Here is a 288,358-nt window from a genome sequence, read left to right on the forward strand (position 1 = left end):
GGAACCAACTGTGGACGAACTGAAGAAAGCCATCGACAGCATCTCGGTAGGAAAGACCCCAGGCCAGGATGGTATACCACGAGAAGTAATCAAGTGTGCCATGGACACCCTCCTGGAACCCCTACATGAGCTACTGTGCCTGTGCTGGAAAGAGGGGGAGGTTCCACAGGATATGCACGATGCTAGCATTGTAACCTTGTATAAGAACAAAGGAGACAGAAGCTACTGCAACAATTACTGTGGAATCACCCAACTAAGCATCACTGGTAAACTGTTCGCTCGCGTCATCCTCGGCAGACTCCAGAAGATTGCTGAGAGGGTGTACCCCAAATCACAGTGCGGATTCCGCGCAGAGAGATCTACCGTTGACATGGTCTTCTCTCTGAGGCAGCTGCAGGAGAAATGCAGGGAGCAGAGGAAGCCACTCTATATTGCCTTCATCGACCTGACCAAAGTCTTCGACTTGGTCAGCAGGGATGGACTGTTCAAACTGCTACACAAGATAGGCTGTCCACCACGGTTCCTCAAGATGATCCAGTCTTTCCACAAAGATGTGAGAGGAACCATCCAATATGACAGCACATTACTGGATGTTTTCATCATCAGGAGCAGGGTCAAACAAGGATGCGTCCTTGCTCCGACATTGTTCGGGATTTTCTTCGCGCTCCTCCTGAAGCACGCCTTTGGATCTTCAACAGAGGGCATGATTTTGCACATAAGATCTGGTGGGAAACTGTTTAATCTTGCAAGGCTGAAAGCTAAATGTAAGGTGTGGGAAGTCCTCATTAGAGATATGCTGTTCGCAGATGACGCTGCTGTAGTGTCACACACAGAAGACCAGCTTCAGAAACTGCTGGATCAGCTCTTCAAAGCATGCAAGGACTTTGGGCTTTCCATCAGCCTAAAGAAGACAAATGTACTTGCTCAGGATGTTGTTGAACCTCCATCAATCAGCATTGACAATTATACGTTAGATGTCGTCCACGAGTTCGTTTACCTCGGGTCAACCATCACTGACACCCTGTCATTGGAGGCTGAGCTAAATAGGAGGATCAGAAAAGCAGCCACAACTCTGTCCAGACTCAGCGAGAGTGTGTGGAATAACATCAAGTTGTACACCCACACCAAAGTGCAAGTCTACAGAGCCTGCATACTCAGCACCCTCCTTTACGGTAGCAAGTCTTGGACCCTGTACGCCTGCCAGGAAAAGAGGCTGAATGGCTTCCACTTGCGCTGCCTCAGGCGCATCCTTGGAATATCATGGAAGGACAGAGTGTCCAACACCGCTGTCCTTGAGCAAGCTGGAATCCCAACCATGCACACCCTCCTCAGGCAGTGGTGGCTCCGCTGGGTTTGCCATGCCCACAGGATGAATGATGGAAGGATCCCAAAAGTCATCCTGTGTGGTGAGCTAGCCTCTAGCAAAAGACCTCCCAGATGCCCCCAGTTGCGCTACAAAGATGTTTGCAAGAGGGACCTCAGGGAGGCAGACATCGAGGCGGACAGCTGGGAGGAGCTGGCAGGTGATCGCAGCAGATGGAGGCAGGAACTACACAAGGCACTTCAGAAGGGTGAGCTGAGGATCAGACAGCTAGCAGAGGAGAAGTGAGCCCACAGAAAGCACAGTAAGGACCTGCCAGACACCCATTACACATGTAACAGATGCAGCAAGGACTGTCACTTTCGTGTGAGAATTCACAGTCACAGTCGACACTGCAAATTATGATTCCAAATGGAACTACGAAGGGCACGATCCATAGTCTACATGGGTGAAGGATGCCTACTACTATTATTCTGCTAGAAAAAGCTATTGGGTTGGTTTGACATGATTTGTTCTTGACAAAGCTATGCTGACTTTTATTTATCACCTTATTATCTTCTATATGTATCAGATAGATTCCTTAATTATTTGCTGCGTTATCTTTCTTGGTGCAGAAGTTAAGATGACTAGTCTGTGGCTATGTTTACACTACCACCTTCCTTCAAAGGAAGGATGGTAATTAGGGTGTTGGGAGTTTACTAATTAAGTGCTGCTGTGCATAGGCAGCATTTCATTAAGCAAATTCTCCCTCCACCTGGCAACTCCCAAGTTTTAAAGTTCGAAGTACCAGCACACATCTAGCCATGGCACACCCACCAGTACTTCAAAGTGCCGGGGCACCTCTGACATCCCCTTACTCCTCAAAATTTTGGAGGAGTAAGGGGACTTTGAAGTTGCCCTGGTACTTTGAAGTACCAGCGGGTGAGCCGCAGCTAAAGGCTTGCTGGTACTTCGTAGTTTAAAACTTGGGAGTTGCCAGGGGGAGGGAGAATTTGCTTAATGAGATGCTGCCTATGCACAGCAGCACTTCATTAGTAAACTCCCAACACCCTAATTACTATCCTTCCTTCGAAGGAAGGTGGTAGTGTAGACAAGCCCTGTAATTTCCTGGATTCTCCTTATTTACCTTTTTATAGGCTGGCACTATTTGCCAATTTCTGGTTTTCTGGAATTTCTCTCATATTCCATGACTTTTCAGAACACTTAAAAAAGAGGTCTCAGTATAATCAACGTTTGAATATAGTATTAAAATAAAATGAGACGGCAATTAGTTTCTCTTCAATTATTCCACTACATAACTTTGTCAGTCAATTAGTATGAATAAATAAATATAGTTCTTGAATTATTAATCTGCAAATAGGAGATAAATTTGCATTTAATTTTCCACTGTTCTTCCTCTTTCCTTTTGCATGAAGGGTTTATTCAGATATCTCCTTAGACATATTTCTATATAATTGTAACTGTTTCCAAGTTTCTAGTTCTTCTTTGGGGTAACTTGTTTACAAAAATAATACACCTTTAATTTCTGGAAAATCTTTTTTTCTGAGATTTAAAGAAAGATTTTCCTCTGGTGTCGCTTCACTGTGATGAATGGAAGCTCAGCTCTTCTGAGTATCAGGCATTTTATTTAGGTGCTTAAATATGGATTTAGGCTCCCACTCCTGAAAATCTTGGCTGTAATCCTTTTCCTCTATGAACTATAGATGAGTAAACCATGATGTCTGATTAGTCTAGCAAGTAATCCATCTCTTTTAATTGAGCCACCAGAAAAAATAATTAGTTAAGGCTAGAACATCTCATGCTTATATCTAAGACTATGTCTGTACTACAGAGATCTGTTAACAGAAGTTACTGTCAGAAGAGATCTTCCGACAAAACTTCTGTCAACAGATTGTGGCTACACACATAAGTGGATCACTCTGTTGATCCACTCTGTTGACAAGAGAGTGGCTGGCCTGCCCAGCTGCTTCCTTGACAGAAGGGCCAACTGGAAGCACAGCAGACAGAGTTGCCTGGTGACCTTGAAGCCCTGTCTGTTGACAGAGCGCCCCCAGAGCGTCCACATGGCTTTTCTGTCAATAGATTTTGTCGACAAAGATGTTCTTCCTCATAGGGAAGAGGCAGAAGTCAGTCAACAAAAGTGCCAATAGTATATCAACAGAACTCGTTTTTAGTGTGGATGCTTCATGCGTTTTGCTAACAAAACTCACTCGTGTAGACGTGGCCTAAGAGTTTTAAGTACATGACTACATATTTACGGCGTGCTGCTGCAGGCAGAGTCATGCAAATGGCACTTGACAATACATACTCTTGCATGATCGCTGTCTCGGCAGAGGCTTATGTCACCACAAAACAAGCCGTGTAGATGAGTTTCTGTCCAGGGATAAGGGGCTGTCAACAAAGGGGGGTTTTGGCTGACAGAATCCAGTCTACATGGCTTGTTTTGTGGTGACAGAAGCCTCTACTGGGATAGGGATCATGCAAGAGTATGCGAATGAGGTAAGCGATTTGTAAATTTGTGCCTCATTTGCATTGCCAAGTGCCCTCATTTGAATGACCCTGCCAGCAACAGCACACCCATGGGGGAAGAGATTGGTACTCAACTAGTTTAGTAAAAAAATATAGACCCATAGCTGTTCTGTGACTTTAGACCCCGAAACAGAACTACGCTTTTAAGTTGCACCTCTCACGAATTCTGAAGTAAACATGCTGTTAGCAGAGATATTCATTCCCATTGACATTCCTTTAAAATTTTCATGGTTACACAAGAAGGGTACCTCAACTGTCTTTTAACCCATTTCCTGTAGATGCCCAGCTAAGAGAAAGATCACAGTATCTTATAATTCATTTGCTTAGAAATGCCAGTATTATCTCCTCCACAGTCACGGATTCCTCATGGAAACAGCTTATCACTGTCATTAGTTGCCCTCCATACCAGCCTTTCACGTATGGAGCTGGAGTTGCTGCATCTGTTCCAAAGGCCAGCTGCTATATTCTGTTCTACAGAATTTTTATACCTCACTGATCCCCATAGCATCTGAGGTCCTTCCAGTAGCGCATTAAGCATCATAGCTGCACATGTAACTTAGTTAGTTCTCTCATCCTCTCCCTGGAAAGAAAAGTGCGTGCAGTGGGGTGTCTGTCTTGGATAGGGTGCATGTGAATATGTTTTGATGTAAATATACTTGTTGCTACTTAACAGAAGGCAAACTCATGGAATTGCACCTTGCACTTGGAGCAGAAAGCTGTGGGGTTGGTGGTGGTCTTTATTTCCCGAGGGCGTTCAGTCCATAGGTTCAGACCACCCCAGAAATAGTTCTGACTCCCACACAGACAAGCTTTACTCTTCAGCTACTTCTACATGAGAGGCTTTTCCCAGCAAAAACCACGGCGCCTCTGCATGTAAACTAAGCTTTGTCGATAGTTTGTCGACAAAACCTGGCACATCCGCTGGCAACGTTATACCTCTCCCTGTTTATACATAAACACTTCTCTCAAGTTTTCTGTCAACCAAACAGCTGTGTAGATGCTCTGGCGCTCTTTTGTCAGCAAACAGGGCTTCTGGTTCTTCGAGCAGCCCTGTTAACAGAAGGGCTGACAGGAAGTTCTGCAGAGAAAGGGCTGGGCAGTCTGGCTGCTATCTGTCAAACAGAGTGGGTTGCTCTTTTGATCTACTTTTATGCATAGATGCGATTTGTCAACAGAAGTTTTGCCAGGAAATCCCTTCCTACAGTGACTTCTGTTGACAGAGGCTTCTCGTGTAGACATTGCCTTACGGTTGAGAGTGCATTTGTGCCAGAGGAGTGCAATTTTGCATGCGCTATCTTCATTCTGGACTATTGTATGGTCTTTAGGCACACTGGCCCAAAATTTAAATACCATTATCCTTCCTTTAACTGCCTATTGATGATCCAATAGCTGTATACAAGTGAAGCAACAACAGGCATAAATTTGTAAGCCAATCAGGACCACAGTGGCAGGAAACATCAGAACAAATCTTCCTTCACCCTCTACTCTGCTTGTAGAAATTTGGGACCTGATCTCACCTCAGTGTAATTGAAGTGCTGTTTCATTGAGTAAAACTAGTGTAAGTGAAATCAGAATCCGTTTTTTCTTATCTTCACTGTTGCTTGGATGATTCAGATCAGTAATCTCTTAAGATTTATTCACTTTAATTTCATGGGGTGCAGAGAAGGAGTTCCTTAAGACACTTCCTTAATTGACTGTACTGCTAGGTCAGATTTCTGAAATGAGTCTGATTTTTTAATTTTAGTTTCTTTTTATATTTTCTAAATTTCTCTTAACCACTTTCTTGCTTTTTTTTTTTTTTTGTTTCTTTTCCCGTTAGGCGTGACTAAAGATCCTTGAAATTTAGGACAATAAATTAAATATAAATGGTATTTTTGGCATTTTAAGATTTTCACATATAGTCAGAAATAGGTCTTGCTAGTAGCAGCCAATGGAAAATGTGACATACAGGAAAGTAGTTGTGTCTTACAGGCTCTTATTTGTAATCTGCTCCAGTGTGTAGCCTTTCCCCTCCATCTATTTGGATACTGTAATTATAGTTAACTTGAAAATACCACAGGTAAAACACACTGGTCCAAATTCAACAGAAGTCAATGGAAACATTTTTTATTTATTTCAATGGATTTTAAACTCATCCCTTAATGAGGATATCCCTTTGGCTCACCACATATAAATCTGTATGCTGCTTAACTTTATTCTGTGTGTAAGTGCTATAGATGGGTGATGGGCATTGTGCCTCCATTCAGAAATTGCTGAAGACTTTGTTCAGTGTTATGCTAAATGTAAGGCCTGAGAGACTTTATTCATGGACAAAAGCAGCATATGTATTATTTCATCACAGAGCATTGGCCAGCATGTCACCTCCTCTTCTTCTGGCCAGGGCTGACATAGATTCAGTGTCATAGCTGGGTGCTAGTAGGTAATGAGCTATGGTCATGTAATATGGAGATGGCAGAAAGATCACTTAAAGGCCTGTTGTCCATATGATCCTGGAATTTGGCTTCAGATGTCAACAGAAACTTCTCCTCCCCATACCCCCACTGCCCCAGTCCACATTAGCATTAATGGCTCAGAACCAGACACATGGTCATACTAAAATGATTGGAGTTCCATGCCGGGGTCCATCCAATTGAACCAGCTTACAAGATCAATGCATGTAAGTGGGCATGCCTGTTCTGCAATACCCTCTTCTGTCCAAATAAGACTCTATTGCTGCCTGCCTCTGGTTCCTATTTAATGAGATAACTTTAACAGCCCCAACTCTAATTTCACTGTATGACCATTTAATAAAGACTCTGAAAATAGTACTTGAACAATGGCTCTTACCTCAGAGCCCAAACAAAACTTCTAAGTCCAAAACAAGCACTCCAAGTGAGTCTGGTCTTGAAGGCACTGGAGCCAGGATCACTTAGTTACAACTATGCGGCTTCTTTAGCTGTTAATTTCCACAGCTTCTTCCCAGCCCACCTTGGCTGTCTTACTACCTCTCAGATTTCTCTAGCAACCATTTCTTCTATGAGGCCTCAGGCTCCTCTGCTACCTAGAAACTTTGGCAATCTTTCCTCTGCTTACTCAGGGTCTTTCCTCGGCTTTCCTTCCTAGAGACGTTTGTACTTTCTTCCTTCCCCTTCTAGATTTCTGCAGCTGTTCATATGAGTCAACCCCTAGTCAGCCAGCTAATTAAGTCTCAGACTTCTCTGACATGTGGCACATAGTTCTAATTAAACAGAGCAGGCCAGGTTTAAGCCTCTGGCCCCGAAAAGGAGCAGACCCCACTTTTACAGGGCTGTAGAAATATTGTTATGTATTTAAGAGGCTGAAAGCTGAATACAATATGTAGCGGATGATAAATTACAGTATCCTTAGGGAAGAAAGAATTTTTCAACATGTCCCCTGTGTGAGTGTGTGTGAGAGAGAGGGCACTGACACTACTTTAAGTCAAGTTCTAAGTCAGTCTGGAAGAACTAAAGAACAACACTTAATATTTGTTCTAATGATGCTGAAATGTTGTATTCAGTATTTAATCTAGCAAACTGTGCAATAGATTTCCTTTTTCTTGAATATGTCAAGCTCTAAAAGGGAGAAAATCATATAAATGTAAGTAGTGACATTTTTGTATGATTTTCAATTTCATTGGAGCTGAAGAGAGAGAAATATAACTGATCGCCTGCCTCAAAGTATGACTGGGGGAAGAGTTCAGAAGACCTTTGAATCCTTATTTTTTAAGCCTGCATGAAAAATAACTGAAATCATCTCTTCATTGGTAAGCAGAAGTCAAAGTGCTCAGTATAGTTGGAGAAATGACACACACAGGGAATTACACAAAGGCTGCTTCTATTCTTATTTGTCACTTATAGGGTGTGTCTACACTAGCCAGCAACTTCGAAGTAGCCGGCACTGTCAGTGCGGGCAGAATCGCGGGCAATAAACCCCCCCGCTGACCCCGCACCAGCGTCCCGTCCGGATCCCCACGGGGCCTCAGACGAGGGCAAAGAAGAGACAGCAGAAGCCCGCCTACAGGCAAAGGCTGCTCCGCTCCTCAGCAGGCCAACCCCACCCACCTCCAGAGACCAGTGATGAGGGAGGAGGCTGGAGGGAAGCTAATTCCTGGTTGGTCAGGAGCTGACTCGCTCGTTGAAAGCAAGGGTGAGATGAGGAGAGGAAAATTGAATAAAATGATGATTATATTTATTAACAAAAACAGCAACTTACAAACAAACAACACAGTATGTAAACTAAACTTATAGAACTATTCACTAACTTAACTACGTCTAATTATATTCTAAACACTTACACTAAACATCAACAAGAGTTCCATGGAAGGAGTCTATATGAGACTTTTCTTGTAAAACAAAAGGGTAGAAAGACTTAGTGAGTTTTTTTCTCCGAGCTACGGGGAAATAAATTAGTTTTTTACCCCTATATACTCTGGATGACTAGTTGTGTCACCCTATTGGATACCTTGAGGTCCAGCCTATCAAGGTTCCCTCCCAACTGGTTTTTCCAGTGGGGATTGGAGAGAAGGGGGAGAGAAAAAAGGGGGTTAGAGAGAGAGAGAGAGAGAAACTTTAACAATGAACAGTTAACTAACAAGATCCTTAACTGTGGGCTTATTAACCGATTGTGCAGCTTGGAGCAAATGATTTTAGCTCCGGGTTATAGCTCTTAGTTGGTTCTGAGCTACAGTCTGTTAAGTTCCCCTACACAGCCCGAATTAAGCTTTAAAGTTAGTGTCTCAGGGCGTGGAGGGGGTTTTACGTGTCCTGTTAGGCGTAAAGGTCCTGTCCAGTGGTCTAGTCGAGTGCGATGGTCACGTCCGGTGAAGAAGAATCGAGGCGATGGCAGCGGGAGCGTTGGTGCTGCGAGGGTGGTAGGCTCTAAGCTTCAATTGGAGTGAACGCAGTACCCCACCCTAGGGGTGAGGCCAGTTCGACCCACTCCAAATCTGCTTTGAGCTGCTTGTTGGCGGCGAGGTCGGGGGTGCCGCAGTGATTTGACAGGCTCTGGGTGCTAACGAGCGAGAGCGCAGTACCCCACCCTAAGGGTGAGGCCAGTTCGCCCCTCGCCCAATTTACCTCAGAGCTGCTGCCTTAGCTCTTTTTGTGTCAGTGATACAGCTAGTGCCTCAGCAGGCGGACCCTGCTGGGCAGATATGGAATTGCTTCAGGAAATCTTCAAAAAGGCAGGAGCTCTTCGAAAAGTCAGGAGCTCTTCAAAAAGTCTTCGCCTCAGAGGCAGCTGGTATCAAGTGCCTTGAGCGCTGTGTGGCGCTGCCTTATATTCCCTGATCTTATGCATTATTCATGAGTCTATTTACATACGGACGTTCTGAAGGTCCTGCTTTCAAACAGGTCCTTCTCTAGAAGCTGCCTCACCTTTGTCCAATGAGGAGTCTGGATTTTAAATCCATGATTTTGAAATGTCTGTGAGTTCAGGTTACCGGTAAAACCAACTGACACAGAGTGACCGTTACAGGGGGCTGCTAACTGGCAGCCTATGTACCTTTTAGAGTCTACCTGCCCCTGTAATGATATTAAAGGCCCCAGGCTTGTTTCCCCTGGCCCACGGGGACGATTATGCCCGAGGGATAAAAAATCCCTGACAGGCACAACATTGAAATAGTACGCATCGCGTCTACACGCGCTGTGTGCTATTTTGATGTTGAAATCAACGTTAGATGGTGAGATGTTGAAATTGCTATTCCCATCCGAAGATGGGAATAGCGCCCTACTTCGACGTTCAACATCAAAGTAGGGCGTGTGTAGATGATCCGCATCCCACTACTTTGAAATAGTGGGGTCCTCCATGGTGGCCATCAGCTGAGGGGTCGAGAGACGCTCTGTCCAGCCCCTGCAGGACTCTATGGTAACCGCATGCAGCAGCCCTTAGCCCAGGGCTTCTGGCTGTGTGCACAGGGTCTGCAACTAGTTGTCAGCTCTGTGGATCTTGTGCTGCGCAAGGCGAGTATGTCTGGGAGGGGCCCTTTAAGGGAGCAACTTGGGGCTTTGCTGGCCCCTTATTTCAACGGGGAGCGCTTCTGTGTGTGGACGCTCCACATTTCCTTCCGGGGCATCTCCTCGTCGCTATTTTGACAAGGAACGTCAATGGCACCAGCCCTGGAGAACATGTAGATGATACACAAAGTAGCCTATTTCGACGTCCTTACTTCGACGTAGTGTTGTAGTGTAGACATAGCCATAGACTTAGACCACTGTTGAGAGGCACTTAAGAACAAGGAGGAATCAGAAATCTGAATATAAGGTAAGCTTTTGAAAAACTGAAGGGATTAAAAAGAAGCCTATTTTCTAAATATTAGATGCTTAGAGATAAGGTTTTCCCACCACACTGATGGTGCACATTTCTCTGTTCCTCTGGGATGGCTGGGAGCTAATGAGTCAGGTCACAGGTGGCTTCAAGCACTGTTCAAGTCCTGACTCCAGAAGGATAGTGAATTGGAGATTTCCCCCTTGGCTGGAAAAAAAGAAAAAAGAAAAAGAAAAACATTGTGTGCATGCTCCCCCTAGGCAGCCCTCAGAGTTGCCCAGAGCATGGCATGCAGCTCTCTGGTGGTAACTTAGGCTGCATCTACACGTGCCCCAAACTTTGAAATGGCCACGCAGATGGCCATTTCGAAGTTTACTAATGAAGCGCTGAAATGTATATTCAGCGCTTCATTAGCATGCGGGCGGCCGCGGCACTTCGAAGTTGACGCGCCTTGCCGCCGCGCGGCGCGTCCAGACGGGGCTCCTTTTTGAAAGTACGCTGCCTACTTCGAAGTCCCCTTATTCCCATGAAATAACACAGAGAGAAATGTGCACCATCAGTGTGGTGGGAAAACCTTATCTCTTAGCGTCTAATATTTAGAAAATAGGCTTCTTTTTAATCCCTTCAGTTTTTCAAAAGCTTACCTTATATTCAGATTTCTGATTCCTCCTTGTTCTTAAGTGCCTCTCAACAGTGGTCTAAGTCTATGGCTACGTCTACACTACAACACTACGTCGAAGTAAGGCCATGAATAAAGGGACTTCGAAGTAGGCGGCGTCCTTTCGAAAAAGAACCCCGTCTGGACGCGCCGCGCGGCGGCAAGGCGCATCAATTTCGAAGCGCCGCGGCCGCCCGCATGCTAATGAAGCGCTGAATATGCATTTCAGCGCTTCATTAGTAAACTTCGAAATGGCCATCTGCGTGGCCATTTCGAAGTTTGGGGCACGTGTAGACACGGCCTTAAAGGGCCCAGGCCAACACCACTGCTTCTACGATAGCGTCAGAGACCAGTGTATTGTTTTCCATGATCTTCTTACACAAGAGGGGTGGAACATCCCACCTCTGTTCTCAACATATGATTCTATCCTGCACATAGCTCCTCTATAATTTGAAAACATGGTTGTGTTCCTAGTGTTACTTGTGTCTCCAGCCACCCTGATAGTACTGTTTTCTTAAATGCCTGGATCTGGCTATCTTTTTCCGTAGTCTCTCTGATTTCCATCCACTTTGCTGTTGACATTGGGAGACAGCCCAGTAAGTTAAATAGGATCAGTGTCCTGATCCCGTCCTCCCGTGTCACTGATGCTAGGTGTGTGTAATTTGCCTGATGGTTTTTACCATCATCATGCTGCATCATCAATCTTTACAAAGTATTTTGATACCTCTGTTCTGGAAATGGTTGAGCTCCTTGCATACGAGATTACACAGTGCCCCTGGAGTTTTCCTCTCTGGGTAGCATTCAGTTTCTACAATGGGGTCTACTACCAGTCTCAGTTTTTCTTTGTTAACTGTTGCCTTTGTCAACATATTCACAGGCTTTGAAAACTGTTCCTCCATGGTCCATGGGACTGGGCCTTTTGCTCTGACACTCTAAAATTATGATGCTGCACCCTGATCAGATTCAGGGTTTATGTGGCTGTTTTCCTCAAAAGGAATCAGTGGTGCTCACCATCCACCACCACTAACTTCAACTTGTACTGTCTGTTATTTGGGATTAGTTTCCAGGTGGCCATATTTTCCTATGAATGGCATTATGCTCTCGTTGGAGGCAATTAGATTGTGTATTGAAGTCCACTTCCTCTGGAGGAGTTGCATTGTGGGAGGCTATGCTAACCAGCTGGTATCGCACAAGACATTTTTCTATCAACGTACACAGGTTGGTATTGTCCCTTGTTGCTTTTCTCTTCCAGCAGCCTTAGCCCAATATGCTCTTCTACTCAAGGAAAGAAAACTCTGATGTCAGCACTGGTGTCTGTGTGCTATTTCCTTCTTATATATGCTGAAATGAATCTTTGAGGTTCCAGTTGCCACATTCCTTGCAATCTTGGTGTAGTGAGGATCACTGCTCATGCAGTCTCCCATACTAAATCCTGTCTCGCTATGTATATGGAACCCTGGCCATGGCTACTTGCTTTCTTTTGTAGCTATGTCACTCAATGGGCTCCTGGGGGTGTTGTGTCCCCTAGGGCTTTCATTTTTTTATCCTGATGTTTCCACTGCACATCCCATGTCTACATTACCTTTCTGGAGCTGCTACTCCCACGAGTTGTGATCTAAACTGCTTCAAGCTATCCTGCCAACCTGAATCAGGGAGTTTGTCTATTCCCCTACATTGCATGTACAAGCCAGCAGAAGTAAGGCTGCAACACGGGTATTTATCCCCTCCCCTTCAGATTGGCCTGTAGTGACATACCTGAGTCACTCTACAGTTTTAGTCTGTTGTGGGGAGCAATAACTTGCCAGGGTGCTTAGAACTGCTGTGAGACATGACACAGTGGTGAGCATCAGAATGGTGCAGACCTCTCTACCTTGTTCCCCAGCAAGGTAAAGTCATAATTGTACTTTCCTGCTCTCATCCTCCTGCTGTCTGGTCCAGTTGGTGAACAGTTCAAATACCTCAAACAACATTTTTGGCCTATGTTTGTGTCTGCAAATTCCCTAGTGCTGGGGGGCTTCATCCTGAGTTTCACGGCTCACACTGCCAGTGGCTGTACCTCACAGAGCTCACACCTCCCAGGCACCTCCATGGTTCATTAGCTCACAGCGAAGCTGAAAGCAGGTGAAGTTGTACAAGTGGCACTTTATTAAACTTAGTGCACTTCTCTGTTCATGGGACTGAGATGCTTCCAGTCTAACACCTCTCTACTCCTGTTTGCCTGCAGAGATTTCAATAACCATCCTTCTAGGGAATGTGGCTCCTGACTCCAGTTCCACGGCTCAGGGGATAGCTCTGATCCTCCTCCTCGGCCTCCCTGTCTCCTGTAGGGCTTTCTCATACAATCAAGTCTTTTTTTTTTTTTTTAAAACTACATGCTACCCTACATGCCTGAAACATATTTTCCAAACTCCCACCCACACTTCACTGAAGTCCTTTCTCCCTATTCACTTTACCCTGGAGCCTAAAAGAAGTGAGCTATTTATTTTTCAAGATACAGCTACTGCAATGTTATTACTTATTAACTGCTCTCTAGGGTCCCAAAGCAGCAGAGTACATGCCATGTACATGGCTGTGAGTACATGAATCATCCCACTGAAATTAATGGTCTTGGGTTTTGACCATTGAAGTCAACAGGATTAGTAATATTCTGATATTATGACCAAATAGATTGGGATTTATGGCACACACTAAACTTCAGTCTCCACAGAGTCTTATTTAAGTAGCTCTGAGCATCCCTACTCTATTCTTCCCTTTTGTCCCTTCACATATCCAAATCCTAGGTCTTTTGAAGCCTCTTGAGGTAGGAACTTGGCTGTGTATCTAACACTTGGCTGGGTGTTGAGTGTTGTGCAAATAATAATAAAAATATGAACAGCCATTTATCTGATGTGGATCAGAAAAGGTTGTGAAATCTCAAAATTTTATGCAACAGGAAAATTGTTTCTATTGGGAGTACACGGCCCTATATTTGCTAGTAAGTGAATTTGTTTCTTGTGTTTAATACTGAACATTACAAGTATGGAGACTAAATCACTTTGTGTCAGGATGATATGAGTAAACGGAAGGTCACTTTGAGCATACTTTAGCATGCCTCAGAGGCAATACTGATAAGGAAAAAGACAAAAGGACAAACGACAAAATTAACTTTTAATTTCCCACCAAAGCTACAACCGACAGAAATGGGGATATGAGTGGAATCTCTTGCAACATACAATACAAGATTGTATATTAAACAAACATCTTATCTGATTTAGCTCATCACAGATACCAAGCATGTAACTGTATATATATATATATACACACACACACACACACACACACACACACACACCCTAGTACATAGCACTGATAAATTTTAGTGACATTTTCCCATTTAGTTTGTCTAAAAATCTTTGTTCTAAATGAATGAGTACATAAACATATCAGATATATTAATCTTCTGTTGAGACTGCATTAGTGATTACTTACAAATGCTGATAGAAGGAATTACTTAACATAAAGAGTGGTAATTTTCTCTTCCTCCAAGTTATTAGGCATCTAACATGTCATCCCTTACACAGTATTATAGTTTTGCCATTCTGTATGATCAGATACATTACCAAAGAAGAATCTGATTTTCTTATCTGATTTATTTTAATGGAACTAGATCTAAAACCACAGCTGGTGTGTGGTATATAGACAGCCCAGTGTGAATATTTTTACAGGCAATAAAGCAAAACAACAACATGATGGCATACACAGAGTGCCTCTATCCATTAAGTGCATTGTGAGAGAGAAGTCAAATGGCAAGTATTTTTGACCACCCACATAATTTCAGTCCTTAACACCTGGGAGGAACTAGTGTGTCTCAAGATGGTACCTAATAGCCGCCTGGCATTCAAGGCAAGAATTCAGGCAGCACCATCTCTTGGAACAGCGCAGCCTATTCTTGTTTCAGCTTCTGGTGTACTCCATAGGTTGTGGGGAAAGTAGTATTTCCTTGCCTGATCCCTTCCACCTTGTGGCAACATGTGTATGAAGATGTTGGGTGCTGGGCCATGACTAGGATCCCTAAATGTTATGGTATCATTACTACACCCTTACCAGTGCCTTTTAAAAATGTAGCGCTGGCTGATAAAACTTTTTTTTTAAATAAGTTACTAATGTAGTCCCCATAACTGATTATAATAGGGTCAGAAACTTTATAGTAAGTCAAATCTTTCTTTGTAAAAAAAAAAAAAAAATGCATATTGTGCGTTGCCAAGAAATGGGACACTGAAACACTTTAATTGTGCAGTCATGGCAAGTGACGTCGACATTCCCCTTAAACAGAAAGAAAGACCAGGTTTCTAAAAACCTTTCAAAGCTCAAATCAATGTGAATATTTGTCACTAGCTCTTAAGAGAGAGACAGTCTAAGAATTTGGAAAGCTAGAGAAATCAACTTCATTTGTCAAAAAACTTTTTAAAGAAAATACAGTGGTAGGGTGTGAATGGATAGCTCTGGAGGCAATGCAAGTCTTTCCTCACAACCTTTCCATTGTGCCCTCAACCCTGACCCAGAGGTCTGGCAACACTTTTTTGTGTCGGACAGCCATTCCACATGCCTATTTACTTCTTGGTCTCTGTTGAGACTACCAGCAGGATACCTCTTGTAATAATGGTTTTTGTGGTATGGACTAAGAAATGGTCTAAGTGCACCAGTGTACGACAAACCGCAGGCCACTGAACAAAAATGAAATTGTGGACAAACTCTGGATACTACATTCATGAGGGACTTCAAATAATTGGCTGGCTGCTACCCAGCTATTTTTCATGAATGTTATGTTCTTAATTGATGAATTATCCCAGAATATAAAACCTTTACATTCTTCAACATTTATCTGTTTTAACCTTAATGCAAATAGTACATGGGTATGTCAAAGTAGCTTTAATTTGTAAACCACTGTTAAATATTCATATGCCAAAAGGTGGTTAAAAAATTTTCATTGCATTACCAAGGGAAGCACTTGATATAAAAAACTCTCCATGAAAGGGTTAAACCCAGCACATTTGCAAAAGCCTCTTCCAGAATCTGATATAAAGACAGAGCTATGTGGGAACAATGACTTGGTGAGGCATTTAGAACAGAAAAGCTGGACTGTGGTTTTAGGACAATGCTCTTTGTGGAGGGCAACACTGCCTCTGGGAGGAACTGTTGTGTCTCGAGGATGGTGCCTAATAGCATCCACACATTCAGGGTGAGCACTCAGGCAGCACCATCTTTTAGAACAGCACAGTCTGTTCCTGCTACAGCTTCTGATGTGTTCCATAATCTGGGGGGTGATATATTTCACTGCTTAATCCCATCTGCCTTGTGGCCACATGTGTGCATGAAGATGTTTTGAGGTAGCAATCCCTGTTCTCTCTGAGAGCAAGAGTCATAACTGCGAGCAGCCTTTACATAGTACACACAACACATGGCAGAGTCTCTTCACACCACTCCACTGATGCATGATTTATGAGAGGTCATTACGTATCGGAGGGAGGGCTAGGGTGCAACAGATTAACCAGACATGATGTGCGTGCAGCCATAGCTTCCAAACAGTGTGCAGAACTGTGTCCCCCAGCTAGAGTTCTGAAGGTGGCATAGTCTGTCCAAAGGCTGGTTAACACTTAAAACCATTGCCCCAGTAAACAAGAATTGTATTGACACCGTGCTGGGGAATTATAGTGCAGGGTGCTGAGCACCCTCAGCTCCCATAATGTTTCAGTCAGGGTCAGGATACACTGGATAAAGAATATCCTGAGTATTTTCATGGTCCTTGCTCTCTCTAACTCAACCAGACCACTCTAGAGGGAGGACAACAATTTTCTTGCACAGCAGCTGTAGCTTCAGTACATACACAAAGACATGCTCAAGGAATAAATTTTGGCTGGTACAGCAATGAAGAAAGTCAAAAGCCCTGGTTGCCATAGAAGAAGAGCTCATGAGACTCCTGCAATTGAAGAAATTGAAGCTCACCAGAGCATCCTGCTAAACAAAGATTTTGTCTAGTAATGAATAGTGGATATAATTATTCTCTCTCAGACCTGTTATTTCCATGTTGGACATTTAAATTAGTTTGAAAATATCATTTCTTAAATAAAAATGAATACGCATCTCCTAAACGGGAAAAAAAAAGAATACATGCAGCCTTCATATTCTGAAAAACTTTGCAAAATTGTCTTATGCTGTTTTGCATGGAAACAAAACTTCACCTACCCAGGCCTTAAGTATGTAGAACTCGATCCTCTTCTTTTGTTTTAGTTTGGACCTGATAGTCAACTAAAAGCAATACCCATTTATTGGCTAGACTTCCTAGGGCAGATCATTAGTTAGGACAGATCAGAATAGCTTCATTGGCTTTAGTAACATCATGCCCATTTGCACCACATAAAGATTTTGTCTCTAACATGTGCATCTCTTGATTAAAGCAAGAGCAAACTAAAAACAGTACCCTCGTGATCTGAAGGAAGCAGTTCAGTTAGCCAAGAATGCTAGAGGGGAAACTTCCCTTGAATAATTTAGATAATGCTAATCACATCTTAGTTGGAAATTGTTCCTTGCAATATTGCATGTCAATATGTGACTCCGTTTCATAGTGTACTCTAAAAATCAAATATTGCCCTTGAGCAAAAAGCTTACCACAATATGGGAGGAAAAAAAAACACCTGCCCCAAAACTGTCATTTGACATTTCAATAAGATTTTCCAGTCACCTTTCACACATGAAGAACTGAAACACATTAAAATAGTGACCAAATTTTTAAACAGATACCTGGCAATATTTGCTTCCCATTGTAATGGTCAGATCAAGCTCTCATTATTAAACTACCTCTTATAAACAATTCATTTGTTTTACAAGATCCCTCCACCATGAGTTTTATACAACCCCCAGAATACTGTGAGTCAGCTGTTAAATATAACACTACTCAAAAATCACCGTTGGAAATGAGGAACTTTTGGCATGGTATTTGAAAAATAATATAATTGGTTAGCAGCTGTTTAAAATTGCTTTTCAGCATCATGTGTCAATTAATGTCAACAGGCCAAACAAACAATCTGGAATTATTTGAGTGGAAGAATAACCACCATTATGCATTTAATCTATGTTTTAATGCTATTGTTTTCTCTCTTTCTCCAAGTAAAGTATCTTGCAGGATGCACCTGTCCAATTAATTTCCATAGAAATGAAACTTTTGAAGTTTCTTTTTCCTGCCATATAAACATTACAGTAGTCTCCAAAGATGTAGCTGAATTCTGATGTAAATGACTTGCATTTCCTGACCTCTGGCTGTGGGAAATGACAGTCCAATGGGGATTTATTTCTTCTTCCCTCACCTGCTTCCTCACGGTCTTCAACAAACCTGAAGGTGTATGTCTTAGTCATTTTGAGCTCAAGAAGCCCTTACAGACAGTTCTCCACTGACTCATGCAGACAGGGAATAGGGCCAGGGGGTCCATTACCTCCTCTTAAAGTGTCTTGTGCCACCTGGTCCAGATGTGTGTGGAAGTGAGAAATTAAACCTTGTGCAGAATCCATGTACTATATAAGTCCCACTACAGCCGTTTATTGAAATCTGAAGTGGAGCATGGGCTCTGTGCTGTTATTTGCACAGAGTTAATATCACTCCAGACTTAATTCATCAGCAAAAAGTTCGACTTCTATGTAACGTCTAAGATTTTGACCCACACATGCCAAAAGTTTTGAAAAATCTTAAGTGGGGGGGAAGGGGAAGAGGGGAAAAAAATAATCAGGAACATAGGTTTAATACAATTCACAAGCAGCTCTGACTAACACTAACTCAGTACATGATTACAGGTCTGGTTGACCTTGGCAGCAATACAGGGTCATATTTTGACATGGCTGAACTGTTCTTGAACAATTTCTCCAGTGCACTGGGTACAAACAGTCTTTTCTTCAGCATCAGGCATGCATGTCATATCTTTCCACCTATTCTTTTTCTCAAATAAGAACCACAGCTATTGTAAGGCATGCAGGGAAAAACCCGCTCCCTGTTTATATTGTTTGCTCCCCTGTGGCTCCACTGTTCCATACAAAACAACAATGTTCCACAGATGCTTCTTTTTACTCCTTTTTGGTTGGTTAGCTTTAAAGGCTTCCCACTCATGTCTCTTGTACTACAGAATAGAGCATGAGGGCCTGATCCTATTCTTTTGACACCCATGAATGCTTTGCAATTGATTGAACTCCATGGGAGAAGGATTTTTAGTCAACTTAGAATACGAATGTGTGCTGCACTTTTAAAACAGCAGTCCATCTTGGGGACAGAAAGATGGAGGGATGATGGGGTGAATAAGAGAGGAGCCTTTTAATATTCACAATAGTAGAACTACATTGTTTCCTTGTTTGGTGGTGGTTGTTTTTCCCCTCAACGTGCAAAACAAGTATAGTGAAGGCAGTTGTTTTTCAGGCATCAACATGAAGAGCTGAATGAATTGTCTTTGCATGAATCCAGGCAATGTCAGTGCCCTGCTCTCCAACAGAGGCAGAAGACCCTGTCAGTTGGATACCAGGCATAATACTTTACCCATTCTGTCAGTGGAATACCCACAATCAAATGTAAAACCTGTATTCAAATACCCCGGCATTCAAACTCCAGTGTGGAAAAGGACTAAAGCCAGGGTGCATATGTTTAAAGATTACTATTTTAAGGGCATATCTATAAGGAATATGTCTGGGGAAGAAAGGTAAGATTATTAATTATAAATAAGCAAATCAGAATATGACTCACTGGACTTCCCTATTCATCCTTTCCTTTCTTTTTCACCCACATTCCCATTTCACAGATGTTTTTGGGTGAAGCAGAGAAATTTCACGTATTAAGAAATCCAAAAGCACTGTTATCACAAGGCTTCTTACCACTTTATTGCACTCTTTTTTGAAGTTTGGCCTTGTTCTTATTTTTAAAGATTTAGAGCTAATTCCTGTATCAGTGATACCATTAAAATATGTAACATGCATTTTTGTAGCAATTTAGGTCATGATTTAACATGTGCAATGCTACTTTTAATAATGATATCTGTGTAAGAAATGTATTTCTAGTCTAGAACATTAATCTTACATAAGAAATTTGCCAGTACAATTCTATTAGGGTCTCCGCATTAAATAAAATGAAACCAGTACCCAATGAATAATGTAATGTACTATAAAGCATAGTGGAAAGCATCCATGTTCTCACAGGTTATGCACAACAGGTATTCCGAACACAATCCCCACTAAAATACTTGGAAGTCAGGCATAGGGCTTCTCAAATAAGAAAAAAGTTCAACAGGTTTAATCCAAATATATCTTATTAACCCCACATCTCACCAATCTGCCTCCATCACCTCTCCTCAGGTTTGAGCTTCTCCCTGACACCCGAATATATGTGCTGAAGCAGTGAAGGGATGTGTAGCTTTCTAGTCCCTCATAATACTTTCAAGGTGTCTTGAAATCTTAATCCCTCTTTGTATTCTTTTATGGTAGGGGACAAACCTGTGGGCCAGCTCCCATTTAAATCCAGTTTCAGGAAGACAGGAATGTGACTGTCTACATAGGGTTACATTACTCCATTACAAAATGTGTATTTTACCCAGAGTAAAATGTGTCCCATAGAGTTAATGTGAAAGTACATCTCATTATTTTCTAATAAGACAGTCTCTTTGGCTCACATCCTGCAAAAATTTACTCACATGCTTATTTCTAAAGACTGTGGGAATTTTTCAACAGTCCCAATAGTGTTTAAATTTAAGTCTTTGCAGGATTAGACGTTTATCTGTAGACTATTTTAAGGCAATAAATCAGAGCGAAGATGTAAAACAAAATAGATTTTAAAAAAATAGCCAGTTACACAATCCTATTTTCAAAAAAGAAAGAACGAACAAAATTTCTCATGCGTTAAATGAGGCTTGAAGAACTTTCTGTAATCTGGAGATTTTTGAAGTTTGATATTGGGATTTGGTCAAGCAAAAGCGAAAAAGTGGATTGTAAGAGTTGCTAGGTCCTAACTCTCCAGTGCCCAGAACTAATAGCAAACCCAGGACAATAGAATATTTCTATTCAAAGTAAGTAAATAAAGGCTGGAATTTTGCGAGAGCAGAGACACAGCAGTATATTGTTGAAAACACAAGGAGTAGCAGAGGAGTAAGGCCAAGGTGAAAGTTATTGGAACACAAATTTGACTATGTTAACTGACTGTCTCTTCTGGAGGTTAAATAGGATTTATTTTTAATAAGATTAGTTTGAGGGGTTATTTGTGTTGGGTTAAGATTACATGGCAGAGAGTGTCTCACTGTTCATTTCTCACTTTATTAGCTTGACTGTATAGGAACACATTGTTTTTATGTGTGCCTGTTTTAAATGAATGTAAATTGTGTTGATTTGTAAAGACTGTGCCAAGGGAGTTGTCCTCAGTCAGATTGTGTAGGCCCATCACAGCATAGCTTCTCTTCTCCTAGGAATTTGCTCAAGTTGGCAGACGTTATAAAGGGGGAAAGAAAACAGAGGGGGGAATTTTTATCCCATAGGAAAACTTTAAATGCATAAAATTACACAACTAAAGTGTCTTTCCCCTCTCCCCCAACAGATACAAAATATGAGTCTTCTCCATTATATTACTGTAATTTTCACCCTGGGCAGCAACACTACATTCACTTTGTTACACTGTTGTATATCTTGACTTTAGGAGAGCTTTTAACACTGTCTTGCATGACCACCTCATAAACAAACAAGGGAAATACAGCTTAGATGGAACTACTACAAGCTGGACGCATAACTGTTTTGAAAACTATTCCCAGCAGGGAAGGCAATAGAATTACCAGATCCTGAGACAAGGTAGCGATAGGCAGCTCCATGCTCCCAAAAGGAACAGGACCTCCAGAGGAAGAGGTAGGGCTAAGGCTAGTCTCACCCAACCAGCCCTTCCGTACTGTACAGGGCTGCAGCAGCGATTAAAAGGGCCCAGGACTCCAGCCATGGCTGCTGATGCAGTAGCAGTGACAGCTGGGAGCTACAGGTCCTTTCAAATCACCAAGCCTAAGGTAGTCGCCTCCTTTGTCTCCCACTCCCATTTTCTCCCACCAAGTTGTTTCTTGACCTAGCAGTTTTCTTTGCACTTCATTTTTGTTTGCTACAGTCTCAAAACACTCCTTATTCCCCTCCAGCCATCCACTTCTGCAGTGAATATTTTACCTGCCTGGAACCTTGCCTCTCTGTATTTCCTACCTTGTCCTTTTAGCCCTGTTTCCTGTGCCTCAGTTTAGCAGCTGCTTAGTAAAGTCTAGGGAAAGCAACAGGCATATGTTTATATTTTTAAATATTCATATTATACAGATTTTTATACTATAGACCCCTTTATAGCCAGGCTTCCTCTAGAGATCTTTATTGGTATAAACTTCATACTTGGGGTATGAAAAATGCATATCACTGAATGCGATGGTTATACTGACCTAATTCCCCCAACCTGCAACTAGTGTAAACAGTGCTTTGTCAATGACAAATCTATTCCATAAGTACCACTTCTTGGGTGGGGGTGGCTTTACTGCGCTAATGGGGGGAAGCTCTCCCATAGGCACAGTTTTGTCTTCATTAAAGTACAACAGCTGCGCACCTGCAATATAGTGCTGTTCAGGAAGCCAAGCCCTTAATAATCCCCTGTATTGATCTTCCCCGACATCTCCTCCTGTCAAGCATCCACTTCGAAATGAACAACAAACCTGAGGTGTCGAAAGGCATATCAAAGATTCAGAAAACAAAACCATTTAGATTCTGGAGACTGCCCTATTCTGGTAATGCGATTAGCCAAAGGGAATTGCTTGAAAAAAGAGCAAAACTCCCATTGAGTTTTGCTTGATTAAACAGCCGGAGGGTTTGTCTCAATATCATTGTGATGAGAGATACTGCAGCATTTAGGGTCAGTTTAGACAACACCGTATTTCACAGGAGCTCCCTAGCCATAGTGGTGGTGCTCTACTGGGGGAGGCAAGTGTCTCTTAGAGCAGCTGTGGAATGTTTCATTAGGCATTCTGAAGAGTATTTGGGGCAGTCTGTGTAGGTTATTGGCTATGCCTGGTCGTGTCTCTTCAGGGCAGCTCATGCACCTTTGGTCCCCACCAGGCACCCAGCTCTCACCTGTGGCTCTAAGAAGCTGTAGCATGCAGTGGCCACACCCCGAGAAACCACTTCAACAGGTGGGCTAAACCAGGTGAGGGCAGCCAGCAGGTCTGAAACCTGCGGTGAGATGGGGAATTGCCTATCCCAGCATGCAAAGTCGGTCCTGGCAGATTGGACGGATGAGATTAACAGCAAGATCCAACGACCAGGAAGGCGGTTCTGCAACGCTCTGTGGACAGCGAAGGGCATGACAAGGCACCAAAGACGGCATGGCCATCCACTGCAGCCTAGGAATTCCCAGATGTGACGACTTTTCATACCGCTAGAACCAGGCTTCTGAGGTCAAGAGAGGGGAACTGCCCCTGTGCAATGGCTTTTCCACTTTAAACATTCTCCCGTTTAGGTTCTTTGCGCATTGACGTCATCATTGGACTACCTATATACATGCCTGGGGGGATTTCTGCATAAGAATTATGTGATATTTTGTACTGGAGAAGGCCCTCTGTACATCTGTCTGGATGACAAAAGAAACTAATTTTTTAAAAATCAAGTTAGCTCCCTGGATTTCAAAGTCTTTAGTACTAGTGCAGACATTTTCTAAACCCATTAAAATGTGATCTGCTAAACATGATTGTAAAGGTATTGTATTGAGTCTGTACTAGAAGTGTCTGAAACCATGTTCCTTCAGACAGACCCCGGGTGTTTCACAATGATTAATACATAGATAACACTCCAATCACAATCACACAATTTAAAATCCTGCCTCAGAAACTTGCCACACAGAAAAGCTGTGGTGTTAACTCACGATGTTATTACCATGCACAACAGTCACTTGGTATTATGCAAAAACAAAATCTGTGATCAGAGTTGGCCCTCCAAAAGTGTAAACAACACGATGTACTTTCATAAGGATCCACACCTTGTACAGGAACTCATGAAACATTTTTTGTCTCAACAAAAAAAAAAAAAAAAAGACCAGAGTTTTTGTTAATGCAAAAAAGGACGTATTGTCTAGAATTCTTATAAAATGATCCCAAAACTCCTCTTCAGGGTCTGAATTTCAACAAAAAGTAGGTTTTAAATGCTTCTTAGTAGTGATAGGTGCATGTAAGGTTTATTTTTTTTAAAAGGTGAAATTCATTAATTACCTGTCAACTAATATTGTAGTTATACTGAAGGTGTGTTGGGAAGGCAAGTTGAGGCATCATGCGTAATTCTTTTTCAGTATCTTGAATGGTGTTCAAGATTGGCCCAAAATAGTGTATGCAAAAAATGCAAACATATGTGCATATTTCTTTCTGTTGGTATGCCACCATTATCTGTTACACATGCATTGTTGACCAGATCTGAAATCCTTGTACAATGCTACCTCAGGTCAAAACTCCCACTGACTTGAGCATTGGCATATCATGACCACAGACTTCAGAAGTAAGCCCAGTAGAGAAGAATGGTGGTAGGATACACAGGGCTGGTTCAGACAATGTTGCCAAAACTGTACCTTCAAAGGAAGCCTCTGGGGTCTACTTACACCATCAGGGTCAGAATGAAATGCTACCGTGATATTTACTGTTCATGCTCCCATGTTACATTTAGTGATGGATGAGTTATTTCATGCTGACTAAAGTCTCTGGTGGGGGAATAATAATTGTACCCCTTGAGTGGAATTTGAATCCCTTTATTGCAATCCTGACTAGAGGAAATTGCAGATTCCCTCCCTTCCCTTTTGAAATCCATTGTTCCCCTTTCTTAATCCTTCAGTACATGTACCAATGCATTGCTTATTCTTTCATCATCTCTCCAACCCTCAGAACAATTTGTGGGGTGTAGAGGTGGAGTAGCCAAGGTGGGACACTGAATTTTAGGACTTCAGACAGGGGGTGGGCTGTGAACAAATGGCTTTCTGGGGGTTGAAGAGATAAAGACATTGGCTTGATGCAATGCTGGGCTTAAAGGAAAGAGCCAAGTGATAGGAACTCTCAGATGGGTTTTTGTTTTGTTTATTAAATTAGAAGTGTCCTAGAATACAAGGTGTCAAATTAATTCCTTAAGTCATTGGAAAGGCACCACTGATGAATTTCAGTTATTTTCAGTGTGGATAGTAACTTAAAAAAAGACACGTGGATCTCTTTCCTCTCTCTCTAGTTACATATAATGATAGATAGATATACCAGGCCAAGATAAGAGATCATTAAGTTGGTGTAGAGACAGTCTATTGGTGTCATTACATCTTCTTCTACCTCTCTCAGGGTGCATGTAATAAAATCTTAGGCTAGATGCCCACTAGAAAAATGTGCTTGAATAGTTATATAAATAAACCTTCCCAGGAGAGAAATGCTCATACTGTCAGACAGGGCTCTTACCGACGCCGTTTATGCCAGTTAGGTTCATGGAGAGAGAATTTTAATCACTGGTAAAAAGCAAACCTACACTAGGATCAGAAAAGTCACCAAATTGAAACATCCACATATGACATTACAACTATGCTTCACGCCAGTAAAGTAGCCATGTCAGTTCCAGGATAGTAGAGAGACAAAGTGGATAAGATAATATTTTTGGGACCAACTTGTGCAGCTGAGGGAGGTATTGCTGGCGAACATTTCTCGTGCAGGAGTCCATGAACTGCTGTTCCCTCTAATCTTCTCCATTCATGTGGAGACTAATGTTTTTAATATGCACTCAGGCATGTGTAACTGTGCACCACTGAGAGACACAAAACCTAGCTGTGCTCTGGTAATCAGCTGAGTGGCACTTGAATCTCTCCAGAGTGACCAGCCAAGTGCACAGCTTGCAGGGAACAATGCCCCCAACTGGCGGGGGAGAGGGGGTGGCACATAGAAGAATGTCTGCAGTGGTGTGGCAGGGTCCAGGCCAGCCCTCATAGTCAGGGTGGGGAGGGACCACTGCCAACCGGTCATGCACTGCATCCAGCTCTGCTCTGTTCTGTTCTGTTCTGTCCTGTCCATGTCCCCTCCCCCTCTCCACGGCTCCACCCCCTCAGGCCTGGCCAGAACTCCCCTCCCAGTCCAGGGAGACAGAGACTCAATCCATTACTGATAAAGGAGATATGAGATGAAAAGTTTGGGTAACATTGTTCTTGTATATACCTGGCAATAATTCACATCTAGGTGACGTGCATCTTTTCTGCTTCTCATCCTTTGGATGTTGGCCCACTGAGGCCAAGGCAGTCTAATGTGGTGTAAAAAATGTTTAGGTTGAACAGTCAATGAGGAAGACAGAGAAGTCACTGGAGGATACCAGTGTGCATGTAGGTCACCCTCAACTTTTACTTGTATATTTGCTAGTTTAGGCAGTATTTTGTCACACAGTGGTAAGCTGATATAAACGGATCTGTGAAGGCATAAGACTAAGGTACTCTAAATTATATTTCCTTACAAATCCCCTCTGAATTTGTTCCACTGTGTAAAGCACTGAGTTGTTCAGAAGCACTCCTGATTTATCTAAATAGAAACTGCTGCTCAGCCTTACATATTATGTGACCAGGTTCTGTGAGATAACATGCAATAATGTCACTTTTGCTCTCGTGTATTTATAAAGGAAAAAAAATGAGAGGGACATGGAAATTACTATAGCACCTTTTGTGGTACCCTTACAGTACTCCTTTATCTGCTCCTAGAGAAAATATATACACTTGTTTGTGTTTGATTTTAATGTTCCACTTCACTGGAATTTTAAGAACTTTTATAGTACTGCACTGCATATATTGTTCATGAATTACGAGGTTACAGTTAATTGTTGGTACAGGTGAGTGGTGGGGAGGGAAGTAGACAGGATTTTTTTTTTTTTGTTTAAAGGGGCTTTTTTTTTTTTTAATATTTATAAATCCAGTCAGACATTTCTGATACTGTAGCTACAACTGCACCAATTGAACTGACTGATTATAAACATAAATAGGACTCTCATATCTGTCTTTCAAAAAACAAAACAACCACATTCACTGATATTTCCCAATGAGTGTTCAAATGTTTAAACTTTTACTGTGTTTGAGAGGACTCTAACTGAGTGATGAAACATACTGATCTCAGCCTTAAAATACCCATAACTACAGAGAAATGAATGGCCATTCTAAATAGAATTTTGGTTTGTGGCCAGCCCTATTTCATGAAAAAATTAAAGGTTTTTAACTGAATCTTTAAAAATCTATTTTTGTTCCACCTCAGAACAGAAATCAAACACAGATTTTTATTTTTGTTAAAAAAAATAGGTAACAAGAAAGGAGACAGATCCATTCCAGAATAGCCAATAATATGATGATGAGAATGCAGCTAAGATGTGCTTAACCAGATTCAAATTTTTGCTCCCAAGAATATGGCTGAGGTATATTCATGGGCTGCAAAAGACCCAATGATCAGGCTAAAATTGTATCTTGGCTCTGAAAAAGAACTGACAAAAATATTTTCTACAAGATGTTTTAATTTTTACAGAATTACCTTTTTCAATCAGCACTAGTTATGAATACACAGGGATACAAAATGTGTTCCTATATAATCTATTTCAGCGCTTTATTTTAGTATGATATTGGATAATGCTAAGAATTCTTTACGTGTTAAACTTCAACCTACACAGAGGGAAGGCAAGAGTCCTCGATGCCACAAATGTCCTTAATTTTGGAAAAGTAAGTGGGACTTAAGCAAAGCATGGGTCTTGGGGCACCTGTTCAGGATGAATTTCATTCCATAATCTTAATTGAAAACACTAAATTGCACCTCAGGTAGTAACTGTCCAGCAATTTCCTCTTTGTCCAAAAAAAGAATTGTCTAATTATCACGGAATAATTGTTTCTACTTGAACCCAGTCAAATATTTGTGCAAATCACCATAGCTCCATCAATGTTGAAGTTTCTCATTTACTTCAGCTGAGGGTTTTGATCCATTGTTGCTTACAGACAAACTGTCACAAATGAATAATTAAAATACATATAATTTTAGTAGTTGGATAGTTTTGAGCAGGGAGCTGTGTATATCCTCAGTTGGATAACTTTGTAAATCCAAAAGTGAAACTATAGCATTTTTCTTTACGCCACAGTTTTAGTCCTTTTGTGCTCCGCATGTGAATTGAACTACACAGCGGGTCTGAAGTATGGAAATCCAGTAAAGAAGCATGTATGTTAATTCTAAAATGAAATTTAAAAGCATCTTAACCAGCTGCCTGAACATGTGGGTTTGTTTTTAAAAGAGGGCACATGAAAATACAATAACTCAGTAGGAGGTATAACTCAGATTTGGCTCATCTAGAAATCCCTTTGGTTACTTTTTAATTTTATGTGCGATACTATTATTTATAATTCTAGTATTGTTTGAGAGTCTTTAACTATAATGTTCACTCCCAGGAATTGTTTTGTGATGGCTGATTGCCCCAAAAATCAAGGATGGCAAGATAACCTTGCCTTCAGCTAAAAATCAGTTTTTTTTTCCAGTAGATGTAATACAATTATTGATAGAGTATAAAAATGAAATATTTCTCCAGGAAGTTGAATATGGAAAGTCTAACTTTTTTTATAATTTGCAGCATAAAGCTCTGTTTGTGATAAACTATATCATTTTGTTCAAATTTAAGAAAAAAAAAAAAAACAAAAAACCAATTTTCATCCTTGTGGGTTTTTTTCCCCCTCCTCCTTCTCCACACTACTAAAGTGTATTCACAGAGCCTAATGGAATAACATTTATCTGGAGGATGGGAATGATTTAAGTAAAAAGATGAAATTATCTTCACTTTTTTTGTCCTGTTCAAAATATTAATCCAAATAGATTTCAGTGGATATATAAGCAATCACAACAATAGTCTCTGCAACCTGCTGGAGGTGTAATCAGTCAGTCAGCCACTTCCTTCTAACATATCTCCGTACTGCCCAAAATATTCTGTATATAGACTAGAAATGGCTGTGAGCCAAATCTCTCAATCTAAACACACCTACCTAGATCAAGGGGAAGATTCAAAATCCAGTTTCAAAGAGTACAGATTGACTTTCTCAAAGTACACCTTCTTGTGGCTGGCAAAGACAGTGCAATACAGAACTGTCATTATTATAGACAGATCTCCTAGGTTTAAAGATAACTTTGATACTTTGGAAAGGCCACCTGTCCATTCATATATAGTCTCACACGAAACTTATCAGTGCACTAACCGAGTACAAAACTGACAATGATGATTCAAGTCCATGCACTCAGACAACAGAAGCTGCCTGCTCATTTATCATGGAGAAAAGGGACACTTTCACAACTGCCAAATGTGGCCTGTTTCAACTTGGAAACATTGTTTTAGTCCTGGGAGATCTTGTAAGGCATTATAACATTGTTAGGGTGGGGCAAGGGGAAGAGAACCAGTTTGCAGGTCCAAAAAGCTTGCAAAAATTTGAAGTTTTCCCCCCACCCCATCCCCATCCTGGAAGGTGACCCAAAAAAAAAAAAAAAAAAAAAAAAAAAAAAAACGTTCCAAGTAACTGAAAACATTTTATTTTTATGTAGGCCCCTCTGTATGTGTGAGCCTCTGGATGTTGCTATGTGTGGCAATCTGGCTCTGGAGACGACAATTCTCATGAGGCTGGGGGGAAAAACAAAGGGCAGGAGCCTTTTTTATTTGGCTAGGCTGAATGGAAGTGCAGAAACAGTCCTTCCTCTTTTGAAAGAGGCATGCAAATGAGAGAAACTGAAAATGCAAATAAGGTGCAGATTTACATATCAGGCACCTCATTTGCTTATTCTTTCAAAAGAAGCAGTGTAGACACAATAATAATAAAAGCGAAGAAGGGATTTTTTTGAAGAAGGCGTTTACTTTCAAAAGAGCAGTGTCTACACTACTTTTCTTCTTTCGAAAGAATATGCAAATGAGGTGCCAGGTACGTAAAGGTTACTATTTTTGGTTCTCTGTGCCTTAAATATTGAGTCTGTTCTGGTATGGCTATGGCCTGAAGAAGTGGGTCTGTCCCGTGAAAGCTCATCACCTAATAAATTATTTTGTTAGTCTTTAAAATGTTACTGGACTGTTTGTTTGTTTTGATAGTATCTAGACTAGCACGGCTTTCTCTGTTACTGTTGTTGGAGAGTTAAGGCTGATTGAACAGACTACTTCAAGGCAAGAGTGAAGATTTCTCCCAGCCAGGAACTGCTTTGAGGAGCTGCAGCCTGCTAATGAGAGACCCTGCAGGGAAGGAACTTCATCTGTTTCTTTCAAAATGCTGCAGAGGCCAGCTTCAGGTCAGAGAGGCTGGCCAGGTTGTTGCCTTGCCTGGACTGGTACACAGAACCTTCAAGCTGTCTGCAACCCAGTGAACAATGGCCGCATGCCAATGCAAGCAACTGTAACTTGGATAACTAAAGACTGTACACTCCGGGGTGGGAAAACTGATGGAAGTGCACATGCCAGTTAGGTTTCATTTATTTCTGCATATGTTGTTAATTGATTTCATTCATGTTAAGTCTGTAACCCTGTCTTCTTAAATTAAGCAAAGGTGTGTACTGATTGTTATGTGGTCTATTAGACATATACTATTTCTAATTGCTGTTTGGGAGTTAAATCCAGATTATAAATTAAATTAGTTTCCTGGAGATTCCCAAGGAACACCATGACTAACAATCTTAGTCATAATCATACCTGATAGGAGCACACGATGTAAAAGCTGGAAACTAAGAGGTTCATACCAGTGCTTTTTCCTCTCCCTTCTCATTTTCACTTTTGTCTTGTGCTTTGGTTTCCTTCTGTTTCTTTCAAGTTTAACTCATGAGTGGAATGGCTTAGTTTGCTAGTAAATTAGAACAAATACACCTGTGTAGCTGAGAATACAGTGTATGCACTTACTGGGTGGATTCCTTTCTATATGAACAAAGGCATACTGATTAAAATATGAATCTCAATAGCTATGTTTTAAGATATTTTAATGATGGTTTAACATTGATATTGTGAGATTAGAAAGGCGAGAGAGTGTTAAGGTATTATTTTAAAGAGACAACATTTCATAAATATGAATTAAGTCTGGTTTGGTTTGTAATCTGGTCTACAAATTGATTACAAATCAGTTTTCATATACTTTTTGGGACATTGCTATGCTGTTTTAAAAATAAGTAAGTAAAAATATCAGCATTTGTGAACAGATGCAATTACCGCAGATTTCCCATATACATCATAAAGGAGATAACTGTAGTGACCATGGAATAATGATTTGAAAATGTTGACTTTTAAAATGGCTTCTGTGGTGCATATGCTATCAGAATGATTGTTAGCATAAACCAATCTAATGACGCTGCGAACTGCATAAACCTTCATGTGTTCTCTCTGGTAGACGACCAGAGTTCAATGTTACAAGGATACAGGCTAATTTTCCAAGTGACAAAGGGTAAAGTTTTCAAAACGCCTGTGTTCTTTGGAACCAAACTCTTACTGAAAGTGAATGAGACTCAAACATATTTCTTAGCCACCTTCCAAAATGTTAGCTGAAGTGCTTTGAGATCCTTTGGATTAAAAATACCATACGAATGTAAAATTTATTGTTATTGCTCTGCATATAGTTTGCATCATGAGAGGAAACAGGCTGTTAATGCAAAAGTGAAAATTAAAGAAATGAATAAGGAATGGAAATGTGATTCTCCAAAGATAGATATTGTAACATTTAAGTGTAACTCTTCCACCAGAAGGAATTGGCAGCAATGAGGATGGGTTCAACATCTAGGGGTTCCTCTTCGTCCATCTCACATAGAACTGTCTCAAGTCCCCACCCAGTAGCCCGGGAAATTCACACATCCCTGGGTGCTTCGGAGAGGCAATGCTTCCCCACTTGCAAGCATAGAATCCGAGTGTAGAAAAGAAACTTCTAGTGAAAGAGGCAGAAAAAAAAGTCATATGGCACAAGCTTGGGAAATATGGCACCCATTGTTCATAACCAGCCCTCAAATAACTCACCCAGCTCAAATGGACTGAGCTGTCAGGCTCACCAGTCCAATACTGTAAAGATCCAATCCACTCACCAAAACTTTCTCCGTACCCCCTTTCAAATGCCCCACTTACAACTGTGTCTGGTCCTTGCAGGCACTGACACATCACCCTGATCATTCCCTCATTGAATCTGAGACAATACCACCTTTGGGCTGGTTCAGCATTCCGCTTGCCCGTGCCAACTGCCCCACTGGTCACTCCTGCCAGTCACCTGCTTCTCCTACTAGCTGGTCATTTCTGCCAGCCACCTGTTGGCTGTGCTCTGCTGGCCATTTGCCTGATGTCTTGTGGGTTTTGCTGCAGGCAAAACTCTGTGATCCCAGCACTCTGTGACTTTCCAACAACATGTTTAAAATAGATGAATTGTCATTGCTTCACCAGCTACCTATCAGGCTTTGTTTACAAGGCATTACATATGTACACCTTTGCATTTTCATCCAAATGATCTCTAAAGGACACTTTCCCCAAATCTTTCAGCAGTATTGAGCTCCTGCTGGCACATTCCTTACATAGGAGATGTCTATTTGGATTTGTGCTCCCAACACACAACCTTACAGGACTCTCAAAGCTAAAAATCTCAAACACAGTCTCAAATGGTATGTCATGTATGTCTTTCTGCTGATGTGGTGGGGTATAATGGTCAGTAATTCCCTCCAAACATCAGTACCCATCTTATTGCTGATGAGGAAAGAGCTTACTGGCAGCTGTTGCTGCAGTTCCTCTTTCCAGCCCCCTTTTTTATCTCTGACATTCTGTTGTTTTGTAAGCTAAATTTTCCTCTTGCCTGAGTTATTCCTAGTTTTTAAAAAATCCTGAGTGATTCTGTGAAGCTTTGAAGAAAAAGCCTTCTGTTTTGAATATATACTTATTAATTTGAGCTTCCTTTCTCTTTGCTGTTTCTATTTATTTTCCATTTTTGGTGTGTCTAGTCAGAATGTCAGGTAAGCAGCCCAGAATCGTTAGCTTATACCTCAGATGTGATCTGAAGCTCTATCTCATGGATGTCAGTGATCAGTGCTTCTTTTGGCCTGGGGCAAATCATAGAACACGAGGACTGGAAGGGACCTCGAGAGGCCATCGAGTCCAGCCCCCTGCCCCAATGGCAGGGCCAAGTACTATCTAAACCATCCCTGATAGACATCTATCTAACCTGTTCTTAAATATCTCCAGCGATGGAGATTCCACAACCTCCCCTGAAAATTTATTCCACTGTTTGACAGCCCTGACAGTTAGGAACTTTTTCCTAATGTCCAACCTAAACCTCCCTTGCTGCAATTTAAGCCCGTTGCCTCTTGTTCTTCTTGGCTTCTGAGGACAGAACAAGTTCTCTCCTTCCTCCTTATGACTCCCTTTTAGATACCTGAAAACCGCTATCATGTCTCCCCTCAATCTTCTCTTTTCCAAACTAAACAAGCCCAATGCTTTCAACCTTTTTTCATAGGTCACATTCTCTAGACCTTTAATCATTCTTGTCACTCTTTTCTGGACCCTCTCTAGTTTCTCCACATCTTTTTTGAACTGCGGTGCCCAGAACTGGACACAATACTCCAGCTGAGGCCTAACCAGCACAGAGTAGAGCGGAAGAATGACTTCTCGTGTCTTGTTCACAACGCACCTGTTAATGCATCCCAGAGTCATGTTTGCTTTTTTTGCAACAGCATCACACTGTTGACTCATATTTAGCTTGTGGTCCACTATAATCCCTAGATTCCTTTCTGCTGTAGTCATTCCTAGACAGTCTCCCCGCATTCTGTATGTGTGAAGCTGATTGTTCCTTCCCAAGTGGAGCACTTTGCATTTGTCCTGATTAAACTTCATCCTGTTTACCTCACACCATTTCTCCAATTTATCCAGATCATTTTGAATTATGACCCTATCCTCCAAAGCTGTTGCAACCCCTCCCAACTTGGTATCATCTGCAAACTTAATAAGCGTACTTTCTATGCCAATATCTAAATCATTGATGAAGACATTGAACAGAACTGGTCCTAACACAGACCCCTGCGGAACCCCACTTGTTATACTTCTCCAGCAGGATTGAGAACCATTAAGAACTACTCTCTGGGTACGGTTATGCAGCCGGTTATGCACCCACCTTATAGTAGCCTCATCTAAATTGTATTTGCCCAGTTTTTTTGATAAGAATATCATGAGAGACTGTATCAAATGCTTTCCTAAAGTCTAGGTATACCACATCTACTGCTGCTCCCCTATCCACAAGGCTTGTTATCCTATCAAAGAAAGCTATCAGATTAGTTGGACAAGATTTATTCTCTACAAACCCATGCTGGCTGTTTCCTATCACCTTACCACCTTCCAAGTGCTTGCAGATGATTTCTTTAATTGCCTGCTCCATTATCTTTCCTGGCACTGAAGTTAAGCTGAATGGCCTGTAGTTTCCTGTGTTATTCTTATTCCCCTTTTTATAGGTGGGCACTATATTTGCCCATTTCCAGTCTTCTAGAATCTCTCCTGTCTCCCATGATTTTCCAAAGATGATAGATAAAGGCTCAGGTACCTCCTCTATCAGCTCCTTGAGTATTCTCGGGTGCATTTCATCAGGCCCTGGTGACTTGCAGACATCTAGTTTTCCTAAGTGATTTTTAACTTGTTCTTTTTTTATTTCAACTTCTAACCCTACCCCTTTCCCACTAGCATTCACTATGTTGGGCATTCCTTCATCAGACTTCTCAGTGAAGACCGAAACAAAGAAGTCATTAAGCATCTCTGCCATTTCCAAGTTCCCTGTTACTGTTTCTCCCTCCTCACTGAGCAATGGCCCTACCCTGTCCCTGGTCTTCCTCTTGTTTCTAATATATTTATAAAAAGCCTTCTTGTTTCCCTTTATGCCTGTTGCTAGTTTGAGCTCATTTTGTGCCTTAGCCTTTCTAATCTTTCTCCTGCATTCTTGTGTTGTTTGCCTATATTCATCCTTCGTAATTTTTCCTTGTTTCCATTTTTTTATACAATTCCTTTTTTATTTATTCATGTCACTTCTGGGTTTTAAGATACTCAAGAATGTTTTCTTGAATCTTTGAGTCCCATTGGAAAAAGCATAAGACATTGGTTGAGCTATAAAACGATGTTTAAGTCTATGTAAAAGATTGGGAAGCAGAAATAGTCTGGAGTAATTTGAGTACTCTATTTCAAAGTACATGACTTGAGTACTCAGCAATATAGTTGCTTGTTTCAGAGCACGTCCATCTGGTTAGTCTCTCTTTTGTACCAAAATTTCCCTGCATATTCATAGATTAGAAAGATCAGAATGGTCACTTCTGGCATCTAGTCTGAACTCGTGCGTAACTCAGGCTATAGAACTTCCCATAATTAATTGATTTCGCACTACAACATATCTTTTAGAAAAACAATCCAATCTTGATTTAAAAGTTATCAGTGGATGAAGAATGCACTGTGACCCTTGGTAAGTTATTCCAATGGTTAATTACTTTCACTGTAAAAAATGTGCAGCTTATTCCAGTCTGAATTTGTCCAGCTGCATCTTCCAGCCAGTCTATCATGTTACACCTTTTCTCTCCTACATTAAAAAGAGTTTGATATCAAATATTGGCTCCCCCTGTGATCAAATGACTTCTTAATCTTTTCTGTGTTAAATAGATTGTGAGTTGGAGGCTGGATAAGCAAGGAAGTCAAGGAGCTCAAACAGCCTCCAGCATGAAGCCAACCCAGCTATGTCTCTGTGTGAGCTGCAGTCAGCCAGCCACACCTCTTGACAGCCTGGATAATGCTTCAAGGGACCCCGACTCACTCACAATCTCAAGATTTTCTTTCCCCTCAGAAATGTATATCCTGTGCTGTCTGGCCCTCTGCTGGACAATGCAAGTTCGTATAAAGTCTCCTACCTCTTCATAATAGATATAACATGCACACAATTTGCTGCCTCAAATGGAGTTTCCCAAAACACTTCAGTGGATTAGATAATGAAACAAATCTGTTAGCTACTACAGAAGGAGATTTCAAGAGCGTACGAGTAGTGAGACAAACGCCAGAAACGATTACAAAGAAAGTAAAGTTAAAGTGTTACTGGTGTCTAACTTGGGTTTCAACACCATGGATTTATGTCAATATGACCACCTCACTCCAGGAGGTGGAAAGTCATTTATGCTGACTTAACTCCAAGTATAGACCATGCTGTGTTGACAGGAGGGCTCCTCCTGCCAAAGTAGTTACTGCCTCTTGGGGGAAGTGAAATACATATGCCAAGGGAAGATTTTCTGTTGGCATAGGCTGTGTGTTCACTAAGCACTACAGTTGCACGATTACATGGGTAGACAAGCCCTTAACAAATGATCAGATTCAAGAAAAAAGTTTTTCCATCATATGTTTTTAATCAGTCTTCCTGACCAAATGTAGTCAGGACCCTTTCTCCTGAAGTTCAATGGACGATTCCTTTGTCCCTTCTGATGACATGATGTAATGGGCAGGAAAGGAATAGGGGTGCCTTGGGGTGTTTGGCCCTCCTTTTTATAGTGTCAGTTTACCTCTTGAAAAATATTTCCTTGTGAAAAATCAGGATGCAAGGTCTATATGGAGTGATGATCCCTGCTGCTGTTTGCTCACCTGGTTCAGCTACATTTGTTTCCTTGTCAGAGACAGACATCTTTGCCGACCTCATTTTGAAACACATGCTAATAACATGGTTTAGGGGAATCTTATAAGTTCACATATAATGTTGCCACACACGTTTTATCAGAACAATGATGACCAGCAAACCATGAGGTTTCAAATGATACTTCACAAGGCATAGTTTGCACAAAATTTTAAAAGATGGTGCAGGGTGTAAGCAAGAATCAATTGTTAGACTTCAGCTCTGACCTTTGTCTCTCACTCCTGGTCCTGTCTCTGATATTCACTGATCTACCCAGTCTCTGACCCCTGACGCTCTGATCACTAGGGATGGCTACCCATGCCCCCTCTCTTATTTCCCCTGAGAAAAAAGTAAAGAACTCGGCAAAGGCCACAGTGAGAGCAAAGCTTAGGAAGGAGATGACCCTTACAATTTATCTCATGATAACCCCACTTGCGTTTTATGTTTTTCTTCTGCTCTCATGGTTTCCAGAGGCAGGGTTCCCTGCAGCCATCAGCATTGCCATGAGCTTATCTGGGATCCACCCCAAAACTGAGGAACTTGTGACCATAGATCCAAAAGGTTAGTCAATATCAACCATTCAATGACCCCAGGGCTAAGCCATAATATTTTGGAAGAATCAATTCTAAGTGTTCGGGTCTGGAAACTTGTTGCACTTTCAGTGCACACGCTCTCAAAATGAATGGCTAATAATTTAAGGAGAAAGAAGTATACACGCACATACACACCTTGACATATCTAGGTCTCCCAAACTGGGGAGGACCATGAGTGCAAGCACTGCATTCCTAAAGGCTTGTTCTGAAATCTGTAGTACTGCTTGGTTAAAGTGTATCCCAAAGGGAAAGAACTGATATGTTCACATGTATTCAGTACAAGATTTACCAGTCTAGTAGATGAATGTGATTACTCAGCATTTCTTTTCCTGTGTTATTGAAATTATGGCTTGTTACTTTTTTATGGTAATTTGTCTATGTCTTGCCAGTCATGTAGTAGTCAAGGTAATGAAAATGTGGGAGGGAGATATTACAGAGATGCTCATTATGATGTTGGCATGCCAGGAAATGAATGTGTCCGAGTACAATTCTCCGATTAGACTGACCTTTATCACTAATGGAAAGTACATATATGTTAGAGGCATGTTGTGCCCACAGAATACAGGAATACGTACCTGAGACTCCAAGTTCAAGGGACAAATGTTCATGGAGCTCAGTAGTGTTAAAGTAGAGCTGAACATGTCCCTTAACTACTGTAAAGGTGGGGTGTTTATGGTTAATGGGACATGAGAGTTCAGGTTCTAATTCTGGCAATGCAATGGACTGCCTATGTGATAGTGGCCAAGTCACTTATTTTCTCTTAGTGTCTGTAAAATAGAGATAACACCTTGCAATCTTGCAGGAGTGCTATGAACTTAAATTCAGAAGTGTTTGTGGGGTGGTCAGATATGCTGAAGAGCACAACAGTAGTAAAGGACACAGAAACACTGCAAGTGAAGATGTGATTGTAACGTAGGTAGGCATTCACACCTACTCTTAATCTAATCAACACAGGCAACAGTAGCAGTGAAGTTATGGTATCAGAATGCTCACCAGAATATGGTATCAGGTATCTCACCAGTCAGTTTCCTCAAACCCCTCCTCCAGGCATGTCAGCAAGTCTCCATGAGTCTTCTGGGGGAATTTAATCTCCTGCTCTCATCTTCTCGGTATCAGCCTTTCATTTGATTCTGTTCTCTTGTTCTTTGATAGCATCTCCTTTATTTGCAATGATGGGAAATGCCAGAGTCCCCATCTACTGTTAATATGTTGAAACTTTCTGGGATTACTCAGAGATCCATTCAGTTATGTCCTTCTAGCCTGCAAGGACTACATAAAACGTTACGTATAGCTGTCCTTTAGTCATACCTTCTTGGCCCTAAAAATTAGAGGTGTGCCTCCTCAGGCAAATGCGATCACCTGGCTTAAGAGATGGAAGACTACAGGACTGTTGGTCAAAATAATATTTCTGTTTACATTTCTCATTTTCCTTCATCTTCCATGTGGTTTTATTGTTATGAGATTTCAGCAGATTATCAATAATTGGTTAATTAGATGGAATCCTTAAACCCATTGACAGCTGAGAAGGAGAAAAGCCATTCTCACTTTAGTAAGCCCATAAAGCTTTATACAAATCACTCCCATTGTCAAGTCTTTTTTATAAAGTGCTTTATTGTCCAACAAGTCCATTTGTTTGGGAGTAATTTTGATTTGATGTTTTGTGACAGAAATCCCAATGTATAGGGAATTATATAAAATTATACTTCCAAGCCAGGCAGGAGTCAAACCTACAATCATCTGACCACAGTCAGACCTTATCCATTGCACTACTGGCCCACATGAAGTTTGTGCTGGAAAACCTGTGGTTTATTATTATCACTTGAGACTTCATCTGGAAATCTGTGCCTGGAGAATATTCCTTTTATGCCAGCTATCACTGGCTTGCTATTAGTATTGTGCAAGGTGCAGATTTCTGGCTTTAGAGAACAACAACTAGTGACTATTAAGTAATCCTTTAACTGCCAGTAAGTCAGAGCCTACCTTCTCACAAGTCCTGTGTGGAACTGGAGGAGGTCTTGGTGGCTCTGCCTGTTGGCATAGCTTGTATGTCAAGCACAAAAAGCAGTTTCCTAGCACTTTAGTAATGCCACAATTGATCTGTGGCCAGTACAGCACAACTCTTGTTCGTTGTTTGCACTTCACTGTTCCTAAATGACCCTTGTGGACCTTCTATAGCATTTCTTTTCAGATGCTTATTAGAATTGCCACCTTTCTGACCTTGAGAATCACCCCATCTATCACAGGAAGTTCACGCCTGCAGTTCCAATAGTCTTTTATAGTTGGACAGCAACTGCTTGTGACTCCAGGCCACCCTTTAATTATCACTTTAAGAATTCTCAACCATTCATCCTTCTTTGTTTCCTCTGCAGTGCCACACAGCCAGTAGCCCTGGGACCCAGCATCACATTGCCACCAACTTCAACCACCACGTACTTATTCTCACCCAGGGAGCTCCCTCTGCCAGTAGTGGGGACCCAGTGTTAGGAGCTCTGCAAGGCTACATGAACAATACAACAGCTCATCACCCTTGGACATCCTGTGGCCCTGCCCCTCTGGGCCCAGTTCTTGTTGGTCAATTCAGTGTTTGGAAGTTCCATCCCTGCGGGTCCCCCAGGTTTTCTCCTCATAATCCAAGCACTAGTGACAAGTAGGGTTTGAAAGTACATGTGGGTTGGTAATTCCAATCACTTCAACCTGGCTTAGAAAGTTCTAGTCAATCCTTTTTTTCTTTGCCCTCTTTCTAGAAACATAATTACAGTTTGCTGCTGAGCATCTTTTTGGAATAACCAGTGGATTGTAGGCACACAGAACACTCCAATACTTTTCACTACAGAAAAGTAGTGAAAAAGCAGACACAATGCACCAGACCGTCATTTGCTTTGTGCCTTCTATATCCATTTACACCTGTGCAAAGTGGGTATTAAATGTTACCATTCTGACTTGGTAGCTTTTGTGTACATTCAATGCAAGATGCAAACAATCAAACAAGATGCAAGACACTGAAGAATCAGGCCCAAAAGCATGCTTTCTTTCCTTTTGCAGTTTCCTGTTAATTCACGGTGCTCATGTTAATATAGTTACAGCTTTGCCTTTTGACATTTTTCTCCTTTTTAAATAATTATTAATGTAATCACCTTCCTTTCTATTCTACCTCCTATCCTAACCTGACCTCATCTCCAAAGAAAAAATTATAGGATACTACTATACCTGTTAAAGAAAAGACACATCTAAAGGAAAGCGTCAGAAAATCTAATGATTACAGTCCTGGAGAGTAAAGTATAAAAGGTATGGGGGAGGGGAGAAATCCACACCCCTCAGAGAAGCTAAAGGCCTAACAACAATAACATGGCAAGGCTAAAAAGTGATTTATTAATTAATAACATTCTAAAAGCATAAAAGCATTTTTATAATGATCCCCAAATGAAACAAAGTTCAGTATTAAAATGCTTTTGAAATCCTAATAATTAAAATATCCATTTACTGTGTGTAATTATCATCCAGCTTTCAGAGCTGACCTTTCAGCCATTTTCTTCATTTAGGCTAGAATGACTGGCAGAAAGGAGAGTTTGTAATAATGATCCACCCTTTTTACTGGACTGAAATATCTTATAAAGCATAAAACCCACAAGTACTATAATTAAGAGAGCAAACTAAAGGACCCTGGGTTAGTGCACTGTAGATTAAACCCACATACAACACACTCATATTTGTTTTTAAATGGATTCTGCAACCTTTACTTACCTGGCAATCAGCTGCTGTGGGCCAATTTATCAGCTCTACTTGGTTTATCCTGCATCATCATCTAGGCAGCAAACAATATACCAGCCACATGCAGCTAGTAGAACAATCCTCTTATTGGGAGGTACTCTACTGATATAAGGCTTATGGAGAAGTTAGAGCAATCCCACCACCACAGGTGGAGATGGAAGAGGCATAGCACTAATGTGGAAGTACTCAGCCTGCTATGTCTACCTTTCAATGGTGACCTTTCACCAATGGCTTTAATTAGAGAAAGACCATAGCTGTTCTTACTTCCCCTGAGCCAAGCTGGCACTGGAGCAGGGAGTCTTAACCACCTTCCTGTTGCACAACCATTTCCCATTCTCTGAGGTGTCAGCTGTGTATCAGTTCAATGTTAACCATTAATGTAGAATGAATGTTCTCTTAAGACTGCATTCTGAGCACCACTTAAGGGTATGCAGCCAAACTTGTTTTGGATTTGTTTTCCTCTTCAGGAGTTATTTAAAACAAACTACTGACCTAGCTTTTGGAAGGCTGCATCATCAAATTGTTATAATGCACACTGCATGTTCTGTCACTTGCTCTGTTCATATTTATTGGTATCTTTATTATATTGACTGTTGTAATTATTTCCATTCCTTGTTGATATCTTGAGACCTTCCTAGGCTATAAGTGAGTGCTGATTCCCCTAAGGAAGGCTCTCCCAGCTCCCGACTCTTTCCCAAGGTATAATGCTCTGATTTCTGGGTCTCCAAAGGCACAAGAAAAGTCATGGCATTTTAATGCACAGTAAAGCTATTACTGGGAGGTAGTTGAGTTTTTTTTTTTTAATTTGAAGTTGATCTTTTATTTTTGCGTGGTGACTGTTTGAAGCTGCTGAAGAATTGGAACATAAGAAAAATCCAATAACAAACTGATTAGCTGGCTGAAGACAGGTGAACTAGTCAAAAAGGCATAATAAATTCTTTGTCACATGGTCCCCCTCAAAGAACTACATGGCAGAATCATAATTCTGCCCTGTCTAATTGTTTTATCATTATGAATGTAGATACATCTCATAAGCTACGTCTACACGTGAATGCTACATCGAAATAGCTTATTTCGATGTAGCGACATCAAAATAAGCTATTTTGATGAACAATGTCTACATGTGCCTCCAGGGCTGGTGCCGTCAACGTTGACGTTGGGCAGCACTACATCGAAGTAGGTGCTGCAGGGGAGCACCTACACACCAAAGCGGCCCACATCGAAATAAGGGTGCCAGGAACAGCTGCAGAAAGGGTCACAGGGCGGACTCAACAGCAAGCCACTCCCTTAAAGGGCCCCTCCCAGACACACTTGCACTAAACAGCACAAGATCCACAGAGCCAACAACTGGTTGCAGACCCTGTGCATGCAGCATGGATCCCCAGCTGCAGCAGCAGCAGCCAGAAGCCCTGGGCTAAGGGCTGCTGCACACGGTGACCATAGAGCCCCGCAGGGGCTGGAGAGAGCGTCTCTCAACCCCTCAGCTGATGGCCGCCATGGCAGACCCCGCTATTTCAATGTTGCGGGACGCGGATCATCTACACGTGCCCTACTTCAACATTGAACGTCGAAGTAGGGCGCTATTCCCATCTCCTCGTGAGCATAGCGACTTCGCCGTCTCGCCGTCTTATGTCGGTTTCAACTTCGAAATAGTGCTCGCCACGTGTAGATGTGGCAGGCGCTATTTCGAAGTTGGCGCAGCTACTTCGAAGTAGCCAGCACGTGTAGACGCAGCTATATTTGTGTAAGGTTTTGTTCAGCAGTGCTAGTTGTACAGCTGTTTTGCTTATCTTAAAATTGTAATACAAATGTCTATAGTCAATTTGTTCTGTGGTTTTGAATCAATAAGAAAGTCGGAGTACACAATCAGCTTTGCATTCTGTTGTTTGGTGCATGGAATGGGAAGCAATTTTATGACCACCTTTGTTATTAAATTAGAAAAGTTGGAGGTAACATTCTATGTTGTAGCATGATGTGTGCACTGGCATGATAGTGTTGTTCAACTGACATTAAATTGTTTAGAGAGGTCTGGCCTGTTGTCTGGATAATAATAGGTAAGAGGGTTATTGTTTTGAGACTAACTTTTCCTTTTTAACATTTGCACTGTGAGGAAGGACTTGACCAACATTAACTATGTTTCCTAAAGTTTGCGTGTGTGTGAACAAGTGCACATAAATATACAACAAAGCACATTAGAGAGCATCAAGGCTGCAAAGTCAAGCACTCAAGAGTTAGCGAAACCTATGCTGTGAAAAGTGCCTGAGAGCTTTTGAGCCACAAAATGGTAGGTAGTATAGTGCTGAAAGGATAGAAAAGCCTGAGGCAGATGCCTCTATTCTATGGCTATGTCTATACTAGAGACTGGTGTTTTGTTGACAAAAGCTGCGGAGCATCTACATTCCCAAGTTGTTCTGTTGACAGTAAATTGACAGAACACAGCACTTCTGTTGACAGCATTCTGCCGCTACCCCATGGGGTAGAACGTATCTGTTCACAGATTCTGCTGACAGAAAACCAGTCTGGACATTCCAGGGGGCTCTCCGTCGCCAGACAGGGCATCTGGGACACAAGGCAGCCCTGTCTGCTGTGCTGCCAGTTGTCTGTTTTGTCAAGAGAGTAGCCGGGCAGTCAGGCTGCTCTCTGTCGACAGAGCAGATTGCTTTTTCAATCCGCTTGGCAGTCTGACCACAATCTGTTGTCAGTTTTGTTGGATGATATCTTCAGACAGAAACTTCTGTCGACAGATTGCTCTAGTGTAGACATAACCAAAAAGTTTCCTAAGGCCCTGCTTTCTACTCCCGGCCCAGTCAGTGGAAAATTTAGTTGCCAAATGAACAAGTTTCTGCTAAGTAGGTTAAAATGTTAATTTTTAGGGCTGGATAATGGGTTGATCTTCTTTGGCAGCCAAACTGTTCTTCTTTGGCAGCCTTCTGACCAAATTTTAATTTTCTGCCCCAAAGTATATGGGCACTGGAGGTTCTCAAAGAAATAGTTCCAAGATGTTTAATGTGTTCAAAATTTAGCATCATTGTTGGAATTCTTTGAACGAGTTTTGCTAAAAATTTTCAAAACATTTCACAATGGGGAAGACAACCTGGCACTGAAAATTTCAGATTAACAAGTCTGACAAAATTATAGGCAACTGAAACCAGCATAATACCAAGGGAAAATTATAGGCAACCTTCTATGGGCAGTCCATTTTTACCTATGATACACCAACATACATACATATAAAATATTGCTTGAATGAATGCATGGTCATTGCAGCTAGGAACATTCTATTCTTCCATTTATTTATTTTCTTCAAGACATATTGAGGCAAACCCAAGCAGAATGTCAGACATACAGACTGATTTAACCTTCAGTTTAGGATAACTGAATCTCTTTTAGAAATTTCATGTCCCGTGGTGGTGTACAGCTAGCCCATTTTGGAAGTCACAAAACCTGTGAGGAGTGTGACATGATCACATTTTACCTTTCTTCCAGTACTTTTCATTTTATGGTGATTAATTGTATGCTGACATTTTTATCAAACAAACACAAAGTGTCGTAGAAAATGTTTAACTTGAATTAATCAAATGAAAAGGTAGAAAATAACGTAATCTGGCATTTTGTATACTGACAACAATCAGTTATTGTTCACTCTTTCACAAATGACTAGCACCAACCTTGTCACAGTTGTGTATTTGCACTAGTTGATGTTGTTAACTGATAAAGCTCCGGCTCAAATGCGAGTTTGAAGACTTTAGTTCCTTCACGAGCTCCTTAATTAAGGTGACTGAATCTTCCACGTCTCTGCTGGGGCTGCTGAGCTATTCATTGATCATGGAACCGCAGTCCTCCTTGAAGTCCTGTTGCTCTTGGACTCTTTACAGAAACATACAGTAGTGTGGGCCCAATTTTTTTCATGCAAATCCTTTTTTTGCTGAAAAATGCAGCTTCTTATCAAAGCAGCTACTCCCAGATACTGACAGACTATCCTCCAATCACCCCCCAGCCAACCCACCCACTTCTACACTTTTTTTCAGACCATTTTAAGCATGGCAAAGCCTTTAGTGGATGCCACCTCACTGCTTCTCCTCTGTAAAGTATGTCTTGGTAGCCTGCAGAAATAAGCCTCCTGCCCCAGGTCTACAGACTCAGGCCACCAGGACTTAGTTGTACTAGTGCTTTAGGACCAGAGGTATTTTTTGTGCTGTTAATGAGTACTGGCTGCCAGCCCCGCAGCTGGGAGCTGGCAAGGGTGTGGAGCCCTGTCAATAACCCCAGTCATGGGATCCCCAGCAGCTCGAGGGCTGGGATCCCTTCTGTCAGCTCTAGCCCCAAAGACCCAACCAGGGCAGGGTCCCTGGTAGCCCCACAGTGGAGACCTGGCTGAGTCATGGAGCCCCACCAGCAGTTCCAGTATTGGCTCCTCTTCTTTTACAAAAAAAGCCCTGTCAAGGGCTATGTAGACAGCTCTTTGAAATCATGGCTGTAGCTCTGAATCCTGAGCACCAGTCTGAACCACAACTTCAGGGTCTCTCTACACAGCTAAGTTTAGCATGTGAGTACAAATTCCATTAGGCAAAGTCTGTAGGCCTGGGGTGGGAGGCTTGCTTCTGTTCTGCGGGCTGTATTAACATACTTCATATAGAAGCTACAGTCACCAGGCTGTAGTAACCTCTACAATACAGCCTGTGCAGAGGAAGATGGGAAGGCTCAGAGAACAGGAGTTTAGTCAGAGCCTCAGAGAAGCAGGGCCTGTGTGGAGAGCTGTTGTGTACCCTCATAGTCTCTAGTCCAGGCTGACTGCTTTATATTGCAGCAGCTCTCCACGGTGTATGAGAAGGGCACAAGACTTCTAATATTCATCCCCATCTGTTGATCAACTGAGGAGATCCCAGCCAGTAACCAGGAATATCAGAGGGGTGGAGCTGGACCAAGCATCCCAGGGTTTTTTTTCTAATGTGGCTAGAGAAATGAAAAATCATTCTGTTTGTATTTTGTAGTGTTTTGGAACAGAAAGCACATCCACAGCTGTGGGATTACAGATGCTACAGTGACCACTTGTGCAGAAGAGTCTGCTCCCTTTCTGAATGTAAACTTCTTCTCTTCTTCCCTCAGCAGGAAACCATGTAAACAGCCACCTAACGTTGTCCCCAGACAGAGGTATTGCAGAAGGCTGGTGCCATTTCCTGCTGGATTGGGGCACAATAAAAGGTTACATAGAGTGGCTGATGACATCTTTGAGAAACAGGAGTGTCTTTTCACATCTTTCTTTTGCATAACTTGTGATATCTGAATTAGGTTTCATGACATATTAACACTCTGGAGTTGATTTAATATACTGTGTTGTATAATACATTATGTATGACTTATGCTGTTTATCAGTTGTGCTATGGTTTCATCAGCCACTATCCTGAAAATGTCTTTTCCATGACACAAACCTTAAATAATATTGAAACCAAATTCTGTTGGTTATATTTTATTTTGTATTCTTCATCCCATTATAGAAAATCTAATTTGTTGAAAATGTTTCAGGCATACAGCTCTCTTCTGTCTCTCCTTCATATACTTGCCAAAAAGTCCCCATTCCTGATTTTTCACATTGTATATATATTCCTATAATGTTATGTTGTAAATTTTGATTGTAACATCAGTGGTATTAAGATGGGGATAGCTTTGCCTGGACATGATAGGAAAAAGACAATGTTTAAACATTAATATTAGTAACAGTGAGCCTCAAAGAAATTCAAGAAAAAAATAACCATGGCTTTCATTTTCATACATTTGCAGTTACAGCATATAAATATAGTTCAGGGCTACATCTACATGTGCCCCAAACTTTGAAATGGCCACGCAAATGGCCATTTCTAAGTTTACTAATGAAGCACTGAAATGCATATTCAGCGCTTCATTAGCATGCGGGCGGCAGCGGCGCTTCGAAATTGACGCTCCTTGCCGCCGCGCAGTGCGTCCAGACGGGGCTCCTTTTTGAAAGGATGCCTTCTACTTTGAAGTCCCCTTATTCCCATGAGCTCATGGGAACAAGGGGACTTCGAAGTAGGCGGGGTCCTTTCGAAAAGGAGCGCCATCTGGATGCGCCGCGCGGCGGTGAGCCGCATCAATTGCAAAGCGCCGCTGCCGCCCGCATGCTAATGAAGCGCTGAATATGCATTTCAGCGCTTCATTAGTAAACTTCGAAATGGCCATTTGCGTGGCCATTTCGAAGTTTGGGGACGTGTAGACACGGCCCAGGTGTAACTGCTTAAGGGTTTTAAACCTGTATTCTATTGAAAATGTCACAAAATCTATTAACTGGTGAGACATTGTAGAGAGCATGATCATTTGCAAATATGCAGTTAGAGATTTGCTGGTATTTAATATAGCTGGTTTTAACATAACTTTAGCCCTTTTTTAAAAAATTATGATTTTGGAACATATTTATTATGGACCTGTCCCCAGCAATGTTTCTGGGATTTTCACTTCTAATTCTTATTAGTTTTAATATCAGTTACTTCTGTAAATCCCTAGTGTGGCAGTGAGACAACAGAGTTCTCTGCAATTATTGAAGCTGTGCTTGTACGTAAACAATATAAAGCAGGACACTAGAGAGTAAAGGTATCTCTACAGTTCAAAATTCTCAGCTCAAAGAGACAAACTTGTGCTATCTCTAGCTCTCTAAAATTAGAGTGTAGCCAGCATGGCATGAGCAGCAGGAGGGGCTACTTGAGCCAAGTATGTATGTGTCTGAGAAGCCAAATGTACTTGGGCAAGGAGGCTATCCCACTACCATGGCTGTGCTCTATTTTTAGCATGCTAGTCCAGTCAGAGTTAGTGCAGGTATGTCTCCTTGAGCTGGGAATTATACCTTCAGCTCAGAGGTGTAGACAACCCTATGAAGAACCTGAGAGGATGTAGGAAGTTATTGGGCAGAGTGTTTGGAGGTTCTGGAACAAAGTCTCAATGTATCTGTTCTGCATGTCGGTACTTAACATCCACAATGTCCCATTATCATGGGTGTGGCCAATATTCCGGTATCCCCATAAAGTTTGTTTACAGCCATCAGTTCTGGCTCTCAGTGTTCTGTGCTGTTCTGTAGCTGTAATTTACCCTTTAATGTTTTCTAAGAGCCCAGTAAGCAGCGGAAGTGTTGGTAATGCTGCTCAGGCACATCACTGGATGGGGGAGGGTGACAAAGGAAGTAGTTGCCCTAGGGCCCATCCTTTCAAGGGGGCCACTAGCTCTGTCTGCCACTGGTGCTACTTTGACACTGGCAGCAGTTGAAGATCTGGGCCCCTTTGAAGTCCCAGTAGTGCTGGTTCACCTCTCCGTGTGGCTAGGAGGGGCCCAGTAACAAGGTTCCAGTGGCGCTAGGGGTGACTACCCTTGGTGCTGCTCCTTCTGTCCTTAGCCCTGCTCCTTCTGGGTCTTTGAGCCAGGACCCCCTCCCACTGTGGCCCAGTGTCCATGGGAGCTGTCAGCCCTGCTGATGCTGCTCTTCTCGATTTCCTGTTTTTTAGCAAATTCTCTGGTTTGGTACCAGTCTAGTTCCAAAGGAGCTGGACTAGATAGGCTCAGCCTGTAGCATGCTTCTTTAAACTGAATGAAATGCTAGGCTTTTTTTTTTTTAAGGAGCTTTATACTGAGGATATTTGTAGTAAATAAATAAGGCTGTACTATGAGGACTGGCACATCATTATTGATTGTGGATTTATCCTAATGGTAAATTAATTTTAGCGCCAAAAATTGTCCTGGAAAAATCATCCTATTAAATTAGCAGCATAAAATCACTTCAGAGAAGAGATTGTGGCTTTTGAGCATGAGCATCATATAAATATCAAGCAATAATGATAATGTCCATCCTATATTAATGTATGAGCACAAGGAGAGAGGCTAAGTTCCTTCTCCTGACAGTTTCAGACCAGTGTCATTGAAATCAGTGGAATTGCTCCTGATGATGGTAAATGAAAGTAGTTGGTAGGCCCACAGCCTCCAAATTTCATACGCGTTAATGAAAGAGATGGAAGAGATTTTAGGGTTTGAATAGATCGTTATGAGCATCTTGTCTGACTCCCTGAATAATACAGGCTATAAAATTTACCATCTGAGTCCCACCCAGCCTGCACTAGAGCAAGGGTCTTCAAACTTTTTATCCCTTTTTGAATTTAAAGGCAACCCAGGATCTACCCTACCCCTTTCCCCAGGCCTGACACTTTCCCCAAAGCCCTGCTCAATCCATCTCTCTCCCTGACTTGCTCTCCCTACCTCTCTCGTGCTTTCATCTGGCTGGGACAGAGTGTTGGGGTGCAGGAGTGAGGACTGAAAGCTCTTGGAGGGAATTTGCCCCAGCCTGCAGCCTCCTTCTGCACCCAAACTCTCTCCAAGAGCTTGCATTCCTCATTCCTGCACCTCAATGTTCTGGAAGCAGGAGGGGGCTCCAGCTTGGGTCTCAGTGTTGGGTGCAGGATGGGGTGAGGATTGTGTGCTCTGTCAGGGAGTTTGGATTCAGGCTCAGAGCTAGCACAGGGCATAGGGTTGCAGGCTGCAGCTGGGAGGTCCTTACCACAGGCAGCTCCAGGTTGGCAACACAGTGAGGCTCAGGTAAGCTGCTTCTGCCTATCTCCACGCTGCTCCTGTAAACACTGGCTGGCTGAATGTGGCGAGGCAAGTCTCCATGTGCTGCCCTGCCATCTGCACCCACAAGTGTCACCCTATTGGTCCAATAGGATTCCTTGCCACTGGAAGCTGCTCGGACAACATTGGGGCAGGGCAGCATGGAGCTATCTTCCCTTCCTTCCTAGAGTGCAGCCAGCTGCTTCCAGGAGCAGCATGGGGCCAGGCAGGGGCAGACTGTCTGAGGATTGTGACCGACTGGCCAAGGCTACAGGATTCACCAGCTGATCACGATCAATGGATCAGAACAATGAACTAGAGCATATTTTTGGAAAGACATCTAGTTCTTGATTTTTAATGCCTCCAAGTATTGGAAAATGTGAAGCATGTTGCCAGTCCCTCATTACCTTTATGCTTAGAACTTGCATCCTTTGCCCAGTTTAAACTTTGCTGGCTGCAGTGTCTAGCCATTGGATCTTGTTATCTTGTTCGCTACAGTGGAATAGCTTCAACAGGCAAGACTGAGGGAGCCCCACAGCCATTATCTCATAGCCATCTGGTTAGAACGCTCTCCTGAGAAGTGGCAGGGCCTTAGTCAACTTGCTCCCCGAACGTTATCTGGAGAGGGACCTTGAACCTGAGGGTCTCCCACTTTCCCGGTGACCACACTAACCCACTAAGAGATCTGCTACCGACTCTCCTCCTCCTGCTGCTGTCTTATGTGAATATGCTTGAGGGGCTTCATCTGGTAGGGTTACTCAGGAGACTTACATGGATAAATGCCTCTCTTCCCCAGTTTGGGAATTGTTCTGGGGGCTGGGCACTCATGTTTCTACAGAGGGCCCGCTGTGCATATGCCCATAAGTACTTGGGAAATTTTCTGCCACCACTAAGATGCTGAGTGAGCTTAAGGTCACAGAATTCAGCAGCAGTTTTGGGCATCTCAGTGAAGCCTAAAACTGGCATTTAGGTGCCTAACTCAGGGATTTAGCACCTATACAATTTTCTGAGTCTAGGCCTTTGATCATAGAGACCTTGCCTTGCATTTGGCTCTGTTAAAATCCATGATTGTGCCCCATTTACCAAGTGACTGAGATCATTCAGGCCGTGTCTACACATACCACTTACTCCAGAAGCAGCCTGGTAATGAGCAGTCTAGAAGATGCTAATGAGGTGCAGATGTAAATTTCCCTCACCTCATTAGCATATGGCCTTGTGATTCAGAGTCCGGAGGAAGGTCTTCTGGACTCCAAAATAGCTGTGTAGATGCACGGCCCGCAGGGATCTCCCAGAAGAAAACCCTCGGAAGATATTCCAGAGTATAAAATATTGCAGAAGAGCTCTTCTGGGATAGTGAGTGTGCATGTGGGTTTTTTTTTTGAAATAACACTGCTACAGTTTAAAACATGCATTTTGAAATAGCCCTCAGCTATTTTGAAATAGAGCACTGACACACAGTAGAGCCTATTTTGAAATAGAGCCATTGGATGCACTATGGCTTATTTTTGATTAGGCTGTATTCCCTGTCTACACTATTCCTATTCCTATTCCTCATGGAATGAGGTTTACTTATTTTGAAATAAGCTAACTGCTATTTTGATATTATTTATTATAGATGCTAGCAAATTTGTTTCAAAATAATTTTGCTGTATAGACATACCCTCTGTATGAATAATCTGTCCACATAAAAGCAATCTGGATTGCCTGGTGAGTTGGGTGTAATCAAACCAACATTCATATGTTTATACAGAACCCAAACCATAAAAAGTCTTTATTGGTTAAAGCCAACCGAGAATTCAACCCAAAAATGAATTGAAAGCAGTGCGGTCTCTGGATTGCTGCTGTGGTATGTTTCAAATGATCCACGCGCTTAAGTAAAAGGACAGCTATATTCTATATAGATGCGTATTTCTTGCTGGTGCCCTCAGTCTTGAGACTGTGAGTTATTTGAGACAGGAAATCTATGCCTGTTCTGTTTGGCAAGGATGTAATATGCAGCACATCTTACCAGAAATAAAAATTAATAATAGCCTTATCTTGCAGTGATATTTAGGATGGCCCTGTGTAAATGGAAAACAATCATCCAGTATAGAGGTGACAAAGGCATGGGTAAATGTAAGAAGGGCCATTCTCAACAAGAAAGTCACAGCCTCCCAGTCAACCAAAAGAAAACAACAAATAAATTTTTTTCAGGTATCCCAGTCTGCCTTGCTTTTGTGAAAGTATTCAAGGAACTGTTCTCCACAATTGTATTAATATACTATAAATAACTCTACAGTGAACATAAATCAAATTATAGAATTAGGTAGGAATTATGAGCCTTTCATTTTATAAATCAATGACTTAAGCCTGGCAAGTAAACAAATCAGTTCAAATAAAAGAGTCACCGGATTTTCCTTGGAGAACCTAATGAGCTGACCACCTCATCTGATTAATTGTTTCTCAGTCCTAGCATGAGGCCCAGTTTCAGACAAGGGGGATAGCTCTCTTTTTAGGCACAGTTTCTCCCCTGTGTGCCTTCTGCATCACTGTGCTGCTTTCTTTTGGATCTTTCTTTTATCTTCCCTCTGTGGATCAATTTATTGTATGATAAGGAAAGAAAAGAAAATAGAAAAAGAGGCCAGTCACCTTAGAACAGAAAGGAAAGTAAAAGGTGAAAATGTGATAGTATTTGTGGACAAACAATTTTGAAGGGAAAGTGCTGAAGAAAAATATAAAGGAAGTAATGGTTTATGGAACTCTGCTTTCCAGGACACTATAACAAACTTGTATTATCTGAAGCCAAAGCCCAGATCAAGTGTTTACTTTGCTTTCACTACATTTAAAAGGCCATTCTGCACTCCCTCAGATCTCCAGCCTTCTTTCTAACTCCATTACTCTATGTATACAGGCAATGCCAACGTTCATTAATAATATCTAAACTGCACAAAAGGTGTGTTAGCAACTGTTTTGGGTTCCAAGGAACACATACACCTTAATGTGCAGGACAAGTTTTACCAGGGTACCACAGTACAATTAAGCCAAATGTCTTATATGGGCCAAACCCTGAATTTCTTACTCACTTCTTATCAGATGGGCTTGATCATACACTCATTATAGTAAGATCCACAGGACATGAAGGCCACCCATAGTGAGAGTATAAATGTATATGTTATGCTGCCCATGTTAGAATGCATTACAGTTAAATGCATGGAAGCCACGCCCTGACACTTCACTCACTTGAGGCAATAGCAAAGAATTGTAAATTTGAGGACCTGAAAGATCTTATAATATCCCTAAATCATATGTAAAGTCAGTCTGATGTCTTGTCCTTAGCAATGGGTGTTTTGTTGTTAGTAAGGGAATGACTATGCTAATGAAATGATGTAAATTTAGCATGATAATACAAGTACCTGTGTCAAATTTCTGAGCGTGTGAACTCGATGTTTCCAGAACCATGAGCAGACTCTAAATTATCTATGTGGCACATCTAGGTAAAGTCCCGTCTCTAATGAAAAAGTGACTCTTCCTGAGGCATAATTTAAATTGGGTAATTACATTCTGCCAAGCTTAAATACTTTCTCTGGTGCTCATTAGATAGGGGTTCACTTTTCCTCCTGAAAGTTAACTAAACAAACCCACGAGGTCTTTTTTGCAGGCCCAGATTCCCTGCTATGTCCCATCCAGACATGATATCTACACAGATGGTTCAGAAAACTCTTTCAAGATCAAGCATGTGATATTAAAATGCTGTTGCTATTATCATTAGTACTGGTTACAAAAACTGAGTTCTTCAAGAAATTTTAAACAGAAAGTATCCACAATGCTCATGAAGACAGATAAACGAACACATTTTTTTTGCACGCAGGGGGGTTGTTTTTTTAAAAAACTATTCATCAAATTAAAATGCTTTACATTTTGAGAAACAAAGCACTCTACTCAAAGAGGAGATGTTAATAAGTAATCAGACAAAGAGCTCTGTTAGAGAGATTAAATGCTCCTATGTCTAAAAGTACAAAGTTCATGTTGCAAAGTGCAGTGGTTATTCTGCTCATAACCCTACAGGACCCTTAGAGCCCTGGTTCAAAATCTGTCTGTCTGCTTTCCTGTTACAGAGCTGACTGGGGCAAAGTCCAGCCTAGGTTCAAAGTTCAATGTCTGAAGGCTTGCTGACTGTGTCTTTTGTGCAAAACTGACACGTTTTAGATAAGCCATGAGCTGCTTATTTGAGATCATTAGTGTAAACAACTGAAAAGTGCTTATCGTGGGTTCTGACACTTGAGGTTTGGTTACAGAAGTTAAATTTAAATGGACCTACTTACTAATTTAAAAAACTATGCACATTATAATTGCACTTTAAATAATGACTTTTGAAAGAATACACCAGTAAAATAACACCTCTGGGTGTTATGAAATAAGCCTCAATAGAGGAAAAATGAGCTGAAAGAATTTAATTCGCAGTATGCAAAGAGGTGGAGTAGCACTGAAAGCTGACCTGTGAAAAATAGAGATGATTATGTTTCATTTGTACCATGTTAAAATGTTTTTATTTGTTAGGGAAGACAATGGCAGGAGGGCACCTCAAGATACTCTAATTTCTCACTTTCTTTCCCTCTTACAAGATTTTGTATAGAGCTGACCCCATATGAGTGCTTGAGGAGAGCTGGATGTAACTCCCTCCGAAGTTGGTCTGTGCTGCTGCTTTAATTGGTCAGTGGGGATCTGTGGCAACAGCAAAGACCATTGTACCCGGTAGTGGCTGTGAGCTGCTTTCCTAGGGACAGGGAGAGGACAAAGACTGGTTCTCACTTCCTCAGTCCAAATCCTTTCTTGTGGCAGTTTCCTGTCACTACAATTGTCAGGGAGGTCCAATAAAGTGACTGCCATAAACCGACAGGGCCCTGGAAAATAATGTTTATATTGAGCGTATCTATTTAGCACAATGTTACCCTAGGTGTCTGTACTCACTGCACGCAATCTCGATAAATTGAAAAGCCAGTGTTGATCAAAGGCTGCGGAGAAACTATTTACTTTAAAAAATGTAACATGTATCTGTGAAGATTCAGGGTTTTCCTGGCAGTGGCTGGCTCAGAGTTTCCTCCATGGCAGCTGCCATCTTTCATGTCAGCTACTGTTGAGAACTGTGAGAGGCGCATCTACACTACAAGATAAAATCAAATTTATGAATATCGATTTTGTAATTCTGGAATTTGTAAGTTCAGATTTGACCATCCTCACCTCCCCACATGCTCCTCACAAAGTTGACTTATTGCAGCCACACTCAGTAGGCAAACATTGACTGTTGCAGTAGTGCATTGTGGGAACCTATCCCACAGTTCTCTCATCAGTAAAGCATTCTGGTATGCTCGCTGGTCTTTGAGATCATCTTCCCACATTGCATTTTCCTCCTTCCCCTCCCATGGTAAGCTAACATCCATTTTTCCCACTGGAAAGAAGGAAAAGGAGAGCATCCACAGAGATGGCAAAAAAGTTGCTTTCTTCTGTTGCTGAATTCTCAGCTGGACATCTTCTGAATGTCTCTACTCCCATCACCACATCTGATTTCTGAAAATAATACAGGGACCCTGAAAAGTTTGAAGAAAGAAAAGATAGGAACGTTTTTGCAAAAAGAGAGTTGCTGAGGAGAGAGTCTTTGGTTTTCCAGTGCGCTATACGGCTTCTGTGTTCTCAAGTGGCCATCCACTGAGTGTTCCTCACTCTCATGATTACATCTGATCCCTGAAAGTAATACAGGGACCCGGACTGTATACTCAAAGTTAGCAGAAAGAAGATAGAAAAATCTAGGAAGAAAGATTTTTGACTTCCCTCTTCACTGCACAGACACTGTCAGCATGGGGGATGGCAGTGAAATATCCCTGAAAAGTTTGAAGAAAGAGAAGATCAGACAAGTTTTCAAAAAAAGAGAGTTGCTGAGGGGAGAGTCTTTGGCTTTCCAGTGCACTATAAAGGTTCCGTGCATGGGCTGTCTTCTCAACTGGCCATCCACTGAGTGTCCCCCCTCCCCACCCCCATGATTGCATCCGATCCCTGAAAATAACACAGGGACATGGACTGTATTCTCAAAGTTAGAAGAAAGAGGATAGAAAGGTCTAGGAAAAAAGATTTTTACTTCTTAATTTACTCCACAGACAATCTGAATATGGGTGATGGCAGTGAAATATTATATACTGAACTTATAATGGAAACAGGAATCTCAACTTGCCCTCCCTCCAGTGCTTCTGAGGGGGTCAAAGCATGAAGACAGATAGGAGATGTCAGCAAAAAGATTTTATAACCAAAACATCAAACCAGCAGCTGTCTGCAATGGACAGCAAGCTCCAGAAAATAGTTTTGGCAGTGGGGGATGCTGTGATCTGTGGCTGCAGAGCCAGTCGGAATGTTGAAGCAGCTGAAGTTGTTGCCCTGACTATCTTAGCCAACAGGGCAGACTTCACCCTGGCAGCTACAAGCACCACTGGACCCCTTGCTAGGGGTATGGGGGTGTTCAGTGGGGGGGGGGGCAGTTGAAGTGGTTCCCCACCCCCAAGTATCTTAGCCACCAGGACAGACCTCCCCCTGCCCCCGCCACCAGTGGCTGCAAGTCCCCAAAATACTTTCCCACCCTTGGAGCCCTAAATACACCTAAGCTAGGACATGGTGCTGCTTGGCAGCATGGTCAGAACCGAGTGGCAGACAGAATGTTTTATTGGGTTGGGGGCTACCCATGTGATGTGGCTGAGTGTGGGAAAGGCCCAACTGCATGGCACCTGTCGCGGGGGAGGGTTCACACACAAATGTGAACCACTGAGAAGACGTTTCCCAGCATCTTATGCAAGCTCAACCCCCACAACAGCCTTGCTGCCATGTGGTGTGGTGGGGCAACAGCTGGTTTCAGGCAGCCCAGAAAAAAATAAGTGTAGAGACAGAACCACAGACTCCTTGCCGGGGAACTCTGTAATGGGTAGATGTGCTCACAGCACTAATAACCAAGAAAGACAGACATTTCTCAGGCTCTAATACAAACATGAGCCCATAGCCACCAAATTCCTGGTCCCGCTTTGAAATTTGCAGTCTTTCTGTTACTTAATTCCAGTGCACCTGAGAAAAGTGGCCAGAGCAGAGCACTGAGGGGCATTGTGGGTTACACATAGGATACCTCTGGGAGGCTAATAAATTTTATTTTAAATGTGGCACTTCCACACTGGTCTTTAATTGAACTTTTGAGTTCGAGCTTGATGCAATACCTGTCAGGTCACGGCGATATTGTAATCTCAATATTAGTACTCCCTAAAATGAGCTAAGGGTATTTAAAATGAAGAGAGTCACGTGGTAATATTGAGCTAACTGCCTTAAATTCGAATTTGTCTTGCAGTGTAGACACAGCCAAAGAGAGAGACTTCCGCATTTTTTTCATTGGGAAAAATGTTCCAACTCTAATCCATTTTTAAAACTACATTTCAATTTACTTCTAATTCTTCCCTGGGGATATAAATGGATTTTGTTGTTTGAAACTAGCTTGTTCTCTCTTTCCTTCATAGGCCAGTGGAGTATGTGAACCAGTGTGCCCTGCTCACCGGCAGAATCCACAACCAGACCCCAGGAAAGACAGTTTCCCAGGAGCAGGGAACTCAGATTACCACCAGCCCTACTGTGGGTAAGAACAATCAAGGTGGCAGTCCTGGTCAGAATTTAGGGTTATCCTTCCACTGTTGAAACTCCTGAAACAGCATGAGCAGCACTCCTTGCTGCCTGCCTGTGGGGCTGATCCCCTTTTAGGGAGCTGTTTGGGGAGGGTATCCACAGAAAGATCTGAGAAAACATGTACATTGAAAATACAACTTCTCCAGAGGACTTGTGTTCCTAATAAGTATTTTCCTTACCTGCTCTCCCTCCTTCTCCTTTCACACCTCTTCAAGGGAAAGGTCAGGAGAGACGCCAGATTTGCTTCTCATAGTTTAACTCAAATGTCTGATTGACAATAACAAAGGAAGTTCCTCTCTCATGACAGGAGTACCGAAAACTAACAAACAAAAATAGTACAAAAATAGGATTGGCACCTTGAAGTAGCTTGTTCTATTACTATTCCCTGCTTGAAAAAAGTCCAAAGAAAGACTTCTGTAAGTGTTTTTTGCATTGCAGTTGTAGTTGTGTCAGTGCAAGGATATTAGAAACACAAGGTAGATGAGATAACATCTTTTATTGGAGCTATTTCTGTTGGTGTAAGGGACAATCTTTTGAGCTTAAAAAGAATTCACCTATAGGTGATCTATTACGAGATATTACATCACACACCATGTATCTCTAAAAAGTATTTCCAGTTTGCTAATTTTTGTTTGCTTACAGGGGCTGAGTTTAGCCCAGAGGTTGGCAACCTGTGGCTCCGGAGTCACATACAGCTCTTTAAGTAGCAACTTGTAGCTCTGAGTGCTTCTACTGATGACTCCACTTGAGGCTCTGGAGGCTGCTGCCGCTGAAACAATGTTTGCAGTTAAAATGGAATTAGGTTTTTTTGTTTAAGCGGCAGCAGCCTCCAGAGCTGTTGAGCAGTCAGCCACAATAGGGGAGAAGCTGGCAGGGCAGGGAGCCCGAGAAGAGGAAGGTTGCAGGGCAGGGAGCTGCTCCACATGGGTGAAGCCAGCCTGCAGGAAAGCTGGGGGAAGGGGCAGCCGAGCCTGCCCCTGCCAGAGCTGCACAGAAAAGGAGGCAGCTGGAGGAAGCAGCAAGGGGAGGTGGCTGCCACAGAGGAGCAGTGGCAGTGCATGGAGCTCCTCGTCTGAGGCAGGTAAATCCTGGGGGTGTGGGGGGCAGGTTTCTGGCTGAAAGGGAAAAACCTGATGTTGGGGGGGGGAATTGTGGGATGGGGCGTAAAGCTTGGGAATAGGGGTTTGGATTTGGGGTTTGAAGAAGGTAAAGCCTGGAGATGGTAGTAACTTAACTAACTGAGGCTACGTCTACATGTGAAGCCTACATCGAAATCGCTGATGTAGTCTATTTCGATGAATAACGTCTACACGTCCTCCAGGGCCGGCAACATCGATGTTCAACTTCGATGTTGCGCAGCACCACGTCGAAATAGGTGCTGCGAGGGAACGTCTACACGCCAAAGTAGCAGACATCGAAATAGGGATGCCAGGCACAGCTGCAGCCAGGGTCACAGGGCGGACTAGCGCTTCTGGGGCAACAGTTAGCCGCTCCCTTAAAGGGCCCCTCCCAGACACACTCAGCCTGCACAGCACGCGGTCTGAGGAGCCATAGGCACACAGACCCCGGGCGCCGCAGTCATGGACCCCCAGCAGCAGCAGCAGCAGCCAGAGGTTCACCCAGCCCTCCCGGCAGGAGCTGAGCTTGCCCTGCTCCATGCCATGTGGGAAGCAGCTGAGCACCTCCTTGCTACCCCGGAGGAGGAGCTGCCCCCAGGGCAGCAGGGCTCAACCCCCAACCCTGCAGCACCCCACCCCGTGCCCGCCTCACACGCCGACGGCTGTGGAGCTACCCCACCAGCACCAACTGGTGGGAGCGGCTGGTGCTTGGGGAGTGGGACGACGACCGCTGGCTCAGGAACTTCAGGATGAGCCGGCAGACATTTATGGAGCTGTGCCAGTGGCTCACCCCCACACTCAGGCACCAGGACACCGCCATGCGGCTTGCCCTCACAGTGGAGAAACAGGTCGGCATTGCTGTCTGGAAGCTGGTCACTCCCGACAGCTCCCGATCCGTGGGGCAGCAGTTTGGTGTCGGCAAGGCCACCGTCGGGGCTGTCCTCATGGAGGTAAGAGAACCCACGGGGGGAGGGCAGGGCAGGGGAGGGGGCCCCAGGCAGAGGAGGGCAGGGGAGGGGAGGGGAGGGGAGGGCGGGGGAGGCCAGGGCGGGGGAGGGCAGAGGAGGGCCGGGCACGGGAGGGGGGCCCAGGCAGAGGAGGGCAGGGCAGGGCAGGGCAGGGCCACGCACACCCTGCTCACCCCTCGTTGGTGCTGTCCCATGTGCTTTCTCTGCAGGTTGTGCGTGCCATCAACGCCATGCTCCTGCACAGGCTCATGAGGCTGGGGGACCCAGATGCCACCATCGCGGCCTTTGCCACCCTGGGCTTCCCCAGCTGCTTCGGGGCTCTGGATGGGACTCACATCCCCATCCGCGCCCCGCATCACAGTGGAGGACGATACCTGAATCGCAAGGGCTACCATTCTGTGGTCCTCCAGGCCTTGGTGGACAGCCGGGGACGTTTCCAGGACATTTATGTGGGCTGGCCTGGCAGCACCCACGACGCCCGGGTTTTCCGGAACTCGGGCCTGTGCCGCCGGCTGGAGGCGGGGACCTACATCCCCCAGCGGGAGATCACTCTGGGGGACACCACCATGCCCTTCTGCGTCATCGCAGATGCGGCATACCCCCTCCGGCCGTGGCTCATGCACCCGTACACGGGCCATCTCTCCGCTAGCCAGGAGCGCTTCAACGAGCGCCTGAACCACGCGCGCCAGGTGGTGGAGCGCTCATTTGGCCGCCTGAAGGGACGCTGGAGATCTCTCCTGACCCGCCTGGATGCGGGCCCCAACAACATCCCCCTGATTGTGGATGCATGCTGCGCCCTGCACAATTTGGTGGAGAGCAAGGGGGAGACCTTTTTCCAGGGCTGGGCTGTGGAGGCCGGCAGGGCCGACGTCCAGCCACCTGCTGCCCCCAGTCGGCAGGTGGACCCCGAAAGGACCCGGGTCCGGGAGGCCCTGCGGGCCCACTTTGATGAAGAGGCCGCGGGGTGAACTCTGCCCAGGCCCCCCACTGCCTGCCCCTTCCTCCACCACACTCCTGCCCCAACGCCCACACCATGGAGCACCCAACCGCACCCTCCTCCCACTTGTCCTGGACAAATGACAGCACGCACTTGTGGCTGAACTTAAACTTCTTTTTCTTTGAGAACTTTTTTTTTTAACTATAAATATATAAAACAAGAACAAACTATATGCAACATGTGGAAACAAAGTCATATGTACAAATAAAACAATCGTCACAAACAAGCGTCCTCATTAATAAAAAGAAAACCAGGGAGGATAAAGGGGAGAACTATTTACATGGGGGGGACGGGGCAAACGGGGGCCACAAACAAATAAGTTAAAACTATATACAAGGGGCAGGGGGCACGTCCCGGGCCCCTCGCCCCTACAGTTTGGCACTGGGCGTGGGCGGCCAGGAGCCCCGTCGCGGCCGCAGCCCTGTCCTGGGCTGGCTGGGGGCGGGCCGGACCGGAAGGTATGCCCGGCGAGTCTCGGCTGGCTCCAGGGGTCCCTCGGCGCTCTGGCCCTTGGCGGTGGGTGGCGGGGCGATGGCGGACGGGACGGCGATGGGCGGAGCAGCTGGTGGTGCGGCTGGTGGAACAGGCATGGCGGGCGCTGCAGCGGCCGGCGCGGCATGGGGGGCCAGGTAGTCCTCCAGGCAGTTGAAAGTCTCCATGTAGGCCCCCCATGCCTCTTGGCACCAGGCCAGCGCCCGCTCCTGCAGCTGCAGGTGCTGCTCCGCGACCTCCAGCTGCCGTCGGTGGATGGCCAGCAGCTGGGGGTCCGTCGCCATCGGCTGGTGGTGGCGCGGGGTCCGCCGTCTAGCCCGCCGTGGGGCCGGTCGGTCCTCGGCCGAGGGGCTGGCCTGCAGCGATGGTCCCGGAGGGCTCTCCAGGACCACTGATGCCTCGTCGGTGCTCTCTTCCAGTCCTTCCAATGGTGCAGGTACGGAACACAGGAGAGGAGTGGGGGAAGAAGAATGGAGACAGGCGTTAGTGTGGGCCCCGAGCCATGGCCTTTGTCCCCCCAGCCCTGTGCTGCAGGTTCCCCATCCCCGTCCCCGGGAGATGCTGCTGTGATGGATGGGGTTCAGGGGTCCCCCTGCCCTGCAGCCCGTCCCCTGGTGGGAGCGACTCTCACTTCACCCCGCAGGGTCTGACAGCAGGAGAGGTTTCTTAGGCCACAGATGCCCAGTTTCTCCCAGGAGTGAGAGCACCAGCTGTTGGAAGAGACAGTCCTTCCAACCCGTCGTGGGGAGAAGACCCCAAGGGGTGCCCCTCTGGGATGCAGCTTTCCCCCTCCTCAGGCTGGCTGCCTTCCAGATCTCCCTTCCCCTAGCCTCTACCTGTGGGCCCCGCCCTCCCCCCCCAATTCCAAGCCAGCTCGGCTCCTCCCTCCTCTTTGTTCAGGGCAGAGGTGTCACCTGCCAGCTGTAGCCCCAGGATCTTCCTTTGCCCCTGGGACCTATTCGGCTCTTGTTGCTCATATGTAGCCTGAGTCTCCCTTTTGCACTCCCCCCACTCCATCACATGCTGCTGCTGCTGCTGTTGCTGCTGCTGCTGCTGCTGCTGCGGGGTGTCCCACCCCCTCCTCCCGGGGGACCCTCGAGGTTCCGCTCCCTGCTGCCCCGGGGATGGGGCATGGCACTGTCGTGTGGGGGGGGGGCAGGGGCTGATGCACTGCCGTGAGGGCCATGGCCCTGCTGTCCTTGGGGCCATGGCCATGTGAGCATGTGGGGGGCCCTGGACACATATCTATTACCCCCCGCCCCTCAAACCCAGGGGTGTACACCAGAGGGGGGTACCTACCTGTTGGTCCACTCCCACGGTCTGGAGATCCCCGGGGGGCGGAGGCCCGGCTGCTGCTCCGGGATGGCAGGAGGAGGATCTGCAGCCTGGATTCTGCGGAGGAGGAGCCCCCCTCCTCCTCCTCCTCCTCCCCCTCCTGCCGCGATGTCCCGGGGTGGGCTCTGGGGGGGGGCCCCGGGGTGCGGGGCTTACCTCCGGGGCGGACTCCGGCTGCAGCGCCTGCTGGGGCTCATCGGCTGAGGTATCAAGGGTGGCCGGAGGGGAGGAGGTGTGCCGGGGGCCCAGGATGTCCCTGAGCTCCCTGTAAAAGGGGCAAGTGATGGGGGCGGCCCCAGATCGGCTGGCCGCATCCCGGGCCCGGGAGTAACCCTGCCGCAGCTCCTTCACCTTACTCCTGACGTGATCAGGAGTGTGGGCAGGGTGACCCCGGGCAGCCAGGCCGTCGGCCAGCCGAGCGAATGCATCCGCGTTCCGCCTCTTGCTCCCCATTACCTGGAGCACCTCCTCCTCGCTCCAGAGCCCCAGCAGGTCCCGCAGCTCGGCCTCCGTCCAGGAGGGGCCCCGCTGCCGCTTGCCAGCCTGGCTGCCCTTCTGGCTGGGCTGGCTGCCCTGGCTCCCCTTGGGGGGGGTCCTCTGGGGCGCTGGGGGGGCTGCCGGGCATCCATCGCAGCTGGGTGGGTGGCTGAGGAACGTGCAGGCTGGCCGCGTGTCTGGGCTGCCGCCTGCACGTTCCCTTAGCTTCCTGCACAGGAAGGGAGGGGGAGGGGACCTTTAAGGGGCCGCTCCATGCGGCCACCATTGAGCTGAGGGGCTGGTGAGAGCGTCTCTCAACTCCTCAGCTGATGGCCACCATGGAGGACCCGGCAATTTCGACGTTGCAGGACGCGCAACGACTACACAGTCCCTACTTCGACTTTGAACGTCGAAGTAGGGCGCTATTCCTATCCCCTCATGGGGTTAGCGACTTCGACGTCTCGCCGCCTAACATCGAAGTTCACTTCGAAATAGTGCCCGACGCATGTAGCCGTGATGGGCGCTATTTCGAAGTTAGTGCCGCTACTTCGAAGTAGCGTGCACGTGTAGACACGGCTAAAAAGTACAGTTTGTCATTGTTTATTAAGTACTGTCTCATATTCACATTCATTGCAGCTCTTGAAGTATTGATTTGTAACTGATTTTGAAAAAAAATGGCTCTTTGCTATTTTACTCTCAGGCCACTGGTTTAGACCATTAATGCTATCTTAATATAAGACTTTTTGTGTGTTAGAATTTCCTATTAATATGTCATTTTTATGTTGAGTATATTCTGCCCTAGAAGTATCTGTCGACAGAAGTGTCTGTCGGAAGAGATATTTGACAAAGCTTCAATTGACAGGTTGCATCTACTCATAAAAGAGGATCAATCTTTTGATCCACTCTGTTGACAAAAGGGCCCCCTGCTGCACCTACACAGCTTTTTAGTTGACACTTTCTGTTGAAAAAACACATTTTTTGTGTAGATGTTCCACAGGTTTTGTGGAAGAAACTCCAGTTTTGGAGACAAAACTCTCTGGTGTAGATGTAGCCCTGATGTTTCCTTTTTGTTCTCATTCTGCCCATAAAGGGAACTACATATAGATAAGGAAGAAATATGGTTCAATTTTTGCACAGACAGTAAACTTCTACAACAGAGATATTAGGTTTACCAGGGAATTTCCTACACTGTTGTTGATCTTAGAATATGCTCAGCTCAGTGTCACTGCCTCTAACCACTCTGCCAATTATTTAAAATTACAAAAATAAAATGCATTATAATCAGTTCATCCCTGGTACCATCTCGGTAAGACATCCCACGTATCAAGGAGATAGTGGCAGTCTGTGCCAGTTGCCAGATGCAAATATTTTTAAGCAGTAGCACCATCTAGAACTAACTATAGTTGTTTTGTCTTGACTTGACAAAGGTGATGATGATGGTAGCAAGATCCACAACCAAAACAAATGCCATCTCATCTGACCAGGTGTAAATAGTAAAATACTTTTTGATCACTCCCTCAGTCTTTGAGACATAGCAGTTGTCTACCTGTGACAAACTCAGGTTACCAGTGGCAGGTGAACACTAGTAATCTTACTGATCGAAACAATCTTTGCTATCTCTTCTAGTTATTTTCCCAACCTACCAGTATCACATCTATCTTACCTGGGTAAGATACCAGCTCATAATCATCCATGCCACAGTCCTGACCATTGACCTCAATGGGACTATTTGAGGTATAAGGTTCTGTGAAAGCTACCTCCTTGGTAAAGGGGATGTCTTACAGAGATGGTACCAGGGATTAACTGATTATGATGCATTTTATTTTTGTAATTTTCAATAATTGGCAGGGTGGTTAGAGTCAGTGTATGGAGGTTTTTTAAAATGAGTTTAATCCCAATGTACAGATGAAATTTAGAATAGACAGGAATGTTTCTCCTCCTTTTTTTCATATGAAATATGCCTCACTCATATAACTACACATTTTAGAATGTGCTGACCAAAATTAGATAAACTATTGATTTCATTTTATTATTCTGTATGGACCTAACCCATCAAACACTGATGAGCATAAACTCTGTCCCTGAGTTTTGTCTGATTGAACTGAATGTTAACTCATGTGAATAAAAGAGTGAGACCAAAGCTCTGTTAAAAATTAACAGGAATCTCCTTGTTTTTCCCCTTTCAGTATGACAGTGGGAATTTTTTTTTTTTTTCAGTTTTATTGTTGTTTACTGCACTCTGAATCCATTTGGTTTTCTGGGCCTGCTGCAGGATACACTGAAGAACTAAAATATGTTGGCTGACTTGGTATGTGAAAAAAAAGTTACTCAAATGAATAAAGATAAGGAGTAAGTTTCTGTGATGCACATATCCTGTGCTCTCTTGCTTGTTCTTTCTTCTCTCAGCAAAACCCAGCAAGTTAAGAGGGGAAAAAAAGCAAATGCAGCTATTTACCAAATTATTCAACCAGCTCACTTGCATCAAAATGTTCTAATGTAGACAGAGATATAATCCCAAAAACTTGATGCATCCTTTCAGACCTACATTTTAATTGTGGTGTTGGTGACAGAGGGAAGATGCTGACAGAGCCATCTCAACTTCCATTGGAGTCTTCTGTAGGTGCAAACAGTATAGGATTGTGCATGAAGTGTTTAAATTGGGTATTATATTTTTCACAAATAAGTTTTACAGATTCTACTGAGTGAGCATCAACCAGCTAAGAAAAGTGATTTGTGTCTAAATTGACACGTTTAAAATAATAATTCAATTTTCACATAAAGGGCAACGGATGCATTTCAGGTGTAAATCTCTAACCTCACTTTCAAGATTCTTCACAGTTCTGTATCTCCTAATTTATACTCTCTCATCACATGTGCCCCCCTACACTGTTTTACCAGATCTGTTTACTCTCAACTTTAATGGTGGCAAAAGTAAATTAACGGCGTGTGCTGTTGAAAACCCAGCACTACACTTATAAAGAAACAGTGTCATGTACCCTGTTCTGCAATGGAGAGTTGGCACTACACATCACAGGGAACAGCAGTGACAGGAGCAGGAGGGAGAGGAGAGCATGAACTTTAGTCTAATAAAGAGAGACAAATCTCTTTTCTTACAAGAAGTGCCCTGAGATTGTTAATGACCAGATGGAGCAGATAGAACCTTGGGTTTTAAACCCTCATCTGAAAAAACCCTTGTGCAGTAAATTGAAGCAGACTGTAGTGAGAGTAGTAATATTTTTATGCTAATAAACATGTCATAAGTAATTTGTCAACAAGAAGGTTGAATATATTCGAAGAAGTCAGATAATACTTTCTTTTTACATAGAAACATGCCTACTCAGAAATGTGTGTGTATTTAAATTTTACAATGGCCGTGTCTACACTAGCCAAAAACTTCAAAATGGCCATGCAAATGGCCATTTTGAAGTTTACTAATGAAGTGATGAAATACATATTCAGCGCCTCATTAGCACGCGGGCGGCCGTGGCGCTTCGAAATTGACGCATCTTGCTGCTGCACGGCTCCTCCAGATGGGGCTCCTTTTCGAAAGTACCCAGGCTACTTCGAAGTCCCCTTATTCCCATCTGCTCATAGGAATAAGGGGACTTCGAAGTAGCCGGGGTCCTTTCGAAAAGGAGCCCCGTCTGGACAAGCCGCGCGGCAGTGAGCTGCATCAATTTCGAAATGCCGCGGCCGCCCGCATGCTAATGAGGCGCTGAATATGTATTTCAGCGCCTCATTAAACTTGGAAATGGCCATTTGCATGGCCATTTCAAAGTTTTTGGCTAGTGTAGACACGGCCAATGTGTCCATCACTGTGGTATCTGTGCCACTTAGTGGAAAGCCCATGGTAAGGGGAAGAAGTGCAGGTACATGCTGTCCTGTGAGAAGCGTGAGGAGGGGCTCCATCTGAGAGAGGCCTAGTACTTACTAATGCATGCACTACTGGACTCTGTTGTCCTCACAAGATCATCCAGTCTTGGTGGCTACGATGAAGGTGGACAGAGCCACGTCGGTGCTTCCTCCCTCTCCCCTTCCACACCTCCCACCCCAGGCATCTGTGTGCCGCCCAGCATGCATGATGTAGAGTTCTGTCTGGCCCTTGCACAGGCCATGTTAGAAGGGAGAACACTTCCCTTGCTGACTGTGCACCCACATAATAGTCAGGAAGTCTCTGGCCTTTGTACCTCTGTTCGTATGAAATCCTCTCCCCATTGACAACAGTAAAATTTCCATTGACATCATTGGGGTCAGAATTTCACCCCTTAAAATTTTTGTATCCAATCTCAGGAGCCACTGCAAACAACCTTCATTCTCTTCTGCCCTGTACATCCCATGTGTGGGTTCAAAGCCACCAAATAGGAAGAAGGGGCTTTCGAAGTCAGGGGGTCCTTTCAAAAGGCCCTCATCTACATGGGTGGCGTGTGTTCCAAAAGCGGCACTTTTGAATCACATGCGGCTGTCATTATGCCAATAACATGCTGCATATTCATGGCAGCACCTCATTAGCATCTTCCAAACTCCCTCATTAACATGCTCCTTTCGAAAGGGAGGAGCTGGTGTAGATGCAGCCTAGAAGTCTGAGCCGTGTGGAAAACATTTATTTCTTTTAAATTACTATATTATTGCTCTCATCAGATTTTGAAGGGGTGAGTGAGTAACCTGACAAATTTTATTTAGAAGTTGTATATGAATGTAGTGCTCATGAAAGATGCCAGATCAGCAATAGACAATATGGAAGCCTTCTGTTTATCAATATAACAAGTACAATACAGAAAAGCATGTAACATTAAACTTACAATATGACTTGGTGGTCAGAGATGGGGAAAATGGCTTACTTTCTATACCCATTCTATAAAACTCTGCTGCAACTGTCAATGTTTTGAGAAAACCTAGCATATTGTATTTGCATGTTATTTGTTACACTGATTGATTACATCTTTTTATATACCTGTGGTGCTTTCTTATCCCAGGAGCTTTGTACAACCTTTCCTACTCAGTCTGAAGGCCTCAGTGGAGTATTCTTGTCAGTCCACATTCTCTTCAAAATAATGTCTCACAGAGCAATGGGATAGGGTTCCCTTCAAAACCCAATTAGCTGATACTGCTATAAGACTGGCCCAGGGGGCTGATACTGAAATGTGACACTATCCTTTAACCTACAGACAGAATGTGTGACCTCCAAAATCATTCTCTGTCTCAGCTCATCTGGGAATGAAAAACTCAACCAGGATCTGTCCTGTAGGAGTGCAAATTCCCACCACAAGGTCATCAAGTCAGTTTTAAGATCTGAATTTTTAATTTGTTTAATAACAAATGAGGTATATGCAGGCAGACATACAATCCGACATGCAAATGCTAATTTATTAGTGCTGATACGTTTTGTAATGATTGTCAGACATCGTTATTCTACACTTAACATTTTTGCTAGCGTGCTACACAGAAGTTCTCTTTTATATTAGTTAGGCTGTACACAATGCATGCCGTCCTTTGGGGGAGATTATAGGCATATTTCAGCCCAAGAAGTGGCTGAACAGCTCTTTCAGTGTGTATAGAAATTTAAAAGTGCTGGCTACTCACTCAATGAACTATGAAGGTAAATTTGATAGTACTAGAGGATTATGAACTTCCTTTTCAGAGGGGAAGCAATAAACGTTGCAGATGTACTGTACATTTAGTATCCTTTTTCCTCTTTAGGTTTATAATGGCATCTCTCTATATGTCAAATACAGAGTATAAAACATGCACTAAAAAACAGAAAATAAAGTCAGTTGTACTGTGGCTGAGATTCCCTAAAACAAAGTGAGAGTTATGAGTGAAAAGGAAATTGCTGCAAGAAAAAAAGTTTCAACTCAAGTGTGAAATTTATGTGAGAGGTTGGATGGGTAAAGGGTCAGATTTCCTGGACAGAAGATAATTATATACCAAAGAGTGTGAGGCAACTTACTAAAATAAACAGGTGATAATTATTCAAACAGAGAGAGGAAGATAACAATATGGGTTTGGGAAGAAATAACAAGGTTAAACTAAATGAAAAAAAAATAAAAAACCAGGATCTACTTTCCTTATTAGTTTATTGCTCATGAAGGATTTCATGATTTAAAAAAATCCAGATCAGAACTAAACTAAATTCACAAGGGCTTTGTCTATACTAGAAGCATCTGTCTACAGAAGATACAGTCAGAAGAGATGTTCTGACAAAACTTCTGTCAACAGATCACTTCCGCACATAAAAGCATATCAATCTTTTGATCCACTCTTTTGACCAGAGAACACCCCCTCCCCCCAAGCGTGTTGACAGTTTCTGTCGACAAACCCACATTTTGTGTATAAATGCTCCATGAATTTTGTCAGCAAAACCCCAGTTTTATCTACAAAACTCTCTAGTGTAGACTTAGCCAACAGGTATTTGTTGAACGATAAAGTAAAGTGCATAGTAAACTTATGACAGATCATTCTTGTCCATAAGTTAAGGAAATATGGATTGAATCCCTGGACTATAAGATAGATAGAAAGCTGGCTTGATGGTCGGGCCCAACGGGTAGTGGTCAATGGCTCAATATCTGGATGGCGGTCTGTTTCAAGCGGAGTGCTGCAAGGCTCTGTTCTGGGGCCGGTGTTATTCAACATCTTTATTAATGACCTGGATGAGGGACTGGGTTGCACCCTCAGCAAGTTTGCGGATGACACAAAATTAGGGGGAGAGGTAGATACGTTGGAGGGTAGAGAGAGAATCCAGAGGGACCTGGATAAATTGGAGGACTGGGCCAAAAGAAATCTGATGTGGTTCAATAAGGAGAAGTGTAGAGTCCTGCACCTGGGGCGGAAGAAACCCAAACATTGTTCTAGGCTGGGGACTGACTGGCTCAGCAGCAGTACGATGGAAAGGGACGTAGGGGTTATGGTGGATGAAAGGCTGGATATGAGTAAACATTGTGCCCTTGTAGCCAAGAAAGCTAACGGCATACTGGGGTGCATTAGGAGGAGCATTTCGAGCAGATCTAGAGAAGTAGTCAGTCCTCTTTATTCGGCACTGGTGATGCCACATCTGGAATACTGTGTCCAGTTTTGGGCCCCCCAGTATAAAAAGGATGTGGATTTGCTAGAGCAGGTTCAGCGAAGGGCAACAAAAATGATTAAGGGTCTGGAGCACAAGACCTATGAGGATAGGCTGAGGGATTTGGGCTTGTTTAGTTTACAGAAGAGAAGACTTAGAGGTGATTTAATAGCAGCCTTCAACTTCCTGAAGGGGAGCTCTAAAAAGGAGAGTGAGTAACTGTTCTCAGTGGTGTCAGATGGCAAAACAAGGAGTAATGGTCAGAAGTTGAAGAGGGAAAGGTGTAGGTTAGATATTAGGAAAAACTTCTTCACCAGGCGGGTGGTGAAGCATTGGAATGCGTTGCCTAGAGAGGTGGTGGATTCTCCATCCCTTGAGGTTTTTAAGTCCCAGCTGGACACAGTCCTGGCTGTGATGACTTAGTAGGGGCTGACCCTGCTTGAAGCAGGGGGCTGCATTAGATGACCTCCTGAGGTCCCTTCCAGCCCAATGATTTTGTGATTCTGTGTGATTCTGTGATTAAGCGTGAAAACATCACTTTGCCCTGGTAGTTTCCCAATCTGCCATACTTCTGTTTCAGAAATGGTAAGTGATGACTGCCAGTTCAGGAGGAAATGAAAGAGTATGCCTAAACATACATTAGCAATCGCACAGACTCAAAGAAACATAGGACTGGAAGAGACTTTGATAGCTATTTAGTGTAGTCCCCTACACAAAGGCAGAACTAAGTATCACCTAGACCAGTGTTTCTCGACCTTTTTGACACTGGGGACTGGCTTGCTGCCTTCCTAAACTGTGTCAAGGGATCTTGGGGACAGAACCAGTCTACGGGCTGGTTGAGAAACACTGATCTAGATTCCAGACCATCCCTGGCAGTGCTTGTCTAAACTACTCTTACAAACATCCATCAAGAGAAATTCCACAACCTCCCTAAGTAACTTGTTCCTGTGCCTTACATTTACAATTAGAAAGGGTTTTTTCATCCTAAAGTTTAACCAAAATCTCCCTTGCTGCAATATAAGTCCATTACTTCTTCTGCTGACGCCAGTGGTTAAGGAGAGTTATTTATCACCCTCTACAATATACAAACTTTTTCTGTACGTTAAATTTGTTGTGTCTCTCCTTACTTTTCTCTTCTCCAGTCTAAATAAGCCTATTTTTAAAAATCTTTTCCTCAGTGGTCATGTTTTCTAGATCTTTAACTCGTGTTGCTCTCCTCTGGAGTGTCCCTAATTCCACACATCATTCCCAAAATGTGGTACCTGTAAATAGAATTGTACTCTAACTAGGCTTTCCCAATGCTGAATAGACTGGAAGAATTACTTCTCATGTCTTGCTTACATCACTCCTGCTAGAGTCTCCCAGTGTTGTGGTCACTTTTCTTGCAACAGTGTTGCATTGTTGACTCCTGTTTAGTTTGTGATCCACTGACACTTCACCACCCTGCCCCGAGCCTTCTCTGCAGTACTCATTCATAGGCAATATTTCCCTTTTTATATGCATGTAATTGATTGTTTCTTCCAATGTGGAGCACTTAGCATTTGTCCTTATTGAATATCATCCTACTGTATTTTTATCAGACCATTGCTCCAGTTCGTAAAAATCATTTTGAATTCTAATCCTGTTCCACAAAACATTTGCAACTCCTCCCAGTTTGGTATCACACACAAACTTTGTAATGTACTCTCTGTCTCCTTTTACAAATCATACATGAAGCTGTTGAACAAAACCAGATGAAGGAAAAATCCCTGTGGGACCTTACTGGCTATGCCCTTCCAGCTTAATTGAGAACCACTTGAGTATAGGAACAAAAAGCAGTCAAGTAGCACTTTAAAGACTAGCAAAATAGTTTATTAGGTGAGCTTTCGCGGGACAGGCCCACTTCTTCAGACCACAGCCAGACAAGAACAGTCTTTAAAGTGCTACTTGACTGCTTTTTGTTTTGATAGTGTATAGACTAGCAAGGCTCACTCTCTGTTACTATTGAGTATAGGAAGTTTGTCACAATGTCACTTCACATAACTGTATTGTGCAGAAAAAGAGATGTGGTGCTTCTCATTTTAGGGCTCAGTTCAAGAGCCACTTTTTGTGAAGATACTTTTCCGTCACTTGAAGGAGAATAGCCTTAATGTTTGTAGGACTCATCTAACAATGATCAGAAGTGAATCCCCCTATCTATACATATCAACTGATACAGATATTGGAAAGGAAGCCTTGTGCTGCTGGGACACTTTTCTCTCAGATCTAGCAAGTGTATGAATATTGTTTCATCTCTATTTACTCATAATTTAAAAGAAAGACTGAGCCAAATATTTTTTTTTAAATCAGACATAAATCAATCGACCTCGCTCTGTCAAGTTTTATTGTGAAGCTCTGCATTACTACCCAATCCAACATCTCACTGTCATTCTTGATTGTACACTGACTGTGTTCCCCCTGGGCAGCTTGGGGGGAGGGGAGAACTGGGGGAGGGGTCTAGACCAAAAACTGGGAGGCCTGTGTCTACCGTCACCATGAGGCCTTGCCCTTCTCCAAGGCCCCACCCCTGCTTCTCCTAAATTCTGGCCCCACCTACTCCTCCTCCGTCACCCAAGGACCTGCCCCCTAGCTGGTCCTGCCTCTGTTCCTCAGCTACCTGCCACCCTTAGATTGCTTGCAGCTTGTAACATACTTTATGGCAGGTGGCCCTGACTCCAGAACCAGCAGAGTCCTTGAGGAGTAGTGACCATGCAGGATTTGCATGCAGGATGGGGCCTTGGATCCAGGGCCACAGCAGTTCAGTCTGAGCAGCTGTGGGAAGCCCTGGAAGCTCCACATGCCCTGAGCGGCACACCCTGGTGGGCAGGGATATGGATCAAAATGGCTTTCAGTACCAGGTGATATGGTCACATTTCTTTCTAGCACTGACCACCTTCTAGACTTACAGGACATGCAAGGCTATTTACTCGTAGCTAAGTTGATTATTCAGTCATTAGGGTTCCTGCGGGGGGCGGGCAGGAGTAACAACTATCGTTAGCACATTAAGACTACAAACAGATTTACATTTCAGATTTCTAACTTCACATTGAAATACGATACATCCACCAAAACACAATGTACAGATCCAGAAGATCATAACCTTAAAATTGATCGGTTACATGAGGCATTTTGTCCAAAGTACCTCCAAGTTATGCATATTTGTTTCATAAGCCAATTTTCATAAGGCGTGGGTGGGGGGCTGCCAAAGGTATCACTAACAAGAGTAAATAAAACTATACAAATAGTCCCTCTGACTAGTTTGAATGAGGCACTTCTTAGTGAGTAATGGAATCAGAATCTAGCCCTTTACTTACTAGCACTCTATGCATTCTAGTTTTAGATGTCTTTTTAAAAATGGAGTTTCTATTACTTTCATTTAGGCTACATCTACACTAGCCCCCACCTTTCGGAATGGGCATGGTAATAAGCGAGTTGGGAGGATGCTAATGAGGCACTGCCATGAATATGCAGTGTCTCATTAGCATAATTGTGGCTGTGCGCGATTCGAAAGCACCACTTTCGAATTGCACGCCCCCCTGTGTAGATGAGGGCCCTTGGAAAGCACCCCCCCAGACTTTGAAAACCTCTTCTTCCTAAAACCAAATAGGAAGAAGGGGCTTTCAAAGTCTGGAGGATCCTTTCAAAAGGCCCCTGTCTACGCAGGGGGCACGCGATTTGAAAGTGGCACTGTCAAATTGTGCACGGCCACAATTATGCTAATGAGACACTTCATATTCATGACAGTGCCTCATTAGCATCTTCCCAACTTGCTCATTACCATGCCCCTTCCAAAAGTTGGGGGCTAGTGTAGACGCGGCCTTAGAGATTATTTTAATACACTAACACAGTGTTTCCCAACCTATGGGTCAGGACCAAAACATGGGTCACCATTACATTTCAAAAGGGTCACCGGCTGGGTTGGGCCTCTCCACAAGTGGCTGTTAAGAAGCCATTCACACTGAAGGGTCCTGTGGCACCTTATAGACTAACAGAAAAGTTTTGAGCATGAGCTTTTGTGTTACAGATCCAGACTAACACAGGCTATCGGAGGCTACCCCTCCGATAATTCACACTGAAGTGGTTCTCAATTTCTTAATTGTTTCAACAGCCTTCAGGCAGTTAAGCCAATCAATTAAATTGAGAACCATTTCAGCTGCAGGGCAGAAAACTACATAACTGAGGAGCAGCACCCAGCTCAGGCGTGATGGGGGCCTGAGTCCGAGGTTGGGAGGGAGGACAAAGCTGATCAACTCCCTGGTATCCAGCCTCTGCAGGAGGTGGGGTCCCTGACCCCAGCAGGACTCCCGCAGCTGTCCCAGCTGTGGGGGTTGGGGTTTTCCCCACACCCAGGAGACTGGCACAGACAGCCAGAGCACTGCTCCCAGCTGGCTTCCAGCTGCAGGTGTCCCTGTGCCTCCCCTTCCTCCCTCCAGCCTGTGAGTGACTCCTAGCCTCTGAGTGTGACTCCCCTCGGCCCCCGCAGCCCCTAAATGTGACTCTCCTAGCCCCTAAGTGAGACACCCTTAGCCTCCTTCAGCCCCTGAGTGACTCCTAGCCCCTGACTGTGACTCCCCTAGCCCTGTCTAGTCCCCTCCAGCCCCTGACTGTGACTCCCCTAGCCCTCTTCTGCCCTGAGTGATTCCTAGCCCCTGAGAGTGACTCCCCAAGCCCTGCTTGTGGGGTTTAAACTGGGCGGGATCAGTTTGGGGATGAGTGTCTTTCTACCACCACAACTCTGACTAACTACAGTAAATGTAGTGTTATTATTTTATTAATATATTTCCCCTTTTCTATGAAATAACTATTATGACTATATAAACATGAGGGGCACAATTTTATATTCTTGCCTCCGGTGCAAAATTAGCTAGTTACAGCTCTGCTTTCCCTCTCCCCTCCCCCGCCAGCCCCCCCACCATTTTTGCATTGCCTTGGGTCACCAAGTCTTCCTGAATTGTCAAAACGGGTCCCCATTTGGAAACGGTTGGGAACCACAGCACTAACACCCTGCTTTCTCTGTGAGGGAGTTTCTTTTGATATTCAGGCTACATTTTTCTCTTACATTTTTTCCTTTACTTCTGGTTATAGCACCTTCTCCCTCTCCGCAAATAATCCTCATTCCTTGATGTTTACATCCTTAAGGCAATGCTCATTCTACTTCTATCTACTTCGCTGGTTCACAGCCAAAATTAGACATATTTAGCAGTTTTAATTTTACATCACAAATTAATCAGCCTCATTCTAAATATATCTGATTTTTTCTTAAAGCACCATTTGATATAAAGACTGCATTATATGTCTCTGAATAATATATTAATTATACATTTGTAATGTGTAAACAATGCTATATAATAAACTTTGAAAATTGTACCACTATGATATTCTAACGTAGCAGATAAGAGATGACAGCATTAATCAAAGCACTGTTATAATGAATTGCCACCAGTAAAGCAATGGCCTCTTAAATGTCTACATTTTGTAGAAAGAAACTGTATTCCTTGAGCAGATTCATTCTTTTGTCAAGTACTTGTCAAAAGTTTTCACTATGTTTTGCATTGCTGTACATTAATGAGGAAAAGCAAAATAAATTCATCCACTAAAATAATTCATGTAAAGGGACATCATAAAGCATTTTTAAAATTCTTTATTTTTCACTGTTTGCAATAATGTTACAAAGCCTCAAAACTAGTCTGTCTACTGATTTAGCCCTTTTTCGGTTGGCAAGATATCCTTCTTTTCTTCCTAGGATTAGAGCAGAGATAACATTGGCAGCAGAGCCTAGAAGAAAATAGAGCAGTGATAGGCAACCTGCAGTCTGCGGGCTGTTCACAGCTCAGGAGGGTAAGCTGCTGGCAAGACACCAGACCAGTTGTTTATACTACAGCCTATGTTGGCAAAACTTATATCACTCAGTGGTGTGAATGTTCCACCGCAGCCCTATTGTGAGAGACAGCTTCTCCCACCAATATACTTCCTGCCACTTGTGGAATTGTACCCATGGGAGAGCTACCGCCTGTTGACTTAGAGTGTCTTCAACATATGAGTGCAGCTGTGCTGCTGTACATGTAAACATATCCATAGGTCAACAATTCTGTAGTGTAGATTTGTCCTAAAAGATATCACTTCACTCACCTTTTCTATCATTTTAAACAGAGAACAAGGGTCAATTATAGTGCGTATGTAGAGTCAGATCACGCACTGCTGCTAAGGGCTGGTGTAGTCTCTGGGTCATTAAGACCTCTTCTCCAGCTTTCTGTCAGTGTAGCTCTCACTGAACCATATTAACAGCTCTTTCTAATCAGCCCAATAAATGGGGTGTTCCTCATAACAGAAAAATAATTGGGCTCGTGGTTCTATTCCCATTTTTCCTCTTTAGACAAATTGCTAATTGGAGAACCATATGTAGACCAGGGAGGCTTAATCAGAACACTACATCTTAGTCCAGCCAAAAGTTTTATTACACAAAAGATTAACTCTATTAAATTGAGTTGCTTTTGGCCACAGTAAGTATATACATTAAAATTAAGAGTCACGTAATCCACCAGTTTAGAAAAGGGTAATCCCCTTTAATGTAAAATATAACCACAAAAAGTTCTAGTATAGCATACCTGTTTTTCACTGTGTATTGTTTTAACTCAGGCTTATAACACAATTGAATTTTATAGCATGAGAAATTCAAAATCTGCTGTAGTTCTAAATTTATAAAATAACTTTTTACAGAATGTAGGTCTGTTCGTTTTACAGCCTTATTTCTGACTAGATTTAATAGCACCTCTGATGAACTGCATAGAGTCTAGTCAAAAATGATGACTATTCAATTTCATCATTTTAAGTGGAATTAAAGCTAGGATTGCCAAGTATGATAATATCCTGGGAAAAAAATTGACAGCATTACAAAAACTAACCCATTTTGGTATTTCTGTATGGAAATATTGTGCTTGCCATTTGTGAAGCTGATCACAATATATTAGTACATAAAAGACTGTGGGCCTGATGAAAGGCAATTGAAGAGGAAAGATTCACTTTGACTTTGGATCAGGCTGACACAGGAATAACAGTAATCATTTTTATAGAACAAAGGTATAAAAATCAACATTTTCACTGGCAACTGTGACATTTATAGAACTGACTGGAAAAAAATTGATAACTGTTTTCCACTGGAAAATGAGCTTTGTTGAAATCATGTTGATTTTTGTCAAAATTTTATCTTAGAAAAAAACACAGAGGTTTTTTTCACAGCCTTTAAGTATTCTGGTTCAATACTTTCAGAATAAAATATTTCAATATTTCATTTTGAAATGAGTTTTCATATTAATGTATTTCATTTTCTGTTGTATATAATAACATATATGAAAAAAATATATACTGAGTGATCTGAAATTAAAATGTTTTCAGAATTTCCCATCCTGGAGATTTTTGAAAATGTCAAGTTTAACTCCAATTAGAGTAAAAGCCAAATCTCAAAATCCTTCACATAAAATTAAAGTCCCCACTCAGTTCTTTACATTTATGAGTATAAATTATAAATCCTGATTATGAAGACCTTGGTTGCTTGAACATTCCTGTTCACTTAGATTTAAGAATAGCAAGATATCTACAGACTTTATTGACAGGATCAGGCCTTCATACAGTACCTTAGTTATTCTCACATCATGCCAGCAGCAAAATTTGTTGCCCATGGACTGTCTTAAGGGAGAAAATTGCCAATAACTACTCCCTGAGGACTATTCTAAAAATGAATCTCTGGCTGTCCATCCACTGAGGTAATGATATGCTACATTTCTGAAAAAAGGGGCCCTGACTGAATTGTACTGATGGCATCAAAAGACCCTGATGTCTGGTACACTAACCAGAACTGGCAACTGACTCTGAAGATAAAAGTTCTTGACATCTTTCCAAGCTAAAGGAATGGAACTTAGTTTCACATATAAAAAGTACAAGGGAGAGAACAGCATGATCTTGACTTACAGAGAAGCTTTCATCAAAGGCTTGCATGGAAGACAGGTCAGATGTAATACACCAGGGGAATTTGTTGTGACTGGATTATATATACATTTTTTACCTCTAGGATGAAACATAGTTTCTCTGAAATTCTGGATTAAAAAAACATGTTATTCCCACTCAAGTGCTTAAGATAAAGAATACAGATGTTTATTCCCCCTCCCCCATAATTAACCTCCAAATAATAACTGTAATTGATTGTCAAAGAGATTGGCACTCTGTCCTTACTGGCAAAATGTATTTCATAAGAGACATTTGTCATTTCTATTATTGTAATGTGTGATCTTATACTTTATTCTTTTTCTTGCACAAGAAAATAGTAACAATATCTTTAACCTGAGACTTAAAGGTAAAAATGTTGATTAACAAAGGTGTTAGGTCTTTGATTAACAAACGTGCAAAGATTGGGGCAACTTTTTAAGAACTGGGTTACTATGCAGAAATCTATTGAATATCCATGTTCATATTCAACATGGACCAGACTGAATCTTAATATTCATTAATATTTTAATGTAATCACTTATAACAGATAAAGGGATAGTCACATCTTACTCTTTTTGCTTAATACGAGACTCCTTCTTGCCCTCCATACTGTAGTAAGAAAAATTCTAGATTTCAGTGATTTTTAACTTTGCTGGGAAAATTTGTTCTTTTCAATAAAGAAATTTAAAAAGAAAAAAGAAAGAAAGAAATATACCATTTAAGGTACAGTATTTAAATGCAACAAAGTAATTTCATATCTCTAAAATAAATGTGGTTCATTCTTATTACTTTCATTCATAAGCGAAATTTTGTAGAGCACCATCTAAATTAGACACTTTTGACCTCTATCAATCTCTCTGTTTACTCATAGTGGAGAAATCACTGGAATCAAAATACATTAATCCTCAGCATAGCCCTGTCGCTTCCAAACTGCTCAGGGGATTAGCTCCACTCACATCCAGTGTTCCTGTCTATCACTCATTCATGCGGCATGGCTTTTCTCTGTCTTTGCAGCTCCAGGTGCTCTCTCTCTGTAGTTTGGCCCTCTGATCAGGTCACCAAAGCCCTTTCTTTCCATGGCACTCAAGTGCATCTTCAGCAGTCTGCTGCTCCACAGTCTGGTGTACAACTTCCCCAAGGTTTGGTATGGGAATCCTGCAGCCACCCACTCTTCTGGGTCCAAGGCCAAGGACAATATAACCAGCAGCCAAGATCTGCACTGTCCCAAATCCTGCTACTGTTTCCCTGGTCTGCTCCTACTTTATCTCTGTCAGGATTTTTCTCCACCCTCCTCTGGGTACACACTTCCCACAGGGCCACAGGACCTCTGACCTCCCCCTAGTTTGTTCCTTTCCCATCTAATGACAGACAGTAACTACAGCCCCTTCCTGCGATTGTATCATTTCCCTCCCTATGGCTTCCCAGATGGGCTCTATTCCCAAACAGGGTTGCTGTGCCCTAACAACTTAATTGGTTCCCTTCTCAGACTCATTAACCATTTTGGGGCTGATGTGGGGAAAACACCCCCATCATAATCCCACAGTAGGACGTCATTTCCTTGTTTGTCTTTTTCTTGAGGTATTGAAAGAAGCAGGTGCATTTGCTGGCCAGAGAAGGGCCATCTCTAAAAGAAAGGTCTACTGCAAACAGATTCTGAAAACAGAGGAGTCTTGAAGAGCGTTCTGAGTAAGATGAGACAGGAACTCATCACGATTACCTACTGCTAAGAGTTCTTCAGTAGAGTGACTCTCCATAAGAACCATCCTATGTATGATACCTGTTGACTGCAATAGGGCCAGAGTTTTACAGAGAGAGGAATGGTCTTTTAGGTATGTGGGCCTACCCCGTTAAAGCTTTTGAAGATGAAAACTAGGACCTTGAACCTGACTGTTACAAGGCAGAGTCAAATTATAAGCAGAATACAGAGGTAGTGTTTTCACCCACTTATTCCACTTAGGAGATATGCGTAACTGTGTGGTGGACCATTGGGACCTTTTCTATGGCTTCTTCTATAAGCCGCAGGGAATTTGCAGTAGTCCACCCTAGACGAGGCATAGACCTAGATCTCCCTGATCTGGTCTTGGTGCATGAGAATAAGTTTAGTCTTTGAATCATCTGGGAAATGGCACTATTGTTTCCAGCCATTGCTATAACCTAAGCATCTGTGTGCATCTAAGAATCAAGCTGACTGCATAAGCCGGACTCCCCATCATGATAATTTGGCATAAGAATGATGTAACAAAATGGTTAACCAGACCTCAGACTTCACACATTCTGAGCTATCAGCTGCTTTGGAGTCTATAAAATATTAACAAAACTTCCCCCTACTCACCAGCATTGTGTCTGATTTACTTGGGATAGGCTTGAGCCAATGTGTGTTTCTTTCAAGCACTGAGAAACTGTTTTGAATCTATGCATGGATGTGGATAGCTAGCATTTGAGAAACTAAACACTAATAGAGAGAATGTTTGAAAAGAGTCTTATTTATGTGGGTACTTTTCTCCAGATGATTTTTGCACCCAGCCTTGTTAATTTTCCCATTTTCACCAGAGACTCCTCATGTTCTCTGCCCTTGGGTAGAATTCTGGGCAGCTGCCCAGATTTCCAAAGGAAATGGACATTCAAAAGCAATTGGAGTGAGAGATTTTAATTTCACCAACTCCCCTAAAACAGCTCACAAACAAAACTCTTGTTTACTCAGATCTCAGGTGGGACGCTATTGTCTGTTTGTTTTCATAGTTATGTAGATGCTTAAATATGAATTTAGGAGCCTCACTTTGCACTCCTAAATTTTGATTTACTTTTTTAAACAGAAAACAAATATTAAACCTATTATTTAAACCAACAAAATCAAAGCGCATCGGTGCTTGAGCTGAAACACTCTTCTGCTCCATGCAATTCTAACTTAACATACTTTTTTCTCAGGCGCAATCTATATTTTGTTCATAAACCTCAACAAAGAGTCACGTATCCTGTCTGGTAGACGTGACAAGGTGGACTGACAACTCTCCCATCGGGTAGCTTCTTGCATTCCATACGGTGTCAAATCACTATGACCCAGATTCTGATACTGTTACTAGCCATGAATAGTGCCTTACTTGGCAAGAGTTCCCACTGTTTTCAGTAGGACTGTCTAGAAAGGTAAGGTAATAGGCAAGAGGAATTAGGTGGTACTGCTTATTTATTTGTTTATTTTTTTATTAGACTCTATAATAGGAAGGCATGTTTACTCAAGGCTTTGGGTACCCCGCCACACATTAAAAGAATTAGGCTGTGTCTACACTAGCTCCCAGCTTCGAAGAGAGCATGGTAATTAGGGTGTTGGGAGATTATTAATGAAGTGCTGCCGTGCATATGCAGCACTTTATTAAGCTAATTCTCCCCTGCGGAAACTTTGAAGTGTTAAACTTCGAAGTGCCGGCTTGCATGTAGCCGTGGCTAACCCGCGGGTACTTTGAAGTTGCTGTGGGGGGAGAATTAGCTTAATGAAGTGCTGCATATGTCAAGTTTATAACAGATTGTAATTGAATTTATGGACAAGATTATTTCTGACCACTGAGAAGCATATATCTTTGGCAGGGTCCTTGTCTTCTACCTACTGTAATGGTATAGGGTACTATTTCTGCCTCAAAACAAAACTTGGTGTGTGATAGCATGTGCATACTATGCACTGGACAAGAGAGAGTTAACTCCATGCTATAGACTTCACAATTCCCACCCCTCAAATCAAGCTGGGAATGCTTCAACTGCTGCCTCAGTATAAACGGGAGCAGCACAGCTCATTCTAGCTGACTGCCAGATGAGAAGGATCTTTGGCAGAGGATGCAGCTGAACAGCCATTACAGCATTTGCCTGCAGGTGCTGCAGATCCTGGGAGTCAGGCTGGTCCTGGAGACCCTGATGTCCTATGGACTACTGCTTCTGGAGGCATGGAAGGAAGTGACCCGGGAAGGGGAAACAAGTGATATCTCACACCCATGTGAGGTCAGCATGTTTCAGGGAGGCTACATCTATACTTACGGGGGGAAATTGAACACTTAGGTTCAATCTTCTGGGGTGTCGTTTTGCACATGCATGAAACGCTGCACTCTGGGGTCAATGTCAACCCCTTACCTCCTTGCAAAGATTAAGGAAAGTTGGCGGGAGGAGCACTCCTGTTGACTTCCTGCAGTGAGGACAGGGACCGATGTTGACGTCTGCAAAATCAGCATTAGGTACACAATTGGCGACCTAAAACTGCGTAGCAGCTGTCAGCATTCCCAGTAAGTGTAGATGTAGCTGGAGATTGCCTGCTCCACTACTATCTCTGCTGCTTTCCTTCTGGTGGTGCTCCCTGCCCCCCCGGGTACTGGCCATTATGACAGTGATTCTGGCTTCTGGGCTGTGCTGCCCTGTCTGATGGCTGTAATACCGACTCTAGCCACTGGACCATGCTATTCCACAGCTGAGGGAGGTAAAATAGGTCCTGGCCATTGGGCCATAGACTCCATGGACTCCGCTCTGCTATGGTCCCAAGAACTGCCATATTGCACACCTCCCCAGCCTCTGGGCAGTGCAGAAGTCAGCTTAAAGGCTGTCTGGTAGACTGCTACTATATCACAATCTTACCATGCCCCACAGGCAGACAGGGTGTGTATACCACGTACTCTTTGTGTGCATTTGAAGTATCACACAGTCAAGAACAGAAATCTCCCAGGTCTACCACAATCAATGGCATAGATTGGTTGGGTTTTTTTTGCAATTAGCGTTTTCATAAAATTTTTGGAGTGTGACCAAAAAATCACAATATTTTCATGAAAATTTTCCCTCCTTCCATTTTTTAACCAGGTATAGATCTAGTAGAAAGTTAAAAGTTTTGATTTTATTGTTGTTGTTGTTGTTGTTCAAATTTTAATTCATGAAGAAAGAGGAAGGGGTATGGGCCATCTAGGAGGAACTCTATTGTAGGATCCAGTATATAATTCTTCCCATCCTTTGGATGTGGAAGGTACAAAATCTGGCCCATAGGGAAGATAGGAGAATTTTTTAATGTGATTGAGTCTGAGAATAGAAACCAAAAAGAGTAAATTGTAGATAACAAAATTCTTTGTTATTTCCATTATTAATTTCTACAGCCTTTTAGTCATGTGTGTGTAAGAACAATTCACTCCTTGAATAATGCTGGAGCCTCTGCTTCTGGGAAAAGAGTACAGTTCAGTGTAATGAAAACCAATTTGCATGAAATTATAATTAATTTTTACCTTGTCTCTTTTTTGTAAGAAATGAAGGAAACCTGTTAACAACTGGGGATATCAGTCAGAAAACCATTCATAAATATCTGTCGCAATAAAAAAATGAATTTTTGCCTCAGTGGTATTTATAGCTTCTTCTCCCAACTGTCCTAAAACATTCCCATGAGCAACTTTGTGTTTGTGGAAACAGAATGCTGGTAATACTCCTGCAGATATATTTATTTGTTTAGTTATTATTTATTTGACATCAAAAGTGTGCATGTGGTGATTTTGAAGTTTTTGTGCAGGTATGGGAAACATACAGTCAGGAAGAAGGAATAATATCATGTGAGTTAAGTGATCAGCCAAACAGAATGAATAATAAATTAAAAGCGGTAAATAAGTGAATAAATAGTTTAGGTGAATAGTTTATGAGCCATTCCTGGGTTGAAATGCATTCATTTAGGGACTGAAAAAGTGTAGTGAAGTCAATCAGTTCACAAATTGTTTGCCAAATAATGTTGATAATGAACATATTAATATGGGTTGGTCTGTACATAGGTAATTTACACATTAAAACTTTATTATTATTTGTTGCAAACATATCATGTAGTTCTAAACTCTTCTATATCTCTTTACCAGCCAAAGAAATAGAAAAAACACACTACTGTAATATGATACATTATATCAGGGAGACATTGTTTGGGCAGAATAATCCAATTTGTGCTGTCTTACCGAAGGAAGTTAGTTATTGCTCATACTGTAATAAACCCAAATTTCAAAATCCTTTGTGAAATGGAATTAATGGTTTCTGCCCAACTCTCCAGTTAAACAATGCTCAACCTGCCACTGAGGCTTCTGTGTAGTGGGTGCCATTTGGGCAGCAGCCTGTTTATTGAGGAGTAAGTTGTTTGAAGAACATTGACAGGAGACGCTGTGTGCTGCGAATCCAAAATCCTTAAGCACTGCCTACTGCAAATGTTCGCAGTGTGTTTTGTTGTATTTTGTTACGCATCAGACAGAAAAAAAGCCTAGCAAGCTTTACAAAATTAAATTTAGACATTCTAGGCACACTGTAACAGCTGAAGTTTATATTTGGAATAAGTCATACACTTACCAAAAGGTTTCTTAAGCAACAATCATCTTGTGAAAGCAGTTATTTGATAAGATAAACAAGTACCAAAAAAGAAAGAGAAATTTCCCCACTCCTGGCAGAGGGACTCACCCAGTATGAACACAACTGTTGCCATCTGGTTTATGGTGAGTCAGATTGCTATCCTGGCCCTGCCAGCTTTATGTGACACACAGAATCTCAGTCTTGTGATCAACAACATCGAAGTCTGATTTGTCATGCATCAAACATTTACTAAAGCCATTTTCTACTAATGTGACTTGGATATTTGAATGTTAACAAACCCACTGAGAGATGTTCATTTGGATATATCTATACCATAAATGTGATTATAATAAAACAAAATAAAAACATGGCCTGCTGTCAGGAATCTCTGGTGATAATGGGTGCTTCAGTTTTTGGGAGCCCAACTTAAGGCACCTGAAAGTGTTCTGTGTTTCCAATTTTCAAAATGTTAAGTGCCCAATAATTGAAAATAGTCCAAATCACTAATTTTAGGTATATAGGACCAGATTTGCTTAAGTATTCCACATCCACAATTGGGACCCGATTTCAGAAGAGCTGTACTCTCATCTTGTTACCCAAACAAAGTGTCCATATTTTCAGAAGTTCATGCACACCTTATGGGAGGCACCAGCGATATTCAGGTAATACTGCATCTTATCTTCACTTCTAGTCTGCTTTCCTGCATTTGTCAAAGTTTGTTGTGGGGTTTTAAAAACAAAATTGTCCATACTGATCCCCATTCAACATCTGATAGGAAAATCCTACAGGTCTTAGTTCAGCATTCCAGAAGACCTTCTGTAGCTGCTCTGAGGTTTTGACTCCCACAACAACCTTCAGGAACATGGAAAGATGAGCTTTTACTTCACTGCTGGTCCCTAGCTCTTTTCCTAAGGTCACAAGGCCAGGTCCTAAAGACAGAGCTATTTTACTAATAATTACTGTGGCCCACCCTTCTGATATACTAGGTCCCCTCATTCTGTTATTCAGTGAAACTGGGAATGTTCTGCCCACCCATGAACTGGCCCTACGTACTTTTTCCTCAGGTGTTCTTGGAGTCTCATACATACAATTCTCAAATCTTTTCTTCAAGGAAAACTAACTGGGATATTAAAACACCAAAACTTGAGTTACTTTAATCTTAAATTTATGAATATAAATGCTCAAAAGTTAGAGGGAAAAATAATTGTCCATAGTAAAAACTTGCCTGCATTGACAATTGTTATATGTTCTATTTCTGTCATTCCTTTAAAGGTGAACCCTCATATACCAACATATATGTAGTTAAAGGTACAACATAAATTATACTATACAGGATATGCACGACAGCTGAGCAAACACTAAAATAACATCCTCATTTCCTGAGTCAGAGAAGTTAAATTAGAAGCATTCCTACTCATGTACTTTCTTAACATTAATATAGAATCAGCATAGGTATATGTTATGAAACATTTACTTGTTGCATAGTTTACTTTCTAAGTTGAACAGAAGGAACAACACATAACTTGTCCTTTCAATTACTATGAATGTTCATGTCCCAAATTATATTCTTTTTATTGTTGGGCACTGTCTGCCAGTTTTCAGTATGTATTATTTGCACATGGTATTCATTTTATTTTAGAACATACTGTTTCAACAACATGGTTTGTCTCATCTTAAGAACCAATACAAAGTTATCCAGATCAGATGATAGCCAGCCCACAATCTGATACTGTAACACCAAAGTGTCATACTCTAACCACTTGCTGTTTAATCTGAGAGTGGGTCAAATCCTTAGATCATTGCTCAGTTTGTTCTTGATTTTGAGAGTGATATTTTTGCCTGAGTAAACACTGAGGAAGACCAAGGTAAGGACAAAGTCCAACAAAGTATATTTATAGACTAAAGATGTTCCAGATGCAGCCGTAAAAACTAGGGTATCTCCATGTGCTGCAATACCATTAACACATGGATATCATGGTGGATTTTTTTTTTCAACAAACTTTTATACCTGCTATACTGATGCTTTCTGATGTCATTCCTGGAAGTAATAACTTCAGACCGTTTTGCTTCTGGGCATGATTTCACACTATCAGTAATGGTGATATGTCAGTGTATTATACCATATTGTAGTGAGTACAACAGTTTTCAGGGTTCTTTTCAGACAGTAAAATATCAAACTGTAGTAGTTTTAGGAGTACTGAACATAGTTCCATGAGTAAAAACAGAAACCTCTGTAAATACATGAAGTTTTATAACTTTGGAAATGTAAATAGGTTCATTTTTCCAAGACAAGTGGTCAGTAATGACATACATTTTTTATATTTTCTATTGATATACAAGCTTGGCCACTCTCCTTTGCAAATACCCTGATATAAAGAGCCAACTTAATTTTCACTTACAATGATTATAGACTTACTGTTCACATACAGAAGATAGTGTATGAACAAACAGTGTGTCCACACACAAATTATCACTCTTAACCAATTCAGCCTCCAGTTACACTACATAATATCAAAACAAAAAAGCAGCACAGTAGCACTTTAAAGAAGGTTTACTGCTTTTTTGTTTTGATATTACATAGACTAGCACAGCTTTCTCTGTTATTAATCTCTAATTACACTAGTGCAACTTGTAAACTATGTCTACTTGAGACCCTTTTCCCAGCAAAACTGGGGTTTTCATAGAATCATAGGACACCAGAAATGGAAGGGACCTCAAGAGGTCATTCAGTCCAGTTCCCTGCCCTCTTGGCAGGACCAAACATCATCTAGACCATCCCTGATAGGTTTCTATCTAACCTGCTCTTAAATATCTCCAGCGAAGGAGATTCCACAACCTCCCTAGGTAACTTTTTCCAGTGTTTAACCACCCTGACAGTTAGGAAGTTTTTCCTAATGTCTAATCTAAACTTCCCTTGCTGCAGTTTAAGCCCATTGCTCCTTGTTCTATACTCAGAGGTCAAGAAGAACAATTTCTCTTCCTCCTCCTTGTAGCCCTCTTTGAGCTTCTTGAAAACCACTATCATGTCCCCTCTAAGTCTTCTCTTTTCTTAACTAAACAAGCCCAGTTCTTTCAGTCTTCCCTCATAGCTCATGTTTTCTAGACCTTTAATCATTCTGGTTGCTCTTCTCTGGACCTTCTCCAATTTCTCCGCATCTTTAATGAAATGTGGCACGCAGAACTGGACACAATACTCCCATTAAGGCCTAATGAGCGCTGAGTAGAGTGGAAGAATGACTTCTTGTGCCTTGCTCGCAATACTCTTGTTAATGCATCCCAGAATCATGTTTGCTTTTTTTGCAACAGCATCACACTGTGGACTCACACTTAGCTTGTGATACACTATGACCCCTAAATTCCTTTATGCAGTACTCCTTCCTAGACAGTCACTTCCCATTTTATGGCTGTGTCTACACTAGCCAAAACCTTCGAAATGGCCATGCAAATGGCCATTTCGAAGTTTACTAATGAAGCGCTGAAATACATATTCAGCGCTATGAGCAGATGGGAAAAAGGGGACTTCGAAGTAGGCGGGGTCCTTTCGAAAAGGAGCCCCGTCTGGACGAGCCGCGTGGCGGTGAGCCGCGTCAATTTTGAAGTGCTGCAGCCGCCCGCATGCTAATGAAGCGCTGAATATGTATTTCAGCGCTTCATTAGTAAACTTTGAAATGGCCGTTTGCATGGCCATTTCGAAGTTTTTGGCTAGTGTAGACATAGCCTATATGTATGAAGCTGATTGTGTCTTCCTAAATGGAGTACTGTGCATTTGTCCTTATTAAACTTCATCCTATGTACCTTGGATCATCTCTCCAGTTTGTCCAGATCATTTTGAATTATGAGTCTATCCTTCAGTGCAGTTGCAAACCCTCCCATCTTGGTATCATCTGCAAACTTAATAAATGTACTTTCTATTTCAAAACAGATCCCTGCAGAACCCCACTTGTTATGCCCTTCCAGCATGACTGTGAACAATTAATAACTACTCTCTGAGAATGGCTATCCAGCCACTTATGCACCCACCTTACAGTGGCCCCATCTAAGTTGTATTTGCTTACTTTATTGATAAGAAGATCATGTGAGACCAAGTCAAATGCCTCACTAAAGTCTAGACATACCACATCCACTGACTTTCCCTTATCCACAAGACTTGTTATCCTATCAAAAAAGAAAGTTATCAGATTGGTCTGGCATAATTTGTTCTTTACAAATCCATGCTGGCTGTTACCTATCACCTTATTTTCTACCAGGTGTTTGCAGATTAAATCCTTAATTATGTGCTCCATTATCCTTCTTGGCACAGAAGTTAAACTGACTGGTCTGTTGTTTCCTGGGTTGTTCTTTTTTCCTGTTTTTTGTCAGAAAAAAATGCAGAGCATCTACATGCAAAACACACTTTGTCGACAGTTTCTTGACAAAACCAGGCACATCCGCCGGCAGCGTTATAACTCTCCCTGTTCAGGTATAACATCTCTCTCAACAACGTTCCATCAGCAAAACAGCTGTGTAGATACTACAGGGACCTTTTATCAGCAGACAGGGTTTCCAGGTCATTGAGCAGCCCTGTTTGCAGGGCTTGTGGTCAGCCACTCTGTCAAGATAGGGCCAGGCAGTCTGGCTGCTCTCTGTCGACTTAGTGGATTGCTCTTTTGATCTGCTTTTATGTGTAGACACGATCTGTCAACAGAAGTTTTGCCAGGAAATCCGTTCTGACAGTGGCTTCTGCCAACAGAGGCTTCTCATGTAGACATAGCCCTATAGATTTCAGTCAATTCTAGATATTGCTACTGATTAGAAGGTACACACTACTATTTTTATTTGAGCTATGAGGGGGAAGACCACTAGATCAGAGTCAGTTATTATTTAGGAAATCACTCTCATTAAGTCAGAGATGCAATAAATAAGGTGCCTCAGAGTGATTTTTCACCCATGTAAGAGATGCAGTATTGGGTGATCTGATTTCATATGAAGGGACCTTCCCAAAACTAGATAATCTCACACGTTATAGGAGTTGAACCAGGCTGAATCAAGCACAGAATTTAATCATTTGTCCATGAATCTAACAAACTGTTTTAGAATCAGAATTTTTGTGTAAATATATTTTTGTAAACCATCCAACTTTTCAAGCATGCTACAAATATGGCTTAAATATGTCATATTATCTTTGGTTGCCACAAACCAAGAACTTCATTCTTCTGATTGAAAAAAGGTAGTTTCACAGTTGTTACTGGTTTCAGAAGTGAGGATAAGAGGAGAATAAATATAGCCATAGTTGTCTTATAGAGGTTGAACCTCTCTAGTCTGGCACCATAGGGACCTGAACATTGCCGAATGAGAGAATTTGCTGGACCATGGGAGGTCAATATTGTCTAGCAGCATTATCAACACTTTCATTGCTCACTGGGCTCTTAGAAGACATTTAGAGGTAAAGTACAGATAAACAACAACACAGAACTCTGAGACCCAGAACTGGTAGCGGTAAACAAACTTTTTGGGACTATGAGAAACATGTCCACATCCAAAGTAGTCATCTGGCTAACTGGATCATTGATGTTGCCAGGCAAGGTAGTGCCAGCATAGAGAGGTTCAATCTGTACATAAACTTAAATTTGATACCTTTATGTTGAGGAAAAATATTTTCTAATTTTACAAAAGTTTTTAATCTTACAAATGTTTTTTTTAATCTCACAACATTTACAAACTCTAATGAGCTAGTCTGGCTTTAAACCAGACAAAGTGCTCTTAAACTGTTCACAGAGCACTTTGCATGGTTTAAAGCTCAGCTAGCCTGATCCTACCCCAGCTGAAGCTCTTAGGAGTTTGAAAGTATTGTAACGTTGCGGACAAGGGGAGCCAGCCCAGGGGAAGCGTGGCCTTGTATTGTAAGGTTGCTTTTACAAATGTATGGTCCATACTGGGAAAACATATTATCCATTTATGCATTTTATTTCAACATCAGTCAGCCAATCTTTTTACAGCTGGAGCTGTAGATTTGTTTTACCACATGGAAAATAATTTTTGTCAGCCTAAACGTAATCAAATAGAAAGACAGAAATGGACAGATAGATAACTATTTTAAACTGTTTTCATTATAGCAAAATATAAAGATCAAATGTCTAGTTCAAGAATGTAAAAAAGGCAGTTACATTTTGATTTTGCTGGGGTTAGTAATACAAACAGGCATGTTTGCTTTTGATCCATTTTGAAATTTCTGGGGACAAATGTAAGATATAAGTAGAAATTGCTGACGGGCTTTGGCAAATATGAGTTTACACTTCGTAAACATTAAGCACAGTACCAACAACTTTCCAGTAATGTGCGCTCATAATTCTGGGAAGCAATTCAATAGTAACTTCTATAGCAATTTAAAAGTAGTCTACCTTCTAGATGTCATAAAAGGTCTTGGGCATGTAGATGATTTGACAATGAAGAAGCTCTTAAAGCAAAAATTGAAAAAAGAGCCTTCCACCAGTGTTCCCCATAAGCTGAGTGCTTGGGAAATCACCCAGGAGAGATGCAGGTGCCACCCTGCTGATGAGCAAAGTGCTCCCAGCCATAGACACTAGGCAGCATGTTTATACAGGTGGTGCACATCTACACGTCTTCTTGCACATAGCAAAATTAATTCCACCCCTGGATGGAAAAAGTAGAGAGAACATTGCCCTCTAACACTGATGTCTGTAATGAAAAAATGTACTTAGATAATTTACTGTGTGTGCATCATATGTGCACATATGTGCACACTATGTTGGAGAAATGAACGTGTATTTGGCTTTAGTTAAAGACTAGCTGTACAAAGAACCAATACATATATGCATATAGCTTGATAAAGTCTGTCAGACTGATTGATTTTTTCATTAGTGTCTAGATTTGTCCACCTTTATACCTTATAATGGCAGTGTCATTTGAACTGCCAGGTGAAAACTTCTTGTGAGTAGGAGTGCCAGAATCTACTCTGATGACTAAAAATACTGAATAATAAACTGGTTTGTATCTTAAAGTGCAACACTGCTTAATACACCATCTGCTAATTACACCACAGAAGAAGATGCTTTCCATGCCCTGATCATTTTGTATTTTGCTAACAGTCCTATTACAGAATATTTCAGATAAGCATTCTTGTTCACAATTCCTCATTCTGTAGGTTCCTTCTCTATGCAAGGCATTCCCTAAGGTTAAGAATGAAAAGGTATCTACTACAGACATACTTGATTGAAATAGCTGGTAAATTGCTGCAGTACTGAGAAAATCCCCTTTCCCTTGTATACTGCTTAGCACTGGAACATTTTGCAGATAAAGAATTTTAAAAAGAAATTTAAAAAATTAAAGAGATTGTTTTTGAAAAAAAAATCATAGGACTTGCTTCTGTGGGACTCTGCGGCAAAACCCTCTTGCAGTGTTAGGTAGGATCAAGCCATAACATTAGTATAATAAAGAGAGTGATTTTTTTTACAGGCATTCTGATGTGCATATGCAATGATGCTTTAGAAAATGCTGGTGCTCTTTAAAAAATATGGTTAAAAACACAAGATGACGAAGTTTGCCAAATCTCTCATCAGCTTCAAAAATAGGTCAAATAATACATTATTAGTTCTGCTAGTATCCATTTCCTACATTCCAAAGTACAAGAGGTTTTGCTTAATATTGCAACATCCTTTCATCCATTAGTATGTAGATTGAAATATTTGTTTTTAGCAATAAACACCTCTTTTGTTTTTTTAAACTGAAATCCAGATTCCACTTGTTTAGTTACATAAATGTTTATTTATTTTTTAAAGAAGATGTTTGTATATATTCGCATGTTACATATTAAAAAAGACAAAGATTGTATTTTTGGGTCTGTTTTATGTCTCGAATGTTTACCTCTATTTTTGATGGTTACGTGCTTGTATGTGATTGTGAATGTATTTTCTTTCCTCTTTTAATACTTTAATTTTTTTAAAAAAGCAAACATTGGGTGTTGTTTTAGGAACGGCAAGCATTACCTTGTTTTTTTGCTGTGTACATAAATATCTTAAAGCATGCTGAAAAGTACATATGAATCCATTTTTACTTTTGCAGATGCTGAGTACAAGCAGTCTGTATAGACAGGAGGTGACCAAGGTCAGACATATTGTGGTTTTGCATATATAAACAAATAAAGCAGCTGCATATCCCATGTCATGGTCAACTTTTCCCACAGAATGGCACTAGCCTACCTGTAGCAAGAGAAATAGAACATTAGATTGGGGTTGGGGTTGGGGGGGCAGTAGTAACAGAGAGGTAGCTGTATCTTAAGAAAACAAAAACACAGTCATGACTGCTTTTTAATTTTGGTGGGCAGTAGGTTTGGACAGTACCTCACAAAATATTTGGTAGTCCAGAATAAGTTAAGCACAAAACTCTACCACTCTGATTGAAAGATTAGAAAGGCAAAAATTCAAGACCAGTAACTGAGCTAGGTCCAGCCACGAAAACGCTGGCTCAGTGGGCAGCACTTAGGAAAGGAAGGCCTCAGTTCTCTTCTCTAGTTCCCTCCTTTCGTCAGTGTTAAGGCTGGAAAACTTAATGAGCGTTCTTCTCTTAAATCCCAGCTTCTGCAGCCACGTGATTGGGGAACCCCAAAGCCTCAAAACCGAATAGGAACCCCACATTTATGATGCTTTAAAACCCCCTGTTTTAGCCAATCTTGATGCTTGGGGCCATGCTCGCTCCATGCTGTTGGAGTACTCGGGCTTGGCACTACCGCCATCTGCCCTCTCTTTGGGCTCGATTTCAAGCAAGATCGGCGCCCGGGGAGCCATGGACCAGTCGGTCCGAAAATCTCCCGTAGGAAAACCAGGCTGGCCACCCGCAGCACCGCCGGAGGAAGTCCCCTTCCTCCGCCCCTGCCTGCCTCCCTCCCTCCCTCCCTCGCGGCGGCGGGAGGGCCCAGGAAAGGGTTAAGCAGAAACTTGGCAGAGGAGCGGCGCGGCATGGCGAGGGGCGGGACTGGGCTGCGCTCAGCTGGGTGGCGAGGGAGGGGAGGATGAAAGTCAGCCTCCCAGCCATTGCAGCAGAGCGAGCCGGGGCGGAGGGCTGTGGCCGTGTGTGTCTGCGCGCCGGGTAGCCAGGCAGGAGACGCGTCTTCCTCCCGGCCCTGGAAATGCTCCCCAAAGCTCGGCGCTAGGGAACTCCTCGGCGGGGCGCTGCTGCCGGCCGTCGCCGCTCGGCCCCTCTTGCGGGAGAGGGAAGCGAGCGCCTGCGGGCCGGAGGGGCGCCGGGCTGGCGGGGTGAGTGTGTGTGTGTACGCGCGGGCGGCGGGCCGGGCCGGGCCGGGCCAAGCCAAGCCGGGGCGGCCAGGAACAATGCCGCGGGCGGGATTGTTTCCGGTGACTTCCCCCCTGCCCCCGCCTCGCTGTTTGCCGGCGCTGGGGGCGGGAAGGGGAAAGTTTGGCCCCAGCGGGCGGCTTTGCGGGGAGCCGGGCGCGTGGCGAAGTTTGTGGTGGGCGCCCCGCCCGCGCGCCCGCTGGGGGGATCCCCACCCCCCGCTTCCTCCGGCCTCGGCCCGGCGGGCGCAGCGCGACCTCCCCGCGCACGAGCTGCACGTCCAGCAGCTCCCCGGAGCCGCGGGGCGGGGAGGGAGGCAAACCCGCGGCGCCCCCGCAGCCTTACACCGCGCTGCCGCCGCCTCTTGCCGCCTGCGCGGCAGCCGTCAGACAAGGCCACGCTTCCCCTAGGCTGGCTCCCCTTGTCCGCTTCCTGTCCCCTTTCCAAAGGCGCCTGTTGTGGGCTAGCAGCCCCCCTGCCTTTGACCCCGCCTGAGGTGTGTCACCGCTCACCCTCGCGAGAGGGTGTTTCCCTTCATTTATCTCCCCTAGCGTGCAGCCCCTTGGGCTAGTGCTTGGCTTTTTAACCTGGGCGTTTGTATTTGGTGTCCCCCAAACCTTTCAACGTTGCTTCCTCTCCCCATAGAGATTTATCGCTTGGGGCGGGGGGGGGATCCTTGTTCCTGTCAATTAATAAATCTAGTTTGAACAAACTCAAACTACAGAAATGTACTTCTGGGGCACGCAGTAATAAATGCAGATTGCGCAATCAGATCTTCAGAGGCTGTTTTATGTGGCTGTGTGGCGGGCTCTCTCTCCTTTAAGAGCAGTGCTGTGCATTTTTGTTTCGTTGTTCATTGAAAACACAACGGTGGTCCTGGGAATCCTCCACACATGCAGATGATGATGTTTTAAGAGCTGTGGAGTTTCAGACTTTAGGAATGATTCAGGGTTCAGGCTGGTATGCAGTTGATTCATTTTGCTTATTGCTCCTTTCACTCTGTTGTGGCAAGTACCTTTTTCAAAAAGAGTTTTATTTGAATTATTTGTTTGTGTTTTTTTTTTTTGGGGGGGATTTTTTTTTTTTTGTATGTTGTCTGGGGGCTAGGAATGATACCTTAGTGATGCGAGCATAGGCATGCTAAACTCAGGGTTGTGAGTTCAGCCCTTGAGGGAGCCAGTTAGGGATCTGGGGCAAATAGACTTAAAAAAATTGTTGCAGATGGTGCTCCAGCCTGGACTTCATGATCTCTGGAGGTCCCTTCCAGCTCTGTGAGATATGTATCTAACAACTGAATACCAAAGCAATTAAAATTTAACTGAGTCATGGCAGTAATATATTATCAGATTTGTGGAGTTTATTTGCAGAGACTGGTAAGGCAAGACAGCTTGGTAAGAAAAACATCAAAATTGCTAGAACTAGAGTTGACATCTCATGCAGTTTGCTGTCATGCAGGATACCTAAATGCAGAGCAAATAGAATTTCTGTTGCCTGGTCATTGCTGTGCTCTCAAACTTCCTGTTAACTTCTCAGCACTCCCCTCTTGTAGGGCCAGAGAGACAGAATTGAAATTGATTTGTAACTGCCAGAAGCAGTTGACCATAAGTTCAGTAAATGTGCTTAAGTGCAACTTTTAGTTGTGCAAGAGCAAAGAGATAACAAATAGAAAACAGGCATTCAATAGCGAATGGCAACACCTGCCTTTCTCCTGGAGTGGCCTGCAGTCATTTATTATCATATAATGAGGGTGAGATTCCTCTGGTGCATGTGTGGGTTTTCTTTTTTATGAGCATGACTGCACTAAATACAAAGTCAAGTCAAATGCACAATTAAACTGGCAAACCCATGTGAATTACTTAGCTATATGTGCATTCGCAGAGACAAATTTTTTTTTTTTCCTTTCAAGTTGAAGGTGGTTCTTAAAGCAAACTTGGGGAGAGAGATTTATGATTATGGTACTAAAACTTCCAGTAGGTAGAACAGTAACAGTGAATGTCCTCAGTTCGTAATTGTGAATGACTGATTTAAATGTTAACTGTTGTATCTCATTCTGTAAATGAAACCAAGGGGGAAACATGATTTAAAACAACAACAAAGGTTCATTATAGGTCATCACTGAGTTCAAAGCTGAGTGAACTGAAATACTGGTCTTACTTCCATTTGGTGTTTGCTTAACATGAGATCTGTTAAAAGATGCACGCCTGTGAGCTAATAGCTTATCACATTGTTCTTGCAGAGTAAATTTTTCTCTTGGTAGTCATCACTTATGCAAAAAAGTTTCTAGAAATCTTAAACAACACCAGAAAGCCATTAATACTGTCTTGTGTTACTGTCTCATAAACAAACTAGGGAAATAGAATCTCGATGAAGATACTGTTAGGTGGAAGGATATGTGACTGACTGGTTCCCAGAGAGTGGCTAACAGTAAAGCTAGAGAGGCATAACAAGTGGGGTTCCATAATGATTAAGTGTAGGTCTGGTTCTGTTCAACATCTCCATTAACTATTTAAATAATGGCATAGAGAGTTCATGTATAAAATATGCTGATGATAGCAATCTGGGGGTGTATTTGCAAGGGCTTTGGCAGAGGAATAAATTCAAAATATCTGAATCAGATGTAAATAGGATCAGATTGAATAAGGACTTGTAAAGCATGCCACTTAGGATGGCATAATCGATTGCACACATACAAAATAGGAAACGACTGAGTGGGAAGGAATACTGAGGAAAGGGACATGGCGGGGGGCGGGGGGGGTCATAGTGGCTCACAAGATAACTGAGTAAACAATGCCTTTCCCCCTGCCCCACCCCAGTCGCGTTACAGCATTCTGGGATGTGTTATCATGAGCATTAGAAGCAAAACACTAGGAGAAATTGTTCCACTCTACTCCGTGCTGATTAAGCCTTAACTAGATTATTGTGTTCAGTTTTGGGCACTGCTTTTCAGGAAAGAGATGCACAAATTTGGGGATGGTTAAAGGTCTAGAAAACCAGTCCTCTGGGGGAAGACTGGAAAAAATGTTTTAGTCTGGAGAAGGGAAGACTCTGGAAGTTCTCAAGTACATAAAAGGTTAAAAGTAGAAGGGAGAAGAATCGTTCTCCTTATCCTCTGATGCTGGGACAAGAAGCTATGGATTTAAATTACAAGAAGTGTGGTCTAAGTTGGACATTAACCAACTTGACAGAAAGCTTTTCCTAAACATTGGAATAAACTGACACAGGAGATTAGTACAAGAGCAGTTTGGCTAAACATCTGTCAAGGAGGGTCTTGATTAGTGGTTTTTGGCTAGTGTACTGCAGTGCATTGGAGTGCTATGAGAACTGTCCAGTGTGCCATGAAATGTCATCAGTTTCCCCTTGCTTGTGGCGCTTTGCTGAACCATTTTGGGTGTGTCAAAACTGATGACATCGTAGCAGCTGGGGCTCAAGCAGCAAGGCTGTGGAAGTCCCAAATGACATGGGGGGGTCATCAGTTTCCTCCCACACAGTTGGTCTTTGTGGTGCTGAAATGCTGCTGCTTGGCCGGAAAGAGCTGTCAGGAAACCGACCTGCACTCCCTGCTGTGGCAAGAGGGAGGGCGGGCAGGCGGGAGGGCTCCTGTTGGACCTGGGACATGGTTTAAATGCCACATCCTGGCTCCAATGGACTGGTGGAGAGGGGAGCCAGCGTTCAGTGTTTACTCAATGTCCCTAGCATGGCTTTGAGTGGATTTTGAAAATGTGTGTCTGCTCGCTGTCTAAAACAGTGTATGCTATGGTGGATTTGAAACATTTGTGTTTGATCCTCGTTCAGCTTGTTGGATACACTACTACATTGCACACCTCTCCAATAAGACTAACTAGAATAAATGGAAGTAATGAGACAAAATTCCACGGCATTCACACTTTTTTCAGCTGATTTGATTGCTCATAAGCATCTCATTTCAAGTGTCTCGTGTTACTGAAATGGTAGGGAATCGCTGGGCTAGGTAATATGTAGGTTAACCATGAGTGCAGTGGACAAGCTGTGGACTTGGGGCTCAGCCTTGCAGACCCAAAGCTAGGAAAGTTGATTTAGATTTTGTCCAGCACCGGTTGACCTAGACTCCTCAACCTAGAGTGCACTTGCAACTAACTGGTGACAGTAGGGAGAGGTACTGGATTACATTGTAAGCCTGTCAAATACTGACGTACTCATACAATGCCAAGAGCAAGTGTCAAAATATACATTGTTACTAATGACCATATGTTCACATGGGAGTGTTAGAAAAGTGGAAGAATTATTTGAATCAGTTTCTAAGGGAAATAGGTACAGTATGAAGTGTAAACAGTAGGAAAAAGAAAGGGATGGAGTACAACTGTGACTGAAGAAACAGGGAGACTTTAATCAAGAAGAAGAAACCCCAAAAGTTTGAGGCCACACTATGGGTTGATATCAGTCCCCTCCCCCAGGCAAAATAAGTTTAAGGTTCACACAAGACTGACAGTAAAAAGGTTTCTGACACTAACAGATAAATTTGATGAATCCTTGATTATTCCCCTTAGGATTTGTTGCTGTTTGAGATTTTGATTTGTTTGAAAATATTGAATTTGAGAAGAACATCTTTAGTTAGGCAGTCGGCATTACCTGTTAGAAGAAGTTGTCCTTCCTTATAATTTCACAAGGAGGAAGGTCCTTTACCACAAGAATGTGAAAGTAGAACATGGAGTTTCAAAGGAAATGTAGCACTTTCCATTTGTTTATGGAAAGCCCCACATAAATGCGGACAGAACTGTGGTACTTGGGTTCCAGGAAATTGGAGTGAATGATACTATTTGGTGTTTTGGGTTCACTTGGGTTTAAGACACGTAGGCTTCCTATAAAGAAAGCCCTCTGCAAGCTAAGAATTGGTAGACGAGGCAAACTAGAGGAGAAAGAGGTCACGTCTTACAGACAAGCCTCTGGCCAAGAAACTTGTCTTCCTTTGTGCAGGAGTGTAAATGGTTGTTGGGACCTATTTCTTTTATAAGGAAGGTGTTATCTAATTGGTGTGACTTTGAGAAAGACGACATGTTCTCAATTTTTATTCATATATTTTATTTCTAAATGTCTGTGTCTACAACGGGGGGAAGTCTTGTTCTAGACATAATCAGAATAGAGCCAGAAGCTGCCGCCACTTTGGAAGAATGCCTGTCTTATGTCTGAAATAAGCTGCTGTGAAGTTTCTTTCTGGGTGGTGGTAATAATAATAATAATAAAATCTCATTCCTTACATGAAGTACTGTACTCTGGTTTTCCTTAAACATAACTGTTTTTGAGAAGTGAAATGAATTGAAAGAAATACATTTATAAGAAAGTGTTTTGCTTTGTATGGATTTGTTTCATGTGAACATTGAAAACAAGGGATGGCAATACAGAAGAAGACTACTCAGATTTCCGGTTAAAGGGGCAGTGGGGGGAACTACTGAAGAAAACACCTTGCTGAGCACTAAGATGAATTTCCTCAATTTGAGTCATAATACCATGTTGTGACAGAGGTGGATGATGAGACTGTGACTACAGAACATTAATAAAACTTACCCTCTTTTCCAGCTTATGCTTGCTTATCTGTCCTACTCACACTTGAAGTGAAAAAGACTCAGACTTTGTGTATACTGCTTTTTGGCAGTGCAGGCTATTACCACCATTTACTGATTACATGATTTATTGTGACTACATGGATAGTTTACTCTTTCTTCCTAGTTAAACCTAAAAATGGCGACTTGTTTATTTAGTGAGGCCAAATAGTTTTTGTGTGTTTGAAAATATAAGAGATGTATAATTTGAGGATAGTTACCTGCTTTGGCCAAAAAGGTTTACAGCATGCTTGTCCTTATGGGATTTTGGGTGGCACACTTGTCCAGAGGGCATCTGGTTTATCTGTTGCTGATATGGAGGCTTTGACTCTTCCTGTCTCGGAGGATGACCCTTTTGACATCTGTGTGTAACTTTATTTCTCCTGGTTAGAATGCACTGTTAAAGCCCTCTTTAGAGCTCCTTGCAAGTTCATGTGGAAGCTCGTTTCAGATGGCAGACATTACACTTGAGTGTCACTGAAGTAGAAGGAACTGCTCTGAATACGTAGATGCTCAGGTCTCTAAGCTGGCTTCTTGTTCTTGTTCACTTCAAATGCAGTTGAAGGTGTAGGTGATAACTAGTTCCCACAGCTTTTAAAGGTAGTCTCATAGTGATAATTGATTAATATAGAAGTCTACATGTGTAACAGTTATCGGTCTATTAAGGCATGTTAGTAGTTGATAGTTGTAGGAGGTGCAAAAGTAAAACTACCTATAATGTGCCACTTTTTAATTAATACTTAGGTGCACTGGTGACATGCTAAAGAAGTGTTTTTGTATGTATATTTAATTACAAAACTAGTTTGACCCACCTCTCAACTTCAGGGTTTTATCATGTGATAAGGGATGGTAGTGAGGGATGTAGTTACCATCATCCACCTCAAGCATTTTTGTATCACAATGAAAAGCTTTTCATGCCTGTTGATTTTAAGTCAACAGATTTACTTGAAAGAGAAGAAAACAAGTGTTTTGCCTGGTTCTTAGAATTTTTGGGACATAAGTTAACAGGCTCTGCTATGGCTTGATACTTTCCTGTTGCTATGTTAATTTTCATATGGGCCCTTTTAGATAGCATTGCCTGGCTATTTTTGGATGTGAAGCTCAAATGTTAAGTCATAATCATAGTATAGCAAGTCCAAACTTAAAAACAAACAAAAACTTGTCTTTGAATCCAGAGCTCACTGTTGGTTTGTTACATCGGTACTATAGTTTTGATTGTGAAGGAACAGTGTCCAGGTAGTTGGATAAAACAGTTTCTGTATTCAGTTTAACAGTGGTCTTGTCTGAGAGGTCTTACTTTCTGAAGTTCAAAGTTATGTTTATTTTCATGACCTAAACTTTGCAGTACTTGTAAATTTTAATACACCAACAGATGTTACTTTCCGAACAGTAAACCAGTAACTGGGTGCTGTGATAGAGGGCTGTTATGTAGACACTCATGATCTTGTGGGTTTTGTTTTTGTGTTTGTTTTTCCCCCCCCCCCCCCCCCCCCCCTCAGATCAAGCATGGAGTTCAGGAGAACTAATACATCCTTGGGCTCCTGAAGGATAGGCTTTTCAGATGGGACCACTCGCAAGGTAAATCTTTTCTGTGCGTTTACTAGCTTGACTATGACATCATTTTATTTATTTATTTTTTGTAAGAAGCCTGGCTCACCATCATGCACTTTTAATGTTAGAATTATACAGTACATCTTTGACTATCTATCTTTTAGGTTAAAACTCTCTGAAGCAAGAAATTGAGATTTTTTTCCCCCTAAAATGCACACCTAAATGGCAGAAAAAATCTTAGATTTTGTTTAGTGTTGCATTTTTGTATGTGGGGAGGCTATTGCATCCTAAGCCATTACAAACTTGTTTGGAAATTAATTGTTGGTCAGAAAGCCCTTTTTAAAGGGTGGGAGAGGAAGTAAAAATACACATTAAGAGTGACTCACTCTTTCTGTTCCTATAAAATAAGCACGGCCCCACAAATAATGTAATATGAGAGGTGAGCTGCTATGGGTAGGGACTTGTACTTTGGAATGGCTAATGAATGTTGTCCTACTTATTGCAAATGTCTTATAGACATTTAGTGTCACTGTTGGTTTGTTGATATATGCTACCTTTATCCCCATTTCTCAAATCCTATTTTCCTTTGGTGTGAAGGAATCCTCCTTTTAGTCTTGTCCAAAGATTGCAGCATTTGTCATTAAACCAGGTGAACATTTAAGGATGTGAGTAACCTTACCCACTTGTATCAGAGGGGTCGCCGAGTTATTCTGTATCTTCAAAAACAGCACAATGTCCATGACATCTTATAGACCAATGGATATTTTGGAGCATAACCTTTCGTGGGCAAAGACCCAGAGGCATGGGTGGGAATTCCAGAGGAGGGCCTAAATTTATAGGCTCTTGACTGGGACTCCCCCCTTTTCAGGAGGAGGGCCAGAGTTGACAAGATCATTTCAGTCATGGAGGATGTCCCATTATCGGCAGCTAACGTGGAATTGTGAACATCAAGAGAGGAGAAACTGCTTTTGTAATTGGCCAGCTATTCCCAGTCTGTTCAATCGTTGGTTGATGGTGTCAAATTTGCAAATGAATTGTAGCTCTGCAGTTTTTCTCTGGAGTCTGTTTTTTTTTTTGAAGTGTTTTTGTTACAGGATGGCTACTTTTACGTCTGGTGCTGAGTGTCCAGGGAGATTGAAGTGTTCTCCTACAGGTTTTTGTATGTTACCATTTCTGATATCTGATTTGTGTTCACTTATTCCTTTATGTAGAGGCTGCCCAGTTTGGCCAACATATATTGCAGTGCTGTATTGCTGGCACATGGTGGCATATATTATATTAATAGATATGCAGGTAAATGAACCGCTGATGGTGTGATTGATATGGTTAGGTCCTGTGGTGATGTCACTGGTATGGATATGTGAGCAGAGTTGGCACCGAGGTTGTTGCAGGGATCGGTTCCAGGTTTAGCGTTAATATGGTGTGGTCTATAATTGCTGGTGAGAATTTGTTTCAGGTTGGCAGGCTGTCTGCGGGCAAGGACTAGCCTGCATTATCATCAGTGATCTGCATCCCATCCTGGACAACGATCCTTCACTCTCACAGACCTTGGGAGGCAGGCCAGTCCTTGCCCACAGACAGCCCGCCAACCTGAAACAAATTCTGAGGATACTCTGTTATATTTTGTATTCTGAAGAGTAGTTTGCCATTGTCCTTTCTAAATAATGTCAAACATATTCAACAAAAATGTTGTGCACATTTTAAGACAAAGCATACCCTGAAAACTCAACGGTAATTGTTTTATCATACTGTAATCTGTGCGATAAAATGGATTGTTAGTCTGAAAAAGCAGTCCATGTGCCTCTTGACTGTGGCACACAGATTGACAGTGGTTACATGTAATACAGTTTGAGCGTATCTGAACTAGTATAGTATATTCAGGGATAATCACCAGACAATCTGAATGGTGTTGATAAATAATGGATACTTGAGTTTTGGAATCCATCCAATATGTTTTGATTTTTGCTATAACCAGCATAAGGGAAATGAAGGTGTGCATGGCAGCCAGGTTATGCCTTCACTAGAAACAACTGCTGCAATAACGCTTCAGTGTAGACACTTGGTACAGAGACGAGGGGTCTCCTGTCACTAGTTGATCCACCTGTCCGAGTGGGAATGGCTTGGTCGACAGAAAAATTCTTCCATATACTTAGCGCTGTAAGTACCAGGAATTAGTTTGGATTAACTGTCACTGAGAGGTATGAAAAACGCACGCTCTCTAAGAGACATGGATGGGTTGAACTTCTTGGCGTAGACTGGTATTCACTTTAATTTTTTTCCATCCATGTGCATCATAAATGTTATGCACACTCAAGGCATGTGCAGATGTGCACCACCAGTAGAAACACGTATTGCCAGTTATGGGAGCTCTTCTAATCAGCTGGGTGGAATTTGAATTTTCTGGGTGGCCAACTAAGTGCTCATGTTACAGGGAACACTGCTTTTGACCTGGCCTCAGTCCACGATTCTTAAGTTTGTTGAATTTGACAGTTGAGAAAAGCACAGAGGATGGTCTCTTGACTTGCTGTAGTATGCTGGCAGTTAGGGTTGTGGAAAAGTTAAATTATATGACTTTTGTTGATCTCAAAACCTCCAAGTTATAACACTTATTATTACAGCACATGGACATAATTGGCCACTTTAAGCATGTGGTCAGCAGCGGCTGATAGTTCTGTTTCTTTTGCAGTACTGTGATCAGTGGAAGAGTGACCTTTGTAGAAATGTGTATTTGATTATATCTCACAGGTATTAGAAGCGACTGAAGGTTTTTGAAGATTTGTACTTTTTTTTTGTTAAGAATATGTTTGAGTAACACAAAATAATGTATTTCCTTCATGCGAGCTAAAAGTGTGAACCATAAATAAATGTTTTGCGTTAAGTATTTTAGTTTGTTAGAAAAGATAACTAGAAGGCCAGGGTAACATTTATCACCTGATTATACAACATAGATATCCTTATATATTTAATATTTGGGTTTTTTTTCCTTCTGTCCAACCGAACCAATAAAAATGTTGAGTAGGTGACGTAACAGTCGTCTTATGGATTCTTTTGTGTTCAGTCTATTTCATTACTCCAAGCTTGCAATACAAGTTGTTGCAAACTATTGTGCTGCATTCCATACTGAAATTGCCCCTTGCATTAGAACCAGACATTTGATATTTTTTTTTTTTTAAATCATTGATTCTGATGTCCAAAGAAATAATTCCAATGGTCCTGCTAATCTTTTTCATGTATGTGCAGATTTTTCCATCCATGTGTGGAGTGATTTTTTTTTATGTGCACCACCAGTAGAAAAACACACACAGGCACACTGAGTGGTGGGTGATCTGCTGATCACCCGGGAAAGATTTGAATATCTCCTGAACAGTTGCACAACTGTACTGCTTATAGGGAGCGCTGTTCAGAGTTCTAGATCATTGGGACAATTTCTAAAAGATCTTTTTTGAATTCTTAAGCAAATGGGTGAGAGGGAGGGAGGGAGACCAGTAATCCTGTATACGACAACATATTTATTCCTTAAAGCAAGAGCTTTCAATCTGTTGTCCACAAGTCAGGATACTTAATGAGAAAAGTACATTACCATATTGTTGAAAGAGGGGTAAGCCCCAGATACATCCCATTCCTGTAAGGTTTGTTGTAGGAAACTGGGCTAGGAAACATAAAAGATTGAGAATCCTTACCTTAAAGATATTTCAAGTGACTCATTTAAGGCTAGTCTACCATTTGGGGTAAGCGCAGGTTGAACCTCTCTAGTCCATTATCCTTGGGACCTGACCATTGCTGACTGAGAGAATATGCCAGACATATTCATATTCAGACAGGTCATTATTGTCTAGCAGCACTGCCAGCACTTCCACTGCTTTCTGGGCTCTTAAAAGACATATCTGGGTACATTACAGTGAAATAACAGAATCCTCAGAGCCACGACTGGTGGCTGTAAATAGACTTTATGGAATCACAGGAAGCTTGGTCACACCCATGAGAAGTGGTCATCTGGCTAACTAAAATCATGCCAAACTATGGATGTTGCCAGATGCAAGAGTGCTGGATTAGAGAGGATCTACCTGTAGTATGTTCTGCAAATAGTGCAACTAATGTAATTCAGGCTGTTGAAGGATTAAGGTACTACCCAGTATAAGACAGGTTTTAGAGAACCTTGCCCTCGGTGAGGAGAAATTGATGATGTCCTAAAAATAAAGTAGCAATCTGTTTTGCAGGCGTCGCTGCTTGGCCATCATGCACAGTATAATCCATTCTGATGGCAATTGTTTATTTGTTAAACTATTGCCAAGAACTGGCAGTTTGTGGGAGGTTGGAAGGCAAGAGCAAACACTGTAGGTTTTTAAAAAAAAAAAAAAATGATCCAGAGACATTTATTCTAGGTGTATGCTGTCCTTTATTGCAGTAGAGAAAGAAACAGTATTTTCCTATGAATGCTAGTTAGTGTTTTCAATTAATGGTTATGCAATAAATTCCAGTATTTAACCCTTACATCCCTTCCATTTTGCCAGCCAAATTAATTTGGTAATAGGGTGTCTGTAACCTTTGGGTTAAGGAAAAAATAGGCCTTATGCTTTCAGGAACTTGGCATTTTAATATTTTACAGCAAAGTTTTTAGTTTAACATATTTGAACTTGTACTAGATAGGGTTAATAGGCTAGAACAAAAGGTCAAAGCATAAGGCATTAGGCTTAATTAAGGGAGAGCAGGAGTGGCAGGAGTATGTGACAGTTAAATGGGTTTCCCACCGACTAATGTCGGTTACAGTGCAGCCATGCCTCAATTTAAGTGGGTTATTTTGTGCAAAGGGCAACAGTGATTAGCAGTTTGACATGCCAGGCATTTCTAGCCAATCCCATCTGTTTTAGAGGTTAAAAAAGCACACCTTTATGAGTTGATGGATTGAATTGTGTGCCTGTCTGGTAAAGATTAGAAGTCCAAGGCCAGTGCAGTAAATGTCAGTTACTGAATATTGCACTTTCTTAGTGTTTCTTTGTTTTACCTGCAAACTGTTTTGTAATAGGGGTAACTGCTGCTATAGTGTTATAAACATTGACTACAGGACAGCGGAAAAAAAACACTGCAGAAATTCTGAAGCAGATGTTTGGAATCGAAGCAGGTCAGGGTGTGGATACTTTTTGTTCTTAAGTTTTAATTTAAACCTTGAGCTATAACTCTCTTGTGCGATGTTTCCCTCCTTTATCAAGGAGGGAAATATCACTTATTATACAGTTACTTTAATATTAGACATGAATTTGCATGACTTTGCTTTAGAACCATGCTATCTAACCAGTTCTGAAGCACTACAATTTCACAATAGTGTGGCGAGTTGGCTATAGAGTATAGCAGTATAGCCAGCTAGCCACGTTATTCTGAAAATATATTTATTGTTCAAGCTAGCTAGCCACACTCAGCTGGCCAAATAGCCACATGTGGCTAGTGGTTAGCATGTTGGACACCATAGCTTTGGAGCCATCATTTTTAAAACATATTTGCCCTGTATTAATTGTTTCAGTAGTAATCTTTCAGCTGCGAATTAAGATGGATGCAAGGAGTTTTCTTTATGTATAAGAGTGCCTTTGACTTCACATGTAACTGCTCGCTACTCTCCCCTTTCCTCCCCACTTTATTTTACCTGAATTTAGACAGTGTGCATGTGTTTATTATTTTGCTATTACATTGCCTGTTGCTGCAGATAGCTTTCCCAGTTGTCATAAGTCTGCTTATGAGCCTAGAATAAAATGAGTGATACAGTAAATCCAACTGTTCTCTTGTCATCTTTGACTTTGAAGTCAGCAAAGTAACCTCACTATTAATATAAAACTATTAAATTATTGAGGCAATAGAAGTGTTTTTTGATGATGTTTTAAGTTCTCACATAGTAAAATGTGGTTATGATTCTTTAAAGTGAAGCAGAATTCAGATTATGTTGTAAGATATGATGTAGTAGCTTCAAAACCAATGCATAGCTTACTTGATACAAATAAGCGCTCCACATTTAAATCATTGGCTTTGAAGTAGCTTCGCAGTACCTTGCTGGTAGCTTTCATCATTTCTTAACGGCAAATGATACAATGAAATGTCTTCATCTGTTTAGGAGCACCCTGGCTTGTAAGAAATTAATATTTAAGTGTGTTTAGTTTGTCCATTTCCCTCAATTCCTGGTATTACAGTTGTGGTTGAGCAATGAAGGAAAACTAAATCACAATATACAAATCCAAGACCAAGCCATTAGCACTGACACTATTCATTGTAAAATTTTAGTTTCTAGTTGTGTGTGTTACGGAGGGAGAGGTTTGTGGGAGGAAATAAAATATTGGAGATACTGGTACTCAAACAGTTCCACAAGATAGGTATGCACATTTATAATTGATGTATAAAATGAGTTTTGTTTTATCACACACCCAAAAGAGATCCTCATCTTAAATGAATTTGCGGTACCCTGTGAATTTTTTTCTCTTTTGAGAGACTGTTTGTTTGCTTTAACTCCTGGTGGTGAAGCATGGAGGTATTTTCATTGTCTTTTAGGAGTGGCAAGATAGCATCATTATTCTGCAGTTTATTCAGTAACATGAAGCTGAAATGAGTATGTTCAGCATCTTTGGTCTCTGTGGAATAATTTCTATTGAAATAATTTGGAGCTAATACATATCTACGTGGAAAATGCATCTTCTCTGTGGGGAGAGAAGGTGAACAAGCATAAATTTTATAATACTAATTGCTTCACTTGCACTAAATCCATTCTTAAATTGCTGAAGATTTGCTTGAGGCTTGTATAAAAGTGCTTGGTTGCAAGGAAACGCCTCTAATTTACTACTAAAACTTTACAGCTGTGGAAAATTGACATGCAGTTGCTTGAAATCAAATACAATACTTGATTTTACAGTCTAACTTCTATAATTTAAAATGTTGCTATAAAAGACAAATCGTGTTACATTTCAGATAATTTCATTGCTGTTGATCGCATCTAAGAGATCCAGTGTAAATGTGCTTGGGAATGTGATGGACTTCATATTTGTTTCTCTGTGGTCTTTGTTCAGTGTTCATACTACTTAGTGGTCGCCATTGTAATCTTTACAAAGCTCCTTGTGTGTGTATATATAACACATTCTGGTATTTCCCATAGTAAATATAGTTGCAATACTGTAGTAAACTGAATTAGGTAAAATAGCAGAGTTTCTAATGGCAACGACTGTGTTGGATATTTTCTCCTTTTTCCCAAGGATGTAATCTTTGTCCCATTGGAGTTGATGGTAAAAATCTCTCAAAAGTGATGTTCATCACTTGAAGCCAGTATAGTGTCTTTTTCCACAACCTATATTTCTAAATAGATCAGTGCAAAACATTTCCATTTCACATCACTGAAAACAGTGGTGTTGGTGACAATTACGGCACATTTGGCAACCAACATGATTGTGCTCTTAACCTTCTCTTCTTCCAGTCTGTATTGTGCTCTCAATTAGAATGTTATAGAATATTGGTATGAAATCATCTTGCTTGCATTGATCATTACATGCAGTTCTTATTGTGTCATGTCTTGGGTTGGCTTTAGAAAAGGAAAATGTGGTATGGTTCAAGTTTTTAAAAAAAACAAAAAAAAAAATAAAAAACAAAAAAAAAAAAAATTTTTTTTGTTACCCGTAACTGATGAAGAAGCAGGCACTTGTTTGGTATCTTGGACCTTTAATTGGTGAGAAGAGACTGCCACATTTTGTTCAAGTACACTGCCCCATGCATATGTGCCTTCCTTTTACTTTTTCTGTACTCTGTGACTTTGCAGTCATTGACATCAATCTGGAACAATTCCAGAGTTATGTAAATGAATGTAATTAAGGTATTGCTTATCCTCCTCGCAGAGTTTAGAGCGAAGCTTATTGGCTAAAAAGGTTTGTTTACTTAAAATGGAAGGTCAAGATAAAGTTAAACTCCCCCCGCCCCCCCCCCCCCAAAAAAAATAGTTTTGGCAATGTTTTTTTAGTTATCTGTTAAAGTAACATTTGAAAAAAGCTTTATTTGACCCCTGGGTGTTTGCTGAAGCCTGTTTTATTGAAGAAATTGATCTATATTCCACAGTGTTTGTAGTTTGTCTTCTCCTCCCTTCCTCCAAAGGAACTCTCCATTACAGTTAGTGTTTTATGTCTCCACCTATCAGTAATGAAGGAAGTACAAAACCAGCCAATAATAATTAGTCTACTTTCTCTGCTTCTGGTGCTTTGAATTCAGGTCTCCGTAATCAACTCCGTAATCAACTCTTTGGACTTCTTCTTCTCGGTCTTAGGAGGAAGTAGATTGGAAAGAGGAATATGGAAAAAAGTCAGGTACATAATTTAGTGACTGTTAATTTCCTGTTTTACTTTGTCATCCCCCCTCTGCCTTGGCCAGAATAAGGAAAATGGTAGCTGTGTGGGCTCCTCTCCTTTTCTGTCTAGTTTGATTTAGGTACACTCAGTTGTTTCACTTTGTCTTTTGGAACTGATGGGTTGCCATTATGCTATAGAAAAGCATACATTCCACTCCTGCTGATCTGCCTCCAGAGTTATTTCAGAATCTGTAGTGCAGAACATTTGTCCAGGGCCTTTTAGTCATCTATAAGCTAAGTACTTGACTTTTAGGATGAGTGCCATAAACCATTCTGAGTAAAGCCCTTACTTGCAACCTCCGTTCGTAAGTATTTCCCCGGAACATATCTATTCTGGAGTCATTCAAACAGCGGTGAAACACTGGCCTTATTTCCACTCAATAAGTACCTCTGCAACGTTGTGATAGCTTTTTGGTGTGGCATAGTGATCACTTCCTTTTTCTTATCTGTGTCTCAGTCTCCTGTAGGAAGAACCCCTCTCCACTTACCAGAATGTTGCTGGGTTTATTATGTGTGTGCATGAGGCTGGGCCACGAAGATAAGGGCATGCTAATGCTACTAGCTCATGGGAATGTCCTTTACCTAAAATATGGGAGAGCTGTTTTGTTTGTTTGAGCTGTAAGATTTAAGTTCTAGTTCCAGCTTCTCAGGTGTGATTTAATTTTCTATCTTCAGTATATGTGATTACTTTTATTTTTATGCTGCTCCTTTCGTACGAGGGTGAGTGACATCTCTATTGTACAGATGGAAAGAAATGGGAGAGTTAAGGCACAAAGATGTGTAACAGGCTACATATAAACAGTGTGCTGCTGCCAGCAGGATCATGCACGCATCATTTGCATGATTGCTGTCACCACAAAACAAGCTGTGTAGACGGGGTTCTGTCAACCAAAACCCCCCATTATCAACAGCCTCTTATCTCTCTCTTTGTAGGGATAAGGGGCTGTTGACAAGGGAAGGTTTGGTCAACAGAACCCTGTCTACCCAGCTTGTTTTGTGGCGATTGAAGTGTCTGCTGTGACAGTGATTGTGTGACATTATGGAAGTTAGGTGTGTGATTTTTAAATGAGCACCTAATTTGCTTTGTAGAGTGCCCTCATTTGCATGACTCTGCTGGCAGCAGTACGCCATGTAGATGTAGCCACAATGATATAAAAAGAGAATCCTGTCTAACTATCAAAACCTCCTTTTGACTTCATAGTTTTCAAATGAGCCAAGATTCAGCTGCAGGTTTCCAAAATCATAGTCCATGCATCTAAATAGAAAGCCTTGTTAGGTTATGGTGAAGGGATGCTTCTGGAACTGCTGTCTGAGAAACCTACCAGAAGTTTTTCTCCTTCCTCCTAGCATTTTCCCTCACCACTAAGATTCAGCTAAGGGAATAGGGGCTGGGTCGTCACGCCAAATGCTCATCAGTAACTTAGATCCGTGTACTCTGGTGGAGCATAGGTAGTCTGCAAGTCTCCTCCACTTCACTCTGTCTCAGGACGAAACTTCGAGCTGACTCCAGGAGAAGTCTAATCGTTGTTGTCCCTCAGTCTCAGAAGATCATGACCACATTGTCCGAAGTCGTCGTCTTGTGTGTTTTACTGGTTGATTCCGTTTTGAGAGCTTGACAGACTATGCTGGATGTTGGGTTTTCTCAGAGGGTGACCTGACCACCCCCACTTTCTTCTCTTGATTTGAACATCAGGTGGTTCTTGTCCTGGTCTGTTCCGGAGCTCCTTGTTTGTGACCAAGTCTTGCCATTTGATGTGAAGAATGCACCTCATGCATCTGTTTATGAATGTCTATAGCTTGTGATTTGAAGACTTCTTAGCACACCAGGTCTCTCCTCCATACAACAACTTCTTCTCAGCACACTGTTCATACTTGTGCTGAAGATCCTCAGTTTCCTCCTCACAAATATTTATCTCCATATGGGACAGAGTCTTGGATGCAGCTGTTGCTTTCCCTTTCCTGTCATTGATATTATCCTTATCTGTTCCTCTGTGTCTGCTCCTAATACTCACCAAGTAGGTGAGCTGATCCACATCTTCCAGGTCGTCATCTTCCAGTGTGATGGTGGTGGTGTTGGATGGTCGATCCTCATCGTCTTGGTCTTTCCTGTGTTTGATGCTCAGTCCAGTCATTGAGGTAGTTCTGCCTAATGCTCATCAGTGCCACCCTAAATATCGGTAGAGACCCCTTCTTGATGCTGGGGAATTAGATTACTTCCTAGGAACCACTGCAGAGAGAGATGCAGGCGTTCCCTTCATTCAGTTTCAGTTCAGTCAGCCTAGCTCTCCATTGCCTTGTATCCTGTGTAGTCATTTACACCTACAGCGTGAGTTCAGAAACCTTACCAAAACAATATGGAAGCATTTTACGGTCACGCTCGTTAGACACAGGTTTAAATGAGGGCACAAAGTGGTGGAGAAACAGTCCCATTGTCTGTAGAATTCAAGTTATCCTTGGAGTGCAATATCAGAAATGAAAGCTTGATGTGACCTTTTTGACAGAGCTCTTGAACACAGCTGCCCTTATTTTCTTGCTCACAAACTTTCTGTGAAGTAATTTCATAGGGTGTTAGGCTTATTTGAGAGAGCCCCATTTCCATTTCCCCAGCCACCTTTTCAGGGGTAGTTAATGTCAAGAGATGTGGTATGACCATTTCTCTCTTCCACAGGGCAGCCCCTATGAAGGCTGTTCTTGTATTTCCTTCTGTTCTATCCTCTAAAAGTGGGAAAAGGCTTAACCATTTCATAGGATATGAATACATAAGATACTGTACCCTCATAGGAGGGTACAGTTCTGCTTCCTCAGATTTCGGTGAGCCTTGAAGGTAGTGTGAGGGTGGAACACAATGAGGTTTGTGCCAGATCTTTGTCCAAAAGATTAGATTTCTTGTCAGTAAACTTGAGCCACAGATCAGGAGCTAACCTATGTAATGTCTCAGAAAACTTTATTTGGAGGCCATAATAATAGGTTACTGAACTTGGTGTTTTACCTCTGTTGTACTTGGCCCAAAAAATAGGGCTGCCTCACTGATCCTGACATCTGAACCATAACGTAATTGAAGAATTAGAAAAAGTAGGGTAAACTCCCATCTGTTACATTTTATGCTTACACTCTACAAGTCTCAAAGTGCTGTCTCTCCCTATGCAGCTGAGACAAGGTCAATACCTGTAATCAAGGTTCACTTTCTGTCACAGGTATTTTAACTGAAAGGTCAGGACCAGGTTGTGAATGATGATGATTACCAGAAGCCTGCAACCTGTCCCTGACCTTTACTAAAAATACCCTAGGGAGTGGAGGACTACAAACAGAGCGTGGCACAGCTGGACAGCTGCAAGCTCTGGCATCCTTCCTGCTGCAGGAGCTGATTGTTGCTGCTTATCCACTCCAAGTTGTTGCTCCCGTGAGCCCTGGGGCTGGCTGCTGGTCCATGGTTCTAGGGGTGGCCGCTGCTTTGGAAGCCCTTGGTTTGGCCCTGAAAATTTCATAGGGAGTCATGTAATCTGACAGACTCATAGCCTTACCCATGACTCACAATTCCAGTAGCTTCTTCTATCACCACCTCCCCCTCCAAATTTGCAGGGTCTTCCCTTTTCTGTCACTTTAGGGCTCTGCATTTCACCACAGCCCTTCTCTACTGAATCCTCTTCGTGTGATGGACTGCATAGTGTGAGGTGGAATTACTCCTAATAGGCATGAGAGTATTTCAGATAGTGGACAATCTTCCAACTGCGGTCAGGGCTATATTTTCAATGAGGTATGTAAAGAAAGAATTCTTAATCCTTGTCATGCTCCCTGTGGCATGTTTGGGATTAGCAGACAGAAATTTCACATGGGAAGAGTGCGCTCCTATAACCAGCATATTCAGGATCTTGACTCTAGAAATGCTGATAATGTTTTGCCTTTTACAGGAGTAAACTTAAGTATGAAAGGAGCTGCATGATTCTGCTCTTCTGTCACCCCTCTGACTTTTCCTCTGGCTCTTACTGTTTGTGCTCAGATTTAGATACCTAGAGTCTGAAACTCTCTCTGTATTTCACCTATGATTTGGATATGAAAAGAAATTTTTGTGATGCTCAAAAAAAGCGATTCAGAGCCTCACGTCTCTTATTTGTGGGGAATTTGGCTGTGTACTTCTAAATGGGCATTAATGGCAAGGTGATGTTGAGCCACAGTAAGCTACTGACGCTTGTCAGACTGCTATTTGAGGTAATCCATGTTAGTTTATCACTTATGCTAATCACACTGTTGTCTAAGGGGTATATGTCTTCAGTTGGGGTGTGTGTGCGGGGGGGCAGAAATATGCTCAAGAAATCTACATGAAAGTAAATTGCTTTCTGTTGCAGTGCCTGATCCAATTCCTATCAAAGTTTGAGGAAAACTTATGTTGCTTTTAGTAGGCATTAGATCAAATTCTCATCACAGCCACTAGTTCGAAAGAAACTTCCTCTCTTGAAAAGGGGAGAAAAGGAAATATTGCAAAGAAGTAGTTCTGGTTTTTTTTGTCCCATATTTCTTCTGCTTCATCCCCGTGCCTCTGCAAGTATTAACATCTCTTTTCAAAGGTGAAACTTGGATCTCTTTCAGTACTGAATGAAAGGAAGTAGGTGGGGCTAACACATACCTTCATATACAGTTCTTGCCTCATGGGATGGATGTAGAAAAACATAGTAGCAGTGTTGTTTCCCTTAGTGAAGGAAGAACAGAACATTGCAGTTACCACTAAGAAATTCTGATTTAGGGTTGATACAGGCGAAACACTTCGATTTCTGCCAGTGGTCAAAAAATGGAAGTATTTCTATACCTGCCTCTTGCTATTAAAGCAGTAGCTCCGAACAAATGGAGGGAGGGAGATCTGTAGAACAGAAGAGAGATGCTGGGATGTGAGGGGAAAAACTGTGACCCTGGATTCAACTTTGTCCCACTTAAAAGAATGCTTGAAAGCCAGCATTTGCCTCTGTGACTGTTGTGAGAATAGTTAGCACACGTGAGCTCCAAGCCCAGGCTTTGCTTCTCTGATGTAACTGAGGGCTTGTCTTCACTTCAGAGAAGATCAGCCTGGTCAGGGTCAGTCTTCCAGAGCTGGATTTTTTTGTGCCTGGTAAAGGTGTACAACATTGATCTATATGGGGTCAGCAGTCGACCCACTGTACTCCTTATTCTTGTGACTTGAGTAGGGGAGATTGATGGGCGAAATGCTCCCTATGCAATTGCCATAGCTAGAATTGTGTATTTGCAGTCAACTGTAAGGTTTAGTGTAGACCAAGCCCGAGTTCAGTCTTTATCTTGTCCTGAGTAGTGTGTCTGTTTGGGATTAGGAGAAAATAGCAAGGAGGGGCACATCTCCCCCAAATAAAATGAGACAAGAAGGGGTGAGGATTTGGTGGGGAGAGGTGAGTGGAAAAGAAGAGAACCCAAAAAAAAAAACTCCGAAGAAATTTAAGACCACATAAACTGTACTGCAGCATAACATTGAGGACAAGCATTCTCCTCTGAAAGCGCCGTCCACTATAAAAGAAGGGACAGGCTCCCTTAGAAGAAAAGAGGGAAAAAAAAAAAAAAAAAAAAAAAATGAGAAATTTTATATTGCAGTTTGGGAGAGTCATATTTGGAGGGATGTGGGGAAGGCTGTTAGCATCATAATCAGTACAACTGTTAATATACTGTAGTCCCTCAAGCTATGCAAGGGTTGTATTTCCATACACCCTTACATAACTTGAATTTTGTGTAAATTGGGGGGGGGGGGGGGGGGGCGAGGCGAGGAGGGAGTGGCTCTCTTCCCCAGCAGAATGCATGTCCTGCAGGTGAGGAAGCAGCAGGAGCGCCTGGAGCTCCTTTTGAAAGGTAAATCCTGGCATTGCGGCTATGGGAGGTGGGCAGGGAGGTTAAGCCTGGGACAGGTTAGGGCTGCAGGGAGGGGGGTGCAGTGCGGTGGAGTTGAACCGGGGTGTGCATCCTGCAGGGGTTGAGCTGGAGCTGCATGGAAGGTGGGTTGAGCTGGAGCTGTGCAGTTCTGGTGGGGATTGAGCCAGAGGGGAGCAGGATTTTGAGTTGTGATTAATTCATGTTAATGCAAGTTAATCACAACTCGAAACCATACATTTTGAAGGGGTTACTGTAATTGGGGAAGAAGCCAACAAACCTTGACTATATTTCTAAAACTTAGCTTTGTTCTTGTGGAAGGTCAAATCAGAGTTGCTATTGAAAGTTTAATGTGTCCTTGATCTGAAGAGATCAGAACTGGACTTGTTTCATCCTCAGAAATGATACTGAAATGCTGTGGAGCAGTTAGTGAACTTTATTACACTGTTTTGAACTGTAGTAGGTTTTTTAGTGTTTCAAAAACATACATAAACTGCAACTGTCTGGTAGTTGCTGTGGTCCAGAATGAAATAATGAAGTGCGGAGAAGGTAAGTGAAAGAAACATGGGGGTAATATCACCGGTGATGGGAGAGAGAACTTGAAATACACTAAATACCTGTCCCTCAGCTTTAATAGGTGAGGATTAATTTTTCAGTTCTTGGATGGCTGTGCCAGGGATGAAGATTCAAACACACATGGCAATTTTTTTCCTCTAATCCCAATGCTTAGAGTTCTATATTTAAAACTTCTGTCTGATGACCATATGCATGCTCATTAGGGAGAATTAGGGCATACTGCCACCTCGTGCTGCATTTGAAACCATAGGGATAGTAAAACTAACTTTGTGAAAATGTCAGAAAAACTTAATATGACATAAGTCTCTCTCTCTTCTTCATAGCATGTAAGGTGGTTTTTTTTTCTCCTTAATTTTGAGCCTTTCTAATGGGAGAGGGAGAGTGCGCACGTGCGCAAGAGCATATTACCTGCTGTCATTGGAGGTCATTCAGTGTAGATAGTGCTTGCCGCTTCTGAAAACTTGTTGTCAAAAGCAGTTTGTTTTGAAGGCATTTTGTGATTTTTGATAGATAGGTAAAGTTGATTTAGTGCTCTGCAGAGGTGTTTGAGAAATACACATTTAGCTTTCAGGCTACAAAGCATAGTGTATCAGCTTAAGTAAAGTGACTTATTCCCCTAATTCTCTCCTTCCCCCGCCCTACGCCATCCACAGATCTTGTCATATACTAACACAGTTTCTATGAATGTATAATTTATATAGCTGAGGGCCAGATTTTTGGTAGGTGTAAATCAGCATAGGATAGCTTCGTTAATTTCATTTGACCTATAAAGTCTCTGTTTATCTTCTTATTCATGCAAGAGTATTTCTGCTTCATATTGTGGATTGTTTTTTATTTCCAAATGAGGCACTTAAATGGGAAGAAAGTTGCATTGTCATGGTTATCGTTGTCAGGGTTTTTTCTCATCCTCTAATGTTTAAGAGGGTTAGAAGAACTTTTTAATACCTATCTGTATGTCATCAGGTTTTTAAAAATTACTTGTATTTGCTAAATGTGCTGTTCTTATCTTCAGAAATTGCTTGTATTTTGGTGTACGTTAAGGAGAGGATGGTAGAAAGATTCACTCAACATCCTCATTTAAGAATTAAGTGAAGAAAATCAAGAAAAAACTTAAGTGCAGCTGTGTAATGGCTTTGTGCTGCTAGTATCTCAACCAGCAGGTGTCAGGCCAGAAAGCATGTGTTCATGGTAATAGAATGTTCCTAAGGTCTTTGACCATTCATGTAAGCTATGAAGGCCATATCCTCAGTATAGTAGAATGCTGGCTACTTTCTAGGGCCAGATTGTCAAAATGGTGTAAATCTGCCAAATACCAGTGAAGTCAGTGGAGCTTCATAATTTACATCAGTTGAGTCTCTATTCCCAGCATTTTTAATTTGAAGTATTCTTTGTATGTTTTTTCTTTAATTAACTGAAACACATTGGTCTTGTTGTTCCTTTTTATAAACAGCATACACAACTGGTCTGTGGAAGGGCACTTATTACCATTGGCACAGTAATGTAGATATGACAGAAAAGTACTATTTTGTTTCAGTACGTTTCTGTGAGAGCAAGAGTTTTGTTACGGCAAGAGACTTTGTTCTGGCAAACTGTTTTGGTATATTATAACATAAAAATAATTTGGACAGGTGTTTCTGCCTAGTAGTGGAGTAATGAGGTTGGAAGCAATGCCTTGGGGTAAAGTACGCCACTCTGAAGTTGGGCACGCTCAGGGAAAGGAAAGTGGTTCATTGTGTTCTTTCTGGCTCACAGGCAGGAGTGAATCATAACTGCTTTCTGTGCTTGGAATGCCAGGGGAGATGCTGCGTCAGAATGCACGCTACACATCCAGTATGTAGAAAGCTGTGATTCTCTGCCTGGGAGTCCTCTGCTCAAATCACAGGTGCTGGACCTGCTCATGGTTTTTTATGGTGCGCTTTGGTGAATTGGGACCACCTACACTTCAGATACTCACCAGTCCCTTACACTCCAGTATTGGTGCTCTACTGGCTCTGAGACATGTTACTCCTCTGCTCCTTTTTAAGTAATTGAAATAGAAGTTAGGCCTGTGCGTGTGTGTGTGTGCGTGTTCAAATTCAGTAGGATCTTATATGGGCGGGTTTATATACAGACTATTTACAGTGAAGAACATCTGAATCTGTCTCTTGCATCTGCATCTTAAGACCTGTTGGCAAAATTGAGCATTCTAGTTAGTTGTGTGCCACTGTCGTCTTTGGAGTGGATCAGAATGGTTTTTTGTGCCTTTTATCAAGTTGTCCATTGTAGGAAGATGTACTATGTTAATAGGAATTTACTTCTATAAGCAATGAGTATGCAGCAATGATTTCCTTTCTGATTCATATGTACTCATTACAGGCTTTTAAGTTTAGCCCCTTTAGTGATAAATAGATGTTTTGTTAATATGAGAGACTGGGACTTTTCAGTTTGGAAAAGAGGCGATTGAGGGGCGATATGATAGAGGTATATAAAATCATGAATGGTGTGGAGAAAGTGAATATAGAAAAATTATTTACCTTTTCCCATAATACAAGAACTAGGGGACACCAAATGAAATTGATGGGTAGTAGGTTCAAAACTAACAAAAGGAAATTTTTCTTTACACAGCGCACAGTCAACCTGTGGAACTCCTTGCCCGAGGAGGCTGTGAAGGCCAGGACTCTATTAGGGTTTAAAAAAGAGCTTGATAAATTTTTGCAGGTTAGGTCCATAAATGGCTGTTAGCCAGGGATAAAGTATGGTGCCCTAGCCTTCAGAACAAGGGCAGGAGATGGATGGCAGGAGATAAATCACTTGATCATTGTCTTCTGTTCTCCTTCTCTGGGGCACCTGGCATTGGCCACTGTCAGCAGATGGGATGCTGGGCTGGATGGACCTTTGGTCTGACCCAATATGGCCATTCTTATGTTCTTATGTATCTATTGTATAGGCTTTTGCATTTAAAAACCATGTCAATTGTAAACAGTCTTCACTATGATTCTCTGACCAGCTTTGAACACATTTTAAGATAGGGAGAAGACTGGTCCCCAGTTTTGGGTCCTTAATCTATGCTGGAGCCTATACTATGTTTGTTTGTTTTTTTTATACTGTGTGTTTTTTATTGCAAGGCAGTTGTCAAGGCTGGTTAGCTTAACCTTAGACCTTCTACCTTATGAGTATAAGCAAGTACATTTACACTTTCTCCTTTGAAATCTGCTGTAACTTTTTTTTTTTTTAAAGTTTAAAAAAAAGACCAGTTAGCTATACATAATGGTACCTTTTTATGACAGGAATTGTGTAATGGCATGGGTATGGTAGCAAGCTATGGGTCTCAGCTAGCATGTATTGTGTCTTTGGTCTTCCAAGGTTAGGCTTGGCATCTCTTTTCATGTGCAACAGTTGTATACGAACATTATACAAAATGGATTCAGTCAGTTTCAATATTTTTCAGTTCTACTTCTGTGAATGGAGCCAGCAAATGCAGTAGGGAAATCCCGTAGCATATGATTATGGAGAAGATTGTTTTGCTGGTTCTGCATGATAACCTAAGGGAGATATTGTATAACATAGCATAGTACTCTTGCGTGGGAGGTGGGAAGAAAAATAGGCAGGTATCCCTCTCCATTTGGGATGTAATATTGAATAGCTGGGAGGGTGGGAAGGGGTAGAGGGCTGGGCTGAGTTAGAATTTCTCTGCAATATATTAAATTTTCCTCAGATACATTTGCCTGAGGAAAGTGGCATATTCTTTCTTTAAATTTAACAATACATTTCATATTTAAATCGTTGTATTATAATATCTGGAGGTTCCTGCTGAAATTAGGCCTGCATTGTACTAAGAGTTTGTACACCACACAACAGTCCTTGCTCGAAATAGTGTATGGTCTTAATAAAGAAGAAAAGTAAAATGTGTGTGGGAGGTGGAGAGTGTTTGTTTGAGAAGCTGTACTAGCATTTCCACTATCCAAAAGTGAAACAGGTACAGAGCTTTTAAGTGATTTGCCCATGGCCATACAGGAAGTCAGTGGCAATATTGTGACTTTATGTTCAGAGTCTCAGTTAAGTATCTTGAGCATAAGAACAGCCTTCCTCTTTATACAGAGTCCATGATTTTACAGTGCTACAAGTTAGGAGGTGTTACATAGAGTAAAAGGGAGTATAACCAGAGGCACTGGATTGAAATGAGCAAAACCAGAGTATTTTTAGTTATCTGTCTTAACCATGCATTCCTTGATGCTTGTACTGGATGCCTAAGAAAAGTTGTTGAAACCTTTCCAGAGGGATGGTTACGACTAGATGAGATGTTAAGACTAGATGTAGGTAATTAATACATCATGGGAATCTTCATTTGATGGAGAGCAGAAAAAATAAAAATATATTTTTCTTTGCTAATGTCCAAGAATTTGAAGTGAAGAGCAGAGGCAACCTTTAAATTAAGGAACCAGGGACACCTTATCTAATTGTTTTTAAATATAGATTTGTGTGTTGCTTTCATTTGCACCTCTGTGCATACACTTCTTAACGTGGGCAGAGCTGGTATAAATAGGAGTCTACAGTGACATAAGCTGTGAGAGGTCTTAATTTGTGCCAGTGTACCTGTCGTCGCTTCTGATTTTTTTTTGACTGAAAATATCTCACACACACACACACAATTAAATGAAATAAGAATGATGGCCTGTTTTAGCAGACTGTATACAGAGGAAAGTTTCTGAGCCTCATAACTGAGTCATCTTTCTGAATTAGGAATGACCTTCCAGGGGGCATAGTAGGAGTGAATCCTTGGCTGTAATCAGCTGGCCTTTTTTTTGGACCCTTGGAGGATGAGCCTACATACCAGATCACCAAGAGCAGCCAGAGGTGAAGACTGTTAAAATGTTACTTGTTTCTTCCAAAGGGGAGAATGCTCTTTTCTTAGAAGAGAGCTGCCTTTGTATTTTCCTTCCCCATGTCCCTCTCTTGCTAATCTGTTTTATTCCAACTGCTTGCTCCAGAATTTCGGCAAAATGGAGTTGGAACCACCCACACAATATTTGCTATTCAGTATCTTGGAAAAGCCACTAGTCCTGGCCTATTTTAGTTCAGGAGACAGGAATGTAGGTCTTAGACCTAAGGACAAAATTATTTTTAGAAATTGTTAGTTTTATGGGCTTAGGCCTAACTTCTATTTCAGTTTACTCTTGTATTGAAATGGAAATCTAACACTTTACAGCAGTTAAAGGATTATTTGATTTAAACCATAATTCTTAAAACAATACGGCTGGGTCTACACTTGACCCCAACTTCGAAGGGGGCATGTTAATCAGGGCAATGGGAGATGACTAAAGAAGTGCTACAGTGAACATGCATCACTTCGTTAGCCTAAATTCTCCTCCGTGGCAACTACATGCATGCCACAACTGCATGTATGTTTGACACTTCAAAGTTGCTGTGGGGGAGAATTTAAGCTAATGAAATACTGTGTATTCACCGCAGCACTTCATTAGTAATCTCCCATCACCCTGGTTAATATGCTTCCAAGACAAGACCTACACGTGGGTAAATACTGAGTTCTAAAATATTAGAAAAATACTCCTGAAATTAACACGGTTTTACAGGTTTAATAGCTGTCTTAGACAAGTAACCATCACAGCCATTTCATAACTACTTTTCTCTAATTTTGGAAGGCACTAACCCACATTATAGACACGTGCAAGATGATACAGTATTATTTTTAAAAAGCCCTGCTGGTTAGAATTTCTCTGCAGTGTATTAAATAACTTTAAATTGCTTGTCTGCTTTTTTGTGTTGAATACTGTATTAAAATGCACTCAACATAGTTAAAACTCTTTACTCAATATCATTTAATTTTGCCTTGAAATACCAACTTCAGACTCTTTTGACAAATGGTTTGAAAGGCTGTCTAACTGTGCTATAACTACTGGAAATATTTTTCTGCTGATATGCCACTTTGTAAATTGTTGCAGCAGTACTCAGTGAGTCAGAACAAAAATCCATATGTCTCTTACAACAGTATAACACAAGAAATGCCATATTGGTCTCTTTCCCCTTTCTTTTGTGGTATACAAACACCAAAGATGTGTAAACTAGCCTTTTCTGCACAAAGGTTTCTAAATTATAGACAAAAAAATGAGCTAGAGTACCTGCATAAAATTGCAAGGAGTGGGATGGAGTTCAGGGTTCAAGGAGCGATTTCTTTCCCCCCCCCCCCCTCCATTCTCCTGCTTTGTATTTGAAGGAGCATGGCCCAATCCTGGCCCATTTGTTGGGGACCAGGTGATTCTAGCAGTGCTGGATGATGCAAAAGTAAGGGAGATAGGACCCAACTCTTTCATATGTTCTGTTGGAACCTGGTTGGCATGGGGCAACATACCCTGCAACAAGTAAAAGGGTATAACAAAAGCTTTTCAGGTGTGTGTTTCTCGAGGCATTATCCCTCATCCCTTCCATGGGAACAGTTTTAAAGCCCTTTGCACTGAGAACTTTGTAGTGTTTCAGCCCTGTGTATGATGCGTCAAAACACTGTACTAAAGAGAGAGGTTCTTTGCAAATTACTGATTTGTGCAAGTATATGAATGAATACAACACTCAACCAAAAAAACGCACCACAGAATTTGTCAAACTTCTTGCTGACAGTTTTAATTAAAACTTTACACTAAGTTGTAAAGTATGTTAAATTGTTAAGAGGATCCATTGTGCTACTGCATCTGTTATTGAAACTACACAGAGGTAGCATTTACCCCAAACTAGCAGTGAGAGCAGTTAATATGGGCCAGAAGAGCAGGTTAGCTTCCTGCCTTGCACCTGCAATATGGGCCAGGAATAATTACAGATAAAATCTAGAGGGGGGAGCGGGGAGCTGGGCTTGTTTCTCCAAAGAGCTAGGTGAGCCTTGTTGTGGGGAGGAAAGGAAGCTGGGAGTCCCTGTTTGCAAAGAACCTGCCTAAAGAGAAGCTGAGAAGCGGGGTGAAGATAGGGCAGGTTTCTTCAGAGGTGAGACCTACCAGCAGTGTGCCTGAAACGCTCAGGGGAGGAATGGACTAGCTCCTGAACTGAGTCATGGAACAGTCTGAAGATGTGTCCTTGCTCTTGTAACGAGGTGGCTGCTCACTGAGGGGGAGGTTTTGATTTTTTTTGTGTGCTTGATGGACTTTAATAGAAGGCTGGCTGTCTCTGGAAGTGGCAGTGCCCTGTGAAGTTGCCTAGCTGGAGGGACAGGATGTCTCCTTTAGCTAGAGTATGACAAAGGATGGTGGTGGGGAACTGAGGCACAGCTTCAGCAATACAACTTCTGGGCACAAGGGCTCATACAGTAAACTCACATCAGATAGCTCTGGGACTGGCAGGTTGCTGGATATTCACATATTCTGGATAATAGTGAGGGATACCTAGCAATGCATAACGTGAAAACCAAACCAAACCAAAAAAACCCCTAGATTAGCTACTAAGGAACAGAAGTGTGCAGAGTACTTTATTTACCAACAGTAATACTATTGTATGCTGTAAACTTACAATGTGTTTGTGTTTACTTTCATTATACCACTTACGGTTAAAATTCGAGAGTTCTGGATGATAAAATTCTGGATATGAAGAGTTTATTGCATTAGTGTATCAGCCTAGCACAGATGGAAAGAGGCACCAGGGTGTTTGATGTGTGTTGTGCTAATTAGAAACTGTGCATTAGTGAAACTGCTATAGTTTACACAACTTTCGTTGGAGACATCTCCTTAAGTTACCATAATATCCTGAGAGTCTGAGTGAGAAATGTGCATGTTCAAACAGAGGAATATGATGGACTGTTTTTGCATGTACAGTATTTATAGCATCACTTTTGGATACTATTTGTTTGAATACTTTATCTTGCATTACTTGGATGACAGGGCTGTCTAAACTACAATAGCTTTTTTAAACAGAAATTGATGCTGTCTAAATAAGCTAGCATCCACTAGAAGGGCAGCAAAAAAAAATTGACATCAGCAAGTTTGGATTTTGTGTCAGATTGTGTATAAAAAAAAGTGTCTATTTTCAATACTTGTTTAATAGCTCAGCGTTTTGGTTTTATCTGTTGGATGCTGAACAGAAGGATCTTTGTACTGCATAAATAATATTAAAACATAACAGAAGTCTTTGATACAAACATTGGACCAGAGTGATGCTGATGTCCATTTTGGTTATAGGGACATCACTAGTAGGTGCCTTTTTAGTTTTATCTGTGGAATTACTACTTTTAAATACAATTCACTTTAGATTGGCAGTCTGAATTCCTTTTGCTTAGTATTTTTCTAACTTAAACATGTTCGTTTGCAAATATGCATCTCCTTGAAATAAAGTATTGTCCATTTCATGATCAATGAGTTTTGAAAGGGTTGTGTTCAAAAGTGTATAATCTGAATTTCAGTAACGCTGAGACAAGTATACCAATGTTTGTTTACTAGATCAGTGTTTCTCAATGCATGGTACGCATACTCATAAGGGGTATGCAAAAGAAGCGTGGTAGGTATGTGTGCTGAAGCCCTATTGAGGCTCCTTGAGCAATAAAATACTTGGAGCCACGAGGGTGTGTGCCACTCTGGTCACGTGTCCCTCCCTAGAGGTTGGAGGGAGAAGTGCATGGCAGTGGTTCTGGTGAGTCGCCAGCATTGGATTACAGTTGGGGAGGAGGGGATGGGTGGGGGAGGCTTGTTGTTCATGGCTGTGGAGGTAGGGAGGGGACTTGGGTTAAAATGGGGAGCTGGTGGTGCCTGAGTCTGGAATATTTTGCTTGTTATCTGAAGTAAGTGATAAAATTGCTATTTGTAGAACTTTAGTTTGGTATTTACAATGAAAACTGAAAGGGTTTAAAACAGGCCGATTCCTTGTGAAAACAAAACTGCAGATTTGGAAGAAGGTCGTACACAGTATCAAAAACATTGATTTAATTGTGGCCCTCACCCATTTGAAACCTAGGTTTGAACATTTTGATTTAATCCCAACAAGGTCAAATTTCACATTAATTATAATTTTTCTTGTAATTTCATTGATCACTGTTCATTGACGTTTGCATAAGATACATGTATGAATAAAATTGAACTTATTTTATCTTCATCTATTTTTTTTTATTTATCCTCGTTGCACAGTCATAAGTACAACATTGGCAAGTTTATTGCCTATAGGCAATTTCTTCCAACTAACCAGTTGCAATTAGTTGTTTAAAAATGTGTGTCTCTGAAAATTGTGGATAGTGGGGGTACTTAACTTTTTTAAAGGGGTACTTTTAAAAAAAAAAAAACAAAACTTGTGAAACACTATAGTAGGTGTTATCCAATGTCAGCTGTTCAGGCTGATTATATACAACCGCTACAAGAAAAAGAAAATAATAGCATTACAAAAGGACCCACAACTATAGTGGTTTTTGCTGGGAATGTCTTAAATAACCTTTATACCATGATATTGCTGTATATAATATTGAAACTAGTTTTCTGGCACTTGGAAAAAGCATTTGGCTGCAACAATACTTAAATATATGGGGAAAAATATTGATTGTTTTGGAAATCTGGCTTTTGTTATTGAATAATCTTTTAGTCTTTCATTAACCCAATCTCTCTCACATTTCAGAATTTTCTTTCATGTTGTATAGTCTCAAGACTTTGAAGCTTCCCAGTCTTGTTTCCTGATAGCACTGGGAAATTGATAACAAAGTATTCTTAGAATTCCATCTGTATTTTCTTCACAAGAATACATTCTACTGTGACTTTTGGCAGGAGTTGCAGGGGAAGATGTAATTGTACAGCTGAACAAACCAGCTCTCTTGAGAGTTTTTTTTTTTTGAGGCACTTTTTAATAATTCTCTGTACCCAATTTGAGTAATCCCTTTGTAATAATTGGGAATCCTGGCAGAACAATTCAGTACAAACACTGGTATCGCAATCTGGCTTTCAGTCACTTGTCAGCCCAAGTCTAGGAATAGGGTTTATTAACATCCTTTGGTTTTTGTATTAGTAGAGCACACAGTATTGTTTTTGTCTTCCACTCAAAGATATAATTTGGAAGTTGGTTACCTAATTTTTTGCTTACTGTACATGATTGATGTTGTTCTGAGACATCTCCAGTATCACCTGGATATTTTGGGTTGCCTTGAACCCCTTTCACACTGGCATTTTGGTCCAAAAATGACAACAGCCTTTAAATACCATTGTCTGGTTTCTCCCTCAAAACCTCTGCACTTCCTTCTGTGCTGCCCATCTCTTGAAATAATCTGCAACACACTTCCTTCGCCTTTTGGATCCTTTTGCAAGACTTGTCGAGCTCTGGCATTAGTGAGCAGATCAGCCTTGCAACAATGGTTAGGCTGTACAGCAGTCAGGAAGTTCTGATTTTAATTAACTTAGAGCCTTTCTGAGTTTCAAATAATCTAATTCTTCTCTGAAAAGAATGGTTTGGGGCAATTCCTCCTCTGTCAGATGGAGTTCCCTTGAATGGAGTTCTAGAACTCTTTGAGTGAACTCTCTGGTGGAAGATTATGAAGCAACTGGTGTATTCCTCTGGCAATATGTCGGTGACCTGCAGCTATAAGTCTGACAGTGGATGGAGTCATCCTTTCCATAGTGTAGACAAAAGTGGTATATGGGTGAGCGCGAAGAGGTGAAACTGAAGATGCAGATAATACTAAAAAGTTAGGGGAAAGGTTGTTTGGAATATAGTAGGGTGGTCTCTACAGCTGTAACTGAGGGTGTTTCATTCACCTTTTTTTGCCTCAAGACTTTTACACTTTGGAGTCTGGCTTGGTCGTTTTTCTGCTGCTTTAATTCCAGGAGGTGTCCATGAATAAGAATGCCTTAATCTATTTGCAACAGAGAGGGAGCCGTGCTAGTCTATATATGATCTAACCAAAAAAAGCAGTCAAGTAGCATTTTCAAGACTAACAAAATAATTTATTAGGTGAGCTTTCATGGGACAGACCCACTTCTTCAGACCATAGCCATACCAGAACAGACTCAATATTTAAGGCACAGAGAACCAAAAACAGTAATCCAGGAGGACAAATCAGAAAAAAAAGATCAAGGTGAGCAAATCGGAGAGTAGGGGGGTAGAAGGCGGGGGAGGTCAAGAATTAGATTAAGCCAAGTATGCAAACGAGCCCCTATAGTGACTCAGAAAATTTCCATCCCAGTTCAAACCGCGTGTTAATGTGCCGAATTTGAATATAAAAGACAGCTCAGCTATCTCCCTTTCAATAGTGGTGCAAAAATTTTTTTCTTCAGTAACATGCAGACTCTTAAGCCATTAACAGAATGGCCCACTCCATTAAAATGTTGACTAACTGGTTTGTGGATCTGGAGTGTTTCTATGTCCATTTTGTGCCCATTAACTCTTTGTCTAAGGGAGTTAGAAGTCTGTCCAATGTACAAAGCATCTGGGCATTGTTGGCACATGATGGCATATATGATGTTAGTTGTGGAACATGAGAATGTGTGCCTGTGATTCTGTGAATAACCTGGTTAGGTCCAGTGATGGTATTTCCAGAAAAGATATGTGGACAAAGCTGGCGGCAGGTTTGTTGCAAGGAAAGGTTCCAGGACTGGTATTCCTGGGGTATGGACTGTGGCTGTTCGTGAGGATCCTCGTAAGGTTGGGAGGCTGTCCGTAAGAGAGGGTCTTCTGGAGTGTTGCATCCTGATTAAGGATAGGTCTTTAATAATTCGTTGCTGTGGTTTGAGTTGGGGGCTGTAGGTGATGACCAGTGGTGTTCCGTTCTTGGCTTTTTTTGGGCTGATCTTGGAGTAGCTGGTCTCTGGGTATCCGTCTGGCCCTGTTGATTTTTTTTTCTATTTCTCCTTGTGAGTAATTCAGGTTTATGCATATCTGGTAAAGATCTTGTAGTTTTTGGTTTCTGTCAGTAGGATCAGAGCAAATGCGATTGTACCTAAGGGCTTGACTGTAAATGATGGATCTAGTTGTGTGTGCAGGATAGAAGCTAGAAGGGTATAGGTAAGTCTATTTGCATTAGGCAAAGTATTTATCTTAGGATCCAGACTTCCCTTCAACCCTTTGTATTTTGATTTCTGCCTTGGAATACAGAAGTCTAATGACCTGAGAAATTTTCAAGCTAAGCCAGAGAAAGTTGTGGTGTTCCATGAAGATGCTGCCTACACCAATGAGAGAGCTCCATCCATCTGCCTAGGTACATTGACAGGGCAGGATTTTAATTTAATTGCAAGGTCCTGCTCAGCTTGGCTGTTGGCAGCTCTTAGAGGTCAGAATGTGTAGGGCTAAAATGAGAAGCGGCTTTTATTTCTGATCCATCCCATCGTGCATTCCTTATAGGCTTTTTAAAATAATCTGTTTTTGAGATGCTTGCTCATCCAGGTTAGTCTGCACCCCTTCCCTACAATTTATTTTCCATTTCTGGGGATGCAGGCTTCAGATAACTGGTCTGAGAGGGGTAGTTGTGTTGTTCTGTTCCAGTAAAAATGACAACTCCAGTGGCACTTTAAAGACTAACAAATTTATTAAAGTGTTAGGGCATAAGCTTTCATGAGGTGCAACTCATTTAATCAGATGCTGAAGAAAAATTAGGGATACACTCCCATTTCTGTGTTCCTGCTTTTTCTTCAGAATCTGAGGAAGTGAGTTGTATCTCATATTTTTTCTAAACCTTTCACTTAGTTATTTCACGCTGTCTCCTGATTTTGGATCAAGTCCACTTACCTAACTTTTTTTTTTTTTTAAAGTTTATTGCTTTCGAAATCAGGTACCCAAGATGCATGTATATATTTTTCTTTCTCCTTCCATTTAGATTGAATTTTATTTCCTTATTCAGCTTAGTGAGAGAGACTGAGGTTGCATGTGACTTATTCATAGACACTTTCCTCCTGGGAAAACAGGACTTCCAACCGAAAAAGCCACCAGCTTCCTAGAAATTTCAGTAGCCTTCTCCTGCAAACTCTTGTCTGGAAAGAATTTAATAGGCCAAGTTACCATTGAGACCTGAACTACACCTAAAGTTTATGTCAACCTAGCTATGTTGCACCAAGTTGTGAAAAATCTTAACACTACTCTAGTTCCTGGTATAGACTCTCTTCTAGGTCGATGAAAGTATTAGAGCTACCACCTTTTGAAGGTGAGGATTTTCTCCCATGATTGTAAAGGGTTTTTCCACGCCTGTAGCAAAAGTCTACACAGTAATGGTATAGCTGGGCTTCGTGTAGCACTTATAGACAAAGCCCCTTCTCCTGGCCCCCCCCCCCCCCCCGCCACCCCTACCCTCCAAAAACAAAGCTCTTGCTTTTCCCTGATAATGACATCAGAGATGCCATTATTCAGCTCAGTTAAAAATAGTTAAGAGCAAAAAGAATTTTGGAAAGAACTGGGTTTATTTCAACTGTGTTCGTGAGCTGAAAGGGTACATGCTTCATAAACTGCTGTTTTCTTGCCTAGTAGCTATAGCTTGGCACTGGAGCATTTATTCGCAAATGCTCAGCAGCCAATCAAGATGAAGTTGGAAGTTTAGGATCACAGCCCAGTGAAGTCAATGGGAATTATGTAAGTGGATCAGGTCCACTAGCAAAGGCCATTAGCAGTACTCAAGGAACTTTAATGTCTCAGTACTCAAGACAATGATCTGTGAAAAGTCGTTTTGCTTCCTTGTAAGCCTGGGCTACGGTTAATTGGTGCACTTAAGATGTGGCCGTGTCACCTGATACTGGAATCCATTTTGAATGTGATAATTCTCCAAGGTGGTGTGAAGGCTTTGATGCTGAAGACAAAGGATTCCCACCATGGGCAAAATCTGTTTACAGGCAGGGAACTAGACAATGGGGGAGTTTTTTCTGTTGGGAGACGTAACAGCCCTCTTACTATCAAGAGGACTCTGGAATCCACTAACCCTGAAAAGGAGGAAGGAACATGCCCAAACTAGGAGGCTGATTTGGTTTGTATTGTAAGGGCCAGAGATGGCATGTAACTTTATTTAAATAATAAGCTTAGCTAGCGTGCTTTCTTTTATTTTGCTTAGTAACTTTGCATATGATGAAGTGGATCTTTTCCCACAGAAGCTGATGCTCCAAAATATCTGTTGGCCTATAAGGGGCCGCAAGGCTTCTTGTTGTTTTTGAAGATTAGCTTGGCTACCCCTCTGATACTTTGATCTGTTTTGTCATCACTAGCAACCACTTAAATCCTATTTATCATACATAATGAAATCACTTTTGTTTGTTAGTGAACCCAGTGTGCATAATTTGCCCCCACACCCCGGTAACAACAGCTGTGCATATCTCTGAATAGTAACAGAGAGAGAGGTGTGCTGGTCTAGATATTATCAAAACAAAAAGCAGTCCAGTAGCACTTTAAAGACTAACAAAATAATTTATTAGGTGATGAGCTTTTGTGGGACAGACCCACTTCTTCAGATCATAGCCATACCAGAACAGACTCAGTATTCTCTGTGCCTTAAATATTGAGTCTGTTCTGGTATGGCTATGATCTGAAAAAGTGGGTCTGTCCCACGAAAGCTCATTACCTACTAAATTATTTTGTTAGTCTTTAAAGTGCGACTGGATTGCTTTTTTTTGTTTTGTGCATATCTCTCAGTGGTAAAGGGATCAAACTTATGAGCTGGCTCTGTATGAAACTTTTATGCAGCAAAAGACAGATGTATATGAGGTGGTGACCCTACTGAAGCTGTGTTAAATCCCTGAGACTGAGCCTTCCCAGGGCTGAGGTGTGCTCAGTCTGTTGCTCTGCTATGGGTGTAACTCCAATTCTGTGCCTTTGCTGGGGGGAGACCAGAGCTTCTGGCTCAGCAGGACAGGATGGCAAATTCCCTTGTAGTGCAGGTTGGCAGAATGAGTAGTATGATCAGCCCATCAGGTGACAGTCTTAAAGGGTTCTCTATGACCCAACCCATCACATTCATATCCAGTGGAAATCTCCATGTTCTGTCAGCAGTTAGTCAATAGTTCATTATTTTTCTTGGACTGAAGAGAGGGTTCAGATTCGATCTGATAGCCAATTTCACCTTATTGGTCCGTGTATATTCAAGGATAAAATCTCTGTCCACAATCCAACCTTTATTTAAAAACAAACAACTTTCCTGGAATATTTCAAAAACTCCTATGCCACCCTTGTATCTTTTTGTTGTTTAATTGGAATGCTTGGCTATGAAGTGACTAAATTTAATACAAATTCTCTTGGTCGGTATAGGAGACATGCATCAAATCATTCAGATTGCTAACAAATTTCATTGTGTTTCATTCAAGTACAATGAATGATTTTTCTCTTCAGAATCAATTATTAAAATAGAATACAGTAGTCCCTCAAGGTATGTGAGGGTTGCACTCCCTCGCATTACTTGAATTTTGTGTAAGTCGAGGGTTGGCTTTTTTCCCTAGCAGAACACACGGTCTGTAACAGGGGAAGCAGCAGGAGCACCTGGAGCTCCTTTTGAAAGGTAAGTCCTGGGGTTGGAGGGGAGTGAGGGGCATTGGGGAGGGTTAACCTTGGCGGTGGGTTGGGGCCATGGGAGGGGGGCACAGGGGTTAAGCCAGGGGTGGATTAGGGCTGCAGGGAGGGTGGGGGTGGAGTTGAGCCGAATCTGTGCACAGGGGGATTTGAACCACGGTGGCGGGGGGGCATGGTGTGAGCTGGGGCGGCGTTGAACCAGGACCATGTGGGGCAAGGGGGGTTGAGCCAGGGCTGGGGAGAGATGGATTTTGAGTAGCCCTTAACTCACGTTAATGCGAGTTAAGCGCAACTTGAAATCGTGCATTTTGAGGGTTTATGGTAAAATGCTGCTTTGTGCAAGTCCCAGGAGATTGGGTCATCTTTAGAAAAATCAGAGTCCAGGGCAAGTCAATAGTAATAGCAATGTAACATTCGATTCATAGGTGACACAATCTGCTGTAACTTTTTGTGTCCCTGTGGGAACCCCCTCAATGTTACCGAAAACTCGTGAGCAATTTTTTCTAATCATTGCCCTTACGTTTTCCTTTGTAGAAGCTCACTTAGTACTACATTGGAATGGGAGTGAAAGTACATAATTAAGCCCTTTCATAGTTAAACTACACCACAGTAAAGATCAAGTAACATTAGCTGGCAGATTTTTCTCTACCAAAGGAAAGCATTTTGTAGTTGAGGTTAATTCTGTGCTTTTTGACATTTTAAGACCTAATAGCGTACTAAGTCATTTAAATCTCAAGCAAGGAGCTCCTGATCGAATTATTTGCCAAAATTCAAGGCTCACCCATATTTAAAAAAACATTTTCCTTTGCTGCTGCTTCTGATCTTCAGCATTACCAGTTTTGCAATTGGAGCTTGAATTGTGGCTGCTGTAGGACTGGAGCTGGAAGTACCAAGTGACGTGGGGCAAATACATTTAGACCAGGTTATGACATGTTGAGCGCTGGGTTTGTGCGTGTCAGGACTGAAGGGGAAAGGTGACTGTGTTGCTCCAGTAAATGATCAGGGGCAGTGCTGTGTGCTCTGGCCTGCCCTGACATGCATCTGTGAAGTTCCCTTCCCTGATGGGGAAGTAGAACAGGTGGTATGGAGCTGATGTACCAAAAGCAAGTGGAGCTAAGGTTGAGGGTCTTGGGGGTGCTGCAGCACTCTGCCCACCCTTAGCCTCCTTCCTGTGAGTGATGAATGGTGCTGCCTCTAAAGTTTCCATTTGGCTGGGAACAGGAGCAGCAATGGGCAAGGTCACTAGTGAGGACTGCCTGAGCCTCCCATCCCACACTCCACTTAAACACACCCATCCCAGCCCCTTGCCCATGAGCCCCTCTCATGCACCTCCAGCCCCCCCCCCCCCCCCCCCCCCGTCCAGAGTCGCTTATACACCCCAGCCCTCACTCCTGCATCCCTCACATCCCCAGCCCCCTGCCGTGACTTTTGCACCTCTCCCCAAACCCCAGCCTTCTGCCCTGGCACTCCATCCCACACTTACACTTCTTACAGGTGCTGTAGTATAGCAACTCCTCTGCCCTGAGGGGTCTTCCCCCCCCCCCACTCACCCAAGGGGTGTGGGTTGTGCTAGGACAGTACCTGTAAGAATTTTTTTACTTTTCACCCCTGCTCTTTGGTTCATTTTCCCTTATGTTCTTGTGGTCCCTAATTATTTCCCTGCTGTCCTTTTTTTTTTCCTTTCTCATGCACTGTGTTTAACTTACCCCACAACAATCCCCATCCTGAGTCTGTCTCCATCTTTTCTAAAACTTCTCTCTTCTGGTCAATCTGCCATATCTCTGTTTCCCCCAAGTATTTTCCAAAATCCATTCAGATCCAGCCCTCTCTTAGGACCGGCTCACTTGGAAGTTACTGTGAGCTCAGTGGAGTCCTGCTGAGAGTGTAGGCTACCCTCCCAAAACTGTCTGAACTAAGTCCAAAAATGGAGATCACCTCAATTTAAAAAACACAAAACAACAACAAAAAACCCCACAAAGCTTCTGCAGTTAATATTAAAGATCTGATTTGCTCCAACAAAGAGCAGACAAATTATTAAACCTGCTGGTCCATCATTTAACTAAGAAAGTAAGCTAAACGTCTCTTAAACTCACAACTTTGGTCATCTTCTGTGGTAGCTGATTACACATTTATTACCTTTTCAAGTGAAGTAATTTTATCTAATTTGCGTGTTTACTTGGAGTTTGCAATCCATTTGTATAATTTTTTAAAGTTACCAAATTACATTAAAATCTTCTCTTTCCTGATGTGTGTGAGAGAAATCAAGTTCTATTTCCCTTTTTTCCTCCCCATCTCCCTCCCCCACCATTACATTTTCTCAAGACCAGGTATCTTCCTTGTTCTTTGTCATGGACTTGTCTGCCAAATACTTTTCCACTGATGGAGTCTTGTAAATTGCAGCTTAGCAAGGTCCTCCTTGGAATCACTATACTCTATAAGAAGAATGCTCATCCTTTCCAAATATGCAAACTGGAATAATATTGCTTTTTTATATCTTAATTAAAAGGCAAAAGTTTTAATATACTTAATGCCAAAATCTTAGTACATGAGACTCGTGGACAAGTGTAGAACAGAAAGACCAGGCTAGCATGAGTCCAATAAAGCTGCACTGCAGCAGGGCCCACAGCCAGATTTAAGATACATTGCTGGGGTGTAGCAGGGTTTAGTGGCCTCCCCCTGACTCAGAGGCAGAGGAGGCCTCTTAGAGACCTACGTGGGTGGGCCCAGAACAGCACCTGGGGCCAGAAGTACCAAGGGGCGGGGACTCAAGGCTCATTAAGAGGCTGGCCTCTGAGAAGGGCAGAGGCCCTTGATGGGGCTTCTGGGAGCCAGAGCTGGGGGACCTGGGCCAGACTGCCAGGCCAGCAAGAGCCAATGGCCAGCTGCCCTGACCAACCCAGAGGGCCACAGCTAAGCCCGCCATTAACCAAGTGCCCAGACTTTTCTGATCTACTGGGGCTCATGGGCTTGCAATGAACCCCACGCCTTGAGGCCCCACCAGATCCAGAGGCCCAGATGGGTATGGGCCTGGAGTCCTGCCTGCTCCCCATAACACTGAGGCCGTGGACCTGCTGGAGCCCACGGTCCTGTGCCTGGTATACTACCCAAACAATGTGGAGATGCCTCACTCGCCAGCCCTACCTTCTTCCACTTACCCAGAGGAGACCCACCTTTCTGAGCTTGCCGAGCACTACGAGGGGGACCAGACACTGATGGAGGTGGAGGTAGGAAGTAGCCTGGGGAATGCTCCACCTGAGCCCATGGTAGCATGTTGTGGCCTGGATCCCCACTACCCAGCTCACGGTACGAGCTGTTGCTAGGGTCCTGGGCTAGGACCCAGTGGAGTAGGAGGGCCTGCATCCCTCTATCCCACCCCTGGAGAGGCAGCCCCTCACTTCTCCTGAGCCACACCGCTTTGGTGGCTGTTTGCTTGCTGAACCACCCTGAACCAGGGCCTGGGTGCGTGTGCTGCTGGGCAACAAGCCCATTAAAGGGGACAAGGCCCCAAGGTCATCCATATGCAGACTGGGGCAAGGCACGGAGGCCCATGCTGCCCAGAGGGGGTGCCTGCCATGGTTTGAGACTGAGGGTTACATGCTTCTAGTGGACCACTGAGATGTGTGGTGCTTAGGAGCTGAACCCCCCCCCCCTCGCTTTTTTGGATGAAAGGGCAAACCACCTATTGAAAACAGGAAACTTTGGTGAGGAGATGGTGTAGATGGCAAGAGAGCTGCCACTCTTGCACTTCTCTTATGGGGCAAGGTGAGTGGTTGGCAACCAAAATAGCAAGAAGAGCCATTTTTTTTCAAACTTTTTTTTTTTTTTTTTAAAAACCTCTAATTCAAGAGACTATTAGGCACATGATGAATATCATATTGCACAATGCACTGAACATGTTAAAGGGGGAGTTATCCAACGTCTTGAGATCACGTTGTTTGCTATTTAGATTGATTGTTGGGCTTTTAGATGTTCACCATTTATGGAAAAATAACGAGAGAGAGAGAGAGAGAGAGAGAGAGAGAGAGAGTGTGTGTGTGTGTGTGTTGGGGGTGGGGGGGATTAAATTTGCTGTTATAGCAGCAGTTCCCAAACTCTTTCTGGTTACGTACTATTTGGATGTTAGGGTATCTTTTTTTTAACATCATCACACTAACTATGAGGAACACTGCTAACATAAAATATTTCATAATATTAAATATTGTATAGTAAATGCAACTCAGCAAATAATAATGAAACCAGACATTAACAAAACAAATGTAGCTCATTGCTGGTCTACGGCATGGAAGCTATTAACAGACCCAAGTGACGACTTAATGAAATAAGCACTTGTTGCCTGTTAACCAGCAGCAATGTTAAGAAAAATTGGTTCTTGTATAGTCATTTCAATAAAATTGTAAAACTGAGAAAATTCTAACCCAAAGTTTATCTTTTTCCGTGAGAATGGGATGAGACCACAATTACTCAATTTCAGTGGCGGAACACTTTGCCATAGATCACGGAACACCAGTGTTCCACCGGAACCTGCTGAATTATAACATGAGGAGCCACAAAAAAATCCTTAAAGAGCCATGTGCAGCTCCAGAGCCACAGGTTGCAGACCCCGGGGCTAGGTGGTGTGAGCTATGTGTGTAAACATGCACATAGTTAAAGGAAATCTATCTAGCTATACTTCTTTTAACATGCACAGCCATGTTGCATATTGCTTTATGTGTTTAAAAAAATTTAATAGAGAGAGAGATGAACACTGAAAAATTAGGATGAATAATTTGTCTGTTTTTTTTCCACTGTAGGTTATAGTGATGGTAAGAATCTGGTTAACACAATTTGTGCCTAGAGTGGTAAATTTTTATGCATACTTGGCAAGGGTGATCTAAGTGTTGCTTGTTGTCATCTTCCTGTTTTTAGCACAAATTGAGTTCTTACTGCACATCTGGTAGCTTGCCTTCAAAGAAATCTCCAGGGCTAGCATTACTTTATATTAGAATGGCTTAGAACAAACTCTGCAGGTGCTTATCCAGCAGAGCCTTCCTATTCTTTGAAATGGCTCTTTGAGTTACTTGACTTCATATTTTCCACTGAAGAAATGGAGGGAATACCAATATTGCATATACTTTGTTGGCACTAAGTAGTTATTTGTGTTAAGCATTTTGGGCTCAATCCTGCAAGCCATTTCTCATGTGGAATTGAAGCCAATGGTGTTTGATTTGAGGACAGTGGTTCATGATCAAGCCCTATCCCTCTTCTGCTTGGAGTTTTTATTGAATTTTTTTAGGTCTTCTTTTGCCATACTTGAAATTAGATTTGGAAATAAGATAGAAATTCTGACTTTAGGACAATCATTTTATTAACGTGAAGACTTCCTGACCTCCAATGAATTAATTTAACTAGATTTAAGAGAATTTACCCGTGACATTTGTGAAGAGTTGAATGCTAAAACAATACAAAGCAAACAAAAAGGATACTCTTTATTGTTTGTCTGATGAAAAGAGAGGAAATCTGCCAAAAGGGCTTAAAATGACCCATATTAAATTGTAGGAACTATTTTGATACCAGTCACAGGATAAGCCAGTCTTTTAACCGTTTTTTGTTCTAATTTTGAAAGCATCAAAGGTAAATGTCTTGCACATTAAGATGAGGTGTAATAAAACATATATGGATAATGTGGCAGTATTCCAAGGACATTAGCATGTTTCCATCTGGCTGGAATGAAAGCTAGCAGTCATTCTCAACTTTCATCTGAGTTCTATGCAATCAGGTTGAGGTGCATGCTATCTCCGAGGACTGTACCATTTAAAGGATACACATTTGAATTTAAGGCTTTCAGCAAACAAATTACAACTTGTTTTAATATAAAAATGCTATGTGAGGTTTTGGCAGACACTGTTTCTGGACACTACTTCCTTAAATGTAGGGGCATTTCGAAGTTCATTTTTTGTCTCATTTGGGCACAGGGTCCATATTTTTGCAGTAGATTTATTACGGAAATTAGGAATGATAATCTAGAAGGTCTTTTCCTCTAGTCACTGTCCCTGCTAATGCTGGATTTTTCCCTCTAGTATTTTGGTCATGTATTTTATTGAAAATGCTAAGCTCAAAATGCTCTGAGTGATGCAAGAGGTAGGACCTTTCTCACTCTGGCGCTGTTCTGTGGCCAAATAGATCTTGCTGTCAGGAAGGCTTTTTTTTTTTTTTTTTTTTTTTTTTTTTTTTTTTGGGTGTTCCGCACAGTTTTTTCAGCCAAATGGCTCTTCTGTTGGAAAGCTCGCAGGAGGGACTAAAGAGAAGAAAATTCTTTCCGCCTTGTGTATTTCTTCTGTGTAGTTCAGTTGGCAAGGGTGGATATTTCAGAAAGGGCAGTACGCCCATCTTTAGTTCGCTGGGTTCCATGCACAGTGGCACAAAAACAAACAAGAACATGCACACAGCTCCTCTCGCATTTAAGGACTTGAGTTTTGAAAATGAGGTTGGATAGAATCTCGTTTCCACTGTAGAGTTCTAACTGTGCTATGTTTTGTTTTTGTTTTCGTGGTTTTTTGTGGTGTGTTAGTGCTTCCTCACTTTTGCTTTGCAGTCAAAAGGATGAGGTTTGTTTACTAATATACTAAGTTTTCATGATCTCTTTATCCTTCTGACCTTCCCTCTTTATGGATACAATCCTAAGAGGCCCATTATTTAACAAAGAGCTGAAGCCTTTCAGGGTCAGGCTTCACATTAGTCCAACTATTTGTGAGGAATGCAAATTAAATTTCCAGAATGGAAATTGCTAGGATCCAGTTTTCATATCTTTTTGAAGATAATGCATTTGCTGTCTTTCTCTCACTCAACACTGCATGACCTGATCAGCCATGACTTCTCAAAAGTAATTAACAGGTGCAGTAAGCTAGTGAAACAATGCTTATCTTGCTGTGACCTGTGTTCTAAAACTATTTCTTCCCAAGGAAAACATTAAGTATTTCTGAGTGAGAATTTAAGTGTTGATTTTATGCATGCTTTGGGGGCAGGGGAAGGACCGATGTACCTATCATGACTTAAAATTTAGCCAGGATTTTATGCAGTCTTAGGCCTTTCAAAAGTATTTTATGCCTGCATTAACTTTTGAGCATTAGTCAATCGTAAATGAATGTGATTTAAAAGTGAAAGTCCTATGAATATTGTTGAATTGGTATTTACCCAAGCACATTCAATTATTATTCTGCACCAGCTGAGTCAATAGTTGACTTTACCTGGCTTTGCAGAGGTGGTTGGTATACAGCTTTATGAGCCATAGGAGTAAGGGTTTGCTTTCCCCCCCTCTCCACCAGATGATTTGACATTTCTTTATTTTCTAATGGTAATCTCCCAGTCAAGAAAGAGGGTTTCTGTTTGTAGGTTTCTGAACAGCCGTGTGTGTGCATACATCTTGCACCTTCTCTGACCAGCCAGTATTACTGGCAGTGAAGTGTCCCTGGTAATCCACCAGTGCTTGCGTAACGAGAGCCCTGCGCTGATATAAAAATTTGTATCCTTATCCATATCTGCAAATTTTCAGGGCTCGATGCATCACCATAGAAAAACGGGCCTTTCTTTTGATGTACTGTGCAGCAAGGTGGACTGGATAGTGGCGATTTGTGCACCTCAATGCCTATATATGATGCACTCCATTGAAACAATGACTCCTCTTGAGTACCTGCGACCGAAGTATACATGTATACAAATGATATATTAGCTATGGTAGCTTTATGCTGACATAACTTGCATTGGAAAAATGCTATAATACAGGCATGCTATAATATACCATGTAGAGATGTCTGAAGTGTTTGGTTTTGTTTTTTTTTTTGGTTGGTTTTTTTTTTTTTTTCCTTTAGATGGCTGCGCTTCTGTTTGTGATACAAGTCAGTAGTAATGGATTAGAAGATGTGGGCATTGCTAATCACAGAGAAGGAAAGACTAGAGTATTGCCAAGAAGATTAGTAGCCTCCATAGGTCTTTTCCTTCTGTAATATGTGCTTTGATTTTTCAGGACATTCTGCAAGATCTACTATAAATTGTAATTGTGCAAAAGGAACAAGAATACAGATGAGTGAACTCTTCCTCACATTGTTTTAATGAAGAGGGGAAGGATTTGTTTGTTGGAGGATGATTTTGCTATGGCTTCGTATTGGATGAAGATGAGAACAGCTAGGTCTTGCAGAACTATCTGACTTAGGCTACGTCTACACTATGAAATAAAGTTGAATTTATTAAAGATGACTTTGTAATGCTGGGTTTTATAAATTCAAAGTTGAGTTTTGGCACCTGCCCATGGAGTCAACTTAGTGCATCCCACTAAATTGCCAAAGTTTGACTGTTGCAGCCTATCCCACTGTTCCTGCAGCCCCATAGCATTCTGGGTTTTCCTGCCAGCACATTATGGGGAGAAAAAAATGCCCCACAAATGGTTGTGAGTTTGTGATGTCATCATCCCAGGATGCATTGCCCTCATTCTCCCCCTACTGAAAACAAACGGCCATTTTTCTGAAATCTCTTTCCCTGAAGAGACAGAAATGTTTGAGTTGTCCTTATTATGCTTACCCCAAGCTGCCAAATGGTGGCTACATTTCTGCGCAGTCACTGCTGGGACTGTTTCATTCTGTCCCTTTTTAAAGAAGAGTGACTCTTAAAAATAATCTTATCAAATGTAACAGAGAGGTAGGCATGTTAGTGTGCATCTTAACAAAACAAAAAGGTAATTTATTGTAGCAGTTTAAAGACTAACAAAATAATCACCTAATAAATTATTTTGTTAGTCTTTGAAGTGCTACATGACTTTTTTTTTTTTTTTTTTTTTTCTCCTACCAAGTGTGTCTCTAGAGTTAATGAGCTCAGGTAGCACATGACTGAGTGTACCATGGCAACAGGTTGTTCAACTGCTTTTCCCTGGTGAAAACACAGCAAACAGGTGGGCTTCAGAAGATGAAGCCCACAATACCCAAGTGGAACAAACTGGCGCCCTGTGACTGGGGAAGGGCTTGTATTATTCACAAAGAAAGAAAATTCAGTGCAAAAGTATTAGTGTATTGGTAGCATATCTGGCTAAAGTCAGGAACACACTAAGTGAGGAGACCATTAGAAGTATTTGCTCCAGACTCCTTATGAATCCCCAAGACTAAACAGAACAGATGGAAATAATCATAGTGAGCGTTGGTTTCCAGTGGTTGCTGGAAGGAGCCATTACCCTGCCAGAAGTAGTGGTAGCTCGAGAAAGGAAGGAAAAGTTAAGGTCATGTTAGAAAATAGAAGAGTTGAGGAAAGAATGAAGTGATTCTCTCACCTCTTCTAGTAAAAGAGAGAAAGCCGTGCTAGTCTGTATACGATCAAAACAAAAACACGGTAAAATAGCACTTTAAAGAATAACAAAATAATTTATTAGGTGAGCTTTTGTGGGACAGACCTACTTCTTCAGACCATAGCCATACCAGAACAGACTCAATATTTAAGGCACAGAGAACCAAAAATAGTAATCAAGGTTGACTAATCAGAAAAAAAAAATTATCCAGGTGAGCAAATCAGAGTAGATGGGTGGGGGGGAGATCCAAGAATTAGGTTAAGCTAAGTATGCAAAAGAGCCCCTATAATGACCCAAAAAATTTGCATCCTGGTTCAAACCACATGTTAACGTGTCGAATTTGAATATAAAAGAGAGTTCAGCAGCCTCTTTTCAAAGTAGTGGGGAAAATTCCTCTTCAGTAAGACGCAAACTCTTAAGTCATTAACAGAATGACCCACTCCATTAAAATGTCGGCTGACCAGTTTGTGGATCAGGAGTGTTTTATGCCCGTTCACTTTGTCTAAGAGTTTGAATTCCGTCCAATATACAAAGCATCTTGGCATTGTTGGCACATGATGGCATATATGATGTTATTTGAGGAACATGGAAAATGTTCCTGTGATTCTGTGACTAATCTGATTAGGTCCAGTGATGGTGTCCCGAGAATAGGTATGTGGACAAAGCTGGCAGCGGGCTTTGTAGCAAGGAAAAGTCGCAGGACTGGTGTTCCTGTGGTATAGACTGCGGCTGTTTGGTGAGAATCCTGATAAGGTTGGGAGGTTGTCTGTAGGAGAGAACTCTTCTAGTAAAGAGAGAGAGAGCGTCCACAAGCTCCATTCCTTCATAGGAGATCTTTCCCCAAGCTGCTTTATTTGGGAAGGGAGAGTACTGGTACCTTGGGTGCATGTGTTGTGTCTGAGGGGCTAGCACCCAAAAATATCAGCAGCAGGGGCCAGCTTTGTAACGTGTTGACATGGTTCAATCAGTTTGCACCTGGGGTTGGGCTAGTCTTAAAAATATCTGCTGCCAGGGACCAGCCCCCTGGCATGTATTGCCTCAGAGGGCAGGGGGGGCAGCCCCTGTAAATATTTGACACTGGGGTAAGCCCTCTGGCACTTGGAGAGCCCTGGAAAATATGTACTAGAGAACTAGTTTCTTGCAGTGAAGAAGCTTTCATCCTGTGCAGAGCAGGGCATGTTGCTGTCTGGAGACACGTGCCAGCTGTGCAGCATGGACCATGATGTGGTGGGGCAGGGGCTGGCCCTCCAGCTGCATGGTGCCTGTGGGGAGGAGAGGCTAGCCACATACAAGTTTCTTGGTCTCTCCTGCTATGTCATGTGCAGGAAAGAAGCCTTCATCCCACCCAGGGCAGGATGTGCCACCGTCTGCTGTGCTGCTGTCTAGTCCCCACAGCCAAGCTGCCATGGGATGGGGTGGTGGCTATCTTGCCACCCAAAATGAGAGCATGGCTTTCCTGATGGTTCAATGCTAGGACTCTCTTCCATAGCTAGATGAGATCACCTTGCTGGACAGAAAGTAAATGAATTCAAATTACCAGGCTTCCTGTTTTCCTACTTCTTGCACACTTGGCAAGCAGTGTAGGTGAAAGTGGCCAGAACAGACACGTTCTGGACATTGTGAGATACCACTATAGGCCGATAAAATCAGTTTAAAGTAACTCTGTTTCCAGAGTAGCATTAATTTGTAATTGGCATTACACAGCATCAGAGGGTCAGGGTGAGAAAGCAGACCTTAGTGCACCTTAAAATTGACTTAATGGTATTTGCAGTGAAGACAGTCACTTTGTAAAATTGAGTTAAGAGCCTTAAAATCAACTTTATTCTGTCGTGCAGACATAGCCTAGTACCATCATTGCCACAGCTTGTGCAGGTGATTTGGTGACTGCTGATCTGCAGAGTTTATTTGATCATCTCACCTATTTTACATTTTTTTTTTTTTTTTCCTCATTCTTGTACTTCACTGGCAGTGGAAAAGTAAAATTCTTCACAAGTTTGTCAATGTTCTCACTGACCCTGACCATCACTTGAATTGTAGATGTCAGTAATACTACTGCAGTAGGACAGAATACCAGATTGGTGAAGTGGGTTGTTTAGCCCAGGCTGTCTGCCTACATGATTTCTTAAATTGAGAGCTCCAGAAAGCAATATGTTAATCACAACTCTGCAGCCTTTTTAGGAATACTTCATGGCTATGTCTACACTAGCCAAAAACTTCGAAATGGCCATTTTTGAAGTTTACTAATGAAGCGCTGAAATACATATTCAGCGCCTCATTAGCATGCAGACGACTGCAGCACTTCGAAATTGACACAGCTTGCCGCCGCGCGGCTTGTCCAGGTGGGGCTCCTTTTTGAAAGGACCCCGCCTACTTCAAAGTCCCCTTATTCCCATGTGCTCATAGGAATAAGGGGGCTTGAAAGTTGCTGGGGTCCTTTTGAAAAGGAGCCCCGTCTGGACAAGCCACGTCAATTTCAAAGTGCCGCGGCTGCCCTCATGCTAATGAGGCGCTGAATATGTATTTCAGTGCTTCATTAGTAAACTTCGAAATGGCCATTTGCTTGGCCATTTCGAAGTTTTTGGCTAATATAGACATGGCCCATATGTCGCTATCATGAAAGGTTAAAGGAAATACAATCTGAGACTGCTGTTTGAGAATATTCTTTGTGAATCTTGTATCATGGGGTTGAGAATCTACTCTAATAACGGTTTAACTTAACATCCTGGGGTAACTGTGCCAGTTTGGTAGAAAAGACCTCAGATGTAGTAGTCAACACTAGTATGTCCTATTTAGTTTGTGTTCCCTAATTTAGTGTATAGCCAGGCTACTGCAAAGGTGTGTAACACCAATACTTTGAATCACCCATTATGGCCATGACTACACTACCTTTATCTTTTGGAAGGGTCTTGTAAATTATGGCTGTTTGAAAATGCAAATGAGGCATTGATATGAATATTCAGTGTCTCATTTGCATAATAACAGCCACCCGGCCTGTTGAAAGTGCTGATTTGAAAATAAAAATAGCTCTCTAGCCAGGGTTCCTTCAATAGGGTAGCCTGATTTTTGAAAGCACCCTTTTTCCCCAAAAAAGTGCCTCATTTGCATTTTCAAACAGCCGTAACTTACATGCACCTTCCAAAAGGGGCAGGGTGGGTGGGTAGCGTAGCCATGGCCTACGTGTTGTAGACTAGAATATTCAGTGACACGTAGGAGGTGGATTGCAGCAAAGCTTAGAGTGGTGTGATCCATCTCACATTGAAATCTCAGTTCTGTAACCGCTGTGCTGCTCTCTGTATTTTGCACAGGGAAAATTAAGGGGAAATACACCACAAAGTTACTTTGCTTTTGAAAGCAATTGCAAAGCGTTGTAAAGACAACCACAATAGACAGCATCAGTTTTTAGGATTTAACGTCATAATTTAATAATTCCCAGTTAAAGCGATAACACTAGTATCCCACTGCACAGTGGGCATATGAGTAATAACAGCTCATCTTATGTCCTCAAGGTAACAACGTCTTTGTCTTTTTAAAATATAACCTTGGGTAATGCAATTTAACAAATTACTTCACTTTTCTTTATGTTCCTAACATGTATTCAGGCACTGAGGTACTGCTAGAACAACTTTTAATAGTTAAAATTTCATAATTGAAATCAATATGAGCAGGAGAACTATAGAAATATTTTAAACATTTTGAAGAGAGATATCAACCAGAGAGATGTGCAAGATTTTCCATTGCCAGATTGTTGTTGAGCAAGACCTCATACCCCAATCTTAGGAAAGAGGATCATCTCGTTACCCAGTTCAGAGCTGGAGTAACAAAGATTTTGAAAAACATCTGACAGATGTGCTGCACCTCCTGGGAGACTCGAAAAAGAGATGATGCAGCCTGGGATTACAGTATAGTAAACCCTCAATTTAATGGGCTAATGGTGGGAAGGGTGTCCATTGAACCAGAATGTCCATTAAATATAAAGGTTTGCTACCCACCCACCTCTGCCAGGTTCTCTTTGCTACCCACCCTCCCAGCCTCAGGCTCTCTCTCCCCCTGCCCCCCCCCCCCCCTGAAAAAAACAAACAAACAAAAAAAAAACACTCAGACACTCAACAGACTGGAGCTGCTGAAGCTGGAACTTCTGGAGCCTGCCTTGTGGCTGGAGGTGTTGCTGTTGGAGCCACCATGTGCTCCTCCCTTGGTGGGTTTTTTTTTTTTGTTTGTTTTTTTTGGAGGATGGGGAGGGTTGGGGGAGGATGGGGAGGGGAGAGGAGTTTAGGAATTTACAGACCGCAGTGGACTTTGGGAACAATGAGGTTGTCTGTTGTTCCCAAAGTCCACTAAATTGAGGCCCGTCAAATCAAGGGTTTAATCTATGGGGGAAAGCAAAAAGTGACTTTAAACCACCTTTGTAGGTTCCAAACTCTGGATTGTTCCTGGGGCAAATTAAAGCCGCTTTAGGGACAAGTCTAATTTGATCATGTGGCTACCTATAATATGGACATTCCTAGAACTGCTGGAACACTCTTGTCACTCTCCTTCCTGTCCTCAGCTTGACCCCACCCAAGGGAGAATTAACACAATTTTAAAAGATGCTTTTTCTGCATATTGTCTAGATTTTTAGACATAACCTTATTCTTAGATTTTTTTAAGTGCCTCTTCTGTGCACAGCCAGAAAACTGTGCTTGTGAATATTGACTATGAGCAGACACATTTGACAGGTGGTGCTTTTGTATTTTACTAAACTTAACCAGTGAAGTTATAGGAAATATCTGCATTAAGGTATAAGGTTTAGCAAAACACTTGAGCACTTGCTTAACTGTAAGTCAATAAGGCCTCACTGACACTTGGGGAATGCTCACATACCTGTAGGTGCAAACGTGCTTAAGTGCTTGTGTGAACTGGAAACACCATTCAATAATGTGTGCAAAAGACACTATGATCGTGAGGACCATATAAGTAACTAGATGGACACGTGGACCTCAGCGTGTCCCAATAGAGCCTAAACATTGATAATGCTAACTGCGGAGTAGATACCGCAGTATGCTCGAGAAATGATTCGATTGAGTACCTCTTGCCAGCAAGACAGTATGGAAGTCCCAAGTGCAAATCAAATCTGCTTTTTTGAGGCAAAACACCTTTGGGAGGTTGCTGCTTGGACACCAGTGCTTCTTAACTTATTCATCATTATGGACAGCATCCAATTCACTCTGTATGGCCCTGAAGAAGTCACGTGAGCCACAGCTCTGTGCTGATTGAGCTGAGCGGCCCACAGGTTCGGAACCGCTAGTGCAAACCCTTGGGGCGCAGCTAGAGTTGGCAATAACATTTGTAAGGAGGCCACTGCAAGGATTTTGGGAACTTGTCCTGGACCAAACTTTTATATTAATAGAGAGTGTGTGGGTTTGGGTGCGTAAGTGAGCTCTGGGGAGGATTTTGTGTGCAGTAGGAAATTTGGGCCCAGGCAGGGGTTCTGACCTAGGGCAGGGAGTTGGGGAAGAAAGAAGTGTCAGGTGCAGACTCAGGCCCTGATCAGAGTTGTTTAGAATAGGTGGCTCCCACCAGGCAATCAGGCTGTCTGCCTGCATGCCATGGTGGCCCCACGCCACTCAAAGCTGCCAGCTGCTATTGACAAGCATGGCTCTATGTCCTTATTGGGAGTGAGGGGGGAGTAGATCTTTGTGTGCTGCCCATGCTTGCAACTACCACCCCTGCAGTGCCCATCAATTGGTTTCTACCCAATGGGAGCTGCGAGGACAGTTTTTGGGGTGAGGGCAAGGTGCGGCAACCCCCTGGGCTGCACAGGGACGCGCTTACTAGCAGTAGCCAGCCACTTCTGGGAGAAGAGTGAGTGAGGCACCCTTTAGGTGTGCACAGTGTCGTCTTGTAAGTCTGGCATTCTGGATGTATTTTGCCCCTCCTGGATGAGACAGCTGGCAACCCTAGTCATAGCAGGAGCCGTGATTTAAACTCTCTCTGTGTTTCTGCTGATACCCACCTCGTCTCCCAAAAAAGGGTAGGAGAATGGTGGGGTGGGGGGGGGGTGAGGATGCGGCTACAAAAGTATATGACTATTACCCGAAGACTTGATAGCCTAGGTAAGTGGCCAGCTTTATATTGTTATGTATAAGTCCAAATTCTGCTGTTTCTATTAAAAAAACGATGTTTTTCTCTGTTTCAAATGGTTCACGACTATCTTGACAACTTCTAATCAATAATGGTCTGTTAACTAAAAAAAAGAAAATTGACTTAAAGTAATAACTGATATTACTGTGATTTCTAGGGATTTTGTGCATCATTGGGTGTGTCTACACTAGCCAGCTACTTCAAAGTAACTGGCACAACATCGAAATAGTATGCGTCGCATCTACATGAGCTATTTTGATGTTGAAATCAACGCTTGGCGGCGAGATGTTGAAATTGGTATTCCTATCCGAAGATGGGAATAGCACCCTACTTTGACATTCAACGTTGAAGTAGGGCCTGTGTAGATGATCTGCCTCCCGTTACATCGAAATAGCAGGATCCTCCATGGCGGCCATCAGCTGAGGGGTTGAGAGACGCTCTGTCCAGCTCTGTGGTCGCCACGTGCAGCAGCCCTTAGCCCAGGGCTTCTGGCTGCTGCTGGGGGTCCATGCTGCGTGCATGGGGTCTGCAACCAGTTATCGGCTCTGTGGATCTTGTGCTGTGCAGGCCAAGTGCGTCTGGGAGAGGCCCTTTAGGGGAGTGGCTTGAGGGCTTTCCTGGCCCCTTATTTTGACGGAGAGCACTTGTTTGTGTGGATACTCTGCATTTCCTTCTGGGGGGTTCCTTTCAACTTTCTCCGTTGCTATTTTGACGTTGAACGTCGATGGCACCAGCCCTGGAGGACATGTGGCCGATGTGCGTCTAAGTAGCCTATTTCGATGTTCTTACATCAAAATAGTCTACTTTGATGAAGTGCGCTAGTGTAGACTTAGCCATTTTGTGTTCATTAGAAGCTTTTTTTTTTTTTTTTTGGGCACCGTAACAGTTTCCTGTGCTCATGCAGCTAAGTAATTTATCCATCAGTCATTTTTGAAGATGCTCTGTTTCTGTGCGTATAGTTCCATCGTTACAAAAACTGACCTCTTTATCAGTTTTGTAAAGCAAAACCCACTCCACTCAAATTTATCCCACTCATGTCTGCAGTGTGACTTTTAAAATCTGTGAGAAGCTGTCTGACAGTGAGCAGCATGGTTTGTGTCGTGTCTTTTGTGGAAGATGCTAACATGCAGTGCTGAACTCTGATCCTGTTGCAAGAACAGTGTTTGAGGCTACCATGATCAGAGTTCAGTAGGATTTGTGACATGCTCATAGTAGTTTTAAAATTTGTTCATTTTTTAGTAAGGCTGATCTCAAATGAGAGCATGTGCAGTGGCTCTCAAAGGCCGTCTTCAGGTTTTGTAGGTTTATTCTCTACTTAGAGGGTCAGTTGAGAGGAGGATAAATTGTGGTGAGAACTCCACCCTTTCATTCTCCTTTTTGGCTGATAAGGAGTTTGGGGAACATGATGTGTGCGCGCGCATGCGCGCTATGCAAGCCACACAGTCATCAGTATTTTAAAGACTGTTAAATGATTTTGTCAAATGCCAGAATTAAGGATGATGCACAGGCACACAATGAAAGCCTTGCCTAATATTGCAAAGTGGACAGACTGGGGGAAGAGTCAAGTGGATCAACAGAATCTTACTTCCCGGAACAAAGTGTTCCTCTGCATAGACAAATTTTAGCTCCAGGAACAGATGGGCTTGTGGTACATTTGTGTTAATGGTTGAATTCTGGGCATATGGGTGAGCGTGTGCCACTGGTTTCGTGGTGCATGTAGGCACTGAATGCACAAACATTCTGCCTGTTGCTCACATTTCTAAAGACATTCCGATTTGCAAAGTTCTCCCTGGAGCGCTGCAACTCCAGAATTAAGCTGTTAACTTGCATTTTGTTTTCTGGCTCCTGCTTTTTGGTGTGACAATTCTCTGTCTCAAACTTGACAGCATCTATTGCCTGACTTAAAAGCTTTTATTGTGTCTTTAGTTTACCTTCTTCAGGCAGGTTATTACAACACACTTTTTTGTTTTGTAAAACTTCACAACGCTTGGTGGTGCGGCTCCAGGAACCAGTGACTTTTGTGGCTCTGTTGTGTAGTTCATTCACGTGAAGGAAACATTTGAGAGGCTGCTGCTTATTGCAATACATACTTGTAGTGTAAAAGGTATCATAGTGCTGTCTGCTAGAGGGACGTACAATACATAGATTTAAGGGATTCTCTACTAGTACCAACTTAATAAAGGTGTAGGTTAAAATATAAATACTACTTACAATGTAGTGTAGCAAACTATTATGTATTGGTAGTGCAATGGAGTTGATGACCCCAGTAATTCTTTTTCACCTGTTTACTGACTGTTGATCTAATGTGCAAAGGACACAGAATAAGCAAATTAATATGGAAATTCAGTGGTCCTAATCCTTGGCTCTGGCCAAGCTGTGCTTTCTGCAGGGCCAAAAATGAGGAAGGGGATGCAAAGGCAGCTTGTGCCACATTTATTCCTCATTTTGCTCACAGTCCAGTTCAGGGCATGGCACATGTCATAGAAGATCTTGTGTTTTTGCCAAGCTGCCAGTGATCTCATGGGGCTGCTCTGACAGCCATGAATGTTGTGGTATGTCACCCAAGGAAAGTAGATACCTTCAAAACATTGAGTTTTATAAAGGGTTTCATGTTGAATAGCTTCCCTCTGGCTGATAAATTTGAAGGAACTGTCACTAATTTACCTGCAGAGGGTTGAAGTGGGATGTTTTGTGAGAGGAGTTAGGGTTGTTCATGGGAGTGACCAACTGAGTCCATTTTAGTGGTAGGTGGGTAGAAAGTTCTGTAAAAATCATGATACAATTAAAACAATGGTATCATCCCTTTCTTTTTTTAAAGAAGAGCCACGTATTTTGTAAGTCAGTGTACAATGGCAGATTAAATTAAACAATGAGTGTTTAGCTGGAGAAGAATTGGAACACCCTCTATTGGTATTAATGGGCTCCTTTTCCCTGTTTTACTTCCCCAAGTACTTGTGTGGCCTATACACTGTAAACGTTAAAAGGCATTTTCAAAGTGTCATGGTGATTTCTCAAAACTAGACTTTTTGGTTTTTTAACCCAGCTTTACTTGTAATTTCCTACAACCGTTTTATTGTTACCAGTAATCAAATGACTCAGTTTAAGCATATACCCTACCTCACATTACACTATCTTTTTCCACTTATGTGCACCAAAACCTGTGCAGTTTTTTATCTACTAATACAGCAAGCTGCTTTTCCTGGTACCTGTTTGGGTTTTTTTTCCCCCCCTCTTTTAAATGAAGATGAAGGAGGAGGTTCTGTGTATCTTGGGATAATTATAGCTTTTTAGTAGGCTTTTTTTAAACAAACACTGACTAATTCACTTGTTGAATTCTGAGTTTTGTAGGGCAACCGTATGTTCTCAGGCCCTTTCCTGGTGTCACTGTACGCAACCCAGTATTTTAAAACTCCTATTTGCCTACCACTGGAAGGAGCCTTTGTCAGCTTTCTTCAATTTCACCAGGCTCTCTGCCTGGAGTTCTTGTCTTCTCCCAAATACACTCCCTGCTTGCAAATACCCCATCCTTGAGTGATTCGTTACCCTTCAAATCATGCATCAGTCTTTCCTTGTATGTCCTCAAACCCACAAGAGCTACGTCTACACGTGAAGCCTACATCAAAGTAGCTTATTTCGATGTAGCGACGTCGAAATAGGCTATTTCAATGAATAACGTCTACACGTCCTCCAGGGCTGGCAACATCGACGTTCAACATCGACGTTGCGCAGCACCACATCGAAATAGGCGCTGCGAGGTAATGTCTACACTCCAAAGTAGCACACATCGAAATAAGGGTGCCAGGCACAGCTGCAAACAGGGTCACAGGGCAGACTCAACAGCAAGCCGCTCCCTTAAAGGGCCCCTCCCAGACACAGTTGCACTAAACAACACAAGATCCACAGAGCCGACAACTGGTTGCAGACCCTGTGCATGCAGCATGGATCCCCAGCTGCCACAGCAGCAGCCAGAAGCCCTGGGCTAAGGTCTGCTGCACACGGTGACCATAGAGCCCCGCAGGGGCTGGAGAGAGCGTCTCTCAACCCCTCAGCTGATGGCCACCATGGCGGATCCCGCTATTTCGATGTTGCGGGACGCGGATCGTCTACACGTGCCCTACTTCGACGTTCAACTTCGAAGTAGGGCGCTATTCCCATCCCTTCATGGGGTTAGCGGCTTCGACGTCTCGCCGCCTAACGTCAATGTTAACATCGAAATAGCGCCCAACACGTGTAGGCATGACGGGCGCTATTTCGAAGTTAGTGCCGTTACTTCAAAGTAGCGTGCACGTGTAGACACGGCTAAGGTGGCTCAAAACTTTATTGCATGCAGTTCACCCTCCCTGCTATCAACTCTCATTGTTTTTGTGGCAGATAATCTTTTCCCACTGTAAAAATCTGGCAGTCTTCTGAAGGGCCTTATTATGTGAGGTGCTGAGTGCATTGTGCTTCCATTGACTTCTCAGGATTGGACCCAAAGAGAATAAGAATGTTACTGTAGAGTCCTGTAGTAAATATTAGAGCAGCAGGAGAATAATAGTACACGTTTAAGCAGGGGGGAGGGGAATGCTGTGTCGTGAGATTGCCAAATATCCATTTTTAATAACAGTACCATCCTTAGCACGTGCTTGCTTGCATAATTTTGAGGGAATGCTGCCAATTGGTTGCTTATTTAACTGTCTCTAGAATGCTTCAGCATGTTGCCTGCTGAATGAGAAGGGTTAAGAGGAGACAACATTCTGTCAAAGACCTTGTTTTTAATTTTGCCTCTCATACTGGCACAGATCCGGCTAAGAGCAGCCCAGATTAGTTCAGAAAGCCTTTGAAGATATTTAAGATGTCCTTCAGCCAGTCTGAAGGTTTTGTCTTGCAAATCCAGTACAAGGGCGCCTGCAGGCATCTCGACCCTTGCTGTGCTGCTGATGCAGCTCAAGGTCACACTAACCCGCCCTGTGACATTCAACAACAACAACAACAAAAAATAAATTATGCGGTGAAACTGCTTCAGCATTTAGCCAACCAACAACTTCCTCAGTTCCTCACTAAAGGAAGAAGTGTTTCTTTCTATTTTTTTTGGCTTTGCAGATTTTTTGCTGTAGGAAATAATCCAGGATTTCTGGTGTGTGTGATGACAAGGTCATTTCTTAATTAGAACACATGTAAAGAACAAAGCTAAATGGCTTCAAAACAGCTTTGGAGTTGATGGAGGGGATTTAAATTATTTAAAGAGATAGTCACCCAAGTATGATGGAAACTGAATTCTAAAGATGTTAACTCTTTCACTGTGCTGTGGTTTCCATATGTTAATTGAAAGGAAATGTCAAACTTCATGAGATGTTCATTTAATAGCAATTAAATATTTTCTGTCTATGTACAATAGCACAACAATGTGCAAAAAATATGCTTTTTATCTCCACTATAAAACTCGGGAATCTTAGTTTTCCTTTCACCCTGCCGTGTAACTCCCTGGCTAGAGAACAGAAGTGTGCATCTTTGTTCCCAAAAGATCAGTGAATTCATTCCTGTTGTATTATTATTTTAAATGATTGTCAGTGAACATATATAAAAAGTTTTTTTTTTCCTTTATTCAAAACTGTTACCTTAAGAAATGTGGACTGCTTCACACACCAATGAAAATTTTATGAAGGAGAAGTCTTGTGGAAGATGTATTTGAAAAGCAGAAGGAGTGCTCATTTGTAATATAAAAAAGGGGAAACTGCAGTCTAAGTCCCCTCATCCCCCCGCAGTCAGTGCATAATATAAGATGTCTTAGAATAGATTTTTTCTTAGATTTTGTGTTTAGTCTGGAATCTGCATGCAAAATATTCTTTCAGTACTGTTAACATGCTGGAGATACTCTATACTGGTCATCAGTTTTTTTCTTTCTCACCTTTTTTTCTTTCCCTCCTCCCTTGCAATAACTCCTACATTTTTTTTTCCCTTTGACTTTAGGGTAGAAAATACAGTAAATTTTTCTTCATATTCGGAACACTCAAATAATCATCATTTTAGCTGTAAGTAAATGTTACATTTTGCCATAAGTACAGTATAGTGAAAGTTAATACAAATACAGTGTACAATACTATTGTTGGTAAATAAAGCACTCTGCATATAATTTTGTTTGTATCTTAATATTTAGTCTTGTTTTTCTTTGGTGTTATGCATTATTTCTCTATTATCCAGAATATTTGAATATCTGGCAACCTCCCAGTCCTGGGGCTGCCAGATATGAAAGAATTTACTGTAGCTCCAAAGATCCCACAAAACTGAAGTTCAGGCAATTCAATTAAGTGATCTTCTGCTGTTCTGTGTGGAAGTCAGCCCCCATCTGCTGGAGGGGCTTACTGTAATGGCATTGTGATAGCCTTGAAAGTAAAGGAGAAGGAAGGGATGAGCATCTAGTGTCTTGTGCATGGAAAACCGGTTTCTACAGCTGCCAATTGCTGTTCTCTTTAACTGAAAAAATATTATTCATGAGGCAAGGAAAATTTTGCCGACAAACTTGAAGTAACATGACTGAGATCATTCTGTGTTTATACACACTTGCTGCCCCCAGGAGAAATATTTCCCCCTTAATCTTAAGTGTAACACAGTTGTTGACACTTCAAATAAAGATTCAGGGGCTTTCAAATGTAAATGAAATAACATGTGGAGGATTTATCATTTGAATTGTTGTTCTAGTCTTTCTGGACAAACCTCAGTGTGGAACTCAGATGCTGTGAACGTTTAAATGTCAGGCTGAAATTAACTATATTAGTATAGATAGAATGTGCTTTTTGGTGAGGACCTCCCTGTGAGAAGGGAAGCTCAGCCTTTGCTGGAATAAAAGGAGAAGAAATAGGAAATGCAACTTCTTTTCTTCTTGGGCTCCTCCCTTCCCCCCACCACATTCTGCACTTGCTCTCTGGCAGCAGGCTTGTAAGAATAAAATGATGGAGGAAAACAGGCTCTGTGCAAGGAAGAATGGATAGAAGGAAACTGATACGCTGTGTAAAAATCTGTACGTTCTTGCCCTTGCCTGGGGCATAGTGTGCCCTTAACGTTATGTGAGACCTAAGCTCACCTGCTAGTAACTTGTAATTTACTGTCCTAATTCATCGATTTGTTATCACTAATTGTACTTCATTTACTTCTGTGTAGTTTCCAGTACCTAAAGGGTTGAAAGGTTGCTGTAATTGGCACCCGCAGCTGCTCTTTCTTTTGACAGGGGATAATTTTGCAGCCTATGCTTTGTGTGACAGCTGCCTAATTGGGCATTCTCCCCTTGTAGCAAGCCTGCCTCCTCCAGCCTCCCTGCTGACAAATGGTGGTGGATTATAGATGAGGACATGCTGACCCATTCGACCTTGCTGAGACTGCAGGGAGGGGCCTCCTGTTACTTGAGGGAAGCTTTGGGTCATTTAAAGGACAAGGTCATGAGCCAGGTGGGGAAATGACATAATATCACATGACAATAGCCTGATGACATGGTCAGTATGTCAAGGACAAAATCATCAGTATTGATTGTTTCTCTTTTATGATATTTCATTGAAGCCACTGATGTTCCAAAAGTATTTTGCTAATTTAAAGGTGGTAAAGTGCCAAATGGTAACCTCAGGATTGTGTTTGAGTGTTTTTACATGTAGTTCTTCTAAATACAAATCCCACAGGAGAAGCAATATTAGTGAAGTCGTGTCAATAAAGATTTATAGGGCTAGCCTTGCTGTGTTTTACAAAAGTGTGTGGTCTCACTCATTGGTAAAGAAATACCAGAAAGCAAATGCAACTAGGCAACATTAAAGAAGAAATAAACCATATAGTTACATTTTAACATTTCTCTTCCCAGGCTTGGTATGTGATAATTCAGTAGTTTACAATGTGCACACATGCACCCACACACATGCTTAACATTAAAATGTGTTAATATTGTGTAATGGCAAAATATGATGATAGCTTAAATGAGAGGAAGGGTAAGTGAAATAAATGGATGTTGAAAGGAAAACTTTTGAAGTAGCTGAAGGGCTGTTGGACTAAGATAATGCCAAGCCCATTTTAAAAGAGCAATACAGTATCCAGCTATGCCAGCCAAGAGAAAAACATAAAAATACTGAATGATTTTTGAAAATGTAAGTTGAGTCCAGATGACTACATTTGAGAGCATCTTGATGTTAGTTTGCTGTGGTAATAAACTTCAAAGTAAATGAACAGCTTGTTTGACTTGCTATGTTAGACAATAATTAATGCTTATTCTTACATGATAATTAGACTTGATATATTGTTCAGGCTAAAAATTAAAGGCAAATATGTTCAAAAGAACTCTTTCTCCCCCCCCCCCGATATTAAAATGCATTTTCAACTTTACTGGCATAATTCCATTTTTAGCTTCTGCAGAATTATTTCCCAGATACATTTCTGTTTCTGAAACAGCATTTTACTACAGAGAGCGATGCTCATGAGTTCTGTTTTCAGTGAAAACAGAATTGTTGTTGGATGTTCTTGTGTCTAAATCTCATCAGTTCACCAGGATGTAATTTTACTCCCCTGAGGTAGAAAACCATCAGTGGTAAAGTGTGATGAATTAGTTCACTCAAGTAGGCACGTCTGTGTGCGTGTGTATAATTCTGACCTTGCTGTGCATGTGTTTAGCTCCTCTCAGTGCCCGAGTCAAGCCTGGTGGAGGTTTAATCCTGTGCCCTTGTACACGTATCCTTGATTAGTAGTTGTGGTTATCTCAGCAGAAGACATTCCGCCCTCCTCCTTGTATTGGTCAGGACCCAGGCATTGGGGAGTCAAATGGAAGGAGAAAGAAATGAGATTTTACATTAGCATTCTATGAAAGCCTTACTGTCTGCAGAACAAATTGATTGCTACAGTGTACCTGTGCTTGGCACTACTGCTGTGAAAGAAAGGTATGGTTGTAATCTGTTTTATTGTATTACATATTGTGACACTCCAGGAATATTTAACATTCAGCTTTTTCTGTGGCACAGGCTGTAAGTTTAAGTAAAGAACTAGAAATGAATGAAAGTTTGTGTGAGCATTGAGTCTGTAGCTTTGTTTACTACAATCAACTAAGCCCATTCTAGTCAGACAAATTTGCCGTATACTTCACTGGTAGCATAACTAAATTGATCACAAAAACCTACGTGTATCGTTCAGTGACACAGATCTGTCAGGGATTGCAACATGCTTGCACAGAAGAATCCTGATGAATGAAGAAAAATCTTAGGATGTGACTGTTGATTTGTTGTTTGTGTCCTTTTTTCACTTTATTGAACTGGTTTTATGTATTGGTGCTGCAGAGAGCAAAAGCAAGAGGGATATATATTACTGTTCAGTGTTAACAGGGAAATACTATTAAATTAGAATAAGGTTTAGGAGAAAGTCTTATGTAGTGTTTGTGCTCTGTGGTTTTATTTTCATTTGCATAGAAATGTGTATTTATTTATTTATTTATTTATTAATTAAATGTAGGTTAGTGCTGTTCTTACAGACTTCGCAGAGTTGATTCTCTCGGTTTTTCAAGATGCTGTGGTGATGTCAGTTGTATGTTTAGTGGGAAGTGTAGCACACTCTACTAATGAGATTCAGACTGCTTCATATTTGACTATACTTAGTGCTCCATTCTTAAAATTGCTGAAGTTCTATTAGTAATTGTTTGGATGTTTGCTTGTGGCCGCTTTAAAACATTTAAAGTATTTCTGTTCTTGTAATATAAACAGTCTCAATCAATTAAGTATAGGACAGGTGGAAGACATGTCCAGGACATTTAAATCTTAATGTTAGCCCAATCAAATGACTTGATGGGGAAATGAAAATCCATTTTGCTGGCTTATTACTGTATAAAAGTTATTAGAAAGGGTTATAAAACTGTCCCTCTACACTTTGTTCCAATAGATAGATAAACAATTCTTTAAGGAACCAGGGACCTAAAAGATGTCAAATATTGAAGTATATGCATGAAAATAGTTACTTCCATCATGTGGACATGTAGATTAAGTTTAATACTTTACAGATTTGCAATATGTTTATACAAGAGTACCCTTAAGCTTGTATTTTATACCTTGCAAACAGTGTGAACATACCTTTTTGGAAGTTATTTATCATATAGGCTGTTCTGAAAATTATATAAATATTTTTCAAAAGGCAAGGGACCTGAGGGCAATGTGATATGATAGTTTTAATTTCATTCTTCCTCATTTAAGTACAAGCTATGTAGTCTACACTTACTTATTCCAAGAAAGTACTCTGTGAATGTGGTTTTCTTTCTTCAAGTGTCTTTTGTAGTCTATTTAAGGCAATAGAAGCATGTTTTATAATACAATTAAAATAATTACACAGGTTCTTTACACTCAAGCCATAAGTTAAAGGAAACTAACCAAATTTAATAAGATCCTTTAAATTCATATTTAGTTACTGAAACAGAATAGTTAGTTAATCGTTTCTTAAAAGTTATTCCATTTTGTCATGACTTTTTCAGTAACATTTAACCAGTTAATGGAAAGCTGTTTTATCTTGAGTTCAGAAGGATACATTTTGTAGCCAAATACAGGACAGTAATACAGTGTTTCAGTGCAAATAACTTTCTTTCATAAATAATTCAACCCATGATTTTAAATAAATGATTAGAAGAGAAGAAAATTTCAGTTCAAAACTAAGTCAGATTCTATCAAAAAACACTTGTGATTTACTACAAATATTTATTTTTGTTAAGCACTAGTTTTGGCGTAATATAGAGTGTGTGTTTGAAGGGAAAAGAAGATATTTTTAAAGGCATCAGTTTCCTTATTGTTTTATTACTTTTTATATGAAAGGCAGTGTGTCTGTATGTATAGGATGGAAAGTGGATCTGTTTTAAAAACAAAAATTGTAATGTCAGGCCATCTCTATAGAATTAAAATTTGATTCTTAATATAATGTGTTTTAATGTTTGCTTGAAAACTCTTTCCTTTTGCTTTCAATTTGACAGGAAAACATGGGCTGGAATGGATTTTGTGACTGACTGTAATATGAAAATATTTTGTGACTGTAAAATCAAATTGCAGATATTTGACTTTATGGATTACCAAAATTGGTATTCAAACCCACTGTGGACCTATTTAGTGTAGTCTTCCCTTCAGATACATTTTATCACTAAAAAGGTATCTTTTCATAAAATGTGCAGACTTGCTAGTCAAGACCATAGTAGATCATAGAAAGGAGAGGTTCACAGTTCATGCATTCCCTCCAGGAGTTACGCGTGCCCAAGGTCAAGATTATGAAACTTTGGTTCCCAGTTTCTACCACTTCCTTTCTACTGTGTTTCAGCACAAGGAAAAGAGGAAGTTGACCTATTGCATGACTTTCCTAGACAAATGTTTTTATGCAATGAATATGTTGACTTATGATTGGGTCTGAAGCAGCTCAATTTATATGAATGCTATAGGCACTTGTGTAATTAACATCAGTGTGTATTCTACTAAAATTGTTGCCTTACATCTTAGGGGGATTTGCTGCATCCATTAGAGTAGGGAATTCTCCCTAAAAAATACAAATATTACAAGTTATTATCTATTTTGAAACCAGGGGACAGATTTTTAAGGTATATAGGTGCCTAATTCCTATCGAAATTTGTTGTTTTGTCTTCTTTAAAATTGCTGTTGAATTCTGTGCCTATTCTAAAGTAACAAACTCTAATTTAAACATATTTTATCATGCAGAATGATTGGGAAGGTGAGGAGCTAGCCAGTGGTGGGGTCTCATTTTTATGGAATTCATCTACAGTAAGAGATCTTGGGTGTTCATCTCTTTGCCTTAGGGTTGCCTCTCCTGGTAGTACATTTTTGTGGAGGTTTCATCACATGATCTTTAATTAAAGATTAAGCTTTATTTCCTGGAAACTCCAGCACAGTCCTGGAGGGCTGGCAACACTTGCAGGCTTTCATAATGTAGTGGTAAAAATAACTGAGTTTGTCTACACTTGTAGTTGCAGTGTTGTTCCACTGCTTAAAAAATGAGGACATTTTTTTTTCAACTAGGCTATGTGGGGTAGATGGCCACCAACATCCATGTTTGCATTTTCCTTTTGTTTATGAATTCTTGTGAAAGGATTTGCAAATCCAGACGTTACTGATCTCCTCTGAGTAGTATTTTGGTGCATAAGTGATACAGACATTCCAAATTAGTTCTTCCTCACTCTCAATATACTTCATTTCTGTTGGAGCCATAAAGATGTAATAATCAATAGGCAGATCAAAAAATCTAGGGATTCTTCCCCCTCTCCATTCGCTTTAATAGCTCAAAAATTTCTATAGAGGGTCAGACCAAAGGTCTTCCTAACCTAATATCTGTAATCCTCAAGTGCTCCATTCCCTGTTGCTCATTCTCAGCTTCAAGTTTTTTCTGCAGTCTGCTTTTTATAAACCAGTGATGTGTGTTTTTTGTGCATTCCCCTCCATATATTTTCTTTTGTTGTAAGGAGCCTACAAATCCTACTTGCAAAGAGGTCCAGTAACAGAGACATTTAACAAGGTCCACAAAAACACTTTTCAGAAAATGGCACACTTTTTTCAAGCCCATAAAGGAAAACAGGCTGTCTTCAAAGCCTGTCTTACCAATTCCTTCAGCTGTAGGTAAAGTTTTGCTGGAGTTGTTAATAAACCATCAGAAAATGAATATTGTTTGATTAAAAAATACAAATATTTCCCATTACATTCTGCTTACCTTTCACAGAGTAGTATCTGCCCAATGCCCCAGTGAAATCAGTAGGCCCCTTACAAAATGAGACATGACCTGGTGTGAGGAAGTGGATAAATATGAAAGGGGAACAGAAAGGCAGCCTTGTGCAGTTTCTTCAATTTAAGTTCCTGGCCAGTCAAGGCCTCCCTCTTTGTCCTGCCTCCTCCCATCTCCCTTCTCCCATCTGCTTCCCTTCTGCTCAATAAAGCCACTCTCAGAAGCACTCCAGGTGACCCAGACCGTGGGGTAAGTAGAAGCCATATGAGCAATTCCCCCCCATCCCAAGAGAAGGGCTTTGTGGGATGGAGTAACAAGTCAAAGGTGTATGTGTTACTCCAAGTCTGCAGGAATTAGTCATGCTTGTTTGGAAACTTGTTTGTATTGATAAGTAATTTAATAGGACTGTGTGGAATAAGACCATGAAACAATGGGTAGCTGCAAAATTCTATCTCCTATAGTTGTACTGCAGTCCTGTCAGCTCTCCCAAGTGAGAGGGCTTAAGCCAGGTTGTTACATGGCACTGCTGAACCACTGTGAGAGAACCTCTGAGGAAAATGAGGATGCTGTAGGAAGTAGTGTCAGTGACCCAGGTTATGGTGGGGACCCTACCAATTTCATGGCAGTGAAAAATGCATCAGACCATAAAATAAGCTGTGCCCCATGAAATCTGATGGCTTCCCTAGCTCCAGTTTGGCTGGGGAAGGACCGGACCTGTCCTTCCCCTGGACACATCTGGCAGTGGGAGGGGGAACCATACTCGCTTCCAGGTACCTCCCACTGCTTCAGGGTACTGTCTGGGATTGGGCTGAAGCCCCAGTTTCCTGCAGCTGGAGGAGACCTGTGGAGTTGGATTGTATTCTCCCCAGGCTGATGGGAGACCCTTCACCCTGGAAGGAGGCTTCCTAGCTCCAGTTGGCAGGGGAAAGACAGGGAAGAGATGTGAGTGTGGGGCCGCAGGTACAGATCTTTCTGTATTGTCCCTCCCAAGCTGGTCAGGGCTAGCTGCAAGGAGGAGGTCCTAGTTGGGTTACTCACCGCAGCACAGGGGAGATCAAATCCACCTCTACCTCTTGGAAACTCCAGCTCTGAAGGTAGCAGTGAAGTGAGGGTGACAATCTCATGACCCTCCTACTACAGGTTTGTGATTTTTTCCCCCCCGCCCCCATCTCCTTTTGGGTCAGGATCCTATGGTTATGACACTGAAATTGCAAGTTTAATTGTTGAAAGCATGAAATTTACCTACTTTCAAATCTTGTGGCCATGAACTTGGCCTTAGTGGACTGAATGCGCTGGCGACCTAGTTATGGCCAAATCAGTATTGGACCAGTTGTCCTGTCCCAAGTTATGCAGTAAGTTGACAGATTGCAAAACTTTTGTTGACAGTCGTACCTGGTTCTCCATGAGGAAGAACACTGCTGTCAGAAATTTGTCAACAAAAAGTCAGTCTGATTGTTCCAGTGGGGGGGCCTTCTGTCAACAGAAGAGGTTTCCAGAACACCGGGCTTCTCTGTCTGCTGTGCTTCTGGATGGTCATTTTTGTCGTCTGGTCACAATCTGTCGACCAGAGGTTTTCTCACAAGGTATCTTACAACGTGAACTTCTGCCGACAGTTCCCCGTAATCTACGCATAGCCTTAGATGCATTTTTCATGGCCTTGAGTTTGGTAGGCCCTAACTAATGAAGTTGTGGGTATATCCAATCTTGTAGCTGCTATCTCCCCTTGAAATCCTCCTGGTTGGATGAGATGTTAAACTCTTACACACTGTTTTCTCATATTAAATATTGTGTTTTCACCTTTGTATGCACTTGTCAGTGGAGGAAGGATAATCTTGTACATAAAGTGCTTGACTGAAGCTCTGTGGATCTGCCCCTAGTTTCCAAGTCTGCAACAGATTTTCTGGGTGACCTTGGGAAGGTAACTTAATCTTCCCCCTGATCTCAGTTACCCATCCATAAAGTGGACATAATACCACTTCCCTGTCTAAGGGTATTTGTGGTGATACATTTAGGCTATGTCTACACTAGCACCCCACTTTCGAAAGGGGGATGCTAATGAGACACATCAGGTATGCTTATGAGGCACTGCAGTGAATATGCAGCACCTCGTTAACATAATGGCGGACGTGGCACTTCAAGAGGTGCCACTTTCGATTGCACATGGCTCATCTACACAGTGTCCTATTTGAAAGAACCCCGCAGACATCAAAATCCCCTTATTCCTATTTGTTTATAGGTAAGTTAACCAGCTAATGCAACACAGATAGTGGTGCACAAGATAAAACAATTGTGACCAGTGTCATAAGCAGCATTCGTAGCAGAGTTGTTTTGGTCTTTGTTTTTAGCTTGCCTTTTTCTTGAGAGAGAGCCATACTGAATAGTCTTCAAAATTTTTCTCATAGTTAGGGCTTTGGCTTATTACTTTCCTCCACTTGGGTGAAGTAACATGTTTTCTTACCTCTTGTGCCTTTAGCCAAAGGCAAGTACATTGTTAAGAATGTTCGAGTTTAATCTAGAGAATTTTTCTCAATGTGTATTTTATTTCTGTGACTATAGTGATGCTACACTCCATATTTTTATGGAAATATTTACACATATATAAAAAAATCAGGTATGCTTAAATGTAATCTCTTGTTGAAAAGCTTTTAATCTACTCATTTGTGTGCATGTATCTGTCTTGCATTTAAAGTTAGAAATACAATGCACAGTCCTGTTAATTAATCTAGATCTTCTAATGAAAGCCATTAGTGTTGCTTAGGGAATTAAAGGCCTGGTGTTCAAGGTGGTGATCCAGGAATAGTTTTGTGATTGCTCCTATAAACCCAGGTGACCATGTCACCTTCTACTGGAATCCATCTATAATTTTATACTCTTTTGGGGTGGGGGGAATTGAGCAAAGGATGCTCACCATGGGAAATTCTATTTACGGGATAGGGCACAAAGAATGTCTGTCTGTTTTCACCCAGACTTGTGCACACACTTCTCCTATCCTCCCGCATCACAAGAAGGCACACAAAGAGACCTGGAAATAAAGAAGCCTAAAGTAGGGGTGGAAAGAGGGAGAAGCAGCTCAGTCCAGGTTAAGAAAAATCAGCTCTGGCCTACCTTGAAGAACTTGACTTGAAATAAGGATTGAGATGAAAAATTACTATTTAACAATTTCTCTTAGGCTACATCTACACGTGCACCCAACTTCGAAATAGATTATTTCGATGTTGCGACATCGAAATAGGCTTTTTCGATGAATAACGTCTACACGTCCTCCAGGGCTGGCAACGTCGATGTTCAACTTCGACGTTGCTCAGCCCAACATCGAAATAGGCACAGCGAGGGAACGTCTACACGCCAAAGTAGCACACATCGAAATAAGGGAGCCAGGCACAGCTGCAGACAGGGTCACGGGGCGGACTCAACAGCAAGTCGCTCCCTTAAAGGGCCCCTCCCAGACACACTTTCATTAAACAGTGCAAGATACACAGAGCCAACAACTAGTTGCAGACCCTGTATATGCAGCACGGACCCCCAGCTGCAGCAGCAGCAGCCAGAAGCCCTGGGCTAAGGGCTGCTGCCCACGGTGACCACAGATCCCCGCAAGGGCTGGAGAGAGAGTATCTCTCAACCCCCCAGCTGATGGCCGCCATGGAGGACCCCGCTATTTCGATGTTGCGGGACGCGGATCGTCTACACATCCCTACTTCGATGTTGAACGTCGAAGTAGGGCGCTATTCCCATCCCCTCATGGGGTTAGCGACTTCGACGTCTCGCCGCCTAACGTCGATTTCAACTTCGAAATAGCGCCCAACACGTGTAGACGTGACGGGCACTATTTCGAAGTTACTGCCGCTACTTCGAAGTAGCGTGCACGTGTAGACGCAGCTTTAGTGTTCTAAGCTTAGCTGGCAAGGGTTTTTTTTGTTTTTGTTTTAATTAAGTAACTTAATTTGCACTGTCTGTCACCACTTGCAACCACTTAAACTCTGCTTTTATTTTTTAATAAAGTCACTTTTGTTATCAAATCTAGTGTGAATGCTGAGCCTTTTCAGTGTAAAATTTCTGTACAGTGTAAGACACAGGCATTTGGGGATTTGGTTCCTTAGGGGTGCTGTGTCAAGTCTGTGTAATTGAGCCCTCACAGATTTGAGATTTTCTCAGTGTCTGTGTTACTCAGTTGGAGGGCTGTTACCCCAGCTGTTTGCCTTTGAGGGAGACCAGAGCTTCTGGCTCAACAGGACAAGAATGGTGGGGCACTGCAGGTGTCTGGTAGGTGGGTTTGGTGGTATGATCAGCTTATCAGGTGACAATGTCAAAGTGATCTTTGTGTTCCAACCTGTCAACTGTCGTTTGGCAAAGCAAATAATTTTGTGAAAGAACAGCTGAGCTCTGCAGTGGATAAACATTTTTGTACGCAGCAAGTGGAGGCTGTCATGTAGAATTGAATTCCTTTCTTTGTCCCACCATTGGCTAACTTGAGAAAAATCAAGTCTCTTGTCTTCTGTTCTGTACTTACAGGTGCAGTTTGTCTGGTTGCACAATTCAAGAGGTATCATTGAGCTTAAAGTGACTGAAACAGCTTCACAGGAGGGTGGAGAGGGAACAAAACTCTACATACCTTTTCTTGAAAAGAGGCAGTAGTTAATCTCATTGATGAGAGAAAGAAAGGACTTAATGAGGGATTTAATGCCATCACTAAATTTGTGCATTATTTATTCACAATAATAATAGTACATAGCAACCATTTGTATATTTTCTAAGGACTAGTATTTTTTTTTCCAAGGACCTGTAGTGGGCCGTAGAGCACACTTTGAGAAGCGCTGCCTTATAACATCAGTAAATACTCCTTTGAACATCTCCAGGGGCTTCATATCAATGCATTCATTTTAGGTTTCTTGTCCCTGTTCACAGTATAATCCCTACATAATTTTAATTTCACGTATGTCTTTGCCCTCACATTCCCCCATTCTGTCTTCCTGTCTTCCTCTATTTCCCCGACTCATGACTTCATGTGCTTTATCACATTTTTTCACATGCACATGGAATAGTATCTCTTCCGTGATCATCTAACGCACAGATTTCCAAACTGGGGGGGTGGGGGGAGCAGTGTGAAGAAATTCCTGGGGGGGGGCATGAGGTGACCCAGCCTCCCCTCCATCAATTTCCCCTCACCCCAAGAAAGAGCCTGTGCTAGCATTACCACCTGCAAAAATGGAGGTAGCACGAGCTTCCTGCAGTATGGGGGGAGGGGGCAGAAGTCCTGCAGCTGCATGCCAGAGACAGCATCTCAGGAAGCTCTTGCTCTGCTTCCCCTCCCGAAACAGCACGCACATTTCCTGAAAAGCCTGGTCTGGATGTTGGGGGGGGGGGGGGCGGGGCGGAAAGAGAGGGAGTCCTGGGTCCGCACCAGCTCACGCAGCATATCGCTGCAGTGGGGAGTGAGGAGCTTCTGATGTTATGAAAACAATTTCTGACTCTTTTTTTTTGCGCAAATTTGGAAGCAGATCATAAAACTCTTTTGTTCCACATGTAGGTAGGATGGCTTTCCAAATGGAACATGCTTATGAGATTATACAGATTAAAAGACGAAGTGGAAATTTTCCTTAAGCAACAGAAAAGAGAATTATATCGTGCATTTAGAGACAAAACGTTTCAACTTTCACTGGCATACGTCATGGACATTTTTGAATCTTTGGAGAGCCTCAGTTTGATGAATCTGCGGGGAAACTGTTGCGAAAATTGCATACCACAACTCCATCAAACCATTTATGGGAAAAATCCAGCTTTGGAAGGGTCAAACACAAGCTCTGATGCCTAACTTTTCATCTTTTGCGACATTTTCACGATTCGCTGAAAATGTAGGTTTCCAAGAACTTTGTAAAGAGGGTGTGAAGAAAAAAATTTTCATCTGGACTGTCTTGCTAGTGAATTCATCAGCTATTTTCCAGACACTTTTGTGGCAACCCCATTCATAAATTAGTACACAATCAATTCAGCATTGATGTCAATTCATTGCCAGAAGTATTGCAAGAACAAGCGCTCAAAATGAAATAAAATATGAATCAAGTGCAAAAGATAATTTCTAAAACTCAAGCTTGGAAGAATTTTGGATAAAATATTTTCCAGCGTACTCAGAAGTTGGAGAAGCACTACATGTTGTTGTTCTTCTAGTTTTTGTACCTCCGTGAAAAATACTTTTGAAGTTGAAGCACACTATAAAATTGAAACAGCGAAATTGACTGGATGTCAGATGATTTGCGTTGTGCACTTTCATCTTTCAAACCTTTGGATTTTCCAACTCATGAAGAAAATGAAGCACCATCCTTTGCATTCAATTTGCTTTGTTTCTGCTATTTCTGATGTTAAATTACATTTTTATTAAATTTTTGGGCCAAGAAAAATATTTGTGCTTATTTTTAGTTTTAAACAAACATTTTATACCAAGTTTTTGTGTTTTAATTTATGAATTAAATTTTGTGTTAAAATGGGGGTTGGATGATAGTAAAAGGAGGAGTGGGGGGTGTGGGGATTTCTCAAAAATCAAAAAGGGGGTGCGATGCCAAAAAGTTTGGGAACTGCTGATATAAGACGGTTGACATTGCCAAAGCTGATTCCTTTTTTCACGCCTCTTTGAAACCTATCATGGAAAGAAAATCTTTCTCCTTTCATACTGCTGGACTCTTTATTACCTGAAGTGTTGTATCCCATGTCTGGTGTTAGAATGTAAGCTCTTGGGAGCTGGAGACATATTTATGTCTTGAAATGGGCTGTATACATTTGACACTACAAAAAATTATAGTAGTAATTAATGCGGAGATCGCTTGCACTACAGTTGTTCAAGGAAAATATCTTCACATAAATCTGGCAGATTAATGAAAGCCCACAAATACTTTCAGCAGCTCCTGGTTAATCAAAAGTTTCGGATTCAGAGGGGCTATGAGTATGGCTGGGACACTGCCTGCATGTACTAGCAGAGGAACACCTTTGAAAGAAGCCAGACTTCATTTTTCCATTACAGGTACAGAAAAACGAAGTTTTTTTATTTAAAATCTTCTCCCCGCCCCAAACAAGAAGAGGGGTCATTATTGCACTTTTTTTTTTTTCCAGTGACGACTTAAATTCCTGCTTCCTGCATTGTAGTGGCCAATGTTACAATCCCAGTTTTATGTTCAAGTCAGAAATTTATTTTAGCCAGGTTACACTGGGGAAATCTATAGAAAATGAGATTGAAATCAAAGCCAATAGCTGCTACCTTCTCTCATTTAAAAAATATGACGGGTTGGGGGAGAGAGGGCTCCACTGAATTAGAAGCAGCGTTCTCTCTAATATTTCAATGCATGAGCAGAATAAATTTTGTTGTAGGCAGCAAGGCAGGTGCAGGTATGCGCCACCAATAGAAACATGTGCTGGCAGCTCTGGGTGGTTGTGGGTGTTCTGCTAATCAGCAGTGCAGCACCTGAATGTCTCCTGGATGGCTGTTTGAAGCACTCCACTTACTGGGAACACTGGTTAAGAAGCCTTTTGTTTTGAGCCAGAAAATTTAGTTTCGTTTATAGGATGATTTAAGAGGCACATTGCAAAGCCTTCTCAATTTCATTGAACCAGGGCCTAATTTATATTTAACTGGATCCCTAAGGGGATTTCCTTTCTGTTCCATTAAACCTTTTCTCAAAACTTACTTCTATCTGTAACCTCCATTTTGGCACCATTTAGTTTCATAATTCTTTTAAAACTTTTAATCAAACATCCTGTTCCTCTATAAGCAGAACTTGTTACCTTCTTTTAGTCTGTGTTTCTAATCTTGAGGGTGAAAGTAGATTAGAATATGAGGGAGAAATCTCACTGTATTTGTAATAGCACTAACCACAGAGGAAGGAAGGAAAGCTATTTTCACCGTTGTTTAACCCCAGTGCATTCTTTCCTCGGCACCAACCAAGTTCTATTGCCCTTTGTACTCTTATTAGACTTCGTTTGTTGATTTTGTGGAGGAAAGAATTATGGGTCTTTTTATTTATCACCAATGCTCTTTTCTAATGAATCATTTTTTCTCCAGATCTGTTCTTCACAATAGGGACAAAAATTGGTCTATTCTTGGGGCTAGTTTTGTTTGTGAACCTCATTGAATTGTCATGAGTCAATTTAATTGATGACATAGGTGTGAGGTGCCTCACAGAGATGTAGATTTGCTTTAAAATGTTGAGTCGAATTGCTTATATGACTTGATAAGGGAGGGAAGCAAACAGAAAGGAACAGTAAAGGAAGGGCAAGCATTATGTTAAGAGACTCACTCATTTTCATCATGTGATATAAATGAGCCTGTTGATTGACAGGCTGCTCTCAGGAAGACAATCTTTGTGTGAGGAGCAGCATGTCATGGAAATGCTTGTAGGAGAGGTTTCTGTTGGATCGAAACTGGCATTAATGAAGCAAAATGAGTGTAGGAAATGGGATGTGATAAGAGATGAAGTCATATGTTGGTGGGATGAAGTTACGCATGTCCAGAAAGCTAAGGAAAGACGTTTAAACTTGTGCTGGGGAAGTCAGTGGTAGGAATAAAGGATTGTGAGGTGTAGGTGAGATGTGATCAAAGTAAATGGTGAGAAAGAGAATAGCAGTTGGATTTTGGATGGCTTAGAGGAGGGCTCTCAAGATATTTGTGAGACTACAGAGGAGCAGGTTGCAGTAACTTAGGCCATGTCTACACTAATGAGCTTCCAGCAGAATAGCTGTTCAGGTGCAGTCACATTGCTGTAAGATGACTTCTGTGTCCATAGTAGAGCTCTCTCCTGTTGATGCAATAGCTGTCCCCATTCACAGAAGTGGTGTATGTCCGCAGGAGAAGCTCTGTGCTCACTATCAGTCAGGTTGCACATTGCTTAGAGGTGTGTGGGTTTTTTGGTTTTTTTTTTTTAAATATCCTGAGCAACATGAATTTTGCTGATATATGCAGTAGTGCAGACATGGCCTTTGTTGGTAGATGATGAAGGCATGTGTGGGAGTCTTAACTATGGGGGCATGCGGAGGACCTGGATTCCATTTTGGAGTTGCTGGAAGAAATGTCAAGATGAGGAAAACATGGACATGTGGAGAGCAGGTGATAGAGTTGATGTGACCTTCTGGTGATAGAGGTGTGTGACGGACTGGGTAGTGGTGGTAATAAACAATGACAGAGGGAGAAGTAGACAGAAACAGGGGTGGTTTATCTTCATAGATTCTCATGCTCAGAGTTCTGACTTTGATCTCTTGAACGGACCACTTGTACATCCAGATTTATGGTGGGAATTCTCATCTTGTTGAAGTTTATTGACTCCTCAATAAGGGCTAGAAAATTTTCTCTTTCATTGAACTAATATGGAATTAACATAATATCTTTGTCACTTTTATAGAAATGAAGGATGCTGTGTCTGTTCTGTCTTTGTTCTAACATGGATTGGACAGATGCAGGGCTGTATCCTTTAACATGTGAATTTCTGCCATCAGGATTCTAAAGAAAAACTATAAGGTTTCCTCCTCCTCCTCCTTCCTTGTTTTCTGAGACAATGAATGGTAATTGGATCCATTTCACACTTCATAGATTTGGTCATCCTCACTTTTGTAGAAGAAGGGATCAGGTAATAGTTGAGTTTTCCTCCTTATTCTGTCTTTGACTTTGTTTTCCTTAGGGGGAAAACCAAAGCATATTAATACTAATAACTGTTTTGGTATGTTTTTGAGGAATTTCCTTTTTTTGTAATTTTTAAAAAATACATGCTTCCTCCCACTGCGTGTAGCTTCTTCAATAAGATTAAAGGCATAAGTAGCCTTTGACACCTGTTGAGTTGGAATGTACTTGACCAGTCCAATATGAGTTGATTTGTAATGATTGTGTTCTGTGAGCTTGGCTCTAATTCAGTAAGGAATTATCTGTAACTGTACTGACCTGAAAAAGGTTCTGCCTCCATTTGCATAGTAATGAAACCATTCTCTTTTGAAAGGCATTGAAGGCAATCAACAAAATATCAAACTTTACATGAAACCTCATAATATTATCCACAAGTCACATGTAGTCAGAGGAAATGGGGTAGAAATTCACTTATTAGCTTCATATTAGTATTCTTGTGAAGAATGTTAGAGGAAAGGGCAATCAGTAAGAACTTGTGTGTGTATAAAAATTAGCGGTGTCAGTATTGCATTACTGTGTATTGGCGGAAAAACCTGAAGTTGCTCCACAATGGTATATTGACCTGGGAAATACTCATCATATGTACATTAAAAGAAAGGTGACTATATCAGAAAGGACCTGGATGACCTTTCAGCCAGGCTGGATCTGTGCACTTAATAGATTACTCTCACAATAAGATGCAGTTGGTTAAGCAGACTGAGAGAGATGTGGGTATGCTATACTATAGGTAATTTTATGTTTGATAATGTGAATATTCAAATGGAATAAATAGCATTTATTTTTGTATCTTGGACCCTCTTATTGGCCACCTAATGTCTGCTGCGATGGTTCTAACATTCTAAATCACTCCACAGCTTTCAGTCAGCCTTTCACAAAGAGAATAACTTTTGGGCATGTGTACACAACAAAAAAGACCCATGGCAGCTGAATAACACTTGATTTGTAGGGCTAAAAATAGTTGCTTAAATTTTCAGGCTCAGGCTGGAGCCCAGGCATCAAAACATGGAGAGAGGACAAGGTCTCATGGCCAAGACTTCAGCCTGAAACTGAACATCCACACTGAAGTTTCTGTCCCCAAGCACAAACACTACTCAGTTGACCTGGACTGATACTCACTGCCGTGCTGTTCTCTGGTTAGCTGTGTGTGTGTGTGTGTCATTTATTTATTTATTTGCATTTAAATGCCAGTGCCCTCCCCCCATCTCCACATTCACTCATAGTTGTCTGTTCATAGAATTACTGGTCTTAGGTCCACAACAGACAGATTTTAAGACTACAGGAATAACAATAAATGCTACATCCGCCTACACTATTAAATTCAGGAGCTCACATTGTAGGATCTGGAATGATATATATTTGTATCTGGGTCCCAATGGTTCACGTGTAGGGGCCTACCAAATTCTTCATCCACGTAGGCCAGTTTCATGGCTATAGAATTTTGAAAACAGGAATCTTCATGATTTTCATGATTTAATTCTGAAATGTTAAGGTATTTGCATTTGTAGGGATCTTGACCCAAAAAAGTTTGGCAGATGGGGGTCATTTGTAGTGGGGGTTGCATTACCACTATTCATACTTCTGCGCTGCTGCTGGTGGCAGCACTGTTTTCAGAGCTGAGTAGCTAGATAGTGGTGACTGCTGGGCAGGAGCCCAGTGCTGAAGGCAGAGCTGCTGCCGTCACCAGCGCAGCAGTAAGGGTGGCATAGTGCAGTATTGCCACCCTCACTTCTGTGCTGCTAGTGTATGTCCTAGTGCAGTGCTGCCTTCAGAGCTGGGTATCCAGCCAACAGTTGCCACTCTCTGGCTGCCCAGCTCCGAAGACAACACAGAAATAAGCTGTCTTTTGGGTTAGGACCTCCAATTTGAGAAGCAGTCAGCTCCCCTGTGAAATCAGGATAACATGAGGTAAACACACACAAGACAAAATTTCATGATCTGTGATGCATTTTTCATGGCTGAGTTTGGTAAAATTCCATAACTTAAGAATGTGACAGGTATTTTGGTATTTTTGTTTTTTAAGATGAGGTGTGGGTGGGTGGGTTTTTTTGTTGTTTTTAAAAGAAACCATCATTGCAAAGTCCATGCATAATAAGCTAAGGCAACTTCAACAGATGGAGGAGTGCTACATATGTAGTACACATAAAATGTTTACAGTTTTATTAAAATGAGGGAGGGGACTAAAGCATTTTAAAATGAGGCATAAACGAAATAATTGAGGGCATCCTAAGGAATAAAAGTTTCACTGGCAATGTTTGAGATGCCCACGTTAGAAGTGAGTTATGCAGGTCACCCCAAATGAGTGCCAATAAAACCTGTAGACTAACACACATCATCCTTATTTATAGAGCTAGATGTCTTGTCTATATATAAACTGCTCCCAATCATGCCTAGGCTGACATCAAGGAGTTAGGTATTATGAGAGCATCTACCCTTCTCGCTCTCGCACTCTCTCAGTTTAAAAAAGTAAATGTCACATGATTTTCTTTTGCACAAGGCATCTTTTATTTTTTCCTCTTTAAGTGTCAAGAGATGTTTGGTGAATGTGACCTATAAGCCAAATATTCCTTCTTGAGTTTTTCTTACAACTTTGAGAATGTGGAGGCTAGTGAATGAGTGCATCAGTAGATGACTTTCCTTGCTATTTCAGCAGTTTTATAAATTGCTGCTTACTGTGTGTTTAATCTGGTTACTGGCTCCACACTCAGCATTTAAAGAAGTGTTGTAGGACATCAGTATTGTCATCTTACACAGAAGTTTTGTGTGATTGTGGTTTGTGTAGACCTTGTGTTGCTTACTTTTTTTCATAGTGAGAGGTGGTGATGCAGGGGGATATGTGGGTGGTAAGACTTCAGTGTATCCAAACAGACAGTCATTTTGATTAGGTATGCAGTGTTACGTTGTGTCTTGGAAAAAAGTCCTCATTCACTAAGCAAGATCGTTGCATATGGAGTAAATTGCCATGGAGACTGTGGACCCTCCATCACTAGAGATATTTAAGAACAGGTTAGATAGACATTTATGAGGGATGGTCTAGATGGTGCTTGGTCCTACCATGAGGCAGTGGACTGGACTTGATGACCTCTTGAGGTCTCTTCCAGTTCTGGTGTTCTATGATTCTGTCAGCCTATAGAGGGCAGTGGCATTCAAGACTGGAACATCCTCTTTGGATCTTGACTTGCATTTCCCCCACCCTAATTTTGGGCTTTAATGTGTGTTGTGAGACCATTGTAATTAGTGATAATGGTGGTAGAAGGCACTCGCTCCCCTTTCTTGTTCAACATACATAGTACTTCCTTGGTTGACTATTAAGAGGAAACTGTGTATTGTGTAAAATGGAGCATAAGTTAGTGGTCTACAAAGATGGGGAGTGCTTTGAAAATAGTGTACAGACTGAGCACTGAGACTGTACTGTTTCTTGTAGGTTGATTTTATTTAAAAAAAAAAAAAAAAAGGAGCTTTGATCAAATGCCAACTGTTACATCAGTCCTGTTTTGTAATCTTTCTTGCTGATCTGTGACCTTGACCTTGTACTTGTACTTGTGTTTTTATGTCAAACCTATTTTAGGGATGGACAAACCATAGTTCAGTTTAATAGGCTTAATACTGCAACCTCACAGGATGTCCCACTGCAATATAAAAAGTAAAGCAATTAATTGAGGAAGGTATTCAATTTTTTTTCCTGATTTGCTTTTCGTCTTAAAATCATGGTTTTTGAAATGTGGTACAATTCACATCATAGGATGGTGGGTTGTTTTCTTTTTGTTTGGTTGTTTTTTGTGCAATCTGGAAGATATTTTCGAGAAAATGCATGCTTTATTAGGTCTTAGGAATGCTAACGTGCTTTTTAAAAAAAATTATATACTACATCATTTTGTTTGGATACCTTTCTTGCCAGAAGAATATTTTTGTGATGTACAAAACCACTGCAGCTCTCAAACATGTTGGTTTATTTTTGTTCACAGCCATGTTTTATTGTGATTTGCAGATAGATGATCATGTAGATCCCCAACTCAAGAGTCCATCGCTATTTAGGGTACTACTTGAGAACACGCTTAACTTTTCTACGTGCTTAAAGAGGACTTAACTATGTGCGTAAATGTTTTGCAGAATTGAGGCCATTCAACAAATTTCGTTTGTAAGTACATTGCAATTGTTGGGATAGTGATGATGGTCACTCTCTAAGCATAAACAGTGGACCAAAAATTAGTAATAGTTGTTTGTAGGGTTCTAATAAACCAAATGTTGGCTTGATGTTTTTTTACTTTTGGGAAATGTCTGTGTATGGACAACCATAAGCTTTTCAGAGCTCAATAAGCGCCCATATACATTTTTGTTGTTTTTATATAGTTTTAAATGAGTCTGAGTACCTGTCTGAACTTTCTTGACATTTAATGGAGCAAGCAGTGAAGACAAATAGCGTTTTTTTTGTTATTCTACAATTATTTCCTTGCTGTAGCATTCATGAAAGACAGATATAAAACATACTGGTAAGAGCTGTTTCCACAACTTTGACAGCATATCATCTTTCTGCTTAGAATGCTTGTCATTTTTATCAACGTAAAATTTGAGGAATCACTTCAGAGTGTATGTCCTTGTGGTGAGCATTTAGGGTAGTTAAACACTAGCATCTTCCCCATTCCCTTCAATCATAGCTTTGTGGCAGTGAATATAGAATAACATTCCTTATTCATGTTAAACTTTATTCATGATACAGCTTTTCCAAAAGCATTCTTATCATACAACTGGCTTATGCTTGTAAGTGAGAAGGATGAAGCCTAATTTTTGATGTTTTGAATATTATTTGGTATTCATGTGTAACGTTGCTTTTAAACTAGACGAATAATATTTAGGATTCAGGTTATGAGCACTTCTCCAGGACATTTTTGCACAGTGGCTAAAGTATGGTGGAATTGTTACAACGTTCATTATTGTATGTTGCTAGTCTGAAATATTTTCTCCTTTTACATAGTATTGGCTTTTGTGTTGCATCTTGATTTCCAGTAAACAGTAGGTCTTCTCAGGAGAAAAATCAATTTTACTTTGTAGTAATTTTTTTTTCTGCTAATGCAGATAGGTCCTTTCCCACTTAGAAGAAATTGAACAAGGTCTTCTGCATGCTCACCTATTTGTGAGACTAATAGTACTAGTTAACATAGGGTTTGTTGTTCAAAGAATTGATGGCCTGATATTATTTCACATGGGTTTTTCAATTTATTTTGGTGGCAAGATGCGATCACTGAATTCTGCCCTATCACGTTCCTATCAGTATGAAACCATGGCTGCTTTATTGTTTAAAACGTATTTTGAGGAAGCTTTGAAGAAAACGACCCACATCAAAAATTATACCTCAGAATATTAGTCTCAACGTAGCTGAAGTGCTATCATGTTACCTTGATTACTAAGCATTGTATACCACTTACTGGGCACTAAGTTGAAAATGTACCTTGTTTTACATACATACAGCCAATCATTTAAAAAAAAAAAAAACCCTGGGCAGCTTCTTTTGAATGTGACTGTCACCAGCCATGTAAATCTAGTTTAGCAATACCATTAGTAGTATAAAGAATTGTATACCTTCAGTAGAGGGAGAAATTTGGTACTACCATCTTTATCATTCTGCAGCAGGTAGGTCAGAGTTCTGTGGAAACGCATCATCTGTGAGTATTGATCATGCCCTCAGTAGCATGACTGTCCTGAGGAGAATATTGATTTCTTCACTGTGTATTAATAAAGTGTCTTTGGGAGTTGTCAAGTAAGATGCTTCAATCAGTGATTCATTGTCCCAAGTTTAAGGATAATAAGCAGCTGCTTGGTGAATTTTCTTTTTCATTTTAAATTTAGAAGTATCGAAACAGGATTGGAAATAAATGGTCCCTCTTCGTCCTTTTGTTATCCATCAGTTATATATGAAACTGTGAATTAGGCTGTTCTACTTTTATCTGTCAATCATGAAAGTAGACATTGCTATTTATTTTTCTTACTATTCTTCAAAATAGCTTGACAGAAATGTAACATTAACATTTTCTTTCACTGGTCCACTCTCCAAGCCTTAGATAATCAGTGTATCAAAAGGATCGGTTGCATATTTCACATCAAGTGAAAAAGTGAAGTGGTTTTACTTTCCTCCTGACCTCTTCTGTGTTTTTTTATTTTCTTCCCAGTAGTCTTCAAATCTGTTGCTCTTTACTTCTCTGTCTTTCTTCAGTAGAAGCAGATTACTGACAGGGACAGGTCTAGGTGTCAAACCTTCTATCTGACTTTGTGATTTATAGCTCAGTGGTGTGCGTATTGGCCTGCTAACCCTGGGGTTGTGAGTTCAATCCTGGAGGAGGCCATTTAGGATTGGGGCAAATAGACGTCAGGGATGGTGCTTGGTCCTGCCAAGAGGGCAGGGGACTGGACTAGGTGACCTTCTGAGGTCCCTTCCAGTTCTAGGAGATGTGTATCTCCAATTATATTATATATCATATGGTATGATATACGATATCATAAGCAGAGCTACTACCCTGGACTGCCAGAATGGTGGAAGAAGACTTTGGAAACATCCATTTCTGACATTGAACGTTCTAGGTTAGAATGCCGTAGGCTTCTCCTATCAGTTTACAGGTTGTACCACCCTGCTCTGGCCCCTTCAGGACCTAAGTGGTCCTGAATGTGGGATTTTGCTAAAGCAGGGGAGGTTAATGCTCTCCAGCTGAACGAAGTCCCTTCTCCTAGTTTCCTGTCTGGTCATTGGCCTGCTCCTGGCTGCCAGGCCACCACCTGCTTTCTGCTCCCTGGATGCCTGCAGCTTCCCAGTTGCAGCTTCTGTTCCCTGGCTGTGGCAGCCTGGCTTCTGCTGCCAGCTTCCTGGCTCCAGCCAGGGCTCCCTGTGCAAGACTTCCAGCTGGCCACTTGGGCTCTCTTGTCCAGCAACATGTATGATCTGGCTCTGGTGCCGGCCCAGGGTCCCAGATTTTGGAAGGTCATTGTGAAAGAAGCCAGTAGCGTAGGGTGACAATTGTGTTTTGTAAAATGTAATAAAATGCATATTATTTAAACTACATTTTTCTGGTTTACCCCACGGCTGAGTTGTTTTAAGAGGTCCTGTGGTACTTCTGTGTTGTCACAGATGGCAAATATAAACACACAGGAGAGTATTTGATCCTAGAATAGTATTTGCAAGGAGGGAAAATAACTTTCTGAATGTGGATAGCTTTTCACAAAACTTTCTGATTTAATTTGTCTATATTTAGATGTACATTTTATACCCATCAGCAGCTCCGTAAAGGGAAAACTAATGTAGGGCAGCTTTTTAATGTTTAATGCCACCAGTCCAGGCTCCAGATGATCCATGGTGGGAAGAAAGTGGCAAAGCTAAACCCTTCCTTACAAACCGGTCCCTAACTGCAGTGAGGCAATGGATGGAAATGCACATCCCTATCTTGACACCCCAGACCACATTGCCACAGGGTACATAAACTGCAAGGGGTACTCCTCTCTGCTGTTGCAGGTATTAGTGGATCACAAGGGTCGTTTCACCAACATCAGCGTGGGATTGTGGGAAGGATGCATGATGCATGCATCTTTAGGAACTCTGTGGTCTGTTCAGAAAGCTGCAAAATGAAACTTTCTTCCTTGACCAGAAAGTCACTGTTGGAGGTGACAGTGGTGATCCTGGGTGTTCCAGCTTACCCCTTGCTCCCTTGGCTTATGAAGCCATACATAGGCAGCCTGGCCTCTAGTAAAGAGTAGTTCACCTATAGGCTGAGTAAATGCAGAGTGGTGGTAGAATGTGCCTTTAAAAGCCAGATTCAGGAGCCTCCTGACTCAGACCTCACTGAAGGCAACATCCCCCCTCATGCAGGCAGCCTGGTGTGCACTTCATAACTTATGTGAGAACAAGGGGGAAAATTTTCATGCCAGGCTGGATGACTGAGGCAGATCACCTAACCAGTAATTATGAGCAGCAGACAGCAGAGAAATAAGGAGAGCACAGGGAGGGGCATTGCCAGTCAAGGAGGCTTTGAAAAACATCTTTATGAATGACCAGACAGTGACATGACTGTCACATCTGTGGCTCTTTAGGAGGTCCTACCTGTATGATGTGTGATTGCCTGTAAAGCCTGTCCTTGACTTTCTCCCTGCATCTTGGAATGCCAATGGTGAGGAGAGTGTGCAGTTCAGCATGAGCTGCAGTGGGGCTCTTTGCTCCCGTGCCAGGCACTGCACAAGCTCTGTTTGCTACCTTGTCAGCTGCAACATTCCCTCCTGGGTCTCGATGTCACACTGAGTGCTCTCCTCACAATCCACTTTCTTCCTATCAGCCCACCTCTCCTCCAGCATGGTTCTCCACACATTCAACTGTGCCATATCCATGCAAATGGCTTTGTTATGCTCTAGAAACATATCTTCCGGCTTTCTTTTTCTCCTTCAGATCTGTGCCAATCTTGCAGCTGGAGGGAGTGAGGAATGGTAGTCAAAGAGCCCTGTGAGCTCACTGCAACAAAATATAAGTGAAGGCCAGACATTTAGGAGGTACGGTTACTGGAGATGAGATATGATTAACACACAGAGGAATTTCATGAATGAACTTCTGTGGAACACGGTACGGATGTATTCCATGCAAGAACAAATTTTGGCTTTTAAGCATTCTCTCTGCAGCGGGTATTACACCGTTATCTTAAGCGACCTGCTTGTTTCGGTTCTCTTTCAGTCATGGTAAGGCTCAGACTGGGACGTCCTTACAAGCATGGGATTGCAAAAACAGTTTCTGAAGTTGTGCACGCTGCAAGAGGTTGAGGGGGACCTGGGGGCTGTGCCTGTGGTGGTCACGATGCTTCTACTTTGCTGTGGCAATGAACCTTTCCCTTCCCCTCCCCCGCACGGGTCTGAGGAAGGGAAGGGAGTTGAGGATGGGCAGGCATGGCAGTGTGGCTTATGTTACTCAGGCTTTGTGTCTCTCGCAGTCACCATATGCTTCTACTCTGCTCTGCTGTAAATAACAATTAGTTTTTTCCCCTAGGAGCCTGGGGTGGGTAGGAGAGCTGGTCAATGTATGGTGGAGCAGTTTGTGTTATAGTAGCTTAATGCTTCTTCCTCTGCTGTTTCTAGATTTGCAAAGGTTGCAAACATTGTTAAAGAACAGATTCTAGCTGAATGTGGACAGAAGTCTGGTCAGTATGCTGCACTGCTCTGTGATGCAACAACAGCAGACTATTTACTCATGGCTTGGCATGGAAAGGTGTCCTCTGTGAAGGAGGCTGGAATAAGGCAGGCCTCCCCAAAAACCTTGAGAGAAATTAAAGCATACCTGTCTGAGAGCTTTACGGAAATATGCAAGGAGGATCAGCACTCCCTCCCCAGACATGTTAACAAGTTATTCCAGGGTCCTGAGCTGTGTAGGCACAGCATCCACCGCAGATCACATTATTGCTTTAACACACTTGTTGCATGATTGAAAATGAGAACTCACCAGAGATGCCATCCCCGCAATCAGAATCTGGCTGCGTAATGTCTTATGTGGAAGGGATGAGATCCAATGTTATAGAAAGCTTGTGGCTTTCAGTGAGATCAACTGTTTTTTCATTTGCTGACCATTGTCGTTGGCCGTCTTTTTTCCTCACCCATGTCCTCCTTGCTGTTGCCAGAGGATTCTTGAGGAATCTCTTGGGAGGTATCATGGACGCTTTGAGAACAGTGGTTGGGTCCCTGCCTAGAAATCCATGCCGCTGCTGATAGAAGTGGCGTGTTTTTGGCAATGACCCAGAACATTGGTTTGCTTCCTTTGTTTCACTGAGCACTGCTGGGCATCCCTGACGTATCCTTTTCCTCAATGCCCTGTGAGATCTTGACATAGGTGTCAGTGTTTCTTTTGCTGCTTTGTAGTTTTGCTAGCACAGTCATCCTTCCCACTGCCGCCACCACCCCACAGCAATGAGGTCCTGTATCTCATGCATGCTCCATGCTGGAGCTTGTCTATGACCCTGGGAATTCATGGGCAGATATGCTGCTGAGGTGTGCTGCTTGCTGTGATTGCCGCACTGGCCAAAGAGGAAATGATGTTCAAATTGTCCTGGGCCGTTACCTGTACACCTGAAAAGCAGTAGAACTGAAAGTGGTGGCCAGAGTGGGGCACTGTGGGATACCTCCAGGAGGCCAATATCAAATTTCCCAACGGTCCCTCTGCACTACTCTAAGGTCGACCATGCAAAGTCAAATTTGGCGATACCCCTCATGAAAAGCAGGCGTACAGAAGTTGACCATAGGAGCCCTTAGAGTTGACAGAATGAGTCATGTAGCGTGGGTCGATTGCTTAGAAATTTGACTTAAGATGACCTAATCTCCTAGTGTAGACAAAGCCATTGTTGTAGCTAGAGATAGTGTCTTTCAGTAATCCACTGTAAAGAAGCTAAAAGTGCGGATAACCCTGGTGAGGTCAGTAATGGCCTAATTCACAGCATCTACTATGTGCCATCCCTCAGCACTTCCAGAATATTAACTGGCTAAAGTTTACACAGAGAAGGCATTTTTTTTATTGCCTCAGAGTGACCGTTCTGCTGCAGCACTGAGAGAGAGAGAATGACTGTCTTGGTCTAGCTATTCTCTGCAAAAAAAAATTTTGAAATCTGTCTAACTAAAAACACTCCATTATGTCACAAGATGGAAACAGAATAGCATTTTTGGTGTCCATGGACTTCTGGATGATCTAATGGCCGTGAAGAGATAGTTAGGACCTGGAAAGATTATGTATATGTAACTTGATGAACCTGATGGGTGTGCCTCACTCAAGAACAACACTTATGCATGCAGGACTATCCTCTTGGGGGCATATAAGCTGCGTCTACACGCGCACGCTACTTCGAAGTAGCGGCACCAACTTCGACGTTAGGCGGCAAGACGTCGAAGTCGCTAACCTCATGAGGAGATAGGAATAGCGCCCTACTTCGACGTTCAACGTCGAAGTAGGGACCGTGTAGACGATCCGCGTCCCGCAACGTCGAAATTGCTGGGTCCTCCATGGCGGCCATCAGCTGGGGGGTTGAGAGATGCGCTCTCTCCAGCCCCTGAGGGGCTCTATGGTCACCGTGGGCAGCAGCCCTTAGCCCAGGGCTTCTGGCTGCTGCTGCAGCAGCTGGGGATCTATGCTGCAGGCACAGGGTCTGCAACCAGTTGTCAGCTCTGTGTATCTTGTGTTGTTTAGTGCAACTGTGTCTGGGAGGGGCCCTTTAAGGGAGCGGCTGGCTGTTGAGTCCGCCCTGTGACCCTGTCTGCAGCTGTGCCTGGCATCCCTATTTCGATGTGTGCTACTTTGACGTGTAGACGTTCCCCCCGCTGCGCCTATTTCGATGTTGGGCTGAGCAACGTCGAAGTTGAACATCGACGTTGCCGGCCCTGGAGGACGTGTAGACGTTATTCATCGAAATAGACTATTTCGATGTTGGCTGCACGTGTAGACGTAGCCATAGACTACCAGTTTAAACAGAGTTCAGATGGGTTAGTATTTTAATGGTGCAGGAGACACTATAAATGAGTGGGTGTAATTAAGCTCAGAAAAATACTATGTCCTCGCAGGATATGTTTGAGATGCCAGGGAGGGCTTGGAATCAGCTGGTTCATGGTGGTGCCAGTTGTTGGCACCTCTATCAGGCTGTTGTCAAGGCTTCCAGAAACTCTATTTTTATCTTTTAAAAAAAAAGCTTGTTTTTAATCACTGTGAAGAAGGCTTAAAAACGGTGATCATGTACTTGAGTTTGCAGGTAGTGTGGAACAATGGAGGTGTGTGTGAAGTGTGCGAGCCACCTTAGAAGGTGGCCAGTGATGCTTTAAATGTCAACCATTTCATTCCTCACAAATGTGTACAGTTGCTCTAATCACAGCAGACTCTTTGGTACCAGAAGTACACTTGAAAGATACCACCGATTTCTCTTTTTTTTCATTGATCATAAAGAAGCCAAGCCCAAGCAGCCTAGTGTTGCTCAGAGATCCATATATTCATATTTTGAACCTCCCCACAGACTGCTGTGAGTGAGGTCTCTCATTTTGAATCGCATGGGTGGAGATGAATTGTGGGGAGAGCTTGGGAAAGTACCATCAAAACACACACACAGACGCACACATTGGGCCCTCTGGGTGCAGCAGGTATGTTCCTTACAACAAAACATAAAATGAAGGTCTTGACAGTACATAATGGGTATCATGTTTTCTAGAATTTAAGAAATACCATAATGTATAGTAATGTATAAACACATTAATGTCACACCAGGAAATGAAGAAATTAACCTTTGAGCTGACTACAGTCCCCCACCCCCCCGACCCCCGTGTTTATGCGGGACTTTGGTTTCTGGCTCTTTTTCCTTTCTTTCCTGATCCTTTCACCTACACCCACTCCCTAGATTCATGGAGAATTGTCCTGTGATAACTTTGGAGCAGGAGGGTGGAGGAAGAGAGATTTCCCAGATATCTGAACACATTTGCTGCATGTGAGGAGGGGATATTTGTGCACAGCTTCTGATCTTTGTTTAAATGTCAAGGGCAGAGATGTAACTAAAACTTGTTGCTTTTAATTTCATATTGGCCTTACACCATAAAAGAAAACTCAAGCTAAAACTCATCTGCCACAATAGCTATCCTTATGCTGTTTCTTTGGGATTTGATTCTGTCACTTTGTTCACGCTGGTAGGAACATTTGTTGTATTAGCCGTGAGCTTTGTGTTCATGTCAATTTTGTGTGATTGAGCTCTTCACAATATTGAATTGCTGACCTGCTGTAGTGAAATAAGACATTTTGATTTCTTCTTGAGTCAGGTTGTCCTCCAATCTGGAACTAGTTTCCCTGAGCATTATTCAGAATTGTACCTTTTTAAAATTACCTAGTTTGATTATAAATATCTAAGTATCAGCCATGGCATGTTGTGTTCGAATGGAGAAGTATGAATGTGTAATGCTGACGGACCTGGGTTGTCAGCAGGAGGGATGGAACCTGCTATCCTGGGGGCTCAACCCCTGTTCTCTACCACGTAAGCTAAAGTCAAGGTAGCTCTCAGCCAAGGCTGTCGACAAGGGAGAGTGAAGTCTCTATTCTGTGGTCTCAGCACCTCTGGGGTTGCACATACAAGAGTACAGGTTGGGGTGGGGGAAATACGTACTACCTCCTTCTTACATTCTGAGCATAACTCTTTTGTTTGGTCTCGATATCAAGAATATGTATAGGTTGACTTTCACTTAAGAGCTATTTGTTGTATGGTCCAAATCAGTTTAAAGAACTCTGTGTCGTAATTTCATGTACCAGCCAGTGATCAAACCTTCCCTGATACAGTGCGGTCTTCGTAGTATGAACTAATTAATCAAAACAAAGTAAAATAATGACAAGAGAAGGTTTTGTTTCTATTCCACCATTTTGTCATCAGAGTGATCTGCCAGGTGATACGCATCTGTAAGACACAATGGTTGATCCCTTTTCTAGACTATGGATATTGTTGATGTCTTGTAGAATTCAAATAGCCAAATCTGAGCATGGCAAGCTGTCTTTGTAATATAGGGAGCTATTATAAGGAAGCTGTTAAAGCAGCCCTCCTTCATTAAGGTGTTTTGGTGTTCGTGATGGACAGTTCATAATCCGCTTCCTTAAATTCACTTCTGTTGCTTCATAGCTTCATATTGAAAAATGGTGGGGCAGGGGGATGGACATTTAAAAGCGGTAAGCCTGTTCTTCACTGCATTTGCATCCTTTTGCAGTCATTTATGCCTGCCATAAGTGAGTTCAAAATATCACCATTTTGGTATGGAAATGTTGAGTGCAAGTGTAAATTGCTGCACAACACCAAGTCACAGAGAGTCAGGCTGTGTGTTGCCAGTGATGGTGAAGCACCTGTCTGGTCTTTAGCAAAACATACTGTTCAGGAAAGACAAGTGGACTTGTGGGTACAACCCTGGACTAGGCTATAGGACTTCTAAATTCTACTCCCAGCCTTGCCACTTCATGTGTTCTAAAGAATTGCATCTAGGTCCCAGAATTTAAAGGGAAGCCTAAATCTGAAAGTGTTCCTGTTTGAAAATGCTGTGTCAGATCACTGCATGTAACTTGCTCTTTTTCCTGCTCACAGTGTGGATACCCACACTTTTTATGAGAAGTCCTGTAGGGGGCCCCTCCAGGCATAGCAGATTCTCTAGCTTTGTGTCTTTATTAGCACATAATTACTACACTTCATGAGATGTAGTAGGGATGTAGAGGAGTGATCTCCAGGTTACCCAGCCAGAGAATTCCAAGGAAGCACCATGGGAACAAACTTGACTACCCGTAAGTGTGAGTAGCCCTTCAGCTGGAATTATGTAGTCCAATGTAATTTACTTTCATTATCTACTCCTTTAGAAATTATTTGTTTTAAAATGCAATTCTGAGATAGTGATGATACTGCAATAGTTGGTAAAATATCAGCAAATCAAAATGACATTGGAACTAACTTTGGATTTGATTTATTGGGCTGGAGATGCAATATGCATGTATACACAGTTAGTTAAACAGACGACTGGCAATTTTCTATGGTCTCAGATTAGGTTAAGCTGCTTTTTAGAAATAAACTCATTCTTGTAATTTTTCATCATTTTAATGGCATCTTGGAAGTTCCTTTTTTGCTTAAGTAGTGGTTTAACTTTAGAAAGTGATATTTCCAGAAATTGAATTACCTTTGGCGGCAGAGGTATCTTACTGTTTTGTGTTTTTTTTTTTGTTTTTTTTTTTAATAACACCTTAAAATAAAGTGATAAACCTTTTTTATCCCATCTTTTGAAGTCACCAAATGTGTAATCTCTAGCACTGATGCTGTAAACACCTGGAAGTTACTGCCATGGTTCACGCTAAGGTGTACCTTTATCCTACTACCTAGTCTCTCCCTGTGCTGTCCTTCCAAGTAACAGTCCCAGCATCTGGTCTCCTTTAGTGTGGAATCCTGAAATTCATATTCCAACGCCCCTAGTTAGCAACTGTGCTACCTTAGCAGGTCCAAGTAGATTTGCTCCCTGCTTCTAGACTTCTGTTTTACTGTAAGCATACCTTTTCATTCAAGAAGGAGCCAGTCTTAGCTTCGTATTTCAGGGACCAACCTTCCTTCCTTCCTTGGCACTGGGGTTCCTTTTGCTTTTCTGCAGACCTTCCTGTTTCTCTCAATTTCAGGGCAAAAACCTTTTAACCCCTCACAAGTGTTTTCCCATTTGGATTTCTCTCTTCCCACCCACCCACCCATCTCTCTTATGGAGTTACCATCCAACCTGTTGGCCAGAGCATGGTGGGGTTAAGAGGTCAAAGGAATTGCCACCAGTACTATTTGTTAGCCTAATTAACTGTACTTATCTACGTATTTAACTTCAGTATCTAGTTATAGAGATTAATGCATGTTAAAGATCCATTGCAGTAAGGTTACTGCGTTGTTCAAGAATAAATGCACTGCTGAAGGTTTATTTACTGTTTACTTCATTCTTCCAGCATGTTTGGTACAATTTTGCATTTTGCTTTCTTTTTGGTGCTATAGCTTTTTTAATACTGTGTATTAATGTTTCGTATATAATTTTGAACTGTAAAAGTTTATTGCAAATCTCTTAACCCTGTATGTCCAATGTGAGTATTGTCAGTACTCCTGAGCTATCTTTGTGAGATTCTGAATCTAAACTTAATCTCAGTTTCCATAAAGCCATGAGTATTATTGCTGGGTACTAGTGGAACAAAAGTACATAAAGCAAAGAGGCTTTTGAAATCTGCAAGTTTGAGGCATGTGACTTTTAGCTCCAGACCCAAGAAACTGTTGCTAGCAGGTCCTCTGCTTCCCTTAAAAATATGAAAGGTGTCTGTCATCCTCTGCACCTGATTTGAGACCCAGTTTAATTCTCTCAACAGATTTGTTCAACACACTGTTGTACATACAGTATTGTGTAGATTTCTATAATATATAATAACTGATCCATGGCTTGCCTTATTTACATTATTAAAAGGGCAGATGATGTCCTCATACGTCTGTGTGTACTTTTTTAGATATAATCTTTAGTAAATGGCCACTCTGACCAATTTGTTCATATCTCTAAACTTCAGCTTCTCCTCTTCTGAATGTTTTTAAAAACTGAATTGTCAATGGGTACTAGCTAGTATCAGAGGTCCTATGCACCTGAGGGATTTGCATACACTGTCTTTTTTTAATTATTTAGTAGTGGTGAGAGATTTAATTTCAATCAGGTATTGACATAACCCACAGAACATTAGCTAAAGTCTTTAAAATATCTTCTGTAGATAACTTTTATGTTGAGCTTTCTTTGTTATTTTGTATGATATAAAGAAGGCTTGGAGAGAGTCAGGTTTTCGCTCTCTCTCAACCCCTTCTCCTCCCCTCCATTTGTGTGTATAGGTTTCTTTTAATAATTAAAAAAAAAAAAAAAAAAGAAAAATCTCAAGGCTGTCTAGTCTTATTCTCTGGTTTTGTTGAAGAACTTATTGGAAGATTAGAACATGCTTATTATAAATGCTGATAGCTTTAATTGGAGGGAGTGGTATGCTGAAATGTTAAAGTCCTTTCTCCAAAATGTTAATGGTAAACAAAAACTCAATTCTCACTATTTTGATCTCAGTGATGGCATTTCATTCATCAACCCTTACAGACTCTGTCCAGGACAAACAAAATCTGGATTTCTCATTTTCTACTACCGTGGGTTTTACACTGTCATTTGTCCTGAAATATCAAAGTGGTTCTAAATTGGATTATCATAAATCTTTTGGAATGGTAGTACTTGTGTGTTTTTAAAAAAATTCGAGGATGAACACCATTTTTTAGCTATGAAAGCATTCAAATTATTTCTGAAAAGAATTCTGTTGAGGTGAATGCTGCCTTCAGAATCTTCTGTGGGCTCTTGAGTTTCCTCAGAAATCTGCAAAGACAGCAGTAATAAACTACTTTCTCTTTGAATACCTACTATGCCAAATATTTGTAGGTGGTCTGTTGAGAGTCCTTTCTTGCCTTAAGTGCAGACCACACCCATACTAGGTCTTTACCACCACTGTACGTTATTCTACGGCAGGGGTCAGTCGACCCCTTTCTGAGGTGGAGAGCCAAAATTTGAACTTTTGATCCCTTTGTATGGTCTATGCACGTGATTATTTTATTTATGAATGAAGCTGTTGTAACTAGAACTATTAGCAATTTTAAGAAAGTAAGATGCAGAGCTTCACCGTTTAGGTGGTAGTAGTTAGCATGAGCTGGTTTTCTGCTAATCCATAGGTGGTATGGCTTTGAGCAAGCATCTAGCTGCATGGGGGAGGAGGCCTGGGCTGACCTCTTGCCTTGAGTGCTGATGATAATTGGCTGGTGTGCCACGGGTTGCTGAACCCTGTTCTACTGCACCACAGCCAGCCACTGCCTGTAGTGTTTTCATGTTTACAAGTCCTAGACAGCTCGTCTGCTTGTTTCTCTGAAAGGAAGCAACGGTAGCTGCACTTCACTCTGCCTTTCTTCAGGCTCTCAGCCTCCCTGCCCCTTTACAGGGCTGCCTTCCTCTGTGTTTATCCTCTCCCTCCTGTTGGGCTTGCTTCCCCCTCTAATTAGCCATTCAGCTGTAACTCCAGCTTTTTAACTGATCCTGTGATTTTGACTGTGATTAGACTCCAGTTAATTTATATTGATAGCAATTTGAGTGGCAAGGTACTGAGTCAGCTCCTGACTCAGCACCTCTCTTACATAGCCTTAGTTTATTAGCACTGCATTTGTCAACTACTTGATGTTCCCATTAGGAACCCACATTTTCAGGGACTGCTGATTTTACTTGACGTTTAGTTGATATTTGGTAAGAGGCTACCCAGGGGCTCATTGTTCGGAAGAAGCTGCAACTTTTAAATAGCTTTTAGTTAAATGGATCCAAATGTAACATAGGTCTTTAGGACATGTTTATATCTTTGGCGTAACATAGAAATAACCATAATTAATTCTGTTAGAAAGCCTGGGTAGCGTGTGGCACTGTCTGTAAGAGCAAGGCTTAGACTTCAGAAATCTTTAGATGACTTTAGGCTTGATATTATAAAAATGCCAGCATTTCATAGTCTACTGATATTTTCAGAACTGAGGCAACCCTTTAGCCTCTATGTATATCTCTTCAGTGCGATTTGGCCACAGCATCATCAACAGCAAAACCTTGTTCTTTAAATATGTATTCATACTACATGTATAGGACATCATAGAGCCTTATTTCCCTTCCACCTGTAACAGTTTATTTCCATTTACTTGAGCATTTTTACACCAGCTGAACACTGTTGATAAGAGAGTGCAGCGTAGCGATCCCAGCTGTTGCAATGTCCATAGAGGATTCATTCTTGTTGCCCAAGTAATACTGGTAGGTTATATCTACACTAGACATAGAAGTAAACTGCCAATACCCAATTTTAGCTATCCTAATTGAGCCAATTGCAGAAGATCGACCTTCCTTGTTCCTCTCCTCTTGCAAGAAGTACCGGGGTTGATGTTGACCCCGGGAGCATCTTCTCACACATGAAATCTCAGAAGATCAACCCTGAGCATGTCGATCTTCTGCTGTAGTGTGGCACTAGTCTCAGGATTTGTAGACATAAGAGATTATTGGGAATCTGTCTCACTGTATTCCAGTGCAAGAGCCATTGTTGGGCTTTCCAGGGAAGACTTTTATGATGATTTTCTACTGTCACTGATGGAGCAGCGGGGGAGTGGGAAGGAGTTGTCCTGGATATTAAAATAAAGCTGGGAAATAAAGGGGCAGTTGCCTGACTTAGTATAAGTTCCCTGGAAATTAATGTAAAAATAAAATGCCTCCAAGTAGCCATGTACTCAAAACTCTTCCCCTTCCCTCTGCTTTTCTGTTTGGCCTACAATGTGACTGCTGCAAGCTGGGAGCAATGAGGGAGGAATTGAAGGGTGTAGTTGTCCACGTTCAGTGCAGTGAAGGGATCTGTTGTATTGTGCCCATTGACAATTGGAGGGGTGATGTGCATCTCATGACATGCTTCTCTAACTGGTACAGCTTACTGGCGGTATGCAAGCTCGATGTTCCATCTGTTTTAACGATATATTTAAGAAGATTGTTCTTGAACTAATGAATTTTGGGAGCCACGACTCGGAGATTTGTGTTGATTTGTAGAAGTGGAGCAGGGAAGTGGCCGCTTTGGAAATGTAAGCGTGTGACAATTAATGAAAGACCAAGGCAAACTATTTAGCATTAGGGAAAGGAGAGAAATGATTTTAATTGGCACCTGGTCTGGGATGGCAGAGTTCATTTGTTTTTACTTTTAAATCTCCAATGTCACCCATCTGCCAGACAAACATAAATAAAACCAAGCTACCTATTAACAAATAAACCCAGTACAGATTCAAAATTTAATCTTAAAAACAGTCTTCAGGCTTCCCTCTTCTACCACTGATCCTCCTTAAATTGGTTTGTATCCAAAACAATGGATGGAGTGCAGGGTACAAGGTTTATTTGCAAAAGATAAGTTTGAAATATATGCCAACTTAATTTTTTAAATTGTGAACATGTGAAATACATTGAGATTTTCCTTTTATGTACTACTGTTCTGTTTTGTGCCATTGAGTACATATTTCCAGGTGTATTCATGATTTCCTCAATACCTAGGCACATAAGCATTTGTTCCCTCTAAAAATTATCATTCTCTAGGGTAATTTTATTTTTTTTCCTTTTTGGTTCAGGCTTTGTATAATTGAATATTTTTCTTTAATTTGGCTGTTTATTACATATGCGTGGCTGGTTATTTGCAATGATTTAATCAGTGTGCAGGAAACATGATACTAAAAAAAAAAAAAGTGTGTCCTGTGTCACTGGAATTTGTCTTTGTTCTAGGTCTCTCCCTTGTATGTTTCCTGACCATTTTTATTTGTCTTTTCTCTTTAGGAATTGGGCAAGCATGATGGAGGTGAAAAAAGATGAAAAACAAGCTGAGATACTGGACAAACGTGAAGAAAATGGATGTTTAATAACTTTATTACATTTGGAACCATGTGCTAAGTAATATTTGTAGACAAATTTCATAACTATTCCTTTATCTCTTTGGAGATTTATGACTGAAAATTTGGCTCATTGGTGATATATGCTGGAAGAAGCCTGCAGGGAATGTAACTCTTGCTTGAGTTCAAATTATGTGAAAGAGTTATAGACTGCTGCCTGTTATTTATTGCCCTTGCATCTCAATTCAGCCACACCAAACTCATCTTTAAAGTGAATCGAAACAGAGCTTTTGTGGATACTTTTATTGAACATGACTCATGGAGAAGAGCTTGGCTCTGAGATGCATCAGGATTCTGTTGTTCTAACTTATCTAGAGGGATTACTAATGCATCAAGCAGCGGCAGGCGCAGGTGCTGTCCTTGACAAAAAGCCTACAGGGCATAGTGGGGAGGATCAAAACTTAAAGATTTCTGGAAAAATATTTCCCAACAGTCAAAGTAATGGTCCAGTTCTTAACACACCTACATATCCAGCATCTGGCATGTTGCATCTCAAAAAAGCAAGACTATTACAGTCTTCTGAAGACTGGACTGCAGCAAAGAGAAGGCGGTTGTCTGAGTCCATTGTGGATTTGAACGGAAAAAAAGAAGCGTTACTAGCTGGCATGGTTGAAAACGTGCCTAAAGGCAAACAGGATAGCACATTACTTGCCTCTTTGCTTCAGTCGTTCAGCTCCAGGCTGCAGAGTGTTGCTCTGTCACAACAGATAAGACAGAGCCTCAGGGAGCAAGGGTATTCCCTCAGCCATAATTCTTCACAAGTGGAGAAAGATGTAAGGTGCTATGGTGTTGCATCTAGTCGCTTGAAGACTCTGCTGAAGAAAAGAAAAGCAAAAGATCAAAAGCTGGACACCACTCTGCCTGATGTTACAACAAATCTGCCTAAAGAGAGGTTTATAGAATCTCCACATACAGGGCAAAGTGGACCCAAGGTGATGAATGAGCCTCTCTCATGTGCTGCAAGATTACAAGCTGTTGCAAACATGGTAGAGAAAAGATCTAGTCCTACTGCTTCACCTAAACCCAGCGTAGCTTGCAGTCAACTAGCTTTACTGCTTTCAAGTGAAGCTCATTTGCAGCAGTATTCCAGGGAACATGCTTTAAAAGCACAAAATGCAAATCAGGTGGCAAGCGAGAGACTTGCTGCCATGGCCAGGTTACAAGAGAGTGCCCAGAAAGACCTTAGCCATTTCAGCCTATCAAAAGGAATGCCAAGCCATCTTAATGGTCAGATGAGGTCATCAACCAAAACAATAACAAACAAAAGCAATATGGCACCGTTTCAGGTCCCCACTGGTCTCGCTCATTCACCTGCCAAAAATTTAGGGTATAAAAATACTTTGGAAAGAACCCATTTAAAACCATCTCCTAGCAACAGTTTGCTCTTACATCTTCTTAAAAGTCAGAATGCTCCTAAACACACACAAAGGCTTGAGCAGAATAAGAGATCAGGTATGTTTGAGGACAGCAGCACACCCACTACCGTGGATGAGTATTCAGACAACAATCCCAGTTTCACTGAAGATAGCAGTGATGACGAAAGCTCCCATTCTAACTGTCTTCCTATTGATTTATCTTTCAAACAGAGGACAGACAGACAAGATTCTGTACAGCCTGCTTCTCTAGATAATCTGACCCAGCCATTGTTTCAAAATTGGGATTCAAAAATTCCATGTCTAGAGGACAGTATGGAGCATAAAGAAGATAAAGACACTCCTAAAGATTCAAAACTGAATCCACATCAGAAAGTGACACTGCTTCAGTTATTACTTGGGCACAAGAGTGAAGAAGAAAACCAAGAGAAAAATACAGACCCTCAGGTACCACACAGTGCAGCTGATGTGGCAAATTTTACTGCACAAACTGGTCAGAGGACTCCTGTGACAGAGAGTCCCAGTGCAAATCGAATCACTCCATTAAGCACTCCCCCTTTGCTTATTTCTACAAAAGCAGACTCTCCTATAAATCTCTCCCACCAGTCTTCTCTAGGAGTCAGACAGAATTCACCACCATATGCTTGCAGCCTCCAGCCAGAGAGACTTTTGAATCCAGCTTCTAAACATTTGATAGATCTTACAAAAAATAAAGAACTTCAAGGAACTAAACTGAACAGAAATGAAGGTGCACAAAATTGTGCCGCTTTCAGTGCCAGCAAGCTGTTGCAGAACTTAGCTCAGTGTGGCATGCAGACTTCCATGTCAGGTGAAGAGCAAAGAACCAGCAAACAGCTGCTAACAGTAAACACAGATAAGCCAATAGGGTTGATTGATAGATTGAATAGTCCTTTACTCACAAACTTATCAGGTAAAATTGAAGAAAACAGTAAAATATTCAGTTATCATCCTACCTCCTCTGACCAAGGACTTCCCAGTTCGGAAATAGAAAATCTCCTTGAAAGACGCACCGTCCTTCAGTTGCTTCTGGGAACTCCCAGTAAAGGTAAAAATGAAAAGAAAGAGAGGATACTTTTAAAAGATGAAAATGCACAAGATCAGGCTTTGAGTGAGCAAATATTGGCAGTGAAAGTAAAACCTGAACCTTGTGAAGACTCAAATGCACCTCATAATCCAAATGCCCAGCCAATGAAAGAGAGTAAGGGTAACAACTTTCCAGGGATGGTTCAGTCAGTACAAAGAAACACAGATGCTTCTCCATCATCTAAGGACTTGAAACCTGAGCATCTTTTGCCTGAAGACTTTTCCATTTCAAAAAATGGCTTGTTAAGTCAACTACTGAGACAGAATCAAGATAGTTATCCCAGTGAAGATCTGGAGAGAAGTCACAGAAATAGTGAACTGACACTTCTAGACTCAAAGAGTCTTTGCACCATTCCTAAAAAGAGGAAATTTCATACGGAGCCTTCAGAAAGTCCATTAAAAAAGGTAAAAAGTAATGCGTCTGATGCTTCAAACAATCCTGTTCCTCCTGCAGAGGCATTATATCGGCCTTTGCTTAATCAGCAAGAGCTGAAATACAACAGAAGTGATCTTGAATTTAAATATCCTGCAGGTCACGGTTCACATAATGAAAGTGAAAATAGGAGTTTGTCTAGAGATAGTAAAGGCTTTAATGTGTTGAAACAACTGCTTCTCTCAGAAAATTGTGAGAGAGACTTTTCACAGCATAGGAGTAATGCAGTCACAGAGGGCAAGAAAAAAGGAAACAAACATGTAGCAAATCATAAACCTGAATTTAACGTTTCTGCAGTAAATGCATTAATGGGAAATCCTATGCATCCAAACAGTTGTGTAGATCACAGGACATTTCCGTATCCAGTAGCAATGAAGAGTCCTACCAGTTCCCCATTCTCTGATCATTTGGGATGTACAGTATCTAGACCTGAATCTGACCAATTCAGTGTTTGCCCCAGCCCCAGTGAAAAAGGCCCCATCAGATGGGTTATCACAGGAATGGACAAAAGTGAATATGAGAGAGACTCCCCAAGATTGACCAAAACCAATCCAATATTGTATTACATGTTACAAAAAGGAGGCAATTCTGCTAATAGCCAAGAAGCACATGATAAGAATATTTGGAGAGAACCTTCATTTATGGAAAATTCAACTCCTGTTACAATCAAGGAAGAGTTATTACCTGACACAGAACCTAAACTCCCTTTACATAATGTAAGAAGCCCTTACAATAGCCATATAGGGAATAAGAGCTCCCATCAACACAGTGTGAATGGAGAAGTGTATGGACTTTTGGAAAAAGTGCTAACAATCAAAAAAGAACCAGAGTGAAATATACAATATACACAATGAGTTTACAGTCAGTGGGTTTGAATCTTTGTGTTTAAAAAAAAAAATGGATTACTGTATAAATTGAGCATGATTTGAGAAAAAGCATGATCTTTATTGAATCATTTTCATTTTACAAACTTTTTTTTTCTGGTAATATTTAAAAACATGTAGATATGTTTGCTTTGCAATAGATAGTTGCAAGGAAACTGTGAGAGTTGTAAACTGTACAAGACACAATTCTGTATGCATCAACTAAGTTACAACTAGTTTGTGACTGGAGCCCTATTTGGAACCACAAGTATTTAGGTATGAAATAAAATGTAAGCATACAGCCGAGGTGGTGGTAATAATGCATTTTTCTGCATTTCATTCTTTCCATGTAGCATATATATATATTTTTTTTTTTTTTTTTGCAGTGGGGGGCAGTTTGAGCATAGAGAAAATGTAATTGTTGATGGTTTCTTTAATATGTTTTGTGAAATTAAGAATTTTGTAACAAACGGAACAATACCTCCTGGGTAGTCGTGCATCACATTTGGTAATTTCAGTGGTTAATTAATCAAATGCACAGAAATGTAATTTTTAGTGCATCACAATTGTTTATTTTTCTGGTTCTTTATGAATCATGCTCTCTGTGTGTGTGTGTGTGTGTTTTCTTTTCTCGTCGCCCACTTGCTTTTGACTGGAGCATGCTGCAGAACCTTGAGTAGTGCTCATATAAAGTAGAGGTTATGATTAAAGACTGTTTTTCGGGGGGAGGGTTCGGTGTTTTTATATAAAAGGCAGATTTTCATCTACACTGGGAAAAAAAGAAAAAAATGGAAAAAGGTAATTTATTTTTGTCCACTTTAGCCTGTTGCTTCCCCTATCTTAGGCCAGGTCTACAATCTATGTAAAGTTGACCCAACTGTGTCTCGGGATATGAAAAATCCACACCCATGAGAAACATAGTTAAAAAGACCCAATCTCCAGTGCAGACAGGTATAAATTAATGGGAAAATTCTTCCATCATCATAGCTACACCCTCTCGGGGAGGTGGATTAATGACACTGACAGACAACCACTCCGAACAAGCGTAGAAGTGTCTGCAGTGCAGTTGTGCCATGGTAGAAGCTTAAATGCAGACATGCCCTTATAAAAGGAAGATTTTAAAAGAATTTTAGATTTCTGGGATAGAGACCCGTCCTCTGTGGCCAGAAGACTGTCATTGATTCCAGTTTGTGAAATGTATTTTTCAGCACCTTGTTGCTTTATGGCAAAAGAACAATTGCTGTGTTTACACAATACACATTCTATATTTCAATGGAAATTATAATATATTGGTGGAAAACTTAAGTCTTCCTGTGAATAGAGCCTAATGCATATTCTGCCAGTATTTATTACTCTGTGAGCAGCTGATGTGTGTTTTAACACACTGGCCTTTCATCTCTGAAAACCTATGTTCAGAACAATTCATTGGAGGTCTCAGTGGGTGAAAGTAACATGGTGGCTTTGTTATGTTCCAGAGTGGATAGTGGACTACATCTCGGAAATGGCCTGTCTCCTCTGTCCCCTTGCCTCCACCCAATATTTTGTACATTTGGCAACATCTGTTCAAAATCAGTTTTGGACTAGAGCAATGGCGACTTGTAGATCAAAGCTGAGATGTGGGGCAAGTTGAACACCGCACAATTTCCCAGTGGCCATTGTCAACCCTAAGGAGCATCAGACCTCGATGGAAAGATGCTAAGAACTACTTCCCCTGCCCCCACCCACATTCTTCCTAAAACAAAAATAACTGTATTCCTAACCATAAATACTGCTGAGTCCAATTTATTCAAAATTGGATCATGCACTTATTTTATTGACAAATGTCCATGTTATGAACAAATCCCTATAATATATAGATCAATGAAAGTTGTAGTGGTTAAGAAACACATATTTGACAGTATCTAGTACAAAATATCCCAAAAGGTACAGAGTTACAGAGGGTATTAAAGATACATTTTTATGTTGTCTGGGCAAATCTTTTAAATTTCATTATCACTAGCCTGACTTTAGTTATGTAATAAATTACAAAAAAAGTTGATTTTTTTATCTTTAATAGTCAGCATTGTAAGTGGCCTGCTGACAAATAAAATGTCTCATGCAAATTATTTTTTACAAGGTTAACTATATTTGCCATTGGAATTGAATCTTTTTTTATATGAATCAGCCTGACACACACATTAGAAAAACATGGTATTTGTTCCAGTCATGAACCATGTCTCAAAGTCTAACATGATTATTTTTCTTGAAATTACATGTACATAGCTATGAATTATAGAATAATAGTCCCTAGAATAAATATAGGAGTCTAGTTGAGGGGCACTGTTTACTTCATACACAGTAGGAAGCATTGTGAATGTGTATGAAGTAGATGTGGTTAGAAAACTTCTGTCAAAACAAAATTCTGATGGAAAAGTGATTGAAAAACTTCAGTGGTTTCTAGTCAACCTTAACAAGTGGCAAAGAAGCCTAAAGTGGGTGCTTACCCTTGTATTTATTCTATGGTAGACTATTATTGTTTATAATGAATATTTTTTTAAAACTTACGTGACGTTTTAGTTAAAATGTTAACCATGAACAATTTTAGCTTTCCTTTTTAGATTAGGTTAATGAAAGAGAATTACAACTCTCAGATGTCAATAAATTGCAATACAGCATAATATCATTTTAGAATGTGTTGATAGAAAAATCTCACCCATGGAAGAATTTACAACAATGGCCAGTCAGTAAGACCCTGGAGAAGAGGTGAGGTCACTCTGTTGACACACTGTTCCTGTTAAACTGGTTACTTCAGTTAACCACTGGGAGGGTGGGAATGTTGTCTACATTAGCTTCCTCAGTATAATACCAGTGTGTGTTTTTTGCCTAGCAATGAGAATATTAAAGATGGGTTGCTGCCCCCACTCTCCACCCCCATCCTCTTCCATGCTGCCAACCTGAAATTAATTACCAAGATTAAGCAGAACCTAAAAGGCCGCATAGCATTCTCTTAGCTTCCACCCAGGAGTTACTGGGGGGAGATCACCAAAATCTCCTTTATAGATTTCTCTTCCCTATTGTTCAATCAGACAGCATGCAAGGGCAGGAAAGAATAGTCAGCAGGACTTGCTTTCTAGTTGCAGCAGATCTCTGGGTTCTGGAATCCACATGGATTCTGAAGGATACTTTCTCACGGCTCTGTATCCTTAGTAATCCTCATCCCCATGGCCCAGTAGACCCCTGTTACCAAGACACATGCAGCTGGTGGTTTTCCCCATTACCACTCCTCAAATGGGGGTGTCCAGCTGTGGGAGTGAGGAACAAAAGACAGTATACCCTGGGAAGGGGAAGAGAATGGGGTTGCAACTTAGCCCTTATTTATATCTACATGGAACTTTCTTAAATTATCATACTGTGGATGGGAACTAGGCTAGGAGATGGGTTCAGGTTTGGTAAATAACTTCTGTGGGACCTGACTGACAAACTCTAGGTATGCAGCACCATGGTGGAAGAGGGGCTTGTGCTGCAGTTACAAAGGAGTGCAGAATACTCCCAATTACTAAGGTGGAGAGTGCCAAGAATTGCACGGTCTCAATAAGAAATGAGCTGTAAGGGACTGAGGGCAGAAGTGCTGTGTTTTGGCTTTTCTTCTGCCTCAGTGCTAGAAGAATAAACGGCTAAGGTGCACCTGGCCATAGGGGAGAGAATCAAGACCAGGGAGGCTTCCACTGATACCGCTTAACCATTGTTTCAGGTTGAACAGTTTATGAACATCAGAAGATTGAAAGGGAATTCAGCCATATTTTTCACTTGTTTTAGCCCTCAATTGTTTATAGCATTTTAAAAATGCTTAATTTACAATTTTTTAAAAAGTAAAGATATAAATGATTTAAAATTTCCCTGCTAAATATTGTCAGTGAATGAGTATTACAGCTCTCATTGACATCTGTGAAATATTACCAGTTTGTCCTCTGCCGCATCTTACAGAAGAGTAAACTGGTAAGTATATATATATAAAATATATATATATATATATTTATATATGTAAATAAATTGACTTGTTAAACATATAATATGTTGAAATTGGTTTTTAAAAGGTGATGTAAATAGTGATTTCCTTAATGAAAAATACATATTTTGTATTGTTCTAATGCAAAGGAAAAAACCTTTTAATCTTTTTTTGTTATGTATATTCTATGTATAAGTGTAAATACGATCCGATAAGTTTAAAACTTTTGCATGTAAGTATACAGCTGCAAGTCTGGAAGAATGTGTAGAAAATAACTTTTATTTAAAGGTGTGATTACCTGCTGCATGAAAAGTGCATGGGGGACCCTGTGCATCTGTGCATTGGCAAAAATGTCTTAAGTCAGGTCAGTTCATCAAAACACAACAGTATTCAATTTCTGGACATGACTCCTGCTGTGGTATTTTAGCTTTGTGAAAGAATGTGCTTCAAATCAAAAGGGTCTAAGGGGGAAAAAATACCCTCAAAACTACTTGTAAAGCATTAAGCCCTCATGTGACTATAGTCAGTAATACATGTTTTGAACTTGGTTTAAATAGAATATTTCACCATTGAAAAACAATGGAATTATAGTTCTCATTGCATATATAAGAATCCTGGGGTTTACTGCAACCAAGTTTGTTGTGATATGTTTTCAGTAATATAACTGGTCTCATTTTTATTAGAAATTAATTTCTTCATGTGATGTCATAAAACTTGTACATACCGCAGAGTGAATTTTTTTTAAATCTTTCAGTGTTTACTTCCAGCAGAAAATTTGAATAAACGAAAAAAATGCATTGTGTTGATTGGTTTTTAAAATCTACTTTGTGTGTCCTTTCTTTGTTTTGAGTCTTTGTCCAGTAAATTTTTATGTAAATTTTCATCAGCCTAAAATAAGTGCAAGATTTCAAGGACCTCATATCTTCAACAAAATGTGCAATAGGAAACCAATGAATGCTGGTGAAAATGAGTTAGCATAATGGCTAAGATTTTCAGCCTGAGAGTCAACATCATTTTAAATTCTGATGTCTGTGTAGATGTCCTTTGTATTTATTACTGTGATGTTATTTTAACAACTGTATGGTACAGAAGTGTTCCACCACAGACTTTGAAGCAAGTATGAGAAGAACTTGTTCTAAACATGTTCTATCTGGAGTTGAACAACTACAGGCGAGTAGTTCAGTTTAATTGTTACACGTTACACAGTTTCCTTGTCTGCACTGTCAGGCAGGATGGTGAATATCTGTTCATAAAACTCTCTCTGGTAACTTCATGTGGAAAGTATGACTTGAATGAGAGTAGGGGCAGATCCTTCTTTCATTGAAGTTGATGCACAACTCCATAGGCTACGGTGGGGTCAAGCCCTTGTTGCACCTCACAACTTCTTGTTCTGAGGGAGCCTAAAGCACTTAGGCCAGAATGTTCTCAGGAGTCTGAGAGTTGTCTAAGTCCCATTCAGTTCAATGGGATTTGGGCATCTTACTACCTGACACAACTTTGCATGTATTGGCTTCAAACTGCATGTGCATAATACTGCCTCTTAAATGCACCTGTGCCCAAAGGTGACTGCTCATAAACACATACAGCAGCGGGAAAGGGAAGATTGGGTAGCTAGGTAAGAAATGTTAGAGAGGATCAGCTGGTTAGGTGAGGAGTTAAGGAGCCGGTTCCTGCTATCAGGATATCGTTTCTAAGCTATTTCAGACAGTCATTTCTAACCATCCATAGCAAAAGTGTGTGCATTTTTCTTACCTTCCAAGGCTTTGCCAGGGCTATTCTCATTGACCTGAGACATTACCTACCTTCAGAGGCTCTGCTTCACCATTTGTTCTACACAGTGGTCCACTGATGATCATATGAATCTCATTACCATTGAATTTGGGCTTCCTTCTACTTCCCCTCCTATCCCTTTCTCTGCCCACACCATATTGCTTCCACCTGTCCAAAGTCTGTTGCTTGAGCCAGTCTGCTTGATCTGCTTGGAGAGGCTCTAAAAAAATCTCTTCACTTTGATGCCACGTATATTTAGCATGCACATGTCTGTATTGAGTGGTAATCGTTGTTTGGCACATGGAAACATTTTCCTTGTGGGTGTTTCCGTGTGGCCTTGACTGCGCAAAACTATGCCTGAGTTTTAAATGATGGTGGCTGCTTGGTGCTCGCAACTTCTATGTGGTCTGGTCTTCCTCTGGGTGCTCAGGCATTTCAGTGCTGCTAGGCTTCAAGAGAACTGATTGGTTAAGCTTCAGTCCAGAGGACTTATAATGATCTTCTGTTACATAAAGAAATCTTGAGAAGTAACAGACTGGTAATTTTCTCTCTCTGCTGCTGCTGCTGTGGGTACTGCTGGTATAATGTGTCCATCCCTAATTTTGGCAATGGAAGATGGATGACGACACTTTTGGAGAGGATTCAGTGAGAAGAATTAGCAGAATGATTAGAGGATTTGAAAACCTGCCTTCACAGTGATAGACGCAGAGATCAAACTATTTATCTTAAAGAGAAAAGTGACTGGATTACTATCTGTAAATACCAATATTGGGAACAGATACAAGATGATGGGCTCTGCAGATAGAGAGAGAGAGATGTAATATGATAAAATGGCTGGCCGTTGAAGATAGACAAATTCAGGCCACAAAGAGTATGCAGGTTTTAGTAGAATAAGTAACCATTGGAACAGTTTGCTGATGTCATCTCGTTCTCTAGCAATTTGAAATCAATAGTGGACTTGTTTAAAAAAAAAAAAAACCACACACACAAAGGTTATTTTAGAGACATGTTATGGCTGGGGTTAAGGAGGTGGTCGGACTTACATGATCGTACTGGTCACAGTCGTCCATTCCGGCTTTGGAATCTGCATCTGTAAGCCTAGGGAAGTGCACAGGGAATAACCCTTTCAATATCAATAGCTTTAACGCTGACATGGCTCCTTTAAGGTGTACGTTGCAGCAGATGCTTACTCAGATAGAAACCTGTGCCACATTCACAACTCAGCAAAAAAGACTTGGTCTTTCATTGGAGGACCATTTTTAATACATCATTGTTCAAACCATTTTGGCTTTTTATAATATATTTATTCAAAATATTGCTATGCTGCATAGAACTTTCTTTGCCAGCAAAATTATCTACTTGCTCAGTAAATGTCATGGTAAAACTGGTGACTCCAGTGATGCTCTGTGAGGATACCAAAGTCTGCTCTCACAGAGTCTGTAGCAGGGTCATGGCCTGACTTACAGAAGAATACTTATACCTCTGAGAAATATGTGTCTTGCTCTTCACACAGAATCTGGCAGTAGCACATATTTTAAAAAGTGAACTTTTGTCTCATGTGAAGATCATGGCTCTAAGTCATTGCCACAGTGTGCTGGCATTGCATTGTAAGAACATGCTCACCTTAAACCAAGCAGCAAGACCAACATCTTCCTGTGTGAAACTCTTCGCTTAAGCTAAATGGAAGGGAAAGAAAGTAAAGATGAATTGTAGTCCTTGCAGCTCTGATGCTGATTGAGGTATTGGGGGGCGTCTGGGGGGTAATATCCATCACTAATCAGTTTATTTTTGACCATCAGTAGAAGTCCATCCCTTTTGAAACAGTACTTAGAAGGCATGGTGTCAGGGCACAGGAAGGCTTCCATGTTTGTTAATTCTCAGAGAAGCAAAACAATCTTCAGGGGGGACACATTCTGAACACACAGGGATGCTGAATTCCCCCAGGAGTATCGTACTTGTGTAAGGCTGATGGGACACTCAAGTATCTGTTCTATTTGTGTTTTCCTGATCTTTGCCTTCCTGGGCTTCTTGCCCACAGGAAGTAGACAGTGTCCAGATTCTACTAGCCTTTTACAGATCAGATTCTTTACCAGCACCCAGTGCGAGATAGAGGTGGGAGTGTGATATCAGGGCTAATTCAATGATGGGGGATATAGATACAGTGAGAAAACCAAAAGTAAAAAACTGTTTACTGTAATGAGTGAACCAGTCCCTATTCAGACCCATTCTGGTGGTGTCAGATCTGCATGAGACTTCCAGCTCAGCAGGCTGCAGCCCATTGAAAGAAGATACAGGAAGGGTGCTCCTCAGTCATGAGAGGACAAATAGAAATGATTAGTTTGGTGGCTTGTGCTAAAAATGATGAAATCAGAAACAATGTGGGCCAATGTAAATTAGAAAAGGGTCACCCTTTTCCTGTGCTGCTCATAGACTCCCATTTGGATATCTGGCAACCACAGGGCATGCTGAAACTCACATGATTTCTTAATATGATTGATTAGTTGCATTACAATAGAACTTGGGATTCCCTGTTGTGGAGCAGGACCTGTTGTACTAGGTGTTGTAATGTTATTCAGCTGTGTTTTAGTACACACATTGCATGCACATACAAGGTTTAAGGTAAAACACTGACCCCAATGTAGTCACTGGGCATTTTCAATGGGGCCAAGATATGGCATACAGTTTATAACACACATCACAATGGCATCTGAATATGCCCTGCCCCGAAGAATTTTAGTAGTCTATAAATATACTACCATTAATTAACAAAAGGAAGAAATGATTATCTCGGCAAAGACAGCAGTTCCCATGCAGAATACACTTGATGTGTTGCCTAATGTGTATGAATAGGTAATTCACAACAGAGCTTTCATTATATTTTTCTTCTTATCTGGTTGACACTTAAAAGGTTTGTTCACTTCTGTAAAAATCACACTTTTTTTTTCCTGTCATTGTCCTCTGTCAGTCTACTGCAGAAGCATTGCTGTCTGTCTTTCTTTCTGGTGTACCAGGTCTCCTGCTGTTTTGTTTTTCAGTTTACAATTTACGAATTGTGCTTAACCGAAAATGTACAGGCAAAACACACTTGCACAAAAGAGAACAGACAGCTAACTAGTACTTTAGGTACAGTGACCCCTTATTCAGAACTCCTCTGTACCTGTCTTTGGATTTTCTTCTCTCTCATGTCATATAAGAAATGTATGTGTAAGCAGGTGCACCTTGCGCTGTGCTCTAAAGGTCAGCAAATATTCTGGGTGACTCTAGACAAATAAAATTTGGATTGCAAGCCATCATTTGGTTCCTGTAAAGCCCATGTATCTACACATGGAATAGGTCCTGAAATAGGCATGCATTTGCACCAATATTTTGAATGGAATTACTCCAAGAATCACAGGATTCTTTATGGTGCCAGTCTTCACCGATTCATTGCCATGGCTGTGCAAATCGGTATGCAGTAATTCTCGTGGAATTGGACTCTGATCACTGTCTAGTTTTTGTGCTCTCTCATCTGTGAGTCAAGATTCTATTGGAAGTACTTTACCTGTAAAATATCTGCACACACCATAGGACCCATTTTGCATATCATTTCCAAGCTTCAACTACTTGTCCATTATTCTATGTTCAACTCCTCTTCTTACAGCAAGGATCTTTCATGAGGAGATTTCCTATGGGAATGCTGTCAGGTGGCCAAAAGCAGATGGCACATATGTACTGGTACCTAGGCAGTACAGCTGCAGCCAAACTCTGATTTGGAACATGCTGATGTGTGACCTGGTGTCCAACAAGACTTGCAAGAAAGGAAGAAAGGTGGATCCTGCTAGCTCAATAGAGCTGAGGCCCAGGAGCAGTGACAGGGTAGAGATGAATGCTTGCACCATTTCTGAAGAGCTGAATAGTATTGTTGGAGCTCACTGTTCAGCACAGTCAGAAGTGCTGGCTGAGCATTCAGAAGCACAGTATTGCCCAGTATTAAGGATGAGGAAGGGAGGTGGAGAACAAGGACTCCAGAGCCCAATCCCATTCACCAAATAGCCAAGACCACACTGGGACTGTAGAACCTATTGAGTGTTTCCAAGACCAGGAGACAGTGAAATTGCCAGTTTGAGAGGAGGAGGAAGAATCAGCTCAGGTTTGATCTGTGTGCTCCCGAGGCGATCAAGATTACAACGTCTCTCCCTTTACCCCTCCCCCTCACCGTACACAGCATGGGCTCTGCCATCAGAGAAGGTGAAGTGCCTGCTATCCTGTACAATGACTGACAGAGTCCCTCTCGTAATGGTGGTGGGGAAGGGGAAATGATATGAAGTCCAAACAAATCACTATAAAAAATGTACAAAGAGGGTTTGTTTTTGTGCTAAAAAAAATCTGTCTTGAGTGCTGTGGTATAGGTATTTACAGCACCAGGCATACATCCTCGATCCTGCCAAGACAACTGTTACTATTCTGACTCAAAGCCACCTTGCAGCCAATGTACCCGCAGGAAGAATGGTGATCCAGTGGCGAGGGCCCTAGCATGTAACCTGGGAGCCCCTCGTTCCTGTTGCTGCCATTGACTTCCTGTTTCACTGTGGGCAAATCACAATCCATTTGTGCTGCGGTTCTCCACCTGCAAAGGGGAGATAATAGCATTTCCCTGCTTCACAGGGATGTCAGGGAGGATAAATAAATTAGACTGTGAGGCACTTGGACTCAGTATTAAAGGAGGCCATCAGTAACTCAGATAATAGACAACTTGCCCTTCTACAACTGAGTTGGCCCTGCTGTACCAACACTAGCATGTTTGGCCTTTTTAAATATTTAGTCTAGATGAACCAGCAACCTGTGGTGTAGGGGAAATCCCAGGGTGTCATATTGCTGCTATGCTCAGGCAATGGCCAGCTGATTTCAGCAAGCAAGGAACCACTGGAGCGGGAGGGAAACTCCAGAATTCTGGCCTTTGCCATCTTTGCGCTTGTTACCTAATCATCTCTGTGCAACACCTGCCCTACCATTGTCATCTTATGTGTCATATGGTAGGGCCGGATTTTAAAATAATATACTGGGTGAAAGAAATATTTTAAAAAACATAAAACAAATAAAATGAATTGAGGTAGTTACAAAACAGCCCAACTGGGGATGGGCATAAGAAAGAAGGTGAAAAAGTGAGAGAGGAAGGGGTTCCCCTACTTGGGAAGTAATTCAGTTAAGATCAAAATGCTATTTTAAATCCTGAACTGGAACCTGTAATACCTGTCTGTTGCCCCAGTAGTCACACAGCAGGTCTGACCCCTTTGTTTGGGAAACCTCTTATAGCTGTGGTACAATGGAGATGCTCTATTTCTACTGTGTTAGTGGAAACCTTGTGAGCATTTCTTTTCTCAGCTGTGCTGTGCCTCAACATGTCTTCCTCAGCCGTTTTACTTAGGCTTTATTCCAGTTTTCAGGATTACAGTATATTTTTAGTCCTCCATCATCTGTAACATACTTATCACAGACAAAACAGGGCTTCCCATCTAAGACAGCCTCTTTTGACTTTTGTTGGATTAAGACAGGACACTGAAACAATTTTCTGAGATTATGTTTAGGCTTTTAAAAAGCTTCCTCTGCAGAAAGTAAAAGTGTAGCATCTCTGTCTGGTTGTGTCTCCAATTAACTCTGAACAGTCCAAAGTGTGTAAATTTACGTGGAAGAAATTTTTGCTGCAATAATAATTTTATATGTAATTATGGTTTGTCTTAAAGTCCATCATAAAAAGTGTAACGCATTAGGAAGACTGAACATAATGTGTACATGCACACACAATATCAGAACAATGAATCTCATGATCAAAAAGGGGAAAAAAATCAGAAAGGAAATGGAGAGCAGAAAACCAGCAGTGGGGTAGAGTAAGTATTCTCACAGGCTCAAAGTTAATATTTATTAAGTTACATTACTGTGATCGGTGCTGTACAAAAACATAGAGACATGCTTCAGGGAATGTGCAGCCTATTATAAACAACAGTTCTGGCACATAACAGTACATGAAGTGCTTGTGCAACTTAGAGGTGGTGAAGGAATCCACTAGATGTCATTGTCAGACGTTTTTTGTGAAATAAACGAGGAAAAGGGGGAAAGTCATTTAGGGTGAAATTCTTTTGTGGGCTTAACTGAAATGTAAATAGGTGTACAGAAGCCTGGCGCAGAGTCTTCTGCACAGGATGAATATGATTCTTGGTGTATACAAAATGTTCTGTCTGCAGAGCTGGTCTGATGAAGGGAGACTGGAAAGAGAGAGAGAGGTTGACAATCAATTGCCCATTTAAAGTGAAGAGGATCATTTTCCGATGGGATCTGAAAAGAAGTGCCAGAGAGAGAGAGCATGTGCACTGGATGGAACAATGTAATTAAGAGAGCATTCATCATGGAAAGAAAATTATGAACAAGAAACTAAAGAATGGGATCTGCAAAGAATAAGCAATGGATGAAAGAGCAAGAGGAGATGAAACCAATCGGGGGAATAGATAGTGATTATGAATATATTTTTGGAGTTAGCTTGGAAACATAGGAAGGCAAAAGTGGTCCCATCCTTTGGAGTATTCTAACCAGAACATTTGGTACCCTGTGAAATTTGGACACCGGGGATTTAGAAAACCTTAAAGTAGAGTACACAAAGTGACACTGGCCAGAGAACAGAGATTTTCTACTACAATGAGGCTCAGTACATATTTCCAAAGAAGGACACTTGCTAGTGTAAATGTACTATGGCTTTCTTGGGTATATGTGTGTATATATACATATATGTAGTAAATCAGAAAACTTTCTTGGGCAGGACAGGAAGGGAGGGGGAGAGACATTATTTATAGAATTAAAAATTCAGATTAAAAAGGGAAACTGAATTCCAGTCAGACTTGTAAACCTCAGCTATACACTGAGGTGTCTGTGTATTTCTAGTAAAAAAGTTAGTATCGTTACAAATTGACATTTTGAGACATGGGAGAGAAACCACAGAGGTTCAACAGCTGTGACCTAGCAATTGTAATGAAAGGGTATCGTAATGTCAGGATATAAACAACTTGTAATCCCACATGCTCTCTCCCTTGATTTCTACTGCTTCTTTCAAACCCTGCAGCAGTGCTGCTCAGCTGTTAGGTTTCTGTTTGAGTCTAGACCCCAAACATCAGCTGGAAAGGTAGAGTGCTCCTTGATCTCCAAAGGAGTGAGCAGTGTGTAAAAATGAGCAGGCTGCTCTTGAGGAGCTGATTAAAGGCATCATCTTTGTTCATATTTGCTTGCCTTCTCCAACTGTCAGAGGAGCACAACCTTGCAGTAGGTTCCCTAGCATGCAGCCCTAGCCTGGCCCTTAATTCGTCAAAAGTTAGATGGTAATGTCATCTTCTCTGAGCAAGTTAAAAAAATAATGCTCAACTTTTCTGGAAGATAAATGTCTTTTGGGCAATTTACCATGCAAACCAGTCGCAGGGGTGGGGAGAGACAGTGAAGTGATGGATGGCACGGCTATTATGAAGAGAAAAATGTTTTGATCACCAGGTCTTTAGGCACACTTCAAACTACCAAGTAGGTGGTCTTGAACTTTATCACTGAAAGTCTACTGTAGAAGTTTTATATAAATAGCTGCTGGTATTAATGCTTGTTTTGATGTAGTTCAGCATAGGAATTCCTTCGTTTCCTATTGTTGCTATGTGCTCTTCAAGGCTGCAAACCTCTGTAGTAGGTCTCAAAAAGCTAGAGGGGGGAGGATGATTAATCCTTTGAACAAAATGCCAAGAGAAAGAGTGAAGTCCCCGTTTCTTGAAGTCTTCAACACTGTGTGCCTTTCTGGGAGGTGTGCTTTGGTCAAGATTAAATTATGTGCCATGTGTTGTTCAGGGGGCAGACTAGGTTTGCTAGGGACCTTTTCTGGCCTCAGACCATGAAACCTATGAACCCTCAAGTCTCTTGGTTTCCATGCTGAAAGAAAATGCTCTTCTCTCACTCAGGTGGTTATGACTTTTGTCATAATTTGGAGACAAAAATGAGGGTCTAGGCGTAAGCCAAGAACTAGGCAGTGGGGTTGAACCCTAAAGATTGAGCAATTTAAATCAACTGATGGAATATAAAGTTCTTGTCCTATAAAATGTAACAAGATCATTTATGGACATGTATAATATTCTAAACTTGATAAAGCAGCATGCACAGGTGGCAGATACAAGAGGCACAGAGAACCTAAGCTTCCCCAAAGAGCCATGGATGCCCAGCCAAAGGCTGACCCTTCTTGATTCCAGAGGCTCTTGGTTTGTGTCTGGCTGCCTGGTCTCCCTGCTTTCTGAGTCTGGGACAATGATACCCTGAGATCGTGTGCTCCAAAGCTGGGGCGGGGAGGAGGGGTGGTGGTGGTTGAGACTGGGACTGTACTACTTAGCACCCGGAGCTGTGCGTAGGTGCTAGTCTGTAGGGCCTGCAGCCACAGATGTGGGGCAGGGGCCAGTGGCCATAATGTGGAGGGAGCTGGACTCTGGTGGGCACAAAGGGGTGTGGAAGTGAGGAACAGCCTCCCTAAGCCAGCAATACATACACTGCCATGGGCAGTGGACGACTGTGCCTGTGGGTATTATTTTAGGTATTATGCATATAGAGAACTATACTCGTCCCTCGTTAAATGAGTACTTCATTTATGAGTACCCACTTAAACAAGGAACACACAGCCCCAAACCATGGCAGCCTGAACAACACCCCTCCCCCCCCGGCAACCCACCACTATTTTGTGATGGAACTATTTGCCTTTAAGAGAACTGTGACTCCGACTGGGGCCAAGAAATAAGCTAGGTTCTGCCACCACTGCCACACACCCAGTGGGATGCTGTGCAGTGCCACACTTCTTATTGGCTCTCTTATGCCCATTGAGATGTACCAGTTGCACAGACTGAGATTATGCCTGATTTACAGGGGTACTCATGTAGGGTTCATTAAAACGCCGCAGATCTTGTCGACCTGTTGGGGTAATGCACTCTACAGGCCTGTGATTTCAAAAGCAGAGCAACATGTTACACTTAAATTGGCCTATTTAGACCCAGCTGGTGTGCTCTAAGGTTCCTCAGTGCAGTTTAATGTATGTCTATTTCAGACAGCACCATGTTAAAGAGTACCAGCAGGGTCTATCTCAAGGGACCCGTTAACAGGCTTTAGAATTCCCACCCCCTTAAAGTGCATTGCCTTGCCTCTTAGGCTCACTCTGTCATCTTTAAAATTACAAGGCTGGGGTGCTGAGAAGGTATGTGAGTGCCCTGGTGGAGACCACACCTTCCAGAACTGTTCTGGGAACAGTGCAAAAATGTGACAGACTACTTAGTTGTCTATCAGTTACAATCTAACCCGGTAGCGGTCAGAAAGCATGCAATATGATCACTGCTTCCTGACATGGATGCAATATTTTTAATACAAATTGGTTTATTAATATTAACAATCAATACTTTAAAAATACAAATTGATTTATGAATATTAACAATCGCAACTCTAAAAGCAGCAACATCAACTGATTCCTAATGCTGTCAACGGTGACTTTATTCACCTATTTTTAAAAAGGAGATGCATTTTGTTTCAAAAAAGTAAAGCTAGTTTTTCTGGGGTGATAAAAGACTGTCAGCCCCCCCAAAAAGGAGATCAATTAAGCAAAACCAGGACAAAGTGGCAGCATGTAGTCAGCTAGAGGCCTTAAACGCTCCTGAGAGCATGGAGAAGTGTTTACAAACCTTCAGAATTAATGACTCGGGTTTGTATTTAAATTTATTTGAAAAGAAATCAACCTTAAAATATAGCTTAAGACTGATGCAGTTTTCTAGGTTAGCTCTGCCGTATTTAGTGAGCTTCATTACATGTTCAATGGCATAAAACCAGGTGGCAGTTGACACACTAAACCAGCCTAAGCAGGTCACAGTCTGCTCCAATGTCAATCACTCGCCCGAGGTCAGGAAGTAAAACTAGGCCAGGACGTCACTTGTAAAAACCTCAGAATTGCTTTTGGTACTTATTATATTCCCCTCTTCTGTTAAAATTGTGTTAAAATCCCACAACTCTGGCACAAGCTGTTTGATGTGAGCTATTGCTTAGACAGAATGCAAAGGATTTGGCCGCTGCTCTCAGAGCCATGTTGACTTCTCCCTTGTTGGTTATTGAACGACTGCACCCAATGAGATTATTTATTGGTGAATGTTGCCTCCCCTCTGCCTTCATTAAAAAGCATTTCAAATTTCACAGCACAGCTCTCTTAATACATGATTGTATATGTGGAAGGCATACTTAGCAAAAGAACAAATGTCTATGGACTTCAGTCAGTTATACCAATTCATACCAGCTGAGGATCTGAGCTTCCCCTGCACCCCTCACTTCTTTTCAGATGTAATAGCTGCTTCACTACCCAGTTGCTGGAATGAAACTTTCCTGTAGAAGTGGTATCTGCCAGGACCATCTTAAAAGGATATCTGTTGAGCAATTGATCTTGCTAAAGAATTACATTTTCTGTGCCACAAGTACACAGATTTAATGGGTGTCCACTCAATAGTCAGAAGTTACTTGTACAAAGCATATCAATTTCATCCTCCTCGTTTCCCTTTTCCACAAAAAGCTCCTCCTTTGAAAAGGAGCCTGAAGCACTGAGCCTACCTCTAAGTTACACATGCAGCCAGCCTGGATCAGCAGATTAGGGGGCGGTTCTGGCTGTGGGGCTATAAAACAGAAAACACACACACCCAGGTTCTGGGATCCTCCCTCCCTTCACTGCAGCTCAGAGTCTAGCCTCAGCCTGAACATCCACTGTGCAACTTTACAGCCCAACAGCCTGAGTCTGCTGACTCTGGCCAGCTGCAGATGTTTGATTCCAACATAGACATACTCTGAGTTGAAACCGTCATCTTGCTTTGATTGCAACTCCCAGCCCAATTGCGAGTGCTAGAAATGAAAAAGCAAGGGGTTTGACTGTCCCATCGCGCTAAAGACGGGGGTTACTCTGATGTGAAAGCAACAGTAATGGAGATGAGAATCAGGCCTGAGCTTTTCACTGTGAACTTGACAAAGGCCTGCTCCCTTTTCCTTTACTATGTAGTTGTTCCACTTAAATTGGGTAACACTTAATTATTTTTGACTATAGGGGTAGTTGAGCTCTGCATTTGGCTTCTGGGGGAGTTTGTAGAATCCCCATCATTAGAGGTTTTTAAATAGATTCAGGCCCATTTGCAGGAGGGTGCGAATGCAGCCCTGCCCAATCTGGTTTCTCTCCCTTCCTCCCTGCTGTGCGGGAGTAGCCTGCAGGGCATGCTGGGGGAACCAAGACACCCTGGGAGCTGTGGTTCCTTGGTCAGTTTGAGAGCTGGCCCTGGAGCAGGGATGGGACTCCATTTTCCAGCATGACCTGGGCCATTGGCAACAGAAAAGGGAGGGGGCCGAGGGGATATTATTTTTCCTTTATAATATTACAGCAAGATGCCACAAGCTAATTTCTCCAAAACCTTTATTACTGTATAATTTTTAATATGTTATAGTAAAATCGTTTTACCAATCACTGTTTTCCCCCAAAATTTTTAATTAACCTCTTTTATGCACATTCATTGCACGGTTATTTTGAACTCCTTTATATTAAAAAAAAAAAAAAAAAAAAAAGTGCCACACATTTCCAACAATGCACCTTCCTCCCTGACATTCCTGCGTCTGGGCCTAAGGTAGAACAAACACCTGTGAGGAATGGGTAAAGTTTACCTGATGCTGTGGTAGCACAGGAGGCTGGAGGTGATGACCTGTCCGAGCTCCTTGCAGAGCAGACCTACATGTCTATGTCACTGCTGCTTCCACCAGAGAGTTGAAATGTTTTGGTAAGTAAAATGTAGACAACCACTGACAGAAGTGGAAGTTCATTACAGTCTTTCTAGATAAAAAGCTAAGGAACCAGAGCCACAAGTCTCTTAATGTTAGCTATCTATTATTTATTAAATAAAAACCTTCAGAATCATATTTCAGTTTTTAATCCCAGTCAGCTGCGTGGATCATCAACATTCCTAACAGATCAGCAGTAAATTCAGTTACCAAGAAATGGTTCACCTGACAGAGAGAAGCTCAGTGTGTGCATTACACTACTAGACGTTTGTTTATTGATTTCTGGAGAGTTATCTTATTATAGTTTTTTAATCCTACTAAGGCTTGCCTCACAGTTGTCTGAGCAACTCTGCACTCATAAGGATTCTTTTTGTCAAAGTAGCAACTTGCTTGGCTTTATGGTAAGTGGAGAGCTTGAATATCCTGGCTTTTTCATCACTTGAAATTTGAGATTTAAAATTGGTTGAAGTCCAAATGAAATTGTCCTAAATCTGCTCCCTTGTAGAAAAACAGAGATGGAGAGAAATTCTGAAATTCAGTCAAAATTTGTAGTATAGAATTTTCTGGAGCTTTGACGTGAAAACTTTGCAAAGTGAAAACCACATTTTTCAGAGTGCTTTGGGATAACATTGGGTTTAATGGTCTTTTCTATCACTATTGAGTATGCCAGAGTTCTGTGCATCTCAGTAAAGTGAGCAGGGGAAGCAATTTCCCTAATGACTGTAAAGTGCTTTCTTAGCCTCAGATGGAAGTGTCTGTGGAAATGCCAAATGCTGCTATCATTATTAAGGAGGCAGAACTCCACTGGCTTCAGCAGATTTGCTGGTGTGATGTATGCAGCTGGTAGCTCCTATGGCTGATTATTTTTGGCATTCTGTGTCTTTACGTTTTGAAGGCATTTGCTGACCTACCATTGCCATTTTATAGAGAATAAATGTGGGATGTTGGCAGTGGCTCACTGTGCAATCCAACAGCTCATTTTGTTAACGTTTTTGTTTTGATTCACTTCAGTCAAAACAAACAGTAAACATCCAGATTGCCCGTGTCTCAGTGGGTTTAGTTGGATGGAAAAAAAAAACCTAACAGCACCCATTCACCCCAGTGCCGAATTTGACACCAAGTCTTTTCACCTGGGCCTCAGTAGTTTCTTCTTCCATCCATCCATATTGGTAATACAACCACTCGATGAGTTTACTGCCCTATAAGAAGAAGTGGCTGTATGCACTGGAGAGTGAGGCAGTTTAAAGCTATGTAAACATTCCCGCCTTAGAGTAAAATTCCTGACTCATCATCTGGTCCTGGGAGGTACAGATCAGAGTGAAATCACAGCAGTTGTACTGCACGGGAGGTGGGTATGAAGTGGAGAGATTGGGAAGGAGAACGATGGAATTGGGTTTCTGGGTAGATTGAGGGAGCGTTGTTGGGGGCATGGCCAGGAGATATGTGAATTGTGCAGATTGACTGGCCACAAACTGGGAGTGGAGGGTCTGTGGCTACTGTTAAAAAGAGTACTGAGCGGCTCTGTGGAAGGCTGATTGTGGATTTGCGAGAGGATTTTCTGTTTCCTAATTTTCGTGTGGGTTCCATGCAAAGCGACTCTAATCAATTTGCAGATAAGACATCTATTATTGCTCAAACATCTAAATAGAGTCTTGAATGTGTGTTGAGAGAAATTCCTTGTAAAGTGCTACTGAATGGAACGAAACAACGTTCCCATACCCTCCAAAATGGGTTTTAAATTGTGCAGACATGTTCTATTCTCCTATATCCACATGTAAGCAAGCTCTTATGGTTCTATTTCCACAAGGCTAAATATATGCTTATATTTTGTTAGTCTTTAAAATGCTACATGACTGCTTTTTTGTTTATATATGCTTGAGAGAGACTACAAGTTGTTCATTAAAAATACTTGGTCCTCATAAGAGGAAATTTACCTTTAGAAGTCCTATCACTATACTTTGCTAAAATCTGTGCAAAATATCCTCCTACTAATGCTTTTCATTAGCTGGTTATATAAACTTTCAAAAATTGTTCTGTTTATACACTCCTAAATGAATTTCCAAAACAGGCAGATATTGTTTCTAGGACTACATAGTGAGGGCAGTGAATCAGAATGCAAATAATTGCCCTAGTAGAATGGTTAAGAAATCACTTCTTTTTTTTCCTCGGGAGAAACCCTTCTCAACAGTGCAAGGTTCTATACTTTCGGATCTAGGAGTAATTGTATCCCCAGAGCATATCAGTTCAGTTCATCTGCAGAGCATCCTGGCATGTGTCATATGAATTCACTGGTCAAATGCTATCCAGTTATGGCCTGATTTAGCTCAGGTTACTATAGTTCAGCAACTGCAAACTTATGATCTTTGTTATAATTTATAATTGAGGGGTAGCAGCATCTTTACATTCCTACTCATAGGTTACCAAATCTTTACCATGAAATCATATGGATTTTGCAGATTTTATCTTTGCCAATAAATATACTACTGTAATGAGCTGTGTAAATGCCCTGCCATGTCACGTTTGCTGAAGACCATAGAAATTAATGCTATACTTACAGATAGGACTCCTGAGAGGTGGGTAATACTCTACTATTTACTTTAGCAAAGTTTATTCAGTAAAACCGAATCTTTCTGACTCTGTCACAGCAGTTCAGTACAGGTATTGAGAACCAGGGAAAGTTTTACTGGGCTCTTTAGGAAGAGCCGTGTTTCATGAAGAGAGTGTCTCACACTCTCACTGAGCTTACATTACGTGTACTTTTTGTTATACAGCAATATTCACCTAAATATTTATTTTTTTGAATCACAAAATATTCAATCAGAGGTGGTGAACATCTGCTAGGTTATCTAGGGCATGACCCAAAACCCACTGAAGGCACAGTCAGCCACAACAAACATCATAACTTTAATTTTGTTGTTTTGTTTGGATCAGCATGAAAATGCAATATGTGGATAATCAAAGAGAACTGGATGTCTGTGATAGACTGAGTAAGAAACACATGGCATTTACAGAATGTCTAGATAGAAACGCTCCATTGCAATTCTGCATCTATTTTAAGGAGTACACACTAAGTGGCCGATAGCAGGTCTGACCATTTTCCTACATTAACATTTGTTGCTTAACAGTCAGGGGGTCAATGTATGCGTCCAGCCATTGGCCCGAGTAGGAGTTATTAAGAAGACACAGTACCCTTGTAGGGCACCAGGAGGAGTCATGTTTTAGGTAGGTATTGCTTCTCCTTGAGCATGTCAGTGCTCAGAGCTACTGCCTATACTCCCAAGTACTTCCAGCCTATTCCCCAAACTGGAGTACAAATGGAATTTGAGGTCTTCAGCTGGTGTAAATGAATTCAAAGGCTCTGTGTAGCTTTACTCTAACCAAGTATCTGTGCTTCTGTTGTGAGAAACGTACCTGGTAATAGCATTTGAAGAGTCTCCCTTGCTAAATGACACACCTTTTCATGCTATGAAAATATCTTAGGATCTTTTAGACTGCTCATGTTTATGGAACATCTACCATCTATGGTCTCTGCACAAAGTGTCTTAAAACATTATTTGTCAACAAATGTAGTTTAAGGCATTTTACACTATTTCTGTGTGAATTATCTTAAAGCCAAACATTTAATTCCAGCTCATTGATTTCTGTGGAACTACAACATATATTGACAGACATCCCCTCAACCTCTTTAGTCTCTCTGGCTATGTCTAGGCTAGAGGGTTTTGTTGAGAAAACAGCCATTTTTGTCAACAAAACATGCAGGGCATCCAGATTCCCAAGGCCGTTCTATCAATGGTAACTTGACAGAACACAATACTTTTGTTGAGAGATACACCCTACTCACCACGAGGAAGAACACCACTGTTTACAGATCTGTCAACAAAAAGCCAGTCTGGACTTTCCAGGGGGCCCTTCTGTTGACATCAAGGACTTCCGGGACACTGGGTAGACCTGTCTGCTGTGCTTCTGGTTGGCCGTTTTGCTGACAGAGTGGCCAGGCTGTCCGGCCACTCTCTGTCAACAGGGTGGAGTGATCTTTTGCTTTGCTTTGGCAGTCTGCCTGCGATCTGTTGATGGAAGTTTTGTCACAAAATATCTTTCAACAAAAACTTCTATTGAAAAATCACTCTAGTCTAGACATAACCTCTGTGTGGTCTACTTCAGACAACTGTAAAAAAAGTTAGTTTAACTTGTAGGTATTTAATGTCTCATGAACTTCATTACAGATGTGAGTATTGTATTGTGTCCATTGACATCTGCTGTTCACTTTGGCTTTTTTTTTTTTTTTAGACTTATAGAAGTCCAAGGTTCTAATCTGCTTTCGCTCAGAAGTAAAGTTGACTGTGTTTTACTATATAACCAGTAATCAATTGCTGCTTGCGAAAAGGGAAGTACAGGAGCACTCAGAGTAAGTTTACACAGCAAAGTTATTTTGAAATAGCAGCCACTATTTTGAAATATCTATCCTAGTGTCTATTTCAAAATATCTGTTGACTTATTTTGAAATTGGTAAATCCCATTCCATTAGGAATAGCACCGAGTCTGAAATAGGTGTTGTGTAGACAGGGAATAGAGCCTACTTTTGAAATGAGCCATAGTGAGTTCATTAGCTCTATTTCAAAATAGGCTCTATGTGTGTAAATGCTGTATTTCAAAATAGCTAAGTGCGATTTCAAAATGCATTTTGTGTGTAGCAGCGTTATTTTGAAATAAGCCCTTCTGGAATAACTTATTTTGAAATAAGGCTGCTGTGTACACATACCGTCCGAGATCTGTAGTGGAAGAGGTGCGTGAGGAAATTCTCCCTGCTCTTTTGTACGCCCTAGCCAATAGAATTAACTTTACATGTTGAGCACCTGAATTAGCTGTTTTTTGTAAAATCAGGTGGTATTTTCTATTTGCATTTCTGAGTTACTCAGCACGTTGTATGACTATTATATGTTTTTACAGTCAAGTTCCCTTGTGGCTTTTTTTACCTTTCTTCTGACACTTTTATAAAGTAGAATGTACATTTTTCCTTACAAAAATTGTGAAGTTTATCTTTTCATTGTTTGTTTGTCCCCAGCAATTCTGGGAGAGAGAGAGAGAGGGAGGGAGGGAGGGAGAGAGGCAGGCTGCATGGGAGTTGTATAAAAAGTACACAATGCTTTTGGCTGAAATATGGAACCAGGCTTACTGCACATTGAACGTTGTGGCTATGTGCTCACCTTTGCCTATAGTGGGACACACATCCCTCTACGGAGACTGCATTTTGAGACAAATGGTAGGTAATATAGTAGGCTGAGTCTTAACAAAGCTATGATGGTGCATTTGGGAAGTGGAATACATACTATACCAAAAAGCTCAGGATTTTTTTAAGCAAAACTAGCCATATAACATTCAACAAATACAACTTGCATTTAGGTAACCCCTGCTAGTATACACCCTTGAAATACATCGAAACACATCTGATTCAGACACTTCTGGCAGTGATCTTATATTGGACAACAGCAGTGCCTCTTAATAGCCTGGTTGTCTTTTGGTACTGTGTGAAGGCCAGAAAATCAAATATGTTTTAAGAGCAGTTTGATTGCTTGGCATAATATAACATGAGTATTGCTGGGGAAGCAGGGTTGGTTGGTTTTTGTTTTCAAGCAAGTGTTGCTAGCATGTACAGGCCTTTGCTGGAGGTATGGCCTATTGGGGAAATTGGAAGGTAACAATGACAGCCAAAAGTTAGTAGAATTGGCTGAGAAAAAAGGGGAAAATTGTTGGTAAATTTTCCCCCATATTTTGACATGTTCTAGAATTTGGGCTGCTTAATTAAGGGGAGTGAGGCAAGATGCTAACTCTAAGGCTAAGCCTATAACTATAAGGGAAATAAGTTGGTTTCAGATATGCAATTCTAGCTATGGCATTTGTGTAGCTAGAATTGATGTATTGTAATTTACTTATTTCCCTAGCATATTGGGTTGCCATCGCCCTACCGAAGCTCATCATCCCTGACAGCAACCATTGTATCTAGAACCAATTTGACATGGGGAAGTCCACCATCGGGGCCGTCCTCATGCAGGTAAGGCACGCTTGGGCTGAAGGCACTGCGGGGGAACCTTTGAGGAGTGGGGTTGGGGGTACAAGGAGTGCGGGGGGGGAGCCCAGTCCCTGGGAGACCATGCCATCCCATCTTTGCACAGCCCCAACCATGACAGGGCCCAGCTTTTTGTGCCCTGGTGGGGGCTCCTAGGACCCCTCTGGAAGCTTCCTATAGGACCCTGGGAGTCATGGGGTTGTGGGCTTTCAGCCATAAGGTCGGATTTTGCTGTAGGGATTGGCTGTGGAGCATGGGGGAAATCAACATGCTACTTCCGTGCTCTACACTTCCTGCCACATTGTTTCTGGGGCTCCCACTGGCTTTAAGACTGGCCAGAGCATAGAGCTGTGATTTCTGTGGACAGGGCGTCCCCCCAGGCCAGTTGGCCAGTGCCATAGAGGACTTATCTGTCAACAGAGGTCCCCCACCCCACCCCACCCCCTGGAGCATCCACACTTGCTTTCTGTTGACAGGTTCTGTCAAGAAAGGTGTTCTGCATTCTTGTGGAATGGCAGAACGCTATGGATGAAAGTGCTGCATTCTGTCAATTTACGGTCAACAGAATGCATTGGTAATGCTGGACGCTCCTTAAATTTTGGCGACAACACACTCTAGTGTAGACGTAGCCTTAGAGACTTGAAATTTCCCATGTCCTTGGCTTTATTCTGTGCAAGTTTCAAACTGGAATAAAAGTTTACCTTGACTAACTTCATTTTGAGAACTATCCGTTACATCTTCACAAAGGATCAAAAAGCTGCTGGCAAACAGATTGTTTTGTGCCTTTTTATTAGGCTCACCTTTTCCACTTTGAACAGGTAGTTCTGATTGTCAAATGCCACTCTCTCTATCTTGTGAATTTTTATTATTGCGGCTTGTCTATGCTAAGGGGAAGATTGAGCTGGTTGGGGTCAATCTTCTGGAATTTGATTTTGCACATCTGGTAAAGATGCACAAAAATTGATCTCTCTGGGGTCAGTAGTTGACCCCTGTGCTCCACTCTATTGCTTGGAGTAAAGGAGGTGGATTGGAGAGTATAGGGAAATAAGTCTATTCGATATACTGGAGAAATAAGTCTATTCAGATACATCAATTTTAGCTATGCAAATGCCATAGGTAGAACAGCATCTATGAAATTGACTTATTTCCCTATTGTACTTAACCTAAGATGGAAATATTCTGTTGCTTTATATGCCATTGATTTCCGTGGCCAAAAGATCAGTCCCTAACACTTTGCCATGAATACATAGACTAAATGGATAGCTATATTTCAACTGTAGTGTCAGATTAATGGTCTGTCTAGTACTTTTTTCTTTGACGTTTATCAACTAGTTGTCTTTTATTGTGTTAGTTAAGAGCCTGCACAAAATAAACCAGATGATTTTACCTGCAAAGTGTAGGTATTTTAAAAATTGTTTTGCATTAGCAATTCCTCTTGCTACTAATAAAAGAAAAACCTAATTATGGTAGCTAACAATGTTCTTTGCCATCTCACCTTATTTGAAACTGCTGAGTTGGAGGAACTACTGGTATATCTTTCAATCTACAAGATTAAGGAGGGAAATCAATGGAAAAACTTATAGTGACTTCAGTCCAGTTGGTCAGGATGTAGCCCTAGATTAGTATTCTGAAAGGATACGTAATTTCTTTATCCTTTCATTGTGCATTAAATTTCTAAAATTTCTCTATTTCAGTATCCCATTTTCTAGCTACCATATTGTGTTTTTCACTGGAGTAAGGACCATTTTCCCATAGAGAGGGTAATAATCACTTTACTGCTAAAGGCATTATATGTCTGATCCAGAGCACTTGGAAGTTAATGGAAATGCTCCCATGGATGACTTCAGTTTAGCTCAAGTAATCCAAGCCTCCAGTACAGGAGGGGAAATCATATTCCAGGCTCTTAATTGCAAAACTCAATTTAGCAATATTACTCTTTGAAGCAACTGATGTTTACATACAATGCGGTTTTCTTAGCATGTCGCATATGTACTTATAAAAAGCATATCTTGTCTTATCACTAATTTTACTATGTTGAACGCTTGTATGTGGCAGCCTATTCCAGTGGCATAACAGTAACAGCTCAATTGCCAGTGATGGAAAAATACATGCTTGGGAGAGGGCACAGTCATGGGTATCCACTGCAAAATTGTACCAGAAGGTTCACCAGACCACATCTGGGTAAATCAGAATAATGAATGATGTACCTAAGAAACTGATGGCAGTCTAGTAGAGAGCAAGCAAAGCGTGCAAGTATATATTCCCAGAAGATTAATAGTAGTTTGTCAATTATTTAAATATACACTGTGTTTGATCCTGTCAAATGCTGTCAATAAATCAAGACATAATAATGAGAAAGTGTCCTGAAATCCAGGTACAATACTAGAGCCATTACATTGCCTTACAAAGACTGACAGACCTAACTTTGGAACAAAAGTGGTCTTTTTATGTAAATAAAATTAATGAACTACAGCAAAAATAGTGAGAGAAGGTTAATGGGAGATAAATACAGATGATTAGAGGTGGGGAAATAGCTGGAAAAGTACCCAAGTAATAAGTAGGAATGCTTTGGGTGGGGTGAACTGGTATTAACCAATTTTTCTAGCTGAGGCCCAACTGACAAGATGACAAAAGAGCATTTGGAACAGCTATGATAACAGAGCCTAAATGCTAAAAACATTTATTTATTCATGCATAGAAAATACATATATTTTAAAAATGTTTAAAAGCCCACCTTTGTTCCAAAGTTAGGTCTGTCAGTTGGCATATGTATATGGCACTTTACATGTCAGGTAAATATAAATCAGCTACTTCTGGATTATGTCTACATTCATTCTGTTATGAATTATGTATGCCAACGGTGATGGTATTGTCATGTTGGGAAGGCACCCAAATGTTACTAAATTTTATCTCAGTTAAAAAAGACATGGTGTCTCAAAGGATAAACCTTCTTATGAAATGCATCCGCCCAACCTTTGTTACCTTAAATGTACAGTAGGTAGCAGTTCTTTCTTATTCCTGTACAAGTCCTGAAGGGTGTAAGGGCTAAAATGTACCTTACTCACAGCAGACTGAAGGGGATTTAAAGAAGGCACTTCCTTATTTGTAACCCTTCCAAAAGAATATTGTGATACCTTGGAAACATCCTTAGGTATTGATCTGAAAAAGATGGCACAGACTCAGACCTACTGAAAATAATGGAGTCAGATTATCCAAACTGGTTTTAAAAACTTCAGTTATGTATCAATTCAGAGTTTTTTGCATATCTGAACAAATCATGTGTCTTGCCCTTGTTGTAACAAACCAATCATGAACTGTAAGTGCTTAGATTTTGGTTGATCTCCTTTTTAAAAAGTAGGTACCTGAAATATATTTTTATAAATGACACACACAATTCCTTTTTAATATTTCATTCCTATGTTGATTATTTTCTCCGAGGCATGTTTACTATAATTTAACCTTAAAGAAATAATCATTATTGTCACAAATGCTGACAGCCCTGGAATTAATCATGGGGCTTCTCATGTTTTCCTTCCACTATGCGTACGTGCATCTTTTCCTTTCTCCGGCTCATGCTGTGTAACCTTCTTTTTCTCTTGAGCTACATGTACGGCAATCCTTTTCTTTTTCTGCTGCATGTACAGTAATCTCTTGCTAATGCAACAGCACGTACTCAGAGACTGATCCTCATCACCTCCAAGATCAAGTGGCTTCCTGCATAATACCACATGATGGGTGATTACATGCTTAAGATGCATTTCAGTCTCAGCATTTGCTTGCTGTTTGAAAACCATTCAAGCCCTTCCCCTGGAATCTGTGACATCATCTAAATCCCTCACTGGGACTACAACCTTGTGCTCAGTTAGGCACCACATCCTTGTTCTTCATTTTCCTCCTTCTTTTGCTTTTTTACTGAGAGGCAGGTTTGCTAGCCATGCACATGCACTCTGACCTGCCATCATCTCTCATGCATAATATCATCTTAGCTCACCTGATGAAGACCTTCTGCACTTTCCTTAAGGCTTCTGAAAGCCTTTTGCAAATATTACTGCATGAACACTCCTTTGTTGCAGATTATGATTAGCCTTATTTTGCTTATTTTATAACTATCTTTTGAAGTTTGCATGTCGGGTAATTATTTAGCGAATAAAATATGGCAAATAAAATAATACCGTTTGCAAATATGTAATAAATGTGATTCTTTGCAGATTAAAATATGTAGGTGATGGTAAAATAATTTTAAGTACTGAGGTATATACCACACAATACTACAATCATTTTTGTTTGTATAATAAGTATTTTTTATTTTCTCAGACTGTTTCTTCTTGCTGGGTACCAGGATGGGGCAAAAGAGTATTACAGATTGCAAAATTCAATAGGCCCTGCATAGTTGAGGGCCCACGAATAATACCATTTGGCTTCCACGTTATGTCCTAGATAGTTGTTCTTACTGAAGCATATCAAGCCTGCGGGCAGGGTGTGGCAAAGGAAAAAGCTACTCTGGAGCCTCGTGATGTAAAGAGGTCTGGGGATCTGAGCCCCGCTGCCAGTATAGCAGCAATCGGGCCCTTTAAAACACTCCCAGAGCCCTGGGCAGTACACATTGGGCAGCACTCAAGGGTTGGCTGAGGAAGACTAGCCCCCCAGCTCTGCACTCGCAGAGGCTCCGCCCCTTCCAAAGCCCAGATCTGGTCCAGTCCCCTCCACCCCACCTTGCCTGGGGCCCAGCAGTCTGTTGGCTGCTCTGAGCATAATGGTTTAACTGAGAGGGCACTGGACTGCAACAGTTCACAAGACCTGAGCCTGCTATGTGACTTTGAAAGTGTTCTTTTGCCACTTTGAAACGGAGTTTTCCTATCTATAAAGTGAAGACGATAGTACAGGTTGGCTCTCCCTGTCCAGCACCCGGGGATGGATTTTTGCAAGACCAGGGGAAGTCAATTCTGGCCCCCTGCTGCTTGCCCTCCCCAGTCTTTTGGGGGGCCACCAGCCCCCATAACCCCAGTCAAACTCCCAGCCCTGGCCCCAGCTCCCAGACACTGCCCAGAGAGTCCTTGCCCAGAGAGGTCCCAACTACAATATTTTTAATCCTAAATCCTGTTTTCATAAGTGACTTAGGCACTTACAAATTTCAGCCTTGTGGAAAACCAACAGGGGATAGGCTCCTGTGTGCCTAAATCACTTTGGAAAAGTGGACTTGATCTTCCAAATTACTTGGGTGCTTTTGAAAATAGTATCCCATACACTTCTCACATGATTTAAACCGCGATTTCTAACTACCTCATCCATCTGCCTTCTACTTCTAGAAAGCTAGTTTAGGAACACTGTCATTGATCCAAAAGAATGTGTTCATTACACAGGGGGAAAGGAGTGTATTTTCAACTATAGAATCATTTGTTTTGTTAAATTTAGGTTTATCAGGTTCTCCCTCTTAAAGCTGCAGTGGTGTAACTAATTTATCCTAAGTGGTTACCAGATGGGGATCAGAAGTGTTGAACTCTTTCTATACTCTTTGTGTAATTTTACTTTGTTGTTGCTTTAATGCTGTATCGCCCGAAAGACAAATTATTCCTTTTAAGATACATAGGTGTAAATAATGGAAGGTGGTATGGGAGTTCTTTAGAGACTGAGAGAGGTTAGGAGATAGAGCTGTGTTTATATGTTCATATGGTGTTTTTAAGTTTTGGCCCAGGCTTCCTCATACATTTATTTATATATCCTAGGATGGAGATGTAAATGAGAAGCATTTAAAGAGCATCATATAGTAGACCTCATTGATGAAGGTTTGTTCAGTTTCAGGCAAGGTTAGACTGGGATTGTGGGAGGCTTTAAGTACTGGAGCTGTGCTAATTATAGTTGAAAGTTGGGAAGGACCAAGAAGTGGTGAGTATTTGTGTCTTGGCATTCCACATATGTACCATAAGAAAGACAAGTATCAGAGAGGTAGTTATTTTAGTCAGTATCCACAAAAACAACAAGAAGTCCTGTGGCTCCTTGTAGACTAACAGATGTTTTGGAATATAAGCTTTTGTGGGCAAAGACCCACTTTGTCAGATGCATATGAAAGACATAATTGATCTGATCCTCTTGAGATTGGCTTTGGGTAAGCTAACTAGAAATACTAGGAAAACATAACAGGGTCAGATTTCCTGCTCCACTAAGTACCACTTGCATTAGTACAGGCATTCACTGGGCACTTCATTATGAAGACTTTTGATCGTGTATTTGTTCAGAAAGTCGATGTTCCCAGTTGGTGCTTACTCCCCTTTGGAAAGCCCAGAAGTCCTGCATATATATTTTTTCATTATTAATGGCAAAAACTGATAGAGAGAGTAAGGCAGGAGGAAGAAATGGGGGAAGAAGGGGGGACAGGTTAAGTGACTGGCTTCAGGTCATACAAGAAGTGTGTCAGAGAATCTGCTTTTCCAGACTCCTATCCAACATTCTCTCTGCTTCCTGTCTCAATCATCAAAAATTGCTTTTGGGGGCTTTGTCTGGCTCAGTGGGGTTAGATAGGAGAGCACAATGGACATAAAATGTACCTAAATTCAAAACCTACCTTGAGATTCTAGTTCTCCATTCTAAAGGTCCATTGCATAACTTTTGGTGGTGTTACACATAGCAATTAGAACTTCATTGTTCTAAGAGCCTAGCCAAGCACCACTGAATTTAGTGTAAAGCTTCCCATTAATTTCACCAGGCATTTGAATGAGCCTTGTGTGCTCCTGTGATTCAGAAGTGGATTGAAATTTTAATCTGTGTAAATTTAAAAAAAAACTTACAAAAATGGCATTTTTTTATACTGGGGTTTTGAAATTCTTTAGTATATTAGGGACATTTTTCAGTCAGCTGACTCACATGTGCCAAATCTGGTAGAAAAAGTAAGTCCTACTTTTTGGTAAATGGGGAATGAGACGTAAACACTTGACTGGTGGGAGGTGAAGTGAAGTGCCAATGAATTAAAGGCAGAGATTTAATTTGTAGTGTAAATTACAGGTACGGTTTTCACGCGGTTAATACTTGGACTTTGAGTAACATTTTCAAAACTACCTAATTGATTTAGGAGCCCAAATCTCATTTTCAAAGTGATTTGGACATTTTAGGCACCTAAGCCTAATTTGGTTTTATTAGGAACCAATAAAATTTAGGTTTCTAAGTGCCTAACAGCCTGATTTTCCAAGGAAGTTAGGTGTCTAAAGATGCAGACAGTGGGATTTTCAAAAGTACCTTGGTTTCTAACTCCCACTGTTTATCTACATCAGTAGACACCCAAACACTTTTACAAACCTGACTTGAAGTAATTATTGAAAATGTGACTTAGGCCCCTAAGCAGAGTTCCCTTTAATATTTTTCTTCTGTCAGCAGAATAAATTTTTATGTGCTCAGCAGCATGTGCGGATGTACACCACCAATAGAAACCAATGTTGTCAGCTGTGGGTGCTCTGCTAATCAGCTGGATGGCACCTTAATCTCTCTTTGGTGGCTGCCCAAGTGCTTAGCTTACAGGGAATGCTGTTCCTATGTCACTTAAGTGCTTTTGAAAATTTTATTCAATATCTGCCTTTTTAAAAAATTTTGTAATGTTAATTTGTTTGAGAAATACAAATATTTAGAACGGAATCATCCTAATGCATAAAACCGTGTTGGTGGACTATGCAATCAAATATGCCAGTGCATCAATGGTTTAGGCAATTCATGAGAAGAGTTTTTGTGTAATTCTTAATTTTTAAATCAAAATTGGCAGGAAAAATAGATTAATGTTGAATTACAATGGAATTCCTATGCCGGTACATATGACATCCAAATTAATACCAAATGAATCTCTCATGATTAAAGTTAGTATGATGAACACCAAAGGAATGAATAAAGATTAGATCAATTATTACAGAGTGTCACTCAAAAGAAAATTCATTGCAAGGAATGATGTGCTGTGTGTGTATATTGGTGGGGGGAATAACAGTACCCCTGTCCCTACTCCTTTCCCCAAAAGTTATGTTAACAGACTGATAAAGAGCTGAGCGAAATTGGAGCATCCACATGGAGGTGCTCTGATCTGATCTCTTCTGGCAATCTGTTCATCTCTTGCTCAGTAGATCTTACGTTTATCATTTGACTGACATATTCATTCTGAACAACCAGCATTTTGGTGGATGTGGGCCTGTGACAAAGCAGGTTTTTTTTTCCTGAACTGACTTCTCTTATAAACAATCTTAGATTCATCTTTCCTGTCAATACCTATACGGGTTTTCTAAATGTTACCACCAGCAAGTCTCTGTTATAGTCACTGGGCAGCACCTCTGCCTGCAGTCTTTCAACCATCAAGGAATAATTCATCAGATAATTATGAACAAATGTATGTAAAGATATTGCAGGCTTTCCAAGAGGAGGAAGCAATCTCACCAGCTAGTGACCTAGCTCTTCATGGGCTCTTCTATCCCCTCATCACCAAGCTTTTAAGGAGTCTCCCCAGCCTATGGGATAATTAGATCATCAACCCCCAGTCTGGTTAAGCGATTAAGTATTTTCCCCATCAGACCTTTCCTGGTGGAGCTAATTAGTGTGCAAGTAACCAGAGTGCTGGGTCAGCTACAAGCTCCTATACTCTGCCACCATGGGCCCTCTTCCAAGGAATATCTGTAGTTTAAAATGCAGGATCAATACATTCACATACTCTCTAAAATGCAGGTTAACTAACCATAAACTCAGAAGAAGAGGGAAAATATGCAGGCTGGCTTCCTGACTCTCTTTATAGGAAAACAAAATGCCTTCAATCTTGTTCTAGTCTCTCTCTCACTCTTAGAGGTAAGTAGATAATAGATATCACAGCTGATTTTTTCTTTCGGAATGTTAGTAAATTACAAGAATACTGCTTTCAGGCTAAGTCATATGAGCAACAGATGACTGAATTCGGGGGCAAAACGCATTATTTTTTCCAGCCAAAAATAAGTGTATATCATGGGAAATTGTTCAATATTAAATTGCAGGGGACCTTGTGTGAGTAAAATCCAGTATGAATTTCATCTTGATTCATTTGGAGTTAATTGTAATAGTATGCCATTTAAATACTTAAACTTGAAATTTATGGTGAATGTATTTACTTGTTTTGTAGAAGAATATTTTGGCTCAAAGCTCAGAGGTAAAGTATATGTTGGAAGGAGGCAGATTAGTGGTGATTCAGAGGCTTCAAGAAAAAGGCAGTGGAATGGATCCTGCAAACACTTACACACAAATGTACCTCTATTCAAAGGAGGAGCCCAGTTGATGGCAATGAGACTAGTCAGAAACTTGAAGCTTTTAATTGTGTGTATTGATATATCCTGGATGATTTCTATGGAGTAAACAAACAAAACCCAGAAAACCTTGATAAACTGTGAGCCACAGAAAAGATTGAGCACTACAGTTTCATTACAGAAATAACCATGAAACGGTATTTTATCAAGGTAATAAGGGCCCTAGCTCAAAAAAACATTTCTATTAAGACACATACTTAAGTGTGTGTTTAAATGATTTTGTGAAATGGAAGGGATATAAGCACGCGCTTAAGTGCTTTCCTCAGCTGGGCCCAAAGTTAATAGTAATACTACAGTACTGCAAGTATTCTATAAATATACAGGCCACAAGAAACATACAAATGAATGACTTCCAGAAGGGCTTCCATCATTCTCTGATTTTTTTTTTTCTTCTATCAAAGCCTTAGGGAAGAATTTAAATTCCAAATCATACAATCTGATGTGAGCAGATTACTGCTCCCATTCAGAGCCCTACTGCCTACAATAGGGCTGCGACCTAGGGGTCCATAAAAATGGGTAACGTTGTAAGATTAGAGTCTAAATTTGTGATGGGTAACTTATAGTCCTGGGGAAATACAGTCAGTTACACTGGCATCAAGCCACACGTAACATTCATACTCTCACAGTAACACAGCAACCTTTGTGTTTGTAAATATGAACTGGGCATGCAATGTTTGACTGGGATCACAATGGGATCTATAGTAGTGAAAGGGCACAAAGTAAAACTTACATTAATAATAAATGGTAATAGAAATATAGCCCACAGTTTAATTTTGCTGTTATTGTTGGGATATATTTTAACATAATTTTTAAAAGGATAACTATTATTAAACTTAATAATTAAACCCTTCTGTAATACAAGACTTGTATGACTAATTTGCAATCAGTAATTTATTTTAACAGTGTAGCCTCTGTCTGTTCATGGAAAGCCTGCAATATCTTTAGAGACATTGGTTCATAATTATCTGATGAATTATTCCTTGAATACCTGAAAATTAATTTGTGTTCTTGGAAAGCTTTTGATGGTCATTGTTCACTATTGAAGCCATAGTTAGATTCAGTGTGCTTAGTAAATTTCATGGTACTTGTTCCCTGATTGGCCAACTGTATCATATATGAAATAAACATGCAAGCATGAGTTTTTTTTAAATTAGTTTACCACAAATTTTCATGCAATTAAAACTTGATTGTCAACACTTTGTAAGGCATGAACTCAAAAGAACACAGTCATGAATGGAGTAAATTTATTTAAAAATGTGAGGTTATAGGCTCTGCTCCACTGAGAATAGGCTAATGTTGAATACAAGTAGTACATTCATGTCAATAGATAATTACATTTTTAGCGCTTTCTAGGTGAAGTACCTATTATCTATTGTGTGGTGGGGTGGAGTGGAGTGGACCTCCCACTATCTAGAAGGGAAGGAACCCTTCTAGCCACCATTTTGTATGTAACCTGGCCCCTCCCAGTTACCTGACCAGAAGTCAGAAGGTGGGGCCAGGGCTATAAAAGCCCAGGCTGAGGACTCAGTTGGGACTGAGCTTCTAGGGGAGGCAGAGGATGGTTCTGGGCTCCCAGCCTGGGAGCCTGAGAACCGGCTGAGGGAGGCTGCGGCTGGGCTGCCTGGGTCCTTACCAAGCCTGACGCCCTGGGGAACCTAGCAGAACCTGCTGCCTGAAGACGACCAGTCAGACCCTGAGGGACAACCAGAGTATCCAGCCTGAGGCAGTGAAATTGATAGGCCATGCAGGCCTGGATTGGTCCACCTGGACCCCAGACGGATATGGAATCCTGGGAGCCCTGAGATGTCTGTGGCTCAGGGGAACTGTGAGGACTGTTAAAGGTCCATGGGTCAGCATATTGTGGTCTGGATCCTCCACTGACCTGCACAGCAGGCTGTACTGCTACAACCAGGGCCCCTGGGATGGGATGCAGTGGAGCACATGGGACCGCCTCCCTCCTGCCACCCATCTGCTGGGTGGCAGTCTTCCCCCCTCCCACTTCTCTGCCAGAATGGGCCTCTTGAACTGTTGTGTGCTGCCCCGCCCTGAGCTAGGGCCCAGGCATTCTAAGACTATTTGATGGTTGCCCCGCCCTACACCCCAGCCTGGGCCGCCCTGCCTTACTTGAGGGCTTGGGCTAAATCGGCTGTTTGCTGCCCCACCCTGAGTTAGGGCCTGGGCTTTATAAGACTTTGTTTGCTGCCCCACCTTGCATCAGGGCATGGGCTTCTTTTGGCTGTTGGCCACCCCACCCTGAGGGGCTGGGGGCTTTCTATGAAGTGGGTTTGTTGCCCTGCCCTGAGCTAGGGCCGGGGCACCTTCGAAGACTGTGGGCCTGCTGTTGCCCAGACCTTGGGCTAGGCCCCGAAGAGAGCTAATTTTCCTCAGCATCTGCCTGAAGTAAGGCAGAAGGCTTTGAACTGTTGCCTCTCCCCCACCTGAAGCAATGTGGGAACTCCCCAAACTAGTGAGCTGGGGGTTGTTGGGTACTCGTGGCAGTGGGGAGGGATGGCTGCCCACTGATCCAGAAGGAGAGGAGCCAGATACATATTGAAATCAGACATAATCTGTCCAGTGGGTATATTCCATCTCCTTTCATTAAAATGTAGATATCACTACAGTAGCTTGAAAATTGGAATTACGATCTGTGAGAAATTTGAATACTTTGTTTTTGGTGTCATTTGGAATAAAAGCATAGTCAAAATTCTGAAAACTGTGGTGGAATGGATAATTACACAATTTTGATTTGAGAAATGTTGAAATGTTTCATGTTGACATTTTAGATTTAAAAAAAAAAAACCTAGATGTTCCCTATCAAAACATTTCATGTTAACCCTGTTTACAATTAATCTGTATCTGCTGGAGCTGTCAGTGTCTCATGGGAAGTGTCATTCAGATACCTCTTGTCTCCATTTTCACCCATGGGCTGGGTTCCCTAGCCAGACTATGCCCCCCATGATGTATTACAAAAGTTCAAAGGGGAGACTGCAGTGCACCAAGGGAGTCTGAAAAATTCCAGCAAAAACAAATTTTCCTGTGGAAACATTATTTTGATGGAAAAAATTCGCAATCCTCTTTAGTTGCCATGGTTGGAAGGTACAACAGGCATAACATGAATGGTGACTTTCAAGGTAGACATTGTGCAACAGATAGTTTTACAATAGCAGCACCTTTGTAATGGCATGACAGACTACTCTCAAACACTGCATAACTCTGGAAAAGACAAGAAAGTAGACTATTGTTATAAGCACACTTTAAGAAAAGTGTTGGCAGGCATATTCAAAGCCACCTAAGGAATGTAGCTATACAAATCTTCATTTACCTGAATGGCTATGTCTACACTAGCCAAAAACTTCGAAATGGCCATGCAAATGGCCATTTCGAAGTTTACTAATGAAGCGCTGAAATACATATTCAGCGCCTCATTAGAATGTGGGTGGCTGCGGCACTTCGAAATTGATGCAGCTCGCTGCTGCGCGGCTCGTCCAAACGGGGCTCCTTTTTGAAAGGACTCCACCTACTTCGAAGTCCCCTTATTCCTATGAGCAGATGGGAATAAGAGGACTTCGAAGTAGCCAGGGTCCTTTCGAAAAGGAGCCCTGTCTGGATGAGCCATGTCAATTTCGAAGTGCCGCGGCCGCCCACATGCTAATGAAGCACTGAATATGTATTTCAGTGCTTCATTAGTAAACTTCGAAATGGCCATTTCAAAGTTTTTGGCTAGTGTAGACACGGCCTAAGAGTTAAAAACATATTAAGCTACAAAATTATTTGGAAGCATGCATTTCAATATAAAGAGAGGAGCGAAAGCATCTTTAAAAGTTATTTATTTAAAAATGATGAACAGGTGAGGTTTGGCAGAGACATCTGACCATAGAAGCAGCAATAAACCATAGCTGAGTGGGTGGTATTTCTGAAGACTGCCCTGAAAACTGTATTATGCAATTTTCAGCAATGAAATGATTTTATTAAGTCAGCAAATGGTTGTGGATTTTCTTTCCAACTTACCACATCCACCGACCTTTGTAAAGACTGTTCTTTGTGACCCATTGAGACAGAGAACGCACAGTATGTTGTGTACCATGTCATGTCAGTCATTAATTTCTCTTTTGACGTTTACTTTTGCTTTTAAGTCAATATGTTCTGGATTCATGAGTTATTTGTTCTCAACCAAGAGGCTATTTAAGAATAAACTTTTAATTTTAATGAATTTTATATGATTAATTATTTCTACATGACTTGCTCATGTTTTTGAATAGTTGAAAGATGCAGTGTTTTTTCCCCTTAAATTAGTGTCCGAATCACATGAATGCTGATGGTCGTTATGACCCAGTAATTCATGGAAATGAATTGTCTTTATACAAAATTGTGAGAACTTTGCTGCAACAGTTTGCTGGTGTAATTCTCAATATTTATTAGTTGGCTGTTATGGAAAGAAATAGATTAATATACAAGCATATTACAAAAATGTAGATTAAGTGTTTAAGAAGACTGGTTTTCATCTTGCAGTTGGCTCTGTATTAGAAAATTTACTCATTTCATCGCTGCTCCTGACTCTTACCTTTGGATTAAACAAGTTTATTCTTCTAAATGAACCGTCCTTTTAGAGGAAATTTTGTATCTTAATATACATGCTATCCAAACGGTGGGCCAAATTGTCTCTGTGGATGTTGTCTTCCTGGGGAAGAAATAAATCCATGTGTTTTCGTTTGCAAAATTTGTGTCCGATTGTTTCATCGGGGCAGTATTTCCCATCCAGTTTCCCCTCAGCATGCTAAAAGAACAAAGCGTTCAGCCCTTAGAAGCAGTGTGTCTCTGGGGACCATCTGGAGACCAGTGCCTCATAACACCTCTTACTTAGACTCACAGGAACACAATATCAACAGATGCTGCCGTGGACATTAATGGTAGCTTGTTACCTCAGATTTTGCCCTTGGGGAGTTAATGAAGAAAGGGAAGAGTCTGTCCCCTAGACAATGAGCTGAGGAGAGCAGAGGCTGACTGAGTCTTCCCCTGTCATCTGATGACAAACAGAGACAAGATTTCAGGTGCAGGCCACATTGCATAGAAGTGACTTCTCTGCCTTGGTGTTTAGCACTTGGAGCTATTTGGCCAAAATGAACAATTTTGGTTATTTGGGTTACAGTCAGTTTACAAAACAGGTAACTGGAATATTTACAGTCAGTTTACAAAACAGGTAACTGGAATATCCAAAATTCTCAGTTAGTGTGGGACAGTCAGCATGCATTTCTTTATTTGCCTTCCACAACCTACTCTTAGCAGGCCAGCTGACAAAGGAAGAAGAGGCAAAGGGGACAATTGTCCCAGAGCCTGGTGATTCAAAAGTGTCCATGACTCCTGGCTGCCATCACTGTTACTATGGCAGCCAGAGTCCCAGGTCCCTTAAATTGCTGCCAGAGCACTGGGGTGGCTCCGAGGGCTGGCAGTTAAGGGGACGAAGGAGAAGAGAGGCAATGCAGTATGGGTGGCACTGAGAGCTGGATGCCCCCAGCCCTCTCCTTCTGCCCAAGGCCCCAACCCTTCTGAAAGAACAAAGCCAGCCCCTGCAACCACATTGCTCAGGGGTCCGGCAATTCGGTCAGTCCCCTCTGACACTTAGTATACCATTTTACAAGTGATTCAGCCAAATATTAGTCACATCATTAATTCATCTGGGATGTTGCAGATTATATATTCTATGTATTTTGTGACTTTTAAATGAAGTTTCCTATACTGGGTAATTTAAGCATTATATTCAGGTACAGTACACTTTCATATCCAGCAGCTCTGGGAGTGGAGGTTGGTGGATATGGGGTGTCTGGATTAGAGGTAGTACCTTTGACTCTCCAGCAGCTGTGCCTTTGCAGGCGGACGGAAGCACTAGTCCTCACCCACCACTCAGCTCTCACTGTTGGCTCCTAGCAGCTGTTGTGCATTACAGCGACTCCATCCCCCAGGCAACTGCATCAGCTCGCAGGCGAAACACAGTGAGAGGGGTCTGGTCTGTCTCACATACCGACCTTATGGAGGGACTTATTCCTTCTCCCTTCTAATGCACAGTCTCAACGGCGGACCAGGAGGTGTGGTGCTGCAAATCGACAACTCCTGTGAAGGCAGAGGAAGACGCCCCACTGCCTTGTGGGTTATTCTGGGAAGGAGTAAGGCTAAGGGAGTAAACCCTGACAGAAAATCCCGAGGGGAGTCCTAAGGAGGTTCTGTGTCAACTTCTGGCACTGTCCCGGCAACTCCTGCAGCTGAGCTGGTACCAAACATAGAGGTTATCCTTTCCTTTGGACTACATCAGTAAAACCGAGGGGGGGGGAGGGGGGCTGGGTTCTGGGCAGCCCAGGTCTCCATAAAAATTGCACCTGGAGAGGTACTCCAGCATTGCTTAACAGCATCGAACTAACACAGGCAAAAGATACAGGTTATAAGCTCTTGCCTGATTGGCATAGAGAATGAGCACCGGGGTTGCTTCCGACGGTGGGAGAGATCATCGCATCTCATTGGACAGTCCACCTGCGCTGCCTCAGGTGCATTCTTGGGATATCATGGAAGGACGGAGTGCCCAACAACGCCGTCCTCGAGCAAGCTGGAATTCCAGCCATGCATATCGTTCTCAGGCAGCGGCAGCTCCGCTGGCTTGGCCACATTCACAGGATGAATGATGGAAGGATCCCGAAAGACATCCTGTACGGTGAGCTAGCCTCTGGCAAAAGACCTCCCGGACGCCCCCAGTTGCTCTACAAAGACGTCTGTAAGAGGGATCTCAAGGAGGTAGACATTGACCCAGATAGTTGGGAAGACCTGGCAGACGACCGCAGCAGCTGGAAGCAGGAACTACACAAGGGTGAAGTGAAGGGTGAGATGAAGATCAGACAGCTGGCAGAGGAGAAGCAAGCCTGTAGAAAGGACAGCAAGGACCTGCCAGACACCCACTATATATGCAGCAGATGAAGCAAGGACTGTCACTCTCATGTGGGCCTCCACAGTCACAGTCAACGCTGCAAATGAGAATCTTAAATGGAGTTATGAAGGGCGCGATCCATAGTCTATGCAGACTGAAGGATGCCTTGCGGGTACTGAAGGTTGCTGGATAGTCATATGTTTTGGATAATAGAGAGGTATACCTAGCTGTGCAAAATAACCTGGTGACCCCAAAGTGACTGGCCACGCTTGGGCATGTTAGGGTGAATTGCATGGGCACTTGAACAATGAGGTGAGGTACGTGGGATAGAGGCAGGGTACAGAGACCCTTTTAAAATACTATAAAGAAATATGTCTTAGCACAAAATGGCTAAAACATTAACCCCAGGACAAGAACCGAGGAACCGAATAAATTGGACAAGTCTAAACCAGTTAGCACCGGGACTTACTGGACTGCATACAGCCTGCATTAACAGCAGTATGTAACTTCAGCAGCATCCACATCCTCTTGGTCTAAATTGAAAAACAGGAAAGACCATGGCCTCTGACCCATCAGCCCAGAGGAGCCAGCTGCGTACTTTAACAAGGACAAAATAAGCATGAGATATAGTTGTGTAAAATGGGAAGGGGGGCTAAGAGGGGCTGCAAGCGAAGAGAAGCAGAAGAAACCAGGCTGTGATGTGTCAAGCCTTGGGTGGAGCCAGCAAACATCAGGATTATAAAAGGGGGCTACAACATAAGGAGGAGGAGGAACTCCCGAATCCTGGAGAGACCGGATGCTGTCTGCTCCTCCTGCCTGCTCATGAGTTAGATAGAGTAGGGTGTGAATACCTAATGGTACCATGAAAATCTGTAGTAGTGGTATAGCTAGCTGAAGTAACATGATGCAACAGTGCGTCTTACTCCTGTATCTGCTTAACTATATAAGTATATGCTCTCAGTAAATGCTCTCATTAACTCTATTTGTATTCGGTCTGTTTGTATCCTGTCTTGTGGCAAGTCTGTCTATATGGTGATGTGTTTATGTTTTAGTTTCATGAGCCTGTAAGGGTCATGCGTAAGGATGAGGCAAAGACACCCCAGAACCCCCGAAAGAGCTTTGACCCAATGACCGGGAAGTTCTGAAAGCAAGCTCTCTCAGCTGGGAAGCGTGGTCCACTGAGCCTCCATGTTCTACAGGACAGTGTGTCATTTCTGTCTGTATGTCACACCCTCCTATTAACTCTTAAGTAGTCCCATCCCCTAAAACTCGAAACTCACACTTCTTGGGGATAGAAAACAGCTCTTAGAAATTGGGATAGATAATAGCCAATGAATTTCACCAACCCGTGGGCTGTTCTAGATAACTACTGGGAGTTGGAAAAACAAGAGTGGGTGCTTCTCTTTCTGTTGGGCGTAATCCTATTCCTCCTGTTAGTAGTGTGGTGGAAGCCATGGCTATAACTACACCAGTTTCGTAATAACAGAATCAATCTCAATGGTGCAGGTCATCACCGAGGAGTAGCCCTCCTTTTTTCCCAGTTCAACACTCCACTCACTTCCACCCTTATTTAGGACTTGGAGCACAGCTTATTTGTTCCTCACTAGCAATGCACAACACTAAAGAAAAACTAAATTAGTTATTCAGAAACAATCAAAAATGTCTCGGGTGCTTTTTTTTTTTAACCAACTGTAGTGCTGTGCACTGTAAACTTACTTTGCTGTATTTGCTGTATTTATTTGTATTTACTTTCACTCGACTGTATTTGTGTCAAACATAACTAAACTTTACTTATGATTAAAATGCTGGTTATTTGAGAGTTCTGGATAATAGACTGTTGGGTATGAAAGAGTTTACTGTATTTAGACACTCATTTCTTAGCCTAAGTATTAGACAATTTTAACGTTCTCTTTAATAAAAAAATTAAAGTTGAATGTAAGGGTAATCGTAGAATCATATGATAGAATTCTCGGGCTGGAAGGGACCTCAGGAGGACATCTAGTCCAGCCCCCTGCCTAGACCAGGATCAACCCCAACTCAAACATCCCAGCCAGGACTTTGTCAAGCTGGGACTTAAAAACCTCTAGGGATGGAAATTACCACCTCTCTTGGTAATGCATTGCAGTATTTCACCACCCTCCTGGTGAAATAGTTTTTCCTAATGTCCAACCTACACCTCTCCCTCTGTAACTTCAGACCATTGCTCCTTGTTCTGCCATCTGTCACCATTGAGAGCAGTCTCTCTCCATCCTCTTTAGAGCACCATTTCAGGAAGTCAAAGACTGCTGTCAAATCACCTCTCAGTCTTCTCTTCTGCAAACTAAATAAGCCCAAATCTCTCCTCATAGGTCAAGTGCTCCAGCCCCTAATCATTTGTTGCCCTCCACTGAACCCTCTCCAATGCATTCACACCCTTTTTATACTTGGGGCCCCAGAACTGGATGCAATACTCCAGATGTGGCCTCACCAGTGCCAAGTAGAGGGGAATAATAACTTCTCTAGATCTGCTGGAAATGCTTCTCCTAATGCACCCCCAATATGCCATTAGCATTCTTGGCTACAAGGACACACTGTTAACTCTTATCCAGCCTCTCATCCACTCTAATCTCCACGTCCTTTTCTGCTGCACTCCTACTTAGCCAATTGGTCCCCAGCCTGTAACGCTGCTTAGGATTCTTCCATCCCAAGTGCATGACTCTGCACTTGTCCTTGTTGAACCTCATCAGATTTCCTTTGTCCCACTCCTCCAATTTGTCTAGGTCACTCTGGATCCTATCCCTATCCCCCAGTGTATCTGACCCCCTACCTTAGTGTCATCTGCAAATTTGCTGAGGGTGCAATCCATTCCCTTATCCAGGTCATTAATAAAGATGTTGAACAGCACTGGCCCTAGAACTGATCCTCAGGGCACTCCACTTGAAACGGACCACCAACCACACACTGAACCATTGACCACTACCCATTGGGCCCATCCATCAAGCCAGTTTTCTATCCATCTTACAGTCCATGCATCCAATCCATTCTTCCTTAACTTATGGGCAAGAATGGTGTGGGAGCCTGTATCAAAAGCTCTGCTAAAGTCGAGGTAAGTCACATCCATTGACTTCCCCATGTCCACAAAACCAGTTACCTCATCATCGAAGCTAATCAGATTGGTCAGGCACAACTTGCTCTTGGTGAATTCATGTTGACTGCTCTTGATCACTTTTCACTAATCCAAGCGCTCCAAAATGGATGCAGAGTGGGATCTTGTTTACCTATGTGTACCAGACTTTCGTACCTTTATATAGAGCCTGATAGGATTCTCTGATGATAAGGTTATTCATTTTATCAAATGGGCACCATCTAGTAAAATAATAATCATAGGAATGTTACAGTAAAAGAACCCAAAATGCTTTTTACAACTGTCTGTAGACAGTGGTAGATTATCTACTGGCTTTGGACTGAAATGTCACAAATTTGATTTTTAAATATACAGTGGACATTTAAATACAATATTGCTATTTTGCAAGGTGGTTTGCATTTTAGATTGGTTGAGACAGGACTATAAAGAAAGAGCTATTTGTGCAAAGGAGCAATTACGCGTAATTTATGGAAATCAGATCAAGTGGTATTGGGGAATAGCTTCTGTAACATTTAAAACTGCAATAAATTTCACATCCTTTCTTCTTTTTCTTCTCTTGCACAGAATGCATTGTGAGAAAATGTTCCTCCAAAAGTGCTCTCTCTTTTATAGAAAACACATTCGGACTACTTTGAATGTTGCCGGTATCTAAGGTGGCAGGCAGTACATCCCTGCCGGGCATGACAGGGCTTTGTCAGTAAAGTTTATAATAAAGGTGCCCAAGTGGTATAAAGATTCAGCAGATAATTAAAAGGGAATGTCTGCTCGAACAAACTGTACCATTTTTAAAACTGCAAAGAGCATGAAAATACCAAAGAAATTCATAAATGTGATATGTCATTCATTCTAGAAAATACTCTTTATACATTTGGACTGAGGCCAAGTTCTGCCTGTAACTGTCATTCAGTTAAAAATATGTACATGAAAGTGAGATTAAAATTTGGCCTACTGTGGTCATAATGGAGCTGGGTGAGGAAACTCTTTGAAGACATGTTGTGATGGGATATACAAACTACACTGGGCTCAATGGTGTTAAAAGGTAATACTGGCTCCAGGTAGACCTTCCAAGCGCACTCTGACTGCAGGAACAAGATAAAAGGAGCCCAGACAAAGGGTAATGGACAGACTGAGGAGAGAAGAATCTTTCTCTAGAAACCAGGCAGAAGAATGCATCCAAGAGTGGTCCACAGAGCTAGTAAATACCCAAATGTGTCTTTTCTAACTAGCAGCCCCTTCTAGAACTTGCAGGACCTTATTCCTTTGGATTCCTCTTGGTTTTAAGGTGATTGACTGACTGTTTTGGACTGTAAGGGCCATGTCCCTGGCAGAAGAGGTCTATATGTAGGAGGTATGCAGACAAGTAACTTAGTCATTGAAGAGAAGTCCTTACCAATGACACTTTCCCCATGCTGAGGAAGGGCCTGGGTCCCTCTTCCACATGACTTTAAAGGCTTTAGACCTAGATGTGGGTGGAAGACTGAAGATCTGAGCTAAAGGTTATGAAGCTGCCTTGGTGGCCCTGGTGGAAGACCAGGCCAGGAAGTAGACGGGGGTGGGGGGGGAAATGCATCCCTGTTAATTCTCCTGGACTTCCCAGTGGCTTTTGATACTTTTGATGGTATCCTCCTGGAACGCCTGGGGGAGTTGGGTATCGGAGGCACTGTTTTGCTGTGATTCCGGTCCTACCTGTCAGGATGTTTTTCAGAAGGTGGAATTAGAGGGCTTTTATTCAACCCCAGGGCAATTGTGCTATGGGGTCCCGCAAGGTTCCATATTGTCCCCTATGTTGTTTAACATTTACATGAAGCCACTGGGAGACATTGTAAGGAGTTTCGGCGGATGGTGCCACCAATGTGCAGATGACACCCAAATTTATTTCCCTGTGACACCAGAACCAAGTATGGCAGTGACTGATCTACACCTGTGTGTGGAGGTGGTGATGGACTGGATGAAGTCTAATAAGCTGAAGTTGAATCCAGGTAAGACTCAGGTTATGTGGGTCAGGAAACCATCTGTTCAAGAATGTGGCATGGTACCTGTTATAGATGGGGTTACTCTTCCCCTGAAAGAACAGGTATGCAGCTTGGGAGTCCTCCTGGACCCTTTTTTAACATTTGAAATTCAAATTTCTTCAGGGGCTAGGAGTGCTTTTGGGCAGCTTCATTTGATCCGACAGCTGTGACCCTTCCTGAACAAGTATGACTTGGACAAGATCATGAATCACTGTGGCCCATCTCAATGGTATTATTGTAATGCACTCCATATGGTACTGCCTTTAAGGAGTCTTCAGAAATTTCAGCTGCTCCAGAATGCGGCTGCCCGAGTTTTAACTAATACTCGTTATGCAGAGCACATTATGCCAGCACTCTGGCAGCCTCACTGGCTTCCAGTGTGTTTCCAGGCACAATTTAAGGTATTAATTATGACTTATAAAGCTAAATGGGTTGGGTTCACAGTATTTAAAGGATCGTATTTTCCCATATGAACCTGACCAGGGAACGAGGTCAGCTGTGGAGGCTCTGCTCACTGTCCTCCCACTTACGGAGATAAGATTAACATCAACATGTAGTCCGGCCTTCTCAAACTTTGCTCCCAGGCTGTGGAATTCTCTTCCCCAAGATATTTGCATGGTGTCAACAGTAACGTTGCTTCAGCACCCGGTTAAAGCCACACTTTTTACTCAGACTTTTACTGGTGTTTGAGTTTGCGTGTGTGGGATCATTCTTTTGAGATGTTTTAGTAGGTTTTATATCCTTTTTTTGAGTTTTATAATTTTAAATCTTTCTATATAAGTTTATATCTGTCTATCTGGATGGATATGAACTTATAAACAAGATAGATATAAATTGTAAGCTGCCTTGAATATTTGAGATAGAGAAGCAGGGTAAAAAATATTTTAAATAAATAAGGTCATGCTCAAAGTCAGGTATTTTAACCACTGGGCAACTTGACCCTCTGCCCCCTTGACACACCTGTATTTGAACTTTCTAGCCATAATTCAGCAGCAATATTTACTACTAAAAAGAAGAAAATCTCAAAAAATGCACAATACATAAAAGTAACGTCAAACATGGCATTTTACTTTATAACAGATCTAAATAACAAGTTGAGTTCATAGCTCAAGGTTGGAACACGACGGAAGTCTAAGAAGGGTATTGGGTGAAAGGAGTGTCGTATATTAAAATATGGTGAAAGACCATGTTGCATATGAGAAGTTAAAATTAAATATTACCATGTTATAGCAGCAATGACTAATTACAATCTGGTAATAAGGAGACAGAGGGAATCTAGAAAAGCAGACTCCCTTTGTAAGGATGGTTTACAGAAGCACACCTGCAGAACAGTCCATTGTGTCCATGGAATTGCTTGACTGCACTCTTGGTTTGTAAACCAATAGCAGTCTGCACACATTTGGTCCACGTCAATTGTGGTCAAGTGGCAATCGTCTTTTCTTCATTAGACGTAACTGGAATTTCAAAGCAAATGAAGTAACAATGCTGTTTCAAGAGGGAACATTATACTGCCTATTACAGTGTGTGAAATATTTTAAGAAAATTGGATATAAACTTCTTTTTCTCTGTGTCACGGTCCCTTAACCTAGTGAATTTATGTGTCAGTACATTTTGAATTTTAATCATGTTTGAGAGATTACATAGAAGTTATGCCTATGGGTGTTTTGTTTTGTTTTTTTTGAGGGGTGGGGAAAATGGTCACTTAACCTACTTCTTGTTGTAATGAATCAGTAAACCCCAGACAGACCTGTGCATAAATCTTTCCACACACAAAAAAAAAAAAACCAAAAAACAAACCTGTCCTGTGAGACTGCTGCACGAAACAGCTGTGATCAAAATTGGATAAATTCAATCTCCAAATATTTTGAACTCCAGGGCCTACAAACCCAAGTGAACCAATTAATACAAGAATGGCAATACTGAGTCAAACCAAAGGTCAGCCACATCCCATTCAGAGGATGAGGTGGGCAGCCACCCCGATCCCATGCTTTTGGGGGGTCTCGTGGTGGCCACCCCACCTATGCCATGAGTGGGGGTGAGAGGATTGCCTAGGGCAGGGTGCAGGTGGTGTGGGCAGCAGCAATGACAGGGATTGCCTCCTCCCCCCGCACTCACCATATGGTACTGTGCTGCTGCCTTCTAGCCCACTGAGTCACATTATGTGGGGAAGGTGGGGGGACTGCCCGAGACCCCTCACCTAGGGCACTGAGGGTGTTGCCTGGGGCCCTGCATCCCCTTCAGGATGGCCCTGCCAAAGGTTCATCTGGCTCAGTATCCTGTCTTCTGACAGTGGCCAATGCCAGATGCCCCAGAGGGAATTCTGACATAAAGTTCACAAACCCTTATGGAACTGACCTTGGAAGAGTTCACGTAGTGCTAATTATTTGCTGACCAGAGGAAAGAAAAAGAAAGAGTTTGTGTCAGATCACTGAAAGGAAAATCAAGCCCATACACAGTGGAGTGGGAGGTGCTGAGGGGTGCATTCACATTCCCTAATGGGCTTGTTGACATATTAGAGGCAAGCTTTCTGGCAATATTCATAAAGAAAGCTAACGCCCCATTGCTGCAAGAAGTTAGAAGGGTCTTGCTATTCCAGCCAAAGAAAGTCAATTACTGGGGAAAATGGGGAATGGATTACACCAAAGCATATTATTTCCTGATTCCCTGTCAGTATAGGCTCTACTGGGATGGTATCTTGAGCCACCAGTGCTAACAGGAGCAATCTGTCAGTAGTCTGTACCAGATCTGGCATGGATTTTGGCCAGCAACTGATCTGAAGCGTTTTGAGCTGCCTTAAGGGCTATAAAATTGGTAGCTACCCTGGAGTCGATTTGTCATCAGTTGCAAAGGAATCTGTTTTCCCTCCTCTGCAATTTCAGTGATAATATGGAATGTAGGGAGCCCTTTAGTTCTACTGGGGGTGGTTCCAGAACACAACACTCTGGAGATGCCCAGGCTGTCTCCCACTCTTGGGCCTTGTGTCAAGAACTTTTTCAATCTGGGCAGAAAGTAAGGGTTCATCCTACAATCAAAACAGATTCAACTGCCATCAACATTTGTTCTCCTTTGAAGTCAGATGTTGGCAACCTAGGTTGACGTGCATAGGGTCAGGACTTGGTTCCATAGGCTTGGATGGAGTGGGTGGAGCATAGGGTATTTGGCTGTTCCTTCTTTCCTCCTCCTGCTCATGCAATCAAGAGTCAATGCACAGGACAAGATCAATACAGGTTTTGAGGTAGGTAGGTTTTCTATGGCGGGCTAGCTCATCTTTTTACATCTCCACAAAGTTCCCACCAGAACCGGTATAGTTTGCTACTTCATTCGGTTAAACATCATCTACAAACTGTCAGAAATGAGGACTTAGGAAATGACAAGCCCTTGCCACAGGTGACACTTCTGGACGGCAGCCACTGCAGAGTGGATGCAATGTGGATTGTGAAGGATCGTCAAGGAAGCGTGCAGAAAAACGTCTGAGCCAGAAAGCACAGAGCTGTTCTGCTCCAACAGAGGAAGCCTAGTTGAGTGTTTTACCAGAGAGGAGGTTGACTACCCATTCAGACTTTGTCTGGTCTCTTGGGTACTTTCTGTGGTAAATCAGGAAAAGCAGCTTGCATTGGTTCAGGTAGCCCCAGCGCCAGAACAGGGAAGCCAGAGGGCCAGCACAGATCCTGTGCTTCAGCAGCAAACTATGTCTTCTTGGCCTGTGACCAGACTAACTGATTGTCAACCGTGCTTTGGTTTCAGATCGTGTAGTCTGAGTCTGTAGCATGAGAGTCTCTGCCTGCTAATGGGTGATTGTGGGGTGCAGGCCCTCACAGGGCCTGTTGGTCAGAGGGGTTGCCTCTTCCATCTTCTGTGGAGAGGTTAGATACGGGGAGCCAAAGGGTCTGAGCAAAGGGTCAAGACTAGGCTGTGGGTAGCCTGTGCGCACAGGTCAGTTCACAAGCTGCATTCAGGAAGCAAGCAGCTGAATTGGAGTCAAGCTGAATCAGGATGTGAGGAAGTCGGGTTCAGGCACCAAGTTGAAGACAGGAGGAAGTAACAGAGTTGGGGTCAAACTGAGGTCAGATGCTAAAGGCAGGGGTTTTCAGACATGCACCATCTGGAGCAGAAAGAAGAAAACAGCCTACATTGTGGCTCAAACAGCTCCTGTGATAGCTTTTTGTACACAGGCATGGGTCAGTCAGTTGGGCTGTGGTGAGCTGCCACTCAGGACCTCCTGGGTGGTACTTTTTCAGTGGCTGTTCTCCCAGATGAAACCTATCCTGAGTTTCTGGTTGGTGATGTGGAAGAGTTAGCTACTTTACTGTCCCAGGTACTAGTCCTGCAGGTTCTTACACCACCTAACCGGTAGGTAACCTATCAGGTAAACTGAAAGGTGCTTCTCTTTAACAAATGCACTAGGAATTGTGCTCAGTTTGCATTGTGCTTACCCTAATTATTGGTTTAAGCGAAATGAGTGGAGACTTAGACTTGTGGACCTTGTCTGCATTTGGAATTTTCACACTCTTTCTCTTGCATCAGTAAGTGGAGCAAACACATAATGTCATGATGAAATCCAGTGCAGCTGGGAAGTGTCTCTAGATTTCATGTCAGTAGTTTAACTCTCAAGAACAATCAGTTCATTCAGCTTTATGTTCTTCTTGATAAGGTATGCAGTATAAAAAAATCACTAATGTTGGCTAATTCTAGTTTCTACAGAAACAATCAAAACAATTGCTTGAAGTTTGTTAAAGAGGGAGGCGGTAGGAACACCTGTGACTGACGTACATTTGTTTCTTCCACCATTGAGGCTACTAATGAGGTCACACTGGTGCTATTGAATGGTGCAAGAAGTCCTAGTAAAGACAATACCCTACCCCCATGACACTTATGTAGGGAAAGAACATTGCCAATGAAGAGCTGGACAATTTCACAAATGCAGCTTGTGTTTAACATGTATATTTGACCTTAGCGACACATGTGGCTGCATTACTCTCCAAAGTTCAAAATGAAGAGAAAATAGATTTTGACAGTCACTTCAGAGGTCAGTGATAACAGATCAAAGGACTTCCTTTTTCTGCACTATTTTCTTCATTGGGGAACTGAATCACTTTGGACTTTCACTTGTGTTTGAAATCTTTGCCTTTATAATAATTGAACTCTTTAACTATAGCTCAGAGAACAAAGGTTTCCCTTTACAGTCAAACTTTTAACCCTTCAGGTTGAATTGGTGGAGACTAGATGAAAATCCACTGTGTTTTCATTGAACTTTTTACCTTTTCAAAAAAACAGAGTAAGTTTAAAGTTCATACAGTGAGAAAGAGGTCTCTTTGGGGGATTACTGGAATTATTAACTTCCTGACCTCGACAATTAAAAGGGAAGAGTTGGAAGTAGTGCAGACTTTGACTCAACTTTGAACTTTTAACCTCTTAAGTATTTAGTGTTCAGGGGTATACACAGTTAACTGTCTCAGTATTAACTTTCTTTAGACCTTGGACACACAAAATGTCAGCAGTCATAATGTTAGGTTAAATTTATACTTTTTTTTTTTTTATGTTTCATTTAGATGGGTGTAGCTCTTAAAATTGAAGGACAGTATTGTTTAAGTCGAAATAATAAATACACTGTTCTCTAGTAAGTGGAAAGTACACTAAACAGACAAAGGAGAAGGAATCTTGAATCAGTCAGACTCTGCACTAGAGTTAAATAATTCAAACTATGTTACATTTTATCTTTTGGATATACACCAGTCTTTCATTGTTGCCTGTCAGCAACATTTTCTTTACAAAATGGAAGTATTTTCTCTAGTTACTCAACAGCTTCACTTGGTTTTACTTCCTCACGCACTAAAAACTGTGGCTGTGTCTAGACTAGCCTCCAACTTCGAAGGGGGCATGGTAATTAGGGTGTAGGGAGATGACTAGTGAAGTGTTGTAGTGAATATGCAGCACTTCATTAACCTAAATCTCCACTGTGGCAACTTCAAAGTGTGAAACTTCGATGTAGCAAGGGCACTTAGAAGTAGTCGCAGCTGACCCGCAGCTACACGCGAGCCGGCACTTTGAAGTTTCACGCTTTGAAGTTGCCACAGTGGATATTTAGCTTCATAAAGTGTGCATATTCACCACTACACTTCATTAGTAGTCTCCCAACACCCTAATTACCATGCCCCCTTTGAAGTTGGGGGCTAGTCTAGACACAGCTGCTGATACTCTGATGTTCAAGAGAGTATAGATTTACTGACTAGGAAATACTCAGGCAAGTAATAAACATATAAATCAGCTTTTCATATAGCTAGGTCTTCACAAAAGGAAAAAATAAAATGCCATCGGAATTGAGGAATATTGGAAAATATTTCATGTATGATATGTTTATCTCAATTAAACAATTAAATTACCAATTAAACAGTGCTTTGATGAGCACTGGCTGAGATACTATTTACCATGAAACATTCTGGATTAGTCTGTGGGAAGCAGTAAAAGCCTTATTTGAACCTTCTAGCAGTCATGTTATTTGGGTGGAAATTAAGTTAGACAAAGCCAGGGACCCACAACTGAATCCAGACCCACATCGCTGCCCTCAGCTGATTAAAGAATCTGGCCTGTTGACTAGATGAAGGCTCCAGGAGGACATTCTTAAATGCTGCAGCAGGCCTGGATTTCTGATTGCTCAATAATGTCTGTAGCTATGTTACTGGTTCTGCTTCCTGTCCTTTGTTACTGGCTTTGACTCCTGGTTTCCTTCCCTTGGCTCCCTGTTCCTGGTTTCCTTTCCTGACTCCTGCCCTGCTTCAGCACTTTGCTGCTTATTCCTAGTCTCTCAGCTCTGGCTCGCTCCCTGAACTTGGTAATTTAGCTCCAGGTTCAGTCTCTGACCAATAGGCTGGGTCATTTCTCTTTCAACCACTAGGCCAGCCTCCTAACTTAGCCATTAGGCAAGAGGGCTCATGGCCTAGTCCTTAAGAAACAAATACAGCTATATGTATAAAACATCTTATCTGAAAAGGAATATAAAGAAGCTGTAATGAATGAATAATTGATGTGCATAGGAGAGAGTGGCAAAACCCTGAGGTGAAATCTAGAGTGAATGACTTCCACTACATGTTTACAGCATAAGAAATGTAGGAAGGCAGATAAGATAGTGGTCTTCCAGTTTGAAAGGAATGATAAGTAGCACTAAATGCTATCTCTGTGCTAGAGTAAATGCTACCTTGGAGAATTGTCTTCTGTTCAGGTTAGATGCTCTTTTGCATTAAGAATTAATTGTAACACACAGGTTAGTTTTAATTTAAACATAGGAACACAATAGTGAAGGTCTTTTTCAGGCAGACATTCTGGAGCATGAAATTGCTGTACTATGATTATTAGGAGATTAAAAAGAGGGAAAATTTCTGGATAGATGCATGTCTCAGTAAGTAGTGATAGTTGCAATTCAAAAGTTTGGAATTAGGAAGCTTATTCAAACCCTTTAAGTAATGCTGATTGAATAATGAAGGGGAAAAAAGTTCCAATGTACTTAAAGTAAATGGGTTGATTTTGGTGTTATTCATAGGATCATATTTCTTATAAGCATGTAGTTAACCAGCTGGTATTTAGGAAAATATTGAATCCTAAAAGTTTTTCAAATTTTAGCATAAATGCTTACTCATCTGAAAAATTATATTAATATTACATGATTTGCTATTTAACCGTAGTTATTCATTGTTTTGCTCTTTTAAAAACAGTCACCCACATAGGGAGTACAAAAATTTAGCTTTCATTACAAATTCACACACAATATACTCAATAGTGGGTGTACGCAATTGGCTGAAGATTATCTAAGCTATTTGACAAACACTTAACAAATTCATAGATCTAAGACTTGATTTACGAGCAGAAAAAAGGACGACTTTTGTAAGTTGTATGGCTCACAAATATTGATTTGACCACCACTGCTGGAAAATGGGGCCAAAATCTCACAGAAAAGAGCATTTTAACAAAGAATGCTGAAGTTTCCACCTCCAGACATGGTGAGAAACACAACCTTTGTTATATCCCATGATCCTTCAGAAACTGGAAGGAAAACAGTTTTTCTCAATATTTGAGTCAAGCTTATTCCTTCAAAGGAGTGAAGATTCTAGGCTGGGGTTATTTTTCTGAACTAGTTTGCTCATCCCTGTCAGCATAGTTGCTGCGATGATGGGTATTGGCTGACAAACTCAGCTGGACTATTAATATCTAACAAGTTCTTCCATCTAACTGCTGGTGAGGTGCCCTTGAGGTGTGTTTAATGGGAATACTTTCCCAAGATGTGATGCTGAGCAATAAGAAAAAGATGAAATTGAAGCTTGATTTCTGTGGGGCATAAGTTTTTTTCCTTTTTGGGTATTGGAGAACTGGACATTTTCGTTCTGATATGCTTTGCAAAGATATAAACGTTGTTACAGGTTGAACCTCTTCAGTCTGTCAGTCTCTGCTCTGGTAACATCCGTAATCCATCATAATTTTAGCTAGCTGGATATGCACTTATTATGTGTGTAAGCAAGTTTCCTGTGGCCCCACGAAGTTTTTTTTTTGCAGACACCAGTCCTGGCTCTCAGTGTTCATTGCTGTTATTTACCTGTAATTCATCTCAAATGTCTTCGAAGAGCTCAGCAAGCAGTTGAAGTGTTGGTATTGTGCTAGACAAGATTGACCTCCTGGGGTTCTGCAAATTCTCTGTTTTAGCACCAGTCGGGTCCTGAGGGTGCCAGACCAGGAATTGTGACAATCTGTATATTGTTGCGAAGTTATGCTCTAACATATATAATATTATAATTGCCCAGATGCTCCATTGTGGTGGTGTTATGTTTGTGCCCATACTTCCAGCACATTCTGGAGCTAAAGCTTGTTTAACAGGTCTAGGGAGAATCACCCTACCGGTGACCCACCAGGAAAAAGGGGTGTGGAATAGTGTCTGTGCTAAATTAGTACTGGGTTGTGTTCTGTGTCTGAAGCGCAGCCACAGATTGTCCTAGATCTGTGCAGTGGGGTCACCGTTCGCAAAGCAGTGGTAGGCTCAGTCTTTCTTCCCAGGATCATAAAAGCCTGCTTTGCATAGCATTGCCTCTAACACTGTTCAGCCACAGCCCAAGATATCCACTCAAGTTCTTAAGAAAGGTGAAGAAAGGTAAATCACGCTCTTCTGCGCTGATTCAGTGTGTGCCTTGATGTGCCACCTGAGGAGCCTGACCAACAGCAGAGCTCTTGGCTGGTGAAAGAACTCTCCTCTAGCCTCCATATCTAAATGAATTAGTGTGGCTCAAGCAGGAATGTCTTTTCTGCCTGGCAAGGTAATTCATCATCCTTTGAAGTGGGTTTTTTAATCGGGCTGGAAATTGAGATAGGAAGAATGGAAAACATGTATAGTGACCTGGGAAAAATCATATCTCAATAGTACTTACGTGGGCTGGCCAACTGATGTGAAGTCTGGGTCATTCATCTTGTTCAAGGCTTCACATTCTGGGAGGCTGTGTATGAGAAGATCCCTCCTTGAGAGCAAAATTCCCTGTGAACTGTGTGCTTGTGTGGCCACTCAGGAGAGACTCCAGGGCTGCCCAGCTGATGAGCAGAATGCTTACTGTTAGGCTTGTGCTTCTGCTGATGGTGCAAATTCGCACATGCCTCAGTGCACACAAAATTTATTCTGCCCATGGATGGAAAAGATTTGAGTGAACACTGCTAGAGAGGGACTGCGGGATAAGAATGGGAGGGAGCTCCAGGTGCAGGAAAGCTGATGTGTCAGCATTCTCTTATCCTCTGACCTGTGGTGATGCCTTTTCGCTATTGAATGAAGATTCTGAAACCAAATCTTCAGCCAGTGTAAGTCAGTAGAAGGCTGCCCAGGAGAACTGCATTTTGTCCCTGCCTCTGCCATAGAGCTCCTGTGTGGTGCTGGACAAATGGCATATAGTAAACAGGTTATTAATTTGCGTGTCTCATTTGCAGGGTGCCTGACTTCAGATCTTGGATTCTGTTCTGCAAAAGTGCTGAGCATTTAAATTGCAACTTAAGTCATAGGGAGAATTTAGTGTACTCTGTGTAATAATAATGACTAATGCTCCTTCTCATTTTTAAATCCGAGTGCAGAATGAATTTTATGTGCGCCAACATGGAGGCACAGAGTTTCACTTCCTCGCCATATTGGTGCACATGAGAAAATTCATTCTGAACATGGATGATCTGTGGCAGGGATGGTGCTGAGGGGGCTGGAGTGTGGGCGGGGGCTCAGGGTTGCGGGTGGTGATGGCTCTAGCTTATGCATGTGAACTTTGGAGTGGGGCTGGAGAATAAGGTGTTTGGTGTGCAGGGGGGACTACAGGCTGGTGCCAAGGGATTTGGAGTGCGGGAGCAGGTCAGGGTAGGAGTTTGGGGTGGGGTGGGAGTGGGCTCAGGTTTGGGATGTGGGGTTTAGAAGGGAGCTAGGGTGGTGTAGTGAGCCCTGGGCTGGGGTGCAGGGGCTGGGAGGGAGTTAAGGACTTACAATTCAGGAGGTGTTTCAAGGCTGGAGATTGGGGTATGGGGCATTTACCTGGGGCAGCTCCTGTCTAGTGGTAGTGGGGAACAGGTGGCACTGAGTGGCCTACATTTAACCATGCTTGTCGGCAGGTATCACCTCCCACAGCTCCCATTGGCAGCAAGTCCTAACCAAGGAGAGTGGTGGGGATTGAGCTTCAGGGGAGGACACTGCTGGGACAGAGCTTCTTGGCACTCACAGTGACACAGCTCCAGCCAGGAAGGGAGGAACAGCAGCATGTGGAGACACCTCTCCACCCCAACCAGGGTAATTGCTCATTGACTGGACCCTGTGAACTTAATGAGGCAGAGGTCCTGTGATGAAAAATAGTATGCGACCCAGTAATTAAAGACACCTACACAAACACCAGGGGCCTGAATAATGGTCGCATATGCAATGTTAACTGTGGCATTTTCTAACTTTTGAATGCTTGACTTTGCAACCTTGATGTGCAATTTCCTTGGTTTAAAAAAAAAAATTCCCCCAAAGAACTAATCAGTGACATCATATTGACACAAGCATGGGCCATCAGTGGGGTTGAAGCCTATTGATTCACCTCGTTGAACTCTGCCATTTGAGCTAACAGAGTAACTGGTAACAGCGGTAGGTCATCATCCTCTCTACTGACCATCACCAGAAAGAGATGGGATGCTTTGCCAGTGGGTTTCACAACTAACTGCTGACAGCAGAGGATGGGTAAGATTTGGGACTCTGGGGTTCCATTCCAGGCTGTGAAGCAAAATCTACTCCATTTGGACAGATTCTCTTACCCCCATAGGTGGTGAGTTGGATGGCCTACTGGTGCCACAGCCCCATGAATGTTCAGAGCTGGTTGCACATCTCCAGCAATGTTCAGAGACCCAGGTCTCTCAGAGCTGGAAAGCTGCTTCATGCAGAGCTGCAAAGGATCAGGGCCTGAGTCCTCAGGCACTTAGCAGGTGATCCCTGGCATCTCTAGCTGTGCTGCAGGAGGGAAGAGGGAAGAAGGATGCAACATGATTGGCAGATCCTCTTTCCCTGCCCCCCCACCCAGAGTGATGTGGAGGGAGCTTTCTGTAGAGCAAGAAGAAACGATAGACCTTGTATCTGTCCAACTGCCTGCTGCCTGAAGGGGCTTCTTGGGTGAGTGGCTTGCACAGGGCTGGCCTTAGTAACAGTGTCATTTGAGGCAAATCTGCATTTTGGTGACCTGGGCCCTGTGGTAGCGGTACCCCCTTTTCCACTGGGATCCCCACACTGTCCTCCCACAACCCCAGCATCTCCCTCCCTGCACAGTGCTCCCTTTGCCCTTAGTGCCTGCACCTCCCTCCTGTACCCCAACCTCTACACTGTGCCCTCTGCACTGTGCCCCTTCACTCCTACTCCTTGTGCCTCCTGCACTCCTAATTCCTCCACCCCCTCCTGCAACCACATTGGGAAACTGACCCACCTGGATGCACAAAGCAACTGACATTGCTGCTCACTTCTACACTGGGCTGATGCTCCTTCACCTCAGGAGAACACAGCTGCAGGTTTCTCAGTACAGACCAGGTGGGAAAGTGACCTGAGTGTTGGGAGCCCTGGTGTTGTGCATTGAGAGGGGAGCAGAGAGGGACCGTTTCCAGTCCATGTTGATGTTATTTTAAAATATATATGTCAACTCACAAGGCAAGTGAGGGGGGGCTGGGACTTGAAATCATTTTAGGCACCACCAAAAATTGTACAAACCTGCCACCCCTGCTTGCCCCTTCCCACCAAGCATGACCTCTTCTGTTCCATCCATGGGGTCAGCAAAAGATGCATAACCCAGATACAAAGAACAATCTCACCTTCTAAATTTCAAGTCTGTCTTCCAAAGTATGGAAGCACTGTACCTTCTCAAAGAAAAGATCGTTAGATGTTTTTTTTATCTGAGAAAAAGAGTGTACTTTCCCCTATATTCATTATTGGAAATGACTCTACAGTTTTGCTAAAATTTTCCAAAAACATTCAGCTTCTGATAGACATCCAGCATAGAAAATTTCAGGGTAGGAGGTTGGAGTTAGGGCACAGGAGTGAGCTCACATTTGGGATGTGAGGTTTAGAAGGGAGCTAGCATGGTGGAGTGGGCTCAGGGCGAGGGAAGTTTGGCAAAATTACAAGCAACTGAAAACAGAGTCTTCTAATGGAACATGTTAGGCCACCCCAGTAAAGAGCAAGGCTACCATGCCTGCTACCGTGTCTTATCCAACACAACCCTGCTGATATAAACACATATTCTCACATGTGATGCTCCACAATACATATATATGAGAGTAGGCTGCAGAATCTGTCCCTAAGGCTCAGAGCCAACAAGCACCTGGGCTCCTGCTTTTATGTACTGGAAGCTGAACATATTCTTAGGGATTTGGGCCACACAGGGAGGCATTCTTGTATCAGAATCTGAGAGCCCTGCTTTCCCTGTGCACATATGTGACTGATAGGATAAACTGGTGACTTTATTCAGATATCCCCTGTATTCCAGTGCCTGTTGCCTAATACCCTCTATTCTCAGGGGATGGGAGTTTCGCTGTGCAGGCCTTATTTGTTTAACCAAACTTTTTTCTGATTATGGAGAATGTGGAGACGCAAACAGGCACTACCTAGTAATAGTACTCAAACACTTTACCAGCATGAGTTAATTCTCACAACTAGCCTGTGACATAGGTAAATAGCGTTGGGGCAGAACTGCATTGTTTTCTCTAGTTGTGCAGTACAGAAGATATTATGGATGCTATTGTGATAATATACTAATATATTACGTAGGCTATGGCTTGAGACAACACTTTTTCCTTGACCCCTCACTGGAAGTGGTATTTTCTTGTCAGTAATGGATAACATCTCACTCTCCACTAGATACATTGCCCTACTGTATAAATGTGAGCACTTGGTGAGGCATAGAAATACAATATTTCTCACTTTTGTGTAACTATTTCTTTCCTTATTAGTCAAAGGCTGTGTATCTACTTATGAAAAAGTTAGAAATGGCCATGCTAATGGCCAAATCGAAGAATACTATTGAGGCACTGAAATGAATATTCAGCACCTCATTAGCACGCCGCTGGCAGCGCTCTTCGAAAGTGCCATGGTTCACTTGCCCGCGGCTTGTCTACACGGGGTCCTTTTCAAAAGGACCCTGCCAACATTGAAATCCCTTTATTCCTATCAGCTGAAATCAGGGGATTTCAATGTTGGCAGGTTCCTTTAGAAAAGGACTCCGGTGTAGATGAGCCACTCATGAGCAAAATGTGGCACTTTCGAAGTGCTGTGGCTGGTGGCATGCTAATGAGGTGCTGAATATTCATTTCAGCACTTCATTAGTATTCTTCCATTTGGCCATTAGCATGGCCATTATGAAGTTTTTAGTAAGTGTAGACGTAGCCAACATGAGGTATTCCTTACTCTCAGCAATGGCACTTATTTCAGAATGTGAAGATCAAATTGTTGTTTTGCCTGCTGCATCATCACTAATAAGACAGCTAACAAAAATGTTCCTCCTCAGGATTCTTGCTGAAAACGTGAAGCAGAAAGAACAGTTTATCTTCTTTATTTAAATATGTTGATTAGAGCCTGTATTCTCTGAATAATTTGTTTGTTTGTTTTTTTTAAAGTGTCTTAACTTTCATTTTGTATTTTCTTCATTTATGGTCATGGGTGAGATGAAATATGTGTAACCTGGGGTTCCTTTTTCACGAAATAGCTTTAGCCCCCTGAGTCACTCAGGCCAGCTTGGTATTTGCTGCTTGAGATACAGATAAATGCACAGCATCTTTCATTCAAGAGGATTTTTTTCCTCTGACATAGTTCAGTCCAGCTGCTGTGTGGGACACTGGATTTTTTTCTTTTTCAGATTAGGAAAAGGCTCTTACATATTATTCTTGCTGTGAGTGTCGTGAAAGAGCTTTCAAAGTGCCTCTTTTCTTGTTAGCATTTGGGAATTTCAGTGCTTGGGGACATAGTCCCAAAACTTAGAATGAAGAATTTACGAACGATATTCTAAAATTCCTGGCAGTACATGACAAGGTTTTTTTTCAAGGCAGCCACTATGTCTGGAATTAGTAGTGATGTAGGTTGATGTTTTCAAACTATTGCAAGGATTAGAATTTCTTTGGAAATCTCAACCACAGCCTAAGCATATCTCTGCTCTGGTGGTTCTTAACAGGTTTTGTATGCCATCAACATCTTTTCTAACTAGCCCCTATGTTTAATTTTTTTCATACCCCATAAAGCCATAATGAGAGAAAATATTGGTCTTAATTTTCTAGTTTATTTATACTTGTTAGAAGCTCTGTTCAAAAGGCAGAATTAGGCTGGTCTGTCACAGACTTCCTACAACTAATTTATAAAATCTATATTTTATATAGTTACCCCCTTATAAAGTAGTATACAGTACTTAAACTATATTAGTTAAATGAATAGTTGCCCAGCATCATATGTGCCCCAAAGAAAATCAGCAAAGGGGAAAATTTAAGGGGGCAGTACATTTCATAATTTCTCTGGATTTTAGTAAATTTGATGTGAACTGTGGGAAAAAATCAGAGGAGGTAGCGTGGTCCAACTGTAAAGAGAAGGAATCTGGATTCCATTGTGTCCTATATATGATGTATCTCACCTTCTCCTTAATGAAATGTGGGTGTTATGCTCCTTAGTAAAGAACTTTACAATCTATGGAAGAAAATCACTGTGTCTATTTGCACATAAGTCTTCAGAAAATAGATTATTAATTGATGGTCATAACACTTTTAAATATATATTTCAAGTTGTCCCAATTTACAATTATAGTGTTCCATACAAATGAGAATACAAAACACACATTTAATTTCTTTCACTGATATATTTCATGTAAACATTCTCCTGAGAAGGGAGAAGAAAATAAGAATTCAAGCAAGCCTTGGGCTGAATTGTTAAGATCATGTGAAGCTTGCCTTTTCTTCCTCATATTCACGGACCAAGCATAATATGTTTCCACATTGCAAGTGCATTGGCATTTTTTTTCTTTTCTTTTTTAGGGTAGCGTATCCTGATTCATGAAGCTCACAGTGGCACATTAACAGAAACCTCTTCCAGGAAACTGAAGCAGGTCTCCTGTTAAGTTGAACGTTGCCCTCACCAGGAATGTCACTGCCAGGGACTGAAGTTATTGTAAAGCATATCAGAGGACATTGACATAATCAGGTCAGCTAGAAGTACATAAACAAGATGGGGTGGGGTGGGGGGATGAAATGCCTAAAGAGAAAATATATCTCTTTGTGCTGTACCTGGAAGACATGAATTGTAAAGCTTCTACTTTCACCTGCTTGCATGGCATTTTTCTTCCCTTTTGTCTGCGAGGGGACATTTTCTCCACTGCAGTCTGACAAGCACAGGGACATCTCAAACAGTCACATTGTTCTTAGGCATATCTTCCCTTTCTTGCAGTTGTTATGGTGGTATGCAGATTACTTTAGCAGGCTTCTTAGTGGCTAGGTAGCCCCTCTTGTGGACTGTGATGCTGAGAGGAGGAGAGGATGCTGTTTGCTCAGATGTGCTTTGTAGGAAGAGAGGAACTGGAACTGGAACTGGAAGGGATGCGGTACGCAGCAGCAACAGTATCCAGAAAGCATGTACTGCTTCCATTTGGGAAACAGCTTGGAATTTGGTACTTTTACCTTCTCTTCCTACAGAAACATTTACAAGTAAACCATTGAAAACAGTTCATGCCAACCTCAATCGGAACAGAACAACGCAGTGTAAAATATCATACATTTGTTTGTTCCTGGAGAGCACAAATGCAGAATAGAAACTTGGACAGGTCATCCAGCGGACCCCTGCTAAAATGTTGGCTCAAAACTTCATCCATTTAGATTGCTTGGGAATGATGATACATAATAGTTGTATGGAACAGAGAACACTCTCAGTGAATTTGACTGTAGGGATAATAGAACTAGTGTATGAAACATCAAAGCATATTTAGTGCATATTAGTTGGTAAGGGGTCCCAGGGGCTTGCACACACATGAATACAGTATCCAGCTTCTTTCACTTGTAGATAGTTACACACATGGAGAAGGGAGGTGATCAGTTCTGCATGGCACAATTTAATATGCTGCCGTTATTGGTGGGGAGACACCTTCTTTTTCTGCAGGTAAATTTTTTTCTGTTTAGAGGACCAGAATAAGGCCTATGCACCCGTTAAGTCCCAGTGAAGTTGTCAATATCAGTGTCCTAAGAAGGACGGTGTCATCCATCTGCTGTCCAGACCTGGAATCTTGAGAAGTTTGTTGCTTACCAGAAGCTAGAATCCAGGATGTGACAGACTTCCAAAAGTCATCAAACCTGTGGATTATTACCCCTTTCTACTTCTTCATGTAGGAACTAATCACAGCAAGGAACGCCCTTGAGCGCTGCTGATTATGTAACTCTGGGAAGGAAACTCAAGGAGTATGGAGTGCAAGTGGTGGTCTTGGCCATCCTCCCTATTGAAGGAAGGGGTCCAGGTAGATATTGTCGAATTGTGGAAGTAAATGGGTGGTTGCACAACTGGTGTTAGAGAGAGGGATGCAGTTTCTTCAACCATGGGATTCTGCTTTGGGAACAAGGATTGCGAGGACGTGACAGGATCCACTTAATGAAGAGAGGGAAGAGCATCTTTGTTGGCAGGCTTGCAAACCCAGTGAGGAGGGTTTTAAACTAGGTTTAATGGGGGATGGTGACACAAGCCCTGAGGTAAGTGGGTAAGAAAAAAGGAACAGCAAAGGAGGATCCCTGTTTCAAAAGGAGAAAATAGGCCAATCAGCTAATTATCTAAGGTGTTTGCACATAAATGCAAGACACCTGGGAAACAAACAGGAGGAATTAGAGGCCCTGGCACAGCCAAAGAAGTATGAGGTGATTGGAATAATGGAGACTTGGTGGGATGGCTCACATAACTGGAGCATTGTTATGGAAGGGTAAAAACTGTTCAGGAAGCACAGGCAGGGGAGAAAAGGAGGAGGAGTTGCGGTGTATGTGAGACAGCAGTATGATTGCTCAGAGCTCCAGTATATGGAGGGAAAAAAGCCGATTGAGAGTCTTTGTGTTAAACTTAGAAGTGGATGTTGTGGTTGGTGTCTGCTATAGACTGACAGATTAGGTAGATGAGGTAGAGGAGGATTTCTTCAGACAGCTAAACGAAGCTTTCAAATTACAGGGCCTGGTTATCATGGGAGACTTTAGTCACCCAGACGTTTGTTAGAAGACCAATACAGCAACACACAGACAATCCAGGAAGCTTTTGGAGAATGCTGGGCATAACTTCCCGTCACATGTGCTAAAGGAACTGACCGGGGCCATGCGCAGCTTGACCTGCTGCTCACAAATAGGGAAGAACTAGTAGGAGAAATAGAAGTGGGTAGCAACCTGGACTGCAGCGATCATGAGATGGTAGATTACAGGATTCTGACAAATGGAAGAAACATGAGCAGTAAAATACAGACCATTGATTTCAGAAGAGCAGACTTTGACTTCCTGAGAGAACTGATGGGCAGCATCCCTTGGGAAGCTAATATGAAGTAGGAAGTTGTTCAGGAGAAGTGGCAGTATTTTAAAGAAGTCTTATTGAAGGCACGGGAACAAACCATCCTGATATGCATTAAAAAAAGCAAATATGGTCAGTAACCAGCTTGGCATACAAGGGAAATCCTTGGTTAGCTTAAACTCAAAGGAGGCGTATAAGTGGAAACTTGGACAGATGACTAAGGAGGAGAATGCCAGGGGTAATCAGGAAGGCAAAAGCACAATTGGAATAGCTGCTAGCAAGAAACGTGAAGGGCAACAAGAAGGGTTTCTACAGGCATGTTAACAATAAAAGGATTATTAGGGAGGGTGTGGGGCTGTTACTAGATGAGGTAGGTAACCTGGTGACAGATGATGTGGGAAAGGCTGAAGTACTCAATGCTTTTTTTGCCTCAGTCTTCACGGACAAGGTCAGGTCCCAGACTATGGCACGAGGCAATGCAGTATAGGAAGGAGGGGGGCAAGCCTCAGTGAGGAAAGAACAGGTTAAGTGTTATTTAGAAAAGCTAGGCACACACAAATCCATGGATCAGGATTTAATGCATCCAAGGGTGCTGAAAGAATTGGCAGATGTCATTGCAGAGCCTTTGGCTATTGTCTTTGAAAACTTGTGGAGATTGGAAGAGGTCCTGGATGATTAGTCTTTTTCCAATGTAGTACCTATATTTGGAAAAGGAAAGGAGGGCAATCCAGGCAACTATAGACTGGTCAGCCTTACCTCAGTCCCCAGAAAAATCATGAGAGGTCCTCAAGGAATCCATTTTGAAGCACCTGGAAGAGGAGAAAGTGGTCAAGAGTCATCAACATGGATTTACCAAGGGCAAGTCACGCCTGACCAATCTGATTAGCTTCTATAATGAGGTAGCTGGCTCTGTGGACATGGGGAAGTCAATGGACTTTAGCAAAGCTTTTGATACAGTCTGCCACAACATTCTTGCCCATACCTTAAGGAAATATGGATTGGGTACATGAACTGTAAGATGGACAGAAAACTGGCTAGGTGGTCGGGCCCAACAGGTAGTGATCAATGGCTCAATGTCTGGTTGGTGGTCAGTTTCAAGTGGGGTGCCCCAAGGATCAGTTCTCAGGCTGATATTGTTCAACATCTTTATGAATGACCTGAATGAGGGGATGAATTGCACCCTCATCAAATTTGTGGATGACACAAAATGAGGGGGACAGGTAGATATGTTGGAGGGTAAGGATAGGGTCCAGAGTGACTTAGATAAGTTGAAAGATTGGGTCAAAAGAAATCTGATGAGGTCCAGCAAAGGTAAGTGCAGAGTCCTGCACTTGGGATGGAAGAATCCCAAGCATTGTTACCGACTGGGTGCCAACTGGCTAAGCAAAAGTGCAGCAAAAAAGGATTTGGGGATTATGGTGGATGAGAAGTTAGATATGAGTCAACATTGTGCCCTTGTAGCCAAGAAGGCTAATGGCATATTGGGGTGCATTAGGAGAAGCATTTCCAGCAGATCTAGAGAAGTTATTATTCCCCTCTACTCAGTACTGGTCAGGCCTTATTTGGACTATTGCATCCAGTTCTGGGCCCCCTAGTATAGAAAGAATGTGGATGCACTGGAACGGGTCCAGCAGAGGGCAACAGAAATGATTAGGGGGCTGGAGCACATATTTAGTTTGCAGAAGAAAAGACTGAGGGGCGATTTGATAGCAGCTTTCAACTTCCTGAAGGGGGGCTCTAAAGAGGATGGAGAGAGGTTGTTCTCAGTAGTGATGGTTGGCAGAACAAGGAGCAATGGTCTGAAGTTACAGAGGCAGAGGTGTAGGCTGGATATTAGGGAAAACTATTTCACCAGGAGGGTGGTGAAGCACTGGAATTTGTTACTGAGAGAGGTGGTGGAATCTCCATCCCTAGAGGTTCTTAAGTCCCGGCTTGACAAAGTCCCAGCCAGGATGATTTGAACAAAAAGCAGTCAAGTAGCACTTTAAAGACTAGCAAAATAGTTTATTAGGTGAGCTTTCGTGGGACAGACCCACTTCTTCAGACCACAGCCAGATCAGAACAGACTCAATATTTAAGACACAGAGAACCAAAAACAGTAAGCAAGGAGGACAAATCAGAAAAAGATAATCAAGGTGAGCAAATCAGAGGGAGTGGAGGGGTGGGGAGGAAGATCAAGAATTAAATTGAGTTAAGTATGCTGACAAGCCCCTATAGTGACCAAGGAAGTTCCCATCCCGATTCAAACCATGTGTTAATGTTCCAAATTTGAATATAAATGTCAATTCGTCACCTTGATTATCTTTTTCTGATTTGTCCTCCTTGCTTACTGTTTTTGGTTCTCTGTGTCTTAAATATTGAGTCTGTTCTGGTTTGGCTATGGTCTGAAGAAGTGAGTCTGTCCCACGAAAGCTCACCTAATAAACTATTTTGCTAGTCTTTAAAGTGCTACTTGACTGCTTTTTGTTTTGATAGTATCTAGACTAGCACGGCTCACTCTCTGTTACTATCCAGGATGATTTAGTTAGAGTTTATCCTGCTTTAGGCAGGGAGCTGGGCTAGATGACCTCCTGAGGTCACTTCAAGCCCTTGGATTTGATGAACTCACTGCCAGGAAATAGAAGGGAGCAAGGGATGAGAGAGAAAACAACTTTTGTTTCATTAGGCTCTATTTTGTATGAACTGCAGCAAAGCCACCTCAAGCTGACAGCTTGTGAGAGTTCAGTAGGCTGACTGTGGGCTACCAACATTGGGATAGCAGCCTTCTAAGGAAAATCGAAAAAGTGTGAGGAGTTGTTAGGTACTGAATCACTACTGAGGCAAGATTATTGAAAAGGTCTGTGCTGCTGAAGTAGCTTCTGTTGGCATTAAATTGATGATTCACTGCAATACCATGATGCTTTTGGCAAGCATATGGGTATTTATTAACCTCTCTTCTGACTTTCTTCCACTGTGGGCAGTTTGTGTATTCTGCCATCTAACGTTCCCCCAGCAGTTTCAAATTAATATGGTAGTCTTCCTTATTTTGTGCCCCAAGCCCTTTTCTACTGTTGCAGTGTGCTGTAAATAGCTGCCATATTTTGTCTCAGGGCTGCATTTCAGTCTTGGAAAAGATAAGTGCTATATGATTTGTACAACATGCTTTCAAACCCCTTTGTAGATTCTGCTGGGTAAAATGTGCTATGCAACTGTATGATCTCCCTTCTTGTATTACTGAAAAGATGCCAAAAGACATATATTCCAGCATGTAACAGTCCAGTATAGAGAGTTTGGAGCTGCATGTTACTGAGCTTTGATAAAAATACCCTTGGTGCTAGGAATAAGATTATTGTGTTATTTGGTAATCATATAAAAAAAACACCCAAACCAAAATATCACTTTATTTACATTCTCGCTGCGGCATATAAGGTCAACCTGCCTTAATAGTTCTGTTTCCTGGAGAATGGGTCAAATCCATTTATTCTATGACTCAATTGACTCCAGCAGAGCTATATCAGGGATGACTTTGTCTCAGTGAGTCTGTAGAATAGTTTAAGATTGATTTCACATTACAGGCCAGACAAGCATCATGGGTATAGTCCAGTTCCTTTTGCAGTTCATGAGAGTTTTATCACTTACCTTAACCAGAGCAGGAGTAGACTTCCTTTTTATTAATGCTATTTAATGTCAACCATTATTTCGCAAATCGCTAAGCGAGAATTATCTCAAAGGATATTAAACACTGGGAGAAAAAACTGTCATGATAGCAAAAAAAATTGCGTATCTTAAGCACATGATTTTTCATTGAATTTTGTGACTCTGGCCAAAATACAGATTAAAAAGCAAGTCTCGTTTATCAGTTCCTTTCTAAGGTGCCAATCCCATTAACACCTCTTCTTCACTAGCAGTTTTCTTCCTTTCACTTTATTCTACCTTCTCGTAACCCCCCATATGCTTTTTTTAACTTTTACTGAGGACATGTCTACACTTGTTTTGCTGCTTTATCCCTACTGTCTAGTCCTTCCCTGCCACTAATATAAAAGCAGTTATGCTATAGTTTATCCCAGTTAAGCAAGGTGACTTATACTGCTGTTAGGGCTTTTGCCACAATAGTTGTGTTGAGAAAAACTGACACTTCCTGAAGAGGGGTAAATAATTTTTAAATGGTTTCCAAGCAAACCAAGATCAATAGTATTAAACGAACTTCTTCTCTATAATTTCCACATCAAGTATTCACCCTTGTCGCAAAATCAACTCCCTCCCCACAGCACCAATCAACCACAGCCCCACAAAATCTGTGTTGACATTCAGCCACAAAGTATTTGAAATCCAGTAGAAAACCAATCCTAGCATTGTTCTTAAAATATTTGTTTTGCTTTCTTAGGCAAATAGTTTTAGTTTATCATTCACTAGCTCTTCTCTCTGGAGAAAAAACTAGACTGGCCTGTGGTCTGTAGATGGCTCTTGTTTTAAGAAGCCACAACAGCTAAGTAAATTAAAAATAAGTGGTACTCATCTATATCTCAGCTGAATTGCACAGCCCTGAAAGTGCACAAGGCCCTGATTCATCTCCAGAGCATGCCCATTATGCACACTGAATGAGGCAGAGGTTCCAGTGCTGCCCTTAAAGATTGTGTCCTAATGCATATGCACAAGGGGACTGAATTAGGGCTACACAAGCCAGCTTTAAGGCCGAGTCTACACTTAGGAAAACTTTTGAAATGGCCATGCTAATGGCCAAATGGAAGAATAGTAATAAGGCACTGAAATGAATATTCAGTGCCTTATTAGCATGCCGCCGGCCACGGCACTTTTGAAAGCGCCACGTTTCACTCGTGCGCAGCTCATCCACATGGGGGTCCTTTTCAAAACGACCCTGCAAACATCAAAATCCCCTTCAGCTGATAGGAATAAGGGGATTTCGATGTTGGGAGGGTCCTTTCGAAAAGGACCCTGTGATGGGGTTCAGGGGTCCCCCTGCACTGCACCCCGTCCGCTGGCAGGAGAGACTCTCACTCAGCAGGCACAACAGCAGGTTTATTAGGCAACAGATGTCCAGTTTCTCACAGAAGCAACAGCATAGCCGCCAGAGACAGTCCTTCCAACCTGTCCTGGGGGGAAGACCCCGAGGGGTGTCCCTCTGGGGTGTAGCTTTCCCCCTCCTCAGGCTGGCTGCCTTCCAGCTCTCCCTTTTTCTCGCCTCTAACTGCCGCCCCCGATTCAAAACCCCTCAGCTCCTCCCTGCTCTTTGTTTAGGCAGAGGTGTTATCTGCCAGTTGTAGCCCTAGGGTCATCCTTAGCCACTGGGAGCTGCTGCTTGCCTCGGACATCCAGCCTGACTCACACATGCACCCTCCCCACTCCATCACAGACCCCGTGTGGATGAGCCGCGCACGAGCGAAAAGCAGCACTTTTGAAGTGCCGTAGCTGGTGGCATGCAAATGAGGTGCTGAATATTCATTTCAGCACCTCATTAGTATTCTTCCATTTGGCCATTAGCATGGCCTTTTTGAAGTTTTTTCTAAGTGAAGATGTAGCCTACCTCTGACATGTCCAAAGTTTTGAAAACTTGACTTAGCAACATTGAGATTACATTTAGATAGTTTTGTGCATGTGTAATATGATACATTCATGAAACACTGGGTATATTTGGTGAAATCCCCCTTTGTGCCCAGGGCCTGTGCAAAGACCTTGTTTCACTGTGGTGGTGTGGAATGGGGGCTGCACAGGGAGACATTTTCTACACTGTGTGGTGGGGTGGATGAGGCCCAGCAGCCCCCCTGTAGGAGGCCTCAGGGTCCTGCCAGAGTCAACCAAGGAAAGGTATACTAAAGGAGTCCTCCAAGCAGACTAAAGTGGCTGCTTCCCCTGCAGCCAATCAGAGAGGTTTTGGGGAGCAGCCAATCAAGGTACAGGAGGAACCTATAGAAAGGCACTACAGAGATAGATACAGACAGTTTCTTGCTGGAGATAGAGTAGTACAGATGGCATGTCTGCCTGGCCAGAGGGAACTGCAGCACTAAGGACAGCTCAGTATGAATGGGGACTCGGGGAGTGAGGCAAATCTCCTAGCTGGCTGCTGAGGCTGAGTTTGGAAGAGCTGTGATCTGTGGGTAAGAGAAGGCAAAGGCCGTGGCTGCAGGGAAGTGTCCCAGAAAACTGAAGGCAGTTTTGCTAAAAGGACATGGTGATGTGTGGCTGCTATGCTTAGGGTCACTGGTCTGGCACCTGGAGTAATGAGTTGGCTTGGGGTTCCACTCTCAGCACAGGCCTCTGGGAAAAGGTTTACAGTTGGCCAATAGTAAGCCCACCAGAAGAGGACTAAATTGCCAGGCGTTCTAGCTGAGGCCAGAAGAGACCAAGAGGGCAAAATCATTGCCTCCAAGGAGAAAGCCGTGGTGGCATGGCCCACTACGTGAGCTCAGTCACAGAAACGTAGCTGTGCTCATCTGTATCATTGCAAAACAAAAAGCATCCCTGTAGCACTCTAAAAACTAACAAAATAATTTAAAATCTGGAAATGTCTGAAGAAGTGGGTCTGCCCCACGAAAGCTCATCACCTAATAAATTATTTTGTTAGTTTTTAAAGCGCTTCAGACTGATGTTTTATGGACTCAGACTGTCTAAATACTGCAGATGCACCTGACCAGAAGAGGTGTCTCATGAGAAGTGAGTTCCATGCTGTTACGGGACCAATGCAGTAAGGGGAATGGACTTATACCACAACATTCATGTCTCTAACAACCCTCACCGCCCCACAAACTGTGTGGAGGCACTGGGTATACTATTTCTGCCCATAAACTGCAATAGTAATTGCCAGGGGGCTTTATGTCAGGCAGGCACTTGCTGGCTTGTATCACAAAAAGAACCTAGCCTGTTGTACTAGGCATAATAACAGAAATTCTGCCATTAGCCCAAACTGTTTCATTCTGGGGAGTGGCTTTAATGATGTTAGGGTATCTGTTTGGAATATTTATGAATGATGACCACTGTAGGTATTGTCATCAAGCTGAAAACTCCATCTGGATTGTGGAACCAGTTGTCATCTTTTTCCTTTCAGTTCCATGTTGGACCAAAATTCCAGCAAGGATATGGGCAAAGACCTAATGGAAGTCATTTAACACGTGTGTTCAACCACTGAAAAGTAATTATTATAGACAATTCAGTGGATCCCAAACAGGAAAACTGATTTAGCAGAGGAAAGGTTGTTTGACAACAAAGTTGCCTGGCTGGGGTCACTTGCTGAGGCTGACAAGGAAACTAGTTGACAGAAGATAGTAGAAGATTTTAAGAAAACAGAAGAGCTAATCTACTGAGGGCCATTTTTCTTCTGCTTCAAGGAAAGCAACGAAACACCTCATTTTCATCTACCACTAAAGAAAGGAGCAGCAACCCAATTTGTCTAGGCCTGATGATGCAGAGGACCTCACCTACCAATGTTCCTTCTCATCTTTTCCATACATGTGCAGAATAATTTTTATGTGCACGAAGGCATGTGTGAATGTACACCACCAATGGAAACAAAAAACTAGCTGTGGGCACACTCTTAATCAGCTGGGTGGCATTTGAATCTCTCCAGAGCAGTCAGACCGATGCTCAGTTTACAGGGAACACTGTCACCCCCCTAAATACATGGTTCCTTGTGGCTTTCCCTCACTTGAACTCTCCTTGTTCCTCTTTCTCTTGATTGATTAGCACTATGCCTCCTGAAACTTCTTTTGATCTGTCGTGTCTGCTCTCTTGGCATGATCCCATATTGCTCTTCCTTTCCTCCTCTCTGTGATCACTAGGCCTCATCCCTCCTGGCTTCTTTTCCACTGCCACATCATAATTCCTCCTTGGTTCTTCTCCTGCTGGTTACTGTCCCTGTGACCCTCCCTGGCTGTTCCATTTCCAGAATCACTCATGGATCTGGGCCTCCCCATGGTGACTCTAGGCAACACTGTTTCCGTCCAGTCCCTCAGAGTGGCCCCTCTCACGCTTTACAATCCCTCGCAGATCCATGTCCTCATTGTGATTTCTTGGGGATCCAAACTTCTGTGCAGTCTCTAATAGCTCCTTATTTCTCACATGGTCCTTTATAAGGCCTCCTCATCTGCACAACCCCACATGGCTTCTCCTACACCCTGTTCCTCAGGGTTCCCAGTACGTAGTTCCTTTTGAAGAGTCTCCTCACAGTCCCTCTCACTACCCTCTCCCTGTCTTCTCTCCTGTCATACTTACTTGTCCTTACAACTCCTTCCCCTTGACTCACCAACTTCTGCTGCTCCTGAAGGTCTGAATATTATGAAACTGCCAGATTTCAGTCGGGTATCCAACAACTTCTAACATCACAGTATTGTTACATTATCTGCTGTGATTAAATATATCAAGGCCCCAGTAGGGACACCTCTGGTCTTGAACACATCCTCTTTCCCATTGCTGTCATCAGTGCATAGCGTGGATGGGGCTCTATGAATGAGGCAGCTCCTCAGTTTATTTTCTTTCTTTATCTTTCAGATCCCACAGACAGAGATTCAATTGAATAGAGTAGGTTGTGCTGCCCCAGACCCTTATTTCCTGTTCACTATTGTAGCCAGACAAAGTCTCCCCCTTACAAGCCAGCTTGCTCGCTGCCCCTCCCCCCCCACTGAGGAGCACACAGGGCACAGAAACGGCTGCTGACAGCACAGTCTTTGATGCCCTCATTGAGGCCCAGATATGCTAGCTTATCGTGACCCTGAGAAGCAGAAAGTACAGATGGAAGGCTAACAGGCCAGACTGTCAACAAGGGTTGGGGGGGGGACCCTCAGAAATCACCCCAGCTGGCATTGATCGATATGATGCACACACACAATCACCCCAGAAGGGGAAGTGCCCCGCCCACACAAAAGAATGTCCTGTACTCCTAAGTTGCTTATCTCCTGTCTTACAAGTGCAAACTAAGTAAGAAATGCCCTTGTAACAAATTGGGGTCACAAAGACAGACCAGTATGATCTGGCACCATAGATAAGAAAGAGAATACGTAACCCAAAAGGGGTATAAAAGATGGGTCCAGCAGAACTCTAACTTTGAGTGCATCTCCACCAACTACCTGCTGGTCGGGTCAGGTGATTGCCTCCCGAGGTCCACAGCTGGGGACGCCCAACCTCGTATTTGTCTTTCCGTGGAATTGAGTGACCGATCCAGCTTGGCTACGCTGGTATCGAGAGACGCAGAGAGGGTAAGATACACCCATGCTAGGTCTCCGACTTTTTTTTGTGCACAGCTAAAGAATTAGAGCTCTGTAACTAGTGTCAAGATATCATTGTGTTAGATGGTAACAGATATCTTTGTATTGGATTGTAACGTAACTTGTTAACACCTGTACTTTGCTAGCATATAAGAAGTAAACAATAGCCTTTTGTAACCGCACGCTTATAACTGTAGCTTAATAAACTTGTAACTAGTTAAGCTCTGAGCCTAACTGCTGTTAACCCTTTTGTCACTGCAACACAGCCGGCACAACAAAAAGAACTTTAACCGTTTGGTTACTACAGCCTGGCCGTGGGTGAGAGTGCTAGGAGCTGCCTGCTCTAACAGTAAAAAACTGGGTTGCTTAGGACCCAGGGGAGTACCTCACCACACATTACCCGGCCACCAGCTAACAACTATACAACCCTGCACTTGGTGAAGAATTCTGGGAGTATTATATGACTGAAGGACAGTCTCTTCTTCTCATTCCTCTCCCCACAGGCACCAACAAATTGGTAGCCCAAGTGAGAGGGTCTAATTTTCAACTCTGAAATAGTTGTGTCCCTCATATAGGTGGTGTTCCTTATGAAATCAATATCTTCCTATAAAGGTGCACCTTGTAGTTTAGTCTGTGGAATTAACTTTCTCCATATGTGGCTGCTCATTCTGTTAACCACTTGCACTGCGTGCCCCTCCCTCTGTTCCTTAGGGTGTTCCCACTTTGTGACTTGACCTTCCAAACAGATCACCACCTTCTGGGGCAACAAAGTCCCACCAGACAAGCTGCCTGGATGCAGCCTCAGGCAGTCTTCCATTCCAAGTCTTCAGGTCCTGTACCACTTTGCCAGTGGTTGGTAGGAGAACCCAGGCTCACCCACTACTCCAGGTTCTAACCTATGCCTCTGACTAACAGCCTAGGTCTGCTCAGTCTCAGACTCTTGCTGTTTCTCTGGACTCCTTCCTACTCCACTGTCTTATTGCCTATCTGTGGGTTTAATCTGGGAGCTACTGATTGGGGCATAGGCTGTTTTACCCCTCTAGGCCTTTTGTAAGGCTTACTAGACCAGGGCAGAAACCCAGGGCATACTGTCTCTCTATGGATCATCTCCTTGCCCTTGGACATCTCTCTTTCCATCCATAAGTGACAATAGACCAACTCCCAGCAGCCCTCTTCGTGCTTTCCCTGTCTGCATTTATACTCCTATTCCATCAGTGGGATTTCATCTGCCATTAGGCCCTATCAGGCCCTGGTTCCCTTTCAGGTCCAGCATGTAAGCTTCATTGGCCACTCCTGGCCCACACTAACTCATGCACAGCTAATTTGTGGGTGTCCCATCACACTACCCAGAGTGACTTCTTTAGTCACAGACTTCAAAGTCCACCCTAGGTAAATATTACTTTAAAAGAACATTAAGAATATCTGTCTGCTCTTAAGTTTGCAAGGTTAAGTACCCAAACAATAGGAAACGGGAGCCTTCAATTCAATAATCTTTTTTGAATACATTGTATACAGTCTTTAATTATGCAATTACTTCTTTTCTCCAGAGGACTCATTCCTCCAAGAATGAGCCAAGATTCTGTAGTCAGGGAGGCTGCTGCAAGCCTCATTTTTTGCAGGAGTCAGAAGGAGTCTGAGACTAAGGTTATGTCTACACTAGACTAAGAAAGTCAACTGAAGATACACAATTTTAACTACAACAACTGGGTAGCTAAAATCAACATAGCTGAGCACAGCTAACTTGCCTGCCTATACAGAGGAAGATCAAAGGGAGAGCTTTTCCCATCAACCTCCCTTACTCACTGGGGCCGGGGGGGAATCACCCAGACTTAGACCCAGACCCAGGGTTTTAGACTGTCTTGGCATCCATTCCTTTCGACATCGGGCTCACAGTGCTGTTTTTTGGCACAAAACTGCACTCATTGGAAATTCTGTTTCGGAGGGTGTGATGAAAATGATCACAAGAGGACTCCTTGCTTCAGGTCTTTAAAAAAGAAGTAAGTGACCAGGAGCCACACAAGGCCTCCATCCAGATTAAGTGGATGACCCACTTGGTCTGTTACCTGATCTGTTTTATCCCTCCAGCATTTTGATTTCCCTTATACCACTTCTCACATCTTTGAGGAGTAGCAGGAAGGCTTGGTGGAGATGATTGCTGTAACCTATTTACTTCTGTTCAGTAGCAACTTGATTGAGAAAGTAGTCTTTTTTTTATTGTCTGGACATTCTGGGACCTGCAATGCACCAGAGTGCATCCACTGGTAACTGAAGAAATCTGATAGAGTTGTGTGGGAAACACAATTTCTCTGGGGGTCACAACAGAATGGCACTGAATATGGTCAATGCAATGGACAGAAAAAAAAGTAACACATCTCTTCCAGAAATTTAGCTCATAGTAGGATGAATGACTTCAGCTCCTCCCAGATGGTTATTAAGCCACAGGAAATGCCCTTTGTCTCCATCCTTACTACTTAATTATTTTCAGCTCTGTAATCAAATTTGCAGTTTGACTCTATATTGATTCTAGATGGTGTATCATAACCTTTACGGTGCATGAAATGATATGCAGCCTTGACTCTCCTGCTGGCTCAATAGCACAATGAATAGGGCCTTCTTCTAAGCTTACAACACCAAGTAGTAATAACCTGCCCTTATATTCCAGAAAGTCAGGGCCTGCACATTTAACATTACATTGAGTTCACTCTCTGCCCACCTACCCTTTTGAAAATTGCTACTGATTATAACTCCAGACTGAATAATAAAGTCTTATATTGATGCCAAATTATTGTTCTTCAGGATGTTGGCAAAGTATGTATTTTTGAAGCATAACTCAGCAGTGCTGTTTATCTAGTCTCTTTATTATATTAAGTGTAGCAAAACACTGCTTATGTGGGTGTATGTAAAATTGCCCGTAATAAAAAAATATGCACCTACAGGGGGAAAAGATCAGACAGAGTTCTAAACTATCAAAGATATGTAACAAGAATCAATGTCTGGATATTGAACCTGAACAAACTCAAGGTGCAAATTGCTGAGTGAGGGTAATTAACCAATGGAACAAAGTATAAAGGTGCCTGATGGACCCTCTTTGTCAAATCAAGATTGGATGGCTTTCTAAAAGATATTGTCTAGTTCAACTAGAATATATTGGGTTTGATGGAGGAATCATTAAATGGTATGTTGGGGGCCAATGTCTGTGCAGGAGGTCAGACTGTATGACTACAGGGACCTTTCCTGTCTTTAAAATGTAGGAATTTATGAAAAAAAAATACTAAATAACGGCAGGAGTGAATACGCCCAGAGTGGTGTTATTGCACCATGGAATATCAGTAACACTGGAAATCTTACGCTTCAAGCCTTAAATCTGTTTAAAAACTTTTAGGCCCTATGGATATAGAACATTTTCTGAATTTTTCCCCATCACTTTACTACCATTAATCTGAGCTACCAACCATGGTATCCATTGCTTGTGCCATTTAACTGTTTGGATTAGGTCTAAGCAAGGTGGGCAGTACTTCAGGAGGCTGGTTCTACCTGTTGCTTTCACTAGGAGTGTGTCTGGCCTACTCCTAAGGCAGGAAAAATGGCCTGAATTTTTCAGTCACCAAAGATCAGATCTCAAATTATCTGTTGAATAATAGGCCTAGATTCTGTGCTCAGTTATGCTGTTTTCAGTGGAGTAACTTCTGCACAACACAAATGCAGATGAAAAAAGAAAGTCTCAAAAGATGAAAGAAAAGTTCAATGTTAAATACTGCTTTACTCTGTATTTCAGCCTGCGAATACTAGAAAAACAGTCTTCTAGCAAATAATCTCACCAGCTGCATTCATGCAACAAAACTGAATGCATGCTTTTATTGGGACAATTATATCTATGACCTCAGTATGCACTTCTGTTGGATTTAGAAACTCCATACAAGTCAATAGAAGTTATTCTGGTCCACACAGAGTGCAGGATCAAGCCCTCATATAGGTAAAAAATATGGCAAAATGTAAGGAAATTGTATCTTTCCCTCCCTTCACTCCCAGCATAGAAAATAATGAGTCTCTCTGAGGATCAAAGACAGATATTATTGAATACATATTCTGAGCTTACCTAATACAGGGGAAAGGAACCTTTCTATATCAAAACAAGGCTAAAAAAAGAGAGCCCATAAATCACAGCCATAAGGAGTAAATTATACTGACATGATCTGAACAGACAATGGAAGTTCATTTTGTGACACATTTTGAGGAACATCCAGAGACATTTCCCGTGCCAAGTAGGGTTCATGGTTCAGTGAAAATTGCATCCTCTCCAGAGCATTAACTAGAGGAGGCAATGTGGTCTAGTTACTACAAGAGAGAACAAAGGTGGTCAGGAGTTCAAGTGCAGATAATTGTGCTTAGAAATAGATGAACATCACCTATTGAAGCCACATGTAGTATCCTCCTCTGGTGATTCCTTCACCAGAAAATAACAGTTTATGACTGTGACCAACAGGGTTGCTCCTTTAATTCACCTGATAAAGGTCTGTGATGTAGGGATGCATGTTTTACATTTAACCCCTGCCAATAACACACATAAGCTAGGGCATGCATGTATATTTATTATGCATGCAGAACAGGAAAATAGACAGGGATGGTAGAGCCCTGTCTATGCTATAAGAACGCTTTTTGATGGGAGAAATTATTCAGATTCATATTGCCCAGTAACAGGCAAAGCTACCATAACAGTTGTGTGTTTATAGTCTTCAATGTTAAAGAATGTTTGGACAAATAAAAATAAGCTAGTTGTATTTGCTTTTTATAGTAGAAAGAACAGTTCTGTTTCCTCTCTAAACGGCAGCAGTTCCTTTAGGGATTCCAGTTAGGAACAATCATATAGGGCACAGAATAGATCAAATATCCATAACATAGATTATTAGACTCTAATATATCATTAGAAAGGATTATTAGATCGTCTAGTCTGGCCTCATGTGGTTTACAGGCCATTAAAAGTCACCCAATTACCTTCTGTATTGAGTCTAATAACCTTTTTGCTCTAATGCATTTTTTTCTAGAAAGGCATCCAATCTTGATCTGAGGACAGCAAGAGATGGAGAATCTACCACTTCCTTGGCTGCCTGTTACAGTGATTAATCTCCCTGACTGTTAAAAATTAGTTTCTTATTTCTAATTTGAATTTATCTGGTTTCAGCTTCCAGCCACTAGTTTTTGTTATAAAAACAAAAGAGCAGTCAAGTAGCAATTTAAAGAATAACAAAATAATTTATTAGGTGAGCTTTCCTGGGACAGACCTACTTCTTCAGACCATAGCCATACCAGAACAGACTCAATATTTAAGGCACAGAAAACCAAAAATAGTAATCAAGGTTGACAAATCAGAAAAAAATTATCAAGGTGAGCAAATCAGAGAGCAGAGGGGCCGAAGGGTGGGGGGAGTCAAGAATTAGATTATGCCAAGTATGCAAAAGAGCTCCTCTAATGACCCAGAAAATTCACACCCTGGTTCAAACCCTGGTTTGACACATGTTAATGTGTCGAATTTGAATATAAAAGAGAGTTGAGCAGCCTCTCTTTCAAGACTGTTGTGAAAATTTCTCTTCAGTGAAACACAGACTTTTAAGTCATTAACAGAATGGCCCACTCCATTAAAATGCAGGTTTGTGGATCAGGTTTGTGGATCAGGAGTGTTTTTATGTCTGTTTTGTTCCCATTAACTCTTTGTCTAAGAGAGTTTGAAGTCTGTCCAATACACAAAGCATCTGGGCATTGTTGGCACATGATGCCATATATGATGTTAGCTGAGGAACATGAGAAGGTGCCTGTGATTGTGTGAATAACCTGGTTAGGTCCAGTGATGGTATCTCCAGAATAGGTATGTGGACAAATCTGGCAGGGGGCTTTGTTGCAAGGAAAGGTTCCAGGACTGGTATTCCTGGGGTATGGACTGTGGCTGTTCGTGAGGATCCTCATAAGGTTGGAAGGTTGTCTGTAAGAGAGAACAGGCATGTCACCTAGGGCCTTCTGGAGTGTGGCATCCTGATTAAGGATAGGTTGTAGGTCTTCAATAATGCATTGCAGTGGTTTGAGTTGGGGGCTGTGGGTAATGACCAGTGGTGTTCTGTTCTTGGCTTTTTTGGGCCTATCTTGGAGTAGCTGGTCTCTGGGTATTTGTCTGGCCCTGCTGATATGTTTTTTTTATTTCTCCTGGTGGGTGATTCAGGTTTATGAATATTTGGTAAAGATCTTGTAGTTTTTGGTCTCTGTCAGTAGGATCAGAGCAAATGTGATTGTACCTAAGGGCTTGACTGTAAATAATGCATCTAGTTACGTGTGCGGGATGGAAGCTAGAAGCATGTAGGTAAGTATAGCAATCAGTGGGTTTCTGGTAGAGTGTGATATTGATCAGGCCATCCTTGATTTGTACTATAGTGTCCAGGAAATGTATCTCTCACGTGAAGTAATCGAGGTATAAGTTGATGGTGAGATACAGATTGTTAAAATCTCTGTGGAATTCTTCTAGAGTCTCTAAACCATAGGTCCAAATCGTAAAGAAGTCATCAATGTATCTTAAGTAAAGAAGGGGTAATAGGAAATGAGAGCTGAGGAATTGTTGTTTCAGGTCAGCCATAAATATATTAGCATATTGTGGGGCCATGCGGGTGCCCATAGCACAACAACTACTTAAGGAACTCTCTGCTGCTACTCGGGACCTTATTCACTCAGGCACACCATCTGAGCCCCAACCTGAATTATTCTATTTACTTCCCAAAATCCACGGGTTTGTAGTTTTGCTTTAAATTTCCCCATGTCAACTTACCACATCTCCGTGACCTTATCCATGTTCAACTTCATGGTCAATGCATTGTGGATACCTATCTCACAATGCCTTTGCCCTGTTGCATTCTAGGGGTTTTACACCATTGGGTTGGGGAAAAAATGTGTCACAGTTGCTTGTGGATGTCTGATGTCATCATCCAAGGATGCAAAGCATTATCTCAGAATGCAGAGCACCCAAGGATTCAAAGCATTATCTCAGAATGCAGAGCACCCAATAAGCATGTGAAAACAAAAGGCATACTGCACCATTTTCTGCAGCACAGCACACGCATGGATCCTCAAATACTTCAAGCTATTGCTCAGTATATTATGGCCACTTCCAAGAATGTCACGGATTATTTGTTTGGAGAAAGGCATTGGGCTGCACTGCTATTCTGCCCTTGCTCACTCTGTAGTTGAAGTACTCCTTGCTGCAGTCCAGGGTGCCTGGGTATTGGCTTCATAAGGCAAGGGAGTAGAGCGTAAGCAGGGACACCAAGTTTTATGATAAACATCTCCACATCACCAGTCTTGATTTTCCAATCTCAGAAAAAACTCCTTTCCAGGAGTTTCTATACAGACCAGAATTTCTGAAGATGCATACATCATGAACTTACCTGACCATCCCAAGTTGATGTCTGTGAAACAACATTCCAGACCTCCAAAAGGATGCGGTCCCACCAGTGTCTGCTGGTTTCATGAGTCAAAAAACACCACTTCACTGTAAGCATTACATCCAGGGCAGCCAGCATCTCTAAGTTCCTGGTCTGCAGTTCTTCAGTTTCATCTCCACCCACTTCCTCCACACCATCATCTCAGCCCACTACCCAAAACAAATGCTCCACAACATTCTGGGAAGTGGCCAAAATGCACTGATCAATGGCTTGAAGCACTTGAGGATCCATGCTGGTGCTGTTCTGGGAAAAATGGCAGTCTGCCATTTGTTTGTTTTCATATCGTTAATGGTGCTCTGCATTCTGGGATAATGCTTTGCAGTCTGGTATAATGACATCAGACACCCACAGACAATTGCAGCACATTTTTTTCCCCCCACAACCCAAAGGTGCAAAACCTCTAGAATTTAACAACAGGGTAAAAGCACTGTGGGATAGGTACCCACAAAGCATTGCTCATGCACTTGAACTTGGGTTAGACCATGGAGATATGGTAAGTTGACATGGAGAAATGGAAAGGGAACTTTCCTGAACAACTGTGGACAATTAACTTTGAGTTTATAAAATCAAGGTTAAAAATCAATTTCTTAAAATCAATTTTTATTTCATAGTGTAGACGTAGCCTAAGTCACTGTAAACAAGGCACATGTCCTACTCACTCGTCTTTTTGACAAGCTAAATAGATTGAACTCTTTGAGTCTCTCATTGGAAGATGTTTTCTCTCTACTCCTACAATTCATGTGTCTCTTTTTTGGCACTGTTTCCAATTTTTCAACATCCTTTTAAGAATCTGGACACCAGAACTATTAACAGTATTCCAGTATTAATCTCACCAATGTGCTATACAAAGGTAAAAGAACCTCCCTATTCCTACTCAGTACTCCTCTGCTTGTATGTCCAAAGACCACAGCCCTTCATGCCACAGAATTGCACTCGACCCACATGTTGAGCTACTGAGTTATTGCTAAACTCTTTTCAGAGTCACCGCTTTCCAGGATTTATTTCCTTCGTTCTGTAGGTATGATCTTATTCCTCTCTCCTAAGGAATGGACTAACTGCTTAAAGTTATTGTAGCTTGCGTGCATTATTTAGTCAGCTGCATGTCAAAAGAAAAACTAATTTCATGTCTAGTTCTTCTGAGTTTAGCATTGGTGAATAGTAACAGAGAGATAACTGTGTTAGTCTACATACTATCAAAACAAAAAAGCAGCCCAGTAGCACTTTCAAGACTAACAAAATAATTTATCAGGTGGTGAGCTTTTGTGGGACAGACCCACTTGGTCTGAAGAATTGGGTCTATCTGACAAAAGTTCACCACCTAATAAATTATTTTGTTAGTTTTTAAAGTGCTACTGGACTGCTTTATTATTTTGATAGCATTGGTGAGTTACTGTTGTTTGACTTAAGCCTGCACGTGCTGCGTGGTCTGGATGATATAATTTGCATCATTATGGTAAAGAACAGCTTCTGTGCATTTGACTTTCTGAAGCTTCTTAGAGAGCTCCGGAATAGTCTATTTGTCATATGTTTATATAACCTGATCCTTTTGTAAGTCCTATAAAAAAGAGCTAATGTAGTCATATAGACTAATTTGCCCTATGCGGGATATATAAGACATTGCTCTTTAGGGCCTAATTATGCAAACCCTTGTGAAAATGGGTTTTGCAGGATTGTGCACTTATTTTGCTTTGCATCTTCATACAGATTATAGCCAAAATGCTCTTGAGAGGAAAATATTACTTTCAGATCTTTCCATCTTCTGCTGTTAAACCCCAAAGTACAGTTTGACAACTGCAAGTAGTATATAGGCAACCATTATATGTTTTTTTACATATCCATAGCAGCACAGTATTAATTAGTTTTCTTATTTACACAAATTTGCCTCTGAATAATACCTATTCTCTCTTTTTCCTTTTCCAATTACAAAGGTCTGAGTTGTTATGAAAACTGTATTAATTCTTTGAATTTTGCATGGGCATTTGACCTTGAATTTATGTGTAATCCAAGCAATATATTTAGGGATTGCTGCCAAGATCTGGGTTTATTCCCTACAATTACAATTTTCTTGCCTGCCATTAACTGTAGAGCTGTCTATTTCTATAATCATTGAAGCTTTTCTTTGCAAGGAGTAAAATTCATCCTCGGTGTAACTTGGTCTAAACCAATGGACGTAGTTGCCCCATTAACTTTAGCCTGAGATAAAGTCAAGGGCAAAAGGATATTCTTATGTAAAGTAGCATCAGTGGAGATACGCTACTAATCATTGAGGATTAGGAGGAGGATGTCCTTGTCCTCATAGCACCTTCATGAAGTTTTTTTTTCTCTGTCTCTTATTTTTAATGTAAGAGTATAAGGATTTTTTCCTCTCATTCTCTGAAAAACTGTACTTTTATTTGTTGTTAGAAAAACAAAAATATTTCCTGAACCTTACTATTTTTAGAAAGCAATTGTAGGTCTGATTACAATGTCATAGGCTGCCCACATTAGACTATGTTAATTTGTAAATGTTGCTGTTTCAGTGTGAAATACAGGTCACAAAAGATGAATATGGTATGTTTAAAAGGCCAACATTACCGAAATTCCTACATGTTTAGGGTTGACTCCTGTTTCTCTTACTTCTGTGAGTAGACTCCCTACACATCAGTCAGATCATTTTATGCATAAGGGTAGGAGAGCTTTACTATTATATTTGTCTGCTCTTGAATTTTTTTAGAAAATGAAAGGTTATAAAGCCATTTGTCATGAAGTTGTCTCCAATTAATTCTTCTCATCTGGATTTTACTATTATTCTGAAACTGTAAAGAAAGTCCCCAGTAAAATGTTTAATTGGCAATATTTTATCAACCTGGTTCTTGAAACTTAGAGATGCTTGCAAAAGGCTGTGTTTTTATATTCCATTTTTTCCTGAAGACTTGTTTTCTTAACTGTAAATATATTGTACTGCACGTACATAAAAATATGTTGTGGTTTCATTCACAAAGAATTGCTGTTCATCATTATATTTAATTATAATGTTCTGAACTGAAATACATAGCCTTTGGGAATATGAGTATTGATTAAAAACTAGGTTATGCTTCTGTTTGGTCTGTGGAAGGCTCTTTTTTCTCAATTACTGTGTGTGAGAGAGGTCGGTCTGATTGCATTGCCAAACTTGGTTAAGAATGAGTATTTATATTACCGAAGTGCTTGGTTGCCATTTCTTATTCAGAAGACCTAGAGAACTGATGATTTCTCTCTAAATAGAGTATTTTAAGAGACAGTTCCTGGCATGAAGTAACTTCAAACCATTTTCAAATTTAAATTGGGCTTTGTGAAACATGTTTAAGCAGTCTGCATTTTAAAGTAACAAGTAAACTCCTTACATTCGATTTTAGCACACTGAGGCTTACATCCTCCAACTTCCATTGATTTCAGTGGAGGTTAGGAACCCAAATACCTTCTGAAATTTCCATGTGCACAGAGAATGAAGAAGGGGGTACACAATGTTAACGTAATGGAAGGAGATTTCTTTTGGGTTGAAATAGCTCAGCTACTGAAGCTACCTATTATAATTGCATCTGGCAGCACTATGTCATTGCTCTAAGCATCACCATTGAGGAGTGAGTGTTCTCAATTGTCACTGAGCTGAGCGGACAATGCAGGTCGGGGGACTTATTGTACATGGCTGGGATGTACACAGTACCACAATTTGGTTTTGTTTTATGTTGCATTCCATGTAAGGGCCATGGCAGAGAGAAATGAGCTACAAAATATGATTATACTAGTATTACAATAAAAATACATTAAAAGTAGGGTTTCCCAAATGCTGTCAGGGCTGGCTGTATTATTGTCCCCACTGAAGTTAACGCTAAAACTCCTGTTGACTTTGTTGGGAGCAGAGTTAGGCCTTCACTGGGGCTTTTGAAAATCCCTTCATGTTCATTTCTGCAATTTATCTAATTTTAGATATGCATTTTTGCATAATTGACATGTATGCAGCTTGTAGGTCAAACCATAAAATGTGTTTGCCTAATGAAAAGTATTCTGTCTCAGAAGTGTCCCTGTATAGTGAACTGGTGAGAACACTTGTCTTCTGAGCTCAGAACATATCTCGGCCATGTGGAAATCTAGAGTACCCACATGCATGGCCACACAGAGGTTTGTTGGAGCCTGGGGCAAAATCTGGCACTGAGCCCTCTGCCCTTCCCAAAAAAAAAAAAAAAAAAGAAAAACCCTAAGAGTGCAAAACCATGACAAGGATATCTGATGGGTGTTGTGATCTCATGTGCCAGGTTGCATAGCCACTCACATAAATGTGGATCAGACATCAATCATACCAGACAAGATGTCAAAGGCACTGCAGTCTCGTGTGTCAGGTCACAGTGCTGCTTGGTTTGAGGGTGCTCTCAAGCAGGAGCTCAGGGCAAACTGCCCTTTCCTCTCAGCTTGGATGGCCCTGCCCACCTGTCATGATATCTTCTGGGAAACAGAGTTTACAATAAATACAGGAAATAAATAAGCTATTTCCTTACAGGTGCTTAGTCATTCCTGTTTATATGGTAGCTGCATGAAGGGAGGGACAAAATAAAATTGTGAGAGTTTTTTTGTGAAAAAGTGTTTCCTCTTCTCTTTGAAAAATTCAGAAATTTAAACATTTCCAATCATCTTTTGCAGTATGCCTAACACCAAACTAAATCGTATGTTAAGCTATTTGCAGTAATTTTTGTCAAGAAATGCTGAATACTGCTTTACAACAGCACATATACTCATAGAATGAGTAGTCCAAGGGACCTGCTTATGCTGAAGACAACAGCAAAACTCTCATATACCTGGGACTAGATTGTGCCAGTGGCTGACACACCCCATGTAATGGCAGTAGGATACATAACCAGCCCACTCTTGTTCTCAGGTATGGCCCCTTTAAGAACAGCTGTTCATGGGATCTGCAGTCCAATCTGGGAATGGGGAGCAGGTCCCTCAGTCAGGTGACTACAATAGTACCAGACAGTGCTGAGCTGAGTCACTGGAGCCTTATTGGGTTTAAAGCAGCAACCTTGAAGAATCGTGCCAGAAGTGGTGCATAGCCCCAGAAAGAAGGCCTGCTGCTGTACTATCTTGGGGGTGAGGACAAGGAGTTGGAGGGTTGGAGGAGGACTTCAGAGAGAGAGATGCATGTAAAGAGTCTAAGAAGAGCCCTTGGAATCTGTAGTCTGCAGAAGAGCATTAGGGCAGCCAAGAAGGCTGATGTTTTGGGAAAAGGTCTTGAGGCCTTGAGAAGAAGAATTGGGGTAGGGGTGAGGAGGGCAAACAGCCTCACTACTTCAGGAGTCCCAAGAATTGGTAGCCCACAGAAGAGGGCAGGTGTGGGTTACTTCCATGCTGCCATTTAGTGAGTGAGGCAGCGATCCCTGTGTATAAAGGGATGTCAGGCTCAATTATAGTCTGGGAGGACTGACAGTTGATCTGAGGAAAGAAGGGCTGTGATTGAGACAGAAAAATAGAGGAAAAAATACTGATGTGCTTGAAGGAAGGGCTGTGCCTGGAGTGTAAAGCTCTTGTTTGTATTTGAACTTCAACAGACTGAAAAGGGTGGACTTCTGTGACTCAGCAGTGGGAGAACGCCACCAGCATAGCTGAGCTGTGCTAGAGGATGAGAGAGAATAGTGGGAGAACCATGAGGGAAACTGAACTAAGGTGCCTGCTTCACCACTCAGTGACAGATCGTAACCTGGGATTGCACCTTGCAGAAATTCCTTTAACCTGAGCACGGGTGATGCAAAATCGGCCCCAATCCCAAGAATGGTTCTGAAGGACTCAGAAACCTCTGTCTAGGTCATCTTTCCTACCTCGGTGGTGGCATACATCTGCTGCAAATTATGAAACACCTAATGCTGGCTCATCTAGGTCAACAAGCAGCTCAAACTTGGAGCCTAAGGTCTGTCCACCACTTCTGGCTGATTTGCTCCAAGAGGAAAGTAAATGTCTCTACAGTCCTATGCATCCAGACTTGCGGGCCAGATAGCCCTTGCAGGAATTCCTGCTCTCACAGTATGACACCCAAAAGACTATCTAGCCCATTAACACTTGTATAGATGATTCATGGCATTCGAGCTCTAGGAGAGAGGGGGAGGAGCAGGGATGAGCACAAATCAATGGATTTGCAGTGCTCTTAAAGTGCTGGGGTGGGAAGGGGAGGGGAAACAGTAGAAAGTGCCTTGGTGCATGAGAGGCAGGTGAGGAAGGAGGGCAGACAGGGGGTCTATGGGCCACAGATGGAATCTCATTGCACTGCTGTGGCCCACTGAGGTGAAGAAGGGTCACTCATTTGGCCCACTTGCTATTTCTGGTTGCCCATTGCTGCTAGACCTCTTTACAGGAAGAGTAAGGAAGGAAGCTGAGAGGGGGAGAACACAGGGAAAGGCTCAGGGGAAGGGCAACAAAGTTGAAAATGGTGCAAACCTTGGCTTCTGATTAGACAGTCCCAGAGCTGAAACTGAGTACAGGTAGAGCCTGAGTTCCCCTACCAGATGCTGGTGAAATGATACCATCTGGAAGTGAATGGGAAGACTGGTTAAAACAGTTTGTATGGAAGGACTTGGATGCACCAGAATGTGAGGAGCATGGTGAACTGGGTGGTTGGCCATGCCACAAAGAGAGTACCCTTTGCTTTGTAGAGAGGTAAGAGAAAGATTGGTAGAAGCATCAGTAACTAGTGACAGAATGGGTTATCAAATCTAGAAACAGTTAACTTCCAGAGCAACCAGTTGGCACCACAGTGGTGAGTGTTTCCCCATGACATGCCGCTAAAATAACTTCTTAATTTTTCATAGTTAATTAGTTTGCAAAAGAGCAGGGAGACATTTCAAAATTAGCTGAGTGGATTGCACTTGTCTGAAAATTGTATTCTCTGAAAAATTGAACCACCAAGTCTACCTTTTCTGTGTCCATTGTAGACTGTGGGTTATGAGTAGATGTTCCAATCATCTCAACTCATTGAGACTTAGGGTGGACTCTGGAATCTGCCCACGTGGGGCTTGTCACTGATTTAGGGCCTGGATTGGTTCCATATTTGTTTTCAGACGTTAAAGATTATGCACCTTGCTGAACTGGAGTACAGTAGCTGATACCCTTTGCAAAGTGTGATTCTTGTTTAAAGCAGCTTCAATATCTACTTCAAGTATCCTGTTGTTCTGAAAATGCCTCATTAGTGAAGCTGAAAATAATTGTGTATTGGTAACTATTTTTCTTGGAACAGGAAGTTTATGTAGTTGCTATGTTACGTGCTTGACTTTACTGGTGTCCTGAGGTGTTCTAAAACGCTAACTTTTTATCTAATTTAAAAACATGTATCTTAGCTAAAGTTGTTCCTTTTTTAGTAATGTGAAACAGAGTTGATAAAAATAGCACTGCACAAAAATCTTTGTATCCAGACTAAGTCTCTTCTGTATCAAATTTCCTTTCAAGTGTCTTACACAGCTGACTGGTGCACAATGGGAAATTATGTTGGCATGCAGCTTTATTTTCTCCCATTAAATTTATTACCTTTACTAGGAGTTGGGTAAGATGTTTTGTATTTTTGCTATCTGTATCTGATTCAGAGGTTTCCAAGTTTTTTGTTATTCAATGTGGCCTTGTGGTTATAGCCATTTTCTTTAAGAAATGATTGCTGGTGTATAGCCAACACACTCTTTACTGCACAGAACTATAAAGAAACATATTTGTTTCTGTAGAAGGCATAGCATTTTTTTATGCATTAAACAATCACTAAAAAGTCCCTGGTGCTTATACTCAATATATTGGGCACACAATACTTGCATCTTTTATTCTGAAAAATCCAGGCACTGCAGTTTATCCTCCATATATCTGGTCAACCCTACTTGGTAGTTGAGTCTGTGGAAGTAGCTGTGCTGCACTTATCTAATATTGCATTGTCCTCAGATGACAGCCAGGTATCAAGATGAATTTTTTCAGTCTTCACAATGCAGGCTGAGGCAGTCCCTGGGGAAACAGACTACATCTCTCAAAGACACTTCGGAAGCATAATAGATGTTGGTCTTTCAGCGCTGGTAGTGAAATACTCTTGGGTTATTGCATCACTTGGGACAGATTTGCTTTCTTGGATGAGCTTCTTCACTTCATTATCATGGGAGCCCATCTGAAAGTTATTCTGTTTCTGGTCAAAGCTCATTTACGTCACCTTGCTCCTTGTTATTGCCACAAGCCCATCGTTCACTTTGCCAAAGGCTGCTTATTTTAGTTTTTATTATAATCCTAGGGTGTGGAATAAGCTGCCATAGCCATTTCTTCCCCACTCTGGTTGGTTTTCTAATTTAGTTAATTAAAGTTTTTCCATTTTAATTTACTGGATGAAAGTTGTCATGTCCAAGGGCTTATCCTAGTATCTCTTAATTCTGCTTCAGGTGTCGTATTCATAAAACTCTCATGAGTCACTCATCAGGAGGTCTGATGTGCTCATAAAGCAGTTGGGTCCCGTCAAGAGAACAAAACATTGTGCTTAAATGTAAAGGGGGAAATTCAGGATGTTGCTGTATGTACATTTGTTAACCAAGCTCTGCGTAAACAGCTTATTGCTTAAGCTGCTGTCCCCAAGCTGCTTTCTGATACAGTCATATAAGGGCATATGAGTTGGTGCACCAGCTACTCATTGTCCTAATGAATTCTGGTGGAGCCTCCTCATGCCATCTTGTGTGCAATTCATAAACTGCATCCTCGTTTGTTTGCTTTCATGTCCAACTTCTAAGCGACTAATCCTCCTTCATTCATCCAGTTTTTCATTGCTAATTTAACAAAGTACAAGTGCTTTCAAGCTAACAGCGAAGAGACAGTGCTCTTCTTCCTCTACCTCTCCATCAATGTAATTTCTCAGTTTCTGAGTTATTTCAAACTTGCCTTAACACTGTCCTCCAAATGATTTTCCTTCAAAACTGGCTTGTTTCTGAATAGGTTAATCAAGTAAGCTCAGCTGGTGATTCTGCCTCCCACCTACCCAGCCACCCCTCTCTCTGCTGGGCTGGAAGTTTGGGGCCTCTGGGTTGCATGGTAAAGAAAGTCGGTCAGTCTTTGGCTGTGTCAAAACTCTTTTCAGTGGCTGACAAAGGCAGCGTGGATTGAAATTCCTTGTTAGAGCTGTTCTTCAGAATCTCCTTCTATTTCTCTAACCTCTTCTGAGTTACCCTCATTTGGCAGCATTCCTTTTAATTTTCCAAGTCTCTTGACTTGTCTGGAATCTTGTCCATTTCTTGGCAAGTTTCATTTTAAATACCTTGTAGCTATTTTTCATGCCTTTTGTTCCCTGGTTCAGGCCTTGGGGTGGGGAAATAATATCAAAACAATACTTCCTCTCAAGTATTGGCTAGTGAGTTATTTTCACTATATATAATGTAGGAAGCATCATAAATGTGCGTGATGCTTAAGGGAAGGCCAGGTTCATAGCTGGTGTAAATTTGCATAGAACATTGATGATGATCTGGCTCCAGTTCTTTGCCCAGGAGAACATTGGAATTTGGTATCTCAGTGGATGTGGTTTTAGACTCTCTTTCATTATTGCTGCTGATTGTAAAATGGGGCTGAGAAAATACTATGAGATTGGAAAAAGGAACACTTAGAGAATACCATCCTCTCCACCACCCTACAATTCCCCCTCTCCTCCATGGTTCATCTTCTGCCTTCATCTGGTAGGTAGAAGTTTGAATAAGTCTGATCCTAATGTAATTCTTCCACCTTTTGTCTCTGTAGTGCTTTTTTCTCAAGTGGGTGGCCTGACCTAACATCCTTAAGTCTATCAAGCTGTCAGCTCACCAGCTTTCACTAAGGGTTTTTTAGTCTTCCCTTCACTGTGTCTTGATTGTGAAATATTTCTTATGCTCAGCAGCTGGGGTGTACGGCCATGACTGTAGTTTAGGCAACAGGGCTGGTATGCATTTCATTCAGTTTTGTAGGAAAAATGGCAAACGGTCAGGGTTCCTCGGCATATAAATGTTACGTTCTAGTTGCCGTAATAAAATTGACTGAATTATCATAACAAGCCCTGTACCCAGAATCCATTTGTTTGCTTAAGTAGTGTGTTATGAATTGCCTTGCCTAGTCATTGGAGATTACCAGTATACTTCATGTTGCTTCGGCACAAGGTGCTGGACTAGAGAACCTCTCCAGGCAAACATGTCTGATTCTCTAAAGCTTTGTCTTATTGACAAGGAAATGTAATCAGCCTCATGCCTTTTTCCCCTTATGATTTCAAACCACAAACAACTTGCCCTTTCATCAGCAGTAAACAAGAATGAGGGCAGCTCCCTCTGACCTTGTAAAGGTGGGACCAAAAAAACAATAGAACCCAAATGGAATAAACACAAAGATTTGCAGTTTCACATTTAGTCCTGGTCTAAACTGTAAAGTTAAGTAACTGCAAAGCAAATTGTGTCAGCCTATTTTTACATCTGTTTATATGCAAGCTTGTCTCCAGCCAAGGCGAGTACCCTATTACAGCTGCCAAGGGCAATCACCTCCTTGAAAGTCACAGAACCACGGTCAGCCTACTGAAATCAGCTCATTGCAAGTGTAGGCTCCACCATCTAGACATCATGGAGACCGGAACGAGCCCTCAGCTCCCAAAGTTCCTTTGTGGTGTTTTAAATGCCTTTTTCCGATTGTCCAGGCTGGTGAGAACACTGAGCAGCTGACCCTGGTGTGCAGACCATGTTAGCTCCATATATGAGACACACTCCTGCCTGAAGGCAGGCAATGGGTATTGCTTTTTCTGGGCTTGTGCAGAAGATAATGCCCAAACTCAGCTATGGCTCAGCCATGGAAACGTATCTCTGTGAAGAGATTGCCTGGGAGATGCAGGCAAAAGCATAAGGTGAGGATCAGCAGCAGTGCTGTGTGAAAGTGAAGGAGCTTTGTCAGACAGGCCAGGGAAGCCAACTGTACATCTGATGGCGCCCCACAGACCTGTTTTTATAGCATGCTGAATGCCACACTTGGCAGATATCCCTGTCAACTCACAGGCCAAGGACGGACAGGGTCATGGGATTTGCTGCAACATAGAGCCAGTTAGGGATCACTGCACTTATTAAGCGTATTTACTCCAAGTTACTAGAAATTATTCACAAGGTACAATTAGCAAGTTTAAGCACAATAGGATTGTAGTGAGTCAGTATGGCCTCCTGCTGACTCAGAGGCAGAGGAGGCTGCGCAGAGGCCCTAGTGGGCGGGCCCGGAGCCAGAACACCAGAGGCCCACCCCTCAGAGGGCGGGGCCCAGGGCTAGAAGGGCCAAGGGCAGGGCTCGGGACCCATTAAAGCCTGGGCCTCCGGGCAGGGAGGAGGCGCCTGCCCGAGCTCCCCGGCGCCAAAGGCAGAGGGCCTGTCACCGCCCGGCCAGGCTGGAGGAGCAAGCCCCCAGCGGCTCCAAACAACCCCAGATCCAGATGCCCCAGGGGGACTACCCGGACTTCCCAGACCTGCCAGGATCCTCACGCCGGCGGAGACCCCCCGCCTTGGAAGAAACCCCGGACACGGCCAGACCGGCGAGGGTGAGCAACCACGGGGCCCCAGGAATGGCCTGCCCCAGAGTCCTGGCGGACACCTGCAGCCCCCAGGCCCAGGATCGCCTCAGGCCCACCATGCTACCGCCGCCAGACTATCCCAATGACATCGACATGAGCGACTGGTTGGAGCCCCTGAAGGTGGACGATTTGGAGGAGACTGACCCCGCGGGACCCCCTGACCAGATGGACTGGGACCTTCCCCCAGTGGAGGTAGAGGTAGGAAGTGGCCTGGGGAACGACGCTCCTGAACCCATGGCAGTGTGTTGCGGCCTGGATCCCCACCGCCGTGGTCATGTGTGAGCGAACCCCCGGGCCGGGTCGCAGTGGAGTGGGAGGGCCTGCGACCCCCTACCCCTCTCCTCGACAGGGCCAGCCCGCGCTGGGCCTGTGCTCAAACCCTTGTGCTGTTGCCCCGCCCTGAACTGAGGGCTGGGCCTGGACTGTATTACTATTGTGAACTGCTGTCCCGCCCTGAACTGAGGGCTGGCCCGGTGTTAAACCCCCTTTTGGTTGCCGCCCGCCCTAGGCCAAGGGCTGAGTGTCCCAGGACTCCTACAAGGATATCTAAGTCTGGACAGAAGGCTATTTGGTATGCTTACTTCCCTTCCACCATGGGGAGTTCCAGTCCATAAGTGCCTCACATCAGAGTGGTCGTGGACGTTGCTCCAGCTGGGGGAATGGCTGAGGCACCCCTGAGGTGAAGAGTCCCTGTGAAACTCAGCTAGGGGCAGGACCTCACAGTGATTTTATCCCTTTAGCTGTTTACTGGGTGTGCACATACTGGCTCAATACCACTTCTCACAGGGCTGAAGCCAAGGTTGTGCTGGTGACTGGTTCTCTCTAGGTCCCCATGTCTAAACACAGGTGTTGGGATGATATGGCTATCTCATGTTTATATTTATGTGGTCCAAGGCTGTAACAGTCTGTAACACAGGGATGGGAACTGGGTTTTATTACAGGAATGTCAGTTTTCACTCTCACTCTCTGAGGCCAGCAGGCTGCTTTTTAAAGCCTTCAGCCTACAGACAGGTCTGTTGGCATCTTACATGACAATCCTACCAATGCCTCTCAGACCAACCTTGGAGTTAATTGAAACAGACCTCTGCATGAACAGTGAGGAGACAGCACAAAGAAGTGGTGGGAGAGATCCAGCAGGTGTTCCAGCCTTGTCATGAGACAAAGGTAAATCTGTCCTTTGGAGCAGCTTCTGGAAGGGTGACCTGGAGGGGTGCTCCTTCATGACCACAGAGTTCTTGACTGTGAGAAGGAAGAGAAAGAAGAGGACTAGGGACAACTAGCCAGTACGGTACTGGACAATGAACAAAAGCTTGGAGGAACCCTTCATTAGGACTGACAGGCCCATCAGGAGAAGCAGAGGGAAATGTAACAGAGTAGAGGGAAAAGTGAAAAGTAGAGGGAAATGTAACAGAGCATAATGGGTCTTCTCAAACCCAAATGCTGCAGTCCTTGTTTGACTAAAAGGCTGAAAATCCCAGACTCTCCAACCCACTTTGTAGTCCTTGGGGAGAACTCCAGGGTCACTGCCCTATGCAGCTCTTGTGAATCCATGGAGGAGACGGCCAGGAAAACCATATGCTGACCTGTGAGAGCCATGGTTAGTGTGTATTTAGCTACAACAGACTACATCTATGCACTGAAAAGTGCTTCCCTTTGCTGCTTTTCCAATTTAAAGTTCTCAGTTAATTTAGATGAATAGTCATAGAGAGGTAGCCGTGTTTGTCTGTGTCTTCACAAGACAAAACAGCAGTCACATAGCACTTTAAAGACTAACAAAATGATTCATTAGGTGATGAGCTTTCGTGGGACAGACCCACTTCTTCATATCTGGAAAAGTGGGTCTGTCCCATGAAAGCTCATCACCTAATAAATTTAGGTTAGTCTTTAAAGTGCTATGTGACTGCTTTTTGGTTTCATTGAGGTGAACAAATTTTTATTACAGGGCCTATTTTTTTTTTTAACATTTTTGCACTATTCTTGCTGCTCCCAGCACAATTCTGGTATGAGAGAGTAAAATTACCTTTATTCATTCACAACATATTGGAGAAAGGATAACAGCACACAGTATTTGTAATTGTAAAGCAAGCACCATATAATTCATAGCTTTCAGAAAATACCCGCTCGTATTTAAGAAGGTACAACAAATCTTACATTATTCTTAGAAGCACACTAAGCTTCTAGTCCATCCAGCAGTCAAAAGCAGCACATTCATGTAACTGACCATTAAAGTGCTTTTTCAGTGTCTCCATCATCCACATACCTCCACAGTGGGTTGTTGTAAAGGCCCCTATGTCTCTCTATTCACCTTCAGCAGACCATGGCTCTGCCTCCAACTCAATAGCAGGGTTTCCCCACTTTGCTTCGCTGCCATATGCAGGAGATGACAGGCAGCTATAATCATGGGGACGTGAGGCTTTGGCCATTTGGGGAAAGCATGGGAGGGCTTGCTTACCCTGCACAGTAATGGACTATGGGAATATCAAACAACACTGTTAACATGCACTAGGGAACTTTTAGCAGGGTTTACACAGCTAGTGTGTATGTTTTACAACAGGCTACATAAAAAGCACTAGCAACATCAATACAAACTAAAATTTCATATGATTCTTTATAATGCTCTCTCTCTATGTACTGTAAGAACAATACTTATATTCCCATTGGTTTATTTTAGAGCAGCAATGGGAAACCAAAAATTGGGAGTGGGCCACACGTGTGGCCTTCATTCACCTCAGTGGGCTGCAGCAACTCACAGCTCACTGAGTTCTACCTGCAGACTCCTCCTCCATGTGCCTCTGGTGCACTGGGGCTCCAGAGTCCTGTACCTGCTGCTGCTGCTCCTCCTACCTCCCAGTGGTTTAGGAACAGTGCAAATCTGCTGAGTCGTACTCCTGCCCCTCCACTTCAGAGTCTGGACACCACAACTCAGCAGATTCGCTGCTGTTCTGGCTCTGTGAGGGAGAGGGAAGAGCAGGGCTGAGTGCAGAGCAGCGTGGCGCTCCTAAAATACAGGGAAGGAGTAGCGAGTACAGGGCTCTGGTGCCCCACTGCTTGCCAGGTGCATAGGTGATGGGGTTAGACAGAGAGTTTGTGGCTGAAGGTGGATCCCCAGTGGGCCTCATGTGGCTCACTAGTGTTTCAGAGGATGCACAGCTTTCCAGGGACAGGAGACTGACTTATTCAAGGTCACAGGAGAAGAGCACGACAGCCCAAGAAATAAACTCTAGTTATGCCATATGCTCGGCTAGATCACTAACCACTGAGAAATTCTTCCTTGTAATTTCAATGGCTGATACCAGGGCTAGATAGTAGTTAATCCTGCCATGAATGGAGAGAACTGGACTTGATGACCTCTCAAGGCCCCTTCCAGACCTCTAATTCCCCACGATTTGAGCCTGTGACATCTAGCTTCATAAGTGAGAACCATTCATATCCACCCTTCTATAATTTCTCTAGTTCAGCTAGCTGGCAGTTCCTTGGTGGAGGAGGATGGCGGCAAAATGTTTTGGCATTCTGACCAAATATATAAACAAAAAACAATAAGAATTCCAAGGCCAGCTCTTTCCTCACATCTTCCTCCAAAGCCAAGTGTGCCACTTGCTAGCAGAAGCATTTTATCTCTCTCTCTTTTCTGCTTGTCTTTATATGATTAAAGTGGATGCGTGTGAGGGAAGCGGGGAGAAAAAAGCAAAAAGGGCTAATGGAAAGTGTAAGTGACACATAAACATGATGTCCCTTAGGGCATAAATGACGCCTCACATGCTGCATAAGGTTTGGGGACGTGCTTTTCTTTTTCCACAGGAAATACAACCTATTGCATAAAACCAGAGGCATATACTTTTGTAAATATCTCCATTGTATCCTTAGCACACTTATAAACTATAGCAGATCTCATTTTTCAGACTTTCTAATCTCCAGCCTCTCTGTACTGAATATTCCAATAGGAGATGTGGCAATGTCTTTTGTAGTTGGCCTTGAAAGACACAGATCAATAGGTTCTTTAGCCATTAGTCCTACACATGAAGATTTTCACTTATTTTCCATGTGTGATTTACTTCAAGAGATTTCAAATCTGTCCTTGATATACTTTCTGACCTTGACTTTTGAACATCAAGGCCAAGCATTCAATTATTATCATATAAGTTCATACCCTTGATATATCACTAGTAATTGATCTCATCTCTCTATTATTATGTTAAGCCTATATGGATTTAGAAGGATGAGATCCTTCCTAATTAACCTCAACTTTTTTGATAAGATTACGCTGAAGATTGACATTGGCAGTTCACAATTTATCTAGATTTTAAGAACACTTTATAAACTGTCAAGCTAGGGATTCAGACTCATTATAGAAATAGATTTTAAAACCCATCTATAAAATACTGAAAACAAAAAAGAGTTCTATAAGCAATTATAGCTCTCAGGGATAATATGTAAAATAGAATCCCAGTAGGGACAGTGCTTGACTAAATGGCAAAGAGTACAGAAGCACTGAAATAGTAGATTATGGTTCTTTGTATTTAATGTAAATTAAACTCTGCTGTTCAAAACACGTATCCTATGTCTACACTAGAGATTTTTGTAGACAAAACTGGGGTTCTGGTGACAAAAGTGATGGAACATCTACATACAAAATGCATTTTGTTGAAAGACGCTCTGGTGGCCCTTTTGTCAGCAGCGTGGATCAACAGATGGATCAGCTTTTCCATGTAGATGCAATCTGTAGACAGAAGTTTTGTTGGAACAGCTCTTCCAACAATAACTTCTGTAAACAAATGCTTCTAGAGTAGGCGTAGCCATAATGAAAATCTCAGATAGAAATAAATTGTATTGCTTGTGAGCAGGAAGGTTTTTGAAATACTGATAGGATTTTTTCAGAGTCTATGAGGGCTAACCCTGAAGCCCGTAGAAGTGGAAGGCACTCAACATTTAGCAGGACTGGGCTCTTAGGACTAGATCTTCCATTGGTGTAAATTACCATAACTCCATGGAAGTCAATGAAAGATAATTTAGCACCAAATGGCTGGATCAATGCAAGTTCACACCTGCTGACAGTCTGTTCCTAAATGCATTGCTCAAATGACAATCCCACATATTTCTCAGTGAATTTATGCTGTTATTGTTCTGATTAACCACAGCAGTGAAAATATGAAAGAG

General features: G+C 42.0%; 1 protein-coding gene across 3 annotated transcripts; it reads left to right on the top strand.

The window, feature by feature from the left end:
- The first annotated feature begins 92,848 nt into the window (after positions 1 to 92,848).
- Positions 92,849 to 196,777, top strand: NRIP1 (nuclear receptor interacting protein 1). 3 transcript variants are annotated; one of them, XM_074997680.1, is made up of 3 exons: positions 92,849 to 93,091; positions 100,201 to 100,279; positions 188,111 to 196,777. In XM_074997680.1, exon 3 carries the CDS (start codon positions 188,475 to 188,477, stop codon positions 191,964 to 191,966), a length of 3,492 nt encoding a protein of 1,163 aa, XP_074853781.1. In that variant the 5' UTR covers positions 92,849 to 93,091; positions 100,201 to 100,279; positions 188,111 to 188,474; the 3' UTR covers positions 191,967 to 196,777. The 3 variants fall into 3 exon arrangements, with proteins under 3 accessions (XP_074853781.1, XP_074853770.1, XP_074853790.1); XM_074997669.1 differs by lacking the exon at positions 100,201 to 100,279; XM_074997689.1 differs by lacking the exons at positions 92,849 to 93,091; positions 100,201 to 100,279 and adding an exon at positions 176,836 to 176,923.
- The last annotated feature ends 91,581 nt before the right edge of the window (positions 196,778 to 288,358 follow it).

This window comes from Carettochelys insculpta, chromosome 1 (genome assembly GCF_033958435.1).
Source record: "Carettochelys insculpta isolate YL-2023 chromosome 1, ASM3395843v1, whole genome shotgun sequence".
Classification (NCBI taxonomy): Eukaryota; Metazoa; Chordata; order Testudines; family Carettochelyidae; genus Carettochelys; species Carettochelys insculpta.

What these genes read in the sequence shown, in the direction of transcription:
- NRIP1 (XM_074997680.1), top strand. Translation starts at nt 188,475, where the DNA reads ATGACTCATGGAGAAGAGCTTGGCTCTGAGATGCATCAGGATTCTGTT.